The sequence below is a fragment of the Crocodylus siamensis genome, chromosome 3 (assembly GCF_052110815.1).
Source record: "Crocodylus siamensis isolate JL-2025a chromosome 3, ASM5211081v1, whole genome shotgun sequence".
Classification (NCBI taxonomy): Eukaryota; Metazoa; Chordata; order Crocodylia; family Crocodylidae; genus Crocodylus; species Crocodylus siamensis.
Window position 1 is genome coordinate 77,215,035 of NC_143397.1, and position 288,358 is coordinate 77,503,392.

Here is a 288,358-nt window from a genome sequence, read left to right on the forward strand (position 1 = left end):
ATTCTGTGACTTTCAGCTGTCCCTGATTTCCAGGGATATTTAACATTTCACTAGAAATTTTTTTTTGCTCCAGCATTATCTGAGCAAAGTGAATATCTGTGTTTCTTTAGACCATCTTAGTTCTGCAGAAGTACATAAAGAACAGTAATTCTGTTCATGTCTTACAAAAGTCCTGATTTCTGTAAAAAGGGAAGAAACATGCAACAATAAGAAACACAGAAATTCAGAAACTAGGGTAGATTTTAGTCTACTATACTTCTGTTCTGCCAGGTGTTCCAACCAGCCTGTCTCTTGTCATCTGAGAGATGAAATATAGCCCCAAATCCAAAAATTCTTGTACTTCCATTAATGTCAATTGGACTGCTCATATGTATATGCATTTATAGGATATGGGGCTATAATTATTTATTAATCACTTGAATCAATCTTACCCTCCTTATACTAAAACACATAATTGATTTTGGACTTTTTTCTTAAGCAAAATTGGAAGATCAACCACTATTTTTTTTTTAAAAGAACCTCTACCTTTTTCCATTTATTTAAAATTAAGTCCAGGATAAGGAGTGTGGTGCAGTCTCCAAGAAATGGCAGAGCACCAAACATACTAAGGCATATATTTTAGGGATTCTGTGGGTAAAATGCTATTCTTTCATAGAAAGTCTGCACAAGGCCCACATACCACTTAAATCCCACTTAAGCTTAACCAACAACCAAACAAAAATATAGTAAAAAATATAGTTTAAAAAAGTTAAACTTAAAGAGATATGTTTTCAAGACAAATCAAAAATATTTTAATATAAATAAGTTTGTTTTCTTTAATTTTCTTCCATTTATATTTACCTTTCCTAGTTTTGTGACCCCCAATCAGAAAAGGAGGCAGAAGACTTAGAAAACAAAACTAAAAAATTAGCAAGTCTGATTTCATTACCCCAAAAGGAGTACAAAAGTGAACAAAAATAATGACCCATTTTTATATGAAGTGTATATATATGTAACTTATCTGGACATTGCCCCTTTAAAGAATTTTACAACACTCATGAAAGTGTTATTTGTGTTTAAAGCAGATATACTTATAGATGTTTGTTGCATATCATCACATTTCTGGTGTGTGTAGGGTGTTTGAACTGGAGTTCAGAATGTTTTCTTCATCATCAGTGTAGTAGGGTTGTAATGTTGTAGTTATGGTGGTGCAGGAAATGTTGAAAGCCAAGACTTTTTATGATGTCTTTTGTTGAACCAGCTGTATAGTTGGGAGAGCTGTTGGATAAGCCTTCAGGCACAAGGTACCCTTCATCACCAATCTCCCTTTGTAGCTGTGAACATATACCGTATGACCTCAGGCTTCTTCCCAAGGGCATAAAACAGTTTCAGTTGCTACTTAGGTCCTTCTCCATCCAGAGTATGGCCTCTGAGCTTCAGGGAAGGAAGGGCAGCTTATGGGATTCATGTGTACAAAACATTTCAGAGAGGTAAAGGTAAGCCTTTTCTTTTGGGAGTTTCCTTACACAAGGCTCCCAGTCATGAATTGTTTGCTGCAGATGGAGGTGGGAGGTGGAAGCTCATCTAAATAAAGATTGAGAGATTGACCTTCCATATCATGTGTCTGACCTTGATGCCCTCATTGAGGAATAATGGCCAGTAAACATATGAACTGAACTCAGTGTGGCTGCTTTACTTATTTCAGCTAAGGAAATGCAGTGTGGTTTGCAGCTTGGCTGAATGCTCTAATAGTACCTGGAAAAGAGAAAACAAAAGGGATATTTTATAACTGCTCAAATACCTGAAGGGTTTTTATAGAGAGGGTGATGGTAACAAACTATTCCTTGTGTCTGCAAGGAGCAGCAGTCTTAAATTTCAGCAGATGGAAATTTAGGTTGGATGTGAAGAAGAACTTTCTCACTATGGGGGTGGTTAAGCACTGGCTACCTAGAGACTGTGGAATCTCCATATTTGAAGGCTTTTTGGATCAGTTTAGGCAAGCATTTGTTTTGGATAGTTTCCAGGTGATCCTACTGAGAACCATGATTTGGACTTGGACCTCCTGAAGTCCCTTCCAGCAATCTTTTCCTATGATTCAAAGTTGCCTTACTGATGTCATATGCTGTCCTTATGCAATCAGCAATGCATTTTGAAAGCCCGTGAGGTGAAACTTTTTTTCCCTTTGATCTGTCTTTCAATTCCAGGCAGAGTGATTTACGAATGGATTCTGTTCACTTGAGGTATGCAGCTTAACTTCTATCACAGATGAATGAAGTTTTGGGGAAAATGCCAGTACATGTACAAGTCCTGTAACATTTTTACAATAAACTTATTTCATCATCACCTTATCTGCGTTGCAAGACTGCATAAGAGGAACTGACATAAGAGCTATTTCACTTTACTTTTTCGACTGACGTAATAGTCACTAGAAATGCAGTTTTTATGAATAGATGATGCAATTAAGATGTTAATTGCTCAAAAGGCGGTTCCATTAATGCCAAGTTTCAGTTCCATGATGGTGGATTCTTCCTTATAAAAAGGAATACTTGGAATAACCACTTGGAATTTCTTGTACTGGTGGATGATAGACTTATACTGCCACTAAAAAACTTTATTGGAGTTTATTGACAGTCCTGGTTGCTTTAAAGATATGAAACAGTCCAAGATGACAATACAAAAGTTATAAATGAGATTCAGTCTTTAGAAGATGCTCAAAGGGAGCAACATTCTGCTATGAACATTCTCCTACTCAAATATTTTTCAAAGAACAGCTTCTTTCCACAATGTCATCCACATATCATCCCCTCTGTTAGAGTGAGGGATACTGGTTTTGACAAAAAAAAAAAGTCACCATTGATAGAGATGGTGTCTTTTTGAAGAGGTAGGTTGATGAACAGAGACAGTGGGTTGCTTTACCACAACTGACAATTTCTTCATTATCTTTTGTCATCTAATCTTCTATAAAACATCATGTTACAAAACCATACAAATTATCAGCTATAAATTCCTAGACTTCCTTATTTCCAAGAGCAAATAGAAGGCATTTCTTGCCATCTTTGGATGTGAAGAGAACCAACTTGGGAATTCATCACTCATGAAGTATTTGGTTTAGGTTTGAGTCTTTTAGAGCAACATTTCTCAGCCTATGGGTTGCAACTCAAAAGTGGGTCACAAGAATATTTCAAAGTGTTGTGAGCAGGAGAAGGGGCAGAGGAGATGTGTGGCTAGGCTGGCAGCACCAGGGCTGGTGCTCATGCTCATGGAGGAAGGGTGGCTGGGAGATGCTGCTTGGAGGGGCAGGAGGGGCCGTGATCAGGCTGCCTGGCATGGCACAGGAGCCCCAGCCCAGGGTGGGTGTGCCACAGGCCTCCCTTCCTCCTCTGTCTAGTCCATGCTGGACCGGACTTATTCCAATGCCGCCTGCATGAGCTGGAGCTACTGCAGCCACCATGCTCTGGCCCAAGCAGGATGTGGGAACCGGGGCCCTCCATTGGCAGTGCGGGGGGGGAGGGGGCTGTGAGTTGGGAGTGAGAGGCCCCAGCATGGCCAGGGGCGTGGGGGGGGGGGCAAAGGACTGTGTGTTGGTCACCGGCGGGGCTGGGGGGTATGGGTCAGGATAAGCCATTGCTCGTGGCAAATGGGTCCCGGTAAAAAAAAGGTTGAGAACCACTGCTTTAGAGAACATTGATTGTTGTGAGACGAGTTGGCAGGTCTTGCATTTATTGTAGAGGCAGGGCTGGGTCCCATTAGGTGCCTGTTGATCAGTGGAGAGTTTGCTTTTGATGATGAGCTGGGCAAGGTTAGGGGACTGTCTGAAGTCAGGAGCAAAGGGGCTGGGAATATTTCTCTCAAAACCTGGTACTTTTTAAACATAGGCTGTAACTGTTTGATGATCTTTCTTATTAGCTCAAGCGTGGGATGGTATGTAAAAACCAAGGGTGTGCAATCATTGGGGGGGCAGTATTCTGTTCTAGGAGATTGCTATGGGGCTTCAGGGTGGCTCTTTCAAAGAGAAGGTATAGTTCTCTGCTTAAGTGTCCTTGCTGGGTAAAGGCAGTTTTCAATTTAGCAAGATGGGTATCACAAGCATTTTTCACAGCAGATGTGGTAGTATCTATGAGCCTGATTGTAGATCACCATTTTTTGGTGTGTTTGGAGTAATTGCTGGTTTGCTGGAGGTAAGTGTAATTTTCTGTAGGATTTCTGTATTTACAAAGTTGCCCTCCTGGATATAGCTTATGGTGTCTAGAAAGCTGATACTGGCATAGGAGTATTCCAGGGAGAATTTGATTGAAGAGTGGTAGTTGTTAAACCTGTGGTAGAAGTCAATACATGAGTCTGGGTGTTCAGTCCAGATGATGAAAATGTAGCATAGGTTCACTGTAGGTTTGGTGGTATAATTTTCTAAAAATTTCCCTTCCAGGTAACTCTTAGAAGAAGTTGGTGTATTGCAGAGTCATACTGGTGCCATGGCTTGGAGAAAGTGTCAGTTGCTGGGAGCGAGCTTGTTGTGGGTGAGGCTGAAATGGATGTGTTGTGCAATATGTTATGATTGTAAATCTGAGTGTAGTCCATGCTCTTGCAGACAGTTCATGAAGGTAGCTGTAATATTCAAGGCAGCGGTGATATTCACGGTTGCAAGGCTGGCCTTCTCAGGCTAGTTGTTGATGTTCTGGAGATTGCTCAAAAAGGGCTCATCTACATGAGATGTTTACTGTGCAGTAGGTTGATTTGTTGTGCAGTAAACCTCTTGGCATCTACATGTGTGCCCCTATTAGATTGCAGTAAACTAATTTACTTTGTGGCAGGATATTACTTGTAAATACTTTTAAATACAAGTACTATCCTGCTGCGGAGTAAAACATTAAACAGCAGTGCACGTGTAGATGCTGACCAGGGCTGGCTAGGGCATGAGGGTGCATCACTGTGGGGCTGCCTGCTAACTAGCCCCACACTGAAGCACTCTTGTGCCCCAGCCAGCCCATTTGCAGTACACTGAGTCAGGGGGAACGTCCCTTGTCAACTGGGGCTGCTCTGCCTTGTCTCAGTGTGCTGTAATCCCAGGAACATGTGCACGCCCAAGAGCAATAAACTCTGGAGCAATCTGGAGCAATTAGCTCCAGAGTTTATTGCTGCGCATTAAAAGGCATGTGTAGACACATTCGAAGTCTTCTGTATCCTGTAGAAAGCTTGGTCTTTGAATGTCAATTGGTTTCAGCATTGTTTTATGAATCCTGAAAGCTCTTCAGTGAGGGTACCACATTTAGGTGTGATAGATCGACCAAGGTCTCCCTCTTTGTGAATCTTAAGTGATTTTTTGCCTTTTTTTCTGTTAGACTATTAGTGGACAATAAAATAAAGCTGTAAACTAATAACTGGAGTAAATAATGGAAGCAAGCGGTGTTGAGAAGGAACAGAATGGACGTTTGGGTCATTCCACCCTGTAGGCCTTCAGGAGGGACTCTGAGGGGATGCATACATGACTCTAAGAGAGCTTACAAGGACTATCATAGGCATTAGGAGTGTTGCAAAAACACTCCTAATGCCTATGCAGAGGATATTTGTGCATTATGAGTGAGATGTACAGAGAGAGACTTAGAGAAATAAGATTAGCACTTGTGGTTCTGCTCTGACTAGACTTACCTTAAAGTGAAGAGCTTGCATCCCACAACAAACATTGGTAGTACATTTAGATTAGTATTTACAGAAGTGTTTATTAACTTGAGTGGATTTTCAATCAATTCACTCATGGTAAAGAGTCTAGTTTGGGAAGATCCAATATTGTCACAAACTCAATCTAGATTTAACTGTGTTTGTCTATACTATCACTTTTTTTTACCTTGAAGGTATGGACTGTCAAATTATAACCATGTAAGCTATTTTGAGTTAAAGCTAGTATGAATAATCTCCAAGATACAAGCATCTCCTTTATCCTAGCCTAAAGCCACAAAAATTATCAAGTTACTAAGACATGTTAGGTCTTTGTTAAACATTAATTTTAGGTGGCTCAGGGAGTTCTTAACTCCCGGACTGTCCACACATTAAGACATGTAAACTAGTTTAAGCACCTTTAGGCATCTTAAAAGTTACACCACTCCAGGGCAAGCTTATCTCTGATACGTGTTACCCAGCTCATGTTCAGTGAATATGTGGCCATTCCTGAGAGATAAACCACCCAAATTCCAGTCCTCTAGCATCCCAGGATGCAGTGTTCCCCACCCCCAGTCCGCTCCTCCCCTTCTGTGCAGACAGTTTACAGCTATAGCTTTTAATCATAGTGTCATAGTCAGTAGGGTCAGAAGGGACCTGAGCAGATCATCAAGTCCGACCCCCTGCCATGGGCAGGAAAGAATACTGGGGTCAAACAACCCTGGCAAGGTGTCTGTCTAGCTTCCTTTTGAAGACCCCCAGGGTAGGAGCGAGCACCACTTCCCTTGGAAGTTGGTTCCAGATCCTAGCCGCCCTGACTGTGAAATAGTGCCTCCTGATATCTAGTTTGAATCTACTCTCTGTTAACTTATGGCCATTATGCCTTGTTACTCCCAACAGTGTTCGGCGGAACAGGGACTCTCCCATTGCCTGCTGGTCTTCCATGGCCAGTTTATAGACGGCTACAAGATCCCCTGTTCTCTTGTGGAGGCTGAACAGATTCAGGTCCCATAGCTTCTTCTCGTAGGGCCTGCCCTGCTGCCCCCTGATCATGCGGGTGGCCCTCCTCTGGACCCTCTCCATGCTGTCCACATCCCTCTTGAAGTGCAGTGCCCAGAACTGGATGCAGTACTCCAGCTGCAGCCTGACCAGTGCTGCATAGAGGGGGAGGATCACCTCCTTGGACCTGCTCATGATGCAGCTGCGGATGCATGACAAGGTGCAGTTAGCCTTCCTGACTGCATCCCCACATTGGCGGCCCATGTTCATCTTGGTGTCTATAATGACTCCAAGATCCTTTTCTGCCTCTGTGCTGACGAGAAGGGAGTTCCCCAACCTGTAGGTATGCTGCTGCTTCTTTCTCCGTAGGTGCAGTATCCTGCACTTGTCAGTATTGAATCCCATCTTATTCTCATCCAACCACCCCTGTAACCTGTCCAGATCCAATTGCAGCCTGTCCCTCCCTTCTAGCATGCCCACTTCTCCCCACATCTTAGCGTCATTTGCGAACATGAACAAGGTGCTTTTCACCCCCTCGTCCAAGTCTCTGATGAAGACGTTGAACAGTGTGGGCCCGAGGACCAAGCCCTGGGGGACCCCACTGCCCACATCCCTCCAGGTCAAAAATGACCCATCCACCACCACTTTCTGGGTGTGGCCCTCCAGCCAATTGGCAACCCATCTGACTGTGTAGGCATCAACACCACAGTCTATAATAATACCAAAATGTATTCAAATACCCGACTTCTTGCAAGATTCCTTGAAACACATATCCTACTTACTGACAAAATACATGTTGATTATTTTGCTTCAGTGCATTTGGAAAACGCAAGGAATAGTACACAATGTTTAAAAATTGATTTACTTTCATATTTAACTTGCCAAACACATCAATACTGCATGGTCTAATCTAATCTAATCTAAATACTATTACTTTTATGCAATTATATTTAGGTCAACTCATGCATTTTTCAACAACAGAAAATTACAAATCTGGGATGCAAAATTACAGAAGCAGATTTTATAACCATAGCAAAAATCCACCAAGATGGTAGCATTTGCATTTCCCCCAGAACGTATGTCTATATTTCAGCTCAACATATATGTTCAGTTCAATTCATTTCACTGTTCAGAATGAATGATTTAGAAACTTTTAAAAATATTCCTTTGACTTTTTCTGTAGAATCTCCATCCACTATCTAAGAAAACTGCTAAAATTATCTTCAAAATCCAGAAAATAGACTGTAGTTAAAGCAGTAAAAGTAACACACATCAAGTCTTGATTCTTACCCTAAATTTCTTTTCCCTCTACTACCTTGGGTGCTTTGTTGTATTCACTGTGTGCAATGAAAGTCATTCATTAGTTTTCCTAATACCATAACCATCGGTGTTAGAGGAATGCAAAAGGCTTAGAAGTAATGACCATGGTAGGCAATAAAAGTTATTTCCTTTCTTAATCTTGGTTGTACAGTTTGGGTATCCAGCTAACCTAAGGACTGTAGGAGCTATGATATATTTTTATTAATAAAAAAATATTTCTATAGGAAAGTTGTATATTTTAGAATTCTTTGATTCTTGTCCTATCTCCTACAGTAGTATTGAACTAATCTTCCTGTCTGATACAGTGCAACAATCTGGGACAACTTACTACTTCAAAAGTTGATGGGAAGTTTATGTAGGGTGATTTTAATAAATCAAAGAAACTAACATCCTCTAACCAAACAGCCAACCTCTCTATAGAGTCTTCTTTTTGTTACCATAGGACATATTCAGAAGGGTGGCTTGACATTTTCTTCTAGTACAATATCCTGTTACTTAGGAATAAATCTCTATTGCTTTTTTTCCTCCATTACCATAGCAAGTCTCTCTCCTGCATTCTTTTTTCATGTTTATTAGTAATACATTCACCTTTGCAAGAAGCTGAAAATCACATTTGAAGATTAATTTGCAAAATTCAGCTATTCATACTCTTCACATTTTGTGCCACCTACTGCTTTTCATGCCACATGCAAGAATGGCAAAAACAAAGTTATTTTTCATTCCATTTCTAGACTTTGCAAATAGGTTATGAAATTGAACAAAAGTAATGAATAAAGCTTAAATGTGGCTTTCAGTTGATTAGAGGGCTTGTTTATACCTCAATTTAGCAGCTAGGTGTTTTTGAGTTACACCTTGGGTTGTCTTGCTACACAATGTGTGGCATAATGCATTTTTTGGCGTTTACCATATGAGTAGGGTAAAGTAGGAGGCTCTTAGCTATTTTGGTAACAGTGTGTGGAATGAGACAGCTGGCAATAAATATACTTAGAGCCTGAAGTTAATACAAGTTTTGTCACTGACTTCAGTAGAATTAGCTCTGACATGCAAAAATGGAAGCACTAGATGAAAGGAAGCCCTTTTTGTCTGTCTTTCCCTGCCCTAAACAAAGTGAGAGCTCAATCAGTAGACAACTTTCCTTGGAAAGGTTGGGAAGTCACAGAAAGATGGTGTGTTTGGATACAAATTATTCCTCAAGTCAGAAAAGAAAAAAACCCCCTCAAAACAATAATTCACATGCTTTTAATTTTCTCAACATTCTTTCTTTTGGCTTAAAAGAGAAATCAATGAAGTTTAACCTGTGTTCATGGAATTCACTCTGTTTGCTAGTGTCAGGCACTGGTCCCCTTGATTACTGTGCATATTGTGTTGTATGTTTGAGAATATAACTTGGACAAAGGCTATCATTCAAAGAGCCAGGAAAATACTCACTGGGACGCATTTTATTGAATTTGGCTGTAAAACACACTGAACAGTTAAGTTGTTAGGATGACATTAATATTCAGTAAGAAAAACATAAACAAATGAGATTCCAAACCCCAAATGAAGCATTGCTTTAGAAGGCAAAAGGCAGGGCAACGTGGCACATAGAGACTAATTCATCTGAAGGTAAAGGAATACAAAAGTCAATTTCCATATTCAGGAGTCAGAAACATGGAATCCAATGTGGATGTCCAACAGAAATAATATTACAAATTGGTGTATGGTGGCCACTGAATATGCCAGCTTAAACAAAATTTGGCCATTGAAAATCTACAGTTTAAATATTAAACTAGGAAATTTCAGCCTGTCATTATTAGTCTGGTTATATGTTATTCCATTCTTAACATATGGATATTAGAGCTGAAAATCCGTGAAAGTACAGAGAGATATCCAGGTACCATACTTTCTCACACACAACATGCCCTGGAATATGAAACTTTGTTTTTGAAAGAGAGAATGAAGGACAAAGATCTTTTCTTGTAGTAACTGAGTAGCCACAGCTAGGGATATAAGCTTGCTCATTATTTTGCTTCTTTTGAGTTGCAGCAGATTTTACTTTCACTTTTGCCAGTAACCAGCAGCAACTCTCTCACGTATAATGTGTACTACAATTTCTGGCAGTCATTTTTTGGGAAAAGGTGTGTATTGTATGTGAGAAAAATCAGTGTCTTGCAAAATTCCTTAGACAAATATGATGCATTAAGTGGAATGAGTTTATAATGCCAAAGTTCATCAGCAAGTAAAAGCCCTAGCTCTAAATCTGTACAAACCAATAAAATGGAAACACACATGCTTTAAGAAAGAAGCCAAATTAGTTGCTGGCTGTTTTATTAATGCAGGGAAAACTTACCGATAGATGGCTTGTTTGTTTATGGTCAAGGCATCACCACTTAACAATATCTGAATTCATATTAATGGGAACTCTATTAGTATACCTATCAGGCAGTTAGGAAATTTTTGGAGGAGATCATCAGTGCAATATAGAGAATGCTCTTGGAAACTGAATGGAGAAGAGAAGAAGGCAAGAGGGATTAGACACCTGAATCTTAAGGGGAAAAGGAACCCAGTCTGGGAAGTTTACACAAGTCTCTCATGAGTAGGATCTGGGAGAAGCCCTGAGGATACCCTAGGATAAGAGATGGTTGAAACTCTGGGATTGCGGGAAGGTGGGTCCAGGGTTCATGACAGGGGGTCTAGGGTTCAAGAATCTCTCCACCTGCTACTACTCAGAGGAAAAACTAATAGGACTTAATAGGGATTGTGAAACCTGCTTGTGCCCTAAGCAACATCTGTCATTTATAGATTCCTTAAGTAAACTTTGGTGTCATACTGCAGCTGGTTCAGACTATAAACACCTGTTCTGAATCTGTATAAGTAGTGGATGAAGTGACCAAACAAGTACCATTAGTTAAAATTTTGGTGCAGATTTGTTGCAGAATGCATGTCATTACATGCAGTTCTCTTATCTATTCTTTCTTTTCTTTTTTAGGAACCAGAAAACTAAAGTTATGGGTTATGTGGAGGAAATGTGAGCTCATTAGAGTAGTATGAGTCATGCACTGTTCTGTCTGTTCCGGACAATATGGATTTTAAATGTAAAACATCAGGACATTAAAGCATAAAGCTGCCTTGCCTAAGAGAGGGGCTACCGTAATGTAGCAAAATGGGCTGAGTCTTTCTTGGAGAATGATGAAGAACTACCCTTAGTCCCCTTGGTTGTGGAATCCCACAACCAATATACAAGCATTGATTGATTGGGTGAACTGGTTTCAGATTACATGGATGCAGGTACCAGTAATATAAAGATAAAGCACAACTCTATTTATCCAAATCACATATGACTATACCACTACTACCAAGACAATCCAGTGTTTAAATGACACCTGCTTATGGATGGAGTGTGGCTGGATGAAGCAGAATCTGATGAGTGCAATGAAGTAATGATGGTGGACAAAGAAAAGAACATTGAAGGGCTTGTACCAATAGTACAATTTTCTTTCGTTGAACATACACATGTAGTTAGTCAATGTAGTTTGTATTTCAGTTATAGTCTTGAGGTAGTCTTTTTTCGTTGACATTCAGTACTTGAATAGAGGCATTTGTGAATAATGCTTTCTATGATCTCTTTTTGACAATGTGAGAGTCGGTCTTATCCTGAGAGAAAATGACCTAATCTCAGTTATTCAAGCCTTTCCTCACCTCTCAAGTGGATTAAAGAAACACTCCATGCCTAGGCATCAGAGCTTCAGTACTTAGGAAGCTTCAGCTGGTACAGAGTGACTTCTAAGCAACACAGACTGCTGTGAAGACATCAGACCTATCCTCTGAGCTCTGCACTGGATTCCCATGAACACTTGAATCCATTTCAGGGGTATAGGTTGTAGCTGGATTGAAGAAGAGAGAAGAAAGCCCAAAGAAAGAATATTGAGAAAATTAAAAGCACATAAATTATTGTTTTTTTTCCCCTTTTCTGACTTGAGGATTAATTTGTATCCAAACACATCTTCTTTCTGTGACTTTCCAACCTTTTCAAGGAGGGTTGGTCTAAGGACATAAACAGACAAGGTTCTTTGGGTGAATCTGATATCTTTCATTAGACCAATTCAAATAGCTGGGAAAATTCTTCTTTGAAAGCTTTTCGATACAAAAATCCTTTGTCAGGCTGAGGAAGCATCTGCAGTTGGTGTGTGCTCTTCCTGGATGGAATGACTAGTAAAGAAGCCAGAGGCTGGTATGCATGCAAGACAGGCAGTCAGTGAAGGTATAAAGTGAGGAGTCAGTGGGTGAGATACAGGCCGGGGACAGGGGGTGGGGGTGGGATGGGGGGCTGGTGAGAGGAATGTTGGCAGGTTTTACATTTCTTGTCATGGCATGGTCTGGATCCATTCAGTGTGTTTTGGGCCGTAGGAAGTTTGCTTCTGGTGATGAGGTTAGTGAGGTTTGGTGCCTGTTTGAAGGCTAGGATAGGTGGTTCTAGGAAGATCTTTTTAAGAATTGGGTCTTCGTCTAGTATGGGTTGCAACTGTTTGAGGATTTTCTGTACAGGTTCCAGGGAGGGGTGATATGTCATAACTAGTGGTATGCGATTCGTGGGGGTTTTCCTTTGGTACTGCAGCAGTTCTTCCCATGGTATCTGGGTAGCTCTTTCGAAAGTGTAATCTATGTCTCTGGAGCAGTGTCCTTGTTGAGTAAATTCATTTCAAGAACTTAGTCCTTATTTTCAGGCTCTCTGTGGCACAGGCTAAGGGTCAAGGTTCCCTCTAAGCTGCGTGCATGCGCGACCACGCACAATAAGAAATGTTGCTGCCTACTAACTTTTTAATGCCGTGCCCCAGGGCTGGCATGGGACACTTACTGCTCAGCTGCATGGAGGCTGCTCTGCTCCACTCTGCTCCTCACCATGCCGGCATTCTCACGGGGATCAGTGGATAATCATGGCCCCCACCCTTCCTCCTCCATATCCACAGCACAGAGCAGGCAGCAGCTTCTCCCCAAGGCAAGGCAGTGGTGGGGATGAAGCTGGGCACCGCACAGGCTCCACTGGCTCTGAGGAACTACTCCTCACCCAGCCCCTTCAGGCAAGATTTGCCCTGAGCCCCGCCGGCTTCACCCTGATCTTAGCTTTCATCCCTGTGCCTTGGCCATAAACAAACAAAATCTGTTGGTAAGGTTTCCCTGCATTAATAAAACAGCCAGCAAATAATTTGGTTTTTTTCTTAATGCGTGTGTGTTTCCATTTCATTTGGATAGCTTTAGAGCTAGGGCTTTTATTTGCTAATGAATTTTGGCATTTGTTATAAACTCATTCCACTTAATGCATCATATTTGTCTAAGGAATTTGCTTTGGGGCTCTGAGAGTGGCTCTCAGGAATTTACTTTAGGGCTATAAGAGCTGCTCTAATTAAAGTGCCCTCAGTGCCATGTGTATTCAGTGTTTCAAAACGGTGGCAGGGGTGCTTTAACTAAAGCTTGTTTGATGAGCTTTAGTTAAAGTGTCTCTGCCACCATTTTTAAACATTGGAACACGGAGGCTGCTGGTCAAGGGGTCAAAAACCCTTAACTGCTTTTATAACAGAGCTCAATACATTTAGGAAAGGTGTTATATGTCATAGTGCTGCAGTAGCAAGGAACTGGACTTGCTGACCCAGAAAGACTAGGGGTGGATCCAGAGAGTGGCACAGCTACACCTCCTGACCCCTTTCAGACTGGTCTGTACTGCAGGCACCTCCAGAGATTTTTTTTTAAGCATCCCTCAACACCTTCCCCTCTGTGCTCAGAGGTAGGACCCTCTCTTCCCTTTTTCCCTCCTCCCCCTCCTGTCACTGCTGCTTTCCCCAGTGTGCTCAGGGCTGTTAATGCCTGTTCCAAGCAGGCTGCATGGGAGGTGGGATCATCTGGGGACAACAAAAGCATAATGACAGGAAGGTGAGTTCTCCTACCTTGCCTGGTCCGCCTGGGACCCCCCCCCCCCACGCACCCATCCCACTGCTGCTGCTGTCCCCATCTGAGCCTACTACCTTGTACAGCTTAGCTGAAGTAGGTAGGAGAGGTTCTGGAGCTTCCTCTGCCCTTCTGGATAGTGGCAAAAGCAGCAACAATAGGTAGGATATGGGGGGAATGGGAAGAAGGGAACATGCCTCTGAGCACAGGGATGAAAGAGGGATTCTTACCCGCTTTGGGGACTTTAAAAAGTCCACAGAGGCTCCTGCTGTGCTGTCTCCCTGAACCAGTGCAGGCGGAGGAAGATTGGAGCAGGGGTGCAGCTACCCTTGCAGTGCCAGTTGCTGCTTTTTCACCCTCCTGTGCAAAATCCTGGACCCTTTCCATCAGCTTGGGTTTCTGAGAATAGCCATGTAGATAAGAAATACCTGCTCTTTTATAATTTTACAGTTCCTTCTGTCTCTTGATCAACTTTCAATAGATGTCCTACCATCGTAACTTGATTGGTAAGTGACCTTTCCACTGATAAACCAGCTCCCCTGGGGAGAAACCAGCCTACTCTCTGAGGTACTCAGAAGAGGGATTTATATACTTTATGACCCTTTACAGGCAACCCCCACTTAACACTGTTTCACTAAGTGCTATCATTTGAAGTTGATACCTGCTTTCACTTAGCACTCAGCAAATTTCATTGCAATGCTCATGGTCACCATCTTGGGTCATGAAAAACACTTGCGGTCACCATGGTGGGTCATCAGATACTTTCAGTTTTGCTTAATGCTCTTTTTGCTTAACGCTTTGTTTTTCAGGAACCAATTAAGAGCACCAAGAGGAGGTTGCCTGTATTCAAAAAGAGGTAACTAGCTATATTAGCTTGCAGTCAGGCAGAAAGTATATTAGAGGTACACCTTCTAGACTAACTGAATGAGAGACATATATGCTTCCGTGAGTAACAGCTCTGCCAAAGTAAGCTGTTGCTCATGAATGCTTATGTGCCTCTGATTCAGTTGGCTTATAAAGTGCACCTCAGCCCTGCCTTCTGCCTGATCCTATACTGTTAGTCTTATCACTCTGGAGTTGCAGACCAATGTGAAAGTAAAAAGGAAAACAAGTCACACATTCAAAATAAAATGCAGCCAGGCAGACTCATACAAGGTTGCTTATGATCTCACATAGACTTCTTAAGCTGTACCTAGATAAAATGAAGAACTGTAAAGGTACAATTTGGCAAAATTTCTTGCTGGCCTATGAAGTCTTCCAGCGGAGACATGGTCTGATTTGAGTTATCTTTTGTTTATGCTTAATAGAACATAACAAGGTCACCTTAGAACTAGCTGTTCTCGAGTTAGAAAATTGTTTCACAAACATAGTCTACTGGTTTGAAAAAGAAACCTTAACCAAAATAATAATTGCTTGTTAGGCACATTTTAAAGCCTGATCTAAAACATGCACAAATCAAAAGGATCTTAAATATATATGTATATAATATATGGATTCATTAACCTTTTATATTCCTTTCTGCATTTGGCATTTTTCCCTTTAATAATTTATATTTTATAATTTGAATAAATCTTACTAATTTGAAAATAATACAGAAATCCTAGTATCATAATTTAACATTATCTTTGAGCTACTATCTTAGCACTTTGATAAGCTCCAGACAGAGGAGTAGGGAGAAAAATATACTTTCTCTCTGTTCCCTTTCACCATACAACAAAGGGAGAAGTAGCAGAGTAATAGCAGTACTACCCACTTGAGGAAGAGCTCCCAGACATTAAAATAAGCAAGGTCCCCTAAAATAAGAAAATGGAGAAAACCCTGCATGTGAAAGTTTGAGTATCCAGTGCCAAAATTTGGCATGGCTACTTAGACTTGCCTTTTACAGTATCACAAGGGATTTCTTTCAGCCATTAATTGAGTGACAGCAAGTGCTTTATCTCTGTTTTTATATTTTGAATAAAGAAAAAGTACTTACTAATTCAATCAATGGCTACAAATGTTATAGCAGGTTAAAGGAATATATTCATTCACAGTGTTAATGTGGAGTAAAAGTTGCTGCCATGCAGTAGTTCTGCCTTCTCTCCTTATACTTCCTTGTTGACAATGTAATTCCTCAAAATTAAACATTGAGAAAGCAGGAAATGCAGAGCCATAACTTTCCCAAAGCATTACAGTGATAGTAACAAATCCCTTTACAAGTCTTTTGGTGGCATTAAAGGGAAACTTGTAAGGTTAGAAAGAGAAATGCGAAGTTAATATGATACTTCCTACACTATGCAAGCACTGCAATAGTGGAGGGGTCTTTAACTTAGTAGACAAAGGGGTAATATGATCCAATGGCTGGAAATTGAAATGGAAATGGAAAAGTCAATACATGGTGCAGTTTTAAAAAGTAAAGTAATTAAACATTGGTACAAAGGGGTAAATTCTTCATCACATGGGTTCTTTAACTTGGGTTCTTTAAATTAAGCTTGTATGTTTCTGGACATGTGCAATAGCTGATGTCATGTGTGCCAAAGCCCAATGATTCAAAAGTGATTTTAGAAGCATTCCCTGGAATGTCCTCACTACCAGACTTCTGGCTTTGGAACATGTCTGCAGGTGCATGTGCATGACATGTCAGGCACATCCTCCCCCAGGCATGTCACCATTGCAGTATAGACAGGCCCAATGCCAACCTTTAGAAGCCTCAGTTTCATAGGGGTCCAATCCATTTCCTATACACTACAATATATGTCCTGATTGCAGATGGTTTGAAAAGTGGCCTTTACATAGAACTACTCCAGCAGCCTTACAATAGGGCTGTTACCAGTCATCTGCAGTTCTCCATCTGAGGCGTTTCAAATTGCATACTTTCCCTTAGTATTAAGGAATGTTACCTGTTTGTATCTCTTCTTTGACATAACAAAGTACCCAGTTGTAAGGAGCAATAAAAAATGAGAGCTGTTCGATTTTAATTTGAGGTTGTGGTGGTTGAGAAAAAGGAAAATGAGGATCCCAGTAAGAGCTTCTGAAGAGAATGTTTCATTGTACTCTTGTTTTCTTGGTGGTAGAAGCTAACATAATCCCACTTAATTCCTGAGAATTCTCTTTCCATTAGTCACACTCCCTGCTGAGGAAGGGTCTGCTATTCTTCCTGTTAAGCAACCTTATCTGAAAAGAGATATCAATGCACTCTCTCTCTCTCTCTCTCTTTTTTCTCTCAAAGAGTCTTTAAAGTGAAATAATCTTTTTATTTATTTGGAGATTTTTATACTATGTAAGCACACATGTAAATACAGGTAAAAACTTAGTTCAATATACCTGGATACTAATGACACAATAAAACATTATGGTCTGAGCATTTTGTCAATGGAATGAAATTCAAGGATTTCTTATTGTTATCTTTCCTTTGATCTTCTCAAACATAGCACAGTACTTTTGCAGTATTTAAACTACACAGGGCTACTTTTTATTGAAGGTCTAATCCTAAACCACTGAAACCAATGGGAGTTTTACCATTGCCATCACTAGGGGTCAAATCAGAATGTTGTGGTCCATAATATAAATATGTAAAAGCAAATGCTGTGTTTAGTTACAATGGTGAAAACCTGGAGTTCAGCCCACAGCAACCAAGAATTATTCTGAATTCATACCAGTATAAACAGAGAATAACATTTGGCACCTGATAGCAATTTACATCTTCAAGATATGTAAACATTGATTTTCAACTCTCCATAAACAGATCCATTGGTCAGATAATATGTAAACATTAATCCTGATTGAAATACATGAGTGTAAAATGGACATGTGCAAAAGACTCCCTTTAGCCTCCCAGCCTCAAGAAATGAAGAATTGTTGAAAGCCCCACCTATAGAGATCAGCAAGTGAGGAGAGTGCATAGTCTTCACTGGCTATACTATTCAGTTAGAGTATATTATTATAATTATAATATTATAATAATATGTTGTACAGTACATATTTATAATATAGCCACAATATATATTATGTTTGAATAATAAATCCATTTTAAATGAAAGAAAAGCATTTTGAAAAACACAGTTAGAAAGCAACTATATATAATTCTTTTTTGCAGAAATAATTATTGGCCCTTATCCAACTCTGTCATGATAAATCTTACCAACATCCTTTTGACCTGACTGACTGACTAAAGTTTGGGGTCTAACAGGTTGTACATGGAAGAGAAATTGCGGATGAATTGGGTACAGACTTAGTAGACAAAGGGGCACCTTTGTAAAGCAACAAGTCTTATTTTCATAAGCAAAGTAGAACTCAAACTAGAGGAGATGGCTTGTTTACTGCTCTAAGCCTCTTTCAGCTAGCACCTGATCTAAAAGTCCTCTCTCTAGGCTTTTTCTCAGGGTTATGCTGCTAAATATATACATGGCAATGTCTGGTTTTCTACTTCCTCTTTCTGTCTGTTTCTGTTTAGTCTTCCTTTCTTCCCCTCCCCACAAAATCTCAGCCTACTGCAATACTCAGCAAAACTTAGTGCCACATACTTCTCATTCCTAACCAGATTTCCAAATGCCTGTTTTGGCAGTGACAATTGCTTGCGTGTCTTTTTTTGGAGCCCCCTAACATTTCTTTTATTTAAATTGAATGAAGGCTTGCTTTCTAACTCAACATTTCCAATGAGACAACAAGTTTAACCTAGACTTCAGTAGTCATTTACGTCATTCTAGACCTATCATCTGGTATCCTTTCACTGTCTGGGGAGGACAGAAAGGTCAGTTTGAGAGTCAGAGCATCTTAGCAGCAAAACACAGTCTCAGTGTAGTCAAATGAGAAATATTTAATACTGACAAGCACACTTGAGATAGAAATGATCAGGAAAATCCAACTGAAAACTATTGAGAGAATCCTTTTGGCTAGAGTAGGTAGGAGGTAATAAGTACCTCCTTAAAAATTCCTTCTCAGAGCTGTGTTTTAGGATATAGCCCAACCTTCTGGAAACTCTCCAGCCCACAGAAAGTGTGGGTCTTCAAGTAGTTCTAGCCAAATGGCTTTTATTACTTAGATGGAAGAGCTGATAGACTCCAGGGACAAAAGCTTGGCACAATGACTTGGCTGACCTACCAGCTAAAGAGTGAGCTGTGTTCAGATGAGAGGAATCCCAGATAAACTTAAAAAGACTTGGCCTAGCTTTTTTAGAAACCTGTTATTAATCCTCATTGGCAATGTTCTCTTTCCTTCCCTCTCTCCCTCCCTTCCCTTTCCTTAGTTTTCTTTATCTGTCTGCCCTTCATGTTAAATAAGTTTTGATGGAGATGTGATATAGAGTCAAGAAAAGAAACACATAATTCACGCAAAACTTTGAGACTAAAATGTTTCCATTTTGTTCTCTAGTTTTGATCATTATTTTTCATTTTTAATAAAAGAATTCAATTTCCTTAAAAGTTGTTGAGAAAAGGATGTGGAAAAGCTTCAGAGAGTTCAGAGGAGAGCCACGCGCATGATCAGAGGGCAGGAAAACGGGCTTTATGACAAGAGACTCAGAGCCATGGAAAAGTGCAGGCCTGGGGGTGACTTAGTGACTGCCTATAAGTATATAAAGGGTGTACGTCAGGATCTGGGGGAACACCTGTTGATCGGAGCACCCCAAGGGATGACAAGGTTAAAAAAGAAAAAGGGAAAGTAGGAATTTTTCCTGCTACTAGGAAGCAAAATAAAAAGAACGGAAATCTTTCAGCTGGAAGATTGAAATATTGAAACATGCTCTATGCCAAGAGCCAGTAAGGAATATGCATGATGCCAAGACAAGACATGATGCTAGATATTAAGTTAAAAGAACTCTGTTTCATTCTGTTCAAACTGTCTCACGTGAAGACAAGCCTTGGGATTCTGCTCTTGACAATGCACTCTGTCTTCTGTCCAAGAGTCTCTAAAGTGAAATAATCTTTTTATTTATTTGGAGAATTTTACTATGCAAGCATAAATGTAAATACAGGTAAAAACTTAGTTCAATATACCTGGGTACTAATGACACAATAAAACATTATGGTCTGAGCATTTTGTCAATGGAATGAAATTCAAGGATTTCTTATTGTTATCTTTCCTTTGACCTTCTCAAATGTAGCATTGTACTTTTGCAGTATTTAAACCACACAGGGCTATTTTTTATTGAAGGTCTAATCCTAAACCACTGAAACCAATGGGAGTTTTACCATTGCCATCACTAGGGGTCAAATCAGAATGTTGTGGTCCATAATATAAATATGTAAAAGCAAATGCTGTGTTTGGTTATAATGGTGAAAACCTGGAGTTCAGCCCACAGCAACCAAGAATTATTCTGAATTCATACCAGTATAAACAGAGAATAAAATTTGGCTCCTGATAGCAATTTACATTTTCAAGATGTGTAAACATTGATTTTCAACTCTCCATAAACAGATCCATTGGTCAGATAATATGTAAACATTAATCCTGATCAAATTACATAAGTGTAAAATGGAGAGTGCCTTGGAGAGTGAGAGATGACTCACCGAGACTCATGGAGTCTCACATATCAATTGAATAGGTCAGTTATTTGCATCTTTATCATGTGGAAATGGTTGATTACCAACTTTCTGGAATTTAGCATTACAACTCACCTTAAGCTGAAGATATGCACATAGAAATACACTTTAATGTGATATTAAGTTTGAGAATGCCATTTTTCCTGAAATATCAAAAATTAAAACAATAAAAGGCATTGGGCCCTATTCTGAAGGGTATCTAAGGAAACCTAAATTGGTACTATTCACATTTTCTTCTTCTGAAACCAAGGCTGAGAAGGGGAAGAGGAGTTAAAATGGAATAACCTACCGTCAACCTGATTATCTCTGAGATCCTTAACACCTAACACCATATCATCATATGCTGACACTGTTCCTTAATTCTTCAGGATTTTACCACAGGAGTCTGGAAGTCAGAAAAATGCAAAGATCTCTCTCAAATCCTTGTAGATTGACCCACATTATGGATGTAGTTGGTACCTAGCTTTAAAGCTAATTTAAAAAATCATAAAAATAAAAAAGTAGGGCTGGAAGGGGCCTCCATAGGTCATCTAGTTCAACCCCCTGCCTGAGACAGGGTCATCCCTCTCCAAAGCATCATACACAAATATATCTATAATCTAACCTCTTAGTAAATGAGCGGTTCCATGTATTGTAATAGAAACAGGATTATAGAAGTACAATTCTGTTATCCTTAGATAAGTATATATTGGGTCAAATTCAAGCCTGAATTGATCCTTGTTAGATCAACCCATCCTTGCTAGATGGGTATTTTTTGCTTCAGATGAAATTTGGAAGTGACTAAAACTTGGGTGCTTTTTAGTTCAAGGCTACCAGCACTAGCCCTATCCACACAAATTTGGAGATGTGGGCTGTTTTTAAACGCTTCTCATTATCAATCACATGAACACCTACAGACAGTGATTTACTTCCATTTTCCTTCTGTGGTCACTAGAGGCTGCTGTTTTACTTTCTGGACAGCAGGTAACAGGTTCTAGTCTGTTCTCTGAGCAGAGAACATCATGTTCATAGTGTTGCTAGAGCACTGATCTCCTACTTAGAAGGCCCTCCTACATTGTCCCTGTTCTTGTCTGCAACAAGAAAGACAAAGAACTTTAAGGCTAAGTGCAGAGGTTCAAAAAGCCTGAGGCAAAAGTTTGCACTAAGTTTCACTCTTTAAGTGCCCTAGGTTAGATAAGGAGGGAACAAAAGAGACTTTCCCCCTTCCATGCATGGGGGAAGCAGGGCGCCTGTACTGGCTGAGTCTCAAGCATGCCTCCCAGCAGCCAAGCTACACTTTATTGGTCAGTCCAGCCCTCTCCAGATCCTTCCCCTCCCTCCCCCAGCAGCCAGATCTCATTGGAGCAAGGTGGTTCTCCTGAACTGTATTGGCTGTTTGTGTGGCAGCCATGATCCCTATGGCTCATAGGTTTTTCACTGGGCATGGTGCACTGGTGGGCCCACCATTTGGGCCTGGCCCCACCCCTCCCCATGAGCCAGTGGACATTGCGGGGGGGGGGAGGAGAGGGCTGCCACTGCCTGAGCCCCACTGATGACAGGCACAGACAAGAGTCTGTCAGAAGCACATGGTCAGCAGCTAGGAGGAGCTGAGTCCCCACTGTGCAGACCTCAGCTGGGGTGGGGCCTGGGGCTCTGTTCCCTGCTCTGCCACCCCCATTCCCATCCCCATGGCTGAGAGGCAGAGGCTGGTGGGAGGGTAGGGCTGGGGTGAGCAGCCCCACAGCCCAGCTGAGCTGGGTAGTGAGGGGGAAAGCCCCTGCAGTGCAGGACTGGACCCCATTGTGCAGACCCCAACTGGGAGGGGGGCTTGGGTTGGGACCGGGAGCTTAGTTCCCCCCTTTGCCCACCCCCTATGCCACCACCAGCTGGGCTGGGGAGCAGAAACTTTGCTGCCTCAGCTCTGTGCCCACCCAGAGGTGGGGCTGGCCTTGTTCACCCAGAGCAGATACAGGGAGGGCGATTAAATCTAATACTACATCAATCCAGACAGGGTTACCATACATCTGGGTTTTCCCAGACATATCCTCTTTTTTCCCGAGACATGTCCCAGACCCCTCTCCTCATGTCCAAGTGGGTTTTTGAAATGTGAGCAAATGTCCAGGTTTTTGCTTTGCCTCTGCTTTCCCAGGCTGGCTGCTTGGGTCTGGGAGCAGTGGGCAAAGTGATTGGCTGGCAGGGGTCATGTGGTCTACATGTGGGCCCCAGCAAACTGCTCCCAGGTAAGAGACACAGATTGTGTGTGTGTGTATGCACTCACGTGTGCATGCTGCATGGACAGAAGAGCTAAGGGAGCAGGGGCTGCCTGTCAGGAGTGAGGGGCTCCAGCAGCACTGGGGTGCAGGGGCTTGGGAGCAAGGGGCAAAGGCAGGGCACTGCCTCTCCATCATATACCTTTCTCCCCCTCTCTTTCCTTCCCCTTCCCACCAGTCTTGCCTACAGGTGTCCTTTTTGGTACTGGAAATATGGTAACCCTATGTCCAGGTCTATCTTAAACTGAGTTTTTAAACTGTTCTATGTGCACTGACCTTCTGTTCTGGTAGAGGTCTAGACCGGCTTCCAATCACTTATACCTAGGGTTACAATACTTCCAGGTTTTCCCAGACATGTCCTCTTTTTGGGTCCTCCCATCTCCATTTGGGTGTTTTTTTTAAATATCAACAAATGTCTGGAATTTTGCTCTGCCTCCGCAGAGCACTGAAGTTTTTCTGGACACTTCCTGGCTTGCCCCAGCAAGGAGCTGCTTGGGGCTGGATGGAACAGGGGAGGAGCATCACATGCATCTGCTTGAAAGCTCCAACAGCTGTAGGCAGGTAAGGCCAGGGCTTGGGGAGTGTTTGTATGCATGCATACGCGTGGGTGCCTGCTGGTGCTGGGGCTGCAGCAGGGTGGGCAAGCAGGGGAAGTACTTGCCCCTCCAGTAGGGGAAGGGAGTGGGGGGAGTTTTTTGACGGGTAGTGGGGAGCTGTATGGGCAGCAGGCTAGGGAGGGGCAGGGGCATTCCCTGTAGGTTGGGAGTGAGGGGCACCAGCATGGTTGGTGGGGGATACTGTAGGTCAGGAGTGAGGGGCAGTAGCAGAGCTGGGGGGCTGTGGCTTGGGAGTGAGGGGCAGGGCACAGGCATATCACTACCCTCCCAATGATATTACTCCCCCCACACAGGTGTCCTTTTTTTTAAAACTGGAAATATGGTAACCCTAAGTATTATAGCAGTTTAATTGTGTAATTTATGTCCCTACCCTAAGAGGTTAAATTATCTTCATACTGGGCTACTCATGTTGTGTGACAGCATCACAGACTGAGTACAGAAAACTAGTCTTGTGGATCTAACCCATTAGCTCCACATTGCTTAAAGTATGAAGCAGGATTTAGGTAGAGCTGTATTATGCTTTATGTACTTTTGTGGTTGGGAAGTGATGCTTGTTTTTGTGGTGAGAAAACCTCAATCATGTTTTGTTGAATCAGAACATCAGAATGTACATCTAACAATTTTTCCTCACTGTAGCTAAATGAGGTCAACCTAAGGCAGGGGATATAGTGTTGACTTAATTAGCTATCTTGAAATAATGCCTTGTATCAGCCAAGATTTTACATCTTCAAGTTGACTTGAGTCATCATAATAAAAATAAAACTTGCTTGTATTTTTTTCCAGTGAGTATATGGCAAAATTGCCAAATTGACCTATCCCTGAACCAAGAGGCTTATAAATAACACTCCACCAGGGAAAAAGGATGGAATGAGGTTGTGTAAGGAGTGAAGTTATGTATTTAATGATTTCTGAGTCAATAGGCTGACCAGATCCACAAAATAGGGAAGGGAAGATATTTGAAGTGACCAGGCAAGCCTGAGAAAAGACTAATCAGGGTTAGCAAAAGCAGGCTGAAACGATGAGCCTGACAGATCAGTCCATAGGTGGATTAATGCATGGGCCAGCTGGGTACAAGCCCAGGGGCCCCTACCAATTCAGGGCCCTGGCCCTGGGATACTCGTCAGCAGGGAAGTGAAAGCCACAGTTTTAAACTCTGCGCCCAACTTTGGTGCCAAGTTTAAAACTGTGGCTTTCACATTTCCTTCCCTGGGATGTGGAAGTGTGGCCCCTCCACCAATGGGACTGTGGGGAGGGGCCCACAGGGCCAGGGTTGGGCCAAGAGAGCCACACCATGCCTGGGACAGAAGGGTGGGCCAGGCTGGGAGAGGTGGGGGCAGCAGTTGGGGCTGGTCCAGGAGCACCCGGCTGTGCTGCACCTTTATGGGCAGTGGCACTGGGAGGGCCTTAGGGACTTGAGCCCCCCCCAAATTCATCTTATCCCCTCCACATCCACCTTTCCCAGTGCCCCCACCTGCTCACAGAGACACAGCACAGTGCTCCCCATCCAGCCCAGCAGGCCTTTTGCATTTGCCTGGCTGCACAGGACAGCCAGGCAGCAGCTCCCTTTAGGTCAGTATACCAGGGGCCAGGCAAGGAGCAAGACTGAGATGCAGGTGGCTCACGGTGGGGGGAGGAGGGCTGCCTCCATATGATTGAGGGTGGGGGAGAGAGGAGGTCCTCTGTGTGGGTCTGTGTATGTGGGTCTGGGTATCTCTGTGTATGGGTGTGGTTCTGCCTGTGTGTCTCTGTCTGCATCTGTGTGTGTGCATGTCTGTGTCCATGTGCAGAGAGTGAGAGTTAAGTGCATGTGCCTGTGTCTGTGCAAGTTTGTGTGTGTACGCACCTGGCTGTAGCGGGGGCAGGGAGAAGAGGCAAGCATGTGCCTCCAAGCCCAGTGGGGTCCACCTAGCCTCCTCTGCCAGCGCTAGGACAGGAAGGGGCCCCTCTCTCCTGCCTGCAGCCCAGCTCCCAAGTGGGGAGGGGGCCTTCAATTCTGTGCTTGCCCAGGGCCCCAGTACACCTTAATCCACCTCTGGATCAGGTGCCCACTAATTATTATCTACCCTGACATTCTATCTGGGAGGAAGAAAGACTTAAAAAAAAAAATCAGATGGGAAATAGACTGTCTGACACCCTTACGCCCATAAATAAGTTACACTCATGCCTAGCTAAAACTCTTAGACACCTAACAGTTCTAATATTAACTCTGAACCTGCTTCCTTGTTAGAATAGCCTCATAAATCTGATGCAAATCCTGATAATTTTATGCCCGTACAAGCTGGCATTTTATCTAAAAGTAATAATTATTGAATTTCCGTGGGTTTTTCTCTAACTACTTGTGGTACATTTGTATCTTACCTCTTTCGTGGTTTTTAAAATTATTATTCACACATAATTGCTGGTGTTGTTGTCTTAGAACACAATTTATGAAATAGTTCTGTCATGATACAGCCACCCTTGGGATGGCTGTGATGTCCCTAGGGCACTGTGACCGTGCTGGCTCCACCCTATGGGCACTTACTTCATAGCTGGTAGGGTCGGAAGGGACCTAATCTTTTCTGCCATGTCTTGCTATTATAAGTGATGAATTGGGAGGCTGCCTTCGAGTTGCTGCTTGGTCACAGTCCTGACAGTCTCCCCTGAACCCTGTCAGTTGCTGGACCCCTTTATTGGGCCCCACACTTGGGAGGTGTCTTGCGATACCACCCCCAACCTTATGTGTTAGATGTGTGGCTCCAAAACCACCCATTTACCATGCCCCAAGCCTCGCAGATGTCATGCAGATGCTGTCTTCTTGTGCTGAGGCCTTAGCTTAGTCTGGCCTCAGTACCTACATCCTCTGGCACCAGGGTCTGCTCTCCCCCTGTCACTGCGCCCTCTCTGGCACTGGCATCTGCTCACTGTAGTGGGCCCCACCAATGAGGCCTCCTTCTTCCCCAATAACCTCAGCCCGATCCCCTGGTTTACAAACAGAAATCAAAATGTAAGCCCCTGGGCTATAACATAATGCAATCAGTTCAGGGTGTGCTCTGTCCCCTTAAAAGCATTAAACCTCCCCCCAAGCACTAAATGCTTTGCAGGCCAGGATCCCTGGTGAGCTTCTGGAGCCTCTTAATCCTACCAGAAGTAGAACAGGCAGTCAAGCATCTCCACTTAGCTTCCTCTAAGAAAGCTTCTTCCCCTTTGGCTGCTGACAGAGAACTGCCTTCTAGTCCCAGCCCTGAAGTTTATATGTGCTCAAGGCCCTGTCTCTTCTGGTCAGCTGACCACCTGCAGATGCAGGCTAATTCTCTCATTCCCACTGCCACGGTAACCTGCAGCTGTGGGGTTCCTGCCTAACTACTAGGGTCTTCTCCCTAGGCAGTTTCTGCCCCTAAAGGAGCAGGCACCTTAATGCCGTGTGACAAGTTCTCTAGCCATAAAACAGTTGATAGACTGTATTTTGCTTTATAATGCTTAGACACTAGCAAGAAATTGGGGTTTGACTTACCTTCTTAGAAGATCTAGTGTCCTTTTTCTTGAAAGATCATGGACTTGCTAAAAATTGCTAAAAATGGACTCGTACTGAAGTAAAACAGCTTTGGAAAAATGCCTGATATCTTACTGAATATAATTTTAAGAAGCCTTGATCATGATTCCAAGACTGCAGGAGATCTTATTCTCTTCCTCTCTTTCTTCCCACCCCCATTCCCTGCTTGCCTTGCTGCTGTGACTGGTTAGGACAACTCCAGTGTGTCCTGCTACCTTTGATAAATGGATGTTTTCTCCATATATGCCAACTTATCTAGGGATAAGCATTTCAAGAAAACCAACTAACAGCAGTACATAAGAATATATAGAAGTAGGGGCAGATGAACACATTATATTATATTAAATGGGGTGAGGAGCATTTACAGTGAAGATATACTATTTTATTTGTTTCATGAATTCATTTTCTATTCCACAGTATGTGGAAGTTAAAACTGGGAATGAAACAATAGGCTACTTTGGCTGAGCTTCCAACTTACTGTGGGATAGGAATGGATACACAAAACATCTATCATGGAGCAGCTGATGTATGGGATTTCCCCTCCAACTCTTTATTGCTGTATAATTTGTTAGTCCATGTCCTAAGTTTAGGTAGGATTCCTGCTACTTGATGTATTTTTTTCACTGCAATAAATAATTTACACCATGCTTTTGCCCATTGTTAAATGAATGCAGAGGAATATGAACTTAAGGAGACCTAATTTAACTGGACAAGAATGTTACCCAATATAGCATAATATTTCAATGCTTCTCCCTACAAACATTAACAAATTGTTTGTTAAAATTAATTTCTATGATACAGGTTATAACATGCCAGCAATGTTTATGCAGAGATTCCAAAGACTGTGGAAGTCTGCTTGATAGCCAGGGGCATGAAACCAATCATTGAAATTTGAAAAAGAAAACCAGTTTCATACAATGATAGAAATACCTGTTGTCCCTTGGATGCTCTCTTGAATGATAAGGAGCCTAGAAATATTAAACAACCTATCCTCATGTAAAGCTCAGGAAGTTTTGTCCTATTTCTATGAGTCAGTTTAATACAGCTCAATTAACAAGGCTAAATTTTAAAATTCTGTTTACAGCCTCTCCATGACAAATCTTGCATAAAACCATTGCAGGCAACAGATTTGATCTTCAGTTACAGCATTGCAATTGCAACTGCAATTGAAAGTAGATTTGCTCATAAAGACTTATCATGTTTTTTCTGTTATAGTTTATCTTACCTTCACATTCATCATTACAAAATATTTAACTTATATTTTATTAATTTATTTTTTGAATAAAAGGTTCTTCTTGACAACCCATATGCTCTTTTAGGTTATATAGTAATGACATTTTAATCCTGATTGTATTATACTGAAATAAAACACAGTGGACACAGATTTCTTAAGACAGGCAGAGTGTAATGGCCTTTTTTCTCTTTTTTTAAGCTCAGAAAAGGCAAAGAGATGAGCCTTTTCAAAAATATGAAAAGAATATTGAATCAGAATGGAAAACGTGCTAAAGAGAGTGGGTGGAAATGTAATTGAGATATTGTTCCACTGCTGAAGAGTGACTTAGTGAGATTTAACTTTTATTCCCATCAACAGAGTCAGAGGAGGGGCATCACAAGAGTCAGAGGAGGGGCACCACAGAGTCCAAGGGGCACATGGAAGTGCTCTGGGTTAGAATACAAGGCAGTCGAGGGGAAAGAGACTTAACAGTGGGGTCTACTACAGACCACCCAACCAAGGGGAAGAGCTAGACCAGGAATTCTTAAGTCAACTCATGGAGGTAGTTAGGTCAAAGAATGTGGTCATCATGGGTGACCTGAACTTTCCAGTCATCTGCTGGGAAGAACAGTCAGCCAGGTCTGACCGCTCACATAGGTTCCTAGCCCAAATGCAGGACCTCCATCTAACCCAGGAGGTGCACAGCCCCATCTTATTGGACCTGGTGCTGGCCATGGGTGACGACCTGGTGAGGGGGCTGAGAGTGCTCGACTACCTGGGAGACAGTGATCATCGCCTGCTGGAATTCACCATCCAGTGCAAGGTGGCAAAGGCCTGCAGCAAGGCAGTAGCCCTACATTTCAGGTGGGTGGATTTCATTGAGCTAAGGAGAATAGTCGGGGAGGCACTGAGGTCCCGGAGGGGAGGGGAGCCAGGTGTCCAAGAAGAGTGGTTGCTTCTTAAGGAGATGATCCTCCAAGCCCAAAGGGAGGTAATCCCAACATGGATCAAAGGGAGCAGGAAGGCACAAAAGCCCCCATGGCTCATCAAAAGCATCTGGGAATGTCTTCTAGCTAAAAGGGAGGTGTACACCCAATGGAAGAGAGGGGCCATCACCAGGGAGGATTATACTGTGGTTGCTCGGGGATGCAGGGGGGCAGTCAGGAAGGCCAAGGCAGAGATGGAATTGGGACTAGCTTCCCGGATCAAGGACAATAAGAAGTCCTTTTTAAAATACATAGGGGGCAAAAAGAAGGTACCAGGTAACATGGGGCCTCTGCAAGACATGCTAGGAAATTTGGTCGTCACACCAGACAATAAAGCTAACATATTTAATGACTTCTTTGCCTCCATTTTCCTGAGCAGGGACCAGATCAGCCCCCCTACTGGGCCCCCCTCAGGCCCCAGGGAAGGCGCACCTAGGCCAAGGGTCAGGGGGGATCTAGTCAGGGAACTTCTGGAGGGACTGGATGTATCTAAATCAGCTGGTCTGGATGATCTCCACCCCAGAGTGCTGAGGAAATTAACTGAGGTCATAGCAAGACCCCTGGCATGGCTTTTACAAGCACTCGTGGTGCTCTGGTATGGTGACAGAGGACTGGAAGAGGGCCAATGTGGTTCCCATATTCAGAAAAGGGAGGAAGAAGGACCCAGGAAACTACAGGCCAGTTAGTCTTACCTTGATCCTGGGTAAACTTTTTGAGAGAATTATTCTGGCACATGTCCACGAGGGGCCAGCAGGGGAGATTATGCTTAGGGGCAACCAACATGAGTTCATTAGAGGCAGGTCCTGTCAGACCAACCTGGTGGCCTTCTATGACCAGGTCACCAAATCCTTAGATGCAGGGGTAGCAGTGGACATAGTCTTTCTGGACTTTCAGAAGGCTTTTGACACTGTCTCTCACCCCGTACTCATTAGGAAACTGGAGGAGTGTGGTGTTGATACCTACACAGTCAAATGGGTCACCAACTGGCTGGAGGGCCGCACCCAGAAAGTGGTAGTGGATGGGTCATTTTCAACCTGGAGGGATGTGGGCAGTGGGGTTTCGCAGGGCTCGGCCCTCGGGCCCGCACTGTTCAACATCCTCATCAGTGACTTGGACGAGGGGGTAAAAAGAACCTTGTTCAAGTTCGCAGATGACACTAAGATGTGGGGAGAAGGCTGAGGGGGGATCTAGTGGCCTGTTATAAACTAGTCGGAGGGACCAGCAGGCATTGGGGGAGTCCCTGTTTCCCCAAGCACTACCAGGAGTGACTAGAAATAATGGTCACAAGCTGGCAGAGGGTAAATTCAAATTAGATATCAGGAGGTGCTACTTCACTGTCAGGGTGGCTAGGATCTGGAACCAACTTCCAAGCAAAGTGGTGCTGGCTCCTACCCTGGAGGTCTTTAAGACAAGGCTTGACAATCACCTTTCTGGGGTCGTTTGACCCCAGCATTCTTTCCTGCCATGGCAGGGGGTCAGACTTGATGATCTGCTGAGGTCCCTTCCGACCCTACTAACTATGAAACTATAAAACAGAATATAGTCCTTCACCATGCACAGTAATGGAATCTTTGTTATATTGGTACATAAGAGCTCAGTTGTTCATTTGGTGCTGTGTTGTTGCTATGATCTTGATCATGTGATTCAGGATTTATTCAGTAGACTGCTCACATTCCTTTAAACATGTATTAAAACAGAATACTTCTTTACTTCCCTTCCTATTCCCGCCAAGTTCTAGAAATCTACAGCTAGGATCAACCTGGATTCTTTTCAGTCAGTCTATGAAACTGAAAAATGACAGCACCCCTGTGAAGTGGAAAAATAATTTGGGGCCAGTTCATTCCCTCCTATGATGAGATCTGTAGGAAGTACTTGGAGCTGGAAATTTAAGAGTGTAGTTTTCGGAGAATTGTCCACTCTCATCAGAGGAGTTTGAAGACTTGAAGTATGCAGGGGTTAAACCTCTCACCTCCATGTCCAGAAGATCATGAACAAAGGGCAATTCCAGGTTTTTGAAAGCTGACGAAGTCCTCAACATTGCATGGCTGTATGACCCCTGCCTTCTCCATTGTCATCTCCAGCCGACAGGCTCCCTCTGAGACTACTCAGTAGAAACTTCATAGAATCATAGAATCATAGAAGTAGGGTCGGAAGGGACCTTGTAGATCTTCAAGTCTGACCCTCTGCCTTGGCGAGAGAAAAAAACTGGACTCAAGCTGGGGAGCAGGAGCGGAGGGAGCAGGGTGCACGTGTGCCACTCACATGAGTACCCCCTTACCTCGGCAGTGGAGGTAGCAGCAGCAGCAGAGGAGACAGTGGCGGGGGCAGCAACAGCTGATTCCCTCTAAGGTAAGTGGGGCAGAGGGTGCAGCACAGTTGAGGCGGATCCAGAGGGGAAGCCCTTCGGTGCTGCCTTAGCTCGCCCGACAGGGAGCTGCGCTCCCAAGCCGCGCGCAGGCAGGCAGACAAGCAGCCAGGGGGGAATCTAGCCAGGAGGAACTACCGGGGGCCTTTCCCCAAAATGGGGGGGCAGTCCCAGATAGTCCCTTGGCCTCCACCCCGGGAGTCTAGTGGGAGGGTTGGTAGGGGGCGGAGCCGCCTGCACGCATTTCCGGGCTAGCCGGAAGACGTGATTGGCTGAGGGAAAATCACGGGAATTTCAAACCGCGGGCTTTAAAAGCCGCGGTTTGAAATTCCACCGGCAGTTGGGGAACAGGAGTGGAGGGAGCAGGGTGCATGTGTGCCACTCACACGAGTACGTCCTTACCTCAGCGGCAGAGGTAGCAGCAGCAGCAGCAGCAGAGGAGACAGCGGCGGTGGCAGCAACAGCTGATTCCCCCTAAGGTAAGTGGGGCAGAGGGTGCAGCACAGCTGAGGCGGATCCGGAGGAGAAGCCCTTCAGTGCCGCATTAGCTCGCCCGACAGGGAGCCGTGCTCCTGAGCCGTGCGTGGGCAGTGCGCGCGAACAGTGTGTGTAAACAGGCACGCTCTGTAAGGGTGCACTGGTGTTCATGCCAGTGTTCGCGTAGGGCGGGCACAAGGTAGCTACACAGAGCAGCACCTCCAGGGAGCAAAGCAGCAAGCGCACCTCTGCAGGCATGGTGATGTAGATGCGGAGCACAGCTGCCAGGGGCCCTGCCCTGGTGCTGCCGCCTACCGTGGGCTCTTCTGAGGCCTCCACCCAGACGGAGCTCACTGTGGGGTCGGTGGCCCCTTGCCCCCCTGTCTTTGGAGGGGGCTCAATGGGGTCCTGGGGGGAGTGGGACTTGGAGGTCTCCTTGCCTGCCCCTCCTTGCACGACTTAGGGCCCTGGAGGAGGAGGTAAATGAGCTCCAGGCTGCAGTGAGCAGGCTGAAGGGGATCAGGGATGCAGAGGACGAAATTGATGCCTATTTCTGTTCTCTGCAGGCCCGGTCGCCCACTGTACAGCCCCCACAGGAGACGCATCCAACGCAGGAGTGGAAGAAAGTGCCCAAATCCAGAGCTGCAAGGCCTAGAGCAGTGGAAGCTCCCCAGGTTCAGCTGGAGAACAGGTTTGATGCCTTGGCAGCTGTGTCAGAGGAGGACAGTGGAATTCCCTCCGGTGGGGATGATGCCACTCCCCACACAACAGGGAATGGGCAGAGAGTGAACACCAGGAGGAAGAAACACCGGGTCCTCGTCATTGGAGACTCCATCCTACAAGGACTGGAAGGTCCCATCTGCCGGCCCGACCCCTTGACACGACAGGTCTGCTTCATGCCTGGGGCTCAGGTTAGGGACATCATGGAAAGGATCCCGGCCTACATCCGACCTAGAGACCAGTACCCCATGTTTGTCGTCCATGTGGGTACAAAAGACGTGGCCAGGGGCAACCCTGACCAAATTATGAAGGATTTCAAGGCTCTGGGAGACAAGATGAAGGAGACGGGGGTGCAGGTGGTATTTTCCTCTCTTCTTCCAGTGAGTAGGTGGGGACGGTGACACAAGGCCTGCATTGGCATGGTCAACCGGTGCTTATGCAGCTGGTGCTGCCAGGCAGGCTTTGGGTTCCTTGATAATGACCCATGCTTTCGGGCAAGGGACTTGCTAGGTGGGATGGGCTTCATCTCTCTCCTAAAGGCGAGCGTGTCTTCTCTTCCAGGTTGGCTGATCTTGTATGGCGAGCTTTAAACTAGCCTCGCTGGGGGAGGGGGCTGCAGGAAGATGAGGAGACGCCATCCGAGCAAGACAGGTGACAAAGGCAAGGACTGCTGAGGTAAGGAACGGGGATCCAGACAGTCTCCCTAATCTGGGGGTGGCACACACAGTCTTGCAAGGCCTTAAATGCCTATATACCAATGCTTGCAGTATGGGGAATAAACAGGAAGAACTCGCCCTCAGAATAGCTAGTTCAAACCCAGATGTCATAGGGCTAACAGAAACATAATGGGATTCGTCCCATGACTGGGCAGTCAGCATTAGGGGCTATAGGCTTTACAGGCGGGATAGAGAAGGAAGGAAAGGTGGGGGTGTGGCGCTCTATGTCAAGGAGCACTACACATCCTCTGCCAGCAGAGTGGGGTCAGAGGAAGGGCAGGCTGAAGTGCTCTGGGTCAAGATTCAAGGGGGCCGTGGGGAGAGAGATTTGACGGTGGGGGTCTACTACAGACCTTCCAACCAAGGGGAGGAGCTGGACCGGGAATTTTTGGGCTAGCTTGCAGAGGCACTTAAGGCAAGGGATGTAGTTGTCATGGGTGATTTTAGTTACCCGGACATCTGCTGGGAGGAACAGTCAGCCAGGACGTACTGTTCTGGAGGTTCCTGGCTGAGATACAGGACCTCCACTTAATTCAGGAGGTGCACAGTCCCACCAGAGGAAACGCCCTGTTGTACCTGGTCCTGGCCACAGGCGACGCCCTGGTAAGGGGCCTCCAGGTTCTTGACCACCTGGGCGACAGCGCTCATCGCTTGCAGGAATTCACCATCCAGCACAAGGTATCAAGGATCTGCAGCAAGCTGGTAGCCCTAGACTTTAGGAGGGCCAACTTCAACAAGTTGAGGAGACTAGTGGGAGAGGCGCTGGGGTCCTTGAGGGCAGGGGAACTCAGTGTCCAGGACGAGTGGTCATTCCTTAAGGAAACAATACTCAGGGCCCAAGGGTGTCCATCCTAACAAGAGGCAAGGGGGGCAAGAGTGCCCGAAAGCCCCCATGGCTCACCAAGGGCGTCCAGGAATGCCTGCTTACCAAAAAGGTGGCATACACCCAGTGGAAGGGGGTTGTATACCTCCTTTGCTCAGTCCTGTAGGGGGACTGTCAGGAAAGCTAAGGCGGACATAGAGCTAAGACTAGCGTCCAAGATCAAGGATAATAAAAAGTTCTTTTTCAAATATATAGGGAGGATGAAGAAGGCACTGCGTAATGTGGGGCCCCTGCAAAGTACGCTGGGTGATCTGGTGGTTGTGCCAGAGGAGAAAGTGGAACACTTTAACCAATTCTTCACCTCCTTTTTCTTGTGCGGGAACCGGGACTTCCCCACTGTGATGCCAGACAGACTCAAGGGGAACGCCTCCAGACCTCAGATTGGGGAGGACCAGATTAGAGAGCTTCTGGAGGGGCTGGACGTGTTGAAGTCAGCGGGTCCAGATGCTCTCCACCCCAGGGTGTTGAGGGAGCTAGCAGGGGTTATTGCAGGGCCCTTGGCACGGCTTTATGAGCACTCGTGGTGCTTGGGCCAGGTGCTAGATGATTGGAAGATAGCTAACTGTGCGAGTGCAGCGGGGCAGACAAGCCCCGAGTCCCGCGGGGCGGAAGGCCCCGCAGCTACGGTCCGCCCACGGCCCCGGGGGACGGGGCAGACAAGCTCCGAGACCCGTGGGGCAGAAGGCTTGGCAGCAACTGTCCACCCGCAGCCCCGGGAAGCGGGGCACTTACTCACCCGTTTCAGGTGCAAGGCGAGGCCAGCTGGCTTAAAGGCCAGCCCGGAACGAAGGAGCGGCAGACTGGAAGTGCCGGGGCAGGAGCAGACTGCCGGCAGAAGCTCAGCACGGCAGAGACACCCCGAGACGTGGCCGGCCTGTACCTTCTGGGGCAAGGGTAAGGCCCCGGAAGGGGCAAGACGACAGGGGCTATAGGTCCCAAAGTCGGTGGCGGAGGCCGTGGTGGCAGGAGATGCCTTACCACGCCTGGATTGACACAGCAGGCAGCTTAGCCTTTAGGGCTACTAGTGGCAACCCCAGTCTACCCCGGCAGGGGAAGGGATTGCCCAGAGACAGGAGGACTCTGAGGGGAACGGAGGGAGTTCCCTGGACACAGACTTTGGGAACTCTATGCGGGCCATCTAACTATAGAAAGCTGGCATTTAGTGCCTGCGAGTGGAACTGAGTGTGACCCTGGATAGGGTGATATTGGGACTCATGTATCTAAGGCATTGGCCTACACTCTCTCCCTAAGGAAAAAGGGGAGGTTGAGAGACTAACTGTGAACTGTCACGGAGGCCCGGGTGAGGGTGCAGGGGAGGAAGGAGCCCTCAAGGACCACACCTCGGAGATGATGGGAAAGTCTCGCTTCTGGACTGGCGCACGCTAGAAAGAATCACTGAACATAGGAACCATCTGAGTCATGGCAGGCGGTTCTGGCGTACGCCACTCCAGGGACGGTACACTTCCGGCCGGAGGTTGATAACCAGATGAGAATAGATGGTGCAATAACCGGACTTGTTCACACTAACATGGTCCCCATCTTCAAAAAGGGGAAGAGAGAGGACCCGGGCAACTATAGGCCCATCAGTCTTACCTCAATCCTAGGGAAACTCCTTGAGAAGATCCTCAAGGAGCACATCTGTGATGGGCCAGCTTCAGGGATGATGCTCAAGGGCAACCATTCATTAGGGGCAGGTCATGTCAGACCAACCTGATTGCCTTTTATGATCAGGTCACAAAGGCAATGGATGCAGGTGTCGCCATGGACGTAGTCTTTCTAGACTTCAGCAAGGCCTTTGACACCATCTCCCACCCCATCCTTATTAAAAAACTAGGCGACTGTGGCATTGATGCCTACACAGTCAGATGGATTGCAGATTGGCTCAAGGGTCGTACTCAAAGGGTGGTGGTGGACGGGTCATATTCTACTTGCGGGGAAGTGGGCAGCGGAGTCCCCCAGGGCTCAGTCCGTGAGCCTGCGTTGTTCAATTTCTTCATCATCAATTTGGACAACGGGGTGAAAAGCAACCCGTTTAAATTCGCTGATGATACCAAAATTTAGGGTGAGGTGAGCGTGCTAGTAGGGAGGGAAAGATTGCAGCAAGACCTGGATAGGTTACAGGAGTGGGCTGACATAAACAGGATGCATTTCAATACTGACAAGTGCAGGGTGCTGCACTTAGGCAGTAGAAACCAGTAGCACACTTACAGAATGGGAAACTCCCTTCTTGAGAGCACAGAGGCAGAAAGGGATCTTGGAGTCATTATTGACTCCAAGATGAACATGGGCCGACAATGCGAGGTCACGGTTGGCAGGGCTAACCGGACCTTGTTGTGCATCCACAGGTGCATCTCAAGTAGAGCCAAGGAGGTGATCCTCCCCCTCTATGTGACACTGGTCAGGCCACAGCTGGAGTACTGTGTCCAGTTCTGTGCGCCCCACTTCAGGAGGGATGTGGACAACATTGAGAGGATCCAGGGGAGGGCCACCTGCATGATCTGGGGACAACGGGGCAGACCCTACAATGAAAGACTGCGGGACCTAATTCTGTTCAGCCTTCACAAGAGAAGGCTGAGGAAGGACCTTGTGACTGTCTATAAACTCACTAGGGGGGAGCAGAAGGGTTTGGGGGAGACACTGTTTCCCCTAGCAATCCCTGGCATAACAAGGAATAATGGACATAAATTATTGGAGAGTAGGTTTAGATTAGACATCTGCAAGAACTACTTCACAGTTAGGGCAGCTAGGAGCTGGAATCAACTTCCAAGGGAAGTGGTGCTGGCTTCTACCCTGGGGTTCTTTAAGAAGAGGCTTGATGCCTACCTGGCTGGACTCATTTGAGTCCAGTTTTTTTTGTCCCCCTGAGAAAAATGGTCTTGATGCTTTAAATCTTTGCAGCTTCATATAAGTCTTACATAAGTATGTATCCTCAACAATTCATTGAGGATTCAGCAAGAATCAACATGGGCAGCATGAGCATTGCCTCTCTTTTGGCTTCTGTCTGGAAATCTATGTGCTGAACACAGAATGATTCTGCAGAAAATAGCTGGTTGCCCCATAAGGAACTAGGTACCCTTTCTTTCGGGTGTGTGCATTTACTGTAAAGTAACTGAAATCACTGCACAGTACAGGCACATGTCTACAGGTTAACACCTATACTGTACAGTAAATAAGGTGACTTATGCTGACCTGTGCATAAATTTGGTATCTGCATCATATAGGTATCAAATTTACACCCGATTAATTACCACACAGTAACACACATGTAAACGCCTTACTGCGCAATAACATTGTATGTGTGGACTAACTTGGGACTAACTTTAGTTCCAAATCAGTCCACAGTTCACATAGCATTAATGAAACACTCAGGTAGGCTCCGGAGTGGTGAGAGATGCGCGGGTGAAGCCCGCTGCGCCCCCACTCCCCCGAAGCCCCCCAGACACCCCCTCAGCAGCCGCCGAGACCCCTGCCGACCCCCAGCACAGCCGGAGGTAAGCGGGCTCGTGGTGGGAAGGGGTTAACTCCTCGCTTGCTGGGAGGAGGCCGCTGCCTGATGCCGGGCCGGGTCAAGCCCCTGCCCAGGCCCCTACTTGGCCCAGCCCCCCAGGGAGCTGCGCGACCAGAGCTGCGCGAACAGGCTGCGCAAACAGGCGCCCTAGTTAGCGCGGAGTTTGCGCAGGGGAGGGCACGGGAGGCCGCGAGACCCTGCCTGCGACCCCCCCCACAGCCAAAGCCAGCCCCAGCCGTAGCCAGCCTACCAGAGGCATGACACGGATGGGCACACGCCGCACCCCTCGGGTCCCCTCGGGCTCTGTCGCCCCTTCATTGGCCACCTCAGAGACGGCCACCCAGACGGAGCCCATGGTTCTGGGCTCCACGCAGACGGAGCCCCTGGCTCTTGGCTGCGGGGGCTGCCTGTCCCTTTTTCAGGCTCTGGGGCCTGGGAGCATGGTCACCTCCTCTTGCGGGGTCTGCTCCCTACTGGGGTCTCTGGCGTGCCAGCTGGAGGAGCTCCAGGCCACAGTCCAGAGACTGCATGCCATCAGGGACTGTGAGCAGGAGATAGACTCCTACTGCCAGGCCCTTCTGCCCCGGGAGCCGCAGGGTAGAGCACCGTCTCCCTCCAGGACTAAGGAGGACTCTGGGACCTCCTGTTCTGCCCAGTCAGGGGCATGGACCAAGGTGGTCAAGGGCCCGAAGGCCCGCCGCACCAAGGCCCCTCCCTCGTCGGAGCTTAGCAACAGGTTCGCACCTCTTGCAGCCCCGGCAGAGCCTGCTCAGTTGCCGGCTCCGGCAGGCAACCCAGGCTCGACCGCAGCTACTGCCCCCGCTCTCCCCAAGTCAAAGCGAAAGGTGTTTGTTGTGGGAGACTCCATCCTGCGGGGGACCGAGGGGTCAATCTGCTGCCCCGACCCCTTAGCCCAGGAAGTCTGCTGCTTCCCGGGGACCCGCATCCGAGACATTGCGGAGATGATTCCACAGCTCCTCTGGCCCACAGACCACTACCCCATGCTCCTTATTCACGTGGACACCAATGACATGGCTCGGAGCACCCCCAGCCAGGTCATGAGGCGCTACAGGGATTTGGGAGCGGGGCTTAGGGGTCTGGGAGCTCAGGTGGTGTTTTCGTCCATCCTCCCAGTCTCGGGCTATGGGCTGAGGAGGGAGAGGAGGATCCACGCAGTGAACCAAAGACTGCGGAGCTGGTGTCATCGGGAAGGCTTTGGCTTCCATGACCACAGCCCGCTCTTTGGCGAGAGAGGCAGCGAGCTGCTGGGAAGAGATGGCCTCCACCTCTCTCCCCTGGGGAGGAGGCTCTTCTCAGCCAGGCTGGCTGACCTGCTCCACCGGGCTTTAAACTAAGCCCGCTGGGGGATGGGGGGACTACTGCCACTGCTGGCCTGCAGAGCAACCCTTGCAAAGCCAGCGGACCAAGGCACTTAAGGGAGCCCACCCCTGCCCCAGCCCTGGCACAATCTGTGCAAGGGCACACTTGCCTGCCTGTACACTAATGCCAGGAGCCTGGGCAACAAGCAGGATGAGCTCGTCCTCCTGCTCAGTGCAAAGAAATATGATGTCATTGGGATAACGGAGACCTGGTGGGACTCCACCCATGACTGGACCACGGGTATAGAGGGCTATACCCTGTACAGGAGGGATTGTGTTGACAAAAGGGGCGAGGGTGTAGCTCTCTATGTGAAGGAAAGCTACATCTCCCTGCAAGCTGATGTTGGCGACCGGCATGGACAGCTAGAGACCCTCTGGGTAAAAATTCGTGGGGAATTCGGCACAGGGGACACAATGGTGGGAGTCTACTACAGACCTCCCACTCAAAGCCCTGAGCTTGACCAGGAGTTTGCCCGGGAACTGACTGAGGCCGCTTGCTCCAGGACCTTGGTTGTCATGGGTGACTTCAATTACCCGGACATCTCCTGGGAAGATCACTCAGCAAAACCCAAGCAGTCGCAAAGCTTTCTCTCGTGCGTGGATGACCTCTACCTGACTCAAGAAGTCTATGGGCCAACGAGAGGCAAAGCGCTGCTCAACCTGGTACTGGCTACGGGGGATGACCTAATTGGCGACCTAGTGATGGATGGGAAGCTGGGTGACAGCGACCACGAGATGATCACCTTCACCATCCGCCGTAAAGCTGGCAAGTCAGTCAGCAACACAGAAGTCCTTGACTTCAGAAAAGCCGACTTTGACAAGCTCAAAAGGCTAGTCAGTCAGGCCCTCAGGGACCATGACCCCAGGGAGATGGGAGTTCAAGAAGAGTGGTTGCTTCTCAAGGAAGCGATCCTCAGTGCACAAGCTAAATCTATTTCAACACGGAGGAAAGGCAGCAAGAAGGCACAGCAGCTCCCCTGGCTCTCCAGGGACCTAGCGGACCTCCTGTGGCTAAAAAGAAAAGCCTACAAAGGATGGAGGATGGGATTCACCTCCAAGGAGGATTACTCCGTGCTGGTCCAGTCCTGCAGGGAGCAAACCAGGAAAACCAAGGCTGCAACTGAACTCCAACTAGCTTCAGGCATCAAGGACAACAAAAAGTCCTTTTTCAGATATGTGGGGAGCCGGAGGAAAAGCAAGGGCAATGTTGGACCCCTGATAAACCAGATGGGGCAACTGACAACTGACGCCCAGGAAAAAGCCAACCTATTAAATAGGTACTTTGCGTCAGTCTTTCATCAGTCACACGGGATGCCCATGCCTGCTATGGGACAGGGAAATCTGGGTGAGGGGGATCCCCTACCCTCCATAAATGCTGACCTCGTGAAGGAACACCTTGAGAAGCTGGATACCTTCAAGTCAGCCCCCCCTGACAATCTGCACCCCAGGGTACTCAAGGAGCTGGCGAGCGTCATAGCCCAGCCCCTGGCACGGATCTTTGAAAACTCCTGGCGCTCTGGTGCAGTGGCTGAAGACTGGAAGAAGGCCAATGTGGTGCCAATCTTCAAAAAAGGGAGGAGAGTGGATCCGGCTAACTACAGGCCCATTAGCCTGACTTCTATCCTGGGGAAGATCCTAGAAAAGTTTATTAAGGAGGCCATCCTTGAGGGACTGGCCCAGGCTAACATTCTAAGGGATAGCCAGCATGGGTTTGTTGCGGGTAGGCCTTGTTTGACCAATCTCATTTCCTTCTATGACCAGGTGACCTATCACCTGGACAAGGGAGAAGAGGTTGATGTCATATATCTTGACTTCAAAAAAGCTTTTGATCTGGTATCCCACGATCACCTCTTGGCCAAACTGGCCAGTTGTGGCCTTGGCTCCACCACGATCCACTAGCTGGGAAATTGTCTCCGTGGTTGGACCCAGAGGGTTGTTATTGATGGCAGTCACTCATTGTGGTGCCCTGTGACCAGTGGGGTCCCTCAAGGCTCTGTCCTGGGACCCATACTGTTCAACATCTTCATTAAAGATGTGGACATTGGAGTCAGGAGTGGACTGGCCAAGTTCACCGATGACACCAAACTTTGGGGCAAAGCATCCACGCCAGAGGACAGGCGGGTGATCCAGGCTGACCTGGACAAGCTCAGCAAATGGGCAGATGAGAACCTCATGGTGTTTAACACCGAAAATTACAAGGTTCTCCACCTTGGGGGGAAAAACCTGCAGCACCTTTATAGGCTCGGCAGTGCTACGTTGGTTAGCACTACAGAAGAAAGAGACTTGGGGGTCATCATTGACCACAAGATGAACATGAGCCTGCAATGCGATGCTGCGGCTAGTAAAGCGACCAAAACGCTGGCTTGCATCCATAGATGCTTCTCGAGCAAATCCCGGGATGTCATTCTCCCCTTGTACTCGGCCTTGGTGAGGCCACAGCTGGAGTACTGCTTCCAGTTTTGGGCTCCACAATTCAAAAAGGATGTGGAGAAGCTTGAGAGAGTCCAGAGGAGAGCCACGTGCATGATCAGAGGTCAGGAAAACAGATCTTACGATGACAGGCTGAGAGCCATGGGACCCTTTAGCCTGGAAAAGCGTAGGCTCAGGGATGATCTGATGGCCACCTATAAATTTATCAAGGGTGACCACCAGGATCTGGGGGAACGTTTGTTCACCAGAGCGCCCCAAGGGATGACGAGGTCGAACGGTCACAAACTCCTGCAAGACCGTTTCAGGCTGGACATAAGGAAGAATTTCTTTAGTGTCCAAGCCCCCAAGGTCTGGAACAGTCTGCCAGCGGAGGTGGTTCAAGCACCTACATTGAACACCTTCAAGAGTAAATTGGATGCTTATCTTGCTGGGATCCTATGACCCCACCTGACTTCCTGCCCTTTGGGCAGGGGGCTGGACTCGATGATCTCCCAAGGTCCCTTCCAGCCGTAATGTCTATGAAATCTATTAAATGTGCTCTAATGCCTGGATGTGGAGATGCCACCCTATTTCCTCTTGCTGCACAGTAACTTACTGAGCAGCAAATTTAAATCGGCATAAATAGACGTGTAGACATACCCTTTATGTAGCACCTCCTCCTTCTGCTGACTTATTAGCATGGCCAACATAGAATCTGTGGAAACTTTCAGCCAACTGCTGATTCTTGCAGTCACACAGTGTCCATAGGCAGATTAATGCCCGGGTCAGGGGGCCTAGGCCCAAGTGCCCTTGTCAATCAGGCACCATGCTTGCAGCTTGCTTCTCATTGGCAGGGAAGCAAAAGCTGTAGTTTTAAAAATTAGATTGTTTTTGTCTCCTTGCTGGTGGGCAGCAACAGCTGGGCCACGAGGGCCCCTCAGCCAATCAGCAGCAGGGAGAGAAAAATGGCACCAAGTTTAAAACGGTGCTTTTGCTTCCCTGCCAAGAAGCAAGCCACAAATGTGGCGTACGCAATGGTGGGGAGCCACCCACCTCCCTGAAGCCTTTGGACAAGCCGCCCATGGCTCCATCCTGCTCCCAGCCCCGGAGTCGCATTCATCGCCCTGGCTGGACAATGCCTGCCCTTGCCCCTGCCTCTGCCCCATTCCCTCCCTCACCATGGGGGCTTTGATCTGCCTCCCCACACCCTTTCCATCCCCCATGCCCCTTCAGACATACTAGCAGGATACTGCTCTTCAAGCTGCTCAGTTGCATTCCTGGCTGTGTGCATGCGGCATTTATTGGTGACAATTATTGGTTATACTGGCCAAAAAAGGCTGATAGCCAATAATGTTAGTTTTTGTTTTATTGGGACTGGTTTTATATGTGGCCAATATATCAGTGCACCTCTAGAGGAAGCCCCGAATTTTGTGTTTGCCTAGGACCCCAATAAATCTTAACCTGTCTCTGTTAGTGTCTCTGGAACAGGCAGACTCAGTTGAATTGATAAGCACTAGTCCTTGGTCAGACTTCATCTCCTGTGGGAGTTCTGTCTCAGTAAGGACTTGAGCTGTCCTCTCAGTAGCAGTAGAAAGCATCATGTTTCAGTCTGTGGAATTTTCCCCTCACTATAACTTTAGGTTATGCTTTTCCTTCCCTGTATAATATTTAAAAGGTTTGATTCCCTAGCCCAGTAGATTTCCTGAGATCTCCAGAAGTGTAAACCTACCTACTGGCAATCTCTACTGACTCCCCTCCTCATATTGTCTTACTCATCCAGGCATTCAGTTTCTCCTGAGAGAGTTGGAGTTCTCCCAGGAAAAACCCAGAGTGTATAGATATTCAGGCATTTTCTCCAAGAGTAAAACTGGTGGCTCCAGGAGAAATACAACTGGGGAACAAGCAGGGTTAAATCACCTGGGAGAGCAAATATCTGTACATGTTATGGTTTCTCTCAGAAGAAAGCATAATCCTTCAACATCCCCCTCTCCTGCCACAAGGAGACAGTGTGTCATTTGTTGGATGCTGTGTTGCTCCAACAAGGAGCAGGAAATGGTTCCTTAATAATCCCCACATTGTGAATCCCTACAGGGGAACACAGGCTGATTATGGTCATCTTGGGTCAGCCAATCAGGGTTGCCCTGTGCACTGCTATCTGTCACCAGGCAGACTAAGGAAGCCTGCAGAGCATACTGAGATGTGTGCATAGGGCCCCTCCTAGCTGCAGTGTCAGCACTGCAAGCTGCCCATTCTTCATGGGCTTAGCATTTGAATGTCTGTACATACAGCTGTGGGTAAGGTTTTGTGGTAATAAAAATGTGTTCTTGTCTTTAGTTAATCAAATTGAGAAAATTTTAAATGTCTCTCATTGTTGGATATGTAGTCATATCCCTATCTATTCTACCGGAGAAATATCCATGATACCAGTACCCCTGAATGCAACTCAGATGTTAGCCCCTTACTATTCAAATTTTCATAAGAACAAAACCTGGCAGAATATAAGTTGCAACCAGTCTGACTATGTACGATTAGCATATGCCACCCCTGGAAAGTTTTGTCGTGTTGCAGTAGGAGTCAGTAAGTGCAAAGCAGAATTTAAGATAAATAGTGCTTGGTTTTCTAATAGTTCCTAGATATCTAACTACTCCCCTGCAAGTCAATTTTCAGGCTATTATTCACAATGAATAATGTCCCCACACTGTAACACAGGTGGATTTACTGCATAAGCTGGTCACTATTTTGTGTGTGGAGATAAGGCCTATAAAAATCTTCCCTCTGGTTAGAGAGGAACGTGCTATGTCTCCGCAGCATATCCTGCCTTTACTATCACTTACCTAAAGGAAAAATTCGCAATGTTCGCGAAATTACAGAAAATCAAAGGTTTTGAGGCATAATGTTCCCCAGCTATGGCGCAAGCTTAGCTATGTCCAAAATAAAGAAAGTTGCAGCATCTCTGGAAAAGATTGCTAATGCTACTGCTGATAGTTTTGATAAAATAAATACAGAAACAAAGGAAATAAGGCAAATGACATTGCAAAACCGACTTGTGTTAAATTATATACTAGCCAGTAAAAGAAGAGTCTGTGCTTTAATAAGTAAAGAATGTTGTTCCCAATAATTCAGAAGAAACCAAAGATTTAAGTAAACATATTCGAAAAGAAGCAGCTAAATTGCATGAGTCAGATAGTTGAAATTTGAGTTTTGTTTAGCTCTATTTTCAGTCCCTTAAGCTCTACTGTCATTCATAGTTTGTTGATATTGTTTGTTGTTTTTATTAGAGTATGCCTAATGTTTATGATAATACAATGTTGCTTAAGTTGTGCTGCCAAGCAAATGCAGAATAGCCCACTAACCAGAAACAAAGTGTATAATTAAAAGTTGAAAGGCTAATAGCTAGAAATATCTAACTTGTTGCAAAAAAAAAAAAAAAAAAGAGGAGGGAATGTGGTAATAAATTTAATCAGGCTCCTAACTACTCGACTAAGAAAACAGAGGCCAGAAGTGCTGATCCTGCTTATTTCAGTTACATGTTCCCAGATAAGGAATCCTGCATGCCTTGTTTTGTCTTGATATATTACCCCGTGTCTCCCTTTTCTTTAAGTAAACTGTCTGTGTGTCTGTGTGTGATTTACTTCTATTTTGTTTCTCCCAGGTCATATTTTTTTTTCTTTCTCTGTCTTAAGTATAAATATGCTTGTAAACTTATAGAGTTCAAGAAATCCTTTAAAACAGATCAATTCCCCTTGCTGTATGGAATTCTCCCTGTGATCACCATATAGCCCTAAATAAAGAAAAGCTGGCTCTGTCAGTTCTGATACAGCCACAACACAAAGTTTGACTTCTTCCACAGTTTTCTACCAGAAAAACAAACCTGGAAGAATTTTCCTAGATTATTTGAATGCATGCATGTATGCAGTTTTTTTCAACAACTGTTCTATCACTGATGAATTCACCTGCAACTGCATAGTAGTAGATAAAAAAAATTGAGGGCATAGGTATTAATGCTGTTTGAAGCAGTGATAAGACCTGGTTGGCTAACCCTTGGCATTACAATGCAGAGAGCAGCTACTTAGTAGTTTTAGCCCTAGTCTTTCCTCCAAATACCTGACCTGAGTTCCCACAGTTCAGTCAGTCCCACAGTGTCCCTGCTAGGCAAAGGAAGGAATTTCACTTGTGCCCTTCATTGGGTTAAGCCTGTTGGTGTTCCCTTTAACTCAAAAAATTATTACAGAGAATCCAATGCTGAGTAAGGAGGATAGGATTGTGTTTCTTAGGAGGAGGATTATTTTTTAAAAGTTATATTAGTAAAATAATTTTGATAATTAAGGCAGCTTTCACATAACATTTCAGTTTTCACATAAAATAATATAGGAATAGTGAATTTCTCAGCTACTTAAGAGAAAGTCTTTGGGGTTTAGTTCTTACCATATCATAATTCTTTGAGATAAATCAGAGCTAAAATAGAGCCATAGCAAAACAAAAGGGGTTTAGTATTCATGCAAAAATTGATAGATTGATTACCTGAAACATGGGAATTAAAAAGCAGAAACATGATTAAGAAGCTGAAGGACAAAACAATTAAATTCTGTGAAAGCAATTTAAAAATGTGACCTAGAACTAGTTGTTAATGAATTGCTTGAACATTTCCCTCTAGAATATGGAAAAGGAAGTGGTGGTGTTGCTGTTTTTGTATCATGCTGCTAGACAGTATACAAAAAAAGAAAAAACACTTTGCTTGTTTCACTATTGTTGTGAGATATGCGGCCAGAGCATGTATAAAAAAGGATCCAAATGGCATTTTCAATAATACACAGCTGTAGAACATTACTTTTAAAGATGCTTACCCTCAGTTTACAGATTTCTTTTCTTTCCTTATCATTTTCTTTTGCTCTGGCTTTGAGCCAGGCTTCACTCTGGTTAAGAATCACTGCTCTATCTTTTAATTGTTGTGATTTTTTTTTTAAACCAGGAACTACAAGAAATGCTTAATAACCATAAGGCCCAGAGTGCCAAGGTATAACTCAAATATGATTCACGGAATAAACCCAGACAGTTCAAATAGCAATCCATAGTGTAAAAAAAATTCTGACCTGCTGTGGACCTTTTGAGTTGTCTTCAACAGAAGAATTGCTCTATTGTTTCTCTGTACCCAAAAATGTGTGTAAACTAGGAGCTGGCATTTTCCAAAGGGTGCCTCAAGTCTAAAAAGGCTGAGAACCACTGAGATAAAGTGATACTGTTTAAAACTGTCTGTGTCCAGTTCCACACATTAATAGACAATCCAGTGACTAGTCCAGAAAACAGTTCTCAAAGGCACATTCACATCCAATCGTTCTGGCACATTTCAGGTCATTTTTAACTTTCCTCACACTCTCAAAGTCCATTTATTCAGTTTTCTGGTTAACCAGTGATATCACTGAAAATTTTCCTTGTCCAGTGAAATCATTTATCATTACTACAAACCTGATCCTGTAGATATTGACTCATCTGAGTAAGCTTTACTCATGTGAGAAATAATAATTCAAAAGGCCTACATGGGAAGTGTACATGCATCTCTGTGAGGTCACTGCAAGAACACTGCTTGCACAAATGCTATGTGAAGCTCCGGTGGTCCAGCTGAGGGCTGTTTGTATGAATCAGGATTCTTCAGTGGTGGGCCTGTGAACTGAACTCCTATTTTGAAAATAAACTATGTAAAGTAATAACTTTTTATTGAGGTACACGGTCTCTTTGTGTATTCCATGTCACATCTACTAAATCTATTGACTAAGGCAGTGGTGTGAAACATACTGCCTGCGGGCCAGATCAGACCTACGCAGCCTTATGATCTGGCTTGTGGGTCACGGGACTGACCACATGTGTTGGTCCTGGCCGCACACACCATGCATCCTACACACAGCACAGGCGGGTGGTCGAAACATGTATTGCAGGCAGTGTCCCACCAGACTGACTCTCGGTGTTGGCTCTGGTCTGGACTGGGCCATGCTGGAATCAGTGCACAGGGCTAGTCTAGCCTCACATGCACCATGTGCCAGCCCAGGGTTCCCTGTGTATGTTGCATATGGGCCTGACATAGGGTGTGTGCTGCACACAGCATGTGGGCTGAACCTGGTGCTGTACATGGAACAGGAAGCTCAGGGCACAGGCTGCATGTGGTACTGCTGACTAACCACTATGCTGCCTGCTGTGCCAAGTGCAACTCATGCTCTGTGGGTAGTGCATGCCTTATATTGGCCCCACATGCCACACATGCATGGAGCCCTGGGCATGTTGTGTGTGGCACACAGACTGGACCAGTACTGCAGGTGCAGCATAGGGAGGGTCAGTTCTGGTCCGGCCCACAGACTGGCCCAGTGATTCTTATTCAGCCCATGGGGCTGGATGAGTTTGATACCCCTGGACTAAGGGCATGGCTATACAAGGATAATCAGGAAAGTTGATCCCTGTGGCTAAAAATAGAAATTGCACTTGGCCAAGGAGAAAACCTTTTGTCTTGGGTTCCTACAGATGTCCATTGTCCCACTTCAAGTCCCTCTGAAGTATGGGGATAAAATATGCTAATACTTTTCCATAAGACATGGCTATGTTAGTCTGTAGGGTTATTGCGGGTTATTTGAGGAACAAGGCAGTGAGGTTGGGTGTTCTGTCTCATCGCCACCCGCTGGTAGAGGAGCAGCAGCATTGCAAGTTGGAAGGGCGAGATGTGCAAATGGCTGAGCCGTAACTGTTTGGATCCAAGTCACGCTCCAGGACAATCAGGCCCATCTCAAGGCTAGGGACAGACATTACACATAAACCAGTTTAAGTGATCAGAAATTGGTTTAAACCTGTAACAGAACATACGTTCAGTGCACATAAACCAGTCTCAAAATGGCTGAAACTGGTTTAAGGTAAATCTGATTGAATGTACTATCAGACTTAACTGACTTGGGTCAAACTGGTTTATGCAATGTCTGTCTCAGTCCCCTTCTTGGTTTAAGTTAAACCAGTGTCCCCAGCATCCCAGAGGCTTTGTAGTCTTGGGCTGTGCTGTCTGCTCCAGAGAACAGGGCTGGCTCTGTTGGCTTAGAACTGGTATTTAAAGGGTTTGATTTTTGGGAATTGGTTTATAGGTATATGTATGTAAGCCTATCTTGGTAGCAGTTTACCACTACATCAGGGGAGTACATCAGGGGCTCGGTGAACAACTGTTCACCAGTGCACCCTTGGGGGAACTAGGAGTAATGGCCACAAACTTCTGGAAGGCCATTTCAGGATCAACATTAGGAAAAACTTCTTCACAGTTAGGGTGTCCAGAATGTAGAATAAACTCCCTCCAGAGGTGGTGCAATCACCTACCCTGGAAATCTTCAAAAGGAGACTGGATAGTCACCTTGCTGGGGTCACCTGACCCCAACTGCCTTTCCAACTTGGTGCAGGGGGATGGATCTGATGATCTTCCAAGGTTCCTTCCAGCCCTACAATCTATGAATTTATGTATTAGAATGGTTTCAGATGGACAGCTGGGGTTAACTGATTTCTAAAGAGCTTGGATCTCACTCACACAAAGTCTCTCATGGCCCTGGAAGCAGACAGGTTGTCTAACACAGCAAGGCCAATGGATACACACATAACCTAAGAATTGAGGGGGCATGCCATAACACAAGATTACAGCTTTCAAGGAAGACAGGTTTTCTAACACAACAAGGACACAAAGTTTGGGGACCATACTGCCCATAACATTAGATAAAAGTGGCACCAGCTAACAAAGCCTCACAATGCAGGGGCCTGAGTCTTGGTTTTGGGGGAACAGACCAAATTAAGAGAAGGCCTAGAAGGCTATGTGGACGTGACCACAGAGTGACAACCAATCAGCAATAGCCATGGATCATTAAGAGTCATCAGGAGGGAAGGAGAATACAAAAGCAGAGAGTTGAGAGTAACAAAGAGTCCCTTCTTGTCCCTCCCTTTGTCTCATTCTTCCCCATTTTGCTCTCTGAGAAGCGTTCCCTATCCCCATCCCCAACCACAGGAAAGGTCCCTGAGGCCACCATGGAGAGCATACCAGCATCCCATCTCATACACACCATGGGGGGGAAGAGGGCGGGGCTCAGTATCCCACCTCCAAACTGCTGACATGATGACAGCTGACACCTAAGAGAGTGCCGCAGAGTGGAGCCTGCATCCTGACCAGATGTACTTTTGCTCTGATGACAGCCCTAGGATTTGGTAGACATATAGACTTGCTTGTTTGTTTCTATTGCTTCTTTTATCACTGTGTATCAATAAATTTGCCTATTATCGAATGGAAAAGTTGTGGTCAGTCTGAGGGTGGGTCTCCCCCCACCCCAGAACAAGGTATCTGGATCTTAAATCCAGAGCCAACAGGCCTTGCCCTTCTTCTCCCTAGCCAGAGCTGTGGCAGAGACTGCAGGCACAGAAGGGTCTGCCTGGCTTCCCCCTGCCACCGCCCCTCCCCAGCCCCTTGCTGCTCACTGTTCAAGCAGAGATCCCCTGCTCCCATTTCCCACAGCACAGCCTAGAGCCCCATGGAACCTAGCTGGCATATGGTATGCTACCTAATACTGAGAGGGGTGTGTGTGTGTGTGTCTCCAATTTCACTGCGACAGGCAGACAGGACAGTGTCTGCTTAGGGCTTTTTGGAGCTAATCAACCAGTCAGCTGGTAATGTCCCTCTGTTCCTTCCTAGGAAAAAGCTGTTTAAGAAGAGCTTGAACTAATGAGACAGGCTTTTGTTTTGTTGATGGGCTAATAACACAGTGTTTATCAGTTCCCTGCTGGCTCCTTTGCCTGTCAGGTTTGCAAACAGTATGAAGAAGACAGAGATTGAAAAGCTCAGTATCATCAACAGATTCATACACTGCACACCCCCTGCTTTTCCTCAGAGTGCTAGCTGGGGGCTGGAAACACTCCCACCCCTTGAGCAGCAAGTGAGGAAAAGCCTGAGACTGATTTACACCATTCCTTAATCAGAGTGTCCTGATAGGGCTTGGCCATGCCCCCCTCAGCTCAGTCCTGTGGAAGGGAGGGAGGGCTGCTCTAGTGCCCCCCCCCGCCAGCTTCTAGCCTGAGCCACTGCAGGCATGTACCTGCATTTCCTCAGTCCAGGGGAAAGTTAAGTGCAGTTGTAAAGTGATTCAATCTAGGTAGGTTAGACTAACCTGCAAAGATTGAATCAATTGAGACTCGGGCTTTTTGAACGTCTGTCCCTAACCCAAATGAGAGATCTGTTTACAACCTGTAATTAACTATGTGGACACTCTCTTTCAGGAAAAAAAAAGGTGAAGCAGCTGTGTAACAAAGCCCAATATAATCAGTACTACTACTAACTTTCCTAAGCCTCGTAGAGCCAACACAACTAAGAGTGGGCTGAATTTTATTCAGGCTTATGCATCAGTGGAATTGTTAAGGCCTGGTGATGTCCTAGCCTGTACGCAGAATTTGACTTTCAGATTCAAGGCTGAATTTACAGATCTGCTTATTAGAGTACAATTTTTTATCTTCAAATTTAACAGAATTCTTTGGAGCCACTGCCCCACAATTATAAAAGCCCACTTGACACTTTTTTTAAAAACAAAGACACTTCTCAGAGGAAAAGAGCTAATTGTTACAGTTAGCTGGATTTAGTATTGGCATTTGTGTGCACAATTCTGTCAAAGTCAATTGAATAAACTGGCACAAGTATAATAGACTCTGTTTACTCAGGAATGGAGTCTGAAAACCCTGAAGAAAACAGGGAATAGAGCTGGAGGGTGGGATGTTATCTGCTGGTCTTTTTCCAGGAAAGCAGGGACTTCTTGGTATATTGCTAAATATCTAGGTGAAAGAGGAGTGGAAAGGAACCTAATGCTCATAACAGAGCATTAGAAAAAACGGTAAATGGCTGAGCAGGAACTTAGCATCTCTACAGAAGGGAGACTGCTTTTAAATTTTTCACAACTGTTCAGTGAAAAATACTTATATAAAACATTTGGACTCAGTTCTGCCATAGGTTCATTCCATCACTTTAAATCTTCATTTTAGAAAAGAAAACTCTGTTTACTGGAATGATTAGCTATACTGAAGTTGGTCACATGCATTACTTAATAAAATCTGTGACTTAGAAACAAAGCTACTATTCTGCTACTTGCTAATTCGCTAATTTTGTTTTTTTAAAGGTTAATTTGATTAATTATTTTTTTCCAAAAGTGAGTATTTTGTCTTTGTATTCAAACAGAGATAAGAAAGAGTTGTCTAAGATCTGAAGATCTAAGATCCAAGAAGATTAAAGATGCAAGTAAATTACCCTTCTCTTCTTGGGAAGCAGGAATTGTGATCCCAGAAGATGAACTGTCCAGTTGAGGCTATTTCAAAAAAGAATCCATCTGTACTTCCTACATCTTTTTTTTTTCTCTGTCTCTCTTCCTTTCAAATATATTTTTGCTCCTCTTCCATTCATTTTGTTGGCATTGCATATTTGTTGCAGGGAAGCAGAATCAAAATAACTGATGTTTGTCCAGAAGTCTTTCTTATGTGCAACAGTGAATTCCATATTTTTGATCCTGCTGCTGAAGAAGCTCAAGCTCTCACAAGCTCATCCCTAGAACAATGGTCAACAGGGGTGTGCAAAGCGGGCTGTTTTCAATTTGGATTCAGCCCAATTCTGGGGACAGTGATTCGATTAGCTGATTCGTATCACTGTCCCGATTCAATTCAGCTGAATCAGAATCCCTCCCAGCTCAGTGATCAGCCATGGGGGAACCCTGGGTACTCCCCCAGACCCAGGAGGCACCAGTCGCTGAGCCAAGCAGCTGGGTCGGGGGGGAGGTGTCCTCCACATGCTCCATAGCAGACTTGGAAGTGGACTGGAAGTGCTTCTGGTCCATTTCCAGGTCTACCACCAAACATGCTGGGCACACCCCCCCCATACTCCCATGGGACTCTCCATGTGCTCCACCATCTCAGCATTCATGAGCTGCCTGGTACCTTGAGGTATATGGAAAAAACATATAAAGTTGTGTCTATGGCCAAATTGTTGAATCTTTTCGAATCGAATTGGAGGCTTCCGATTTGATTTAGAAAGATTAATGCGTCTCCTGATTTGTTTCAGATTCAGAGATTCGGCTACTGAATTGGGCCAAATCTCCTCTGAATCAAATCAATGACTGGAGCTTTCTACAGTCCTAGTGGTCAGAAGCATTTTTCTGGTAGCAGACTGTAATAATACAGCTTGGGTCCTAGATGGGCCAGTGCTATGGTTCAGCCAGCACTACTGCTCTGTCTATTCTCTACCTCTTAATCAGCCATGGCATTGGGTGATGTATGTGAAACCCTCCAACCCCACAACCTTCTTGCCCCTCCCTCATCAGCTCTGGGCTGGATCCATTGACTCCATGCACCGGATCTGGCTGATCAGCTGTAGGTTGCCAACTTCTACCCTAGAATATCACAGCAGCTTCATAGTTCCCAAGAAGAGAGGTCAACATCACAAAGAGAAAAGTGTTATTTGAAGTTGTGCAGATTGGGCTGTTTCAGTGGAAGTCTGAATATGTGCATTTCAAAGTAGTATCTATAAATCAAAGAAAAGGGGAAGTGGAATGGGAACGAGTTTTAGAATTCTTTTTTTCCCCACAATCAAACATTCATCACTGAAAAATGGAGATGGTCCATCAGAAACCATTTTACTTGAACCAAATGAACTGAATGTCCTGTGGGATGCAAGTTTTCTGATCACGTAATCATAGAGAAGTTGGGCTAAAAGGGACCTCGAGAGGTCATCTAGTTGAGCCCCCAATCATTCCTATCCAAACCATTCTATACAAATCCATTGTCTAAACTCTTAGTAAAACTTTGCAATCCTGACACAACACAAGGTATAACACCCTAATCTGCTGCTGGTAAAGCAGTGGGGGCCATGGTCGCCACTGTAGTGCTACTGCAGAGATTGTTAAAATACATCCAAGAGATCCTAGGAAAAGAGGGCCATGCATCTGCATCCCCCAGTCAGTACCAATCTGACTATGGAGTAAGATTCCTTCCTGACCTCAAATATGGTGGCTGGTCATACCTTGAGTGGCGGGGCAAGTCCCTGTAAGCAGAAATGCCTGTGTGAAAGTCCTAGAAAGAGCACTGGCACATCCCAGTCAAAATCCCCAGCCTTGTTTGCAGTCAATACTCAATGCCTCTGAGGAAGGCTTAGAAGAAGCCTAATGTGTAGCAGCAGGAGGGGAAAAAAATTCCCTCCTGGCCACATGTGGCAACCAGATAAATTCAGAAACATGGGACTACCCGAAGTAGACCAAATGCATAGGTATGCCTATTTCATCCCCAATTATTGACTTCTTGAACACGTCCCATAATGAAGAGTCTATTAAACTGCCCCACTGTTCTAACAGTGCCCCTCCTTCCTTACACCTACCGGGGATCCTGACTGCCATCACTGTGACTGTGACAGGGTTAATATTGTAGCTCTGGCCCTAAAGGGTAAACAACTTTGTTTCTTCTCTCCCCAAAGCTGGCAGAGGAAGAACCTTGGCAGCCATCCTGTAGCAGTGTCACCCTGCTTTCCATGATTCTATTCCAGTGAAGAAAAATCAATTTAATGCATATGCCCTAATTTGGGGGAGCTGATTTTTGGGGAAAGAAAAGGAAAGTGTGTGTGTGTGTGTGTGTGTGTGTGTGTGTGTGTGTGTGTGATATGTAAGTAAATATAGTATTAAAAGTCATTGGGTCCCCAGTGAAGGTGTTGTTACATGTCTTCTTGTGAAGACTTCAGTGTTATACAGAGAATGACCACAGGCTCAGTTCAGTGACAAAGGCTAAGCCAGGTTTATTGCAAGTGAGTCTGGGTGTTGGTCACCAAACATAAGTCTCAGTCACAGGCAAATGGGAAGCAGGCAGAGGGATGGTATATATCAGTTAGTCTGTGTGGAATGAGAGGCCACATAAGAATGTATTCCCCCAAGATTTGTAGGGGAGGCCAGTGCTATAAATCAGATGGTTAGTTCAGCCTTATGAACAGCAAGCAGCTGTTCAGATCTCATGAGCTGAAAGGACAACATTGCCTTGACACATATTGTAAGAGGGAGGAAAGAGCTAAATATGCAGCAGACACCTGGCTTTTTTGAGTTACCTTGTTTGTCAAGTTCCTGCATCCCTGAAATTTTAAGGCAACTCCATGCTGGATGAAGCAATATGAAAGAACTTGTTGTGCTAGGCTACAGGCAAGTGGTTCTGAGCACAATTACCTCATCACAGACATGGAAGATACTCTTGTATATATCTGTGCTTGGATTGCCATATGACAAACTAATTTGTTATTGCCTTTACCTCCATTCTGGAAAAATCTGTATAAGAAGAGGCTAGATTAAGCCTTTCCATGTGTTAGAGAAGGGGTACTGAAAATAATATACTATGGCTCACTTATAATTTGGAATTATGAACAAGGGGGAGAGAATAGTATTTAAGATCTGAAAAAAGACTCCAAGCAGATAAGCCTGCTACTAAATCGAGAGACAAACTTAATTGTTGATACTCAGGAAAGGAGAAAGAGAAGAGGTTCTTATTATTTTCAAAGATAATGAATTATATGCTAATTTAGAAACTGTTTTGTTGTTTTCTGGGGTATTTACTATTTTATTTAGTGCTTCTGCATGAGACCTGTAATCCACACTGTATTACAAAGTTCAAGACCAGGCTCCAAAGCTTTAAACAGTAGGTGGAAACATCCATTAGTAAGTTGCCAAATTAAATATGCCTTTAATCATGAAATATATGAAGATGCTTCTGCCCACCAGAGAGATATACAAATCTTACATACCAGAAGCAGAGTAAAATGTTAGAGGAAAAAAAACAGACCATTAATCTTTCAGAAGAACAGCAGGCTGTCTTGGAATTTGGTAGCCAGGGGACGTAACAGCTGGCTAAGTTATGTAGTGACATATCACAGTGCCTAACACTTTCCCACAGTATACTGTTATGAGGGGTACTACATTGTTATCTTGCATCTTGCATAGAGTGTTTGGAAAATGCCCAACAGATAGCAGGCATTGCTACAAATAAAGAATAAAATGTGGAAAGGGAGAGAACAAGAAATGACAAGATGAAAGATGGGGATGGTTCTTCAGACTCAAACCTTGTGGTTCGGAGTTGGTATAGGATGTCAAACACATGGGTCACATTCCTTTGCTTCCCAGTCACAGTAGAATGGGCACTGGACAAAAGAATCATACGGTCTACTCTTACAACAGGGGATAGATTCACTCTTTTGGGCATGAGATGAGAATGCAGTCTAGCTGTTCAGAAGCCATGGCAACTAAACAAATACACTTGTTTAACCCTTGTATCTGCTGAGCAGCTATACTAGGGGTTATATTCTGGCAAGGGAGGTCAGCAATGTTTCTGCTGTAGAGGGGCAGCTTTAAGTTACTTCTAGGGTTGTGAAGGAGCTTCTTTAGGGGAAGCTGCTTAGCAGAGAAGTCTACTCCCTCCTCTGTTGTCCATTGTAATCTTAGGAGTGTCTCCAGTTCACTCTAAGTCTTCTACAGGAGCTGTACCCTTGCTTCAGGTGCATGTAAGCCAAAGATGGTTTGTAAACTTATCCCTTCTCTATGTTCTTGGAAGCTCTAATTCACTACTAGTCATAATTTCTATAGATAGGAATACAGATTAGGGAAAGCACAACCTTTTTACTTGAATCCTTACTAGAAAGATTCATTCTATTACATTCCTCTCTTTATCCCACAAGGGCAGCTTCCTTTTTTGTTTTTTTGGGTTTTTTTAGACGGAGACAGAGATCACATTCACCTGGCTATTGTCCAGATAAACTTCCTTCATGTGACCGTCCATGAAGCAGCTGCTTTAAAATATGTTAACATTACTTCAAAAGTTGAGGTAATGAAAGACAGACGTTTCAGGTGTATGAACACTCAGGACCAAATCAGGCAGCATAAGAAGGGAGCATGTGAAGTGTGGAGTGAGGAGGAATGGCAGCCAAAGAAGGGCACTGCAAATTTGATATTATGCTGGATTTCCCCAGAATTAATGCTCTGCAGTCAATGCTTTAGGGCAGGGATGACAAATTCCTATGGTCCCCCTTGACCTCCAGGCAAGACCTAGCTTGTGGGCCTCTTCATGAGCTGAATCCAGACTGAGCAGAGCCTTGTGGACTGGTTCCTGACTCACTTTTAGCAGGAGCAAACAGCATTAGAGAGGTGAGGGAGTTAACACAACTATTGCTCAAATGTCCATTGCCAACATGCATCCCCAGCAGGGGTCAGCACACTGGAATTCAGTGGCTGGCCCTCCCCCTGCTCCACTCATTCCTAAATTCCTGACCCCACAAGGCATATCTTTGATGCCCTTGCTTTAGAGGGAGATTCCAGGGTCAAGCCTAGCCTCCAGAGATGTTTTGGTGGGTGTCCCCATACTTGCATTGGTGCAGTAATTTCTACCTATGTGTAACAGGGGGCCATCTCTGGGCCCATTTTTCTTATGCCCCACCCACCTGTTTCTGGGCCAGCTGCCCACCTTCTTTCCTGCCATGCCTTGTTGTTAATTAATTAATGATCTTAATTAGACAGGAGGCTGCCCATTTTCCTGCCCTGATGACAGGGAGAGCTATCTGTGACTCTGTACCTTTCCTACATGGCAGCCCATGCCTCGCAGATGGCAACCAGCTGTTATCAACATCACCAGCCCCACACTGGGCCCCAGAATCCTCCTATCAGGACCCCTCCACAATCCCTCCATTCAGGAGGCCTACCCCGCTCTCATTCAGGGCTGCCTCACTCCCTGAAACTATTTCTCCTCTTGGCCATGGTCCCCTCCCAGGATCTTTGGCCACACAGGCCCTGGCTTTGGCTGTGTAGGAACGAACCCCAGGCTCTCCAAGCTCTGGGTGTCTCTTGCCATGGGCCACTGACCCTTTTGCCCATTCTGGTCCTGACCCCAGCCCAGACCAGTTGAGGGTACTCTCAGACAGGCTTCTGAGCATCTCGCCCCACTCTCACTCCTGGGGGTTTCCCTCAGGACCCTACTAGCGCGTGACCCACCTTTGTGGGAGCTGGGGTTAAGGCACCCTGGCCCACCTTTCACCAGGGTGGTAACTGGCCTGGGATTTCCTGGGGGCTCCCATGTCACTGGGAGCCCCACCATGCCACCCACTCCCAGCAGGGTGCAGTTTTAGGTTATGCCGAGGATAAGGAGCCTCCTAAACCATCCCCTACAGCTCCTCCCTTACTTTCAAGATGTTCCACGAAGTCTTGCAGCCAGGCAATGTTGCTGCCTGGCCTGCCAGCAGCAAAATTCCCTGTTTATATGGCAGCCATAATCAGGCACCTGCTGGCTGCTTGGCTTAGGTCTTAAAGTGGCAGGCAGAAAACAATGCCGTGCCACACTATGAATATGCAAACACTATCTGTGGTAGTTTATTATGTATTTTCTAAGTAAAGAAGCCTACCTGCTGTTGATTTCTGAATTGTTTGTTGTAAGCCTCCTTTTCTTTTTGGAAAGTAGTTGTGGCCTGAACCAATTCAGCTTTCACACTATAAAATAAAAAAACCCAGAGGGAAAAACATAAAATAGGTCAAAATAAAAGACATTAAGTTAGAGCTTAATAGCTGAAATCCAAATGTAAAAATAAAATACCACACTACTTAAAATTCATATGCATTCTAAATATAAATGGAATTGTTCAACTTGGCTATCCAATTTCCAGGTGGAAATCTGCCAGATTGCTTCTCCAAATATCATTAATTTCCTTCCTTTGCTTGCTTTACCTTACAGGAAAAAGTGTGTGTGAAGACTGCAGAATGGGTCCAGAAAAAATTGCTAAGGAGGGCTGAGAGCCCAGGATACTCCAGGGAGGAGCCAGCTTTTCATACTACAATGAAGACTCCAAGTGGTTGCAGTCTGGTTTCTTTGAGTGAGCCCCAGCTGATCACAAACCATCATCTTAAAGCATGATATAAACAATTTCTTTCTCCTGGGATAAAAAAGGAAGGGAGCTAAGGTGAATACAGTGGAGTTTCCAGAAGGCCAAGTTATAAGAATGTGAATTTAGGCATTTTCACCACATTCCATGGTAACAATCTCATGTAGACTTAGGCTGTCATCTTTCAAATGTTTGTGCTTACAGTTTAACTTCACTACCATTAACAGCCTCATTAACTTCAAATGGATGCTTAATGTAGCAAAGGTTAGCATGTGTAGGATCAGAATCTAAGGCCTAAAACATGCAGGTGGGTCTCATGAACATCAGTGGAACTCCACTCAGGGCTAAAGGCCCATCTCTACTGAAGCAATTAGGACATAAGCAAGAATTACAGAAGCCATCTTACAGGTGTAACAGTTAAAATACGTCTACACTGTTGTAATAAAAGCAAAAGTATTTTTATGTTGTACTACTTTCTCTTTCTCAAACATCTTCAAAGCTATATATATGACCTAAAATTAAATCTGTTCAAAATTTTTCCAGTGGCATTTAAAAATGCCAATAAATTGAAAACAAAATGTGTTGTGAAAATACATTGACATTTCATTTGGAGAAAATAAAGAAGAATGGAGGATTTTAATTTTAATATTTATATATAATATACTCTGAATTGGAACAAAATACTTCAATTATCCTCCTTTTTTCAGATTGTTCTTTGCATGCAATTTTAATTTTTCTCTTACAATTCCACTTTGAAAGATAAGGTTTTTAAATCATAGAATAGATAATTTGCTTTCCTACAAAAGAATGAAAATCCATAGCAAATTTTTCTACATTAGCATTTTCAACATGGCTACAGATGGCTAGAAAATGTTGTTTAGAGATTTGCTTTCAGGAATTGGCTTGTAGGTAAAGTAAATATTGCACTAGAACAATGGTCCAGGGGAACAACAAGAGTTAACTGGTTTCTAAAAGTCTGTTTGTGACAAAGTTTCATGTTCTCAGCCTTTGTGTCAGAAGCTAGCTGACAAACAGGCTGGGGAAATTGAAAACATGTACCGCAGTGTTCCATAACAAAGATAAGGGACTCTACAATGTTGCCATTAGGTCACAGTGACCAGCTGCTAAGCCCCTGGGATTTCTGGTTTTGATGGACAGACCAAATTAAGAAGCAGGGCATGCCCAAATTAAAACACTGTTAATGACCAAATTAAGATATATGCACATGATATGTTTGAGAAACAAAGGGATATACTGACAGAACAGAACACAGATAATAGCATGATGACCACAGGGAAACCAATCAATGGTACACAGAAATGGAGAGACATCAGAGGAGAAAGAATACAGAAGGAGGGATTTCAAATTAACAGGAGGATCCCGAGGCAGGGGGGAATCCTGAGGCCACCAGCACAGCTCACCCAACCCATCAGGGGAGGGATGTGGGGGTGAGCATCAGCCCTTGATCTCCAGGCTGCTGACATCTGACATTCAAGCAAAGAACCACAAGGTGGTGCTCACATACTGGCCACATGCACTGCTCTCTTTGTCAAGCCCCTGGGACTGGAAAATAATTGGTACCAAATTTCCTTTCTTAGGGTTTCCATTAGACCCTTGTTTCAGAGATGCCCAGTTTAAGCTCTGACAGTTCCTCAGTTCCTTCTCTGCCTGAAGCACTCTGCTGGTTCCACTATGGTCCCTGAGCTTCTCTGGGAAGATCACCCCACCAGGCTTCTTCCTAGGTCATGGGGACAGGTTCACCAAAGCTTTCCTTCTTGGGGCTGTACCTGAACTGCAGCTTCCCAAACTCACCATCATCTATTTCTCCCACAAGAAAGCCTTCTTACCAGACTAAGTTCCTCTTTGCAGACCTAAAAATATTCTGTTTTAACTGTCTTCAGGTGAGCAGTGGCTCATCTCAAAGTTGGTTACCGGAACATGAAAACTAGGTTTCAAACACAGACCATGAAGCAACCATGATGTTGAAATCCTGGGCACCAGGGAAAACAGATTAATAGAGGTATATATAAGAGGTTCATGAGGCAAGGGAATAAACATATCATCTACTCTGGTTGCAGTGACAACAAACACTCAGAGGGAATAGAATTCATGATGACAGATTCTGCAGAATAGTCACACATCAACTCAGAACCTGTCAACCAATTGTGGCGAAATGCCGGGCTAGCAGCTGCAGCTCCGGCACCGCTTAGGGGAGCCGCGGGCTTTGCCGAGTTGTGCGAGCGCGCGGCTTGTGGGGCGGAATTGAGGTAGCTCTTAGCCGCCCTCGAGGTTCGCCGAGTTGGCACAACGACTTAAAGTAAGTAGTTAGTGTCTCTTAATCTATAGGGTGTCCGTTGGTTCACGAGGTTCTAGAGCCAGCCCTTGCGTTCCAACAGTGGAGCTAGTCCAAAGCTAGGTGCGGCTGCTGACTCCTTAAGTCCCAGAACTGGTCAACGGCTCATTGAGATGGAATGTTAGTAATAAAAGTTATTACAGAGTAGATATAGAGTAAAATAAAAAGATTTTATTCACTCACCTGGCCTCACCCTCTTACAAGTAAGAGGGGAGGCCGGTTGGAACGAAGTTGCAGTAAATACAAGTATAGTGAGCGTAGGTATGCTGTCTAAGCTACGATGAGAGGCAGTCGAGAAGTGGAGTCTCCGATGTTTCTTCAGTTACAGTATGCTGGATACTAAAGGGGTCTGTTGGTTCACGGGGTTCCAGAGCCAGCAGCTGCTGGCTCCGTAGTCCCAGAACTGGTCAACAGCTCATAAATGGGATATTCTATAGGGTGTCCGTTGGTTCACGAGGTCCCAGAGCCAGCCCTTGCGTTCCAACAGTGGAGCTAGTCCAAAGCTAGGTGCGGCTGCCGGCTCCTTAAGTCCCAGAACTGGTCAACGGCTCATGAATGGGAAATACAAAGCAATACTGTAACACGGTGAATCGTTGTCAGTTGTTGGATTTCTGAGGCCTTTGTTTTCGCTGGGATATGCCCAGGCGGGGAGGCTGAGAACTGGTCTGCAGGGTGATCAGGCCCACAGAGTTTTCCAGTTGTCATCTCTGCTGCTTCCTGCTTTTTTGCCTCTTTTATAGATGTTCGTTGGACTGCCTCTATGACGCTAACTATAATACACAGATAGAATAATTTTCTTTTACATAATAGTTACTAGGCAGATTTTCTACACAAGTTTTGTTTCTGTAATACTGACACTTTTTAGATAAGAGGTAAAATTTATAGAGTATAGGTGTGGGGCCTACTGCTAGCAGAGCATAGTACCAGGCACTTGTTTAGACTAACAGTGAAACTGCAAGGCAATAAAAAGCGATACCAGGCACTTGCTTTGGATAACAGCACAGGCCTCAAGGTTACATAAATGTGAAAGTGCTGCGCGGCAGTTATACAGAAAAGGGAAAATAATACAAAGTCTTTGCTAAAAACTATAAGATAGTTACACCAATATATCATATATACCATTCCTCCAGTGTGTTTGCCTCTGAAGTATGACTGGCAGAACACAAAAACATGACTTACTCCTTGCTTTGGGTGACTTTAATGCAAAAGTAGGGTGTGACAACCAAGGAATGGAAAGAGTAACAGGGAAGCAGGTGTTGAAACATTAAATCAAGTTTTCAAACACAGATCATGAGATAACTATGTATTTGAAATCCAACCACAATAATAAGGGAGCTATTGAATTGTTCTTGGTGTCCATCCTAATTTTTAACTCTATTTTTTTGCAAAGACATGCACAAAGCAACACAAATCTCATCTAATGTTCTAAAAGTCAGATTGATTGTGTCCACATCAACTTGATACTCAAATTGTCTGTCCAAGTTACCAGACACACTGAGAAACAGAGATCATTAACAACTACTGTCTTTGCATTTCCAAATGGAAAAATAAAACTGAAGAAAATTGACTTCACACAACAATTGGCAAAGAAAATCAACAGTCTAAACCCGAAAACAAAAAGGGCTAAGAAAAATTCCAGTATGGATTGAAGAACACAGCTGAGGTTCTATCAGAGTCAGAGAATGGTGAGACAGAGACTCGAACTGAAGAAAAATTAGCAGTTTTCAGAAATTACATGATTCAATCTACAGCTGGATACCAACATAGATGAAGTAAGAAATGGATAAAGCAAGCAATGATGTGCCCACTGATGAAAGAGCAGCACTGGGCCGATGAAGTTTTGGAAAAAGCAAAAGGAGAAGTACAAGAAAGGAGAAAATGCAGTGTAAAACAATACAAGGAAAGATACATGGTAGATACTACTACAGGTAGGAAACCTCAATGTCATTTACACAGTGACTAAAAATCCTAAATGGAAATTTCAAAGGAAATGGGCCAATTAAAACCAAAGATGGAAAAATGTTCATAACTGAGGAAGAACAGAAAAACAGATGGACAGAGCATTTCAAAGACATCTGTAACAGACCCAGCATTATGAACAATATGAACCTGAACAACATGACATTGTTACAGACTTCACTGAATGCATGAATTAGATGTAAAAAGAAATCAGAACATTCTGAAGGAATAATCCCCGCACAACAGTGAAAAGAAAACCAAGCAATTAACATAATATTCATGCAAGGACAATTTCACTTGAACTAGCCTATATCTATACAAAGGATTAGCCTTCCCCCCTCAGATAAATAGCTTATTTCTTGGGAAAAATAAATAATGGATAGTTGCGTTCATGGTACTTTTTTCTCCTCCCTACATGAAGAACACTATGTAGGTACAAATCAGGTCGGTGGCAAAGATCCAGTGGTGGTGTGCTTCAAGGACTGAAGCACAGGATTTCCCCATGAGCTAGTGTAGATATCAAGGCACACGTTTTCCATACAGATTGTTCTGGTCTCCTCTCTTGGCTGGAAAACTATAGATACGTGGGAACCCCTGGGAAGTCTCCATAGATCCCTGGAATCCTCCATATGTATTGAGTGTCTTTGTGGGTCTTGCAGCATATCCCACAGAGAAGAAATTTCAGTTCAACAATGGAATAATGAGCAGAGGAATCCCAGATTTACTTCCTAAGGGCATCTCTTTATATGTTGTCTTTTGTCAGAGGGGGGTCAATCTCACCCATGAGAACCAGAACAAGGCACAGAAGTTACTTTTCCATATTTCCATGTATGGGTATGGTTGCCTAAAATTCCGGCTTTTGCATTTCAACATACATGCTATGTACTTGGCTTAGATGATACAATTGGTGATGGTCTTGCTTTGAGAGGGGTTTGGATTACATGATTTCCTGAGGGCCCTTCCAATCCTAATTTTCTATGATTCTACTTTAATGAAATCTTGAATAAAGGGTCTAAAACTTATACCATGTGCTAGTTTCTGAATATCAATTGTGGCACTATCTACAACTATGTGGAGGTTCCTTGTGGAGAGGAAACAGTTTATTTATAGCAAAGCTTGCCATCATTTACAAGAAAAGTGGAAACAGAGACCACTGTGCAGAACTTATGTGTCTAGCTTTTGAAATTCCATGTCCAACAAGGTAAAAGCTTTCATAATCATGTCTATTGCTTGATTACGCACAAATATGAAATCTCTGAGTTGAGTTGTCTGTGGGGAAAATAATTAGTTAACACAACTTAAGGTACCATACAGAACTAGAGAAAAAGCATTTAATTATTATTAGTCTCTGCTTACATATAAAGTGCTCGTCTGAACTCAGCTTTGACTTTTTACATTAAGACTCATGGTTCTACCCTACCAGCTACTTCTCTTGGTGATGATAACATGGATTTTCCTACAAAACAAAATCATATTGATGATTAATCATGACATGAGTGTTGGCTCAGGATTTCTAGTTTACTATACTCATTTACTTTCTCAAATTGTCAAACTTTCTTCTCTAACTAATCAATTTGTTCTACTACGGGTTTCCTTGTTTAATCCTGTTGACCAGGTTTAATCCAGGTTCAAATGCCAATCTTTCAAGTGGGATTTTACCACGTCTACTGGAAGTTGAGCCAAAGCCCTTCTGCAGTTTGGTCTTCTCTAGTCTAATCCAGGGATGCAGAAGATATGGCTCATGAGCCAAATCCAGTCCATGAAGCTGTATCATCTGGACATGGAGCCTGAAGTTGACCCACATGCCACATGTAATGCACACTGGATCAGCTCTGTTCTACATGCAATGCCCACACATGGTCAGACTGGGACACACTGTGCATGAGATGTGCACACTGGGCCAGTATGGGATGCATGCTGCACATGGCTTCTGCACCAGGCCAGACCCAGATGAACGCCTGTGTGGGGCTGCTACTACATGAGTACTGCACATAATGCCTGCACCAGACTGGTCTGGGATGTGTGCTGGATCTAGCTTGCAGGACTGGTCTGTAGGTTGCTCCAGCCCACAGGGTTGGCCTAGAATTAGTTTAGCTTGCAAGGGCTGATCCATTTGACATTCCTAATGCAATCCACAATCTCCCCAATAGGGACAAATCCTGTATTTAAATGATTAACAGGAACAAAAGAATGCATCTGTTCTACAAATAACTTCTAGTATATTGTTTAGTAATATCTAGCCATTCAATACAAATTAATTATTTTACTGAGCTATGCCTTTACTTAGTAATTAGATCACTAATTAAATATTTTACTAAGTAAGTTAAGTACTGAGTAATTTATATGCTAAGTAATACTGTAACTGGGTAATCTGGGAAATCTCTCTAAGCAAGTAATTTAAGAACATGTGACCCACTTAAATTGTTCCCTCCAGCAAATAGTTTATAGTAATTGTAGTTATAATTTTAAAATTATAATCCCAGAAGACTGTCAAAGTTAAACATTGGGGTAGCATGCTCAAATTTTCCTGTGATGCCATAAAAGCGTACAAAATTGACCTGAATAGTTTATATCAAATTAAGAGTTCATTAGCTCATAATTTGAAAATCCCTGCTAAAACTACTATATGAGCTACTGTGATGACAGCAGGAACAATTTAGTACCCAGTTCAGCTGTCTGTCATTTTCCAGCTAAGAACTTAGACATATGATAAAATATTTTGCTGAATTAGAATTTTAAGGAGAACCAAAAGAACCTTACCCCCAAGGTAACAGGAGTCAAGGTATTGCTCACGTCTTACTGAAGAAGGTTACTTGACTAATGTGTAGTTGAGTGGGAGTCTTGTTAACGTCCAGTTTATTTATTTTAACTCATGAGTTCATCTCTCTAGTGATGCATACATTCATTAATCCTATTTAAGGATGATGGAATATTTCAATAGCTTCCCTAAGTGAACCTGCTAGATTTTAAAATTGATTTCTGCTAAGTAAAATAAGGAAGGAAGGGAAACAGGGGTGTAGGTTGTAGCCATGTTGGTTTAAGGACATAGGCAGACAAGGTTCTTTGGGTAAATCTGATATCTTTATTAGACCAACTCAAATAGTTGGTCTAGGAATGGAACCATCTTCATGTAAGATAGAAAACCATTTGGATCATTCTTGCTTTCTGAATACTTATATTTCTTACTTTGACACTGGGTAAAAATTAAAACCAATGAGGCTTCTTTTTCTGAGATAAACTTAGTCATTATCACTGGTCTTGGATTGCTTTCAAAACAAAGAGTATCTCTTCTTTTCAGTTTTCCTTTTTCCTGCCTAAAGTGAATAGAGTTTTGCCTGGATACAACTCTGTTGAGCTACTTTTTGAACTTGCACCAAGAGACGAGGGGAAGTACTGCTCTTTTAGGCACTCTCATTTGCTAAGTTTTACACGCCCCTAGGTAGGAGCAATACAGCTGCGTTAACTCCCTTTAATCATCTCTGCGACTGTTACTAAGCTGTCAGATAGCACTGCATATCCTGTTGGAGGAATGTTGCCAGAAGGTAAGCAAACCAGTTGACACAACAGTCAGTGTTGCAAGACAGCTCCTGTTCTCAGACCAAATCCTTGAAGAACCTGTTTAAGACCATCTCTGCCACGTTCAGCTTGTGGAGTCTTCCCCTACTTGAGTTATCTGGTCATATGAGTGTGAGTGTGAGCAAGAGAGTAAGAGTGAGAGTGAGCGAGAGAGTGAGTGAGGGCTGGGCTTTAGAATTTTCTGTTCCATGACTTTTTTCCATTGTGGCAAGATTTCTATAAAACCTGAGCATTTAACACTCCTCTCACTTAACTGACCCAAAATTCAAACACAACATTGGGTGCATCTACACAAGATGCTTTACTGCACAGTAAACCATGTCCCCTGCCCCAGCAGCAGGGAGTTACCAGAAGAATCTCCCAGTGTCTCCCCTGTGACCACGGAGGTGGCAGTGGGAGATAAGAATCTCCCAGTTTGGGTCCTATGACCATGGGGCTCTGGCTGGGAGATAAGGATCTCCCAGCACTGGCCCTGCAACCACAGAGCTGGTGCTGAGAGATAAGTGTCTCCCAGCCCAGGTCCTGTGACCATGGAGCAGGGACTGGGAGCTCTCTGCTGCTAGGGCCAGGGAACATGGTCCCCGCCTGGGCTCTGGTGGCAGAGGCCACCCTGGCAGCAGGAAACTCCCAGGGCTAGGGAGCAATGTCCTGGCCCCCTGAGCTAGTACGAAGGGGGATCCTAGAGCTCCCTCTGGCTGCTGCAGCGTCCCATTTCATGGCCATAGGGAGCAGGAGCAGTTTGCTGCTAGGAGCAACAAATCGGCTTCTGTGTCCCTGCATGTGTAGACACATGCCCAGAAGCATTTACTTTCAAGCAGTTTACTTAAGAGTGAACTGCTCCTGGATTATTCACACATGTAGACACACCTACTAGTTCATACTTACCCTACCATGTCATAAAGTGTGACAAAATACAAGTCATCCTCAAGTGATTTAGGATTCCTGCCTTTGCCTTATTCCTTATATTGTAATTGAGGTATAATGAAACATATCCTATAAATTCTCACAGCTTAACTTTAAGATGAACATGAATTTCCTAAATCTTCCTGATAAAAAAATCACAGCTCCAAGGTCACATAAAGGAAAAAAAAAGTAAAAACCTTCTGAATGAGCTGATGCTGCAATGAGATGTTTACTGGAATTGCAGGTGGGGAGTCCATTCTGGTAGGGAAAGGTGATTCTGTTAGTTCATATTTCACTTTGGGAATATTGGTGGAAGTAAACCTACACACAGAAAATCATGGTATTAGAAATGAGCCTGAAGTTAAACACAATTCAGTATTAAAAAGGGCTGCAAAGGAAGTACATCTTATTTCTGTGTGTGACGAGCTAGGTGGCAATGACCTACCCCAGGGGTTTTGAAAGGGCAAAAAATGATTGGAGGACTTGGGATTCCCTTTCCTCACCAATCTGGTAATGATTTGGCCCAGGGGTTTGAAGGGGTAAAAGATGATTGGAGGACTTGGGATTCCCTTTCTGCACCAATCAGGCCCCTGAGACTCACCCCCCGTGTCCCGATTGGCCCCTTGGGTCACCTGGAGGAGGATAAAAGGGGCAGCATGGGCTGACTCAGGAGAGACCAGTGAGGGATAACAAGGAAGGTGCTTCACAGAGCTGGCAAGAGCTGAGCCGGTGGGGCAGGAGCAGTTGCCCCAGAAGAGCCTGAAAGAGCAGGACCTGCAGGCAGCAGTGGGACCCTCAGCAGCGCGGCGTGCGGCCGGCAGGAGAGGCTCCCCATTGGGCTCCAGGATCCCCTATGAGAGGCTGCAGCTAGCAGGAGAGGCTCTCCCCGCTTCAGGAAGGATCTGAGCAGCGACCTGAGAGGTTTCCTGCTCCTCCTATCAGAGGCCAGGCAGCTCAACATGAGGCTGGGGCTCCAGGAAAGTCAAGCCCCCACAGCAGGCTGGAACATGGCCTCCAGTGGTGGCTGTGTGGTAGTGTTCCTGCCCACATAGATCTGGGTTCACGTCTCAGCTGAGGTGACTTGGGGTGAGTAAGATAACGAGAAGTAAATTTTCTTGCAGTGAAAGGAGCCATTGTGTTCCCCCTCCAGATACCAAGGCCCTATATTTCCTTGTCATTTGATATTTTGCATTTTGTGCCTTTTTATACTTCACCAACCCGTATTGTTTGTTCTGCTGTTTGTGGTTTATATTTTGTTAACCCTGTTTTTTTTGTCAATGATTGCAAGTGTCTAACCTTTGTTGAATCCTGCCCCCTTGGGGCACTGTAGTGTCCACTATACCCTCTGATTTATGCTTGTTATGTTCCCAGTATTGCTCCCTCATTAAAAGGTATATGGTTAAGTCCCCATTGGTGGTCTGGCTCTGCTCTATAGGGGGAGGAGAGTCCCTACATCTTCCACAGCGCTTTGTGCACCTGCTTTGATCCCTTCAATTGGAGAGGGGGTACCTCTTGGAGTACCGCCCGGGTTACATATGTTTTTCTGGAATGCTTGTTTATTTAGAGATAACACAATTGTTCAAATATTAGTAACAGTACTCTGAGTATCTGAAATGGATGTTGGTAATATTTTTGCAAAATAACATCAATAGGCGAGTGTTTGATCGTTCAACAGCAGACTCTTTAATTACTCTCTTCCCTCAGTAAGGTTTGTGGATTCTTCTCTCTCATCAATGTACAAAATATATTTTGGCCAGGCTAAATTCTGCTCGTTTTATTCATTGGGGTCCTCATCAGATAGGACTACACACACAAGACTGAGACATGTACATTAGTTTTCAAGTTTCCTAGGTCTGTGAACATATCTTGTTCAGTATGTAAAGCACTATGAATCCTTACTGTATTTATAAGTGATTATATACAAAAAGGAGGATTAAGATGAGGGTTAAGATTTTTCACCTGAATGGCCATTTTTGAAGTGGTCTGCAGCCATGCACTTGTGCTTGGTTATGGATGCCAAGGGCGTATTATACATTATACATTATACCATGTTCCATGCCTCGCAGATGGCATCCAAATTCCACTATCACTCCCCTGTCCCCTTACTGCGCCACTTTGGCTTCTGGCCTAACTAGGCCTCAGGAGTCCTTGGACGTGTCTGGGCCTTAACTCACACCCCCTTACTGGGACCTCCACTCCAGCTACTTGGGTCAGCTTATGTGCAGTCCTTCAGGTCGTTTTATGACCCTACTCTACTTGGCTGCCAACTGCCGATACTCCGGTCAGCTTATGTGCAGCCCTTCTGACTGTTTTAAGGCCCTACTCTACATGGCTGCTGGGGCCCTACTACTCTTCCTACTACTTCAAGCAGGCACCTGTAAGGCAGAAGGGGCTGAGACTTTCTAGTGCCCTATACTCACCCTTCACTGGGGAGGCACAGGTGTGGCATTTCCTGGAAGCTGCCCTGCCAGAAGTAGCCTCACCATACCATCCAACCCCATCAGGGTGTAGTTTTAGGTCATGCCATCCCCATAGTTCCTACCCTGTCTGCCAGGTGTCCCTGAGCAGCAGCTCCAGCTGAGCCCTCTTCCCCAGTCAGGCAGTCTCCTGCTGGCCATGTGACTCTGGATTGGGGAGTGCAGCCACCTGCAAGCCACCTCTGATGCCTACTCAGGCCTTTTGAGTGGCAGGAACCACAACTGTCCTGCTGCAAGCAGACACCCAAAGGTGCCCTGCCACATGTATTTGTATTCAAGTCCCAAAAACAAAATAAAGAAGGAAGAGGTTCCTTTTGAAGCTGAGCCACTGCCCCTTGCATTTAATAGTCATGCGGGGGTTTGGTGAAGTGGGGTTCCCCGCCTAGCCACAGTGCTAGGTTCCCCACTTGCCTTTGGCCATGCCTCCCACCTAACTTTACTGCCATGCCTTGTTCTTATTAATTAGGAAGTTAAGTAAGTGGGAGGCTGCCCATTTTATGCCCCAATGCTAGGGGGCACTCTTTGCGGCTCCAAACCTCCCCTACACTGCAGCCCATGCCTTGCAGATGGCATCCAGCTGTTAGTCACACCAGCCCCACACTGGGCTCCAGAATCCTCCTATCAGGACCCCCCTTTGATCCCTCCACTCAGGTGGCCTACTCCACCATCATTTGGGCTGCTGAGCTCCCTGTAGCTATTTCCCTTCTTGGGCATGGTCCCCCTGGGACCTTTGGCCACACAGGCCCTGGCCTCACCTCCAAGGCCAGGCGGGACCTCAGGACCTCTACTCTGGTTGTTCCTTGCAGTGGGCTCCCGGTCCTTTTGACCTTCCTGGTCCTGGCCTCAGCATTGACCAATTGAGGGGGTACTTTACCTCCAGCCTCTCTCACTGGCCCCACACTCTCATACGGGTCCACCTTCCTGGATGTAGGTGCTGGGGTACCTCACACCATGACAGGTACTCCAGGGGACTCTCACCCTCCCGAAGCAGCAGGCCGTGGTGCTACTTAAGATCTTACCTTCAACCCACATTCAGCCTCCCAGCAGTAGAGGACTTATTGGGGTCAGGACTCACCCCTCTCTCTCAGGCTGAGCCCCCTCTACTCAGCCTCTGGCCCAAACGTCAGCCTTGGGCATCCAAAGACCTACCTGGGCCTACTCCCCTGACTCAGGGCTCCACACCACCCCCTCACTTGGGGCTGTAGATCTCCACCCCTTCACTCAGGGCTCCAGACAGCCCCCTCACTCGGGGCCATAGGGCTTCACTCCCCAGTGGGTTCAGGTGGCCGTAGCTGTGCCTGGCCCCAACTACATTTCCTCAGGGTTCTATCCCCCCACAGGGATCAGGTGGCCACAACCATGTCTGGCCCCCACTCTCCCTCCTCAGGGTCTTGCATCCCATACCAGGCTCAGGTGGCTGCAGCCATGCCTGGCCCACAACTACCTCTGATGGTACACAAACCCACCCAAAGGTGAGGGCTAGGGTCAAGGGGCCCCTACGTGCCTTTCACCAGGGTGATAACTGGTCTGCCATTTCCTGGGGGCTCCCGCACCACTGAGACCCCCACCAGGCCACCCACTCCCTGCAGGGTGCAGTTTTAGGTCATTCCCAGGATCAGGAGCCTTCTAGCCATCCCGTCCAGCTCCTCCCTTACCTCCAGGATGATACACAAAGCCCCACAGTCAGGCAATGTTACTATCTTCCCAGCCAGCAGGGAACTGAGTTTTTATATAGGCAGCCAGAGATCAAAAATGGCTGCCTTAATCAAGCACCTCCTAGCTGCTTAGCTTTGGTCTTAAAGTGGCAGGCACCAACAGTGCCCTTACACACACCTTCCCCCTTTAAATGGTACCTAGAGGGTTTCCCCTGCTGCTTCTCCAAAGCAGGCTCCCACCGGAGTCTGTGGGAGCCCCCAAGTGGGGAGCACCCACCAAGGTGCTGTGCCACAGCGGGGAGGGGGAAAGACTAGAAGGCAGTGTAATGGGGAAGTTCCTGCTTTGCTGGGATCAAGGTTGCAAGTAAAATCCAGGGTCATCTCCCTTCTGGGCCAGCCAACACCTCTCTAAGCCATACACCCTCTTAGTTTCTTTCTTGTAGCCTGACATATCTCCTTGTCTTGGCTGCCCAGGAAGCCAGATGCAAGAGGAGAGCTGCAAATTCAAATATCCTCTGGGAAGAGGGGAGGGGGAGTGTAGCAGGAGTCAGTGCTTCAGGGATGGCTAGGATGCCCCCTGGTAGCCACATGGCTTCTGCTCTGCTCCAATTCCTAAGGTACCCTATTTCTTTCCTCTCCTGCCATGCCTTTGCTGGAATAATTGGGATGTGAAGAGGGAGGCATCCCCCAGTGTTCCTAAGTGAACTTATGTCTCTGTGCGGCCAGTGGGTTTTTTCCAAAGCCCACTACACATCAAGCCCCACCCCAAGCCATTCTTGTCTCAGGGCACTTGTTACTTTATAGGGTATTTGTGGCCTATGACCTCTCCTGTAACCATGTCATAGAATCATAGAAAGTTAGGGTTGGCAGGGACCTCAGGATTCATCAACCCCCTGCTCAAAGGTGTTCCCAATCATCACTTGGGTGGGCACTTTGCCCTTCCAAACCACCAGACCACCTCAGGCCTCCACTCTTGTTGTTGGAGCCTCTGCCCCCTGCTCTGGCTTGGTTCCTTTAGTTGAGACCCATTGCACTGGGCCTGACTTTTTGAACTCTAGCCATAGTTTCACCCCTCCCATGTGCTGGGCCCTTGGTAGAGCATTGGTCTACTCAGTCCAAAGGTTACATGTTTAAACCCTGCCTCCAGGAGACTTTACTTCTGCATTTCACTTTCCCAAAGAAGTATTTTCCTATTGTTTATTCTGTCCTCTTTACCATTCCATCTCAAGCCCTATTCAAGCAGATGGAGAGAGAGCACCCCGCTTCCTCCTCAGATTCTGGGTTCCTGACCATGTCTCGAATCTTCTGGAGTGTTGTGACCATGGCAGATCCTAGCCACCCTGACTGTGAAGTAGTGCCTTCTAATGTCTAGTCTAAACCTACTCTCTAGCAATTTATGGCCATTATTCCTTGTTACTTCAGGAGGCACTTGGGGGAACAAGGTCTCTCCCAAACCCTGCTGGTCCCCCCTAGTAAGTTTATAGATGGCCACCAGATCCCCCCTCAGCCTTCAGGTCCCGTAGCCTCTCCTCGTAGGGCCTGCCCTGCTGACCCCTGATCATGTGGGTGGCCCTCCTCTTGAACATCTCCATGCTGTCCACATCCCTCCTGAAGTCCAATGCCCAGAAATGGATGCAGTACTCCAACTGCAGCCTAACCAGTGTCACATAGAAGGGGAGGATAACCTCGTTGGACCTGCTTGAGATGCATCTGTGGATGCATGACAAAGTATGGTTGGCCTTCCTTACTGCATCCCCACACTGTCTGCCCATATTCATATTGGCCTCAATAATGACTACTAGATTCTCTGCCTCTGCACTGATGAGAAGGGAGTTCCCTGGCATGTAGGTCTGCTGCTGGTTCTTCTTCCCTAGGTGCAGTACCCTGAGCTTATCAGTGTTGAAACCCATCCTGTTCTCTTCCACCCAACCCTGTAGCCTGTCCAGATCCAATTGCAGCCTATTCCTTCCTTCTAACATGCCCACTTCTTCTCACATCTTAGTGTCATCTGCAAATTTGAACAGGGTGCATTTTACCCCTTTGTCCAAGTCACTGATGAAGATGTTGAATGGTGTGGGCCCGAGGACTGAGCCCTATGGAACCCCACTGCCCACATCCCTCCAGGTTGAATAAGACCCGTCCACCACCACTCTCTGGGTATGGCCATCCAGCCAGTTAGTGACCCATCTGACTGTGTAGGCATTAAATGGGAATGGGGTGAGAGACTGTGTTGAAGGCCTTCCGAAACTCTAGAAAGACTATATCCACCACAACACCTGCATCCAGGGATTTGGTGACCTGGTCATAGAAGGCCACCAGGTTGGTCTGACAGGACCTGCCTCTAATGAACCCATGTTGGTTGCCCCTAAGCATAGTCTCCCTTGCTGGCCTCTTTTGGACATGTGCCAGGATAATTTTCTCAAAAAACTTCCCCAGGACCGAGGTAAGACTAACAGGCCTACAGTTTCCTGGGTCCTACTTCTTCCCCTTTTTGAAAATGGGAACATAGGCCCTTTTCCAGTCCTCCGGCACATTGCCAGAGTACCACGAGTGCTCATAAAGCTAGAACTTGGATTTCTAGTTTCCCAACCAACCACTTAGCTCTTGAGTCTAAAACACGAAAAGTTTCTCTATTAACAACTGCTAATAACATCATTATGGTTTGGTCCATCTTTAATAATTTTAGACCTTAAAAACTAGTATGTATTTACATGTATGTGTCCATGCTACCAGAAAATAGAAGTCCTACCTGGGACATGTGCCAAAAATGCCACCTACACAATCAAAGAGAACTAGAATGCTGCCAATGGTCCAAGAGGGAAGATAAGCAAGAGGGAGAGAGAAGACTGAAAGGAAGCTGCCTTCATATTAAACTCCCTGAAAAACAGGTCTCACATCTAAATATCAGCCTATTTCCTCATCCCTATTAAATGGTGATCTCTGGGTGGCAAGGGAATTTATTGACCTATCTGTGCCATTATTGTTGTCACAGAAATGTGAACAAAAATTAGAGATGGTTCAGAGTCAACGAATCACAGCAGCTAATCACATATTTATGATCATTTACATGCAGAAAATACTTCATTCTGCAAACACGTGCTGGCTTAGTCAGACATAGCTACCGTAAAAGTCACAAATATTCAATCCTCCCTACATTAGCCCCATTAGAGAGAAAGAAGAAAATGACACAGAACTATAAAGAGTACCTGCTGCTTATTCCATGGATTCCAAATTCTGAGAGAATCTCTTTCATTACTGAAATTAAGATACAGATTTTTAGTCCATTAATATACACTGTGAACACAAAACATCCATTTGCAATTTTATAATATATTTTAGCCAAGATCATCTCATTACAATATAATGTAGATGTCTTATATTGTAATGCAAATAGCTTTAGTAACAACTACAAATGTTCACAATCAATACTGTTTTAAAAATGATAAAATGTTAGCAAAGAGAAAAGCAGAGAGACACAACCTAGAAGCACTGGCTGGTACAGAATGTGTGTACCACTTCTGCCAGTAGGGCTAGCATCTGTACTGCACTGGTCCTTCAAAGGTTAGGCTGGATCCCTGTTCACAAGTAGGATCCCTGTTACTGCAAAATAACCATGTGTGTTTACATGAGCACCTAGTTACTATGCAGTAAACCTCCCTAATCCTGAATAAATTTCCTACCTGCAAATGCAATTAACAAATTTACTTGAGATTAGTAACGGTACAGAACTGGCACAGGGAGTTAAAGGTCTCTTATCACTGGCTCCATGGTCGCGGAGCTGGCGCTAGGAGATAAAGAGTCTACGGTTATGGCTCTGTGAGTGCAGAGCTGGGGGAAACAGGCTGGGGAGCTTCTTTCCTCCTTAGCTCCACACTCACAGAGCTTGGCAGAAAACAAGCTCCCCAGCCTGTCCTCTCCCCCAGCTCTATGCTTACGTAGTGGGTGGGAAACAAGCCCCCTAGCCTGATCCAACCCTAGCTCTGTGCTCATCATGGGCAACTGGTGCTGCCTTAGTCAGGAGGGGCACGTGTTCCCCTAGCAACCAGTCAGGTACCAGGGAGGAGGTCCCCCCTTCCCCAATCTCACTGGCGGGGGCTGAGGGATCCCTGCAGCTCATTACAAGGTAGCTGCTCGCTGTGGCCTATCACTGCAGCTGCTTCCAGGAGTGACTGTGGCCACTTCTGGGAGCACAACAGTGCTCCACTCCCCAGCTGGCACCTGCAGGGAGAGCACCAGCGCTCCCACCTGCCCCCTCTGCCCATCGCCTAAGTGGTGAGTGTGTCCAGTCAGTGGGTGCACCGGTGCTCTCAGAGGATGCATGTGCACCCCTGTACACCTCCTACATGTTGTCATGGGGGAGCTGGGTGGAGAACAAGACCCTCAGCTTGTTCCACCCCCAGCTCTGGGCTTGCAGAGCTGAGTGGGGAACAAGCTTCCCAGTCTCCACCTGACATGCAGGGTGGGGGCTGGGAACTGTCTTGGTGAGGGACAGGTCCCAGCCCCATGCCCCAATCAGGTGGCTGAGGCACGGGGCTTGGGAAGAACTACAGGGATGGGGTAGGCCCCAGCCTCCTGCCCTGATTCACCAGTGGGGCAGCTAGCAGTGAGCTAGCTGCTAACTGCCCCACTGGCAGATCAGGGCAGGGAGCTGGGACCTGCCCCTCTTCTTCAGTTCTTTCCAAGTTCTCTGCCCCTGACTGGGGAGCAAGGGCCAGGAACTCCCTGTTGCTGGGACAGGGGGACATTGTCCCTGCCCCATCAGCAGACAGCCCCCTGGGGCCAGGAGACCATTGTCTCCTGGTCCAGTGCTCCCTGCCAGGCCCTGGGATAGAGCTCCCCACAGTGGTGGTAGGGGCCCATTACAGGGTTTCAGGAAACTTGGTGCAAAGAACAGCAAATCTTCTTCCTAATCCCCGCATATGTAGGTACCTTACTCCAGAGTAGATAACACCAGAGTAAACGTATACCAGATCAAATGCATGTGTAGATGAATCCATGGGAAAGGAAAAGTAGGAAGACAGCAATAAATAAATGATCTTGAATGGAAGTGTGGTGCTGAGAGTTTCTCTAACTTGTGAGTTTATCAATCTGTTGTACTTTCTTGACAGTCTCATGCGTTACAACTTTAGTCCCAGCATACAGAAAGCATGACAATGGCACCCATTCTCTGACTTCAAAAGTACATGGAAAATTCAATTTGACAGCAGTAGTGCTCAACATCTATTTCATGGACTGAATCCAACCTGCAAGGCTATGTCATCTGGCTCACAGGACTCCCCAAGGGGCTGGAAATTTGGCAGCAGGGGAATGGTGTCAGCATTTATTGCCCCAGCTTCCAGATCCATAGCAATTAATAGTAAGTACTGTGGGCAAAATACCATGGTCTCACGCACTGGATTTTGCGAGTACACAGAGTTGTTCCATGGCTGGATTCAGGACATGGGGCCAGTTGGCTTGCCAGATCACACTCATGGACTGATCCTGTGCAGCAACCCCATGCTGGATCAAGCCCACAGACCACCCCTACACATGGGGTCCAGCCTGTGGACCAGCCCTGAGCCACCTATTCTGCTTATGGGGGCAAAAAATTAAGCATCACTGTTCTACGGCAAAAGCAAAGTCACAAATTATGGAATCCTCATGTCACAAAGTAGAAAAAGTAATGGATTGCTTATAGCTCAAGGTCCTGCTGTCTAGCTTCTTCACATAATGGGATGGAAGAAGTGAAGAGTAACAAGAAGGGGTTTTACAAGTGTGCCAGCAACAAGAGGAAGATCAGGGAAGTGTAGGTCTCTTACTAAATGGGGGAGGCAACCTAGTGAGAGATGTTGCGGAAAAAGTTGAAGTACTCAATGTCTTTTTCACTTCAGTCTTTCCAGGCAAGGTCAGCTCCCAGACTACTGCACTGGGCAGCAGTCTGGAGAAGAGGTGAGCAACCAACAATGGTGAAAGAACAGATTAGGGACTACTTACAAAAGCTGGATGTGTACAAGTCTTTGGGACCGGATGCAATGCATCCAAGGGTGCTGAGTGAGTTGACTGATGTGATTGCAGAGCCTCTGGCCATTATCTTTGAAAACTCATGGTGATTGGAAGAGGTCCTGGATGACTGAAGAAGAGCAAATATAGTGTGCATCTTTAAGGGAAGGAGGATCCAGGGAACTACAGATTGGTTATCCTCATGTCAGTCTGGAAAAATCATGGAGCAGGTCCTCAAGTAATGCGTATCTAAGCACTTGATGAAGAAGGTAATTAGGAGCAATCAGCATGGATTCACCAAGGGCAAGTCATGCCTGATCAATCTGTTTGCTTTTGATGGTGAGATAACTAGTTCTATGGATATAGGAAGAGTAGTGGATGTAATATACCTTTACTTTATTAATACAAAAAGCTAGAACTCTTGGTTCCAAAATGATAGCTTTTATTAGACCAACTGGAAAATGGCAAGAAAATTGTCCTTTTCTGCAAGCTTTTGGGATCAAAGTCCCTTTGTCAGGCTCTGGGAAAAGTGTAGATGGTACAAGATGGCAAAAAGTCCCCATAGGTAGGAAATAAACTTCATTTTTGCACAGCGGGAGCTGAAAATAGAGGGCTGTCCCTCTGCGTCTATGACAGTGTCTTTGTGAGCTGTGCTTAGTAGCTCTTTGATGTCTAGATCTGGTAGAATTCCTTTCCTGGAGGTGTCAGATGGCAAGCAGGGAGGTAAAAACCAACACGGCTACCAAGTACACCCCTGAAACATGGAAGATGCTGAATTTTAGCCAATTTTGGATTTTAAACTTCATTGCAGAACAACAGGGAAGTTTTTTTACCTCCCTGCCTGGCATCTGACACCTCCAGGGAAGGAATTCTACCTGATCTGCACATCCAAGAGCTAATCAACACAAGCTCACAAAGACACTGTCATGGACCCAGAGGGACAGCCTTCCATCTTCAGCTCCCTCTGTGCAAAAATGAAGTTTATTTCCTACCTATGGGGACTTTTTACCATCTTGTACCATCTACACTTTTCCCAGAGCCTGACAAAGGGACTTTGATCCCAAAAGCTTGCAGAAAAGGACAATTTTCTTGCCATTTTCCAGTTGGTCTAATAAAAGATATCATTTGGGAACCAAGAGTTCTAGTTTTTTGTATATCTTTTTGTCTCAGGCCAACATGGCTACAAAGTACACCCCTGGTTATTTTAGCAAGGCTTTTGATACAATCTCTCACAATATTCTCCCAAGCAAGCTAAGGAATTATGGGTTGGATGAATGGACTGTAAGGTGGATAGAAAACTGGCTGGATCATTGGGCTCAAAGGGTAGTAATCAATAGCTGTATGTCTAATTGGAAGCTGGTATCAAGTGGAGTGCCCAAGGATTCAATATCTTCTTCATCAATGATCTGGAAGATGGGAGGGAGTGCACCCTCACCAAATTTGCAGATAAGACCAAGCTGGGGGGAGCTGTAGATATGCTGGAGAGTAGGCCTAGGCTTCAGAGAGACCTAGACAAATTGGAGGATTGGACCAAAAGAAACCTCAAGGGGTTCAATGAGGACAAGTGCAAAGTATTACCTCTCAGCTTCATGTTCTTGGGAAACCCTGACACAGGATGCAGACTGTCTGACTCACAAAGTATCCCTCCGCTCCTCTACCTAAACAGAAACTGATTAAGATGCAGTGAGAGACACACCTAAAACCCTCCAGATAAGAGTGACAAGAGTGAAGCAACTGCCCTAGGTCTCATTTGCATCCGAGATGGAACCAGATGACCATTCATTTACATGAGAGATGGAGAACAGAAAGCCTGAAGCAGAGACTGCAGCGAATTCTGGGATCAGAGGAGCAGGGGAGCACTGCATGATTGGGAATCTGTGCTCCAAATGTTAATCAACCCACACACCCAGCTCAGCATTTATCAGACCAATTCTAATCTGGATTTACAAAGGACTTCCCCCTCCACCCTCTAAGCAGAAGTAAGTTTAATAGACATCTTGGGCCATACATTCTCCGGTCCCACTATGGGAGGTCTATGTAAACTTAATTGGCTAAAAGTCGGTTGCCGGGTTAGGGAATGCTGAGGCAAGACACCGAGTCAGGGGGGACGGGCAACATTTGAACAATGGTAAAGGGTTCATCATAGCAGCCAGCCCATTGGAGCCCTGTGCACAAGTGTTGTCATACTTTTCCCGGGACAACTGGTGGAAGTCCTCTCTATAAAAGGTTATGAACACTCCAATAATTGCCTTAAGTCTGTTAAAAGATTATAGTAAGATCTGGAAAAGTCATGTTAAGCTGAGGCTTGTTCACAAGTAAAAATCCAAAACCCTGATGCTGCAAGCTATCTATTGTTTCTGAAGACACCAGGAGATATCCCATCAGCATATCTGCTGTCCATAGGAATGTCAAGCTGGCTCCTAAGTATGTGTTTCCTGAGTATCAATCAGGTTCCTGAGATGTTCCAACCAGATAACCCCTTGTCAATAGAAAAGACAATTTGATTTACACTACTGAGAATGCTTAAAAGAAGCTGAACTGAGGGTATAAAAATCTGTAAAAGAAGCAGCATTGTATGTGCTGACACCACCCACTTTCTTCTTGAGAGGCTGAGGGAGGCAGATTGTCTTCCTTCAAGGATCGTGCTGAGAACTTTAACCTGTCAGCTTTGCAACCCGAGTGCCTTGGACTGGTGAGATCCCAGCTCTCTCTCTCTCATTTCTCTTCTTTCTCTAAGCATAGATTTCTGAACCTAAATTGTATTAGTTAAGCTTGAGCTAAGTTTCCCCAGATACTTAGTGGAACCAGGGTAATACTGTAACTGTTTGTGTTTGTTTTTCCTTTGCATGTCTATTACTACTAGTGTCATTATATATTTCATATCCTTAGCAATAAATAACTTTTATAGTCAAACTGGTGGTAACTGGGTATATTTTTCCTTCTTTACTTCTCCTTCCCCACTTGCTTCTTTTACCTAACTAAAGATCCTGGTGAAGCCCAAAAATACTGTGGGGCCTGCTCATCAAGAGGCTAAAAGATTGGGATGTGCTGAGTTTGAAACACATAAGGGGATCAGCTTGTACAGGCTGATTGACCCAGTTTGGCTCCGACGTGCCCTAATGAACTGAATGCTGGCCCATGAGGGTGTCATCTGGACACCCAGTCGGATTCAGAGGTATTCTGTTTAACTGTGTGCTTGTGTCTGATTGCAATGTATTGTTGCTCTGATGAACTGATTCTTGGCATATGACGGTATCAGCCTGTCCATGCTGATCAACCTGGCCGAGTCAGGCGTGTCACGTTAATCTGTGTGTGTTTGTGTGTATGACTGATTTGGGACTGGAGGAACCCAGCCCCACTGAACTTAGTCCTGCAAGATAGCTCCATTGGGGGTGAGGGCTTGCAGAAGGGAGAGATACAGCTCCATATAGAAACACGAGTAACATGGGCAGCACATTAATAGAATTACCAAGACCCTAGAAACGTACCCCAAATAAATGAGCACACCCCGAAGTAATGGGCAAATCTGGTAACAAAAGTCCTGCAATTTAGGATGGAAAAATCCCATGCACCAGTACAGGCTAATGATCAACTGTCTAAGCAGCAGCTCTGCAGAAAAGGACCTGGGGTTTACAGGGGACAATAAGCTGAATATAAGCAAACAGTATGACCTGGTTGCCATGAAGGCTAATGCCATTCTGGGCTGCATTAGTAGGGGCGTTGCCAGAAGACTGAGGGAATTGATTAATCCTCTATATTCAGCACTGGTGAGGCCATATTTGGAGTACTGTGTCCAGTTTTGGGCCCCTCAGTACAGAAAGGATGTGGACAAGTTGGAGAGATTCCAGCAGAGACCAGTGAAAATGATTAGAGGGCTGGTTTCTCAGAAGAGGCTGAGGGAACTGGCCTTACTCAGTCTGCACAAGACTGAGGGGGGATTTAATAGCAGCCTTCAACTACCAGAAGGATAGTTCCAAAGAGGATGGAGCTAGACTGTTCTAAGTGGTAGCAAATAACAGAACAAGGAGCAATGGTCTCAACTTGCAGCAATGGAACTTTAGGTTAGATATAAGGAAAAAGTTTCTTATGAAGAGGGTAGTAAAGCATGGGAATAGATTACCCAGAGAAGTTACAGAATCTCCATCTCTGGAGGTTTTTAAGTCCTGGCTAGACATAGTCTTGAATGGAATGACCTAGTTGGGGATGATCCTGTTTTGAGCAGGGAGTTGGATTAAATGACCTCCTGGGGTCCCTTTCAACCCAGATTTTCTATGATTCTACACAGACTTAGAACTCTTGAACAAAGGATTTACAGATCACTACCTTTCTAGATATAATGTGCTATTGCAAGAGATCAGCCATTACACATGGCAAAGGAGACCATAAGGCTTTCTCCACCATTAATAACTACCACCATGCTAGGAAAGAATAATCCTTTCTCATCCCATTGAAGGTGTTGCTGCAACTTCAGAGGTAAGAGATGGCCCATTGGAAGGAAGGAAGCACGGACACAGAGAATCCTGGCATGTCTTATGGCAGGGGTGAGCAAAATGATGCATCTGGCTGGCAGCCGGACTCCATTTCCCAGCAGCCCTTGCCTGTGTCTCTGTGGCTGATTTGCATGGAGACCCCAAGAGGAGTGCAGTAGTGGCTCACAGCTCTGCCTCAGCTCCAGACCACATTGTCACCACTGCAGGATCCCAGCCCTGGAGCATCTCCCTACCCCGCCCTGTGCCCTGCCATGGAAACCCTGTCCTTGCACTGTCATACTTCCACTGCTGCTTGGAGTCGTCATGGAAACTGTCCCCTGCGATGCAAGCAGGGGCTGCTGGGAAATGGAGTCTGCTGCAGGCCTGATTCAGCCTGCAGGCTGGACTTGTCTGCCCTTGTCTTAGGGTCTACTGTCAGATACTGCAAACGTTTCAGAGTACTGACTAAGTTTCACAATTTTCAAAAATTTGTTTTGATTTTACTAATCAGAAATGGATAGTGGCTGTGTGTATCTCTGAATCGGTCGCCATCTGCAAAGTACAAGTGAAGCTGATGCATGTTACTATACCAATACCTAGGAAAAAGTTAAACTGATGACATCTTGTTTCAGTTGTGGAAAAAAGGTCACTCCATAACATAGTATCCTTCTGAAAATTCAGTAGATACATATTGGTAGGATGTTGATGACTAAGCTCTGTAATTCACAAAAATGAGCATTATAATGGCTAGTGATTCACTCAGCCATTTGTAGGTGAGATATTGAATTTATTATTTGAGATATTTTTATATGGCCTTTTGTAATGTCATGAATTAGAATCAATCCAGCATTATAAATGACTCATATCCATTGATTATGGTTGTATGTTTATATTTCAAATAGTAATCTTACTGTATTTATGCACTCTTCATTTTCACTGCCTAGTGTGGGTGTTGTAGAATTTGAAAATAGCTGTATTAAAAATTATTTAAAGAAATTTTACATTTGCATGAAACTGTATCGTGCTGTATCCCTATTTCTACAGATTGATGAAAGCCAATAGCCAGAGGAAAAACAAGAAAAAATGATTCACTGGAGTAGAAAACTTCACTGAAATAAAATTCCATTAACATGATAGATTTAAAAATGCCAAGCACAGAACAACAAAGTAAAAGGGCATCAGTTTTCATAACATTTTTTTATCTCTATTAATTTTAAAAAGCTCTATTAATTTTTAAAAGCAAAGGAAGAAATAACAACCTTCCAAGACCTCTTTCTGTGATCATTTCTCTACTCATGAAGAGCAGACATTATATGTCCCTAATGAAAGAGCTATGCAGATAGTAAATTATTTTTATTTTCTCTTTACTTGAACCTTTTTTTGTTTTAGGATAATATTGTTTTATGAAAACTATTTGTTTCAAAACTAGGCATTGGAAGCACTGTGATCTCACTAACATAACTTTCTCTGAAATGATCATAGACCCTTTCCTTTACTGTGCACTCGTTCTGTTATGCCGCTATTTAAAATGGCTATTCCATGGACATCAGTCAAACTATATTATAGTATGTATCAGAATTACAAGATACTTTCCCTCTGTACCTGTATTGCAAGTATGAATGTGTACAGTGTCACTGCAGTCTATGGCTCCAGTTCAACAAAGCACTTAAGTATTTAAGGACATACTTAACTTCATGAATATTCTTAAGTCTCCTTCATTTTAATAAGACTTAAACACATGCTCTTGCTCTTCACTGAATCATGGTTTTAAGTTATAGTTGTTAGTGCTCTCATTATATTTAATGATATCTGAAACACTGAGGCAAGGAAAAGTTCTTGCTTATGTTATCTGTTAGATACAGTCTCTTGACTCAACAACATTTGTATAGTCTAAAATAGGTAATGTTGGGTTCTAATGACCATTTTAGAACCTTTATGTTTTATTCTCTAGAACTTATTTTGGTTGACCTGGGACTTCTGGTGTGAGGAAAAAAAAACTCCTGTCAGTAACTGACGCCAACATCAGTGGCAGAATTGCTTTGATAAAGGGTTAATGCCAATGCCCCCTTTCCTGCAAGTTGAAAACTACTGCACTGACTTCAATGAGGCATCTAGTAAGAATCGCTGCAAAATTAAAATGAATTATTATTTCTCACAATATTTTTGTTGGACTACCTGGCATCAGTACTACTTCTTAAATTTATTAGAATTTAAGGTGTTGGACCAGGCAGACCGGAAGTTCTGGGTGCAGCTCCTAGCCCTAGAGTGCAAGAAGGTAGAGTCCCTGCAGGAACAGAATGTGGTCCTGGACAGGGCACTGAAGACCATGAAGGATGATTGCTGGGTGCTGGACATCATCCTGAGCCTGGCTGTCACTTTCATGCTGTCCACTGCCCTGCCCCTAACCCTAGCCCTGGCAGCCACCCACTGCCCAGCAACAGGCCCAGGCCTAGGCCTCATAGGCATTGGCAGAGGTCCAGTGCTGCTTCCATCAGTCAGAAGCCCCTGCCCTGCCCCTGTCCCTGCCCCTGCCCCTGCCCTGGGTTCCCCACTACCCAGCCCCAAGACCTGGGCCCAGGCCTACTGCTTGCCTTAGCACACGTGGAACCACAGCTGCCTGCAGTGGGACCAGGACTGCATGCTGGCCCTGGGCACCACTCAGCCCTGGCCACCTGCTGGCCCTGGGCACCAGCTGCCAGAGGAGGAGCTGCTTACGCTGGGGAACCAACGTTCACCATTAAACCTGGGCAAGCCCTGCACCCACTGGGCTTGCCGCAGCATGCACACCCACAGGTGAATGGGCAGAGGCCAGGGTACTGGCCGCCTGTCCCTGGGCTCTGCCCTCTAGGAGCCCCCATCCCACAGGCCCCCACTCTGGGATGGAACAGACACAACCTTGTAAATTGTTTGTATGGGGAAGAGGGTGTTTTATTGTTGGTGGGTGGGATGGGTGGTGGGATGTGGAGGGGCTCTGTTGTTGGGGAGTGAGGGGAGAGCAGGGTTCTGTTTGATGGGAGGGGAATAAAAGCTCTCTTTCTTCTGAGGTGTGTCTGCAGTGAGTGTGGTGCTGGGGGTGAGCAGGAGTTGGGGTTGGAGGGTCTGTGGGCAGGTGTCCAAATAGGCTACAGCAGGGAGTGCAGGAAGAGCTGGTTGGCCAGAGCCTCTCACACCCAGTAGTTTGGCTCCCACTGGCAGGTGTGCAGGTTGCCCAGACCATTGATAGGTAGGCGGGAACTGCTGCTGTTGCTGCTGCTGCAGCTAATGCTCCCACTGCCAGGCATCCTCTGCCCACTGTGCCTTCTATACCCAGGCCTCACCCAGGCCTCCACCCAGCTCCCCTCGGGTCTCATGTTATGCAGCACATAGGCCGTGATGATGACCTGGGGGGTGTTTTCCTTGGTGAACTCAAGGTGGGTGGTGAGGGTGTGCCAGCATCCCTAGAGGCAGCTGAAAGCACACTCTACAAGGGCACATGTCCAGCCTAGGTTAAAGTGGGCCTGGCAGAGGTCCAGCTGGACAGTGTTGGGCCGCATGAACCAGGGCATGAGCAGATTGGTGGGATCCCAGATGGGGAGGGGCAGGACTACCACATAACCCAGTTGGAGGTCCGGCATTCCTGGCTGCTTTGCACCAGGGCTGGCAGGGAAGAGTTGTAAAACATGTGGACATTATGGGCACTACCTACTTAGCCCACACTCATATTTCTGAACATACTGCAATATTCAATAATGGCCTGGAGCACAATGGAATAAAAATCCTTCAAGCTCTAGTAGGGGTGATCACCATGTGGCAGGCAGGTCACAAGGATGTGGGTTCCCAGGACACAGAACTCCATCCCCATCCCCAGGGGCTCATTCACCAAGATCAGCATGTCCTGGAGGGTGCCGCTCACCTCCAGGACAGCCTCCCTGGCAGTGGCCATGCCCATCCCAAAGAGATAGTGGAGGCTGGTGGGTGTGGTTAACTTGAGCAGGGTGAGGGCCAGATGGGTGTCCACTTGGAGGAGCAGCCACATGGTGGTGTTCTGCCACTCAAGGTGGGGCCAAAGCTGCTTCAGAAGATCCCAGAAGGTGGTCTGGGTCATCTGGGTTGCCTTTAGCCACTGCTCATCATCCCAGGTGTGCTGGCAGGGCTGAAGGCTCAGGAGGGCAAAGGCAGCTCTGGCAGTGGTGTCCAGCATCCCATCACTGATGCCCCTGCCATAGTCCAGTCAGCTGGATGGGGTTAAGGCTGCTTCCATCTTGCCCGCCACACCTTGATGAAATAATAAGATTATTTCCAATAAAAGAGATTGCTGTGTTGTTCATTATGTCAATAAGCACAGCTTTTAAAAAGGAAGGCTGAAAAGACTGTTCAAAATGACTGGTTCGGAATTTGGGCTGCCACACTGCTTTCACTTACATGGCTATGAAGAATAAATGCAACATGGCTCCATCTGTGTGCATGGGGGACCCCTGTGTAAAGTGGCATCTTCCACTTCATCTTTGCCATAAAAGATAGGAATCAAAAATAAAATGAAACCACCAGCAAGGAATGGAGAAACATTTCTTTGCAGCTGCTTGTGCCCTAGGTGCTCTCTGTATTACAAATGAATAACGAAGCATTTGCAAACCCAACACATCTGTATAATTATAAGACTTGCCAAGGAAAGAACAGCAATAATAAAAGCCACAGGAAAAATGGAAAATAGACAATTTTGAGCAATCTTTTAATTGCAGAAAAAAGATCATGTCAGGTGGGTATCTGTCATGTTTCCAAAGCTAATGGCTTAACTTAGGAAAATGAAAATTACTGAAGCCAAAGTCCCATTCCAAAAAAGGAATATATAGCCAAGATACTAGCATAAAAATATTCAAAAGAAGAAGCTAAAAGAAACATTGGAAATAGTAAAGAGGAAGGGAAAGTCTATTTGTAATGTCAAGAATAGCATTATTTAATAAGTCTGTTACATTCCTACAGCAGAGTTGAAGTGACGCTGTAATCAATAATTTGTATCAAAAAGCTTGTCTAAAGTTGCTCTCACCTACATAGTTGGTCCAATCAAAGCTACTGCCAAAAATCCTTGACTTCCATTCATATAATGGTTTTTAATTCCAAGCTGCCTTGCAAATGCTTTTTCAGTCCTAAGTCACAAGTTACTTCATCTACTGGTGAGATAGCCGTGTGTTGAACACAACATGGCATCTGCTTAAGAAGCCTACTGTGACCTTTGCTCACTCCCTCTGTGAGAAAGAGGGCAGCACAAATCCAGGAGGAGTCACCCCACAGTTCTGTGGCTTTAAAGATTAAGAATTGCTTTCTAGCTCTAGGGCTCTTGGAAAAGCATGAATTACCAGTATTTTGCAATCCAGGCCCTCTCTTCCAAGAAGGTTTTGTGCCACCAAAGGCCTCAGGCCCAGAAATGAGCTGGAAAGAGTAGATTAAGGTTGATTCAAGACCATCAACTCTACACAACAATTTAGAGTGTGAGGGGAAGAACCATGATAAGAAATTATGCTATGTATTGCTATGAAGAAAATATATATGATGACAGAAAATATATATTATGACAGAAAAAGGACAAAAAGCGCAAGCAATATAAAAGTTAAATTCTGCAGCAATAGTATACAACAGCTCAGGTAGATACAATGGAACGCTATGGGTATTTGGGATAGCCCATTAAAGATTCAAAACCATGGGTTTATGCAGGTATTATAAACTATAGTGGGTGACTGAAGATATTTCCCTGTCTGATCATGCCCTTTGCCAGACTGTACTGTGGTGAAGAAGGAGGAACTTATGAAAAACTAACTCAGCATCACACAAATTACAATTTAGTCTACTGTGTTTAACCCCTTAGACCAGGTATATTTTGGAAGGCATTTCTTCCAGTGGCTTTGCCAAAATTCATGTGTGGGAATTCTCATGAGAAGGTGACTTTTCAAGTTTTGCAGGCTTTAGTACAAAATGTTTTGTCTCCTGAAATTCTGGGGCTATAGCATCATGTGCAGGAAGTTCATAAAAATATAGTTTGAATGTTCAAGGTTCTACCCAGCAGTTTTCCACAGTTCTTATCAATAATGTGGCACCATAATGAATTATGCACTTACAACCCTTTATCACAGTATCCTGTACTGTTTCATCTTGAAAAAAAGAAATAGAGGAACAATCAATTCTACTGTTAGATTTAATTTTAAAATAGTTTGTTGGAAAAATTTGAAATTAAAACATAATGGTTATTTTAAACCAGGGGTGACAAGATTCTGTGCATAGTAGAGTGAAAAAAACCTAAGTTCTATACATTTATAGAAAGGAAAAATACTTCATTTCTCAGTTTAAGAAAAAGAAAAAAAAAGTGCTAAGCAATCATTAACCAGTGCCCAGCAGAAAGGAGTTCACTATCACTCACTAGTAAGGATCTTTTTTTCCTCTGGTTTAAAAAAAAAAGGTGAAATCACATCTAACTTTTCTAAAGAACTGCAACAATTTGCAGCATCCTGAAATCACTATGGATAACAAAGTGAACCTCCTGCTCTCAGTGGCAAGAAGTTGACTGTTGAGTGCTTGGGTGAATAACTGCTCACCAAGGGAAGGGATCACAAAATTTACAGTATGACACTGTACAGTTTGTATTATCAAAGTGATGAACAGAGCAGCAATTCCACCATTTCTCAGGCAAAATAGTGTTGGCTTAAAATGGTTTAGAACAGGAGTGGCTAGCCCATGGTATATATGCCACAAGTAGCATAGGCAGTCTCTGTGTGTGGCACATGGCAGAGCAGGGAGGGAGCAGGGAGCAACAACAGATAGGTTACGGAGCAGAAAGCAGAGCAACAGATCAGGCAGGGAGAAGATAGCAGAGCAACAGATTTGGCAGGGAAAGGGGATCATAGTGGCACTTGGGGAGGTTGAAGGGCTTAGCTTGTAGCACACCTGCCAAAAAGGTTTGCCTCCACTGCTTTGGAGAGCTTATCTGAAGAAGCATTGTAACTCAGTGTAACCTATAAAGGGCTACTCAGCCTTGCCATACAAATTTCAATTTCAGGCAATACTAGCTAGTGCAGCAACATTTTTAGGACAGAGAAAATGGCATTACTCTTAAGGCACTTGTACACATGAGGGGGGGTCCCCTAAATTGAAAGGTGGGTTTTTAATTTGTGGGTTTTTAATTGTGACCTGCCATTTCAATTCAGGGGCTTCTGTCACTGTGACAGAACAGTGACGGCCCACCATCAGCTCACTTTCCCACCCCCCACTGTGTGCAGGCTTCTCTTGGAGATTAAAAAAAAAAAAGTGGAGAGCCTGATCCCTTTTTTTTCTGGCAGAGCCTGTCCAACTCTTGTGCAGCTGAGTTGGACAAATACATATGAGGTCTAAGTTGCCATGCTCAAATACATTTTAACATGAAAAAAATTTGTGCACATGTTGCCAATTATGTTAGACAAGTGATGATTCTCATTGTTTTGTATACATGGCCCCGGAATCATGTATACAAGTGCCCTAGGAGTCCATTATTTCTTCTGTATTAATATTATACAACTGTGATTAAACCTTATAGATTTTTAATAAGCTGTTAGTGACTGTTTACAAATTGACTGTAGAAATACATTGGGACATATTTGGCTGTAGCTCTAAAGATGTTCAGACATCAATATATCCATATTCATTGTATTACAGGATTTTGCCCTTGTACATATCTTGAACGTGAGGATGCTTTGGATGTTGTATGGTGCTATATACAGTGATTAAACATTGTACTGCATAACAAACCTTTTCTGCACTTTTACTCACCTAGACTTAATTTCATGATATTATTCTTTGGTGTTTTATTGCCATCTGTGGACTCATATGTTCCTCCAAACAGACAGATATCCTGCAATAAAATATAAACGACCCTGTACTCAAAGTATTTCCTATGTTAAGTCTTTTATCCTACAATTTAACTAAAAAAGAACATATAAAGAACATCTAGAAAAGGACATATAAACACACCCATCTCTCACAAAGAAAAAAAAATCATAACTACTTATTTTCTCCTGGTAGCAAAGAAAAGCGATGACTGAAAAGTTGTGTTAAATCCACCAGGGACTCCCCACACGGACTAATTTACTTTGGGAACTGCTTGGTTACTACATTAATGAGGACTATAGAAAAATGGTGTAGTAGACAGTTCTAGTAGATTCTCAGGCATTCCAGACATTTTTTATATATTACTGAACGGAAAAATGCTGAGGTGTTTGAAAGTAATGGGCATTTCAGACTGCAGTTAATAGGATAGACTCAGTCCTGTCATGCCTCACCTAGATAGCTGGATTCCTAACGGATCACAACAGCCAAGATAGTCAGACAAAATGATATAACATTCAGCACTCTTATAGCAACCTCTGCAGGTTGATGTGAAGTGTGGCAATAGAGAAAAGTATGAAACGTGACATGAGTCAGTCATGCAGGGATGAATAAGATTTTTTTTAAGTGACCATAGTGCTTGCATGGAAGTTGCTTGCTGCTCTTGGAAATGAAATCCTTCAATCTGGTAACACTGAAAGGTTGTGATAGTGCAAGAAATCTCCACATTGCAAAGGTACGGTCGTGACCACTGTGCTGGAAAGAGTGTTACTAGGACTGTGAGCTTAGTTCATTGTTCATGTTCATTGACTCCTGGATCTCTCTGAGACTGCTAGCTGGTGTGATGTTTACTGAAGTGGAACCAGTTAGTTAGAACTGGACTGGGGTCACCAACTCACTCTCCTAGACAAGGCATGTGAAACTCACCCTGCCCTCGGGGCTAGATATAGATCAAAACAAGCCTTGCAGGCTGGATCCAGACCCATCTCTAGTGGTGGCATTAACTAACCACTGCAGATGCCTAAGCCACTGTGTTGGCTCAGGTAGCTGCAGGGATTCATACAGGAGTTGCTTGCACTGCTGCCACCAAAATGTGGGGCTAGGTACCCAGGAATTTGATGCCAAGCCCTGCCTGTACTCACCCCACCCCTGAATTCCCAACCCTTGGAGGGGCCCCAGGGGCTGGGTGACACAGCTCTGCAGGCTGTATCATTGACACTCCTGACCTCAATTAAAGGGCTATCTAAAAGCAACAACATTCAGTCAAATATACTAGGGACTAATATGACAAATGGGGGACATCGTGGCACTGACTTTTCTGAGGAACATCCAACTGAAATTGTTTATGACCCAGTTTGTTGCAGTGTAAGCAACAGGCAATGAATTAGGACAGGCATTCTTATGCAGTTAGATGATTTATGCATTTATTCAGTATGTATGACATGGGATATACTACATGTGAGAGACCCTGAGAGCATTTTATTCACTTTGGAACAACAGGAAGAATAGCTCAGGATGGAGAGGTGACACTGGTTATTACCAATGTGCTGTAAAAGTATGATGTTTCCTTCCACTGGGTATTTCTCCTTTCACTTCACACTGCTGCCACATTAACACACCTGGAGGAAAATAGCTTAGCATAATTATATATTTTCCACTGCCTTCTCTATCAGCAAATCATCAGTTATGCACATCAGCCCTTTAAATTGAAACCATCACCAGAAAGCCACTTCAGTAAATACGGTTGTGGGCAGATGTGGATTGGGGAGGGAGTAGGTTGTACTGATGCACTTGCACCTCCCTTTGGTTCCTGCTCCACCCAAAGTTTAAAACAAGCAGCAGCAGTGCTTCTGATCAGGCAATGCTGAGGGAGTCCATTGACTTCATGACTCATTCTAGTCTACCTGATCCCTTCTAAATTCTTCATTCCAAGTGGTGTTAACAACCCTCTCTTCTTTTTAATGGGCTTGATGTTCCACCAATCAAGCTATCCCTTGTTTTGCAGTTATGCTGTCTGTTAGCTGCTCCTGGTAATGAAGCTTCTATTTCACAGCCCGTCAGATTGTTCTTAACTCATTCCAATGAAGTTATATTTGTTTTTGCTTTAATCTTAAACTGTGCAATACAGCCCTAGCATGTTAGTAAAGCTTCTAGTTTCTTGTTCACTGGATAAAAATATGTACTGTTTTATATAGGTTTCATAGATATTAGAGGCTAGAAGGGACTTCACGAGATCATTGAGTCTAGCCCCCCTGCCATGGGCAGGAAGTCTGCTGGGGTCAAATGATTCCAGCAAGAAAAACATCCTGACGCCTTCTGACTGAGTCCAGAGTAGGTGTCTGTACGACCCTGGGGGGAGTCTGTTCCAGACCCTGGACACTCAGACTGTAAAGAAATTTTTTTATGTTCAGTCTAAATCGGCCTTCCAGGATGATGGCTATTAGACCTTGTTATCCCTCAGGGAGCCCTGGTGAACAACTGCTCTCCCAGGTCCTGATGCACCTGGAAGGAGGCAGGGAGGAGGAGAGTTGGGCAGGGCTGGGGCTGCTTCCCAGCCAGGGTGGTGCATGGCCCTGGGGTGGGAATGTGTGGCTGCAGAGCCCAGGCTGGGAGTGGGATAGAGCCATGGCCACTTTATCCAGGAGGTGAGGAAGGGGCTGGCTTCCTGCCACTGTGCATACTCCTGGTGCGGAAATAGGGGAATGGGACCCCAGATTTGTGTGTGGGGTGGGGGTGGATGTGGGCTGCTGGCTCCCTACCCTATTGCCCTCCCCTTAGAGCCTCCATGACCCAGCAGGTGGGACCTGGTGCAGCAGGGCAGGGCAGGGTGGAGAAGCTCATCATTGGCAGCCCTGCACCACCACGGTGAGGCACCTCCTGCCTGCCCAGGATCAGTGGGGGACACAACTGTGCGCTGCCATCCATGCTGCTTCTGGGTGGGCATGGGGAGCCTCACTATGGTGGTGCAGGGCTCCCAATGGCAGCACCAAGCCTCCCCACTCCACTCTGTTCTGCTACCTGCTGGGCTGCAGAGGCCCCCTGAAGGAAGGCAGCAGGGCAGGGAGCCCTGAGCCTGCAGTTGCAGCCTGCATCCGCACCCCCATGGGCTCTGCTCCCCATGGGGAGGGAAAGCCAGACTCTGAGCTTCACTCTGGCCACAGCAGCCACCGTTTCCCACAGGCAGAAGGGGCTTGGGTGCTGCTGGGGGAGCAGGGGCCTGTGGACCCAGGTCCCTGGCCCCACAGACCTGGCAGCTGTGGGCTCCCTTTGGCATGGCTGGTGGGGGCAGGGGGCAGTAGGTGGGGAATGAGGGACACTGGCAGGGCTGGGGGCTGGGGGTGAGGGGCACCAGCAGAGCCTGAGGGACTGTGGGTTGGGGCTGAAGGGCACCAGCAGGGCCAGGGGGCTGTGGGTGGGCAGTGAGGGGTACCAGAAAAGCCAGGGAGATTGTGGGTCAGGAGTGAGGGCACTTACAGGGGCAGGAGACTGTGGGTCAGGAGTGAGGGGCACTGCCAGGGTTGGGGAGCTGTGGGTCCAGAGTGAGGGGCAATGGGATGGGCAGAGCATTGGCATATCAAAGCTGCTCACTGTCACAAAGCTGTATTGGTTCTGTGCTCCTGACATCTCCCCCCTCACCCGCTTTAGTCAGGAAAGAAATAAAATTAGGCTTGAAGCCATAAAGAGAGAAGCTATGTTGAGCAAGAAGTAAATTTTTTACATATTATTTTTTTCTGATAGCACATAGGCTTGATTTTTCTGTATTAGACTTCAGCAGAAAATGTGGTGGGGACAGCAGAAGGAATTCTTTTATGGTTTACTACTTGAAAGGCACATAGGTTAAAGGAAGTGCATTTTATGGTTCGCTGGTTAACACTAGCAGAGGGATATAAAAATACAAATCTTAATGCTGAAGAAACAAGTTCAGAAAGAACAGTCGGTGAAAGTGATATGTTTAGGGCTAGACGGGCTTTTAACCTGCAGTTCTGTACAGACAGCTGGGTCAAGATGGAATTCCCCAGGACCTCCAGGAGGGATGTTAGTAAAATCTCTCTAGTGATACTTGTGCTTTGTCTGCCAAGAGCAAGCTGCTCCCTGCTGAGTGTTGGCTGTGTTCTGTGGGTCGATGCAGATGGAGAGTGGGGTCATGGCCCTGCCAACTCTCTTTTTAGAGTCTTTCTTCCTGAAGGAGATTAAGAGCAAGTTGGTTTTGTGCTTTCCAAAGTGCAGGGAGCAGAAGGACTTGTTCATATGTAGCCCTTGCACAAGTGTACAGAGAGACAAAGCTTCTTGTTCCCCCCACTACCCCCATGAAGGTCTATAGGGGCCACACTAAATCAGGCCTTCTTCTGTCTCACCTCAGTCCTTTTGTAAAAAATAGAGCTGAATTTGCAAGTGGAAAACTCATTTTAAAGAGAAAAATCCAATTTACCGTGAATGCCAAGCTCCATGCAAAAATGGCCTACTTCCAAGTAGACCTATTAAAATTCAAGTCGGAATTGGGAAGGGGAATTTTAATTAACTTTTATCCCAGAGGAAAAAGAGTTCACAAGAGGGGCTTGTTTCTAATGTCTTCTTTTCTGACTCAGGGTGGGTAGAAGCAGTAGTAAATCCGTTATCTCCAGACAAAGAAATGAATGATTGGGCCCCGCTTAGTAATTTGGGATGGTCATGAATGTGGCCTGCAGATGAAAATACATCAGGGACAGGGCATTTCCATGAAGCAGTGTCCAGACCTATGACAAGGCAAAACAATTATTTCATATTCATTTGCACTTTTTTTGCCCTTGGAGTAAAAAACTTGGAAATGAATCAGTGAGGCAGTTCCAGGAAGTGGTTCAATTTAGCCTATGCAGCTCCTTCTAAGAAAGAAAATTCATTTGAGGGAGGGGGATGGGAAGAGAAGTGAAGTGGGAAGGAGATAAAAACGGTGAGTCCTGCTTTGTATACAGTTTTGTATGCCTGTTCCAACAATGATGGAACTCAGGAATGCATTAAAATATAATGCTTTTAGAAATGAACTTTGCTAGCCAAATTCCTGAGTCTTCCTATTCTGCAGGTGTATCTGACTTGCTAATCAAGACTGCATAATTAAATAACATATGCTTCTCCTAAAGCAGAATAATTTAGTTTTCATTAGTTTTCTGTTGTGAATTAACCTTCTCAGTAGTATATTTAGAAGTTCATATTTAACACTATATATTTTCACAACATCTCTCAGAAACATAGTACCATACTTAAAGGTCAACATTCTTCCCTCTCCTCTATTGGTTCCCACCCATCACTATATTTAAGGAACCAATATAGTTGTTTTGCATGGAAACAGAGGGAAAGGCAACACAAAGGCCCACATAAAGGGGTTTGTTTCCTTCCAGCTCTTGGGACTGTGCAGATTCTCCAGTCCTTCTATGGAGGGAAGAACCACTAAGGCTGCAGATCCTACTTGTTAAGAGGGAAATATTGGTTGCAGAACAGACTTTCTCCCTCTAGAATCTAATGGGAGACTAGAAATAGGACTGCAAGAAACTCCTCTTCTCTGTAGCAAATTGCTAACAAAATGCTTTATGTTGCCACTAATAAATGTGCTAAAAAGGATGGCATCTGTAATGTACAAAGATACCTGTGTCCAAAGCATAGACATCAGTGCAGTAAGCATTTTCACAAGAAGAGCCTCCGAACATGTATATTAGCTGTCCAACTGTTGCAAAAGCATGGCCTGACCTGTAAAGAAGAAAATAACATTTGAATCCAACAGTGTTTCCAACAATCATTACATCAGCAAAATCCCTGAAACCCAAACAACCACTCTACTTCTTGCTAATGGTAGAACAACACAGCAGAAAATATATCTCTTTTATCACATTTCTAGCAAACCATTCTTCCCCTCAAATGGTCCTGGTCACCAGAGTCACACAGTGCAGTTCATTTTTCCTCAGTGCAGACAAATGTAGATTTAAGAAAGAAACTATAAGGACATTTGTACAAAATAAATTGTTAGGTTACAAAGAAAGAAATACATGTTATCTAATTAAAGCATAATCAATTAAAAATAGATACCCACACATATAAAGATCATTTCTTAACTCCTATATGGCGGTTCCCTATCTTTATTGGGAAAACTCCTACATTAAATTATAATATCAAGAAACAAAAATGTTTAAATGTAGGCTTACAAGGCTTAAAAACAGAACTGTGGTAAAGGAAAGCATCTAAAAATGTCCATATCAGCCAAGCCAATTCCCAGTTTTCTGTGGTTGTCAAAGGACAGACTTGTGCATTGAGAAAATATATGACCTTCAAAAAATTCAAATGCCTTTGAAATATTTAATCAGAGAGGCATTTCATTTTAGATTGAACTAAATGTCTTCTTTAATTTTTAGATGTATTTTATCCTGCTTTATAAATAAATTAAATTAATTCTGAAGTGCCATTGTAAAATCAAAAATGGAAATATGTCATTTAAAAAAATGTCTAAACAGAATTTTTGTTGCTATTTTTTATATTTGTTTCACTGAAGCAATCTGCCAAATTTGACACAAATTCATCAATGGTTTCAGTTAACCTGAATCTCTGTTTTCCAGTGAATTAAATATTTGATAGAAAATTTTGTCTAGTTCTGATTTTGAACAGATTTACCAAAAACTCACCCCACAACTGTTTCTTTCTGTGGCTGTTGTTGGGAAGACTGCTACATAGGACCCATTCAGCTGCAGAATTATGGCCAGAAAGCCTGTTTGTATTCATTGTGCATGAAACCACTGGCAATGTGTAGGGGGTGCATGCGGGTACAACATGTGCACCCCCAGAAATTGGCTGTGCACCCCCTGGAAGTGCCAGCGGTGAAACTGGATGTGCACTTCTGGTTTCACTGCTGGCTTGGTGATCAGCCACTTGGGGACCCCCCCGGGCAGTGATCAGCCCCTGGGCAACCCCTTCCCCCATCCCCAGACTCAGGAGGCACCAGTTGCCCATGCATGAAAGTAAAAATTGTTATATTTCAGTCATAATAAAAAATATTCTGATCACTAGGAAGATAAAACTGGAAATATTTTTTCAACAATGCTCATATTCAGACAAAAATGGTTAAACTAAACTATCTGATGTGATGAGCTTCATTGATTGTAGCTAATGCATTGTTGACCCCATAAGAATTCTACAGAATATGTTCTTCTCATTTCATGCTAGTTATAAACCAGACTAAGCAAGAAAAAAATCTTGAATTAGGAAGGGAACAAAACATCAGACTATGCAGGAAAGCAAAATAAAATAACAGGTTTATTTAAAATCAAATTAAATAAAAAGAAGTATATTGTCACTTAGTCCATTCTGCACTGTCATATTTACTTGGCTTAATAGATTCTGCCAACTCATATAACTTCAAAGCACCTATAAAACTAGAAGGTAACATTAAAAAAATCAAACTGATATTCATTAAAAAGGAGTGCAATAATATGTGTATGATCATCATTCACTCCTTACTGGATAAAAAATGCTAAAAATCTCTGAGGAAAAGTCACATCTAAAAGTTATATTGATAGTAGCAGTGAAAATTAACTATATGTATAAAATGTTCAGAAGAGTCATCTATTTGCACATCTGTTCCAGTATCTGCAATACATATAAAATGTTCTTTAATATCCCACTTTTCTTTATTCAGCAAAAATTACTAGCATTGCACTTTCACTCGGCAGTGTAAGGAATCTATTGCTGTAGTCCTGCAGTAAGATCCGCTAGTGAAGCACTATTGAACTTCATCTATGCTCCATTTTTCTATGATTGTGTGTGCTAGAGGTGTGACTTTTTAAATTATCTGTATTGTGGTATTATCTAGATACCTTAACCATGGACCAAAAGCCATTGTGGTATCTTGCACAAAAACACAGAACAAAAAACCAGTCCTTTCCCCAAGAGCTAGCAATCCATGAAGGTTCTTCTATACTGGGGTACCTTATTCTCCCTCCTGGACAGAAATAATGACCCCCTGGATGCACTTCTCATACATTCCTAAGGGCTGTGTGCAGATGAGTACAGATGTTTGTTTCCCTGGGGGCAAGTAGCAGTGTCATACCTTGTGCCACTGCTACTTGTCCCCAAGGAATGCCTATGCCACGTGCGCTTTGGTGTGCAGCAGGTTACCCGAGATAGGGTACGGGAGAGTGGGGCCAGCAACTGTACTAACCCCAGCAGCCTTACTTGGGATTTTGGGGGTCTCGGGGACCTGCAGCTGTGGCACTCCTCCAGCTGGGAGCCTGGACGGCAGCTAGAGTGTGGCTCTGGCCAGCCAGGCTCCGTTTTGGGTGGCACGTGCTACTGCCATGTGCGCCACCCCTTCTTTTTTTTGGCCTGGGTTTTTTGACTCTTGGATCTCCTTTCTATTTAAGGCCTATTTAATCAAGTCCTGTGCTGGTGGGAAGATTACTAAACCCCTCCCAACACACACCTTTGGCTTTTTTTTTTGCAGTATGTTATCCATTGCCATGCAATCATAAATACAGACCTGGGGTCAGAATGAGTTCTATACGGCAAAAAAGGTACCTGATGTATATAACTTACAATTTTTTTCAGTAAAACATTTTCCTAGTATAGGCAGCCACATGAGGAAATAACGTATTTTCTTGCATGCAACATACATTTCTTTTCCAAAAATAAGCTGCTGGAAATCAGATCGTGTGTTTTCATCAAAAATATTGTAACAAAAGTTCTTCTGCATGAGTCTGCCAGGGTCAGGTAAAAGAAAGTCATCCTGCACATGTGCCACAGGAGGCAGCACAGTGAGCACATGGAGTTCTCAAACTACTGGCTGTGGACACTTTTTCTTTCCCCTAGAAGTTCATGTTACAGAAGCTGAGAGGTGCTGCTGGTTGCCCACCCAGCTCACTTTGGGAACAGAAGAGGGATTGGGCATTTTGGGGTCAGCCAGCAGTATCTGTGATGTCCTGTAGCAGGAGGTTAACAGAGCAGCCATGATATTTTACTCCCTCAAAACTGCAGCTGTCTGTATTTTACCTGGGAAGATAGCAGGCTTATACTTGTTTCAAGGAAATATCTTTTTTTCTTTATTCTGCCTTTCAAAAATAAGGTGCATATTTTATTTGGGGGCAGGGGTGGGGTGGAGAAGGATTGTGGAGGTGTTGTATGCAAGAAAATATGGCATTTTTTCCCTCTGACAATCATTACTTTTAGAGTACTTTGAAAAACTAATGTAAACTGTTGGTTGATTAGTGATGTTATTATATGACTGTAACTACAGACATGGGCATTTCTGGGCTTTATATCTGCAAATTCTGTATTCAATATGCATTCAAATATTTGAGTAATTCAGTTGCACAGGACAAAATTCAGCACCAGCATAAGCAGAGTGCTAAAATGATTGTTCTGTTCTTGACAGGGCTAAATCTGTTCAAAAGCCCTTCATCTGCTATTTATAAATACAGTGCAATAGCTCCTACCTTTAGGCATCATATTTGCCGCTACCATTAACCATCACAGTATAATCATATTAGTTTTCCTTGATTGGATTTCTAATTAAATTGAAAGAGAAATAAACAAGAAGAGTGAAAAAGATCTTTTTGGATTATTAACTTGTCTGAGTCATACTCAGACCTGTACTACTTGTCATTTCGTCAGTTGTCATAAAGATACTTAGTTTAAAACAGAAATAACAAAGCATAGAGGGTGACATGGTTATGACATTGATTTCCAATTCAACTTCTGTATTTTACAAGCAATGATGGAAAGGGAAGAGCCCAGAATGCAACCCAACTCCATGCATGTTGCATAATTTTGGTCACAATGATATTAGAAAACACAATTTAAAAACAAACTCAAAACAGACATTTTCTTGTATTGTTCAAATGCTTGCCTTTCTAGAGGGCCTCAGAAAAACCCACGTTTTGCAAGGAGTTTAAGGCTTCACACTAAACATGTATCTTATCTTATCATCAGGCTTTCATAATATGAATATTTTCCAAGGCAACGTTTGTCACAGTATCCAGCTGGAGAAAAAGAGAAACATTCCCTTTTTGGTAAAATGTATATAAATACTCAGTTGCCATCTTATATTGCTAGGCTAACCCATGCAGGCAATTAAACTGTTAAGTGCTAAGAAAACATATGCATATAAAGAGAATGTGATTGAATTAAGGGGCATTTTATTTCTAGCCAAGAAAATTTCCCCTTGGTAATCACATGTAATATTTTCCAAAGCTGGGTAAACACAAAAAATATTCAGATGTTTCTTGATGTGGTGAGTTTCAAGTACATTTTAGAGTTTTTTTTCTTCCCTTGTAACATATTTTAAAAGCTTTGAGGTCTATGATTTTGGATCATTCTTTTACTAGCTGTTCAGTGCCCTCCTTTTCTTCAGAAGCACAATTTCCATTTTCCTAAAGAAACAAATGGCAATTCAGGACTTATAATGAATTGTACAGTGAACTGAGCCTGATGAGTTTGGTCTTCCAACAATTTTATGAAATCACTTTTGGGTGCAGAATGATTTTTTGGTCTGGCCTTTTGTGAACCACTTAACTACAAGCATTCAAGAAGCCCAAAGCAGAAGCAATTTCACTTTTGAGCTTTAAGCACCCAAGGTTAGGTTGGGATTAAATAGAACACACATTAACATTTGTCAGTGGCAGGGCAGGGGGGCTTGGAGCCTGCCTGCATAGCTGAAGCCCAGCAGGTAGCAGGGGCTCTTGCATGCCTCCCAGCATAGCCCTGCAGGCTCCCTGCCAGTGGTGATGCATAGGGGGTGTACAGGGGTACACAGGGGTGCACGTGCATCCCCTGAGAGTGCTGGTGCACCCCCTGACAGGCTGCGCTCCCTTAGGCGACGGGAAGCGGGGGCAGGCAGGAGCGCTGGTGCCCTACTTGAGAGCGCCAGCTGGGGAGTGGGGATGCCAGGTGAGGCACCACTGGCACTTTTGGGAGCACCGCTGGCAATTCCAGGAGCGCTGCTGCCACTTTCCAGTGGCGAGATTGGCCGCAGGGAAGAAGCTGCGCAACTGCTCATAACCCAGCACTGACCATGCCATGAAGTGACACATTCCACCTCCAAGCTGGGAAACCACCTATAAGTTTATCAGGGGTGACCACCGGGATCTGGGGGAACGTTTGTTCACCAGAGCACCCCAAGGGATGTCGAACGGTCACAAACTCCTGCAAGACCATTTCAGGCTGGACATAAGGAAGAATGTCTTTACTGTCCGAGCCCCCAAGGTCTGGAACAGTCTGCCAGCGGAGGTGGTTCAAGCACCTACATTAAACACCTTCAAGAGTAAATTGGATGCTTATCTTGCTGGGATCCTATGACCTCAGCTGACTTCCTGCCCTTTGGGCAGGGGGATGGACTCGATGATCTCTCAAGGTCCCTTCCAGCCCTAATGTCTATGAAATCTATGAAATCTATAAAACCCTGACTGCCTGGGTTCCTGCTGTGGGAGCCAGGAGGGCTGGGAACTGAAGTGTCTGGGCTCAGAGGGATGAACCTTCTCTGGTTCTCCAGGAGGAGAGGGACTGAGGGAGTTGGGGGTGGCGGGGGCGGGGAGGGGTGCCATTTGCTAGGGAGAATTCTCATTCCCTCTGTCTTACCTGCAGTGATGCTCATAAGGAGGTACTCTGCCAAATGGCACCCAGATTTATGCCAGGAAAAACCCTCAGTTGTGACTGTTGGTTACACCATAACTGTGGAGCTCAATAAAAGCTTTCAGTGTCTTTTAGGGTCTGTTTGGGTGCTGCTTTGCTTTCCGGTGGTTCTGTGTCAACACAGTAGCCTCTCTCAGAAAAACAATGCAACCTTGAGGGATGGGGCAGCCAGCTGTCAATTAACCAGATTTATGGTCCCACTCAATATAACAGACTGATAAGCTCCCAACAACAGTAGGGGAGACCGGCCCTGGCACCTCTGCCTCATGCCAGGCCAGTGGTGCACTGGCTGGGGGGGATGTTTGAAAGGACCACGGTCAGTGAGAAAGCATTAATAAATCAGTATCATCAGTATTCCATGTAGACAGTCATCAAGCCAAGAACACACTGAATATCAGAGTAGGTTGTGGCAACCTGCATCGAGCAAGTCTATCGGCGCCATTTTTCCATCAGCACCATTTTTCCAACATCATTTGCTCACTTCGTGTCTCTGTGTCACATTTTGGTTATTCTCGCAATATTTTAAACTTTTTCATTATTATTATATTTGTTATGGTGATCTGTGATCTTTGATGTTACTATTGTAATTGTTTTGGGGTGCCATGAACCGCGCCCATATAAGATGGCGAACTTAATCGATAAATGTTGTGTGTGTTCTGACTGCTCCACCGACTGGCCATTCCCCCGTCTCTCTCCCTCTCCTCGGGCCTCCCTATTCCCTGAGACACAACAATATTGAAATTAGGCCAATTAATAGCCCTACAATGGCCTCTAAGTGTTCAAGTGAAAGGAAGATTTGCACGTCTCTCACTTTAAATCAAAAGCTAGAAATGATTAAGCTTAGTGAGGAAGGCATGTCGAAAGCTAGGCCTCTTGCGCCAAACAGTTAGCCAAGTTGTGAATGCAAAGGAAAAATTCTTGAAGGAAATTAAAAGTGCTACTTCAGTGAACACACAAATGATAAGAAAGTGAAACAGCCTTATTGCTGATATGGAGAAAGTTTTAGTGGTCTGGATAGAAGATCAGTGCAGCGACAACATTCCCTTAAACCAAAGCCTAATCCAGAGCAAGGCCCTAACTCTCTTCAATTCTATGAAGGCTGAGAGAGGTGAGGAAGCTGCAGATGAAAAGTTTGAAGCTAACAGAGGTTGGTTCATGAGGTTTAAGGAAAGAAGCGTCTCCATAACATAAAAGTGCAACGTGAAGCAGCAAGTGCTGATGTAGAAGCTGCAGCAAGTTATCCAGAAGATCTAGCTAAGGTAATTGATGAAGGTGGCGACACTAAACAACAGATTTTCAATGTAGACGAAACAGCCTTATATTGGAAGAAGATGCCATCTAGGACTTTCATAGCTAGAGAGGAGAAGTCAATGCCTGGCTTCAACGCTTCAAAGGACAGGCTGACTCTCTTGTTAGGGGCTAATGCAGCTGGTGCATTTAAGTTGAAGCCAATGCTCATTTACCATTCCGAAAATCCTAGGGCCCTTAAGAATTATGCTAAATCTACTCTGCCTGTGCTCTATAAATGGAACAACAAAGCCTGGATGACAGCACATCTGTTTACAACATGGTTTACTGAATATTTTAAGCCCACCGTTGAGACCTACTGCTCAGAAAAAAAGATTCCTTTCAAAATATTACTGCTCATTGACAATGCACCTGGTCACCCAAGAGCTCTGATGGAGATGTACAATGAGATTAATGTTGTTTTCATGCCTGCTAACACAACATCCATTCTGCAGCCCATGGATCAAGGAGTAATTTCGACTTTCAAGTCTTATTATTTAAGAAATACGTTTCGTAAGGCTAGCTGCCATAGACAGTGATTCCTCTGATGGATCTGGGCAAAGTAAATTGAAAACCTTCTGGAAAGGATTCACCATTCTAGATGCCATTAAGAACATTAGTGATTCATGGGAGGAGGTCAAAATATCAACATTAACAGGAGTTTGGAAGAAGTTGATTCCAATCCTTATGGATGACTTTGAGGGGTTCAAGACTTCAGTGGAGGAAGTAACTGCAGATGTGGTAGAAATAGCAAGAGAACTAAAATTAGAAGTGGAGCCTGAAGATCTGACTGAATTGCTGCAATCTCATGATAAAACTTTAACGGATGAGGAGTTGCTTCTTATGGATGAGCAAAGAAAGTGGTTTCTTGAGATGGAATCTACTCCTGGTGAAGATGCTGCGAACATTGTTGAAATGACAACAAAGGATTTAGAATATTACATAAACTTAGTTGATGAAACAGCGGCAGGGTTTGAGAGGATTGACTCCAATTTTGAAAGAAGTTCTACTGTGGGTAAAATGCTATCAAACAGCATCGCATGCTAGAGAAATCATTCGTGAAAGGAAGAGTCAATCGATGCGGCAAACTTCATTGTTGTCTTATTTTAAGAAATTGCCACAGCCACCCCAACCTTCAGCAACCACCACCCTGATCAGTCAGCAGCCATCAACATCGAGGCAAGACCCTCCACCAGCAAAAAGATTACGACTCGCTGAAGGCTCAGATGATGGTTAGCATTTTTTAGCAATAAAGTATTTTTTAATTAAGGTATGTACTTTGTTTTTTTAGACATAATGCTATTGCACACTTAATAGACTAAAGTATAGTGTAAACATAACTTTTACATGCACTGGGAACCAAAAAATTCGCGTGACTTGCTTTATTGCGATATTCGCTTTATTGCGGTGGTCTAGAACCGAACCCGCAATATCTCCGAGGTATGCCTGTACTGTATTTAACAGTGTGCAGAGACTCATAACAGGGTGCACAACTTGGACATGCACACATATTCCCTGTGCTTGAGGGCATTAGATCAAGTGACATAAGAAGACAGACCCTAACTGCTCTTCTGCAGCCAGGTTTCTGGGCCTCTGGAGAACCTAACAGGCTGGGTACTGTGACATTGTGCACTGCACTAAATTTAGATAAGGGGTGGGGTGAATGGAAATGAAATAATCGGTTAGAGTGATCCTGTCTGAAATCTATTTCTATGGTGTTTTATCCCAACACCAAACAAGTCCTCCCTTAAGCACAACCTTGACAGAGCAGCATGGGTTAAGCTGAACAGGCTGAGATCTGGATACAGATGCTTCAAAAGAATACTGTACAAGATGAACATCTTGGACACCCCCCTGTGTGAATGTGGTTTCCAGCAAACAGCATGGCACTTAAATCAAAAGCTGCACTCTTTACAAATGCCTAGACAGGGTAGATGTAATCTGCACACTGAGCAAAAATACCAGACAGTGGCTCATTGCTGGCCAGAGGAAACAAGTGGGGGCAACTTGGAAACAGGGGCTTTGCTGCCTTAGCTCACTGGGAGTCTGGTGCAGGGCCAGTGTGGCACTCAGGCAGACCACAAGAGCTCTGGCCAAGGCTAGAGTGCCACCCTGGGAGCAGAGGGTGAGCAGGGTGCCATAATGTTCCATGGGATGTTGGCGGAATGCGACTAACTTGAGTTGGGATGGGATCTGAGATACAGGTTCATTACATTGCTTTAACATTCAGCAGTGAAGTCTGATACCACACCCATCTAGGGTTATCTTAGAGTGGAATCTGCCATTTTTACAGAGCTCTTTGTGCCCTAACCATCTCTTCAGTTGTGGATGTAGAGCATTTTCTGCGCTCCCAATGCACAATAAGTGTAACGTCTGTACATGGCCTTTGATTCTAAGAGGGACTGAAACAGCTGCCTTGGACATGTCATGCAGGGGAAGATCTAAGCTTAAAGGTGGTTGATCTGGCTAAAAAGAGACATCACCAAGTGAAGCTGATCAAGGTGTGGTGGGATGTATCCTGTCACAGCAAATGAACTTAACTGGGCAAAACACATCACCCATTATCCCACATCAGGCAGGAGCCTAATGCAAGATAATGGGTGATGTGTTCTCCTTGCCTGTGGATTTCCTGTGTCCTTTACTGCTCTGTGCCTCCTTGCAAGGACCTGGGTTTCCTGCCAACCTGTGCCCCATTGTAGAACAGTGTAAGTCATGAACGACACGTGCCCCAGAGGCTGGGGGGGCATGGTGACTGCCTGCAGGTGGTGGTGGCATGGTGGAGGTGAGCAGGGACCACCTGCAGGTGGCCATGGTGACATCAACAGTGAGGGCAAAGCATCCCTGTTATGTAATTGTTTATTGGGACAGTTCTGGTAATTAGCAGGACAGTTATAATGAGGATCTGAATTAATTTAAAGTGATTGGTCCTTTCAAATATTACCAGTGCTTGAATTTGATTGATTAGTGTAGATGGGTAATGACTGGACCATCACATGATTGACAGGTAGCAATTTGAATGTTATACATTCTGTCTAGTGCAGGGTAAGCAGGCTCTTTAGGGTCCACAGAGGCTCTTTGGGGTCAGTAGTGGCTTTTCAGGGTTGTCATGGATGGGGTTGGAGCTCACTGAGACTTGCTCTGCCTTCCGCTCTCTCCCTCTTTGATTGATGTATGTAACTGAGTGTGTGAGTATAACTAGCATACAATGGACTTAGCGTTTGAGTTGTGTTGGTTGGTTGAAACCCAGTTTGTTGTTGAGCGAGTGAGAACAGTATGTGTGGGACAGTGTTTGGGAGCAATGACCAGAGGGTCCTGATCACCTGAGCACTAGTCGGCCACTCAACTGTGTCATCCTGTCGTGTCAGTCAGACAAAGTATCACCCCTCCCTTTTCTGAAATGCTTAGTACGCACCTGCGTGTAAGGGAACAGCACAGAAATCCTCAGGGGTGTGAGGCTGCAGAACAGGCCTCCCTGCCTGCCAGCTGTCTAGGATGATATAATCTGCCACCAGGTGACAGACTGGTGTTGGGTTCTTTAACTGTATATTGTCTGTATAGTGTTTATACTACTGTTGTTGTAGTACTTTGTTGTAGTTGTTTTTTGTCATAATATACTCTTGTTGTTAATTTTACATTTGTGTGTGTGAAGTTTTCATTTGTAATGTTTGTACCTCTGGTTGGGGCTGGGCAGTAGGCCAATTTCCAGAGGGAATTTAACTCTTTGGTGTCCCTCAAATCTAATAGAGAGGTTGGTAGGGTATAGAGGCTTAACAACCCTCTGTGTATGTTTGAGAACATGGGTGGGTGCCTGAAGTGATCCATGGGGATCTCTGTTTTATTGTTGTGTCCTTGCCATCTTTAGCCTGCTCTTCACCACATGGAGGCATGGGCCCGTATGGGTCTTGGTGTGGAGGCATGGGGCACCATGAATTACCCAGGTCCCAAACCACCCCACTCCTCCTTGCCAGGACCTGAACTGACCTGTGCCTCTGTGTACAGCATGGGGTGGTACAAGTCTCCATATGGAGGCATGGGTCCAGATGCCTTCATATTGGGACCCATGTGCTTTCCCTGGGGGTCTCTGTAAGCAGGGAATCCCAACTTCTCTTACTTACAGAGAGGCACCCTGAGACTTGAGGGGCCCAATCCTACTTGAGGGCCCTTCAAGCCCTTGGAGCACTTGTTTGGGACAACTGAAGAGTGCAGGCAGCTCTGGGTTGCCTGAACTTTCCTACCACAGTGCCATCGATGTGGCATGACACAGGGTAAGGACATTGCTCACCATTTGTGTCACCCTAAAAATATTTATAGCAGCCCAAATGTGATGTCAGAATACCTCTGTTTCATGGAGTGCTGGTTTAGGCTACAGCCAGGGTCAGGACAACAGCTGAGGTAACTTTTAAGTGGAGCCATTTTGAAATCAGAACTCAAACAGTCACTACCTTTGCTCTATAGCTAACTTGCACACCACCATTGTGTTGGTTTTAATGGATCAATGGTCATCAATGGTTGGTTGTAATGAATCAATGCTGAAGGAAACTGGACATAAACCAAAAATTTTTCCTCATAGATTATAACGTCCAGTTATCACCACCTTCAAAAATTCTGTGGCTGGATGCTAGCTTGGGTGCCAGGAACCAAGAGGATCCATGAGGAACTGCCAGAACACCACAACTCTGCACCAAGCAGCACTGCCAGGACCAGAAGGATAGTATGGAAAAATGTACCATGGGCAGTCATCTTTCACCATTCTCCTCTCTTCTCTTCCTACATTCTCAGTTGCAGACATAGGAACAGAGTGGATAGGTGGACAGTATCACGAGTACAAGGAGTTCTGGGAATCATAATTTTCTAGTCTAGCAATGGAGTCTGCTGCTGCTATGGAGAAACTTTCACCCTATTTTTTTTTATTGCTGGAGCCCAAGTCCAAAGGACAGGAACATTCTGAATTCAGCAGTAAAAAATGGGATCAATTCTTCTTTCAGCAGCTCTACTACCACTCTATAAAACTATGACTCCCAGAATGTGCTGGCAATGTGTGTCATAAAGGGAGGCAGTAATGCAGGCAGCAGTGAGGCAAGGAATAGTTCTGTGGTGAGGTGCCACCCCTACCTCCCTTTGGCGCCTTCCTCTTAGGTTGCAGCTGGGGCACTTGCCCCACTTGATTACCCCGTGTTATGTTACTGGCCAGGACAATTCAACTAGAAGCATGAGGAGTACTTTAGAGTGAAGAGATATTGGGATTTGCAAGCTGGTCTTCCCTATTCCTCCACTCCAATATGGTCTACTATGTAGAGATACCCAAGATAGTTCAGGTACAGATAGCAACATATCACATAAGTATGTCACTGCCCAGACTAATGTACTCTGCCTCTCAGCAAAGCTAATTCAATCACAAAACATGCTGTAATAACATGGTTATACTGGGTGCATCTACATACATAGGCAACTAGTAGGGAAGGGCACGGGGCGTGTAGTATTGCAGTAACTATAATTGCTTTGACTGCTTATATAGTTACTTTTCTATGTATAAAATGAAATATTTAAGCATTAATATAAAGTTAATCTTGTTATGATTTACTTTTGATAACATTTTGATCAGTCATTATTAGTGTTCTGGAATTAACCATCTATTTTAAAGTTCCTATTGCTTAGCATAAATGTATTTGACATATTGGTCTCATGATTTTAGCTATATTTGACCTATTGGTCTCATGATTTTAAAACTTAAATCTAGTATAAGGAAAATGCTTATGCAAGATTTGTGGCGTGTCTGGTGCATGTGGAAAGAGGTAACAAAAGAGTAAATAATGGATGTATGTGTCACAGGGCACTAAGATGCCTGCTCCTTTAAGAGCAGAAACTGCCTGGGGAGAGGGCCCTAACAGCCAGACAGAAGCCCACAGGTGCAGGTTACCATGGCAACAAGCTAACGAGTAACTTAGCTTTCACCTGCACCTGCACCTGCCAGGGCCAAAACCAGCAGGAGTTAGTTCTCTGGCAGCAGCCAGGGGAAGGAATCTCCAGGGAAGAATTGCCCAGGGATGCAGTGGCTGCCTGATATGCTGCATACAGGGCTAATGGGGCTCCAGGAGCTCAATAGGTACCCTGGCCTACAAGGCACTTTGTGCTGGGGGGAAGCTTGACTTTTTAAAGGGACAGAGCATACCCTGAACTGTTTATATTATGTTATAGCCTGGGGGCTCATATTTTAGTTCCTGTTTTACCGGTGGATCAGGCTGAGGCTATTGGGAAAGGAGGAGGCCTCACTGGGGGCCCACTATGGTATGGAACCCCAGTGCCAGAGAGGGCTCAGTAACAAGGGGCTGCGGAGAGCCCAGCACCAGAGGGGGTGCAGAGACAAGGCTGCAGAGAGCCCAGCGCCAGGGGGCACAAAGAGACAAGGTGTGAATACCATCTGTGAGGCTTGGGGCATGGTAAAGGGGCGGTTTGGAGCCATGCATCGAGGCTATAAGGCTGAGGGTGCTCCATGAGGCAACCATTTTGTGCAGGACCCAAAAGGGGTCCAAGAACCCACAGGGTTCAGTGGGTTCCATCAGGACCGTGTCCAATGTAAATTCAAGGGCAGCCTCCCTATTTATTATAATTACATCGAGACATGTCAGAAGAGAAAAAGGGTGCCAGTTGGGCAAGACTGGTACAGTCACAGAGCCCTAGGGGCATCATGGCCATCCCTGGGGACCCCATTCCGTGAAAGTATGTAAGAACATGAAGGAAGGCAGTCCTCTTGCAGTAGGTGAAAATAGCCTTTTGTGGTTTAATGGTTAAAGGCTGAAGGCTGCAGCGACGTCGAGTCAGGAGTTAAGGACTACCAAATACTAGATCAGGGTAGGCAATGTTTTATGGCTGGAGTGCTGAAAAACACCACGATGCCTACCTTGGAAGGTGCCGGAGTGCTGACATAGCAGAAAAACAAAATGAGGGCAAGGGGTACATGGAAGGATGCCCTGCTTGTGCCCTTTGCCACCCACCCTAAGCCCCTGCCCCACAGCCCAGGCTCTGTGGCTGCCAGCAGCTAGCTCTGGGTAGCTGCTAGAGCCTGGGCTGCTCCCAGCAGGGCTTGCAGCATCCCAGTTGCCTGCTGAGAGCAGCCTGGGATCCCAGCTGGCAGCAGCTCCCCAGAGCCAGGGCCAGCTGCAGCCGGGAGGCTCCAAACAGCTGCACTGTCCTGCTGTCTGCCCCAAGGTGCCCGTGCAGTCACCGCCAGCATGGAACTGATGCCGGTGCTGTGCAGCCTGGCGCAACTGTTTACAGCCTGCCCGCTGCTTGCTGCAACTGCCCAGAGCCTGGGCTGGCTACAAACAGCTGCACCGGGCTCATCACCTCTGTGCCAGGAGCAGGGAAGAGATCAGGGCTGTGCTACCTCAGGCCCCTCCCCCACTGCCTGCTCTGAGGAGCACCTCCACACACCTGTGCACAGCTGATGCCGGAGCCCAGCACAGCTGTTTGGAGCCTCCTGGCTGCAGTTGGTCCCGACTCTGGGGAGCTGCTGCCAGCTGGGATTCTGGGCTGCTCCCAGCAGGCAGCTGGGATGCTGCAAGCCCTGTTGGGAGCGGCCTGGGCTCTGTCACTAGCAGCAGCTACCCGGAGCTGGGGCTGGCCGTGGCGTGCCAAGCAAAATGGCCTCACGTGCCACGCTCGGCATGCATGCCAGTGGTGCCAACCCCTGTACTAGGTCATGCTTCACCCTGATGGCTGAAGACCACAAGCAATGACCCCACTGAAGATTGCAGACCACAAAGCCAGAAGATCATGTCCTACCAATCCCAGCCTGCCAAAAGGACACAGAGAGTGACCTTCATGTCTGACTCAGTGGAATCCATAGGCTTGTATGGACAGCTCTCACCATAAGGAATGAACATAAAGACAAGGCTTTGGGTCTTTCCACCTGCAAAAAAAAGTTTTGGGCGTGCCTAACAAGACTTGACTCTAGCCCTCATGGTCAGTCTGGTCAGTCACCAGCTTTAGAACTTGGTAACACCTTAATCTTTGCAGGACTAGCTATCTGTGTGCGTGCGCGCGTGCGCGCTTGTTTCTTTGAATGAATGAGTATGCATGGGAATGAGTAAAGTAAATAACCTTACTGTTCTTTATTCTTTTCATGTTGCATGTTTTATTTTCCAATAAATGCAGTGTTGTGTCTTCTCCCCTGATAAGATTCCTGCTTGCTTTTAATTCACACTGTATGCCCTATGCACACAACAGGAGGCATATGCCCCCCCCCATCCCAACAGGGCTGTCCCCCCACTGCCAGCGCTACCTTCTGTGGGAACTCACCATCCCTATCTCAACCACTGCTGCCAGCTTCTGCAGGTGCTTCCGCAGACTTAGGAGGCACCAATAGCCCATGTCTCCATGTGTGCTTTACTGCAGAGTTAATTAATTAGCATCACTGTCTACACATGTGGTGTTTTTAGGTTTCAGTAAACTAATTAACTCCACCTTAGTACTTGTGTCAGGCAGTACTATCCTTTCCTACAGTGAAATGCACTCAAACTCCCGCTAAATGGTGACCGGGACTGGCTGGGACATGGGGGTGCTACAGTGCAGGGGCTGCCTGCTGGCTAGTCCTGCACTGTAGCACCCTCATGCCCCAACCAGCCCTTCCACAGCATGTTGAGCTGGGGCAGAGCAGCTCTGGGCTGGCAGGCTGACCGCCCCTCCCCCCCCCCCGGCCCTCTTCAAGTTGGGGATTATCCGCCCTGGCTCAACATGCTGCACTCCCAAGTACAGATGTAAATACTGCACCTGGGAGCAATAAACTCCAATGAGAACTGTGCTGAAGTTTATTCAAGTGCATTAATAAAAAGTGTAGATAGGCCCACTGCTTTCAATACTGGAGCTGAGTCACTCAGTTACCTTGGATATCTCTATGCAACACAGCCTTGTGCTGTGTAAACATATTAATAATACTGATCTCTGAAATTCAACTTTCTTAATCACTAAATCAATGGCAAATTAAGAGCTAGATTCACCAGTACACTTTGACTGCCTCGGTGATTCAAAGAGACTGCAAACTCCACTTAACTACCCTGTGTACTTTCGTTGCTTACTGTTGCTGTGGCGTTCCAAGGAATCTATCACTGAAATGTAAAAATAATAATAATTATAAAATGAATTTAAGGTTGAAAAGCATTGCATAATAGACCTTTGCTTGGGTTTCTTGTTTAGCAGTTGTTTTTAGGACGTTTAACATTTCTTTTTTAAAAAAAGCTTATGACATTTCTGCGGCAGGAGGAAAGGGGAAACCAAAAACCTATGATAAAACAGAGTTCTGACTTGTACTGACATCATGAATAAAAAAAAAAAGAACAGTTGAATGTAGTCTGGGACAACACACACCAATGTCCTTCTTATAATGAGATTTTTTTTTCATAGTTTCACTATATGACATAGTTTATATTGTCTGGGCGCATTTTCATATATTACTAGACCTGCATTTTTTATTCAAACCTTGCAGGGCTTCTGATGTTTTATTTGATAACTGAAATATCTCTTTAATATTTTTGCCCTCACAGATGCACACTTTCAGTCTTTATTCTGTTTTGGCTTGTGCCGCCTGGGCTCAGCTGGGTGAATGGAGTCAGAGCCTGGGCAACTTGTCAGGGAGGCAGAGGGGGGGTGGGGCACAATGTGGGGCGGCAGGGCATGGGTGGGACAGGTGCAGGCGGGGCACAGTAGATCCTGGGGCAAAAAGTGATCTTCACCATAAATAGGTTGGAGACCACTGATTTATATAATACAAACCACAAGGTCTTTATTGAGTGTCACTTAGTGTCCTTCATGGTTGCTCATGGAAGAGGGCACAATAAATCTCTTCCCAATCTCCCACCCCTGTACTGGAACAGGCACAACTTCAGCTGGGATTTTACCATGCAAGTGCAACAGATTCTGATCAATATCAGAAAATATGTTCTTAGAGTAAGATCTGTAAGTCTGTTTCCTAAGGAAATAACGAAGTCACTAAAAACTGGACAGTTCAAAGTATTAAAAATACTGATGGCAGGTAGCATCCTGAATCAATAGGGAGATGAGAAGATTACTTAAACAGAAGTTTTTTTTCCCTCAGTTAAAGTGGTAATTGGGAGGTCAATAAAATAGCCACACTAATACAGAATTACCTAGAGCACACTTTGAACACTGCTTGCCAGAAAATAGGGTGACCATAGATCCTGGTTTGGCTGGGACAGTCCCAGATTTTGGAGGCCAGTTCCAGCCAGCCAGCACAATTAAAATGAGTGTACTGGGCACAGGGCATGGGTCAGGGAGGAGGTGTGGCACAAGCTGTGAAATAGGAAGCCCTAGCAGACAGGAAATTGCCCTAAAATAGGATAGCTTAATTAGTAGAATGACCATTAAAAATGGGATATGATTGTTAACACCTGTGAAGTAAAGAACAATGGGTCATTAATTGTCCATTGATTCCCTTAGCTCCCTGAATAGTAATAACAGAGCTGCACCACACTGCCCTGCCTCCACCTCTTCCTTCAACAGTGCTGCTGACTTGGGGGGAGGGGACAGCAATGTCCTGTATTTCACACTGTCCCATATGGTCACCTTAGTGTAAAACAAGCTTTTAAAATCTATTTGTAGCCTGACATCCAGGTATAACAGCAGTTCACCTCGAGTTGGCTGGGAATTTACATTTTTTCCCCTAATTTTAAGTGTGACACTGCTTATTAAAAGTGTCGAGCAGAACAATTGGAGAACCTGAAGTTTTATATTTGTTCACCTCCCCTGCCCCTGCCAAAAGAAAGGATCCTAGAAAAAGCTCACACAAGCTCCACACGTTATTTTACCCATGGCTTAGTGGTGACTTGGGTCAGCTGGTTCAGCCTCCGTATCCACGGACTTTTAGATCTGGTTCTGTGGCAGGGTTTTTCAGGATATACTCTTCTGTCTACTGTGAACTGGACTTAAACCATCAAACTCCTTTCATGTGCATTACTTAAAATGGTAAGTTTAGTAACAACTTGAGGTCACTATGGAATAAGTAGAAGTGGCTCAGAAGGAAAAGAAGTAAAAATTTCTATATCCTACTACCAGTTTCCTGGGCCACACAGTTCCCTGTACAGAGCGGAATTGTAAAAGCTGGTTTATTTTGGGTGACAGCAACTCATGGTTTTTCTGTGTAGTTGTTCCTGCTTTTAAAGTATCTAAGGAAGACTACAAAAAAGAGAAATCAGCAACATAAGCCTCAGCTGGAGTGGCATAACTCTGAAACATTTAGAGGGTACTTAATGGCAATTGAGCACTCTTTAACTAACAACTGCTCTCATTTTAAGTACCTTTATGCTGCTTTTAAAGTGACATGACAGATCCCTTAAAAACTGCTCTAAAATCTGCTTACCAGAGGCATAGCTAGCTATATTGGTCCCCTGGGCAGAGCACAGTAGGATAGGCTCACTCTATTTTGGTTGCTGCTGCTGTAATATGGGCTCAGGCATGGGTGACTGATATTACCTTAGTTAGGAGGGGCATGTGCCCCTCAGTGGCCAGTCAGCGACCGGGGAAGGGGTCCCCCCACAGCCAATCTTCCAACCTTGGCTGTGGGGGATTCCCCCCAGTCAGCAATCTCACTGACTGACAGGGGGGGTCCCCCCCATGGCTGATCGCAAAGCATCTGTGGCACTCCCACTCCCCAGCCGGCGCTCCCACCTGCCCATTGCCTGAGCAAGGTCAGGGGGTGCACTGGCACTCTATGGCAGCCCTTACAGCGTGGGCTCCCAAGAGGACATTCTGGTACCTTCTGAATCAGTTTTGGGCCTATGCCATGATCACCCACTTCTGTTGTTTCCTGCTGTTTTTAGAAGCTCAGCAAATAGATTGTAAGAGCTACTGTAGCTCCAGATCCTGGGACTATTAGTTCTAGTGCTTGAACTCAGACCCAGCTTGCCTAGGAGTAGCTGGGACAGACAAATGTCTTAGGGTTGAGCTTGCTCAGTGCAGATGGAATACTTGAGAAATTAAACTCTGAAGTCCTAGCAATCCTCTACTGAGTATGTGTGAATGATACCTTTTCAAAGCCTACATACTGGCCAAATTTGGGCAGGTTTTCAGAGGTCACAAAAGGCAAAACTTTGACAAAGGCCACCTATTTGCCAAAGGTCAATGGTTAGACACAATCCCATTTGAGAGTCCAGAGAGGTAACTGGGGAAAAAAACAAGCATTAACTTTGAATAGCAGAGGCACAACAAGTTGGTACTGTGTCCTGTCAAGTACTATGCCCTGCCCCTTCCCTCCTCCAGCTCCAGCACTGGCTCTGACACCAAGGAGGACAGAACAACAGTAGCGGTGAAGAAGCAGCAGCTGGAGGTTTGTGTCACCTCCTCTTTCTGGCACTGACATGTGTGTTGAGTAGCCAAAAAACACCAGTTTTTGGCAGACAAAAAAAAAAAAAGAGGTGACATCTCCCCCAGATGCTCTTGCACCACTGCTGATTCTCTGCCCTCCCTGCTGCTGGAGCTGGAAACACTGCAGGGAAGTTGCAGGGTGTGGGAGCAGGAGATTGGGGGAACAGGAGGATGAAGCATGCTCTTTCCTGCTCCCCCCGGCTCCATTCCAGTCCCCTCCTTAGACAGCACCTGGGGCTCATGCCCCACTCACCCACCATTATGCTACTGTTGAATAGTGCCCATGCACAGTATTACAAAGCCTTGAAGCACTGATGCTTACATAACAAACAAGTCAAAATATCTCAACACTTTTATGTTCTAAAATTCCCCCAAAACAAAAGCTAAACATATATTTTAAATTCTTATGTGCATCTATGTATCCATGAACATGACAGAAATATGAAAGGAAAATTCAGTAAACCTGGAAGGAACTTTCATAACACTGGTAAAAGACTATACATTTCATCTTCCCTTCATTTTACTTTAGAGTCTGCCATATGCAGCAAAAATATTCTAGGCGTTTTCACACTGCACCAATTACAGAGAGTGATTTTTTCCTTCAGCATTTCTCAAACCATATGTAGGCCTAGCTACATTAAAGTTGTACATATTTTTGTCATGCCTAATGGGATTTAATTTTTTAAAAAATTTGTATAAAAGTTTCTTTTGGAAAATAAACCAGCGCTAAGGCAGCTTGAGAAATTAGCATAGATTCTTACCCTTCATGTACTGTTTAGAGTAAACATTAATTTGTAATTTTGTTTTTTCTAGTTCCATAGTATCTTCTTTAATTATTTTTATGCTGACTGCATATTTATAATTTTCACATTTCTCATACTAGGAACACAGCTTTACATAGCAGCATATTAATAATGTAGGTGCTGTTTCTTATTCTAGAGGAGTAAAGAATTCTTTTATAGTGCTCAGAACTGGTATTACATAAGAACTGAATTATAGAGGCATTTGCAACAACTCTACTGTTAAGACTTCATTGAGATTATACTTAAAGCACAAAACTCGCTGTGCTTATTTTCCATATTTGGCACTATAATTCTTTAGATAATAACTAACTAGTTTTCTTAAGTGAAATATTTGCTAACTTTTGCAAAAATGAGCACTTCTCTTAAGTTTTGAGAATCCATGCAGACTTCTCTTTGACTAAAGTTCCCTCTGCTTTGGAGTCTGAATTGTTCCAGACGCAAAATAATTGTAAGGACCCTTGAACCTTTTAATCAACTTTCTTAATGTGACCGATTTTGGAGTACATGACCATCTACTATTTTCTGCCCTAACATGCAACTTCTTGTTTCAGGCCACACTTAAAACATAATCTCGATGAAATATTTCTGTCTGTGTGAATATACAGAATAGTTCCCATTTTTGCTTGAGAGTCTCAGAAAGAAGCACAAAATATCTCAAATATGAAATCTTCATTTGCTATTAATGGGTAGGAAAAGGAGCTAACTGGAAAATCATTCATTTTGATCCAAACTCTTCATCAATCAATTCCTTATTACCCCAGGAGAGTCATCTTTAAAACAGTTCATCACTAACCTGGCACCAGGTGCAGGACCAGTGATTTTGACTAGAGTCCAATTAAGAAATACTGAAACATAACGTAGGATTTTAAACCAAAGAAGAGAGTAATGGTGGTGTAAACAAGACATTACTAATATGAAGAACTAATGGCAATATATAAAAGCTAATTGGATTCAACATTTAATTTGTTTTCTGAGCACGGTTATGAGTTCTGCTTAAACAATGTCAACACTATATGAAAGCACAATAATTCACACAAGTAAAATGTAAAATATAACTGAGAGATAACTATGTGAAGGCAGCATTTACATGTACTATTGTCATCAATTAAATAAATAGATGCCCCAAATTACTTGTCTAATAAGCGGCCTGATTTTAAGAGTTAATGAGGACCGACAGTTCCCATCAAAGTTGATGGGAACTGTGGGTATTCTGATGACAGGTATCCAAGTACAGGTTTTGTTGACTGATTTTATGCACCCAAGTTATAAAAATGTGGCTTGTACATAAACTCTTAGATTACATTTTGTGGAGCATAGAAGTCAACAAATAAATTAATGATTAAAAGATTATTCTCTGTGTATATGGCATGTATTGCTTGGCACTGATTTGGAGTCGGATACAATTTTAGTCCCACAAAGATATGTATCTGCAAATTTTGCAGAAGTGTCACTATCGGTAAAAGATATTGTGCCAGAATCTGAGAAGGATGACAAGTGGTTTCACTTACCTGTACTGAACATATACAAGTCATCAACAGTTTTTCCATAGAGAACTCCACCACAGACATAGATGCTTTCCCCTACTACTGCTGAACTGTGTCTAAGATTCTGCGGTGCAACACCAGTGGTTTTTATCTTTTGCCAGGTTAAAGAACCTAAAACGAAAAACAAATGTAAATTTTAAAGGATTTCCTCTACGTTCACCAACTGGGAAAGCATAAAAAGGTTTCTCTTCGCTTTTGATGATACAGATCCTCTTTAATACAGGATTTCTGTAAAAAAAAAAAAAAAAAGTGGCGAAAATATATCAGGTCTGTCACAGTGTGTGGTGCATGTGTTAGCTAAAGAGAAGAACTCTTCTTTGGGTCTCTACTGGATTTTGGTGAATTCAAAGACAATTCTGCTTTCCGGACCTATGACTTTCACACGCCCCCTCTCTAGTGCTCTGAACTAGGCCTGTGCGAAGCCACTAGTATTCATTTTGGATTTGGATCCAGATGATTTGGGGGACAGTGATTCAATTTGGTGATTCGAATCACTGTCCTGAATTGATTCAGAGATTTGGCTGCTGCTGAATTTTCAAATCACCCAGGCCCAACCCCCACCCGCTCTCCCAGGCCAGCAATGGCTGCCCCGCCTGCCCCACCTCCTGGCTCTTTGAAAAAAAGCCCCTACTCACCAGGTGCTGCTAGGTAGGGATGGGGGGCAATCCTTGCTGCCCCCCACTGCCCCATGCTGCATGGGGGGGCTCTGCACAAGCCCCCCTCCTTCATGGCTGCCCTGCTTGCCCCAGCTCTGGCCCTTTAAGGAAAAAAAAGGGCAAAAAACCCTGGGTTCACCAGTTTCTGCCCCCTGTGATGGGTTGATCCTTGCTGCACCCCCATTTCCCTGTGCCACATGAGGGGCTCTTCCATGAGCTTGCTGAAGCCCTGAGGCCACTGTAGGAGCTGGTGAGTTCTGGGTTTTTGTTTTTTTTTTCTTAAAGGACCAGAGCTGGGCCAGGCAGGGCAGCCATGGGTAGGCTGGGACAGTGGGAGGAGGGAGAGGGGGAGGCAGGGGATTATGCAGAGCCTGCCATGTAGCGTGGGACAGTGGGGGGCAGCAGGGATTGCCCCCTCTGCCTGGCAGCACCAAGTGAGTAGGGTTTTTTTTAAAGCACCAGGAGCGGGGATGGGCGGGGCAGCCATGGGGGCAGCTGGGGAAGCAGTCAGGGGATGGGGCCTGGCAGGGGTCCCCCCCATGGCCCCTCCCCCTCTTCTAGCCCCCCCTCCCCTGGCCCCTACTTACCAGCTCTGAATCCAGCTCCAGCTCCCTGCTGTAGCAGGTGGGGACTGCCTGAATCATTGAAGCTCTCTGAATCTTTTCTGAATATTTGGAAACCTTCAGATTAATTCGGACCTTTTTCTTGGTCCCCTGACTTGATATGGATTTGAAGATTTGGCCACTGTATTGGGCTGAATCTCCTCCAAACCAAATCAGCACCCGAAGCTTCGCACAGCCCTACTCTGAACCCCTCCTTGCCACGTGCACTCAGATGAGGCTGGAGCTTAGAGACAGCCGAGCATTCTAGACAGCAGGAGAGTGGAGTATCCCATTCTAAGGCCAGGGAAATATGATCATCCTAACCACAGTATAAATGTTCTGGCTATTTGGAGAGGTAGATATCTAGACCTAAACTGAGGAAGGAGTCTAGTATAGGGTCTAAGACTGATCCAGTGGTTCTGATCCTGCAATAGAATCTGTGCAGATATGGCAGGACTTTGCACAAGTGCTGGGGTCAGCTACCTGGTTCAAATAGCGGGATCTGAGCCTATGATGAAAAGTGACAAAAAAGAGTAGGAGAAAAGGAAGCACTGAAGTAGTTTTGGTGAGGGAAGATGTTCCATACAAATGGAAGAAGGGATAGTTAGAATTCATGAACATCCAAAAAGTCAAAACTGCAGGAATCATCTTTTGCCTGTTATGAAAACAATTACAAGATCTGTACTATAAATGCTTATAAAGCAACAGGCTTACATCAAGCTAATTTATCAGTTGCTTCCCATTCACTGTTACCATATTTACCCAAATTAAAAGATGACCCTGAATTTTAAGGACCCCCTCACCCAATTATTAGATTCTAGACATGCAATATTTGTTTTAATTTTCTATGTCTAGAATCTAGTTATTGGACAGCCCTCTTAAATTCATCCATTCTACACTGCCACAGTGAAAGCAGTGGCAGGGAAAGCAGCTACTAGAGGAAAGACAGCTTGCCCCATGCCCCTTGTGCCCCCTATGCCTACCTTCCTGTTGTTCATCCCACCCTAGTGTTTCCCCCTCCTACCACTTATCCCCTTCTTGTGTCTGTTCCCTTCCCCCTTACCTTTGCAGTTGCTCTTGCTCTGTCTCTGCTCGGTGCATGGAGCACCCCACGAGGCAGTAGTGGCATCTCTAGTTTCAGCCTCCAGCCCCAGTTGGGGTCAGGGCTGGAACTGCAGCAGGTCCCCTGCTGCTCTGTGCACCCCTTCCCCATGTTCTCCCTGCTCTGTTCCTACCTTTCCCATGCTCCCCCTGCACAGCATGCCCTTTCCCCACTCCCCTTTCCTGTGTTTCTCTCATTCCATGCTCCATGTCTCACCACCCTATGCATCCCTTCCCCTGTGCTCTTTCCCTGTACTTCCCTCACTCTGCACCCCTTTCCCTGCAATCCTCCCACCACTCTTTCTCCCATGCTCCCCACACATCATCTGCTCTTTCCCCATGTTCTCCCATGCATTCCCTATCTGCTGCATGAACTACCCTGGCTCTACCCAGAACCACAGCAGCTGCTTGTCTGCCCATAGTCAAATCTAAAATGAGCCCCTCCCATGCTGAACGGGGGGAAAAACCTTGTCATATATTTGAGTATGTATGCTAAGTACTTTGCCACTGTTTTCCCAGATTGGTACCAAAGTGGCCTATATTTTGATTGATCAGGATGTGTACAGGATGTGTCTGCAAAGAGTCTCATGCTAGGAGTCTAAAAGGTTCATAGACATAGGAGCTATACCTCTTGCCTTAGTATGTTACCTCTGCCATCTCTTGGATAGCAAAGGACGTGCTGAATATGAACTCTGCCTGCAGTGTTCCCCTTACTTGCCCCCCACAGCTGTAGCTTTTGGACATATGCCCAGTGCAGCCTGAGGCCTGAATTTAATCCTATATTTCCTTTCCATAAGCTAGTGCAATGGTAAGTCATGCATCAAGTTGATTGAACCTAGCTAATATTCTGACACTTCTTTCAGAGTGATAGATTTTATCCATGTGGCTCAGCCTCTGAATGAAAAAAAAAAAAATCAGTGAAAGCTGAAAAGAATTTAATTCCTTAAAAATGCAAATACATGATGTAACATGTCACCTTGGTGAACAGTGCTAGCAAAATTCTTAGTCTCAATGAGCCAAAGATATATAAGAATTTGAAGACAAAGATACTTTGAACAACAATTAAGGAGAGGTGCAAGAAAAACATTAAACACTAAGGGCCAGATTCTGTTCCACCTATTAGGTGGCTAAGAAGACTTGGGTATCTACATGCAATTCTATTCCATCCTATTCAAGTCCTGAAAATCCATTAATATATCTACTGTTGTGACACCATTATCTTACCTTTAAGTTTGATCCATAAAAAGTAGTGAACAGGGGTGTCACCGACGGGCCTTCTTGTATCGTTCCAGGGACCACTGCCCTCCTGGTTGTTGGCTAATCCCCGTCTGGACCTGGTTGTCACCGTGGGTGTTCGTTCTCCCGTCGCCAGCCCCGCTCTCGCATGCCATGACTTGCTGTTTCCCTAGTGGGCGGGACTAGTTCACAGGTCCCTCAGTGGCCCAGGCTTGGCCCGCTGGTTGCATACGGGGCTCCTCCACCCGTCCACCCCAGCCTCACGTCACCTGTGGGCTCTGCTCTCCCGTGCCTGCTCTGTGCTGCTTCTGCAGGCCTCCAACACGTCCTTCATTCTTGATCCCACCATTAGGGGATTTCCCTGCCTCAATGTAAGCCCATTCACCTTAACCTATGCCGGCTGTCCCGGTTGTCGGGCTTCTCTTAGCGATCGCTGCTCCTTCCGGCATGCCAGCTCGACGTTGTCCATCCCAGCGCTCCCTTGCCATCGCTGGCCCTAACCGTTGCTCTCTTCCTGGGCTCTCTGCCGCCTCTGGAGCGGCGGACGCCATTTTTAAATTCCCCGGACAGCATCCGGCGCCGCCGTCAGCTGCTGGCCGCAGCTGTATGAAGATGCGGCTAATGAGCTGTGTGGATTCTCTCCCCGGCTCGGCGTCTCTCCTGTCCTGGGCTGCAGGTAAGTGTCTCCTGTTACCTCGGGCCCCAGGACATAAATCCCCCCACGCCAGCTGCCTTGTGGCGGTTCCCAGGATCGCGTTTCGTCAGTACCTGCTCCTTGTTGGGGAACTCGTGTGCTTCGGTGGTCCTCGTCAAGACTCGCATTACCATTGCATCTAGAGAGAAAATCAGCGGTTACATTATCTTTCCCTGGACAGTACTCGATATTGAATTTGAAGGGTTGCAGTGCCAACGCCCACCGCATTATGTGAGCGTTATCTGTCTTGGCTGTACTAAGCCATTTCAATGGGGTGTGGTCCGTGATGAGTGTGAATTCCCACCCCAGTAAGTAATAGCGGAAGTGCTCCACCGCCCATCGTATTGCTAGGCACTCCCATTCGATGGTCGCATACCTGGTTTTGGCAGGTAATAGCTTTTGGCTGGCGTAAGCTATGGGTCCGTTCACTGTGGCCTCCCGCTGCGTTAACACGGCTCCCAGTGCCACTGACGAAGCATCTGTCTGCAATGAAAATGGTTTTTCAAAGTCAGGGGTGTGTATTAGCACGTTGTCACACAAGGCCCCTTTTAATGCTTGGAAGCTGCGTAACATAACCCTATTCCATTGAAGCCCTTTTTGTTGTTACCCCTTTAAGGCTTCTGAATGAGGAGCTGCTAGCTCGGAAAACCGGGGTACAAACCAGCGATAATAATTCACCAAGCCGAGGAAGGATCGCAGCTGCTTCATTGTTCATGGGGCTTGGAACAACTGAATGGCCTGGACCTCATTTTCTAATGGCCTTATGGTCCCTTGACCTACCAGAAATCCTAAGTACTTGGTATATTTGTGCGCTACGGTGCATTTCCGTGGCGTCGCGGTTAAACCAGCCTTCCTTAGCTCGGATAGTACTTTTCAGAGAGCCTGGAGATGCTGATCCCATGACGAGGTGAACACGACTATATCATCTATGTATGCCGCGGTGTACTCAGTGTGGGGTACCAGAAGTCGATCCATCAACCGTTGAAATGTCGCTGCAGCCCCATGCAATCCAAATGGCATTTTAAGAAATTTGTATAGTCCCCAGGGTGTTCCAAAGGCGGTCTTGTGGTGGTCTTCGGGTCTTACTGGGATTTGCCAATATCCCTTGGCAAGGTCCAGAGTGGATATATATCGAGCCGCCCCGATTCATTCTACTAGTTCCATCACTCTGGGCATGGGAAAAGCATCAAACGTGGACACTTCGTTCACCTTCCGATAATCCACGCAGAGTCTTAAGGTCCCGTCGGGTTTCCGGATCAGTACTAGGGAGCTTCGCCAGGGGCTCTGTGAAGATGTAGGGTTTGCATCTTTTCTACCTCCCTATGTACCTCCTCATTAAAGTGATGCAGTATAGGTTGCCAGTGATCTCTTACTACTACTCCTGGTGGTGCGTGAATCACGTGGAAGGTGTTCTTGACCCACCCTGGATCCTCAAAGAAGACTCGTTGGAATTCTTTTAGTAAATCAGTCACTTCCTGCTTCTGGAGGAGGGTAAGCTCGTCACTCACCTTAATAGTCCGCCATAGCTCCTTCCTGCCTACATCCCCTGCCTTGGTCCGTGGCTCAGGATTCTTGACCATCTTCTCTGTGAATGCCACCCATCCTTCAGGTTGCCTCCACTCGCATAGTAGGTTAATATGATAGATTTGTTTCATCTTAACATGCCCTAGTTGGTATAGCTCATAGTCTACTGGACCGACCTGTCGCACAATTTTGAATGGCCCCTGCCATTGTGTCAACATTTTACTCGATGAGGAGGGTAACAAAACCAATACCTTCTGCCCTGGTTGAAACCCCCTTTCTTTTGTACGACGGTCGTATCGATCTTTCTGGGATTGTTGAGCCTGTTCTAAGTTACCCATCACTAACTCCCATACCTGTTGAACACGGTGCTGAAAGTCCTGCTGGTATTTCGATGGGCTGGAGATGGCCCCAGGGCCCTGCTCCCAATCCTCCCTAAGAATTTGCAGCAATCCTCTTGGTTGATGACCCAGCACCAGCTCAAAAGGAGAATACCCCAGAGATTCTGACAGGTCATCCCTCAACACGAACAGGACCAGCGGGAGCAATAGGTCCCAATGTCGGGGGTCACCTTGCATACATTGCCACAACATTCTCTTCAAGGTCCCATTCATTCGTTCCACTAACCCGTTAGTTTGTGGGTGGTAGACCGATGTCCTCAGTTGTTTAATCCTCAGCGTCTGGCAGACCCCTCGCAGGACCCCTGACATAAAGTTCTGGCCGTGATCCATCAATATTTCCTGTGGCACTCCCATTCTAGATATCCATTTTACCAATTCTTTGGCAATTCAGGGCGCCATTAGTAACCGGAGAGGGACCGCATCAGGGTATCGGATGTCAGAGTCAACCAACCCCAGAATATACTGGTTACTGCTGCGTGGCAGGGGCCCTACAACATCCATGATTATGCGGGAGAACAGAAGATCAATAATTGGCATTGGCCTAATGGGTGCTCGCGGTGGTCGGTCTTCTCTGGTTTTTTGACAAATCGGACACTTGGCACAGCGGCATGATATATCGTCTCCCAACCTCGGCCAGTAGAACCATCGGGCTATTTGCTTTATCGTGCGATCCCTCCCCATATGGCCCCCCATGGGTGTAGCATGGGCCAATTGCCACACTACCTTAAGAAAACATCTAGGTACCGCCAACTGAACTTGGCTTCCCCCTTCCCCTCCCTCAGGTGTCACCCGATATAAGAGATGGTCCCTTACCTCAAAGTGACACCCTGAGTCGGAAGGTTGAGCTGGAGGCTGGGTTGCGTCTGTGGCCTGGGTCCACCAGTCCTGTAGCTCAGGGTCCTCTCCTTGAGCTTGTTGGAATTGGGGCCCACTGGCGACGTCCCTCCAATTGACCTCCTCTGTGTGTCTCTTTCCCTGTTGTTATCCTCTCCTCTTTCGGCATCACCGAACCAACTCTCCCTCTGTGTCATTGCCTTCTGTGCGACCTCAATGTCGCGTACTCTATCTAAAACCTCATAAAGCGGGGCCCAATCCCGCCCTAGTAACATCTCACAGGCTAAGTAAGGGGCCAGGCCTACCACCAACTCCCCTCAGTAATCCATAACCTTAAGATGTACTCTAACCCGCCGAAGGGTCTGTGTCTCACCATGAAGGCACGACACCCGTACGGGTTCCTTCGGGCTGACCGGAATATCGGGCAGCAGGTCTGCCCTTATTAAGGACTGCGCACATCCGGAATCTAACACGGCTTGGATCAAGCGATCCTCAACCCGTGCACGCATCACTGGCTGCTCCCAGACAGGGTTACCTTCCCTTGTCCCAAAACTGCAGTCCATCGGTCCCCTGGTGGTCTGCTCCCCGGGGAAGTCCCTCAAGCTCCTCGAGCTATCTGGCATCCGTCTGCTCTCTGCCGCCCGTCCAGGGCACTCCGGAGCAAAGTGCCCCACTCTACCACAGTGGTAACACACCATGTCCCCACCTGGGGATCTATAGCTGGATCTACGTCTTTCCCCTTCCCACGGGTCTGGCGCCATCACAGTGGGGCCCTGTTTCTCCCTGGGGTAATGCCATTCCGCTCCCGTGAAAGACTCGGCTAGCTTCAATGCCTCCTCGCATGTTCCCAGAGCGTGTTGCCGCACCCAGTGCTGGGTCCTCTCCTCTAGATCATTGATAAATTGCTCTAATATAATTTGATCCACCAGGGCTGCCATTGTGCATGTTGCCAGCTTGACCCATTTACAAAGAGATCCCTAAGTCGTTGTAGCAGCACTCTGGGTCGTCTTTCGTCGGGCCCTTTCTTGGCTCTGAAGAGCCTCCAATAGTGTTCCGGATCAAGCTCGAGGCGGTACAGAATGGCTGTCTTTATGGCCCCATAATCTTGTGAGAGATCGATAGGCTGCTTGGGCCTTGCCCACTACCAAGGCCCCAAGTTGGCTGGCCCAATACCTCTTATCAAGACCCTTCAGAATAGCCTGGCGCTCGAAAGCCTCAATATATGCCTCGGGGTCGTCTTCAGCTGTCATCTTCAGTATCCCCAGCGCTAGCGTGTTATGTTGGGCCAACAGCCTCTTTTGGGACCCCACAATCTGTGTTAGAGCCTGCAAATTCTGAGCTAACAGGTCAGCCGGGCCCATTTCAGCTGGCTGCATCCTGAACTGGCGTTCTTCTTTACTTTCCCAGCCAATGCACCACGCTGTCACCGATAGGCCTTCTTGTGTCGTTCTGGGGAGCACTGCCCTCCTAGTTGTTGGCTAATCCCCGTCCGGACCTGGTTGTCACCATGGGTGTTCATTCTCCCCTGTCGCCAGCCCCGCTCTCGCCTGCCATGACTTGCTGTTTCCCTAGTGGGCGGAACTAGTTCACAGGTCCCTCGGTGGCCCGGGCTTGGCCCGCTGGTTGCACATGGGGCTCCTCCACCCCTCCACCCCAGCCTCACACCACCTGTGGGCTCCACTCTCCCGTGCCTGCTCTGAGCTGCTTCTGCAGGCCTCCAACACGTCCTTCGTTCTCGATCCCACCATTAGGGGATTTCCCTGCCTCAATGTAAGCCCATTCACCTTAACCTATGCCGGTGTCTCAGTCGCCCCATCAGAATACGCCACGCTGCAATCCCTTCACCAGGTGAGACTCTCTACACTAGGAGTCACAGATATTCTCCCTATCACGCTAACCCTCCACCAGATCCCTCCTAGCCTGAATGGGGCAGGGAAGGAATTCCCCTTAGCTGCTCTCTGGCTGCCCTGATCCTGTCTCTTTAACAGGCGTCCGCTGGTTTTGGCAGCGATCCCGCCCCGATCCCCCTCCAGCCAGGTGAACCGCAATCCTTCGTCCCTCTTCGGCGCTTCTCGCACCCACCGTCCCGGCACTAGCAGCTCACCCGATCCACCGTTCCTGTGACGATCCGCTGACGTCCCGGTCGTCGGGCTTCTCTTAGCGATTGCTGCTCCTTCTGGCACACCAGCTCGACGTTGTCCGTCCCAGCGCTCCCTCGCCGTCACTGGCCCTAACCGTTGCTCTCTTTCCGGGCTCTCCACCGCCTCCTGAGTGGTGGCCACCATTTTTTAAATCTTCGGCCGGCATCCGGCGCCGCCGTCAGCTGCTGGCTGCAGCTGTACAAAGATGTGGCTAATGAGCTGCGCAGATTTTCTCCCCAGCTCAGCGTTTCTCCTGTCCTGGGCTGCAGGTAAGTGTCTCCTGTTACCTCGGGCCCTGGGACAAGGAGGACCCACCTACTTGTTGTATTAACTGTTTATCAGGGACTCAAGGAGAGCAGAATAATATCACTCTTAGGTGCCTACCCACTTGTATGCCTAATGGGTAGAACAGAAGCTGGCTCTAAGTTGCTTTTAGTCTTGGTGTTCATCTGCTCAAGACCAAATGAAATGAACTTCCATATTACTGAAGTATCTTGCATCAGATGTAATTGGATCTGGCACAACATAAAAATGTCACCTCATTAAATCTATGTTCAACTCAAAATAAAATCCTTACCAGATTGTACTAGATACCAACAATATTGCAGGCAGAGTTGGGAGTGTGACCACTTGCTTACTTTGTGTGATCTGGGCAACTTTGTGTAAGCCATACAGATACCTCTATAATCTGGGTGAGTGTGTAGTGCCATATGATTGTACCCAAAAATATATTCTCACATCTTTCATTGTATTTGAAAAATATATTTTCACATCTATTACTTTATACAAAGAAGCACCACTAAGCTATGGGGGAAAAAAACCATGAACACAATTCATCCTCAGGGAACAGAAAATTAAATCTGATCTATAATCCTGATGATGAAGACAAGCAACACAAAATTATGCTTCCTATCCTGGGAGATTACATAAAACATCTTTACTCCAGAGAAGCATGCTTATTTGTCTGGTTCTTCATCCATAAAGAAACCAGTGAAGTAAAAAAAAACCCCCACAACAAATCAAGTTGCCTTCAATTTAAAGTTTCCAGATCTCAGACGACTAATGCACTCCATCAGACCAACATACAAAATGCATCATGTAAAAGATCATACACCTTTGATCATAGATTTTTCTCTTGTTATTTCTTTCTCACTGTCACATATGGATGAATAATCCCTTATTATGCCTTCCAGCTGCTTTCCTGAACTACATACATCTACATATACCTTTCTATTACTAGACCCAAAACCCATTGCTGTTACCGGACATAATTCTAATGATTTCGTGAGATTTTGCTCAGAAGTATGATCGAACATTTGTATAAACTATATTTATGTGCTCATAAGATGATATACCATCTTTTCAAATGATAATGAACTGATAAAATGATTTAGACTGCACTTCTTATTTCCAGAGTGCTATTATTTTTTTTTTCATTGGCATGTAATTTGACCTGTTCCTTTCAATTTATATGCACCTTATCTATTAGTTTCTCCTTTAGTTCAGTAGACATTTATTTGAAAAAAAAGTTACCCAAACTCTAAGGGGAATTTTAAAAATATGAATGTTTTCGTTTAAAGAACACCAAAACAAACAAGGAAAGGTAATAACAGAGTTGGGATTCTGTATCAGAGACATTACAGCTTATCTATGGTATGGAAACATTCCACGGTGGTGTGTACAGACACTCACCACACCCAGTCTACAATCACATGACTTATTTTAAGCCATGTGATTGTAGATCAGGAGCAGTATATACAGGAATTCACCAGTCTGGGAGCTGTGCAGAGAACCTGATGTCAGTAACTCAGAGTGGAGGGAATGGCAGGTGGTATCAGGCAGTGGCAGTGGGTCTGCAGGGGAGTCTGATGGGCTTGGGTGGAGCTGGTGGAAATGGAGTAGCACATGGCCTATGCCATGGTTTGTGAGTGTGTGCATGCTGCTGCTTAAGAAGTGGGTGGGCTGTGAAGTAAAAAACCTGCGCCCATTGCTGGAGTTTAAAAGACGAGGGCAGAGTTGGGCAGAGAGGATGAAGAGAGCAGCACACCTGCACTAGCCGCTCCAGCCAGAACCAAGGTAAGAGACTGGATCAATTCCTCAGACAGGAGACCCAGAGGGGTCTTCAGCATTCAGATGATGCCGAGCAGTGGAGCTGGGATGTCTGCATGAGCACCCACACCCTCATACATGAAAAACAGAAACCCTGAGATAGGACACCAGGGAAGCCTCAGGCCAAAGCTTGGTGGAACACCATATAGGAAGCCTAGGAGACAACTGATTGGAGACTAAGAAGGTGGGATAACCGTGAGCACCATGTGCATATGATGTGCAGTGAATCCTCTTACTGAATTTGTAATGAAACTGATGTGAGTGAAGATAAGCACAATGAATTAATCATTATTTATTTTTGGGATCATTATTTATGTTTCTTTTTTATGAATTGATATAGCTATATTTATATACCCACCAATTAATTAAGTGCACTGGGAGATTCAGGATTATTATAGGTCTATCCTGGACTGAGCTGTCAGGTAAAAAAAAAAAATGACACCAGATCAATTTATAGTAGTGTCCCTTATTAAAAGGGATAAGAGAAAACTTAGGACAAAGTAAGATCTATTTGCATCTTGCTAAAAGCTGTAAGCTTGGAGCCATGAAGACTCAGTTGGCAACTGGATAGGGTGTAGGGGAGGCAGAGCCCCAAGAAACACCATTGATAGGAAGACACTCACAATAGTCTTTACCAGCACAGAACCTCCTTTTTCTTTATTTCTCTTCTTTGAAGTCAAGGCATGGTGGGAAAGCTAAGGGAAACTAATTGTGAGCGAGTAACCCAAAGTACCTGTACGTCAGCTATAGAACACAACTTGGTTCAAGTGTGCAAGACACCAACTGTTTTGGCTCAAGTGGGTACAGGGGATAATGATTCTACTCCGTACTTTTGGTCCATATTTCACAATAATCCATTTCAGAAGTTTCTCAAATCCTGTATAAATATTCTGATACGTGTAGGAGTTTAGGGAGTACACACAGAGCAAAAAGATACTTGTGAACAAATGTTAGGGGATTTATATGGCTAGCTGAAGTGCCTGTGCATAATATTTTGAAAATCTGGGCCTAAATTTTAAATTTTTGTTACTTTTTAACTTTATTTACTCTGTGTAAAGAAAACCATAAATTTAAAGATCCACATAGAACAAAGCATGATAAACAGTTTTTATCTTAATGGTCTCTGCCTAAGAATGTGAATGTCCATGCAATGTAACTATAATCTTAATTATGGCAGTAACTCACAGCAAGATTTTTGTAGGCATTAATGAGATGGTAATTTAGGGCCATGCTCAAGAGAACAGCAAATCCATACTGTATCCATACAGCAACACAGACCCATTAGAACTGGCAAAGAACCCCTCTTTCTCAGTTTATTTTGCCTTCTCTGGTTTTCAGTCCTTTTTTGGGGGGTGCCCGACTTCTACAAACTGCAACTCACAAATGGCCATATTTAATGAGGAACCCTGTACTTAACTTTTCTAGGTCATAGTTGCTCAAAGAATTACTCCCTACCTTGCTTGCTTGCTTTCAAGGACATCTGACTTTTTCCTTTCCTGGGAAGGAACCATCTGGGCCTTTGGCTTAGTTCTTTTTGTGTATTATATTCCTCATAAATCCTTCATGTCTAAGGCTCTGCTGCTCATAAGATTAATTTGTGTGCTTAATTTTAGTCAGAGAGCTTGGGTGTCATCTCCCTCTTATTTCCTGCAGCTCATCTCCCCTTTATCTACATTTCTTTATCTTAGTGAAACAGACCAAAGGACACTGCACATTTTGGATTTTCCGTGGATTATTTGCCTTATAAAATTTATGGCTACTTACAGACATGAAAAAATAAAACAAAACAAAAACAGCTTTACTTTAAGTTTAGTGCACCCCCACACCAAGCTCAGCACTTGCCCAACGTCTGTACGGATCGCACTCTTCAGTGGTGCATTTTTGTACTTTTATCTAATAGTTAATTTAATCAGCTTCAGATAAAAGCACCAAAAAGGCCCACTGAAGAATCTGATCTATGTAGATGCTGGGGGGCCAGGTTGAACTAACGTGCTTCCTCTTCTGGTAAAGTGCTCTTTTCATGTATTTATTTTTTTCATACCTGTCAGCAGTCTATATAGGCTTTGTGAAAGCTTGTATCTAATAACAGAAATCCTTTAATTTCTTCTTCTACATGACAAGCTTATATATTGTTTTATTAAAATATACCATTTTGGTTATTTTAATTAAATACTAATCTTTCCTCTGTTGGAGTGGTTGCACTTCAGATACATAATTAAATATTCATTGGACCAGAGGGAGAAAGGGAGAGATTCATTCTATAGCCCACCCACTGAAATGTGAGAGTTCATCTGCAATGTGAGAGTCCCAGGTTCAAGGGTTTGCTCTGCTTAGATCTTCAACATCTCCAGGAAGTGCCCTAACTACTGACTTGTAGATTATTCTCATCCTCACTCTATGTGTATGAAGGGAAAAACAATTTCAAAATGTCTCACAATTGGTCTGAATGCAGAATGGGAAAAATGCAACAGAGTTTGTAGGATGGGGAAACCATTTTCTAACTACCTATATATAGAACAGTTAGGAAAGTTATTTGCATATTGATTTTACAAATGAAGTAATTCATATTTTATCATTTATGTATCAAAATTTAATAAGACAATATTTAGAGGCCCTTGCTTGGGTCTATCCTAGTGTCTCAAAATATATTTCTTTGTGACAGTAAGTTTGAGGTGGCACTTGAAACACAGTAGATTGTGCAATAATCTTAGGTGCAAGTTTAGTATTTTATCTTCCACATTCACAGTAGGGAATCCACCAGTGAACCAAGTTGCCTCCAGTGAATGGAGAAGGGAGATGAGTTGCATTCAGTGTAGTTCTCTATATGGTTTGGGACAACAAACTCTAGAGCTATAGTAATGGCTATACAGTAGTAAAAGGGATTATCCTCTTGCTGCCCATCTTCATTTGGTTAACCAGTTAAGAAACAAAAGTATCTATTAGAATTAACTCTGTTTTCTTATGGAAACAAGACTGATAAATCATCCCGCAGTCAAAAAAAAAAAAATGGCCATTGGATGCACCATAAATCCAGACTCCAGAAAATACTTTGTTTAGATTTTGTTGGGAACAGGCTAGACAGGCATCTATTGGGAATGATTTAGAAATAGCAAATCCTGTTTCTCTGCTGGACTGGATGATCTCTGAGTTCCCTTCCAATGCTGTAGTTCCATTATTTGGCATTTGAAAGCTCTCATTCTAAAATTACTGTAGAGTTCATTTTGTCATGCAGACAATTTTTCCCACACAAAGGATAATTTTTGAGCTTGGAAAAGTATTAGGTATCATATTTCGGGCTATATGACCTTGAATATATCAGGCTATATGACCTTGAATATAAATACTTTAGAATAATTATTGCAAGTTTTCATAGAAGAAATGTTGCTCTAATTGAAAGAAAAGCTTTTTAGATTTCTCATTACATTAATTAAGCTATAAATAGCTCATAATTTATTCCTATATTTCTATTCACTGAGGTCAAAGCTGTGGACTCCTGGAAGACATTCTTCAGCTTCCTGGGTTAAGTAACCTCCAAGTAAATATATCTTCCCTTTTACTACACTGTAATGAGAAGTAAGGGATTTACAGTTGGTTCATAAAACACATCCTTAATTATTAGATATGATTTATATAAAAACTCAGTACAGTTTTTGATTCATTCCTATGAACAAAGCATGTATCTAAACTGGATCTTGTGTCCACTTGAAATAACCTTTATTTGGATTCTGTTGAAACATTTTATTCTCATACACCATACACCTACACTCTCTGAGTTTTAGTTACAATAAAATGTCCAATGCCATATGAGGCCCATACTCTTTCAAATAGAGAAAAAAATAACTTCTGATTTTGAGAACCTCTTAATAAAGTACCTCCCCACCATCACTGAGTAACTCAGGGAAAATTCAGGGTGATTTTGCCCTGATGATACATCTGAAAACTAAGTGTGCGCACCCATGCTGTTCTACAACAGCTGTCAACTCAGAAATAGCTTTGCATGTCACTGCTGGGGCCATGACAGAGTTAGTAAGGAAACACATTTTATCTTCAACGTTTCTAAAATAAGCATTACAAAATGGAAAGTATTTTTTTAATCAAGGAAAGTAGTTGGCAGTGCCTCTTTATCCGAAAGTGGAAACATGCCAATGTATTCAAGGAACATTCATCTATAGATTAAAACCTGGAAAGCAAAAGCAAATTAATGCAAAAATTTTAAGCATAATTCATCATTGCTATTAAAATGGGACCATGTGTTTCTTTTTCAAATTTGCCTAGTATGGAGTTTTGTATTTTAGCCACATTTTCCTTGTGTTTTTTAAAATTGTTTTCCACTACTAACATTTTCCACTAATACCAATACAAATGTTTCACATTATCTTATTTATATGCTAAAACTTCATAGCTAATGTTTTGAAAGTGCTTTGATAAAAAAGTGAAGATACAATGATTTGATAAAAGACGCTCAATAAGACCAAATTATTATTGCTTCTTTCAAATTGCTAGTGTGTTTGTCTGCAATGTAGTATATCCTAAATGAGGATTTGTGCTGCACTTTATCTTCCTTTTTTTACCTTCTAACTCTTCTACATACTTTGTTCTGGTGAACATACATGTCTTGGAAAATTCTGTATACATATGTGTTGACAATACAGAAGCCGCTGTGTATGCGCCATGGAAACAGACCTATTATGTGCCCCCTGTGTGACCTGCCGGCTTGTCACTCAAGCCTGACCTACTTTTAGTAAAGCGCAGGCCCAGTTGCCACAGAGATCTTGCTGCTGAGCATGCTCAGTAATTGATTGAAATGAGGTACTCCCTCTAGAAAGTTCTGACCACCACGCAGCCCGATTGGTTGAAGGGCTACTTTAAAAGATCAGTGAGCCCCTCCCTAAGGGGGAGACTCGCTAAACTGAGGGTGGAGGCTGGTCTCAGTGACTGCCTCAGTAAGGCCACGCGGCCTATTAGTCTCCTCCATAGCGAATCTTTGATACGTCTTTATCCTTGGTCGTGTTTTGTGTACCGGTTCCCTGGCTTTGGACTTTCGACTTTGATTCTTACCTCGACTTCTGATCGCCCTGACGGTTCAACCCTTGATCCCGGCATTCTACTTACCTGGCTTCCATTTGACCTCGGCTTTGTGTACTGACTACGGTTCATCTCTACTCACCTCGGCTAGTTGCATCTCAGCTGTGTTTCATCGCGACGTGTTACAGTTGTCGTGCGTTTGTAACCTTCTGATGAGCTGTTGACCAGCCCTGAGACTATCCAACAGGCAGCCGCACCTATCCCGTCAGGGGTAGAAAGCAAGGGCTTGTTGGGGAACCTCGTGGGCTAACAGACCCCTTTGTTGTTTGTCCGTTTATCACCGTAACTGAAGAATCACCGTGCCTACGCTCCACAAATCGTAAGTTAATAAACCCACTTCGTTATTTACCAACACGCCTCTGTGCTGCTCAGAACTCCACCGCCGTTAATCTCAACCTGTTCGCCAGTTTCCCAATTGCCACCCCGTTCCACTGTGACCCTTGGGAACTTCACGAGGGGGGTATCCCAACAATACATTATGCTAATTGGTTTAGAGTACACATACACACTTTATATACTGGTTCATTTTCCTCCTTTGGGGAAAAAAAACCTAATGGACAATGGTTTATTTTATCTATACATTTTTTCCCTAATTAATGTTACTATGGAGGCAATATTAAAATCTAGATTTCTTAAGCCACTGATATTTATAGTGTTTTCCCAAGGGTGGCTATAGTGCCCCCTGGTGGCCAAATGGCCACTGCCTTGCTCCGGCTCTAGGTACCCTCCTTTTTGTGTTTGCCTGCTGCGCCATAGTGCAACTGGTTGATTTTTAAAGGGAAGCTACCTAAGGGTTGCAGAGCAAGCCCTAGTCCTACCTTCCGCCAGAAGATCCCCGCTTGGAACCCTGCTACCGTCAGCTTTATCGTCATGCTAAGTGGGGCCTCTGGGCTCTTATGTGCCCCCAGGGCACCTCCTGCCTTATGGAACATTCATGGCCTCTGATCACCCCTGTAGCCAAGTCCATGCCTCACAGATGTTGCCAGTCATCACTTAGGAAGGGCATTTTCCCCACAAGCCAATGCTAGGCCTCCTTAGGCCTCTACACCCTGGTTGGGGCCTAAGCCTTCTCAGCTCCGTCCCTTTAGCTTAGGCCTACTGTGTCAGAGCTGGCCTCTGGTTCCAGCCCTACTCTGTAACCTAGGCTTCAGCCCATTTCAGTCTTTTGTTCTGGCTCTCTGGGCCTCAGACCTGCTACCACCCCTCTTGGGCTTGTGCTCTGGCCCTCTTGGCTTCAGGACTGCTATTACCCTTTTGGGGCTTGTGCCCTGAGTCCCTGCCTCTAGTGGGCTATCTGATGTGCCTCTCTGGCACCACTGGGGCCTCATCCTCCCCTGTTATTCCCAACCTGATCCACCACTCCGAATCAAAACATAAAAGCAAGCAAATACTTGAACATAAACCTTCCCTTCAGGCAAATAAAACATCAGGGAAAGAAAAGGCATACTATCACTTTAAAAGGAAACTTCTTTCCCCCCCACATCAGAGCATCCCTCACCCCCAGGAGCAGCCTTCACCCTCAGCTCTGTCATTCCGTTCTGGTTCAGGGTCCCTTGGGCTAGCTCTTCTCTTCCTCGGAGCTCTTCTTCCTGCCCCAGCATGGCCAGACTGACTTCTCTGGCTCTGGCCCTGAGCTTATAAACCTCCCAAGCCCTGTCCCTTCCATGCAGGTGACTCCCCAGCCACCTGCAGGATTACTAATCAAAGTCTGATGGCTACATCTTGGAGCATCTTGCAACCACTGCTCTAGCTGCCTTAGCAGTGCTCAGATGTCCAAACAGGGTTCTGCCCTACTGTCCTATTGTAGAGCAGGTAGCACTGCAATAGGCACTCATATAATCTCTGGCTGCCTACTCCCCTGCAACTAGTCCATCAAGTGCAGTGGCCCCCTTGACCAACTCTGCTGCTGTTTTCCCCTTAAAGTAACAGGCAGCGCAGCCCCTGGTTCCCTGTTTTAAGATGGCTTAATTAATATGAACTAAGTCTTATATATACACTGATAAGTGCAAGGTGTTGCACATGGGGAGGAAGAACCGGCACCACACTTACAGGTTGGGGAACTCCCCTCTTGCCAGCACGGAGACGGAAAAGGATCTTGGAGTCGTCATTGACTGCACGATGAACATGGGCCGGCAGTGTGGGGAGGCAGTCAAGAAGGCCAATCGTACCCTGTCATGCATCCACAGATGCATCTCGAGCAGGTCCAGGGAGGTGATCCTCCCCCTCTATGCGGCACTGGTCAGGCCGCAGCTGGAGTACTGCGTCCAGTTCTGGGCGCCACACTTCAAGAGGGACGTGGACAAGATGGAAAGAGTTCAGAGGAGGGCCACTCATATGATCAGGGGTCAGCAGGGCAGGCCTTATGAGGATAGGCTACGGGACCTGAACCTGTTTAGCCTCCACAAGAGAAGGTTAAGGGGGGACCTTGTGGCCTGCTACAAACTGGTCAGGGGGGATCAGCAGGTATTGGGGGAGTCCCTGTTCCCCCGTGCGCTGCCAGGAGTGACCAGGAATAACGGTCACAAACTGGCGGAGGGTAAGTTTAGATTAGATATTAGGAGGCGCTACTTCACAGTCAGGGTGGCTAGGGCCTGGAACCAGCTTCCAGGGGAAGTGGTGCAGGCTCCTAGCCTGGGGATTTTTAAAAGGAAGTTAGATGAGCACCTTGCCGGGGTCATCTGACCCCGGTGCTCTTTCCTGCTAAGGCAGGGGGTCGGACTAGATGATCTACCTAGGTCCCTTCTGACTCTAGCTACTATGAAACTATGAAACTATGAATATCAATGTTTGTTTGCCTTGCAGGAGTAAGCAAACTGAAAAGGTCCAGTGTTTTAACTGACACGGTTTTTTTTATGGACATTACGAAAATTGTAAATGTACACTTCAAAAAGCTCCATTATAAAATACAATGATGTCAGCTATTTTCTTCACAGCTAGACTTCCATTTCTCTCTCATCACCAAGGACTCCCTGCCATGCAGTTGCTTGGTTCTCACGTGTTCGATCTGCTTGGAGAATGTGTCACATTAAATAAACAAGCAAAGTAAAATATCTTTGAAAAGGAAAAAAAGCACTCACAAATTGTAGTTTAGAAACTCCCAATTTATAGAAATCTATACTGTGATTATGAATAAATCAATACACCATAAGTATAAGAATTAAGATAGAAACATCATTCACAGGTGGGTACTGAGAGTCAAAGCTCCTACACTCTTGTCCTGATTCAGCGACTGACTCATAAAAACACTTAAAATGTAGTGTGCCTCATTTTCCCTATCTATAAAAGAAGGCATTACTAACCCACACCAGAGATACTGTGAGTTTTAATTAATTGATGCTACAGAGAGTTTGGCCTAAACATTTTTTGCAGGATAAAACTCTCCTTTTGCTTCAAGAATCTGTTTTTTCACTGACGTACTAACATGGCCTTATATAAGCAAGGCCCACACAGAAGCCAGTGAGAATAATGGTATAAATCATAGAGCATCATTCCTCCAGTACTGCTCTATGATATTATAGTTCCTCACAAATCATGCCAAAGCAACTGACATATGGAGCCAGTTTCTTTGAACGTTTTGTATCGTGTGTTTTAATTTCTCATCTATTGGCTTTTTGTTGGATGAGATAGTTTTCTGAACAAAACTGTACACAGTTCTATTAACGTACATTTCTGTGTCTGGCATCGAGGTCAGGGCCTATGTTAAAGAAATCTGTACCAGTGAAATCTTTGCTTCACTTCAGCATAGCATGCTGGCATTTGGGAACTGAACCAGTGTATATCAGTGCAATCCAAATTTCTACAATGTAACCAATGTAAGCACCTCACCTACACCCACACCCTCGTTATACCATCCTTTCACAAGATGTCTTGACTAGCCCCAAAGAAAAGAAATAAAATACTGTTAGCAGCTGACATTTGAGGAAAACGCACACTAGGAAAGATAACTTAAAAATCCCATATGCCAGATCCTTGAGTGTTATAAAATGGCATTGAAGTCAATGGATCTACAGCAATATGCACTGAAAGGCTGTGTTCACATGCGTGGATATTTGGTTCCCCAGGGACTAGTGGAAGCGTACCTTGTGTCACTGTTGCTTTTCCCTGATGAATGCCTGTGCCATTCTGGTGCATGGCAAGTGGGGTAGGGGAGGCTGGGACCAGTGCTGTTCAGGCCCCAGCAGCTTTACCTAGGGTTCTGGGGCCTTCCCCGGGCTACAGCATGGGCAATCCTGCCATGTGGAGCCTGGCTGGCAGTGGAATGCGGCTCCGGCTGGCCTGGGTCTGGTTCTGAGTGGTGCATGCTTCCCCTGCGTGTACCGCTCCACATTTTTTTTGCAACCTGCCCCCACCCCCACTGCTCTCTTGTAGCACGGAGAACTGAACACACAGTATGTGGCACTGCAGATGAGTCTGCAGCTCTGCATACCACATAGACGCACTTGTCTGGACATGGCCAGAGAGGCTAATGCTATATTAGTTAGAACAGAGTTAGTGCCTTAAGGTTCCTAAAGAGGGAAAAATTTGTGGCTTTGGAGAAGATTATGGGGGCACAGCCTGAGTATCTCAAAGGCCTGCCAGGAACTCAGGTCCAGAAATAGGGCTTTTTCCCTATTGCACAAGATAAAAATAAGCCAGAGCTGTAGTCACTTTGGGAGCTTGATCTTTTTTTGAGGAGGGTTGCAGAAATGATTTTGTTTTTGGTTTTCTTTTTTTGCTTACAACGACTAAAAGGAGCTTGCTTGAGTCTTTGAAGTTTTTCCAGTTATTCAAAATGAGGGAAGCCTGGGCTTCTTTCCTAGAATAAGGGCAAAAGGCCTTGAGATCTTACTTTGAACTGAACTTTTAAAAGGACACTTTTCTAATGTAGGGGTAGGAGAATAACAGTGAGAAGGAACATTTTCCCTTTATTTTCTAAGCCTGGTGCTGCAGCCCCAGCCAACTTTGCCTGCTCTCTGTGGGGTTATAGGGCTATGATATCAACTTCAGAATCAGTGCTAGCATTGTTCTCCTTCTTGATCTGTCCATTATTTAAATACCATGTGAATGTCTTTGTGGGAATCTACCACTATTTAAGTGGAACATGCTGTGAAAAGTGGCTGCTCTTCCTTTTTGTCTTTCCTATAAAGATTTAAAGGGCCCCACATACACATGTGTGCAGGAATGCCTCAGTATATTTCTGCTGGCTTGGAGCTACCATTCTCTTTTCATCTGTCTTCTGGTGCTGTTTTGTTCCTTTCATCCCCTTTGAGGCCCTAAAGAAAAAGTATAGAGCCTGCTGTTTTTTAACAATAATTTAATATAATAAAGGAAAGCATACATAATAGACCCAAATAATCACCCAACAGGGAATCCTCAAGAATGACACAAGTGGAAATCCAGCTGTGAGAGAAATAGCTCATTCCATTTAGCCTAACGTGTTCTGTGCAGAAGAGAGATGTTTATAATCTCTAACTTGCTCAACAAAGCCCTGCGTGGGTTATAACTTCAGGCCTCTTATGCCTCTCTGGTATTTGTAAGTTAAATAAGAATACTTATTAATCATAATGAGTTTATGTGTTTTTTCTCATTAATTAAGCCTGCTTTTGGAGTGCTACTTTATGGACACGTCTACACATGCGCTGGTCCCAGCGTTTAAGCACAACTAAATTTAATGTGCATTAAATTTAAAAGTGATTTTTGGCAGGTGTCTCTACATACAGAGACTTGACACTAAAATTAGTGCCAAGTCCCTGCAGCCCTGCCATGTGCTTCTGTGGCCACCTAGGGGAGCTCCAGCCTTTGGCCATATGGCTGCCAGCACTTTGCAGCCATCTTGGAAATTCTGATCCCTAGCATCCCTACCCAGGAGCCATGTGCCCAGCACAGGGGCAGCATGTGACAGCTCCCTCCTTGCCCACCCTACCTCCCCATGCCAGGGACTGTGGTAAGCTGGCCAGGCAGACCTGAACCAAGGTGGCTGCCGCCCCAGCCCCCTGCTCCCCCTTGCTCTCCTGGGGCTGATGGCCTGCTGGGTGCTGACAGCAGGCAGACTGCCTTCACTGTCCCCTTCCCAGGGTGAGGCAGGCCAGGCTGCTGGTAGTACCTGCTGCCATGGATCCAGACCCCACTCTACCCTCCCTCCCTCCAGACCATCTGTTCTGTCATGTTGCCATCCAGTCCATGGCGGCTGGGCTTGGGGTGCATATGGCTTCTGGGCAACTGGGGTGAGGGGCTGTCCATGTCCCCACCCTCCCCACAGGAGGCTTCTTTGGGAAGGTTCCCTGAGGCCGGCACCCCACCACCCCATGCCACTGCTGAGCCCTGAGTGTGCCCCTCCTGTGTATGCTCTGTGCAGTGCATAATGAGCCATTTATGCAGCCCTACTGCTGCTTATCCTCCTGGTGCCCTGGGCATGGCTGTGCTCCTTGTCCAGGACCCTGAGCTATGAAGGCATGGGAGGCAAGCTTGGGCTGCCCCACAACCTCTGCCACTACCTGGAGGGCTACCTATGGTAGCAGTACACATCCCTGCCCTCTGCTGCTGAGGATGACATTGCTTCCAGCATCAACATTTTCCTCAGTGTGTGAGAGGCCCATGCCTGCCCAGCTGTGGGGACACAGGCTGCTAAAAGTGTTCCAATCTGTGGCCTACCTCCCTGTGTGCTGTAGTGGGGGAATCCAGGGCCAGGGGAGTATGGGTGGGTCAGGGGTGGAAACTGGTAGAGCCCTCCTCCAGTATGGGACTTACCATGTGTCCTGGGCTATGAAGACTGGCAGGTTGGCACAGTCCTCCCCATTGGTGATGGCATCCAGCTGCACCCAGTGTCTGCATCCTGCGGTGTGTGGTGAATCGGTGCCTTGTCAGGGCCCCCCCTCCTGGGGAGGGGTTTGTGCTGCTGGCACTTTGCAGTGTCATGGCCAGCCACTCCTCATGGCAGAGTTTGGGGCTGCATCAAGGATGAGATAGCCACTGGCCAGCGATCCCCAAGATTCTGGTGGATGCAGCAACTGTGGAGGAGGATGGACTGAGATGCTGAAGGGCTGAGGGCCCCTCCTCTGGTGACGTGTCACCGGAGAGGTGGGGGCGGGATGAAGGATCAGCTAGGTGACACTTGCGGGAGTGCAGTTTGGGTTCCAGGGCACCAAAATATGAGTTATCTCCCACATAAAGGCCACCATCTTACAGGCACAACTGGACTGATGATTGTGGTCAGTCATGGCCATCCACTGTGCCCACAAGGCCCTGACCTTAATGCAGCACTGCTGTGCCAACCAGGAGTACCCTTATGCGGGTGGGGCCAGGGCTTAACAGGGAGGATGATGAAGATGACATGCTCATCCAACACTGGCTGTCTGGGACCCCACACAGCTGTCCCTGGGTGGCTGTCCCTAGACAGTGCTCAGGAGTGCTCAGCAGAAGGGTACAGCCAGGAACAGGAAGCCATGCAGCAGAGGCACTTTACTACAGCACCTGCTAAGAGACCCCATTAGGGGTAAGCAGCAGCAGGGACCATGTGTTGGCTTTGCTGCCAGAGACAGCCAGGCAGCAGCCCTGGAGAAATCTCAAGACTGGGCAAGCCCCTTTGCAACACTCACCTGTGTATAAGCAGCAACTCTGTAGAGGGAATAGCTCAGGCAGAGGCAGTTTGTGGCCTGTCCAGGGGAGCACAGGAAGCCTGTTGGGCTCCTGGAGAAAGAACAGGCTCCCTCAAAGCAAAATGGCTGCTGGCTTTTATAGCCTGCAGCTAGGGGCTGCCAGAGAGCAGCCCAGCCCTGGAGCAGGAGAGGCAGCTAGCCAGGAGCCCTGGGGCCTGGCTTAGCCCGGCTCCCTAGTGGCAGGGCAGACCCAGCACTAAAGTTAGTGCTGGGTTGCACCTACATGTGCATTACTGTGCATTAACTAATCATGACTAAATCTGATACCAGCATTTTCAGGTATCAAATTTAGGTGTGATTAGCTTAAGCTCCTGTACAGTAAGGGCACACATGTATAGACAAATGCCCGTACTGTGCAGTAACTTAGTGTGAGAGCCCCAGCCCCGATAAGCCCCAGGAGCAGCAAAGCAGGAGCCACAGCGGCAATAAATTGCCGATGGCCAAGGAGTGCGGGGTGCGGTGCAGGTGCGGCGGGGCCAGCACAGCGCGCGAGCCGCCGAGCAGGCCTGGCTACGGGTGCGAGTCCCCTGCGGGCACCAAGGGCGGGATACTCACTTACCCCCCCCAGGTGTGCGGCGGTGCCAGCGGGCACAAAAGCCGCACCGGAACAGAGAGGAGGGGGACTGGAAGATCCGAGGCGGAAGTGGATCGCTGGCGGGAAGCCGGAGACGGGGACACCCACCAGCGTGCGGGGACCACGCACGTTCTGGGGCAGGGGTAAGAACCCGGAAGGGCGAACCGCTGGGGAACATAGTCCCTGAACATAAGCAGGCGGATTCCAATGACCGTGGGCACGTAGCCCCGCGGGGAACTACTAAAGGGGGCAACCCTGAGGAAAGGGGAGGCTGGCATTTGCCTTGAGGGCTCTGTGGGAAAGTGAGGAAACTTTCCCCAAGAGGCAAAGACGCAGAGATAGGAGCCGTGGACTTGGCCCGAATAGACGGACCGAGACCCAGACCCGGGTGACCGGGTAGGGCGGTCAAGAGGCTTACCAGCGCTAGCTCCGCCTGGTGTATCGCTGGAGTAGTCTTTCCCTCCCATTCGTTAGGGGAGAGACTGGGACCAGGACTTAATTTGGAGGTCCGGGCGAGGGTGTAGGGGAGGAAGGAGCCCTCAAGGGCCCCGCAGCGGGGTGGACAGTCGGTCTCACTATTGGACACGCACGCTGCAGAAAAATGAAACACTGAACCAGGTGAACATCTGAGTCGTGGCAGGCGGTTTTCTGACGCGCGCAACCCCAGAGTGAGAGTGACTTCAAAGGGAGGATAGTGACCAAATGAACGCCGGACGCTGAACAACCGGACGCGTCCACACTTAGGCTAAGGCGAATTAACACATCTCATGTAGACATGCCCTTTATGCTACAAATTATCAGTAAGATACTCAGGAAAGCTTTTCTTCAAACTACAATGGAGATTCATTATGAGAGCCTTATAGAACCTTAATTGTTTTACATAGTAGCTGCAGCTTTACCACCAAAGACTGTTCTGTCATCCTATCTCACAAATTAAATAAAGCCTGATCTAGTTACTATTTGAATGGAAGTTCTCCATGAAAATCTCAAGGAAATGGCATTGGTTAGTGACCAACCCTACCGCAATTCTGTATTATGTCATTTGACAGAGTGCTGGGTATGCCACTGTGACAGGGTCCCAGTGTTACTGCCCTGAAAGTAAAAAAAAGCAAAAGGTAAAGATCCCTTATGAGGCCAAGAGGCCCTAAACTTCTAGCTCTGCCTAGCTCTAGAATTGTATGAGAGGCAAGGTAAGAAAGCCAAGTTAGTTAGGTTTAAACTATTAAGAAGATAAGACAGCCTGGCAAGCCAGGGCTGGACAGTTGCTAGTGGAGGGCCCAGGAGGTTGCTGGAATGAGGGCTATTGACTAGGGAGCCAGAATTTACCTCGTTATGGAGATGAGCCAAAGCCTATGGTAGATATGGGAAAATACTGGTAAAAGAGCCCAGGGGGCTCCCAAAGATTTCAGAGAAAGTCTGGGAGGGACCCTGAGAAGACTTAAACAAACCACCACAAAGACTCATGAGGTCAGAATGGACTGCTGTTGAGTTTCCTTAACTACATTGTTCAGCAAGAGTAGGGTGACCATACAATTTTTTTAAAAATCCAGGACATTGCACACCTCCTCCCTCTCTCCCTCCAAGTTAGTGGTGCTGCTGCAGGCAGAGGCAGAGACAGGCAGACAGGTACTGGCCACCTGTCTGGTGCACCAACCCACCCTGCCTCCCCACCAGACTGCATTTTGTGCCCATGGATCCCACCCCAAAAATTCTGGGATTTCTATTTTAATTTTCACCAACTGACCAGGATTGGCCTATGAAATCTGGGACTGTCCTGGCCAATTTGGGACATATGGTCACACTGTGCAAGACTCATCACAAATATCCAGAATATGAACAAAGCATCAAAGGCAAGGGAAAAAAGGGGGGCTGCATGCCTGTGATGCATCACAAATATTCAGAATATGAACAAAGCATCAAAGGCAAGGAAAAAAAGGGGGGCTGCATGCATGTGATGGCCAGAACCAGAAGGGTTAACAAGCAACTTATAACAAAAGAAAATGCTTTTTGAAGATATCTAAAATAGAGCTTATGAAACTGTTTTCTGTCTGTTTAGAGTACAACCCGCAAAATCTATATATAGATTTTTATACTGATCTTTAGACAACATGAACTTTAGAAAGCAGAACTAAAAAATATAACCGCAGAAGTAGCTGATTCATTAAAGTTTGCTTAGAGGCAGTAAAAATTAACAAACATAATCACAAGGTATAATTAACATAGTAGGTTGAACTTAGGTGGAGACATGTTAATCTCAGACCCCAAAGTGATGCAGTGTGATCTGTTTTTTGGGTAGACTCAAGCTTGGGCAGTATCTTATTGTAATAAATAATTTCTAACACCTTTTAACCCCATAGGATAACAGCTATACAGTAACACTATGAATGGCTATATAACCAAAAAATTAGCATAAACAGGATATAAAGAACATGCATGTTAAGTAACCCTCAAGGAAAGATGGAACAGAATAGTCATTGCTGTCCCATGCCCCCACATTCCTTACTCCCAGTGAGAGTGAGGACCAAATCCTGACTGAGAAACTTTCCCCCAGTTCTCCCTCTGACAGCGTAGATCAGGGATGCCTGACTTCGCTTAATCAACTTGACGTGTATCTGACTGAGGGACGATCAATAAGTTACTAACCAAGTGAGACCTCTTAGTTGGTTTCTTTGTCTGTTTTATTATCACTGTTGATTTTAACTTGTATTGTTATGTTGTCTGTTTATTAGCTTATCCTTTTTACTAACTGTCATATGTGCAAAATATAAAAAAGAATAAATTTTATTTATCACAACAAAAGATACAAGTAAAACTTGTCATTGTTTTCCTCCCAACATCACCGCCTCGATCCTGAACCAAAAAAGCCAGTGGCTAATAAAGTTGCAGTGCTCAGTCAGTCTGCAACTAAATTGAGATACTCACAGTGCCCAGTTGGCCTGTAACACATGCATAAGGCAGTAAAATGGCATTAGCAGAACTGGTCTTAAGGAAAGTGGTGCCCTGGGTGAACTTTTATTTTTGCACCCCCCCCAATTACCTCCCCTTGCATCCTCCCCCACAAGTCAGTGGTGCTGCTGCAGGTGGGCAGGGGCATCGGGAAATAGTCTGGCAGGGAGGTGAAGCCACCTGCACTACCCAGTCTGGCTCCTCCTAAACAATGGGTCAAGGTGGGAGAACAGGCTGGGCTGGGCACCGCTCCTTCTGACTGGGGCAGTGATCAACTGGAGTGGGGCAGAGGGAGAGCACTGCTCTGTGTGTGTGTGTGTGTGTGTGTGTGTGTGTGTGTGTGACACACACCCCTGCCCACGGCACCCTATGCAGTCACCCATGTTGCCCACTCCTAAAGCCAGCTCTGTGCATTAGGATGAAAAGGACTCCAGGGTATGAGTGGGGGAAGGGAGTTGCACATGCTGATTTACAGCTATGTATTAAAAAAGAAGCACAATTGATGTTCCTGGCACTAGTCTTCAGACCCTAATCCTCACTGGCTCCTCATAAATACATCTTCCTGTGAATAACAAAGGGTTGCTTTACTAAGCTGTAAGCACAATTTCCTTATTCACAATTGCTTGAAGTTGAAGACACAACACATAACCTGTCCCAAATGAACCCTTAGGCACAGCGCCATATATGATTATGATGGTGGGCTTATCAAGTCTAGTGTCAAGGACCGTTGTTTCATGGCACCTGTCCCCTGGAGAGAATCGTGAAGGGCACTGGCAAGAGTCAAGTCCTTTTCATTCAGCAGTTGGCACTCATTCCCTGAATCACTGCTATAAATTAATCACTATTCTTATTGGCCTTAGGGATTGGAAAGCTATTTTTCTTAACTCTACTAAATGATACCAAATTATATTATACTAAACTATGCTGTGCTATAATACACTATACAAAAACTAAGCAATGCTATGTAAAACTATACCAAACTATACTATATCAAATTATACCAAACTATACTATACCAAACTAAACTATATTTTACTCTACTATACTGTATTATATCATACTGTACTTAACTGTAAAAATATTTGAATTATATGTGACATCTAAGCATAAATGAATACCGGCATTTTGACACCCCAACTTCTGGCTCTGAGGTAGGACCATCACTCAGCAACCTGAGGCCAGGAAATGGAGAGGAAGAGGTAAAAGGATACTAATGCCAACCACCTTCCTAAGGCCAAAGGGCACATCTACACAAGATGTTTTACTGTGCATTAGACTAATCTATTGCACAGTAAACCATCACTGTCTACATGTGTACCGGACTTACTGTACATTAAATTAGTCTAATGTGCCATTTGTTAGTAGCAACACATACAGGTACCAGATAAATGGTGCATTAGGTCATGCATAATAGCACATGTTGACCAGGAGCAATTTTGCTGTTTTAGGTCCCATGCACATCAGGACTCATGGGGCTGTGAGACAGCTGCTTCTGCAGCCAGCACAGCATTTCTGGCCCCGTGCACATTAGGACTGGCCCCTGGACTGGGCTGCTCCCCTTGGATGCAAATCTGCATGTGTTCTGTCATATCTTACTGCACTTTATTTTACTGCACAGTAACTTTACTGAGCATTAATTGCATGTGCAGATGTACCCAAAGAGAGGGAGAACAATGGAGAAGTAGAAGCAGCCATGTCTTGATAATAGCAGACATATTCACACCATCAAAGTCAGATCAATTGTTCTTATGGCAGCATTCCTCTCTTGCCTAGATGATTATTCAGAGACTCCAGGTTTAAGCATGAGAATAAAATTGGACCATGCACAGACTGCGAGAATCAACTTTTAGATCAATCCTAGTATCTGCTCTAAAGTGGTTGGGTTACCTAAGCCCAGCCTCCTTCTCTACAAAATGATTGGTGAGGATTTCTACAGATTTAAAAAAGAATCTGCTGAAGATTTTCTTTCATTTGACTACTGGTGTTGGGAGCAGAGGCGCTGGGTGGGGAAAAGGGAGGATGAAGGTGTGTCAGCCAGCCTTAAAGTCTGTTCAAAAGTGGCCTATCAAAATTTGAGTTATGAAGTGTTAAGGTATGAGGTTCTAAGTTGTCAGAATTTGGATTCTTATTGGATGCTGTCATATATGTTCAGAGTGGCATCAGATTCCATTTTAATTTATGAATAGGTGTCTTGGCCCCCTTAATCCTTCTAATGGATTACTACAAATTTATAATAATATCCTAACTTTCAATGTCTGTCCCATAGTTCCTACAAGCTGTATATTAGTAATAGAGTCAATATGATTCTTGATAACAAAATACTAGTGAGCTCTTAAACAACCCAGCCAAATAATTAATTTAACTGCCATTACCTTAATTGATAAAAAAAGAAAAGTTTCTAGGATATCTGGTCCTAAGAATAGAACGATACTGGCTGCATCTATAAGAGATGCTGACTGCACAGTTGGTACTAAACAGTTATTTAGTACTTGTATAAATAAGTACTAAATGACTGTGCAGTAACCTGTGTTACTGTGCAGTAGCATCATGTCATGGTTTCTGCCATGTGACTGTGCAGTCAGCACCTTGTGTAGGCACAGCCACTATGGCCAAAAATCTAGTGCCTTAAACTTAGTCTATGAAAAAAGTTCTTATCCTGAGATGCACTTGAAGTCAAGGAGTTTCAAGATACTGACATACCTTTCCTCCCTGTGGAAACAAGTAGGTTCAGCTATGTCAGTGGGAGCTGTAGCTCCTCTGCACAACTGAACATTGGGCCACTTTAATTTTGGAGTTTATCTCTAGTCACCCAAATCAGAATATTTTGGCCTGTGGGTTTATATTGCTGAGGTATATCTTATTTCATAGGCTGTGTAACTTCTGTCTGGCAAATTGTATTATGCTCTTAAACTCTTGGATTTAATCCTTAAATTCACATCCATATCCATAAGGATATTTGGATAAAAAAGAAGCACTCTCTCTCTCTCTCTCTCTCTCTCTCGATATATATCTATATATGCAGATATACATACACATGCACTTGTTTACTGCTCAGTAAACCTCACTAATTGAAAGTAAACTTGTTACTTGCATTTGCAGGTAAATGCAAGTAACAAATGCAGATAACAAATTTACTTATGAGTAGTTACTGAGTAGTAGCACTGATGTGGATGCTTGACAGGAAGCAAATCTGCTCCCAGTCAACTGGCCATCAAGGTGCGGCAGACTGTTCCCTGCCACTGGGAGCTGCATGCTGCCAGAGTGAGCTCCACCACCAGAGCCTGGGTGGGAATTATGTCCCCCTGCCCTGGCAGCAGGGAGCTCCAAACCTCAGCTCTGAGATCACGATCAGTGAATGTGGGCTGGGAGATCCTCATCTCCTAGTCTGAGGTCTGCTGTCTTAGGGCTCAGGCTGGAGATTCTTATCTCCCAGCACCAGCTCTGCAGTTGTGGGGCTGGTGCTGGGAGATCCATATTTCTCAGCACCAACTCTGTGGTCATGGGGCCAGCACTGGGAGATTATCTTGCAGCACCAGCCCTGCAACTGCAGAGCTGGTGCTGGGAGATAAGAATCTCTCCAGCCTATTCCCCACCCAACTCCATGATTGTGGACCTGAGCAGGGAACAGGCTCTCCAGCCCCTACCCCACAATGCTGGAGCGGGGGCTGGGACCCACACCCTGATGAGGTGATTGAACTGCAGAGCTTGGAAAGAGCTGCAGATGATGGGCAGGTCCAGGCCCCTACCCCAATCTACCTGGTGGGGCAGCTAGTAGTGAGTTCCCAGCTGGGCGAGGAATCCCAGCTTGCTGCTAGCTGCCCCACAAACAGATTGGGGTAGGGGCCTGGACCTACCCCTTCCCTGCAGCTTTTTCCAAGTCCCTGCCTGATCAGGGAGCTGGGGCTGGGAGCTCCCTGCTGCTGGAACAAGGGGTCATTACCCCCACCCCCCAGCAGCAGGCAGTCCCCTAGAGGCAGTGTTGCAGAGCACCTTTGGTGGGCTTAGAGTGGCAGCAGGAGAGCCGGCCGGTGCAGCGCAACCTTAATGAGGAGGTCATGTGACTGCAGGAGGGCCTTGTGATTGGGGGGGGCGCTAAGTAGCCTCCATTTTAACTCAGGCCCTCAGGGCTCAGCCAGCAGTCTGCTGTTAGCATTTAGAAGAACACCACCTGGCTGAGCTATTGCTCAGAACATCCTTGGAGGTAAAGGCAGGACCTATGGGGGTGGTACAAGACCCTTGGTCCTGGCACATGACTGAAAACTATACCCTGCTGTGGGGAAGGATGGCCTGGTGGAACTGCCTGTGGCAGGTTAGTTACCCATAAATGCCAGGCCAGTTGCCTCCCCAGTGAAAGGCAAGTAGGGGTGCCTTATAACCCCAGCTCCTAGCACCCAGTGGGTAATTTGAGAGCAGGGGCAGGCAGTGGGGCAGGCACATTTGTGGATACGTGAGCCCACGGGGTGTAAGACCCTGAGCTCTAGTGAGGGGGTGTAGAGTTGACCCCAGTAAAGGGGAAGAAAGGGGGCCTACACAGAGTAGGGTGCATGGTGGCACTCGAAGGGTTGTATGAGGGGTGTAGACTAGAGTCTGCACAAGTGGGCCTGAAGGGCTGCACCATGGGGTATGTAGAGTAGGGTTGCTTGGGCAACCTGAAGGGCTACACATGGGCCAACCTCCACAGGAGGGACAACATGAGCAAGGTGGGGGTTAGTGGCCAAGTTCAGCCCAGTGTAAGGCATAAGGCTGGTGCCCACAGGGTCTAACGGGCTGCATGCGGGATGGCCACAGTGTGAGTAGGGAAGCCTGAAGGGCCATGAAGAGTAGGGCCCAAGGGGGATCCGAAGGGCCTGCACGGATCCATTGCAGGCTGAGAGTGGCCCAGTGAGGGGCAGTATGAATGAGAACAAGTGAGAGTGGGTGAACTGAATGAGGCCCTGTGAGAGGGGGCAGAGTGTGAGAGTAGAATGCTAGAGGTCTAGCAAGGGGCAGAGTTTAGCCTGGCCTCAGGCCGGAGCTATTACAAATTTGCGATACCATCTGTGAGGCATGGGACATGGTATAGGGAAGGTCGGAGCCGTGTACAACACCCTAGGCATTAGGGCATTAAATGGGCAGCCTCCCACATTTTTACATCAAGTATATTACAGCATGTTGTGGCAGAAAAGACAGGGCAGACTGCCCTAGACAGAGGGGTGGGTTGGTATGATGACCGGTCACTTGTAGTCCCCCTGTCAGAGGCAGGAGCAATGTCCCAGCCCTTGCCAGGAGATGGCTGTCTCCTGGCCCAGTGCTCCCTGCTAGCCTCTGGGCTAGCATCCAGGGGGAACCTACAGCTCCCCCCTGGTGGCAGCAGGGGTCCATTGCAGGGCCACAGGAAGCAAGAGCATTAGTAGCAAATCTGCTCCCACTTCCCTATACGTGTAGATGCCTGCCTCGGAGCACTTACTCATGAGCAGTTTACTCCTGCTCCCTGATCTATGCATATGTAAACACACCCACAGTTAACAAGTATAACTCTCTGCCATAGGACACTGAGACCAAAATCTATCCATAGGCACATAAGTAAAGACAGAAATAGAAGTTAGTAAAGAATGACTTCAACCTCATGCTCATCTCCCAACTGATATAGCACTGCACAGCTTTTCTACTGGGCTTTTATGTGATTTCTGAAGCAAGTTGTATAAGTACAGTGGTAGGTGCAATCATGCTAACATTGAAGCTAAACTTAGAATTGGATCCAATTTGATATCTCATTATTCTATTCTACTCTTGACTTCTTGTGACGCCAGAATACTCATTAGACCTATTTCTAGGCTATATTAGAAAGATGTGTGTTTTCCAATGCCAAATATAAATTTTGGGATAAAATGTCTGTGGATCAGTTTGGTCTGACATTGTACTTGTTTGGATTTAAAAAGGAATACATTTCACGTCTCTAAAAAGGAGACTAAAGATTTAGTGTCTCAGCAAATCATCAAATGTAACAAGTGCCTAAATTCGGCATGTGTGTGCATATAATGCCTCTAATCCAAAACTCTAAGTTGTTCCCACATCTCTATAGAATCAGTTTCTCAATATTAAGGGGCTAGGGGAGATGCTGAAGGGCAAAGTTATAGAACACATAACAGTGGTGTATCTTGGGCATTCAGAAACTGTGACCCGTATCCTGTGTATTTCAAGTCGGATGCACCTTGAGGCTGTCAACCCATTTATTATAAACATAAACATTAGGCCTTGTCCTTAACCCTAGATCTTATGGTATTGTATCTTGGTCAGTATCTGAAATTAATTATTCTTCCAATGGTGCTAATAAACTAAGAGGCGAAAGATAAGGCTGCCCCAAACAGCATTAACAAGGCCTTTTGGTATATTTTGTGTTGTCACCAACCTATGGTCTGTTGGCTGAATCCAGCCCATAGAAGCTTTAGATTCATCCTGAACATGTGGGGCTTTGGGATTCTTCGGCTGTGCGTGTTCTCATGCCACTACAGAGACAAGCAGAGGCACCAGCCAAGTTCTAGAACCCACCTATCCACACCTGATTTTGGGATGAGCCATTGTGGCCTGTAGCTAAAAAAGGTTGCTTATCCCTGATGTAGAGCAGTTTGTCCTCCATTGTCTCCTTTCACCTCACTACACTACACTGTAAAAAGAAATGTGTGTATCTGTGTTTGTCCTCTAGTAGCCCTTTCCCCACTCATGAGTTGTTTTACTCCTATTCACACCAGATAGTAGAGAACACTGGAGCCCAAGTAATTACTATAATTTAACATTTATGGCCTCAAAAATAATCTTTAAAAATGTCTGTATGCTAGATTATATTCTTTTCTAGCAATACTAACATCTTAGCAGTAAGTCTGGCCATTTATTAACAATGACATTTTTAGAGGTTTTTTAAAGGGCATTTATCTAGTTTCAAATGAATGAGCTGTCAAAATTTCTCATGTACTTTATAGCCAAGTAGCTTTGTAAAAGAAATATTGTAAGGCTACTGTAGACAGAAAATGTAGTTAGATCCCTACTCAAAAATTATTACTTAAAAACAACAACAACGACAACAAAAAAAACGCCCACACAAACAAGAAGGTGTCTGATTTCTTATTCAATCTGTATTGGGAGATAATTTATTTCCTGGGCACTGCCTATTTATTAATTAGTCTATACTTATAGGTCTTGACTGTTGTATGGGTGACTCTAATACAAATCCATAATCTTGGAATTTGTGTGCAGCTTTACAAAGAAGTAGTTTTATGGCTGAATACAAGCTACAGTAAAAGCTTTGTTATCTGGCATGAGTGGGGTAAAGGGGTGCCGGTTATCTAAAAATTCTGGTTATCTGAGAGTTGTACCAGCTCCAGCCCACAGCAGCAGCCCACTCTGCCCTGCGCAGATCTTTTTCCCCTTCCCTCACAAACTCCCGGCAGCTCCTCTATTGGCAGTGTCACTAACTAATGTAAACAACAGAAATGCTTGATGCACATGCCGAATAGACTCGGTATTGGGGGATATTGGAAATTCTGGTTAACTGAGTATTCTGGTTAGTAAAATGCTGGTTAACACCACTTTTACTGTACTGCCAAATCAAGCAAAAATTTGCCTTGGCAACTCCAGTCTGAAGCAGGAAATCTTCCAAGTCCTGTAGCTATAGAATGCAGAACTAAGAACACTTTCCTCTCAATACGCTTGCCTGCAATAGCACAATAGAATAATAGAAAATGAGGGTTGGAAGGGACCTCAGGAAGTCATCTACTCCAACCTCCTGCTCAAGGCAGGACCAACCCCAACTAGACCATCCCAGTCGAGGCTTTGTCTAGCTTGGTCTTAAAAACCTCCAAGGATGGAGATTCCCCAACCTCTGTAGGTATTCTATTCCAGTGTTTGACTACCCTCCTAGTGAGAGAGTTTTTTCCTAATAACTCACCTAAACTTCCCTTGCTGCAACTTGAGACCATTGCTCCTTGTTCTTTTATCTGCCACCACTGAGAACAGTCAAGCTCCATCCTCTCTGGAACCACCCTTCAGGTAGCTGAAGGCTATTATTAAATCCCCTTCATAGTCCTCTCTTCTCCAGATTAAATAAGCCCAGTTTCCTCAGTCTCTCCCCATAAGTCATGTGGACCACCCCCCTAACCAGTTTAGTTGATCTCTGCTGGACTCTCTCCCATTTGTTCATATCTTTTCTACAGTGGGGGGAAGAGGGGCACAAAACTGTACACTGTACTCCAGATGTGGCCTCACCCATGCTGAAGAGAGGAAAAGAATCACTTCCCTTGATCTGCTGGCAACATTCCTAATAATGCAGCTCAATATAACTTTAGCCTTCTTCACTGCGAGGGAACACTCTTGGCTCACATTTAGCTTATTGTCCACTGTAAACCCCAAGGTCCTTTTCTGTGGAGCTGCTGATTAGCCAGTCAGTCTCAAGCTTTGACCAGTGGGTGGGATTGTTGTCCTAAGTGCACGAGTTTGCACATCTCCTTATTGAACCTCATGAGAGTCCTTTTGGTCCAATCCTCCCTACATCCATGGAGCCAGGCATCTCATCACAGAAGGCAATCAAGTTGGTCAGGCATGACTTGTCCTTGGTGAATCCATGCTGACTGTTCCTGATCACTTTCTCCTTCTCCAGGTGTTTTTAATTGGATCCCTTGAGGACTTGCTCCATGATTTTTCCAGGGACTGAGGAGAGGCCGACAGGTCTGTAGTTTCCTGGATCTTCCTTCTTCCCTTTCTTAAAGATAGGCACTACATTTATCCTTTTCCAATCATCTGGGACCTCTTCTGATTGCCATGATTTTTCAAAGATAATGGCTAGTGGCTCTGCACTCACGTCAACCAACTCCCTCAGCACCCTCAGGTGCATCCTGTCTGTCCCCACGAACCTGTACACATCCCGCTTTTCTAAATAGTCCCTAACCTGTTATTTTGCCAGTGTTGGCTGCTTACCGCCTCTTTTCAGGCACCTGTATGGTGCAAAAGGTTGCAGATTATATATATATAAATTAATCTGTGCATAAATGATTGCACTGCTGCTACCAACATTTGCTATAACTTTTCATTTGTTTGATGATGTAACCCTTAACTTATTTTCTGTCTTGCCTACTGTTATAGGCAACTTTGAACTCCGAAGCTTTGTGCATGGAACAAAGCAGATAGCTATTCTATCCCAGTCTTTATTTTTTAACTGTAGAAACTGTTGAACAGGATTTTAAATTTTTAGAAGTTACAGACAGGGTCCTGACTTTCTAGAATGGAAGGCTTTAAGTTTTCCCTTATGTGACTGTTTTTTCCCCCAGAGTTATGGATTAGCTTGTGAAGTAATATTATTACAAGTCACTACTTAACATTTTTTGTCCAAAATTATTATTCAAATGCAACAATGGTAAGGGAACAGAAGAAGAACTACGGATTTACCAGGCTAGCAGTAAGAACAGTTTGCATTCTTTGCTGACCAAAGAGCATGTCCTTCTCTGGCACAAGGTATATGTCCATCCTGTGGTATCCTCTCCCAAGTCAATCAGTAGGAGAAACTATTTATGAACATGCATGTTAGATTTTTAGATTACTGATATCCAGTAACATACTATCAAATGTTTTTGATAAGATAAAAACACATTGTATAATGAAGAAAGGAATCATTGTTATAATTAATTCTTTCATTATGAGAATGCATATTTTAGAACTTGTATACTTTTAAAAAACTTGCTTTGGCTTCTAGTAATTTTTTTTCTGTAGTCTCCTTGCACCCAGAGTCTTTGAAGTTTTTTACTTCTACATGGGGAAGAGAATGTCCTGTTCCTCCCCTCCCCAACCTAGAGCTGAAAGCCATGGAGAGCTGGGGAGGTGCCATCAGCTGAGAGAGTAAAACTTTGAGCCATCATTTCCCTGTCCTTTCCAAAATAAGCAGAGTTCTTTTGCAATATGTCTGGATACGAGAACTCCAAAGTTAACATATCTGACTGCTACTGAACCTTGGCATTCTATATGCTAGTAACTTAGCAGCAACAAATTGCACTAACAACATTGCTCAAGAAATACAGTAAATAAAAAAAAATAATAATTCACAGTAGATCAAATAATGTTTTAAAATATGTCTAAATAAACTCTGTCGTGCTGACTGAACAATCATATTAAGTAAATTAAAAACCACAGGGAATAATAATTATGCATCTTTTGTTTATTCCTAGCAGCATGGGAAGAAAACTTGAAATGATTTTTAACCATCTTAGTTTTTTTCTCAGTAACACTTTTCTCTTTTTCTATGGTGATAACACTTTATATACATTGCAAATGATTGTCCTATTACAGTGAAATATGTACAACTCCAAAGGGAGGAATAAATCTATGAATACTTTGCCTGCTAGAAAAGATGAATAATATCTCACTTGTCAACATGTAGAAGTCATTGAAATATGTTGGCTGATCATCCCAGGGGAAGATTCAGAGAGAAATTGAAGTTGATATTTTTATTTACAGGACATTAATAGTGCCACCAAAGCAGGGAATGCTTTTCAAATTAAAGAGGTGTTTAAGATCTCATAAGTGTCTAATTTAAGAAATAAAACATAGATTGTTACCAAGGGAGCAGTGGGTGTAGAACTGAAATGCATGTCAGCGTATAACTTAGCATACAACTAAAGGAAGAACCTACTCACGTTTTCATTTTAAAACTCAAAACTACCATCAAATCACTTCCATCTGAACTACAAGAAAAACTACAGAGCTTGCCCCTCCCAATTTTTAGGCCAGAGCACCAGTGCCTGCCCTTGGGAGCACCAGTCAGGGAGCAGTGCTCCTAGAAGCTGTCACAGCCACTTCCGGAAGTGGTTGCAGTGATCGATCTGATCTTTTCTATTTAGGAAGATCACAGAACAACTCCAGACACCCTGAAGAAGGGTGTTTGCACCCAAAAGCTTGCAAAGAAGAATTTTTCCAACTATTTTAATTGGTCTAATAAAAGATACTGGATTTATCCAAAGAACCTCATCTGCCAGCACACAATGCATGGAATGGTTCTGCAAAGATTAACTATACATTTCTGCATTCAGAACAAACAATGATCAAACTAGATCATTTAAAACAGGAAGTGTTAAAAAAAAATCATTTAATAAAAATTACACCTAAAATTACACTAACAGCAAATTCTTCACCGTTAAAAATTAAACAAACTACAACAAACATTACCAGCTACACTTACAAAGGAATTATGCATAGAACATTATCCAAATACAAATACTATGTTGCCGGCCATTGTCAATGCATGTCCATGCCTACAAATGAAAAAAACCAACGGTGAATAACTTCAGCTGTTGAAATTACTATATAGTTCCTTTGTTACCAGGATTGTATACAGCTAAAGATTGTAGCTTGTTAGGAAAAGAGAAGTTAATAAACCCTTTTTCCCCCCACAAATGAGGGTGTACACATTGAAAACATCTCCTAAAATATTTTATTCTTCAGTCAAATTCCAAAAAACAAAGGCTTAATGAGTTCCAAATTATTTGGAGAGTCGGTTCATTAGTATGATTTATGTTTTTTATAATAGTAACACAGAGATGTATCAATTGAGTCATTGCACTTGGCACTGTATAATAGTCCCTGTCCCAAGGAACTTAATGTTAAATCCTGCTTTATTCTCAAACACCTCAGTGACGTGCACAGTTGAGATTTTGTTTCACTTGTGATGGAATATGCAACCTGCTGAAAGTAAAATGGAGAAGGTCAATCCTCCCATATTTTTAGCTCAGTAGCTTATTGGTTAGGGCACTTGCCCAAATAGCAGGAGATCTGGGTTCTCTGTCCCTTACCATAGAAAGGATTTGAGTGCATTACTAAAAATATTCCCTAGCTCTTCTCTTGACACTGGCCCACTAGGCAGTCAGGAGGGGAAGGGCCAGAAGGCAAGAAGGGAGTGTGGATCAGGAAAAGGAATACTGACTTAGTGGTGAGGTGGTCTTAGCCTATGCCTCCAATGAGGAAGAAGCTCTCCCTCTCCCGTTTATCAATTGTATCCAAAGAATAGTGAATGCAAGGTGCAAAAAAGCCATCGTGCATAGGGGGTGTTTAGCACCCCAGTCTCCTGTTCCTTGGGCAACCTTCCTAACCCATTGGCCAAAGTGTGGGAGGGCTGCCCTGCTCCTTTACCATTTTACTTCTAGAAACTACAAATATTCTTGGATAACCATATCCAACCATATCCCTGCCTGCCCTGGTCTCCAGTTATGGCATTTCTGCAACGCAATCTTTGGGTCTTACCTGCCATGGTGTACATGCTGAGACAATTCTATTTTGCCCTGGGGTCTGCACAGCCAGAAAGGCAAGTGTAAGGTGGTTTAAATAGAATCTGAATTGTATGTAAGTGCCAAACATTGCAGTTATGTGGATACAGAAGTGCCACTTTGGCACATAAAGGTGAAATAGGATTTATCCTTAACTAAGTTACAGTCCAATTTATGGGGGAAAGGAGGAGCAAGGAATGGGTTCTCTCATAATGGAGTGTCTTAGTACAGAAAAACACTGGGCACAACAGAAAGCCAATGGATAGTTATAACCACAGGATGCCGCCTGTCTAGCCATTATCTGAGGCTAGCTTTCAGCACATATGTCAGGGCAGATGAGTTTTAAGGAGAAACTTAAAGGTGAAAGGTTTTCCTACACTCCTAATGAGGCTGATATCACTGGCAGAATAAAGGCAAAGGTCAACTTCATGCCAAGATAATAGGATAGGCAAAATAAAGCTTTGAAAGGGCTTTGAAACTCAGTGCACTGTTTATCTTAGATGCTCAAAAATATTTAAAGACTTTCATAGCCATTTTGAGGCTTATTTCTTAGCACATCCATGTTATTCTCTCATTCCTTATCAGAGATGATTTTCCACATACCTACAGGCCTCCTAATTGGTTGGCTGTCATGAAAGGACAAAGGCTCTTCTCAGTTAGCAGCAGCTTGTCTGCTATCTCCACTAGGAGGGAGGTATGGTGCTGATCTACTGCGACTGGTCCTTTTCCCTCACTGCAGATGCATCTACACATGCTATTAATTCTAAGTAGGCGTATTGCACAGTAAAAGTTTTCGCTCGATCTGAGCCTTCAAGAGGCCGAGAAACGATTCGGACACACAGTTGCCAGCAAATCCCATAGTTGGCAGGGAAGCCCTGCCTGGCAGGGGGTTGCTGGGAGCTGTCCCAGGTGTGGAGCAGCTGTAGGCAAGCTTTCTGTTGGGGAGGGGGGCACGGAGCTTGTTGGCAACTGTCTTGCTTGGCATGGAACTGGCTGTGCAGGGAAGCAGGCAGGGGCTGGGAATTCAGCCCTCACCTGTCCCTGAGACCAGCTGTACATGACGCGCAGCTGAATGCTCCAGGGAGTGGGTGAGGGCTGGATTCCCAGTCCCTGCCTGCTCCCAGCCCCTGCTGTGCAGAGCTGCTCCAGGAGACAGGCAAGAGCTGGGTTCCTGGCCCGTATTCATGCTCCAAAGCTGCCAGCTTTCTGCCAGGAACTGTGATGGGGGCAGAGAGCTCCGCAGTTCTGGTGCTGATTGGCTCCCACCTCCTGGGGGGAGCTGGGGAGCTGAGCAGCACCAGGACTGGGGACAAAGAGCACCCTGTGGCCCCCTGTTGGCTAGACTGACCAGAAGCAAATTTGCCCAAGTATTTACTGCGAGCGTTACTGTACAGTATCTACTATACAGTGTGCACATTTACTGCGCAGTAACCAAAATTACTGTGTAGTATAGGCATGTGTCTACATAAGCATGCCTGTACTGCACAGTAAATATGGTGACTTATGCCGACTTGAGCATAAATTTGATACCTGCATCATGCAGGTATCAAATTTACACCCAATTAGTTACTGCGCAGTAATGCACATGTAGACACTTTACTACTCAGTAACACTCCAAGTCAGTCTATAAGCATGCTTTAACACTTGCATGTGTAGATGCTGCTATTTCCACTTAGTGCACAGTAAATCTCAGCCAGTGTAAATGCATGTGTAGACATGCCCAGTTAGTTCACTACCTGTATTTACAGACAGTAGCTAACTGTCTGTAACTGGGAGCAGTGGATTAAATTTACTGTGCAGTAATGTGCACATGTGTAGACGGTGATACTTTACTGCATGGTAGATTAGATTACTGTATAGTAAAGCATCTCATATACATACAACCAGCAGGTAATATCAGTGGAAAGCCTTAACAATGTGTCTACATGGCTTATTAGGTTAAACATGATGATCTGTGCAATTTGTGGGGGTCCACCTGGAGATAACTTCCTTCCAAGACTTTTTATTTCATCTGTTCTCTTCTGATGTCCATGAAGAACTAAATGAATACAAGCAAATTTTCTCCAGTATAGGGTAATTCTGGAGCAAGTAGTGTATAGCGATAATAGGATGATCAAAAATAACAAAAAGTGAATTCTGCCTCATAATTGGAATACTGTCACTTCAAAGGAGAGGTAGCAAATATGGGAAGCACATTTGGGTGCATTATGCATCATGTACATTGTATATTATCCAAAAGGAAAGTGCATTTACATTTTGTCACGGTTTCCTATCATCAGGACTTATAAAATATCAGCTCAGTTTTGTATGTAGGTTAAGGACAGCATCTGGTGCTTATTAGTAGAAATGTGATTAAACAGAGATTAAATAACATAAAAGATAAACTGTAGCATATTAGAAGACTAAATAAAATATGCTTTATATGAGCATCACAAGTTCAGCCTTCAGTTTTCAAGCCGTAAGGGCATAACTTGCTCTCCAGGGATGAATTGTTCAAAAATACATGTGTGGCACCACTATGAGAACTGTGGTTCAAACAGGCACTCCAAAGACAAACAGCTAAAGTTTAAACAGAAATATCTGCAGAATATCATTGAGTCCAAAATTTCAAGAAATAATCCCAACATGCCTATGTGGTTACTGTATTAAATAAATAAATAAGTAAATAAATAATTAACAGCCAGAATTACTGTCAAGCAGAAAGATTTTGCTTGGTATATTCTATCTATAAGCATTTTTCCCTCTCACTGCAGAAGCTCGTTTTACTAAAGCACAGACTGAGCTCCTGTCTAAAACTGATAGATTCTATTAACAATGCCCAAGTTTCCATTAACACTTTTGAGTTTTCATAGCATGCCTACCAGACTGGGGCACACACAAAACACAACCAGAGGAAGAGACCTGAAAAAGCTAGTTTTAGGCTTTCACCTGGGATGGAGGTTAGAATTCCTATTCTGCCTATGGAGACTGAACAACTTCCACCTTCCACAAATGTATCCTAATGAGATGGGGGGAATCTCTTATTCTTCTCTATTGAAGCTGTTCTGCCTTGAGTAAATATATAGGGGTGTTTGTATACCTGCTCTGAGGTGAAGCGGGAGGGGGTACATTTTAGAGTGGCTTTTGAAAGTGCTTTAGTTTAAACACCCACAGTGTTACATGTATGCAACATCCTGCATTTCAAAGTGGCAGTGACAGCACTTTAATTAAAGCTTGTTTGACAAGCTTTAAAGTGCCACTGCTGCCATTTTGAAATGCGGGGACACTAAATACATGAGAGACTGCAGCACGCTGGAGCATTTTGATTAAGATGTTTCAGCAGGCTTGATTAAGCAAGTCTGCTCCAATGCATTCTAATAAGAATGCATCGGAGCACATGTAAAAGTGCCCTAATTGGCCAGACAGAGAGGGTGTCAGTGGAAGAATGAGAGAGTGTGTGATACATAGCTTACAGTTTAGCATAGTCATATAAAAGATGAGACATTTGGAATCCAGTCTCTTACAGTTTCATAGTTAGTAGGGTTGGAAGGGACCTGAGCAGATCATCAAGTCTGACCCCCTGCCATGGCAGGAAAAATTACTGGGGTCAAATGACCCCAGCAAGGTGATTAAAGACCCCCAGGGTCAGCACCACTTCACTTGGAAGTTGGTTCCAGATCCTAGCTGCCCTGACCGTGAAGTAGCACCTCTTGATGTCTAATCTGAATTTACCCTCTGCCAGCTTGTGACCATTATTTCTAGTCACTCCTTATAGTGCTCAGGGGAACAGGGACTCCCCCAGTGCCTGGTGTCCCCTCTGACTAGTTTGTAACAGGCCACTAGATCCCCCCTCAGCCTTCTCTTGTGGAGGCTGAACAGGTTCAGGTCCCGTACCCTCTCCTTGTGGGGCCTGCCCTGCTGCCCCCTGATCATGCGGGTGGCCCTCCTTTGGACCCTCTCCATGTTGTCCATGTCCCACTCGAAGCGCAGCGCCCAGAACTGGACGCAGTACTCCAGCTGCAGCCTGACCAGTGCCCCATAGAGGGGGAATATCACCTCCTTGGACCTGCTCGAGATGCATCTGTGTATGCATGACAAAGAGCGTTTGGCCTTCCTGACCACATCTCCACGCTGCTGGCCCATGTTCATCTTGGCATCAAAGATGATTCCAAGATCCTTTTCTGCATCTGCACTGACGAGAAGGGAGTTCCCCAGCCTGTAGGTATGCTGCTGGTTCTTCCTCCCCAGGTGCATCACTTTGCACTTATCAGTGTTGAATCCCATCCTAGTCTCATCCGCCCACCCCTGTAACCTGTCTAGGTCCGATTGCAACCTATTCCTCCCTTCTAGTGTGCCCACATCCCCCCACATCTTAGTGTCATCAACAAATTTGAACAAGGTGCTTTTTACCCCCTCATCCAAGTCACTGATGAAGATGTTGAACACTGCGGGCCCGAGGACTGAGCCCTGCGGAACCCCACTGCCCACATCCCTCCAGGTCGAAAATGACCCATCCACGATCACTCTCTGGGTGCGGCCCTCCAGCCAGTTGGTGACTCATTTGACTGTGTAGGTGTGGACACCACAGTCCCCTAGTTTCTTAATGAGAATGGGGTGAGAGACAGTGTCAAAGGCCTTCCTAAAGTCCAGAAAGACTATGTCCACTGCTACCCCTGCATCTAGGGATTTGGTGACTTGGTCGTAGAAGGCCACCAGGTTGGTCCGACAGGACCTGCCTCTAGTGAACCCGTGTTGATTGCACCTAAGCATAAGCTCCCCTGCTGGCCCCTCTTGGACATGTGGCAGGATAATTCTCTCAAAAAGTTTACCCAGGATCAAGGTAAGACTAACTGGCCTATAGTTCGCGGGGTCCTCCTTCCTCCCTTTTTTGAAGATGGGAACCACGTTAGCCCTCTTCCAGTCCTCTGGCACCACACCAGAGCACCACGAGTGCTCATAAAACCGTGTCAGGGGTCTTGCAATGATCTCAGCTAATTTCCTCAGCACTCTGGGATGGAGATCATCCAGACCAGCTGATTTAAATACATCCAGTCCCTCCAGAAGTTCCCTGACTAGATCCTTCCTAACCCTTGGCCCAGGTGTGCCTCCCCTGGGGCCTGAGGGTGACCGAGTGTGGGGGGGGGCTGATCTGGTCCCTGCTCAGGAAATTGGAGGCTAAGAAATCATTAAATAGGTTAGCTTTGTCATCTGGTGTGACGACCAAATTTCCTAGCATGTCTTGCAGGGGCCCCACGTTAGCCGGTACCTTCTTTTTGCCCCCTATGTATTTAAAAAAGGACTTCTTGTTGTCCTTGATCCGGGAAGCTAATCCCAGTTCCATCTCCACCTTGGCCTTCCTGACTGCCCCCCTGCATCCCTGAGCAACCACAGTATAATCCTCCCTCGTGATGGCCCCTCACTTCCATTGGGTGTATGCCTCCCTTTTAGCTAGGAGACATTCTTGGATGCTTTTGGTGAGCCATGGGGGCTTTTGTGCCCTCCTGCTCCCTTTGATCCATGTTGGGATTATCTCCCTTTGGGCTTGGAGGATAGTCTCCTTAAGGAGTGACCACTCTTCTTGGACACCTGGCCCCCTTTCCTTCGGGACCTCAGTGCCTTCTCGACTATTCTCCTTAGGTCACTGAAGTCTGCCCTCCTGAAATCTAGGGCTGCTGCCTTGTTGAAGACCTTTGCCACATTGTGTTGGATGGTGAATTCCAGCAGGCGATGATCACTGTTGTGCAGGTGGTCGAGCACCTGCAGCCCTCTCACCAGGTCATCGCCCATGGCCAGCACCAGGTCCAACAAGGCATCTCCCCTGGTGGGGCTGTGCACCTCCTGTGTTAGATGGAGGTCCTGCATTTTGGCTAGGAGCCTATGTGAGCGGTCAGACCTGGCTGACTGCTCTTCCCAAAAGATGTCTGGAAAGTTCAGGTTACCCATGATGACCATGTCTTTTGACCCAACTACCTCTGTGAGCTGACTTAAGAATTCCTGGTTTAGCTCTTTGTGACAGGAGTCTCATTTTTGGAGCCTCTCTGCACGTGCAGCTCCGGACTTCTGCAATGGGCCCGCTGCCCGCCTATTCTTGCCTGCCACATCTTGATCTTGTTCATAAGTGAAGCATGATGAAACCTAGCGGGAAGCTGCCCATTTATATGAGCCCCAATGGTCGGGGGTGCTGTCTGCGGCTACCTTCTTCCCCTGCACCGCAGCCCAAGCCTTGCAGTTGTTGCCGGAATAAACCTTCCCCGGGACATAGTATTGGGTCCCGGCCCCTTCGCTCACCTTTTGGGTCCTCAGCGCCCTTCTCACTCTCGGGCTTTTTACTGTCCCTTGTTGAGGCTTGTCCCACGCTTCCCGCGCTCGTTGCCCCCTCTAGGGCCTTTATTGTGCCTCTCGCGCCCGTTGCCCCCTCTAGGGCCTGAGCTGCGCCTCTCGGGCTGGGGTCCGAAACCCCACACACCGCGCCTCTCGGGCACAAACAGCTGTGCCCCACTGGCATCACTCGCTGTGCCCCACTGGGCACTGGGAACCCCCAAACTACTGGGGAGCCCCCGTGAGGCCTCCTCATACCCGTACAGCCTCACCCAGTCCTCCGGTATAACAGCAACAAAAATCATGAGCTAAGTGGCTACAAGATAACCAGAAGCCTACCGGCTCATAACGTACTAATAAGCCGCAAGCTCATAGACCCAGATTCACTCTATGGAGGCTCTGCCTTACCTCCATCCAAGTTCCCTTTTCCCCTGCATCATTGAAGCTGGTCAGAGCGGTCAGGCTGCAACCCTTGACCCGAGCTGCTCAGCTCACCCGCAGAGCTCCTCCTCCTGCGGTTGCCAGAGGGGAACTGAACTCCTGGCTTTCTGGTTAAGAAGGGCTAAGCTCCGCCCCTTCCTGGCTCCCGGCTTCCCTGGTTGCTAGGGCAACCGGCACCTGCACAATCCTAGTAACTGGCAGTTGTGCTTCCCCTGTTCCACCCCTAGGGGTCTCTCCTGAGCTATTTCCACTCTCAGTCGCAGGATGCCTGAGAGCCCTGCGACACTCTTCCCCTTGGTTGGGTGGTTTGTAGTAGACCCCCACCATTAAGTCTCTTTCCCCTCGACTGCCTTGTATTCTAACCCAAAGCACTTCAGTGTGCCCCTCCTCTGACTTGATGAGGATGTGTATTCCTCCTTAATGTAGAATGCCACACCCCCGCCTTTCCTCCCTGTCATGTCCCTCCTGTACAGCCTATAGCCCTTGATATTCACTGCCCAGTCATGCGTTGGGTCCCACCGTGTTTCAGTAAGCCCTACTATGTCTGGGTTGGTGTTGGCTAGCAGGAGGGTAAGTTCCTCCTGCTTGTTTCCCATACTACGAGCTGTTTCCCATACTCTTGACAATGAATAAGCGTTTTATACAAAGGGAAGTAGCTTCAACAGAGAAGGCTGACACACCTGTCCTTTCCAAATACTCTATTGCAATTATTTAACCAGGGTTCTGGGGCACTGTGGGGTGGCACCAGATCTTTTGAAGGGTGCTGCAAAATGTAAGAAGATAAGCAGATAAGCTAAGCAGATAAGCATAGGCTTAAGCTTTTTTCCCGCCTTGTTGGTCCCCCCATCCCCACTGCCCAGCCCTTTGCAAGGAGGGAAGCACTGTAACGTATACAGAAATGTTATTTAAATTCAGTACCATTCAATTTGCAAAGTTATGGAAGGGTACCTCAAATCTAATAAAGGGTGCCTCAAGTCCAAAAAAAGTTAAGAACCATTGCCCCATAGGGTTTTTTTGGCATTTGCCTAGAAATGGATTATTTGTGAGTTAAAGTCCCGAGAGATGATGCCCCTCACCACCAGAACCACGTATTTCTCTGAAGCCTCAAGTTTGGTGTTTAAGTCCTACGCAGGGGTGAACTTTAGGTTCTATCCCTCTAACCTAATCATTAGATCGGATTTTACACTGGGTCCCAATTCAGTCCGCTGGCTTTTGTGGATACCATTCTTGGGCACCTAACTTGAGACTGTGAATTCCCTATGTGACAGGGAACCTAAAAGTTAGGTGCTGCTACACTGCTAGGCCTACATTCTTAAAAGCATGTCTACATCGTGACAATGGCATGCCTTCACCAAGAAGCTCCTGACCATATCTTCTGTACCCATATCAGTATACACGCTCCAAACCCTGACTGTGGTGCCCTCAGTTGGTGCTGTGAGTATCTCCCTGCTCCCTGGGTCAGGCCCCCAACTCGCTTGCCACGACTTGATGGAACTGTAACTAAGAGGAGGGGTTCAGTGGTGTTCTTGTCCCTGGCCCAGAGACAGGGGTACTCACAGACTCGTCATAGTTGGTTCTGGGGCTCTGCCTGTCCACTCTACACCCTGTCCACTCGCCAACTGTCAGCACCGTGAAGCCCCTGTGCCAGCTCCTGGCCATGGCTTCTTGTATTGAGCCAATGGACTCCTAACTCCTTGGCCTCTGCTCGAAGTACAGGCTTGCGACTGCAGCCTGCCCTTCACTCCTGCCCTTTATCCTGGCTCCAGCTCCTTATCCTGTGCTGGGCCTGTGTCTGTGGGTCCCTCTGGTTGAATACGCATGGCCTGGGCTCTAGGCATGGTGGCTGACCCTGAGCCCCTTTCCATGGAGCTGGGATGCCTCACCTGGCTCTCAACTGCTGCCCTTGCCTTTCTCAATGGGGCAGGGTCATGTGGGGGTTTGGCTTGGCCGAGTCGCTCCTCAGTGAGCTCAGCGTCCCACGTCCTACCTTCCCCCTCACACCCGGCTTCTGCTGGGGTTTTTAAATCTCACATGGCAGTGGTCACAGCTGACATCATCAGCCGTCTGCCACCTAGCTTGATGAACAGTCATTTCAAAAGCCAGAGCAGCGCCAGCTAGTGTGGCTCCCTCCCTGTCTTGGTCTGCCTCTTAGATAAGTTTTCTGGGGGCCAGGGTCCCTGAGCTCTCCACCAGAAGTGTCGGGGTCTGTCGCTGGTGTTTCTGGCCCCTGAGGGCGGCCCCCACTGCCACATACCAGTTAAGACACTCTGGGTGACCCTTTGTGGCCAGTCTTGAGACCTTAGTATTTGGCACATTTGACGTGAAATATGTTCACAGGCATATTTCTGCATTTGGAGCTTGCGGAGAGGAACCTGGCTGGGACAACTGCTATCATCGTATAAGCACAGTGGATCTAGCATTTTCTTCTGATTACATACTTAATTCTCAGCACCTCCATGTCCTTTGCAGCACTGGGACTTTAGATTATAATTGACTGGTCAATGACTGGTTGTTGTGTTTGTACAGTGCTCTGGACAATAATCAAAAACAAACAAAACCCATGCACACAAAAGATCTAAGCTATCAGAGGGACATAAATATAACAGTGAAAAAAGTACCTGCAGATATTTTCACTACCAGGACGCACACAGATTTTGACATATAACAAACACCTGCTTAAGTAGGTAGGAAGTAAATACCATAGGTAAATATCTAAAATAGCTGAAAGCCATTGAAGACTTTTTTCCAAGGAACAATGGGTACATAAGCTGCTCTATCACAGTGAATGAAGTGAAATAACAGTAGTGACCACTTTATATGTACGCATAGCTTTTATATGTGTGTAGAGCAGAACCTAAGTAACTTCACAAACTACTTTTATATTAAGAAATAATGGATGAAAGTTTGTATATGTACATATCATTCCAGTGCAGTCCTACCGGAGGCATAATACAGTGTAGTAATTTTACCCAAATTGGAATTTGACCAAGAAAGTGATCTTTAAAACCTTAACTGTATAAAAATACAGCTATGAGATATTGGACAACTGCCATGTGATCAGAATCTTATTCTAATCTAAAAGAAACTTGATTTTTAATTGTTCATTTGACAAGGTAGATACACAATGCAGAACATTAAGATTGAGTAACAGTTTATTCTCTTATTCTTAGATCAAATTAGATATTACCACAGGGTCTCCTTTTATTTCTTGTCTAATCCAATGTCCACTTGCTAACGCCATCTTTGAACTATTGAAAAAATATATGCAGTAAGAAATTTCCAAAAAACATGAATGGTCTTGATTTTGTTATAGGTGTTTTTAAAAAAAGGATTTTAAAAGAAAACAAATAGCCATCTTATTAATCAGTTTTATACAGGGTCTTTTATTGGTGTTTCATATTTAGCTCAGTAACTCAAACAGATTCTCCAAAACAAAAAATTCTCTTGGGAAGAAAAAAGTTTAAATACTGACGATGAATGAATCAAAAGTAAATAGTTATTTTTATGCTGAGTCTTCACACTGTACTCCACTCACCTGCTGTACCTGTTCCTTTCACTTGTGGAAGGATAATGACTATACAAAATAATCTCTGGTCTAATTCATTCAGCTCCAGTTCATTTTTATCTACCTTGGTAGCAGTTGCTGTGACACAAAGGTACACAGAGAAAGACACACACCACACACTGTCTTTCTGATGAAGCACTATTTCTGGGTTACTAGAATACATGGCAGCCTAAATAGATACATTACAGACTTTGCATTCATGCTGTGGTACCTGCTGCTCTGCATTTAGATGCACTACTCAGGTACCAGATAAAAGTAGATTTCTTTTGCATTTACTTAATCAAACGGAGAGCATTCTTTGTTAATTGTGAAAGTAAGCAATCTAATATATAGTATAAATTGTGATATTAAAAAGTAGAACCTTATCATATAGTATTTATACCAGCAAATGTAGATTTCTGAGTAAGAAAGAAAAGTGTTGGGTCTATAAACAGAAATTCAGTCTAAATGAGATTGTAATATGTTTAAATACTTTGGGAGAGTGGGAACTGTTTGAATAAATCCACATCTGCTTTGCATGGAATGCACAATACCTGGGGTTTTTTTCCTCCCCTGAAATGCAATTATGATTTTCAAATATATAATCCAGAGCACAACATTAAAAGTAAAACCTTCTCTGTTGCTGAGTAAAACTCAATTGTCTGTTTAAAAATATACAACCATCCTATTGCTTTTCTATTCAAAACAGACTAACTGTTAAATGTGTTTGATAGACACTGATGTTGTTTAAAGAGATCTTTCAGCTATGCTAGGTGTGTACAGAGATCAAGACATACAGGTAATTTGACTGTTGAAGTTTCTGCTTCTCAGAATTCATCCACTGACTGACTGACAGCAGACTCTATGAAGTGTGATTAAATACCTTGCCAGATGGGACCTCTGTTTCTCAGATAGTTTAAAATAACATTTTTTTGAGTTGATCTTATTATTGTTAAAAATCACCATATTATAGATTCTTCATGGGTGAGCTTTAATTCCCACATACTCATTTGCCTTTCTTGCAGCTCCTTGCATAAGTGATAAGAAGCTGATTTTTTTTTTGTTTTTCCGAAATTAATAGGCGTGAGTTATCTCTAAATTACCTCAACCTTGGTAGATTTAGAAAAGGGATAATAATGACCTTTAATTCTTTTTTGGTACTTCTTTAGCCTTAAAAGCACAAGGAAATCACATTGTTCATTAGATTGCTCTCACAACTCAGGGTGTTCATTAAAAACACAAGAAAATGAAACAAAACAAGAAACCCTTAGGTTCACCATAGTATTAAGGTCATAATTCTAAACAATCACAGGTCAGAAAATGGGAAAATAAAAGTGTTCATAACTAACTCAGCTCTATTAGGTGCTCTTTAAATAGTTCAGATTCCTATTTTAAACTGTTAGATATATTTTTAGCAACTAATGACATTCCTTGCTAACAATCTTCTGAAGTTGAACCAGGAGTTACAGGCTCCATTCCTATAGGGCAATATGTATGCATAGCAGGGGAGTGGGGATCGCCTAGTCCCTGCCCCTCAAACACCTTGCAAAGTAGAACACCAACCCTGCAGAGGTTTATGCACATGGTTAGCTTTCTGGGTTCATAGTCCTAACGTGGAGTGTGGGTTTTTTAAAAAGAAATACTACATGGGAAGCTTATAAAACAACAATCTGAGGGTAAAATGATTGCAGTAGCTCCAGGGGGTAAAAAAACCAAAACAAAACAAAAACAGAGCTAAACATGTATGTTCAGGGTTTTTTTTTAAACTGAAATATTAAATAGATGGTAGCCACACTGATTTACAGACAGCGGGAGTCATTGGTTATTAGTCACTGATTGACATTCATGGCAATTTATGCACTTACGCAGAAAAACCTGGAAACCTCTTTTTAAAGTAGCATTATTATGAAAGATGCAGTAAAACTACTGCAAGTTTTAGTTTGTCAGCTATGTCAGAGTATGCAGGCTGTTTATATACTGGGTGTAGGCAAAAACATGTTTCTTCACCAACCAGATCCAAACCCCCTTCTTTCAAAACTATAACCCCATCTAGTGGGATTCCTTTCCAATAGCTAGCTACTAGGGCTTGAACTATTTCTTAAACACTGATCCTGTGAACTTCTCTCTTTTAGTAGAAATCTTAAAACAGTAGCTTGTTAAGGCCTTGTCTACATTCAATGTTTCCTTTTCTTAAAATGTCTCACCTTTGCTACTGCAAGTGCTCCTAACGTGGTCACAACATTGGGAACAATAGCCTAGACATGGTTGCTAGCTTTCTAACTGTGGAGTAATTTGGATTAGCTCTGAGCAACATTGGATTAACACTGTGATTAATATATCAGTGCTCTGCTGCTACCAAACTGATGAGGGAGAAAAAGTATCACAAACAGTCTAGACTGTGATTGGTTTGGGTGATCTGATAAAGCATTCTGGCTGCATTTACAAATTGTTCATTACTTCTTTATTAGTACCTTCAACAGAGAGGGAGACAACATTGTGTCTGGTTCAGTGGAAACAATCAAGATCACAGCCCTTTTCCAACCTGGCATACTTCATAAATTTTGTTAGGACTTTGGTCATGGACAGGGGTAGGCTGTGAGGTCCTTGGTGAAGAAAAAAAATGTATCAACTACTTTTGTTCTCTTTCCTCTTTTTTTTCCTGAATCACAATTCCAAATTTATTGTGGCCAGGTGGTTTTGTCCTTGCCGTTTGGAGGAGGAATTGACTATAATAATCCAAATCTATAGGCTGGGTTACTGTAATTTAAACTGCAAGACAGGCTTCAATTTGTACGGAATGCAATAATCTACCTCTCAGCCACATTACTGCTTTGCTTCACTTCCTCTAGGTGTCTCAATCTGCTCTAGTTGCCAAAATAATGAATCAGTGATATCATTCTCCTTCATAGCCTGCCAAGATAGCAGTGCTCAGAGGCTTACTTGGAAAGAAAAATAGTATTAGCACTTTACCAAGCTCTACCCACTAGGGACACCAAACCAAAATGTCACTCAAAAGATTTTGCAGATCACTGATATGTGAACCCTTATTTTTCCTACGTGATTTGTTCAGCAGTAATATTTACGTGTGTTGACACTTCAATTATTCTCATTAGCTTATGGAGTTAACACTCCACTAAAATAAACAATGGCAGTTATACCTCTCTGAGCTATTGTTTCAAGCTATGTAAGAGATTAGACTAAGCAGGGTCTTAACCCTCTTAAAACAGACTACCAGACTCACTTAGGAAAAATCTTTTCCACGACAACTAGATGGTCATTGTGTTCAGTAGTGCAACTAGTGGGTGGGCAAGAGACACCAACCCGAGTCTTCCATAGAGGGTGTGCAAAAATGGGAGCTGACACTGCCCAGGATGCAAAAATTGCTTGTTATGCTTCTGATTGGATATGTTCTAAGGTAACTTCCTGGAAAGCCTTAGAAGGAGGAGCAAAGAACATAGTAATTTATGAAGTTCACTATAAACCTAACCATTGTGGAAATCTAATTTACATATGCTGTGCTTAGATACTACGGTGGTAAATGCTATAGGAAACTTATTTTACATAGTCAGATAAACAGAAACTACACAAACTTGCAAGTGACTAAAAAGTTCTTGTGATAGCACAGGCACATGTGCTTTATTAGACTAATACCTGGGGGTTAAATCCTGGGCCAATCAAAATTAGTGGCAAAACTCCCATGATTTCAATGGAGCTTTCATTCAGAAAGTTCAGCCTTTAACAGGCTCGAACCCAGAGAGGAAACGGGCAGAACAAAACAGAAATAGCAGAAACTTCCACACAGATGAACGCTTCTCAACTTCAAAATCCAAACTGGGGGCAGAGAGGGCTACTTTGTGGTTTTTACCTTATTTTCATTACCTGTGAACTGTCCTTGTAGGCATTAAATTAATAAGGTTTTTTTAAAATGATTTAAATAGGAGTTGTATCAGATCCATGGTTAGGCCACTTGAAGGCTAAAGGTGTCAAAGCATAGTAATGACTTCAAGCAATACTAAATACGAATGCAAAACTGATTAAATGAGTCTTTAGTCTTTTCAAGAACTGAGTGTCTAATATTAAGCTTAAAAATCTGTATGCCAGTATTTGAGGGCTTAGATAAGTAGTTCTCAAACTTTCTAGGCTTGAGACACCCCTTTACAGACTAGAGGCACCACTCCGTGGAAAATGGAAGCTTTTAATTTTCACTTGTCGTATGATTACAGAAAAGTAATAGAGCAATTCTTCTGTCGGAAAGAACTTAGAGAAACCATGTCATAATGTTTTTACATTTTGGATTACTATTTTAAATCTCTGGGTGTATACCATGAATAATATTTGCATGTTTCAGTGCTAACACTGTGCAGCACCCTAAATGACTCTTGAAAGGATCTCAAGGCAGCCCAAGGTGCTGCGACACCCTTGTTGAGAATCAGTGGCTTAGATGCAAGACACAGTTAAACTTTCATTTGGTGTAACTTCCAATAGGTTCATATACCAATATCTGTTGCACCTTGATACACAGTACATATCCTATGGCCATGGCAGATGCATGCAGTAAGCAAGCACTACTACAAGTTTGCCACAAAGTAACTACAAGTTTGCCTTGAAGTGGCTGCTCCCAGACAGAAGCAGACAGGTGACAATTGCACAAATGTAACTTACACAGGTGTCATTTCACCTCTGGTCTTTCAGAGTAATTCTACATCATATTGGTTGAAGTTACTTTGGTGTAGGGATTCATTGGCTGTGCTTCTCTTTGACATTGGTGTAACTACTGATTACAGTGGTGTCACAGGGCAGTTGGGCACTGTGAGTGTATCAATTTTATCACAGGCCAACTGGGCTGTTTAATTCAGTTTCTGATCGAGGAGCCAAAGTTGGGAGTGAAGTGAAGGCAAATTTATTATAGCTTACACACACATAACAGTTAACAGAAAGATAAATGCGATCAGCAGATAATGCAGCATTAAAGAGCTAATAGTAAATAATTACAGATAATAACAACAGATAGATGGATCAATTCTGTCACAGGCCAACTGAGCACTGCAAGGGTATTAGCCACTGGGCTGTTCAAAACAACAGATAGACAGACATGGGTTGGCAACTTATCAATAGTCCCTTAATGCCAGGTCTGTGTCAAGTGATTCCAACAAAGTCAGGTGTGCCTGATCAATGCTGACAGAGGGATTACTGGGGAAGGTCCCTTGATCAGGATCCGATCCGATCCTCACTCACACCAGGAGTCCGAACGTGGAACAGAAATGACCATTCTGTTCCCTCCTTCCTGCTGGTTACCTGATGCATGTGCTTTTTATATCTAGTCTTATGCTAATCTGTTGGCTTTAGAGCCATTCATAATGTTGCCCTATAGGTGTTACCCTATGGGATTGAAAGGTGTTAAAATTATCATAAAAGGTTACTACCCAGACTCAGCTTTATCCAATAAGCAAATAATAATGCAGCACCTTTAGGTTTGAAATTGGCATTGTTCCACCTAAGCCCCAACCCATTTTAGGTTTCATTTGAATATGCTTTATTGGGATGCGCTTTCCTGGAATGTGTTGGGTGTGCCAGGCAGTTGGATCCAGTTTTTATCATCAAAGTTGAATCCTAAGCAGAAACCGTTAGGTCAGCTAATCTCATATCTACAACTTTGCCTATGGGACCCAGTCAGTTCCATGAACTGTTAATTTTATCATTTTGGTTAAACTTATGACAGACAAGTTACATTTGCATTTTACAAACTTACAAGCTTTATATTAACTAATATTACCTGTTTAGGCAAAATACCAAATGCCTCTAAGAATCACATATTTAATGCTTATTAATCCCTCTGGCTCTGGCCATGACACAGTGGTGTAAATGTGTTATCTTTCCAGGCTTATAAATTGTGGAGGTTTCAAAAGTGATAAGCCTTCTGCAGCTTCTTGGTTACTAGGCACGACTGGGAAAATCCTGGTCCCACTGAGGTCACTGGAAAAATCCACTCGACTTGAACAGGCCCAGGATTTTTCACACAGGTGACTATTCACCAGAAAAATCTCAGAAGTTTGTGTACCTGCTGGACCCTATAGCAAAAAGGACCAGGGAAAAAGCACAACACTCCCTATGGAAAAGTGTCGGGGTAGGCGGAAGAACTGATTTTAAACAAAATGTGTTGATTTAAGCCTTTTTTTTTTTTTTTTTTTTTAGCTAATGTTATTACCATTCATGTGAAGAGTTTGAAATTGGACTCAGGTCCCAGATAAATGAGTCCAATGCAAAGTCCTTTAGCACACACAAATAAAATGCTTCCGAGTTAATGCATAGCTCTTAACTTACAATAGAACCACTGTTAGATTGTGATCTGGCAGGCAATTAAAGGGAAAAAAAAAACCCAGCAGACACTCACATGACCAGTGAGACTTGAAGACATCCTTATCCTTATTTACATTCTTATTTACTAGTCAATAAAGGAGACATTAGTAAATAAGACATTCTTATTTGCTAGTAATAGCCAGCATGACACCTGAAAGCGCACATATGCTAACTTTAGGCATACATAAGAAATCCCACAAGTCAATGATACTCCTGCGCAAAGATGGATGTAGTTAGCCACACAGTCTGAAATCAAGTAGAGGAAAGGGTAGATTTGCACTTTGTGGACTAAACAAAGTAAGTGTGTATACTATATATCTACTCTGGTTATATATTAGTCTATAATACCTGTGGTCAATCTTTTGGCCCTGTGCAAAGTAGATAAGTGGCACAGGGCCAGCCTGCAAGAAGGATCAGGGCCAACACATCAAGATCGGGCCTTGTGCAGCCTCCACCTGGCCGCGTACTGCCCTGCGCCTCCCTGCCCTGCCCTGCCCCACTGAGCTGACTGGTCCCATGTGGCCCTGTGCCACCCTAATCCATCTCACATGCTCCGCTGAGCACACAAGGGCCTGATGGGCTCCTCCTGGATCTGGGGGCAGCAGTTACCTGTAAGTACTCCTCCACTGTCAGATTTTGAACCCACGGGGGGCCCCACAGGCTTGACTGGCCCCATGGAGAGAGACGGGTTGGGCACCCCCCACCTATGAAGTGCAAATGTGAGGCCCCCACAACGCTCAGCCCTCCACCCCACCCGCGGGCGAGGCGAGGAGCCGACTTGTACCGTTACCTTGGGTGTAGGCGGGGCCAGCCTCTCGTGCCCTCCTTCCCGGAGGTCTTCCTTCAATCAGGCGCTAGACACGAAGATATAGCCCCGCCTCACGTTCCACCCATTTGAGCCTCTCCTCCAATCTGAGGCCCGAGAGGGCAATGCAGCCCCACCCGCGTTCCACCCACTTGAGACCCTCCATCCAATCAGAAGCTCGAAAGGGCAATACGGCTCCGCCCCATATCCAATCAGCGGCGCGAGAGGGCAAGAGAGTTCCGCCTCCTTTCCACCTATTTGAGCCAGGCTACTCAATCAGGCGCCCAAGAATGTGTACAGTCCCGCCCTCGCTAGTGAGCTCCCGGAAGGTTCGGGAGGAGGGAGAAGGGAGTGCTTCGTTTCCGTTGGCGGGTGAGCGGCGGCGCCCCGCCCCCTCGGCGCGGCTGCAGCGCGGCAGGGTGCGGCACGTGTCCGCGTCCCCGAGCCCGGCGCAGCCGCCCGGCGCCATGCAGCAGCGCAGGGAATGAGCCCCGAGCCCGAGCCGCCGCCAGCCCCGGCCTCGGCCTCGGCCCCGGCCTCGGCGGCGGCGGCGGCTGGGGTCGAAGGCGGCGGCGAGAAGCTGAGCGGCGGTCCCGTCATGCTGGTGAAGCGGGTCGGCCCCAAGCTGGGTGCAGGCGTCGGCGCGGTGAGGGCGGGCGCGGGCCGCGGTCGTTTGGGCGGGGACCGGCTACGGTTGAATTTCGGCTGGGATTTGACGCCTGGAGAGCGACAGTTCCCTGGTTTTGGGGAAGTGGTTGTGGAAGGTGGTGCTGACCCTGGGCAGGAAGCTGCGGCTGGGCTCCTTCCTGGTCACCTTTAGTTTTCATTTGAAGTCTGTTCAACACGCAAACAGTAGTACCAAGTTAGCACTACAGGCCTGTGGCAGCCTCGGGGCTTGTGGTTGTAGCCCTCGGAGGCAGATGAGGGTCTTCAGGTAGACGTACCCGAAAACTTGCAAGGAACAAATCCAACTAATAAAAGACACAAGTGCCCTTCATATGCCTGAAGAAGGGTGTTTGTGCCCCAAAGCTTGCAAAGAACAATTTTGCCAGCTTTTTCTTTTATCTGATAAAAGATACCAGATCTACCCAAAGAACCTTGTCTTCATTCCTGCCTGTTATGTGCCGGGTTGTCAGCCTTTCATTTCTATAGGTTTGATGTGGTATCATGTCTTTGCTTTGCTCTTCCAGGTGGCTTTCTCCCCTCTGCTAACCCTAGGCAGCACTTTCTTTGGTGTCCTGATCACTTCTGCTGTCTTGACACGGTCCAGGCACTGTGGTTGTGTTAGGGTTGGGTCTTTACAATTGACAAAACTTGTTATTGGTTCTTATGCACCATTCTTGTGTTATGGGATCATACTCTGGGCCAAAGACTCCTGTCAGTTTGATCATGCGGTATCATGTTTGCCTGCAAGAACCCAGGTTTTCCTGCTGTAGATTATACACATCCTGATTATAGTTTTATAGACTTGAAGCTTAGTGCTCCTTAGGCTGTGCTTGGATGACAGGAGCAAATAGGATCAGTTTCCTGCCTCTCTTCTTTCTTGATGTTACTTTCCTGTGCTATAGTAGACCCTAAATACTTGAAGCAACAATAAAAAAAATATTAGAAGTAGCTTCAAGTGCAGCTGGAATAGGAATCTCCAGGCCCCTTGTTAAGTCATTTCCCTACCATAAACTTTTGCTCTCCTGTTACTTCCCAAATGGCATAAATCAGTGGTTTTCCCAGCCTTTCTTATACCATGAACCAGCATGGGACAGAGCACATGGACCTGGCTGCCTCTCTCCCCGCGCTGCCCTGCCACCTAGCACATGACTGCCTGGGCAGACAGACAGGGTCTGAGTAGGGGGCTCGTGTCATGACCTGGCAGCTGACCCTTTGTGGCCTGGTGGTTGGAAACATCTGGTATAAATGAAGGTGGGTGTAAGAGACTGGCTCTGCACAAATTTGTCAAAAAGCACAAAGTAACTAGAGTAATAACTTTTTCCTCTGATGTTTGACTTCTGCTGATTTTTTTTTTACATGGAATTGATAATGTCATAGCAAACTTTCAATTGGAGGTGATTTTTGAGATTTATTGAACTGCTCTCCTTTGAGGAAATATTTTTCTGGAATGAGTGGAAATTCATTTCAGATCCTGCCTGCCCCTGGATCTGAGCTTGCATAGAGGTCCATCTGAGTAGGCCCACAAGGTTTTTTGCTGAAGATCTATATATGCACAAACACTTGCTCTCAAGGGCCGTGTCCCCCTGTGCATGAATGTTTGGTTCCCTGGGGAAAACTAGTGGCGGAGCACCTTGTTCTGCCACTAGTTGTCCTAGGCGAATGTCTATCGTGCATGCCCTCTGGCATGCAGCAAAGAGGGGAGTAGGGGAGGTTGGCCCCAGTAGCCTTACCTTGGGGCCTCCTGGGGCTGCAGCAGCAGCAGTCCTGCTGCGCAGAGCTTGGCTGGCAGCCAGAGCATGGTTCTGGTCAGCCCAGCTCCAGCTGTAAGCAGTGTGTGCTGACACTGTGTGTGCCACTCTAATTTATTTTTGGGGACGGGACGGGACGGGGCGGGGCGGGGGGGGAGTTGTGGGTTTTTGGTTTGGGTTTTTTTGTTTTGTTGTTCTTGGTTTTTTTGGACCCCTTGGATATCCAGTGGTCAAAAAAAAAAAAATCCCCTGTGCTGTTCCCTTGTGTGGTAGAAAACAGCTCAACGTGCGGTATGTGGTGCTGCATGGCCACACTTGTCTTGACCTGGCCATAGCGGATCAGAACCTGAAGCAGCAAATATACTAGGCCTTAGAATTACTTGTTTCAGATTTAATGGGGCTGAGAGGAACAGCTTAAATTTTGTTGCAGATTAACTTGTGCGTGCAATGAAAAGGAAAGATACTTATGGTATTCCTGAGACCCAGTACAAAGGCTCATATTTAAGATGTTTGGGGTTTTAGAATGCCAGTATTGGTGATGCCTGCTATTGGCAGCACTTAGCGATACAAAATTCTCTTCTCTTTACAGAATTGGGTGGAATCCTTACATTCAAATATAGTTTAAGAATCTGAATTTGCTCATTTTGTTTTTTTATGAAAAGTAGCATAAAACTTTCCATTTCATGTGATTGTGTTATACATAATTAAACCATGTGTAGTTCAACTTTAAACTGTGTATATTGGAAAATTCTAAATATCTTAGTACAATGCTTAATTTCTCCTGATCAAGAACCACAATGAACTTCCATTCCATAAAACATTTTTTCCGTTTTAATTCCCCTCTACTCCCCACCCACAATGGTACTGAGCAATGTATATTTGTTTGCATATTTAAAGTGTGTTCTAAAACCTTCTGTAATAGCTTCTGGTATGAACAGTTAGCAGCCTGGTAAGTCTTTAATTCCCCAAGTGACTTTCATGTAAATATCTGGAAAATTAAGTTGTATAATTATATTTCTTTTTAGAAAGTACGTGAAGTCAGTGGGCTTCTAAATCTTTTTTCAATAGCAAACAACTCAAATCCATCCAAAGACTTGACACTAAGAGCAGAAGTGTCTTAACTGTTTGAAGGATGTATTTGGTAGCCATGTTAGTCTGAGACGCAAATAAATGCAAAACTGAGTTCATCTAATAAAAGGTATCAACTCTGGACCAAGGGTTGTAGAGTTCTGCATTTCTTTAAGTGTTTAAAATCACTCTTCTCTCATCAATAGCTCCTTCATCCCTTTTCAATCCAAGGTTATCTTATTAAAGTGTTAAATTACTCTAAATGTGTTGGTACATCAGAGGCTCTTTAGTTATCATAAATAGTCTTGCAGACTGCTCTTGTCATCTGCTCGAGGAAGTTATTCTGTGTAAAAGAATTAGTCATATATGAACACTTTACACAGTCTAGAATATTATAAACCACAGATAACGGGAAGTAAGTCGAGTAAGGTTTTTGGGGTTTAGGATATTAAAATATTCTTTTTAACAACTGTTCTTAATGAGTAGATTTATGTTTGGCCAGGAGCTTCTGAAATATGTGATATTTACATGATAAAATATGTGTTTTAAAAGTGCATTTCCTACTTGATGAAGTAGTAGGGCTTCCCACTCCCAACAGGGTGCAGTTTTAGATCATGCCCAGGACCAGGAGCCTCCTATCCCTCCCCTACAGCTCCTCCCTTACCTCCAGATGTAGATCTGCAGCCCTTTGGCCAGGCAATGTTGTTGCCTGGCCTGCAGTAGTTGAACTGCGCTGCTTATATAGGCAGCCCCTGATCCCAAAGTGGCTACCCTAATCGAGCACCTAGCAGCTGCCAGCTCCAGGGCCTTAAAGTAGCAGGCACACACAGTCCCCTGCCACATTACCCTATAGCTTTCTAATTTCCTGTGCCTGTGAGCAACACTGAGGGGTCTTGTAATATGGGCTGGGGATCATAGGCTTGAATGATACTTCTGAATACAAATATCTTCAACCAAATTTTAAGTCAAATGAGCAATCTGTTTCTAAATTCTGGGATTTTTTGGTGCTAGATATTTAGTAAATATTTGAAGATCTTAGGAGCATTTCCAAGAGGATATAGGGGGGACAATATTGGGCTGTCCTTAGCTCTTGTAAAGTTCAGAATTTATGTAATTATATAAACAAAATAAATAAATAGAGTTCTGGATTTGGTTCACAATTCCTAACTTAATAGGCCACTATCTATTTTGTTGCTGCAGATCCTGTAATTCCTTCTAAAAATCCATGTGATTTGTTATTGCTAGGCATTTTATAGTGAATTAAAAAAAAAAAATAGTAAACTTGAAGGCCCTTCCTCAAACTGAAGTATTAGGGGCTAAATCATGTCTTTGGAGGGTATGTGTGTGCATGTGCAGAGTCCCCTCTGAAATCCATGGGAGTACAGTTCTGGCATGTGAAGGCAGAAATTTGCCCTTCGGCTGTTGAATGAAAGAACAGCTATTACAAAACAAGCTTTGGTCAGCTACTTGATTTGACTTTGTATTTGGCATCTATCCTTGATGATGCAGTCTTTAGCAGGACAGAAGAAATGTACTAGTAGACCTTGAAGTAATGTGTTTTGACAAGCCAAATAACTATTTATGAGTTGCACTAAACTTCTTTTTTCATCTCCATGGAAAACAGACTTCAGTTAAATGATTAGTAATTGAACTTTCCTTAAAAAAGCTGAAGAAATGAGAACTTTTTTTTTTTTTATTGTTTTTGCAATTATGGCTGTCTCTGGGTTGAAAATAAGGAAAGTATGTACAGCAAAAGCTGTGTTAACTGCCACCTTACAAGCTGGCATGCTCTGTTAACTGGAGTGCTGGCCTGTAAGGGAAAAGTGCAACTGGAAATGCCCACTGTGGCACTTCCAGTTTTGTGGAGCCCCCATGTCCTGGGGGAAAGCAGCTTGCGCTGCCAAGCCCCCACAGCCCAGGGTATAACAGGCTGTGTGGGTCCCCCCTCAGGACCTGCAGGAGGGGCGGTGACACCCAAGATGTGGCGGGACAGGCGATGGCCTAGACAGTCAAAGACGTCTGTTCGGGCCGCTCATTTATCTGGCATATTTTGTTATCTAGCACCCTCCGTTTCCCGCTGGCGCCAGATAACTAACAAAACAGTAAAATCTCTGTTATTTAACCAGGTGAAATTTGACCAAATTTAAATATATTCCCACTGACTATATTAACTTCTAGTTTAGTTGCATTTGGGCATCTGAAGGCAAATAATGTGTACAGACTTTCTGGCTAAACACTGTTAATTGCTACACAACTTCGTCTATATTATCTGTTATGATATATGGAGTTTGATAGCAATACTGTGATATGTTTAATTTATTTAATGTGCAGCTGACAGAAATAATCTTCATCTTACAGTTAGAAAAATTAGTTGGCAAAGTACCCTGCTTATTTGGTACAGAATACCCTGCTTATTTGGTAAAGCTTGTCCACTTTACAAATAGACCTGGAGAAACATACCGATGTAACTTGTTCAAAATGAATTGTACTTTGAAACTTTGTTTTCAAAAACTGGAATGTTACTGTTACTATACAATCTAAATCAGTTTGTTTTGTTTTTTTGTTTGTTTTTGGGTTTTTTATGGTAGAAATCTAAATGTATTCTCTATTGCAACCTGTTGATCATTGTTGAAGTATCACTGTTAATAGTGTCAATTCTTAAAGTTAATTTTTTCATGGTGGTTACTCTCTCCAGGATTGTGAAGTACATTGTAACCTGTATCTTGCTATGCATTGTCTTTGTCTTTACCCCAGGAATAAAAGGAGTTTTAGAGAAATCATGTTTTGTGGGGCACAATAGAAATCTTCATTGGGTAACATTTAGATTTCAGAAATATATTTAAACTGCCTTGTCAACCAAAAAAGCTTTTATGCTATGATTTAAAAGTTGTGTGTACCTAAAGATGGCAAGTTTTTCATTAAGTGTTTTGTGTGCGCTGGAAGTTTACTTCCAACTAGTAGCAAATCTGTCTCCTACCTTTTTGTATAGCTCTAGGTCACTTCAGAGCTGTGCATGGGGCAGGAGACTTTCTCCTGGGGCTTCAATGATTCGGTCTATCCCGTGCCCCATGTTATGTATCGCAAGAATCCTGTTGGGACTGTGATTATCCAGAAATTATGTAAGAGGGATTTCTTAGGGTGTCATCTTTTTATTGGACCAATATATGCAGGTAATGAATTTGCAATACGTAAACAATAAACACCACAGTGGGATTAGCATTATTTTATACTGTTAAGTGAATTATTCTCTTATGCATATAAATAGAGTATGCTATAGATAAATTACATCGGCTAGTGTTATTTTTACTTCCTAATGGGAACTTTTTGATTGTGTGCAAAAAGTAGGCATCATAGTTTTTTCCATTTAATCCTTTGCCTGACTCTCATTCTCTCACTGTATTCAGTAGTCACGGTATTGCTTCTGAATCCTGTAATGTGGCTGCTTGAAGCACCACTTTTACATTCAGGCAATATTTCATGAACGTGGAAATGCCTAGGTCAGCCACTGCGTTTGGCCAAGTGGTACTCTGGTGTCTGCACGTCCTCGCCTGCGCAGTCAGTTTGCATGACTAGTTATCAGGGCTAGGGTTAGCTCAGCTTAAAAGTAAGTGTTGTCTTGGTAGTATGTTCTGTTTCTGCACTTGCCTGTATCTGTTTTGTTGCATTCTCCATTTTTCTTTGCACTGGGACACTGAGATTCTTAAATAAACATAAGAGCTTTGTCCTTCAGGTGTGGTTGTGGAGTGGTCCTGGAAAAGTGTCAGCATTTGAGTGAGTTTTGCCTGTGTCATCATGCAGAGCTGGCAGTTTTCAAGTCCAGTGTAAACAGGGTCTTGGCTCTGTCCTTTGCTGAATAAGCTAGTCTGGGTTAAGCATCTCCAAACTCGCATCTAGCTTTTTCTCTGTGGAAAGAGTAGGGGTTATCCTGTGCTTTGAAGTCATATCCTAAAGCAGTTGCCCGAAGCTCCAGGAGGACCATAGTTGACAATTGCACACCTCCAATATAATGGAGTATTTTACTTCAAAGGAAATATAGTGTGCAGGAAACTATTCTTTTTCTGCATCAAATCAGAGACTGGAAAAGAATGAGCACAAACCTTACTGCTTGCGTAAAGAGCACCTTGCACTTTGATTAAATACATTCTCTAACATATGAAGCAGTGCATACATATTTAACTTGAAAAATAATAGAAAAATAAAAATAATAAAAATCATGGAAAGAATTAAGAGGAGGCTTCATCAGTATTTGTATGGGTGGGAAGACTTCTGGCAGTGGAGGATTCTCTAAGATATCAAGCAAAAATATAATGAGATCAAATGCCTCAAACGAGCATGAGGTAAATTGAGACTATAAACAAAGTACAGATTTAATTATGAGTGTAATTACTAAAACAACTTAGTGAAGGATGTGGTAGATTTGCTATTACTTGAAATAAATTTAAATCAAAGTTTGATCTACGACATATTTTTAGAAGGATGTCTAATGTAGAGTTATGGGTTTGCTCCAGGAATTACACTATGAAATATCACTGTGTTTTGCTGGAGATTGGACTGTATGAAGATAACAGATCTTCTGGCTGCAACATTAATGAACTACTTAACTTTAAAATCCAGGGTGTAATCGTCATACAGTTACACCATGTGCACCTGTGTGTAAAATGTGTCTTTGTAAATCCTTTTGCTCTTTCCATTTTAAAGGCAGGCTTGCCACATTATCAAAAATTAAACTGCTCATGATTTACTAGTTTCTGAAAGAAATGAAAAGTCTTTTACCATGAAAGGCAGGAACAAGCATTTGGTGCGGAAAGTGTGTTGATCTATAAATATTTTATGCTACTCTGGTTTAAACTACTGAACTTCGGCAACCTCTGCTGTTTTTAAAATGTGTTATATTGGCTGCTGTTTGTACCTCTGGAAAAACAGCCTTTTGGGTGTTATAACACTAAATCTCCTTAGAAACACTGGGCAGTGCTGACAAATTCATGGCAAATTGGTGAATGGGACTGTTCATATTTCTTTTTTAGCATCTCTTTTCCTGGGTTTTTGCAGCACTCTTCTTGGTAAGGTCTGAAACCAGTCATATATTTATACGTATAGTTGTCATGGTTTCCATTTAAAAACCACAAGTCTGTGAGGATGAACTAGTTAACTATGCTGTATGGGCTCTTACTGATCAGACCCGATGAAGAATGTCTTGCATTTGAAACTTGTCTAACTTTATCCTAATTATACAGTTAGTCCAATGAAAGATATCTCCCTAAGAAATTCTTGTCTTGTATGTGAATGTATTTTAAACCTGACAATAAGCTGCATTTTCTCTAGGGCAGAAGGTTGTCTACAAAATAGTCCTTTTTAATTAAGATGTAGTCTTCCCTGTTGTCAGAGTTGGGAAATACCTGCTGTAAAACATTTAACCCATCTCCAAGGAGCCAAGTTTCTTGAATTCAGTTTTGATCTGTAGTTTTTTAAAGACACACAATTTTTTACTAAATGGGACTGGGAGCAGGTTCACCAAAACAACAAGGTGTATTTAAACCAGTAAAAGTGATTTGAATGCAAGGTGATCTGAGAAGCATTACCAAGTTCTTGCGCTCTTTCACTTTATGATGCATATGCCACTGCATGGGTTCATGATCAAATGGCATATAATCTCCCAAGCTCTGTAGTAGCCAGGTATGAAGCAAATGACAGAATAGTCATGAAAACTAATTGGACCATGCATTTTCCTGTTCAGCTGTTCATCTGTCCAAACTTTGACCTTTATTTAACTGGATTTTTCTATCAAGGCTTCTGTGGAAAAATGAATGTTGCTGTCTGGTCTGGAAGTGTGCAGATGAAAGTTCACTTTTAATTTTTGCTATAGTGATGAACTGGATGAACAAATGCTGTGATACTGTGTTTTAGAAAGCAGTATTATAAAGAACTATCATAGGGCAGAGTGTTTTGCTGTGCAGTTCCTTCAGTTTGCCGTGTATGTAACCATGCTGTCAGAATACTTCCTAATGGTCTTCCCAAGTGAGAATAGAAATCCATAAGGCGTGTATTTTGTGAACAACTATTCAGTTCTTTTTTTCTATTGTAGTGTGAGGATAAATCAAATGGATAATATCTGATATTTCAAAAGGTGTAATTGGTGGTAGCTGATATTTTTGCACCATTCTGACCAGGAATTGTAGAAGCAATGAGCTAACTTGCCTGCAATGATTGAAACAGCTCACTATTTAGACAAGTTTGTTGTAAAAGTATGTAGTTATAAACTTGATGTCAATTATTGAGAGCTTTTTACCAATAATGTGTGTACCCTTTGATCTTGTACAAAATGGAATGTTTGCTTTATATTGATATTAACAACAAATGACAAACCCAGTGTTTCTTAAATAGAGATGGTGTTTTGCAGGATCAATAGCAGAAGAAAGATCACTAAGATGCTGATTGTATCCAGCTAACAGGTCAGATAGACAGTGTCTGGATTACTAGTAGTTTATATGGATTGCAGTATTTAGCTTTCTCTGTTAGCTTTACCATACATATGGTGAAGTATCTACCGAAGTAATTTTTCCCTTTCAGCCAGCCTAGCCAGAAATGAGAACTGAAAAAGCATGGAAGCAGAACTATATGCATCCCCATATGTACCTTTGAAGGCTAGTACCTTCATAGAGGGAAGCTTATGCATTTGTCACTCATACTCTATTCAGTGGCAGCCAGCATTTGGGACCAAAATTCAGTGATGGAAAATCACAAGGAAATGCATGATTGTGGTTATCTTTGTGGTTTATCAAGCCACTACAATATATATCTTTCATTCTTTTGACTTGCACATAAAATATTGGTACATAAAAATACTGAAAAAGCAGTGGTAATTTCTCTTTCTTCTGTGAAGCATGCAGGAAGCTTAAAAAATAGAATTTGGGTAGGATAATAGGTCCTACCAAAATCAAGCATCTTCTCTAGGTTTTTCACCTCCTGTTTACCCTACAAAATGCAAATATATAGTGTTAGCTTATGGCAGAGAAAAAAGGATAAGAAACTGATAAGTAATTATCCAATGACATTTTACATTTATGTAGCCAGATTGCAAATTGTAGACAGAAATAGGGTAACTGCCAACCTGTGTAACTACTTTTAAAAAATATTTACTGTGTAGAAATGTGTAAGAACTGCAGTTCAATTGAATACTTTGTTGTATGAGGACCTGTATAAACAGTAGCCTGTCTCCACCTTGTAATTGCTAATCTACAAAGGGTGGAGAAAAGGAATGCAATTAAGATGCATTTCTTTTCCATAAATCATTACCAGCAATTGCTGTTTGCTCCTCCTTGAACCATGGTTGTAGACTGAAACTTTGCAGGTATTTCAGTAGAAATTGATTTTTTCCTTAAGGGTTTTTGTTTTTTGACTGGACATCTTTTCTTTTCTTGGTCTGTGTATAAGTGTAGGGAGGGGGAAAAAAATCAGTCTAAGTTGAATATTAAAAAATGAGGAAGATGCATGCTCGGTAAACTTTAGCATTTGGTTTCAAGCAGTAGGAAGAAGTTGGAGATTGAAATGCAGTAGCTATGGAGCCAAAGCTCCAGAAATTTGAAAATGCAGCAAACTGAACTCCTTTGACATCTCTGGCACTTCACAAAACTGGACTCTGGTGGCAAAAAACCATATTTACCCAAATCAAGCTGACTTCTGCATTTTAAGATGACCCCCACAATAATTCTATTCGAGACATGGGAAATGTATAAATTTGTTGTTTTTCATGTCTAGAATTTAATTATTGGAGGCTTGCTGTCCTAAATTTGTTGTCCAACCTTCCCCCCCCACCCCCCACACACTTGCTGTGGCAGAAAAGCAGGGGCATATGGCAAGGAGTCGAGTAGCATGGAGAGCTGGCATCCTGAGACTTGGTTCACTGCCTGCTCACCCACCCTGCATACTATATGTACTCACATCTCCCCTTCTACTGCTGATGCTGGTTAATCTTGCCACAGAGATCCCTCCCCCGATCTCTGCCACCATTTACCACTCTGCACCACCACCGCACTCTGCCAGCTTTGCGACTGGCCGGCCATCAGCAGCCTCCCTCCCATCTGGAAGGGATACCCATCAGAAGGGTTACACTCCTTAAAGGTTGAAAACCCCCATTTTGGGGGTTGTTGCTTTGCTGTATTTTACCCTGTTTTAACATGCAAGAAATGTTAAATTTTGAATTTTATTAAATTTTCAGTTCTTCTGGTCTGTCATCTGCTAAAACAATTTAATTGTGCAGCATAATAGATCCTCTTATGACTGAGATGTGTTTATCAGAATAGTTGCATTGAAGTTGTGTGAAACTTAAATAGGTACATTAGGTAGGTGGACAAAAGCAGTCAAATCGGAGGGGATCACAGCAGTGGCTTGCAGGACAAATGAGCTACTTGAAATAAGATTTAATAATACTAGTCATTAAATATGTTGGGCTTTTGTACATCTGGTTTGTGAAAAATCAGAAGTATCTTGAAATTAAAAGTAAGCTTCAGGTGGTTTGAAAAACTTTTCAGTACTGTGTTGAAAACAGTTGTCGTGACTGCATTTACTGATTGCAGTTGTATGAATGTGAGAGAGACTACAAAGGCAGAAATATTCATTAAAAAAAATTCCTGAGTGTCAAAACTCACTTTCTGAATTGTGTAATGGTGAATTTGGAAATAGATTAGCTCTTATTTGGTATCAGAATGTTTCAAGATACTATTTCTGTCCTGGATTGCTGCCTTGGCTAGATAATATGGTACAAATGAAACTTCCAGGAAGCTGAGTTGCAAGAATCAGCTTAAACTTGTTGCTTTATTTCTGTGTTACAAAGCTGCGTAGTTGGCTGCATTTGAGAAGCTAAATCAAATCATCCTGTTTGAACAAAAAGTAATGTTCAGTCCGCTAAGATGGCATACTTAGTGAGATGAACAGAAGGCTATGCTTATGGAAGACAGACAAGGGTTACAGCACCCAACACAGTCAGATTGCAGATTTCTGTATTGCCATGCTGTAAATGAGAGAGAATTTTGCAAAAAGGATGTGGGGCTCTGGTATGTAGAGAGCCAGTTCTGCTTTGTACAGTATGCATTTTAGTTGGACAGTTGTATCAGAAGTGAAACTGTTAATGGTATTACTGTAACTTGCATTTTAAAATCAGAAGGTAGGTTAGAGATGCATTAAATAAAGGACTTAAAGTAAGTGAAGCCAGGTACTCTTCTAGGGTAAGAAGAAAGGTTAGGATTATTTCAGAAAGACCAGTAGTATGATGTTTTTGGGTGGGTGACAAGAACTAGTTTCATTTCCTCAAGAAAAGAATGGTCTTCCCCTCACTTAGGGGTGAGAAGTTTTGTTATCTGACTTAATCGTCTCAGTTTCTGATCTAGTTTTAGAATGGATTTGTTTGTGTTGAAAATACTGTGTGATAGATCCTACTGTATGGATGTGGTACTCAACTCAAGCACTACATTAGTGAATGTTTTGTAAATGTCCTGTTCTGTCCTGTCCTTAGTAGAGAGAATTTTAAGTTCTTGGGAAACTAAATAGTAGGGCTGTGTGAAGCTTCAGTCACTGATTCAATCTGGTGATTTGCCCCAATTCAGCAGCCAAATCCGAATTGAATCGGGAGACCCTTTAATCTTTCTGAATGAAATTGGAACTGTCCAAATCAATTCTAAGAGATTTGATGATTTGGACATAAACACAACTTTTAAATGTATTTTCTACATACCTCAAGGTACCAGGTGGCTTGTGAACACTAATATGATGAGGCGGATGGAGTGTTCCATGGGCGAACATGGGAGCGGGGGGGGGTCCCTCCTGCGTGCTTGGCGGCAGACCCGGAAGTGGACCACAAGCAATGCTGGTGTCCACCATGGAGCATACAGGGGACCCTCCCCCTGGCTTGGGAACTAGTGCCTCCTGGGTCTGGGGGGGGGCACTTGGGGTCCACCTGTGGCCAATCGCTAAGCTGATGGGGGGGGGGGTCCCCCCACGCACTCAGCGGTGGACCCAGAATTGGTTCCAGTCCACTTCTGGGTCCACTGCTGAATGTGCGGGGGGGGGGGGACCGCTACGCTGCTGTGGGATGCTTCATCTGTCCCGCTATCTGTGTTCATAAGCTGTGCCTGATACCTCAAGGTATGTAGAAAAAACATTTAATGCTGTGTCTATGGCCAAATCTGATTCTCCAAATCAGCATCGAATCTTCAGATTTGGATTTGACCAAATGAAATTGGGACAGTGATCCAAATCAACAAATTGAATCACTGTCCCCTGAATTGGGCCAAATCCGAATTGAATACAGCCTACTTTGCACACCACTACTAAATAGCTGGTTGTAGTATAAAAGAGAGAGGTTGCAAGAGTTGCTATTTTTCAACCTGGGTATCTGTCAAGTTAAGTTAGTTAGGTATGTTAACTTTGCACAAAACATGGGGAAAAATTTTTAAAAATGATCATAGAATCAATGAGTCGGAAGGGACCTAGACAGATCATCTAGTCTGACCCCCTGTCATGGGCAGGAATGAGCACTGGGGGTGGGAGGGATCATAAGACCCCAGCCACGTGCCCATCCAGTCTCCTCTTGAAGATTTCCAGGGAAGGTGAGAGCACCACCTCTCTGGGAAGCCTATTCCAGGCTCTGGCCACCCTTACAGTGAAGTAGTTCTTCCTAATATGTAACCTAAACCTATCCTCCCTCAGCTTGTGGCCATTGTTTCTGGTGACTCCAGGGGGGGCCCTGGTGAACAGACTTTTTCCCTGAGTCCCTGCTGGTGGCCCCTGATAAGGTTGTAGGCAGCCACAAGATTCCCCCCCCCCGTCTCTTCTTGCAGAGACTGAAGAGATTCAGGTCCCTCAGCCTCTTCTCATAGGGCTGACCACGGAGAGCCCCAGCCATATAAGTGGCCCTCCTCTGGACCCTCTCCAGTTTCTCCACATCCTTCTTGAAGTGCAGCGTCCAGAACTGGACACAATATTCCAGCTGTGGCCTGAGCAGCAATGCACAGAGGGGGAGCAGGACTTCCCTGGACCTGTTAGTGATGCCCCTGTTGATGCATGACAGGCTGCGTTTGGCTCTGCCTATTGCTTTGTCATATTGGTGACTCGTATTCATCCTCAAGTCAATCATGACTCCAAGATCCGTCTCTGCCTCTGTGCTGCCGAGAGAGTCAGCCCCTAACCTATAACCATAATGCTGGTTCGCTCTCCCCAGGTGCAGCACCCTGCACTTGTCCTTGTTGAACCGCATCCTGTTCAGATCTTCCCGCTTCTCTAACCTGTCCGGGTCCGCCTGGATGTGGTCCCTGCCTGCTGGTGTATTTGCTTTACCCCACAGCTTGGTGTCATCAGCGAACTTGAACAGGGTACTCTCCACACCCTCGTCCAGGTTGCTAATGAAGATGTTGAACAACACCAGCCCAAGGACCGAGCTCTGGGGGACTCCGCTGCCCACACCTTCCCAGGTCGACATCAACCTGTCCACCACCACCCTCTGAGTATGCCCCTGGAGCCAGTTTGTCACCCATGTGACCGTGCATTTGTCAGTGCCGCAGTCCCTCAGGTTGCCCACCAGAATTGGGTGGGACACTGTGTTGAAGGTCTTCTGGAAGTCCAAGAAGATGACATCGACTTCCTCCTTCACATCTAAGCTCTTTGTTACCTGGTCATAGAAAGAGACCAGGTTAGTCAGGCAGGATTGGCCTGGCATGAACCCGTGTTGGTTACTCCTCAACATCACTTCCCCTGCAGGGCTCTCACAAATGTGGCCCTTGATAATTTTTTCAAAGACCTTCCCCAGGATAGAAGTGAGGCTGACTGGCTTGTAGTTGCCAGGCTCTTCCTTCCTCCCCTTCTTGAAAATAGGGACCACATTAGCCCTTTTTCAGTCCTCAGGGACTTGGCCAGAGCACCGGGAGTCCTCAAACAGCCATGCCAATGGCTTCACGATGACACCAGCCAATTCCCTCAGCACCTGCGGATGAAGGTCATCCAGGCCTGCCAACTTGGATACATCTAAACCCTCCAGGTAATCCTTAACTAGGTCTGAACTAACAGTCGGGGGACTCGAATCTTTCCTGGGCCTCTCTATGCTATCACCCGAGAGCACCCCATTGTCAGCAGACAGGAACACAGAGGCAAAGAACTTGTTGAAGAGTTCTGCCTTCTCTTGTGCGTCCGTCACCGACTGCCCTGCCCTGCCCTGCCCCATAGGGGTCCAGTGTTACCTGGAGACTTCTTGCTACCTGTATACTTGAAGAAGGACTTTTTGTTATCCTTAATCCCTGAAGCTAATCTAAGCTGCAGTGCTACTTTAGCCTCCCTTACCAAATCCCTACAAGCTCGGGTCAGGGAGGTGTACTCCTCCTTTGTCCCTGCCCCCTGCTTCCTCTGCCAGTACACTTTTTTTCTTTGCCCTCACACCAGCCTGGGTATCTGTGCTCAGCCATGAAGGTTTCCTGGGCCCTTTTCCTGCCTTCCTGCACAGTGGAATTGCATCCTGCTGCACACCAAGGATAGCCTCCTTGAGGAAGGACCGCCTTTCCTGGACCCCCATACTAGCTACGTCCTGGGCTCTGAGTGCCTCCCTGGCTACTGCCCTGAGCACACCAAAGTTGGCTTTCCTAAAGTCAAGCATTTGTGCTGTGCTAGTTACCCTCCCCATCTTTCTCTGAATAGCAAACCTGGATCATTTCATGATCACTGTCCCCTAGCCTCCCTTGTACTAGCACATCCCCCACCAGGTTGTCCCCAGAAGCTAACACCAGACCCAGTATGGCATTTTCCCGAGTGGGGACGATAGTGATCTTTAATTCATTTTATCCCTACTGCTTAGAAATGGGGATTGTGTGTGATGTGTACATGTATGCTACTGATTAGTAGGCCTGTGCGAATAGGGAAGTATTCTATTCGGAGGACAGTGATTCAATTCGGAGATTCGGATCACTGTCCTGAATTGATTCTGGAGCTGGTTTGGTGCTGATTTGGAGAGTTTCAGTGATTTTTAGATCAGCTGGGGAGAGGCAGGCATGGCTACCCTGCCTGGCCCCATCCTCTGCTTGGCCCCAGCCTCCCAGCACTTAAAAACAAAACAAAAACAAACCTCACCGGCTGCAGGAGTGGCAGTTGGAGCCTCTGGGCGCTGGTGGCAGAGCCCCCTTGTGCAGTGTGGGGGGCCTCTGCCATCAACGCCCAGAAGCCCTGGTGGCCGCTGCTGCAGCTGGTAAGTGTGGGTTTTATAATCTTTTTTTTTCTTAAAGTGCTGGGAGGCTGGGGCCAAGCAGAGCAGCCATGGGAGCTTCTCCAGCAGCTCCTCCAGTAGGGGGAGCCGTGGGGCTTTGCCCTGCTGCTGCTTGAATCTCCTAAGGGGCCGAATCTTTTTCTGAAGCTTTGCCGAATGGATTCAGATGCTCCTAATCTATTTCAGAGCCTTTACTTGGTCTCCCAATTTTATTAGATTTGGATTTGGAGATTCGGTCCCCAAATCAGGCCAAATCTCCTCCGAATTGAATCGGTTACTAAAGCTTTGCACAGCCCTATTGATTAGGTTGCTGTAATGGTCTTGAGTAGCTGCAGTATGCTGCAAATGATTTGGTTTATCTTTATTGCCACTCACTGCACCATTTCTCAGACCATTAATTTTCTAATTTATTAGAAGCAGAATTCACAAAGTGATTGAAAAATCTAAGACTGCCTCTGTGGTTCAGATGATCATCTCAATTTTTCATTCTCCTAATGCCCTGCCTAAATTTCTCCACCCAAATGCTATTTATATAATACACTAATGATTTTTTTTTTTTGTCCCCACCTCCTTTGAAGTGTTGAGTTGTACAGCTTATCCTCTCCCTTCTAGTTTCAAGAAGTTTGATGCTGTTTCAAGTTCATCCTCATTTGTCTTGTACACATCTCTCTCATCTCACTTTTTAAGTTGTGTTAAGAGTGTTGCATTGTGTACAAGAGCTCTGAACTGTATGTTTGCTGTTTTAAGGACTGCCTGTTGGCCCTAAGAGCAAGCTTACCATAAAAGGAGATGTTGGAACTTCCCAGAACACTGATTTTTTCTTCAAAATATTTCACAGTTTGAATTTCTGTAGAGACTTTCCAAAACGAACTGCTTTCAGTAAGCAGTCTGATAAGAAACAGCTGTATAAGTTGGGCCTTGTCATTATTCAGTGTCTGAAAGAGCAAGTTTCTATCATGGAAATAGTTGGAGCTTGCTTTTTTTTTTTTTATCACAGTTGAAATAACTCATGCAGGGAGCTATTGTATAAATTTGTGACATGGGTATTTAGGGCTCCAGTCCTTATACTTGGGCATGTGCTTAACTTATTCTGTAAAATGAAGTCAGTTTGATTTAAAGTGGAGTCTTATGGTTTGTTAAATTGAACATGTTTTTAAGTGTTTATAGAGTTGGCTTATAGGAGTTTATTTCACTAAAATATATATAGATTTATGCACAGTATCATTTTGAATTTAATGTACCTGCTTTGAAAACCTATTTCAAAGTGGGGCATGGGGGTGCAAATCAATGCCCTCTGTGGTGAGGGAGGGAATGAGGCTGGGGCTGGGGTACGTGCTGCCCAACCAGGATGGGGCAGGGCACAGGACAGCTGTGGCTTGTTCAGGGGGAGGGGAAGAGCAGCTCCAGCTGCTGCATGCACCATGGGAGGGCACTGGGGGGGGGGGGCATGTGCCCCCAGGTCTGCGCAGGGCAGGGCAGGCTGCAGCTGAGGGTTGGCGCTGGGGCTGTGCTGGGCTTTTTCTGGTGGGGGGGGAGGTGGGACTGGGCCGAACTATGCTCAGGGCGGGCAGCTGCAGTGCTGGGAAGGGTCTATGGGTGGGCTCCGGCAAAATTTGGGGTGGCTGTAGTCCACTTCCCCCATGGCCTCTTTGCCGCTGCCTGCCCTGAGCCCAGCGTGGCCCAGCCCCACCCCAGCTCAGACCCGGTGGGGTACAAATCTTCCCCCCCCCCCCCATGCTCTCCTGGGGTGCATGCAGCGGCTGGAACTGGCCCCCAGATAAGCCGTGGCTCTGTCCCCCGTCCTAACCCACCCCAGCCCCTCTCCCTCCCTCACAATGGGGGGGCATTGATCTGCCCCCTCTTGCCTCTTCCCTTGCCCCCTGCCCTTCCACCACAACAGACTTACCAGCTGCACCCAGCTCTTCAAGCTGCTGGGCTGTACTTGCTGCCTGCATGCTGTGCTGCAGCTGTGCACATGCACGGACATTTATCGGACAAATTATCAGCCACATAAAGCCGATTTTTATGATGTAGTTAATTTTCTTTATATTGGTGCCGATCCATTATCGGACAATGTATCGGTGCACCTCTACTTTTTAAATGACCATAACCATTGCTCGTAGACCCCTTAGACATAATTTGTGGACTCCCTGGGGTCTGCCAAGCACAGGTTGAAAAATGCTGTTCTAGGTCATGTTTTCTCCCCTAGTTTTCCTTAAAATATGTTCCTAGGGTAATACTTCCAACTTATCTGTAATATCATTTTCTCTCACACAATACATACCTTAATTTCCCTTGCCTTGGGTTTCTGTTTTTTTCAAAGCAGAGAAGCTGTTGTGGTTTTCTGTGTGTCTGTGTATCTTTTTTTTCTTGACTAGAAAAGGACCAAGCCTGGAGACCGTTATACTGTGGTCTGCTTAACAAACTGAAGGAGCTGAGTCTGTTTTAACCTCTCACAGCTATAACTATTGGCTGTGCATTGTATAGTAAAAGCTGCATTATCCAGCACTTCATTAACCGGCATGCTCTATTAAACGGTAGGCTGGTCAATGAGGCAAAAGTGAAATCGAAAGTGGGACTTGCAGTTTCTCTGAGCCCCACTTCAGGCCATGGCCTGGGGCAAAGCAGCTGTGCTTGGCCCCCCCCCACCCACCCCGGGCAGCATGGTTAATCTGAGATGTAGACTCACCGGAGGCAGCTGGAAGGGCATCTTTGCCCGCCCAGGCAAAGATGCCTCTTGGGTAACCAGAGGCATATTCGGTTATCTGGCACCCACCATTCCTCATGGGTGCTGGATAACGTAGCTTTTGCTGTAGTTTGTGCATGAAGCAAGTGAGCCACTTACAGTATCTTGATGAGGCTTGGGATGTGGAAGCAAAACTTCATTTACAGAAACTTGCTAAAGAGTGTCTTAAAGTAAAGAACTAACCTTCTGCCCTTGCAAAGGTCTGGGACCTAATATTGGGTGACAAAGTCCTTTTGGGAACATATAGTGTCCAGGAAGTGTGGTGTCATAGGAGACAATCGGCTACCCCAGGAAGGGCCTAATGCCGTGTTTCCTGGACCCTCTCTTTCTTACTTTGTCATGCAGTTGCCCATGACTGCAAAACCTTCCTCCCTCCAGGACAGTTTCTTTCAAAAACGGCATACATATTTTATTTGGGGGTGTGTTGTATGTTAGAGAATGCAGTATTTGATGACTACAACAGTTCTAGCTTGTCCCTGTTTGATAGTTCAGATACAAACTGTGAATTGCTGTTGTACAAACATAGAAGCTGTAAGTTTTTTTCGAGACTCTAAGCTAACTTGAAATATTCAACAAAGCAGTAAATACGCAAAAAGAAGGGAAGTGGGCAGGAGAGGATAAGCATAACTTTCATAGTTTGAGCCACTGGATTATATAATCAGCTATATTAGACATGCACACAGCATAACTGACTGGTTGATTGCTTTCTTGCCCTGCATAGCACAAAAATGTAATGTTTATATTGACCTTCATGTATTGCAAGATGATGTCTGTATGTTCCTTCATGTATTGCAAGATGATGTCTGTCTCCTCACCCCTCCATCCCCCCACTTAATATGGGGAAGAGGGGAAACCCTTCCTCTTGGTTTTGAGTATATGCAGGGGAAGATGGGTTGCGACTCCAACTCCAGCCCTGACCCCTCATCCCCATTTTAACATTAGGGGTGGGGGGTGGTGCTCATCTTGGATTCCAGTGCGGGGGGGGAGTGGCAGGTAGCTTAGGCCCTGACCCAGGGGTTGGAGCCAGAGCTGCAGCAGCTGCCTGACCTTTTTCACCCACCCTGCCATGTACCATATGGCTCTATCCAGGCCACAGAGCACATGGTTGCTCCAACTGCAGCCCAGCCCAGTAATAGTGACAGCAGCTCTGGCCTAGGCTCCATGGCCCAACCAGAGCTGCTGCTGCCCCACCAGCTGCACTGTGGCTGGAACAAGCACGTGGTTTGTACGCAGAGCTGAAGTGGGACTGATCCTCCTGCTCCAGCAGGGCTCAAGTGCCAGATGAGGGAGAAGGGCAGGTGTGTGGGGGGTGCAGGCATGGGGGTGCAGCCAGAAGAAGGCACCATGGGGAGGGGGCAAGTGCTGTGGTATGTGGGGGCAGCCAGCAGGGAAGCAAGTGGTAGGGGGACAAGCAGCAGTGGGCAAGGCACTTGTCTGCCCCCCAGCACTGCTTTCCTCACTGCAGTGGTAGACGTGACAAATTTACGACAATCCACCAATAATTAGATTCTATATATGAAAAACTGTGTATCATTATAAATTTCTCCAAGTGTAGAGTCTAGTTATCAGGGGGTTCACTTAAAATCGGGCTCTTCTTGGATTTGGGTAAATATGTATTGTAAAACTAGAATAAGTTACAAACTTTGTTTTTTATTTACAAGGATATAGATTCCCATTGAACAGAAATGGCTGCAACCATAGGCCTTGTCCAGAGGAGTGTGGCCACGCAGTATGTGGCACCACAGACGTATCTGCATCACCACGTACCACATGTTTCATATGCAGGGGTCAAAAACCGGAAAGGCGCATGTGGCAGCGGTGTGCACCACCTAAAGCCAGAGCCTAGCTAGCCAGAGCTATGTTTCTAGATTCTGGCCACCTTAACTGTGAAAAAGTTCTTTCTGATGTCCAACCTAAATCTACTCTCCATGATCTTGTGGCTGTTGTTTCTGGTTATGCCAAAGGGTGCTCTGGTAAACGGAGCGTCTCTCCTATTCTCTGCTCTTCCCACACAATCCTCCCGTCTCTCCCACACACACAAGGTGTGTGTCCAGTCTCCTTTTAAAGATTCACCCGGTTTACCCCAGCATTTTTGCCAGATACTTGCACCACCATGGGCAAGACTTGTATTCCAGAAATGCCTTATAGTGATGCCAACGTTATGTGTGAGGAGGGTGACTATAAACTATATATGGTGCTCATTTCTTGTATTTGGCGTTTTGTTTTAATTCATCTTAACCTGAGCTGGTTTAAAAAACAGGCACAGTAGATTTGTGCCCAGGGTAAGGCTCTAGAGTTATCTTATAGAATCACAATTACAAAGGAACTTGAATGTAAGCATCTATCTATACTGTTTTCTGATCGAATCTAAAAGCAGTTTCCAGTAGAGGAAGTGTAAAACCATGGAAGGAACTGTTTAGTCATATGCTGCCTAACTCCTTGCCACTCCTTGAGGGAGGGGGGATGCTCCAGGAGGTCCTGTTGCATGGCCAGCTGCTGCTGGTAGCTGTCATCAGTTACTCAGTAGGATTTAGATTGTCTTAACTCAGCCTTGGAGTTGTTGAGCTTCTCCTGTTATACTAAAGAATTTTCTTTATACTCTGAATGGAGAGAGTAACTTGTGGGTGTATAAAAGATTCCATGAATATAATGGAAATGTTGGCTTGAGATTAAGTTAAAGGATGTCAACAGAGGTTGAGCCCATACTGATAATGATGTTCATAGTTTTTGATCACTTGAAGATTTTATCTTCCTAAAAATTTTAAAAGGTGGTGGTGGAGGGCCTTTCTCCATCCTTTATAGCCAACATGCATAGTTATGCCATGAGCAGAAGCAAGATATTATAAAAGTATATTTACAGTCTTGTGTTAATCGGAACACGGGCAGTGTGGAGCAGGAAACTTAAGCCATAATAATAAAATGTGATTGTTGGTTAGAAATTGCTGTAGAGATTGTATATGCTTAAACAGTGTCTACCCTAGGGAATTCTTCTAACCCCCCTCCCCCCCCCAAGTGACCTGGTTCAGATACAAGCATGTTTAACTAACTTGGTAACAAAAATGCCTTTGTGTAAGCTTTGGTTCCCACTGGTGCAGATCAAAGCTGTTAAACTGAGGAGGAACAGCAAGTGCATAACTATGCTTTATTAAACACTAATTGAGCCTTAAGAGTACATACCACATGGGAAGATTTTTCTCTATTTTATAGATCAGGTAGCTTAAATCAAAGATTTTTCTGAAGACCACAGAGGAAGATTGTATCAGCAGAAGGACAGTGAGTTATTGGGTCTCTAATCCTGTGATGAATTTGCATCTATTGTCATACTTTTAAGCATGTGATTGAATCAAGGGAGAATCTACTCTAAGCAATAAATCGTCCCCAGCTGAAAAAAGTATTATAGCTTGGAGCAGAAAAGAGCCCCAAATCACATGTTCAGATCCCTTGGAAACTTCAAAGTTGTTATTCAAGATGAAATATAGTAGCTTTCCCTTTGGAGTAAGTAACATATAGGACAGGCAGTTCAATGCTCTTAATACAGTGAAGCTAAATGATACTAAAAGGAGAATAGTACAAGAGGTAAATTTAAGGTCTTTTTACTACATGCCATGTCACGGTGCCCTTTATGATGAAACTACTTGATAAGGATTCATGTTTTTACATACATCTGCCGTGCTTGAAAGTCACCTACTGAGTTATTGGTAAATAGGCAGCTTTGCATAATGATTCAGGGGGTCAAAGTGCTCTATTTCTACAGAGCTTGAGTTTTAATTTCTAATGGGGCTAGAAATGTGAAAGATCAACAATCAGAATCTTTCTGATTCTGCAATTTGTCCAATACAGTGTGTGCTAGATTTTTGTGTCCTTCTTTAACAGACTGAAAAGTGCAGTTGCAGTATGGTCATTTTCACTGTAGCTGTTCTAAAAAAAACCAAACAAACAACTTGTGGATATCATGGCTGTCTAAGTGAATATGAACACTCCATTCTTCTGCTGTTTGGGAAGCCATATGCCATAGAAGAGACTGCAGCCATAGTCACTTGCATGGAAGGAGGGCCTAAAACAGAGGAGACTAAAGGTGGGATAGAGTAATAACTGTCCCCTTCCCAGCACAAAGGTAGGCTAGGTGTGCAGTTGTTTCTTATCTCCTGGAGACTGAGGATGCTGGTCTTCCGATTTGACAGAGAAGACTTGTGGTCACATCCTTATGAGCAGGGGCATGTAGTTGCAATGGGGGGAAGAAAGCAGCGACACAAATTTGTGCTGCTGCTTTTTGACCCAGTGCATACCCCTGCATGTCGGGTTAGTGCAGGGAAAAATGTTCTGGGTGGAGTAGGGGATGCTGGGACCAGCATCTGGGCTGGCCCTAGCGTCCTTACTTGGGATCCTGGAGGCCTCTTGGGGCTTCAGTGATGGCAATTCATGCATGGGGAGCCTGGCTGGTATCCAGATCATGACTCTGGCTAACAAGGCTCCGGTTTTGGGCAGCATATGGTGCTACCATGTGCACTGCACCACTTTTTTCTGGCATGTTTGTTTGGTTTTTGTTTTTGTTGGGTTTTTTTTTGTTTTTGACACCAGGATCTCCTGGTAACAAAACCCACCATGCTGCTAATTTGCAGCATGTTGAACACTTGCATGTGCAGCACATGTGGTTTACATCATCACAGACAGGTATGGATGACTCTCTGGGGGCACCAGCAGCCAATAGCTAGCAAGGGGGATGGGGGTCCCCCAGTCACCAATGCTGGAGGTGCCAGCACCTCACCGGGGGGGGGGGATGTGTCCCCTAACATGTCACCTATGCAGACACTTACTTTCTTTCTCTTTGAAAGTGTAGGGCATCTTGAAAGTTAAGTACTGTTTTCAGTTTGTCTTTTAATATAAATAAATCCTGAATAACTGTAAAATATCCTTTTTCTTTTTAGCATCAAGGTATTGGTCAGCCAAGTGTATACCATGCTGTGGTGGTTATATTCCTAGAATTCTTTGCCTGGGGACTATTGACGACTCCCATGCTAACAGTAAGTATTGCCAATATATATTTTATGGAATAACACAGTATGTTAATTTGGACTTCAAATTAGACAACACAGAGATCTGAAACTTTTAACAGGCTGCGTCACTCTTGAATTGGGCTTGTCAGTCACAAATGGATTCATGAGGCACCCGACTAGACTTCTTGCATATACACCATGATCCAGAGAATAGGTGGCTGCTTATAGTATTTATAGTACTCAAATTGAGTTTGGTTACAAGGTTATGATTATAATCAAGGTTATTTCCTGCTGGCTAGCTAATGAACGTTTCTCTTCTGTATAGCCTTTTGTTCCTATTACAAAACCATGACTTTTAACAGTCAGGTTGCAAAAATATCCAAATCTGGACTGGAAGCATTCTGGTTTGACTTGTCACAGGTAGAATACCTGGAGTGCTAGATCTTATGTCTTTGTCAGTTTCTCATTTTTCAGAAACAGACTTCCATAATGATTCCCTACTTACCTGCAGACGATAAAGCAGGTTCTGATTACGAAGTATACAATTGTGTTTGGTAGGGTGCGTGTCTTGTTATATCAGTATAGAACTTCTGGCAAAATTTAAAAGCCCTTATGTGAAAAGTAGGTGTGGTAACCGCTTAAACTGCTGGAATGCAGTTTTGTTTAGGTTGACTTAATTCTGAAAGATTGGTAATAGAATATGAAACTTTTACCTTCTGGTTACTGGTTTTAATACTTTGGAATCAAGATTGCCTAGAAGTAGTTAAAAAATGACTGCTCGTTTATCAAGGTATTTATATCTCAGAAAAGTTTTTTTCCTTGTTATACTGACATTTCTTTCATTTTAGATCCTCATTAATTATCTTTGAAAAGGTTTCAAAATTCTCAAAAGGGTAATTTAAAAAACAAGAACCCCCAAACCCTATTTCTCTAGAAGTGGGCATCTCTCACCAGTAGCATTCTTTTCATCTGATTAGATTAGACTAACAATCACATGCCTGTTCAAAGAGCCCTAATCAGGCCTGTAACAAAAATCCTGGTCGGTATTTTAAAAATGCACAAACTGCTCAGTTGTATTTAGTAACCTGAGAATTTTTTTAGTTTTTCTGATGAACAGGTTCTGGCTGTACAAGTATTGGAAACCCCCGACAGTACCTCTCTTCCTAACTATAGTTATCCTGGCGTAATTTTTCCATATGTAATTTATGGTGACAGAACAAAGTAGCTTCACAAATAGTCGCTTTTGCATCTGTATATGTGTTAGGGGGAGAAGAAATCTCAAAGCATTTTCAGCAGCCTTTGGAACACAAGTTAAACAAACAAACAAAAAAAAGTTGTCTTGTATCAGGATAAAATGTACAATTACCTCCATACCTTAGTGTATAGATAGCAATAAGGTTTATAAGCAAACAATTGTGTTCTGGGCACAGTAGAGAAAGTTCTAATAAGGCCTGGAAATTTTATTTATTCGTTAAATGTAAATAGGTAACTTTTTTTTTTTTTTTTCCTCCCATCTCATCTCTTGGATGACGTGATTTTTTTTTTTTTTTTCTTTAGGTCTTACATGAAACTTTTCCTCATCATACCTTTTTAATGAATGGTCTTATTCAGGGTGTGAAGGTAAGAATCCCTTATAAGTGGAAGCACTAAATATAACCTTTTTGTGCTAATCAGTTATTTATAGATGCACTGATACATTGGTCCCTATTGTATTGGCACTGATAAAAGGAAAATTGACATAATCGGCTTTATTTGGCAGCCCAGCAGCTTGGAGAGCAGCGTCTGGCTGGTTAGTCTGGTTTGGAAGGGCTATGGGGGGATAGATCAAGGTGGCCAGGGTGAGGGATGAGGGGAGCTAGGCTGGTGCAGGCACTGTCCAGCTGGGGCGGGCTACGGGCTGGAGCTGTAAGCGGCTTGTCTGGGGGGTGCAGGAAGGTGGAGGGCGGCTCCCACCACTGTACACACCCCTGAGGCAGCATTCTTTGGATCTGTGCACTGGGAGGGGGTGGACTGCTGCTGCTGCAGGTGGGGCTGGGGCAGTACCAGGGTCTTTCCTGTTGGAGGGTTGGTCTGCTCGCGACTCTGTCCCATATCCCGCCCCAGCTGGGCAGTGTCTGCCCCTGTCCCAGCCCCACTCCTTCCCTCACTGCAGAGGCCTCAATCTGCCCCTTCCTTTCATCCCCCCATCAGACTTACCAGCTGGACGCTGCTTTCCAAGCTGCCAGGCTGCATATCAATAATCGATATAGCCGATATCGATTGTTAATAATCTGCTATCAGTATCGGCCAAAAAAACTTTATTGGTGTACCCCTAGTTATATTGGTTTTACGCAATTTTATATAGTTTTGACTTTTGTTCTTCACAGTAGCTGCTTGAACACCTGGAATTGATTAATATCATGTTTTTCTTTGCCATAAAGAGTTTGTTCATCAATTCTAGAAGCCCTAACTTGCGAACAGAAATCAAGAGTTAGGGAACAAACGTGGCAAGAGTAAAAATTTTAGTTGAGGAGTATCTATACCCTTATGTAGATAGCAGACTTTTATAAATTTGTGACAGATGTTCACGCTTCTCACTGAGGTTTAAAAAAAATGTAAAAAGTAAATAGCTCTTTGTTTAGATACAAGCATGAAGTATTGGTCATTAGTAGTTCTTCAGTTCTTTTCTGGAAGTTTTTAAATATTTTCTCACATGTCCTTAGTTAAGTGTTTCTCAACCAGGCTGCCATTGTAGCCAGTGGTGCCTTGAGATCCTTTTAAGGGTGTTGTATGCTGTTAGTATTATTAAGTTTACAAACATGGCTCGCAAGATGATACCAGAGATTTCAAATAGAAATCCATAGCTGTGGTCTCTCTAAATTCTCTACAACAAAAACCCTGCTCTTTGTTTTTATACTAAAGAAAAATAGAGTGGATGTTTTTCCAAGGGGTGCCTTGAGTCTGTCCAGGGGTGGCTCGAGTCTAAAAAGATTGAGAACCATTGCCTTAGTTTCATCCCATATTTAATTCTAATTGTATTCTATTAGGTTTTCCTCCACTTAAGATATGAATTTGTTTTTTCATTCTTGAACCCGAACTCTAGGACACTGAATCCTTTGTATGGTCTTTTCATTAAAACAGGCTGTTGTGAATGAGAAACTAGGTGCTAGATCTGTGTTACTATTTTTGCACAAAATTGTAATATACTTAGGAATATTTCATCATGTCTCTTTGGTATTTTCTGCTTGATTTGAGGTGTGGAGAAATAATGTCTGATTCAGAGTTTAAAGCATAGATTCACATGTGCTCAGCATATTTAATATGTGAAATCTTGCCCCTTTTCTAGTTTCAATATGAATTGAACAGTGTGTGAGAGAATGAATGTGCAAGTAAAACAGATCAGTGTAGTGACAAACTCCTTAGAAATGAAACAGTTTTAATAACTTAAAGCATTTTATTTTTTTGTATCTTAGACCAAGGTATGGTATAAATCAGAGGTACTCTACCTCTGACCTATGAGCTGAATATGGTCCATGAAGCCATGACATCCAACCCGTGGGGATCCCTGTAGGCTGGGAAAAAATTTAACAGCTGGGGAATTGGGGAACTGTGGATGGCTCCAGCCCTACCCGGGTCATTGTGACTCAATGGGATCAGGGCCAGGCTAGCCCCCCATGCGTCTGGATCAGGCCAGGCTGCTCTCTATCCCCTCCATGCATCTGAATAGGGGCTGCTCCACTCAACCCCACCTCCCTGCCACCCATATCAGGGCTGGTCTGCCCTCCACACTCCCTCATGAATCTAGATCAGGCTGCTTCATCCTCTCCAGTGTGTCCAAATTGGGACCAGACTGCCCACCCCCCGCTCCCCCCCCGTCCATCTCTCCCAGCTGTTTCTGGGTTGAGATCGCTTCACCCAGACCCCCTCCTTTCACCTGGTGTGTCCAGATTGGTGCCAAACTGCTCCCCCTTGTTCCCTTTGGTGCATCAGGAATTGAGGTCACTCCATCCTTCCTGCCCACATGTCCAGATCAGGACTGGGCTGCTTTTCTTCTCTCTCCCCTGCCCAATGGGGCTCCTCTGCTGCCCCTCTATGATAGCTGGAACTGGCACTCCCTCTCTGGCCTGTGGGGCAAAAAGGTTGGTCACCACTGGTATAAATGTTTTTTCCAGTCTGTCCTGTAGTTGATAATAAGCAGCAATTTGATTAGACCCATCTTGAGGGTTAAAAATATTGGCAGTAGCTTACAGCCTTTTGACAACTTTAGTGATAGTGGAAACAAACACTTACCAGTGTGGCAAGGATGGGACGTTTTTGCAAACTTTCTTTACCATAAGCAGAATACTTGGATTTCTTCTGTGCTTCCAAGCTTCTTTTAGAACTATTTGGAGTGATAGATATTTCCATGCTTCAGCATAATTAGTGTAATTTTTAACATAATGATAATATATGTTTTGGTAGTAGCATCATATGCACTAAAAGAGCTCTTTCTAAGGAAACTAAGGTATCAAAGTTGTAGCAGTAAGTATAAAATAAATGGGATAGTGAGACATGTAAAGTTTTGTTTTCTGTTGTGAATTGGCTAAGTTTCAGTTTCAGTTATTAGTCTGAATTCATTTTTATTATACTGAAATGAAACTTTTGAAGAAGTAAACATGCTCACTTCCTGTCTTTGAGGCTTACTTAAGACTTCCCTTGAATAAAGTAAAATATTAAAATAAAAGATTAAAGCAAATGTGCTAAGTAACACAATTTTTTTTTCTGTAAGAGGGTGTAGTGAAGAGGCTCCTAACCTTCTTAGACTTGAGGCAATCTCTGTTTGACTCTGTACCCCTCTGTAACTTTTGTGAATTGAGTGACACCCAACTTCAAAACCTAAGGTATTGCAGTGTTTACTTCCTTGTAGGGGAGGCCAGGCAAGAGCCCTGAAGAGACAAGCTTGAGCCTGCAGTTATCTCTTTATATCTGCTTATCTCCTCATACCTTACAGCACCTTTGAAAAGATTTCATGAGCCCCAGGGTGCCCTTGCACCCTGGCTGAGAATCAGTGGTTTAATTACTTCTGAAGTTGCTTGTCATTGTTACAAGTATTTATATAAACAAGCCATGTTATGATTTGAATTTTGTCGCTTTTTATATCTAGTTAAAAAAAAATGGATCATGAACTTCAGAATTGCTCTACATTTTATATAAGTGTATGAGGAAGCGCTGTCATTTACTGCTCTTTAAGTGGAAATTGATACATAAGTATGGTGCATGTTAGAACTGTAAAGTAGAATTGCATTAAACTTGTGCTATAAATTATGAATTATTTCAGAAGGTGTAATATATGTGGGGAAATGGCATATCTGACTGTTTTGTCTTTTGATTTAATGAAACTTTTATGGGAAAATAGTGTGGCTGTTGCAGTTGCTTCAAATTTGTATGTGTAATATAACTGTTTTGGGCCCCAAGTGATTTGATAAATGACTCTACCACGTACTTTAGTGAATTTTAGCTCTAATGGACAAAATCATTAGTCTGCATATGAGTAATGCACTCTGTTCCCACTGAATATGCTCTGTTTAGCTTTCCAGTTTTCATTTTTCAATTTTAATTCATCGTTTCATAGTTTCTAGGGTCGGAAGGGACCTGAGCAGATCATCTAGTCCGACCCCCTGCCATGGCAGGAAAGAATACTGGGGTCAAACGACCCCAGCAAGATGTGCATCTAACCTCCTCTTAAAAACCCCCAGGGTAGGAGCCTGCACCAGTTCTCTTGGAAGTTGGTTCCAGACCCTAGCCACCCTGACTGTGAAGTAGCGCCTCCTGATATCTAACCTAAACCTACCCTCTGCCAGCTTGTGACCGTTATCCCTGGTCACTCCTGGCGGTGCTCGGGGGAACAGTGACTCCCCCCAGTGCCTGCTGATCCCCCCTGACTAGTTTATAACAGGCCACAAGATCCCCCCTCAGCCTTCTCTTGTGGAGGCTGAACAGGTTCAGGTCCCGTAGCCTCTCCTCATAGGGCCTGCCCTGTTGTCCCCTGATCATACGAGTGGCCCTCCTCTGGACCCTCTCCATGCTGTCCACATCCCTCTTGAAGTGTGGCGCCCAGAACTGGACACATTACTCCAGCTGCGGCCTGACCAGTGCCGCATACAGGGGGAGGATCACCTCTTTGGACCTGCTCGAGATGTATCTGTAGATGCATGACAAGGTGCGGCTGGCCTTCCTAACTGCCTCTCCACACAGCCAGCCCATGTTCATCTTGGAGTCAATGATGACCCCCAGATCCTTTTCCGCCTCTGTGTTGACAAGAGGGGAGTTCCCTAACCTGTAGGTATAGTGCCGGTTGTTCTTCCCGAGGTGCATCACCTTGCGCTTGTCTGTGTTGAAACCCATCCTATTCTCGTCCGCCCACCCTTGTAACCTGTCTAGGTCTGATTGTAGCCTGTTGCATCCTTCCAATGTGCTCACGTCCCCCCACATCTTAGTGTCATCAGCAAATTTGAACAGGTTGCTTTTTACCCCCTCGTCCAAATCACTGATGAAGATGTTGAACACTGCGGGCCCAAGTGCGGGCCCAAGGACCGAGCCCTGCGGAACCCCACTGCCCACATCCTTCCAGGTTGAGAAGGAGCCAACCACCACCACCCTCTGGGTGCGGCCCTCCAGCCAGTTGGCAACCCATTTGACTGTGTGGGTGTCTACACCACAGCCCCCCAGTTTCTTAGTGAGAATAGGGTGAGAGACCATGTCAAAAGCCTTCCGGAAGTCCAGGAAGACTATGTCCACTGCTACCCCTGCATCTAATGATCTGGTGATCTGATCGTAAAAGGCCACCAGGTTGGTCTGACAGGACCTGCCACTGATGAACCCGTGTTGGTTGCCCCTAAGCATGCAGTCTCCTGCTGGCCCTTCCTGGATGTGTGCCAGCATAATTTTCTCAAACAGCTTGCCTAGGATCGAGGTAAGACTAACCGGCCTATAGTTTCCCAGGTCCTCCTTCCTCCCTTTTTTGAAGATGGGGACCACGTTGGCCCTCTTCCAGTCCTCCAGTACCTCACCAGAGCACCATGAGTGCTCGTAAAGTTGTGCCAGGGGACTGGCAATGACCTCGGCCAGTTCCTTTAGAACTCTAGGGTGGAGATCATCCGGGCCGGCTGACTTGATCCAACCCCTCCAGAAGCTCCCTAACTAAATCCTCGCTAACCTGTGGCCCAGGTGTGCCTCCCCGGGGGCCCAGCAGGGAGGTGGCTGTTCTGGTCCCTACTTAGGAAGATGGAGGCAAAGAAATCGTTAAACGTATTAGCTTTGCCGTCTGGTGTGATGACCAAGTTTCCCAATGCGTCTTGCAAGGGCCCCGCATTACCCGGGACCTTCTTTTTACCCCCTATGTATTTAAAAAAGGACTTCTTATTGTCCTTAATCTGGGAAGCTAGTCCCAGTTCCATCTCTGCCTTGGCCTTCCTAACTACCCCCCTACATCCCCGAGCAACTACAGAATAGTCCTTCCTGGTGATGACCCCTTCTTTCCATTGGGTGTAAGCCTCCTTTTTAGCAAGGAGACATTCCCGGATGCTTTTGGTGAGCCACGGAGGCTTGTATGCTCTCCTGCTCCCTTTGATCCTCATTGGGATTACCTTCCTTTGGGCTTGGAGGATCGTCTCCTTAAGGAGCGACCACTCTCCTTGGACACCTGGCTCCCCTCTCCTCCGGGACCTCAGTGCTTCTCCAACTATCCTCCTTGGCTCGTTGAAGTCTGCCCTCCTTAAAATCTAGGGCCGCTGCCTTACTGCATGCCTTTGCCACCTTGCACTGGATGGTGAATTCCAGCAGGCGATGATCGCTGTCGCCCAGGTGGTGGAGCACCCGCAGCCCCCTCACCAGGTCATCACCCGTGGCCAGCACTAGGTGCAACAAGGCATCTCCCCTGGTGGGGCTGTGCACCTCCTGGGTTAGATGGAGGTCCTGCACTCTGGCCAAGAACTTACGTGAGTGGTCAGACCTGGCTGACTGCTCTTCCCAGCAGATGGCTGGGAAGTTCAGGTCCCCCATGACTACCACATCCTTAGCCTTCGCTACCTCTGTGAGCTGACCCAAGAATTCCTGGTCAAACTCTTCTCCCTGGTTGGAAGGTCTGTAGTAGACTCCCACCATTAAGTCCCTTTCCCCTCGACTGCCTTGTACTCTAACCCAAAGCACTTCAGAGTGCCCCTCCCCTGACTTCTTGTTAATTAATGAGGATGTGTATTCCTCCTTAATATAGAGCGCCACGCCCCCACCTCTCTTTCCTATCCTGTCCCTCCTGTACAGCGTATAGCCCTTGACATTCACCGCCCAATCATGCGTTGCGTCCCACCACGTTTCCGTAATCCTCACTGTGTCCGGGCTGGTGTCAGCCAGCAGGAGGGTGAGTTCCTCCTGCTTGTTGCCCATATTACGAGCGTTTGTGTAGAGGCATTTGAGGCCTCCTGTGGATGTGTGTACTGACCCCCTAGTCCCAGCATTACCCTGGCCCCAATTTCTTACCTGTTTATTTGCTTTGCTCGTTGGTCTGGGCTGGGCTGTAGTTGTGGGTGCTGTTTGGTCTGGCAGTCTGACGTTTCCTCTGCCCTCATCTTTCCCTTCCCCCGACAAGCCTAGTTTAAAGCCCGCTGGAGGAGGTCTGCCAACCTAGAAGAGAACACATGCTTACCTTTAGGGGAAAGGTGGAGCCCATCCCATCCCAGCATGTGTCTCATCGTGATGTGCCGGTCATGGCTGAGGAAGCCAAAGGCCCCCTCGAAGCACCATTCCTGTAGCTGCCAGTTGGTCTCCGATGCACATTTCATGCCGTCTACCTCATCCACTCACTGGCAGGATAGAAGAGAAAACCACCTGTGTGCCCATCTCCTTCAGCATGCACCCCAGAGCGTGGTAATCCTCCATCAGGCGATCAGGGCTCCTCCTGGCCGCATCGTTAGTGCCCACATGGACTAGGACCATGGAGTAATAATCGGTGGTCTGGATTACAGTCTGGAGCATCCCTTTCAAGTCCTGAATCCTCGCTCCAGGTAGGCAGTATATCTTGTGTGCCGAGGGGTCCCGGCGATAGATGGGGACCTCCGTACCTCTCAGGATGGAGTCACTAATGACGATCACGCGATGCTTCTTCCTCCTTGCCTCCTTCAGCTTGCACGGGATGCGGTGAGCGTGGAGTTGCCTCCTCCCCAGTTTCGTCCTCTCCTTCCTCCTCCTCCAGGGCTTCATACCTGTTCTCCAGCCAGACTGGAGGAACTGGTGCTGCCGTGTCTCGAGCAGCCCTGGCATGGGAGGTGACCATCTGCCACTTAGCAGTGGAGGGCTCATCTTGAGGTGCATCCTCCTTGGTCGTACAACCCTGCAGGGAAAGAAAATATCTGTCAGTTTCCTCCTCTGCCTCCCTGATTCCCCTCAGCCTGCTAACCTCTTCCTGGAGCTCCCTCACCTGTGCCTCCAAGGCCCTAAGGCAGGCGCCTGCAGGACGGGTATGGAGGTCTCCAGTCCCTGCCCCCCCCAGGCCTTGCTGGGAAGCTCCCACAGGCCAGGGGGTTGGGGGGACACCAGCCCCCCCGTGGGCTCCGTCTGGGTGGAGGCCTCAGACAAGCCCCGGGAAGGCCGCGCCCCCCGGGCAGGGGCCCTGGTAGCACTCCGTGTCGACACCATCATAGGAGTCGCTGAGTTTCTAGCTGAGATCGGGTCCTCTGGCCCGCGCTAACACCAGTCAGCCTCTGGGTCCCTCCTGCTCCCTCTCCAACGCAAACACCAGCATGCTCTTACAGACCGTGCCTGTTTGCGCGGCTTGGGAGCACAGCTCCCTACCGGCTCAGCTAAGAGGGATCCGGGGGGCTTCCCCTCCGGATCCGGCTCAGCTGTGTCGGTCCCTCTGCCCCACTTACCTTAGGGGGATCAGCTGCTGCTGCCCCTGCTGCTGCTCCGTTCGCTTCTGCTGCTCTCGCCTCTGCTGCGGGTCAGGTAAGGGGGCACACGTGTGTGTAAGACACACATGTGCCTGTGTCCTTCCTCTCCCCACTGCTCCTAGCTCCTGAATTAATAATTCCAAGAGAAGTGTAACAAGACTATTAGTACCTGAAAAATTTAATTTCTCTGTCCCTGTGCATCTCTCACAAACTGCTGTGTGATAATGGTATATAGATTTCTGATTGTTGTAATTTTCAGGAGGATGATAACTTCACATCTGAATTGTGATATTTAATGATGTGGAGTAGTTATTTCCCATGTGTTTTAGGTGTTTACTAAGAAAACAGTGTAGTTTTCACTTAAAAAGCAGATGTGCTTGTTTTTTTGGACTTTGCAGACTAGTAGTGTTGAGGCAAAAGCAACGTTCTACTGATAAGAAGTCAAGATAATCTTGTTTCAAATTTTTATAATTCATTTAGTGTTGCAGCAGCATAGAATACGTTTGAGATGCCATTCTTGACAGCATATCTGACAGCACACCCTGGTAAATTTGGGTGTCTTGACCATGTAAATTGATTATTTTGTTTTCAGGAAGATGATGATGGGTAACTGCCATCTACTGTTTTTGGATACTTTTCTTCTTTCTGATTTAGTTCAACAGTAAAGGTGTCCTAGGTTGAAAGAGGCGGTTTTACCCTCATTTTCAACCTAAGACTGGTTGTCTTCTGCTAGACAAGGGGTTGAAGGAGAAAGAATGAGAGCTTTTTAAAGGGATTCCTTCAATTTAACCTTTATTTGCTAAGATTTCAGGCATTTGGCAAATGGGCAAACATCCCTTTCAAAATCGGGGGAAGGTTTTCATTGCCAAAACGAGACAACACTTTGTTCCAGAGGGCAGAGAAAATTGAGTAATTGAGTTCTGCTGGAAGTTATGGTAGAATAAAAACAAACAAAAACCTACATTCAAGTACTTCATAGCTTGCTTTTGCACAGATTTTTAGTTATAGTTTTGATATCAATTTTATAACTTAAAATATGTGACTTAAGGGGAGAGTTTATAGCTACAACTCATGCACATGGAGTTCTGCCTATGCGTCTCATAGCAGTGATGCACTGGTGCTCATCTCCTGTGCTGAAATAATCTTTTTAGGCTTTAATCATCTTTTCCTTTTGACAGGAACAGGTCTCTGTAGCTTCCATGGGCTCCAGGCTGCAACAGATGCAGAGTGTTAGATCTCCATCTTATTTAGAGTATGAAGTACTATGACCACATTGCTCCATACTCAAAACATTGTATTCCTTCATTTGTTTCAAGGTCCAATTACAAATTATTCATTGGCCTTGTAGATGATGTGAGATTTTTTTTTTTTTAGGGCAATCTCACCTGTTAGTATTCAATCTGGCAGTTTGGGAAACTTGCTGAGAACATGACCTTATTGCTTTTTTCTCAAATTACTAAATGGAAGAAGATGCCAGGCCCTCATGTTGCAATGGGAAAAGCTGAGACCCATTTCTGTCATCTCTAGGGTGCCCTTTTGCACATTTTGGCTAGTGGTTTTGGCAATCTCGCAGTAGCTTTTCAACATGTGCAGTCTCCCTGTATCCTGCCTTATATATAGCTTGCCTGGGGGGGGGGGGGGGAACTCCCTTTCATCTCGAGGTGCACCTATACATCGGTCCCATATTGGATCAGCAGACATGAGAAAAATTGATTATTGGAAATCGGGTTTTTTTGGTTGATGTGGCAGATAATGCCACCAGTTTAAATGCTGCTCAGCCATAGTGTAGCATGTAAGCAGCTGGGAGCACAGCTTGACAGCATGGAGAGGATCTGGCTGGTAAATCTGTTGTGGGGGAAGGCGGGAGGAAACGGGTGTCGGGGTGGAGGGTGGGGGGGGACTGATTGAGGTCCCTGCGATGAGGAAGGGAGTGGGACTGGGGCAGGGGCAGGCACAGACCAAGTAGGGCAGCGCACAGGACAGAGCCAGAATAGCTTGTCCAGGAGTGTGGGGAGGAGGCACTCCTGCCGCTGCACGCACCCCTGGAGGGCATGGGAGGCATGTGCCCCCAGATCAGCGTAAAGAGGGTCTGTCTCTATGAACAGAATGAGGGTGGGCTGCCTCTGTGGGCTGATGCTGGGCTCTTCTTGGCGGGGGGCTGGACCAGGCTGTGTTCGGGGTGGATGGCAGTGCTGGAAGGGGGTATGAGGGGCTATGGTGAATTTTGGGGTGGCTGCAGCCCTCCCAGAGCCACTGCCCCGTGCCCTGAGCACAGCCTGGCCCAGCCTCCTGCTGAAAAGAGCCTGGCACTGCCTCTACTCAGCCCTCAGCAGCAGCCCCCCTCACCCTGTGTGCAGATCCAGGAGCACAAGCCCCACCCCATGCCCTCCTGGGGTGTGTACAACAGTAGGAGCTGCCCCTCCTTTTCACCCCCTGACAAGCCACTCATGGCTCCATGCCATGTCCTGCTCCCTGGCTGTGCAGCCCCTGCCCCTGCCCCTGCCCTTGCTCCTGCCCCATTCCATCCCTCACTGTAGGGACCTCGATCAGCCCCACTGGACCCCTTCCCTCCCCCCTCGCCCCTTCCCCTACAGCGGACTTGTGAGCCAGACACTGCTGCCCCCACTGCCCTCTACGTATTGGAGTTGGATTGGTATCGGCTAGTGTGGCTCGCTAAAAATCAGCCATCAGTATCGGCCCAAAAATTGTGTATTGGTGCACCCCTACTTTCATCATCTTATCTCTCCCCCCCCAGTATTTGTTCCTGTTGTGGTGCTAAACTTAAAGTACGTGGAATGAATGGAAGAGGATGTGTACAACTTACTATGCTTCATACTATTCATAATTAATTCTGCAAATCAAAGCACAAATTTTAAATTGTGCTTAGCAGTAGAACTTGATAATGTAGATCAAAATGCATTAATAACCTTCCTTTCTTTCACAGGGATTTTTATCCTTTCTGAGTGCTCCATTAATAGGTGCTCTATCTGATGTGTGGGGAAGAAAGTCTTTTCTTCTTCTTACAGTTTTCTTCACTTGTGTTCCAATACCATTAATGAGGATAAGTCCATGGTAAGTGGTGCAGACTACAGCAGGGGGTTGTAGTTAGACAGCTGAGGAATTCAGTCATAGAAGCAATATTTTTTAGAAATCAAAGATCGTGAGATGAGGAAAATTTCTCGTATGTGATTTAAAATATTCTAGTATTACTTTGTTCAAGGCTTGTAATAAATTTTGTGTATGGGTGTGTACAAAAGGTCATGAAAGGTACGTTTTACACAAACAGCAATAATTGCTTAAAATGCTTAGAGTACATTACGTAACTATATAGCTTTCAGTATATAGTATACAATTACTGTTTGTCTTTCAGACCTTTGAATGCACTAATAAACAGCATTGTTTATGTCTTGAAAGCTGAATGAATGCCTAAATTTTATATAGGAAAGTTAAAATCTGGAATATAGTAAATAGTGTTTAGTAGTTGCCAATAGAGGGTTTTTTTTGTCATTTAAAATTTCCTTTATCTTTTTGTTGGTGGCAGTTAAGGAAGTAAAAATATTTAAGAACTTTCAATATAAGCCATCTTGGAGCCTGTATTCATGCTGTGTGGTGTTGTGTGTGGGGTTGTTTTTTTTTTTGCCGCTGACAGATGTTCAGTTAAAGGTGCAGTGGGGTCTGATTAGCATCCCCAACAATCATGTCTCCTACTATGGCACATGTACGTGGAAGGAGGCAGTTTTGGGATTGGGGATCAGATCTCAATCATGCCCTAGTGCTAGTACAGGGGGGAGCCCAGGAGCATGATCCCAGGCTCCTCTGCATCACCAAGCTTAGAGCTCACTGTACCCAGTCTTGGGAGAGCACTGGAGCATTGAAGGGCTTTGTGCTCCTAAGGCTGAGAGCACTGATTGGTGCTGGTTTCACTTTGAACTTACAGTGCAATGGGAACCAGCTGCCAAGTTGTTACACAGTTCTGGACTAGAATTTTTAATAGACTTTAGCCTGCCTTTGGAAGTAGAAGGTAAATTGTGGGCATTCTTTCCATCTTAAATTGTTTCTGTTTTTGCCTTAACTTTGTAGGTGGTACTTTGGTATGATTTCAGTCTCTGGAATCTTTTCTGTTACCTTCTCTGTAATATTTGCCTATGTAGCTGACATAACACAAGAACATGAGAGAAGTACTGCCTATGGATTGGTAAGTAATAGGTAATTTTTTTGTCTGTTTTAGTCATAATTGTGGTTCCCAACGGATTTAATTTTTAATTGCATATAAATTCTCAATATGGGAAACGTTCCCTTGTCCAGATGTTGTGAAGTATATGTAATTGGATTTGTCACTCCAGAGGGACCAGGATGAAGCCAAGGTTAGTGTGCTGGACTTCAGCTTCAGGGACCAGCTTTCATTTTTATGATCTTCCATAGACTTCCTGGTGTGAAGTTGGGACAGTTGCTTGCCTCCTCAGTACTTCCATTCTCTGTCCTAAAATGGAGATAACTAGTACACACTCCTAAAAATCTTGGTGAGAGATGAAAAATTACGTATTAAGGATTGTGAGGTGCATTACTGCTATGGCAACAAGTACTATATAAGTACATATACTACATATAAATCTTTAAAGAAGAAAGAAGCATTGCTTTTCCTGCATTCCTGGCAGCATCTCTGACTCGGATGTTGCTCGTCCTTCCCTGCTGCTCAACATTTCTCCTGCCAGTCACCCACTGTGTTTTAGGGGAGGCAGGAAATGTAGTTGTAGCAGTTCTCTTTTGCTTGCTAGATCTGCCAGGCTGATGCATCCCATCCTTAGGAAGTCAGGATTAGTCCATCTTTGGCTAGGGAATGCCAAGCAAAAAGCAATTCCACAGAGCCTCTAGGGTAGCCCAAAAGAAATAGAAAATGAGAATTAATAATTATATAGGTGGTTTGCTATTTGCTCCAGTGTCCTAATGTTAACCCTACACTGGGTTACCTAAGCACAGATCTTGTACAGACTGGCCATGGACACAGCTCTGTGCCATGCAGGCTTGGGCAAACATGTCAAATGTTAATCATTACTTGAACCAATTAGTTTCAGTTAATAAAATTAAAACATCTGAATGAAAGGAATGAATGCTGGCTTTCAAAGTTGGTGTTGGCTTTTTGTGAAGAATAACCTCTAACCCTGAACTTTTCTAGCTATTTGCAAAAAATAAATAAATAGAAAGTATAACAACAGTAAAAGTCCTTACTAGATATGAGTCCTTAAATTAACCTAAGTGACCACTTTACTAGCTCCTCCTCCATATACATATTGAAGTATTACAAGTCCACTTCCAGGTCCACCACTGAGCATGCGAGGGGACCCCCCCCACCCCATGCCCTTCTGGCTCAGCGATTGGGAAACCAGTCACTGAGCTGGAGTGTCGGGGAACGGTCCCCTGCGCATTTGGTGGTGGACCCAGAAGTGGGCCAGAAGTGCTTGTCCACTTCTGGGTCCACCACCAAGTGCACTGGGACCCCCCCCCCCACACTCCTGTGGGATGTTGCATCCACCCCACCATCTCAGTGTTCATGAGCTGCCTGGTACCTTGAGGTATGGAGAGAAAGCATTTAAAGCTGTGTCTATGTCCGAATCAATTCAGAGAGATTTAGAGGTCTTCAGATTTGGAGATTCAGCCACCAAATTGGGCCAAATCTCTGCCAAACCAAATCAGCAGCCAAAGCTTCGCACAGCTCTACTGCATGAGCCACTGAGGGAGCCCTGTTTGAAAATAAAATAGAGGTGATATGATACAGTTTCTTTTTGAAATGAAACTACTTACTTATGTGACTAACAAGAATATAGGCCAAAAGTATAATGCCATGACACAGTGCTGGAGCTGCAGATTGCAGAGGTGATCAGGATGGATTTCCCTTCTGATGAGATGGGTTTGTTGGCAGGCTGCCCTTTGTTGTGAAGATTCTAGCATTATGGAACTTGCTGTGACATTGGTCCTAAGTAATCTAAATTTGACTTTCTGAGAGAGCTACAAAGACTGCTTGAATGGATTTTTGAAGAAAGAGTACATTAGAAGAGGCTATTCTGGAACTCTTCCACTTTGTCTTCAGGCAGTGATAAACTGTTGCTGTTGTTTGATCAGCTACATAAAAATTATACTTTGAAATGCTGCTTCTCCAACTGAACATGGGAGCTTTTAACATCTACCAGTGATCTAACAGAATGCCATGGTTTCACTGCCCTATTCTAGTGAGCTAACTTGTAATTTTCTCCTTTTCTATTTCTTTTAAACAAATCACTTATCCTCTCTCCTCTCTTTTTTTAATAGGGTACTTCTTTTAAGGGCATAACAAACTAAATAGCCAGACAAAGGACAGATCTACGAAAGTTACTGTGTAACTTATTTTTAATATTGAAAGTGAACTTCAGGTGTTTAATTCTTCAGCAGCAGTAACTCACAGTGGACCGAAGTTGTGCAGTTTATGCTTCGATGTCCCATGTTACTTCATTAGTGCCTAGTCACTATGGCAACCATTGCATAGAGAAGAGATTGTATCTGAGAAACGGATCCTTCCTTAATAATGTTGCAAGATCTTTTCAGAATATTTGAAGTGATGTAGCCTTGGTCATGCAAGAGGCATGGATCTTTGTGGGTGGTCTCTCTTCCTAGACTAGCTGTGTAGTTGGGATAAGATTAGACAAGCTTTTGATACATTCCTGATCCTTACATTTGAAAGTTTGTCTACTTTTATCCCAACTGTGCAGTTGGTCCAGTAAAAGATATCAGTGACGAAGATCCTTGCCTCTCACAAGATCTTTTTAGTATTTTATTGGCAAAGTATGAAAAATGTAGGAGACATGGTAAAATAGGACATTCTGCTGTTAGTAAGCTGGGGTATGATTAATTAAATTTGCCCCTCATTTCTCCTGTAGTATCCACTTTAAGGGCAGTTAGTCCAACGCCTTCAATCCTGACCTATTAAAGGATCTGTTATAAATTGGATGTCTTAATAAAAATGAAGTGTCTTTTTGGCACTGACAGAAAGAGTGTACTTCTGCTGTCATCACTAGTGAACTTTAAATACAGGGAGTAATTAATTGATTAAAAAGGTGCTAGATTTTTGTCTAATTTTATTCTTGAATTACACAGGGAAAGACGCATGCATGCTCAGTAATAACACAGATGTAGGTGATGGGTACCAGCAAAAGAATTGTTTGCCTTCCTATTATCTTAAAGGTTGGAAACCCTAAATCTAAATTGTCACAAAGGAATAATCTGCAGTGGTGATTTAAAAATTTAAATTGCTCCTGTTAAAACTGTGCTCTTTTGTATCAGTTTATTGTATTTAACTATGGTTAGTTTTCATGATTATCAGGCACCTGATTATATTACAGAACCTTTATATAGATTTCATAGACAACAGGGCTGGAAGGGACCTCGGAAGATCGTTGAGTCCAGCCTTGGGCAGGGAGTCTGCTGCGGTCAAATGATCCCAGCAACGTAAGCATCCAAATGTGCCTTAAAGATGTCCAGAGTAGGTGGTTGTACCACCTCTGGGGAAGTCTGTTCCAGACTCTGGGAACTCAAACGGTAAAGAAGTTTTTCCTTATGTCCAGTCTAAAATGATCTTTCCGGAATATTTGACCGTCAGACCTTGTCTTCTCTTGGGGTGCCCTGGTTGAACGGACATTCTCCCAATTCCTGGTGCACACCCCCTAATACATTTATAGGCCACCACCAAGTCCCCCGTGAGCCTTCGTTTGATATAAAACTACATTTCTAACTCATATGGTTATAATTCTAAAAGTAAATACTATGCATTATTGTTTATGCATTATCTTGTCAAAACTTCAGCTCCTCTTCCCCACTCCAGCAACTTCTTCCGAGACATAGTTCTTCAATTTAGGTATACAGTTCCACAGATCTGTGTTATGCTCCAGATTCTACATTAGCTTAAGAATTCTGACTGTATTTTTCCTTTTTTTATTAAATTGTTGATCTATCTTGTAGCTGCTGTAGAACTTCTGGATTTTTTGTAGTGCTTAGTGCTGCTGTTATAGCACTGTTGCAATAAAGTTATGTATTTTAACTCTAAACAAAAAGCTAGATAATTGGTCTTCTCATCCATTTATCTCACTGTGGGGTGTTCAAGTTTAGATAAAGTATATTAACCGGGGCTGATTGAAAATTGTCAATTTCATCCAACTGACTTTTTTTGGTTAGGGCAGGTGTGTGTGGGGGTGGGAGGTTTTTTTGGTGGGGTTTTTCTTTTGTGGGGGGGGCAGTTGCTTGTTTTGTTTTTTGTGGTGTTTTTTTTTTTTTTAACCGGAACTAGAAAGGAACATTACACTTCTGCTAAAAAAAAAGTGAGAAATATGCAATTTTTTTGCTTTTTTTAACTCTAACTTTGACTTTTTTTTAAATATTGGTGTTTTGAAAAAATATGACAGAGTAGCTTAATAAAGTAGTAGCCTTATTAAAAAGTAACTGTTGGCTTTGATGGAATAACTAGCTTGACTTAAATTTGTTTTTATACATAGGTATCTGCCACCTTTGCAGCAAGTTTGGTAACTAGTCCTGCAATTGGAGCCTATCTTTCTGCCAACTATGGAGATAATTTGGTTGTACTAGTGGCCACAGTGGTGGCTGTTGTGGATATCTGTTTCATTTTGTTAGCTGTACCAGAATCTTTGCCTGAAAAAATGAGACCTGCTTCATGGGGAGCTCCTATATCATGGGAACAAGCAGATCCTTTTGCTGTAAGATTCATCTGTATAAATATTTCAAAATGTTGACTTCTTTTTTTTAACATTGAAAGGACTAAGTGTTTTAATGTCAGTTTTTAATAAAATAATCCAGTGAAACCATTATTAACTTCTACGCTTTTGCCAAAGGTCAAATTGTAATGAAAAGTCAAAGGATGAGCACTTTGCGCATTTGTTATTATGTATATTGGAAACCTATATAATTTTGGGCATAGAGGGGACAAACAGTTTTCCTCTGTGATCCACTTGTACCAACATGGAAGAAGAGCAAGTGGTAGTTGAATTCTTTATACTGCAGTGTATTTTACTTCAGAAAATGAATTGATATAACGTGTTTACATTAATTTTATACTTCTTGATTTCATATGGAAGCTTATTTTATGTAGGTATTTATCCAACAAGTAGAGTAAATTGTTTTTAATGAAATTGCTGTCCTGGGAATTGCTTTAAAGAAACTGCATATTGTGAATGCTGAGAGATGAACGATATGCTTGAAAGACTGCGTTAAGGACATCTGTTTTCCACAGTCAATTCATTAATACATATAGTACCATATTATGTGGGGTGGGGGGGGAACAATCTGATTTCTGGGATTGGACATAAAATTCCTCACCTAACAATAGTGAGACTGTTGGTCCTGAGCAGGGTTCCTAGGGCTGTCCCCAGCCCAATCCTGAGGATTGAAGCAGGAGGTAGCTATTTCCCAGAACCCAGCACTGCCCAGTGTTGTTGATTTTATTATCATTACCAGGGGCAGCCCCAGGCCTGGTTCAAGATCTAGGCCTGCCCTGGTTCCAGTGCTGACAGGCAGCCCATTTCAAGACATGGGCCTTGGACAGCCCTGGTTCCTGGAGCTGCCCTCAGGCTGATCCCCAGGGATTGCACTGAGATACCGTCCTGGGTTTCAGACCAGCTGGTTGGTATTGGCTGGGCAGCCCCGACCTGGTTCAAAAGCTGAAGCTGTCCCAGGCCTGATGCCCACAACCAGCTACATGTTGGCATCTGCCCAGAACATCCCTGAGTTTGGGATATTTGCCACACCTTAAATTAAGGTGCCATACAGTCCAGCCAGAAAGATGTTCCAAATTTAATGCGTAACATCTTTTATGGTTGGCTTGCAAATTAGTCCATTTTATGGTGTGACGCGTCTGTAGCATGTTGCTATTTGACACATTCATCATGCCATAAATGTCTTTTTAGGGTCCAAAATTTAGTATGAGTTCATGGGTGGATAAAGACCCCACACTTGCTTTTGACCATTTAAAAACTTTAATAATTTTGTTTTTATTTATCACTTCCCTGTATGGTTTTGTCCCAAACTGTTCTAATATTGCACTGGTATATGAAAAGAAAAGTGCTTCTAACTAAGCAGTTTATTTGAATGACTTGTAAAGTAGCAAATGTAACTGGTTTAAAACAACTAAAAATGTTCAGATTTCTTTGGATATTTAAAGCAAAAAGAAATTGTTTAATTGGAGATTTAGTTGGACAGTGTTCTTTTAACAATCCCATAGAATCAAATTTTATTCTGGGGTGTAGTTATGGGGAAAGTCTTTCATGGGATTACTGTCCTTATCCCTTGTTACAAGAAGCTTTCATTTTGACCTATCTTTCCCTTCTCTTCAATTTTTGATAGTCCCTGAAAAAAGTTGGGAAAGATTCTACAGTCCTCCTGATCTGTATCACAGTGTTTCTCTCCTACTTACCTGAGGCTGGCCAGTATTCTAGCTTCTTTCTGTATTTACGACAGGTAAATAATTTTTGATACTGAAAAATAAACTGTAAGTACATTTCACCATGCGTATTTTGAGACCTGTTATTTTTAAATGTAGAATCAGAAATCTATAAGCAAGTCCTAAAGTATAAAACCATCACGCTGTATTGTAATTTTATTAAACCAGGAACTGAACTGATTCAGAAACGATCTCCTGAGCACCAAGTGGTATCTCTAAAATGAGGAGCTGCTAATATATCTCTGCTGAGATTTCATTTTTCCAGAGATGCCTGTACTCTTGAATTTACAACAAAAAGTTAAAGTTATTTCATTTTATTTTCTTTGTTTTCTGTAGATTTATATGGCATAAGGTGTGTAGATAAGAAAACTGTTCAACTGGTATAGCTCTTCAAGTGTATGTAAATAATTCTGATCGCTGCAGTAATTGCATTCCAACATTTATAAATGCTGTCTTTTTAACTAACGGTTATCCTGACAACTGAAGCTGTCATTTGTAAAACAAATCTTCTATTACTCTTTTTTCAGATCATAGGTTTTGGCTCTGCTAGTATTGCAGCGTTCATAGCTGTGCTAGGAATTATGTCTATAATAGCTCAGGTAAGCTTATTATAGTAGCTTCTCAAACTTCTGGCAATTTCTAGTAAATCTTGGCACGCATAAAAGAAAAATGTAAAAGGAAGATATCTTGCATATAATCTTTTGTCAGAGGTATGATCATACCCAGTGTAGTGTCATGGGTTCAGTTCATTGCAGTGCATCTAATTTTAAAATGTCTTTCTAAAGCAGTACAAGTGTACCAATCCAGTGAACACTAATGAACCATTTTGGACACTTTATAGTTATGTGTAGGCAAGTTCCTTTATACCCTTCTAAAGCTTGAAAGTACCATCTCTGAAAGTTGGTATCCTATATGTGTACAAAGATGGATTAATCACACTTTAATGTGATTGGATTCCAATATTGCTACTTAAGTCTCTTTATCAGTGAGGGAAGCAGATGAAGACCAGTAGCTGAATGACATGCATAGTGATTTAAGTGTGGTAGTATGAGAGAACTACAGACATGATTCACTTTCCTCTTACTGTGGTGCTATTGCATTGGTTTTAAGTTTAACAGTAAACTCCCATATGACTATACTGTCAAGTACTATGTAGTGAGTAATGCCTGCCTTGTAGAGCAAGCTTCTTCAACAGGAGATATCAGAAGCAGTGGGCTCTCCTGTCACTACTGCTGAACTTGTGCTGTTCCCCACAGTTGTCACTCCTGCTTTTCCTCTAGGTTGGGAATGTCTTACTTTCCTTAGTATTCCTTTCACTTTTAGCAAAAGTGAGAGTGTGCTCAGTAACATCCTCAGTTGAAAGAATGATAAACAAAAGGCAGTAATGAGAAAATAAATGAAGGAGGGGAAGAAATGAGGGGGAAATGTATAAAGAGATTTGATGAAAGTAAACTTGAAGAGGCAAGTCAAGTGCTCTGAGTTTTAAATGTAAGTTTGGGTGATTGTGCTCTGTACTGAACAAAATAGCATTGAGCAAAGCAAGTTGTTTTTCTTTTATAGCCAATATTTGTAGTTTTTAGATGGCTTTGAGCACTGTCTGTGTCCAGATTTCCTGGGATGGTTAACCAACTCATTATGCTAAAACTGACCTCCTATTCACTATGGAAAAAGTGAAGTGGAAAACCCGTTTCCTGAAAAGTTGACTCTTCTATTTAATACTTATTTCAACTTTTTAATACAGTTTTTTTTTTTTATTATTAAAGAGGTGGGGGAGGTGTACACTGAAGTGCCTACTAAGCATGACTCAAGAGCTTTTTAATTTTAGCAGTACCTGTAAATCAGGTTGGGATCAAATTGAAGGTCTATGTTTAGACAAAATATAAAAATATAGTGACAGTTTGATGGCATTTCTTCAGTAGTAGTGAATGCTGCTTGGATTATCTCCTATGGAACTGGATATTGCTTTTAACAAATCATACTTGAGATTTGTTTGTATTTTTTACAGACTGCATTTCTCGGTATCCTGATGAGATCAATAGGGAACAAGAATACAGTCCTCCTTGGTCTCGGCTTTCAAATACTCCAACTGGTTTGGTATGGTTTTGGATCTGAGCCTTGGTAAGTACACATTTCTGAGCTGCATGCAAATTTTATGAGACCTAAAAGATTTTTCAAGAACTCTGATCATTTTGATCATTTTTATCCATGCTAAGCTTCAGTATTGTAGAACTGGATTAACATCAATTTGTCATTTTCAACCAGGATACCATGGCACCCTGGGGTGCTGAGCAGTCTCTTTTAAGGCTGCTGTATATTAATACTATTAGGTACTCAAACACCCGCATGATTCAGAAGATAAACAGATTTTAACTAGGAATCCATAGTGTAAAGTACATTCTGACCTGTTGTGGTCTTCCTGAGTTTTTTTTGGGTTTTTTGCAACAGAAGAAATGATCTATTTTTCCATATTCAAGAAAAAAGAGAAAGATATAAGGAGTGGTATTTTCTGAGAAATGCCTTGAATCTAAAAAGTTTGAGAACAACTTGTTTAATCCAGGCACAGAATTAGCATTGGAATAAGTGTGAATCTGGCTGCTGTTTAAAATGCAGTTCATTTGTAATATTGTTGGGGGAGGACCAGCATGAAGGACAGGAGGGGATTGATTGATTTATACTGGCAGCAGGTCATTTCTGGGACTTGCTGTTTTTCAATTTTGACTAAGCCAATGTATATATTTACTTAATTCTAACAACCATCTTCTGATTGGCTAATTATAATTCTTGATCTCTTTGGGCCTTCTGGGAACCAGCATAGACCAATTCTTTGATGTTCTTGCAATGTGTCAGTTAGCCAAAATTTATGTCCTTGTGAAACTGAAGGGAGGAATTCAAATCTGGAATGTGTTCTTATCAGTTTCCTGGCTTCCTTTCCTGACTGGATTTTCTGAAGCTACTCCCCTTTATAGTTATCTGAAATTTCTAACAGTTTGGTTAAGAGAACTTGGCATAAACATGAAGTTACAATATAGCAATAGATAAACAATTCAAGGTTACATCGTTCAGTTATTAGTAGTATAACTAATGCTGCAGCATGCATATGTGTGTTCTTGGTTGTTTACTGTTAGTAATTAAACCTTAGGCCTTCTAGGAAGCTGTTTACTAGTAGAGCTTTGCTCAGCCTATGGGTTGTGACCCAAATGCAAGAATATATGGAAGAGTCATGAACAAACTTTAAAAATGGACTCTCCTTTAAAGGAGAAAAATGTGGGAAACCGTGGATTTTTCCTTGCAGGCTGGCAGAGTTCCAGCCTGCAAAGGGCTGCTTGGGGCCCCTGAGGCCCTTAAACTCCACACACCCATCCTTTCCCCATAGACTGGGAGGCTGGGGCCTGGGGATGGGGACCCAGTGGGTCAGGAGTGAGGAGCACTGGGTTGAGACTGGCCATCAGCGTTTACAAATGGGTCCTAATACAAAAAAGGTTGAAAACCACTGTACTAGCTTGCAAGTTACAGATTTTTACCATTTACTTGACTTAGTTTAACAGCTTCAGGCACTCTCAATGTACCATTTCTAATACTTGCAATATTCCTGCTGTGGTCAATTAAGATTGTTTTGGGTTTCTGCATCAACTGCACTCCTGCAGCCCTGTGAAAGTGGGAAGCAAGTAATGCAGAGAACTAAGATAATAACTACTTCCCTTGGAGTATGGTACCTTTTCTATAGTGATGAATGACTGCTAACTTGTCAGAGCTCTAGTATTTCAGATGAGCTTGAGGGTAACTTCATCAGTGGCACTAGATGAAAGTATATATAAAGGTCTCTGTGGGAAAATAGAGCAAATTCTGAAAACAGAGTTGATCTGTTCTCATCTTTCTATATTAATATACTCAAAAGCAATTCTCAGAATGCATATCTTCTTCCAATAACTTCTCCTATATATAGGACAATCTCATACATTGTGTTTTTTATTTTTCAATTAACCCTGAGGCTATTAAACTGGGATGCAATTAAATTCTAGCATAGCCAGTCATGCACACCCATCCCGAAAGTAAATTCTCTGAAGCTACTCCTTGGCATGACTTCTTACAAACCAAGTAGTAGTCTGCATCACGCTTTGTTGAACTCATGTATGCCTTTCCTCTGGTTAGTTAACTGGGATAAGTGAAATCGGGAAAAATAAATAGAAACAGGCAGAGGCTGTTGCATGCTATTCTGTAACACTGCTAGAGAATACGTAGTTAGCTAGTTAAACTGTACGTAAACATATACCAAAACTTAAAAGCCTGAAGTGTTTTGCAGTGGTGAATGGTTGGGTTCTCATTTGTGTGAGTGAATTTTCAGAGAGAAATGTTCTTCCTCTGTACTTTAAGCAGGGAGAGAGAGAGGTAGGCACTCTCGAAGAGAGAGAGAGGCTACAATTAGATTTAGACAGACTACAGAAGTGGGCGGATGGTAACAGGATGGGGTTCGATGTAGATAAATGCAGGGTGCTGCACCTGGGGAGAAGGAATCCACAGCATACATACAAGCTGGGGAGCTTCCCCCTTGTGAGCACAGAGGCGGAAAGGGATCTCGGAGTCATTATTGACTACAAGATGAACATGAGCCGCCAATGCCAGACTGTAGCCAGCAAAGCCAACCACACCTTGTGCATCCAAAGATGCATCTCAAGCTGGGCCAGAGGTGATACTCCCCCCTCTACGAGACATTGGTCAGGCCACAGGTGGAGTACTGTGTCCAGTTCTGGGCACCGCACTTTAAGAAGGATGTGGCCTGCCTTGGGAGGGTTCAGAGGGCCACCAGCTCGGTTGGAGGGCAACAGGGCAGACCCTCTGAGGAGAGGCTGAGGGACCCGAACCTGTTCAGCCTCAGCAAGAGGAGGCTGAGGGGGGGATTTGGTGACTGCCTATGAACTCATTAAGGGAGATCAGCAGCAAATAGGAAGGGCCCCGTTTCCCCCCAGCGGAACAGGGGGTGATGAGGAACAGTGGCCAGAAGCTGCTGGATTAGGAGTCCCTATTTCACTGTTAGGGTGGCTAGGATCTGGAACCAACTTCCTAGGGAAGTGGTCCTCGATCCTACCTTGGGTAAATTCAAACAGAGGTTGGATGAACACCTGTCTGGGGTCATGTGATTCCCAGCATGTGCTCTGGCCAGTGGTGGGGGGTTAGACTAGATGATCTGTTCAGGTCCCTTTTGACTTCAGACTACTATGAAACTATAAGCATATTAATGTATTTTAATCAACAGGATGATGTGGGCAGCAGGAGCAGTGGCAGCTATGTCAAGTATTACATTCCCAGCAGTTAGTGCTCTGGTTTCACGAAATGCAGAGTCAGATCAGCAAGGTGAGTTCAATAATTTAACATTTTTGTCCTCCCAGAAATGTTTTTTCAATTCATTTCTCTTGAAACCAGAATATCAACTAAACTGTATTTTTCAGATAAGATGACAGGTAATCAAGTTCCTTGACAGTAGCTTTAAAGGTTTGTCACTATGAATATTTGTGAGGAGAGGTACATTCATTTGAATCATAATTATCTTGCGTTATAAAAAGTGTAGCTATGGTCATGCAGTCACCTGTCTACATAGTTGCCTTTCAAAGGTAATAAAAAAAGAATGGAAAAGGTTGCTAATCTTTAATGCTTTTTCCTCCTCCTTTTTATGACCATTGGTCTGTAGCTGTGGGAAGTTTAGCGTCACAATACTAACTTACTTTCATAGCAGCTGAGTCGCTGTGTTAACTATCTAGTTACTTTAGTTACCCAAAGCTGGCCTTTAGTGAAAATGTCACCCTGGGTAAACTTGTATTTTGGTGCCCCACTTCCTCCTCCTCCTCCGCTTGCCTCAGTCAGCAGCACTGCTGCAGGCAGAATCAGGAAGGCAGGGGTGCAGGGCACAGTCCAGTGGAGAGGCGGTGTGGCATGGTGCACTAGGCAGGCACTGCTGCTACTGCCTCTGTTGCCCAGCCCGGGTCTTCCTGGGGCAGCTGGAGGCAGGGGATGGGCTCGGCTGGGTACTGCTCCTCCTGCCTGAGGTGGGGATTGACTGGGAAGGGGCAGGGGGAGAGAACTGTTGTGAGCAGTGTGAGAGTGTTTGGTGCCCCTCTGACCATGGCACCCATAATGCTGGCTCTATAGATACCCAAGAAATCATTTTCCTCTCTGGTATGGTGAGGTACTGGCATAACTATTTCTCTGTTTTAACAGTTCACGTGTTGTAAAATAAATTAGTAAAATGTAGCTGTCTTTCTCAGAAGCAGCAAAAAGTATGATGAAGAAAGGACTTGTGGGTTTGTACCCATGTGAGCTTTCTTTCATATGGGAAGCCAAAGAGAAATGAAGAGAAATAAAACAACAACAAAAACCCCCAAGCAAACCTGAAGTTATTTTTTAAAATGCCAAAAACAAGAGTTGACCTTGGCAAAACTCTTAATTGCATACGTGGCAGTATTTATTGTTGTTACTTACGCATAGGGCTTTAAAGGCAGATATGAACACATAGTCTTTATTATAAGTTCTGCAGCAGAACATTAAAACAAAGAAGTGGAAAATCTAGAATCAGAGAAGGGCAGGAAGGAACCTCAGTTGTCTAGACCAGGTTTCCCAACTTGTGGTATGTGTACGCCTGGGGGTATGCAAGACATTGGGGCGGGGGGGGGGACATGAAAAATTGTATAACAGTGGATTTAATTTCATTATAATAATAATTGGCATTTAAGGGATTAACATATAAACCATATGCTGGCAGGGGTACACGGGCAGCTGGTAAACTTGGGGAAAAAAAGTTTGGGAACCTCTGATCTAGACAACCTCCTGCCCATTTTCCCCCTGGCCTGAGGCAGGATGATCCCTATGCAAACCATCTTCAACAAATCCATTGTCTAACCTTTTAGCACAGATACAGTCAACTCTGACACAACACAAAACATAATACCCCGACCTACTGAAATTTATGGAACTAGAAAGACAAAACAGAAAGCAGTCCTAAGAGGCAGTTTCTTGTTGAGATGCAGGGGTATGAAAGGTGCCATTGTTTGTCTTATTTTTTTTCTAAGCTAACATTCATTAACAGTTTGATTTCAAATGTAAAGCAAGCTTCTTTGGGGGTGGAGGAGGTGGGAAGAATGGGTTTCCAGTTGTCTGCTTGGATAATAAAATGAATAGTTTTTTCAAACCAAAATAAAAGCATTTGAAAAAGGGCAGGGGAGGGGGTGAGGAGCAGGGTAAATGTAGTGGGGAAGAGTACTCCTACAAGTTTAAAGGAAAGACATCTATGCATTGTTCAGTTTTCAAGTAGCTAATAGTATACAGAAAGGGATTCAGACTTGTAGAGTGGAAGTTCTGCCACCTAGTGGAGAGAAAACAACAGTTGCACAAACCAAACAAGGTTGTGTCTTTCACCTGTTTAAACCCAAAAATATTACCTTATTTTCCTTTTTATGCAAGGATTTATGGTTTTCACATGCTCATACTACCTGGCTCAGTAAGTATAGTTGCCATGAGACTTGAATGGTGCTTGCTTTGCTGACTTTTTTTTTTTCTTTAGTTTTCAAGATCTTTAAGGCAGATTGTATATTTTTATCATGTACTATCAGCGTTTAATGAGCCACTTACTGTAGTGAGAATATCTAAATGTTAATTTTTCTTCATTGCTAAAATTGGAAATAAACTTGCATATGTGGATAAACCTTTATAAATTTAGCAATTGGCATTATAATGTTCTACCTCTTACTGGGAGCAGCAGTAAGATTTATTGAAATTAATCTCAAGCCTTGATTTTCTTTTCTTGCTCACTGTTGATAATCCATAGTTCAGATGTAAGGTAAAAAAAATTGCACATAAAAAATGATCCGTTTCGTATGTAACACTGCATGTTCTTTTGAATAAGGAAATATCTGCACGTCATCTTGATTTTTTTTATTCAGTGTAAGTTTGGGTAGGGGACAGTTAACTAAAGTGGCATTTGAGCACGCCCATTAAAGGGGAATAGTAAGATTCTAATTTAGTCATCTCTGAATTAAAAATTTAAATAAGACTGTCTGCTGGTAGCTCACTAATACATTGACAATGCTGTATGCTCACCTAGAGAATCTGAAATCCAACTAATCCTCCTCAATGGCTTTTCTGAGTACCCTATCATGTGGATGTAAAGCTAGCATTTTATAGTCTTTCATGAAAATCCAGTAAGAGAACTCTTCAAGTTATAATACCTTATTAAAAGTAAAAATGTTTGATGAAAAGGTCTTTTTGTTTGGTTGGGGTTTTTTCAAATTTTTTTTAACCCCCTCCTCCACCCTGTTACTTTATCCTTACACAGGTGTTGTCCAAGGAATAATAACTGGAATTAGGGGCCTGTGTAATGGCCTGGGGCCAGCGCTGTATGGTTTTATTTTCTTTCTCTTCCACGTGGAGCTCAGTGGATTGGTACCTGTCCAGAGTTCTGAGAAGAAAAATACCATGGAGGATCCTAGTGATGAGGTATATTTTTATCTTCTGTCAAAAATATAAAACTTGGATGAATAAAATCTTGATATTGAGTTTTTGGAATAGTTTGTTACTAAATTTGGGGTTTGTTTTTAATTAAGTTAAGAAGTCACAAGAGAGACTAGATTCAAAGCAAGAATTTTGATTTCAGCTCTTACAGTGTAGGTGTTACGCCCTAAAAGTGGGGCATAGCGAGTCTGGGTGCATGGATGGGTATATCTATAATGTGGAGAGATACTCCTGCCAACAGCTTGCACTGTTGTGTTTATCCTGTGTTGCTGCTTGCTGTTTTGCTTGAAAAGATTTAGTCAAGTCTCCTGGGGGCTTTTTTTTAAAGAGTTCCCTGACTGATCTTGCTTGGACAAATAAACTCCTGCAAAGAAACACATGTGCACACATGCACACACACATGCACACTTTTATGACAAAAAACTCTTTTATATGCAGCTATGATTTTTCAGCTGTGTCTGATATATTAGCGATAAGGACTGCAAACACTGACTTTAAGCTACAACCAGCTTCTTAAATATGATGTTTTAGATCTACTTATTCAAGTAAGTTTTTAGTATCTAATGTTGACAGTGATTTATAAGAATAACTACTGTATACAACTGCTACTTATATTGATGGGATGTTAGAAAAATATCCATTGGAGACTTATCTTGGTCTTGTTCTTTTTTCCCTTCCTTCGTAACTCATTCTGAATTAAATAGAAATTCTCAATATTCATCTTTTTAAATTTTTTTCCCCTTGAGATTCCTTTCACTGACTTCCCTTTTGTTTGTCGCATCAAGTTTTAAGGTCATATTCTTGACACTTGCCCTGACTGGTTCTCAGCCTTTTTTTTTAATTGCTTTATAACCATCAGAGTCCTGATTAACATTTTTCATCTGTGTGGACTCTTGTTGAGTCTTCTTTTACATGGACTCTTTAGCCTGTCTGCCTTGACCTATTCAGACATATCCTCACTTCCATCTCTTTCCAGGCTTCCTAGATGGCCAGTATTTCTAAAAGGCCTACTTGCCATATTTACCTGAATGCAAAAGAACTTCAAATTTAAAATGGGGGGAGGGGGGTCAAGTGGCCTGATGCCTGCCCCTCCTCTCTCCTCTGCCGTCAGTTGCCCTGTGTGGCAGCTCTGTTTCTAGCTTTGAAACTGGAGCCAGAGCCACCATGTCATAGGTGCCCCAGACCAAAGCTGGAGCAACAGTGGTCTCTCTCTCACACCCCTTGGATTGCACTGCATGGTAAAAAAAAAAAATAAGGGGCGGGGGGGTTCACACTGTTTTTCCTCATATTTAGAGACTATACGTAGGATCCAGTACAGAAAAGTAGTTAGGCACATGGATAACTTGGAACACGTGAGTAGTTGTTTAGACTATAAAGGGGCTAGTCATGCTGGGCTAGATTCAGACCTCCATTCTGCAGTCTTCTCTCTGTTTTCATAGTTACAAGATGCCTAACGAAGTTGTATGGAAGAAAAGTTAACTATTCGGACCATGTTTTCTTCCCATATTTTCCTATTTAGTTTCGGATGTGAATTTGATCTTCATTCTGCTTAGCAGTCTAACAACCTGAAAGAATTTCTCTCTCTTTTAAAAAAGAAGAGGGAAAAAAAAAGCCATTTAAAAATGCTTCTAAAACACTTAAGTCAGGGATCACAACTGAGACAAATTCAGTAAAGGGCACTACATTTATACATAAAAGGTTTTCTGTATCAGTAGTAGGTCACCTTTTTCAGCTGTAGACAAGAATGTGACCTCCTTTTGTGATGGCAGGCACTAGGACCCGTCCTCTGCCAGCACTTCGTCATTTAACAGCATTGAGTGAGTAGTCACAGCAGCATGTCCAGAGGTCGGATCCAGTGGCTTCATAGGTCATGGGTTGGCAACCTCTGTTCTACATAAATATGATTCTAAAAATGTATGGCAGAAACACCAGCCACCTGCAGTATTTGATTGTTTTGTGTAATAATTCTCAACACGACTCTTTCAACTTGATGTAATTGTCTCATGTTGATTAATTACCCTTTAAATAGTATTCTGATTTTAAATGAGAACATTTTTTTTCTGTTAACATATTATATTTAGAATCTCTAATTAAATAATGTGCTCTTTCCTCAATCCTGTAAAATAGTTGACAAGTAGATTAACTGAAAATCCATACCCACTATCCCAGTAATCTTGAATTCTGTGTACAATTATAAATAACTTTTAGCCACTTGACATTTTTAGGTTGGTTATCACTTTCTAGTTGTAGACCTAATTGATTTTCATATAGGTTGCATTGATACAGTTAAAACATTTTAATTAAACTGTTGCAGCTCCTCGTGTCTGTAGAGTGTACAATTTGTAGTAAAACTGTGTCCTCAAACTGAACTGTTTTAAAAATAATTTTAGTTAAACTGGTCTGACCTGTGTATACAGAAGACCTAATAGTGGCTTAATAGACCTCTAGGGTGAAAACTAATGCCATACAGCTTTTAACCATCTCCTAATTATATTTAATTCCTCTGAAATGCACATGGATGATGTGTTGGTGCTTCTGTAAGAAGGAATTTATAAATAGAAAAAATGGTTTCCCTTGCGTTTCGTCAACAGTAGGCTTAGACATCTTCTAAATGACTGATTTATTAAACATTTCTAAATATGAATATTTAAAGACTATTTAAATCTAAAGTAGTCTGCTTGTGTCTTTTGCAATCAATAGTAAATGAAAAAGAACCAAGTGAATTCCCTTTTACGGCTTGTAAAAACTACCTCACACTTTAAAATGTATTTTGTCTTGACATACATTTAAAACATTCATTTTCCTTTTGGTTGGAAGACTTAGGCAAGTTTTTTGGAAAGGACCTAAAGAATATGTATTGACTCTGTCCCCTTTCTCCTGGAAGTTTGAGAACTGCAATCTAAGGGACATTCCAATGTGACACTGTTCCAGTCGTAGAAAAGTCCCAATACATCTCTTGTTCATAAATAAATAAATAGGAAGGGTACTTATCCTTCCATTTCCAGAAGGATATTTTTCTGGCATCCTGTACATGAATAATAAAGGTCAAATATGTTTAAATCTTGTTTTAGTTAACCTGTATATAAGTCATTACAAACTTGAGAGCTTTAAGAAGAAAGGTAGCATTTTCAGCTAATCTTTTTCATCTTTAAGTTATCACTGGGAATGTAATCAAAGTATTGTTCGAGCATTATTTTCATTGCTCAGAGCACTTTTGGGTAGTCTGTTTTTTATATTTCAACTCCTTCCAGTAAAACAGCAACAATGAAAGTGTCTAAAAATTGTAACAGTAATCCAGGTGGCTTTAAAGCATTGATTTTTTTTTTTTTTTTTTAATCATATTATTTTGAATTTTTTAAAAGAAAGGTGATTGATTGATATAACAATAAAACTTACTGATTTTACAACTAAATGCAGTTTTTACAGTAGATTTGGTACATATGTTTCCCAAGTACACAAAGTAGACATATACATTTTAAAAATATATAAGTTAACACACTTTTGTTATTAGTAATACTATGTTTAGTATGCTATAAAATGGTGAAATATATATTTTTGTATTCACTAAATGATTAACCTTTTGCTCATGTTTGTATCAAGCTGCATTATGATGTCAACTTGAATTTAATTAAACGCACAAAAACCTTAATGTTTTGATTTGGATACTTTTTTTATCAAAACATGGTGCACATTTACAACTAACTAATTTATTAAATACTAGCATCAACTATTCTAGCATTAGAAGTATGAACTGTGAGTTAAACTAATTATTTCAGGTCATCCTGGGGAGAATTTTCTAAAATGTCTCAGTAAAAGTCATTTAAGGTTAAATGACTACTTGCCTAATTCTCTTTTAAAATGACAATCATTATTTTTACCTAGGTAGTTGAAAAATTTTACTGCCTTTCCTTTTGAAGTTTTTTTTAAAAATCATAAATTTCATCCTCCTTTATTTTCTTCCCTGTCTTCATTCGTAACCTGGAAGAGAAAAGCTGTCTGGCTTTTTCAAATCTCAAGTGATTTCTCAGCTTTTTAAATGATCCAATCCAAATGAAAATATAATTTCTGCTGAAAGCTAAATAAATCAGATCTTGGGGAGAATAAAATCTAATACCATCCAGTTGGACTCAGAGGCTACTCCTGATCAAAGGATCACATGATGGTACCTGCTGTGGAGCCAGAGGCTGGGCATGGCCCATCTGGCTTGCAGGGCAAAGAAGTCTAGCACTGTTGCCTTCACCTATGTTGTATTAAAATCAAATTTCAATCTGTTTAAAAATGAAACCTTAATTTTAAATTTGAATTAAAAAAATTAAAAATCTGATTTAAATCTTTAAAAAAACTAGTACTTTAAAAAAATTATTGGCAGTTTTTTGTCTGTCTGTTTGTTTTTATCTACCCTGATAGTAGTCAATACCTTTGAATGTAGATGAGGAAATTTGCATCTGTGTTTTGTGTTGTTTTGTTTTATTTGGGTACGCTTGTTTAGCAACTTTAGAAAATGAAAAGTTTTGGTGTTTAAAAATCTGAAAACTGGCCTCAGTCTCGAAGTACCATTACTGATACTAGATTTCCTGTACTGGTAAAACTCCATTCTTTAAAAGTAACATGTGCCAGTTCTATGGCCTTGCTTGCATTTTACTAAATGTGCCTAGGAAGTTTAAACTGACTAGCTTCACTTTATATCTGTGAGAGAGTCATAGACCAGTTTCTGATGGTTTAGAAATATTAGCCCCTGAATTTTTCTGACTTTTCGTTATGTAGGCATATTTGACTACTAAATCGGCGTCCGTTTCATATGCTAGTCACTATTTGGATAGAAACCAACTTTACAAGAATTCCTATAGACTTAAGATCCCTACACCTATCATTGTGGAATTATTCGAAGGAGTAGTTTCTGTTTGCATGCATTATTGTGGTGCACATACCAACTCAGCATGTCACACTTTGTAAAAAAAAAAAAACCAAAAAAACCCCCCTTTTAATAATAACCTTTTTCTTACGGCTTCCTGACTTGTAGCACAGTTTTTAATAACAAATTTTCGTACTTACTAATTGGTTCATTTCTTTTCAGAGAGCAATCATACCTGGTCCACCCTTCCTCTTTGGAGCATGTGCAGTCCTTCTGGCTTTTCTGGTTGCCTTATTCATTCCTGAGCACAGTAAAGCCAGCAGTACCAGGAAGCACAGCAACAGCATCAGTAGTACCCAGAGCAACAACCCAGATCGCGGCAGCGAAGAAGACATAGAACCACTGCTTCAAGATAGCAGTGTATAGGGCTAACTTTAAAGGTTTAAAAAAAAAACAAAACAGCAGCTACAAGAATAAATTCCACGTGAGCTGAAATCCAAAAGTGGGCAGGGTGCAAGAAGCTTCTGGCCACTTAAAGGAGATTAGCTGAGAGCAACGCATCTGTTGTGTGTGGATGGTGAATTCTGGATGGGCCTGTGGTTATACAAAACAAAAATCCCACTAAGTGTTTGGTATTAGAGCAAGGTAAAGTTTGAGACTTTTAATCATGTTCCTGATAGTCAACCACAAATGCCGTCTGAAGCCCTGGTTTTGGAGCGAAAAATCTTAAATGCACAGACCTTCCCGAGAGACCAAACTTAAAAATAAATTGGACATTTTGTTCCCAAAATCATATGCAAAATAAGCAGGTCTGAGGCAGAATGCAGTTCTTGCCAACATATATTTAAAGATTTAAGTTTTGCATTTCTTATGTCTTGTCTTTGTATGCATGGCCCCTTTTCCCCTCATGGGTATGGGAGGGGACTAATTTATACAGTTCTAGTATCTGAAACGCTACTGATGGATAAATGTCATATTAAAACTCCTGAGCCTGTAATCTACAATATCCCTTACTAACATAGAACCTAATATGCCATAGGGCATTGATAGAACTAAGATTTTTTTATAGTTAAATGATCATACATTGAGAACCTTGCCTGTGAATGAAGGTCACATACAAGTCTTAAACCCACATTCCAGAGGTGTCTGACCTGAAGTGGCTAAAAAAAAAATCTTGGCACCCAGGAGCACTGATGAGGTGGTAACACTCTGCTTGTAGAAAATGGGATTGTAATGACGTGCTGTGTAACATGAACAAATGTGAACATTTCTAGTGTGGAGAGTCAGGTTAATTGGATGCCAAGGTAGTTTACATCAAGACTTGTGTGTATTTATTGCATTTTGTCACTATCTGCCATATGAAAATTCTTCCCATTAATTTCACCCCTGCCTTAACTGCTACTTAGTGTGCATTTATAATTGATCATATTTAGCCTTCATATCAGTCTGTCTCACCTGCTGAATCTCATGGAAATATGCATATTAAATTCCTTTCTAAAAAGATGCTTTAAAAAGTTCAGTGTCTACAAAGCATTGTGCTAATTTTTAGAGACATTTTATGAAAAGTTATACAGATTTATATGTATTTTGCTGCAGTGTAAATGGTCCATTAAACAAAACCAACTTTAACAAAGTACTCCTATGAATGTTTTATATGTATGAAATATATGTAGATATTTGTAAGGAGTTTTAATTTTTTTCCAGATGGGGTGCTGTGTAAATCTTGTATTTATAAATGTAATGAGGGTACTGACAGATATACAGCTTTTATAAAGGATTGTGTATTGACCGAACAAATTTTAAAAAAATATATATTTTGAAACTTGTTCCGCCTTGAGCAGAGATAACAGACCTTTTGTACTATGGTTTGGTTTTTAAGTTAATAAGCTAACTAATGCATAATAAATCTGCAACTTTTATGCTTTCTAGGTTTCATGCGTTGTGTGTGTTCTTGCAGTTCGCTTCCATGGTGTCATTTTACTTGCTTCAGATTGAAGATTTACTATTCAAATAGATACTGCAGTATTCTAGTTGAAGTACATGTATGTTTTTCATACAAGTAGGGCATTCACTACACCAGAAGGTTCACTGTATGCGTCTGACAAAGTGTGATTGATGCATGGGGCAGCAAATGAGCTGGGGAGGACAAGGTAACAATTCGTATTATAGATTTTAATAATCAAAGCCCCGAGTAGTGAATCTGACTACTCAAATGTTGCCGTTTTTGATGGATAACTGATGCTTTTCATTTGATTAATATAGTCTTCTTAACAATTATCTCTATGTTAAAATTCTGAGACTTCTGAATTGGGGCAGATCTACTAAAAACCATTCATTCTGCCAGTGTTTCAGAGTTTTGGGATCCTGTTCAAGAAACTGGATTCAGGAAAGCTTGTTCCTTTAAAGGGATTTAAAAGTTTTTCTATGAAGTACTTTACTAAATGAGTTACTAAAATAAGTGTCAGAGAAGGCTTGACCCTACTTCCCTATGTAGAATAGAAAAATAGGCAGATCGTCAAATACTTGGCCAAGTTCATGTGTGGCACTTCTAGTAAAGTTGGGAATAGAAATTAATTTTCTGATTCCCAGGATAATGCTTCTATCAGAAAAATCAATTGTTACTTTTTCCTGAGTGATGGGAAGTCTGACTTCAGAAGCTTTAGGAGCTGTCAATATAGGGTAAAAGTCCTAGATGTTGCATTTCTGTGTTACAGTGAATGGTATCTTCACGTCCTAATGTACTTGCAATTTGTAAGAAAAATCTAAACAGATCTGTTGTGCAGTATATTTGTTTTGCCAACCAAGCAGATGCTGCGGCTTGCTGAAGAGGTCTGCAACGTTATCTTACATTCTCTTGCCAGGGTAACGTCCTACATTCAGAGATCTATCAGGAGTGACTAGGAATAATGGTCAAAAGCTGGCAGAGGGTAGATTTAGGCTAGATATCAGGAGGTGTTACTTCACGGTCAGGGCAGCTAGGATCTGGAACCAACTTCCTAGAGAAGTGGTGCTGGGTCCTACCCTGGGGGTCTTTAAGAGGAGGCTAGAGGAACACCTTGCTGGAGTCATTTGACCCCAGTACTCTTTCCTGCAGGGTGTCGGACTTGATGATTTGCTTAGGTCCCTTCTGACCCTACTAACTATGGTACTATGAAGATAATGTACTCTTTTGAAGGAAGATTATGCTACCCTTTGCCCCCTTGACCTATGCTTACTTGGTCCAGATAAATGAAGTTCCAAAACATTTAAGCTCTGATGCAATTTGTACCTTTTGGTATATGTGTAGTTTTTGTTTTGTGTTTTGTTATTTTCTTTTTCTCCCTCCCTGGTCCAACCTCCCCAAGCTCCTCCTGGAAACAGGCACAGGGGGCAGGTAAAACTACCCTGTTCACCTCTGCTTCCACAGGAGCATGGTGGGGCCAAGCCAAGAAGGGCTGTAGCCGGAGTGGGTGAATGAGGTTCACAGGGTGGTTCCACCCGAGTATGGTGGCAGCAACGCCCCAGTTAAGCACTAAAGTAATCTGAGGCTGAACAACATTAATTCTCAACTGGTGTGATGCCAAATGAAGAAGAAAATAAAGTTAAAATTCAGGGTAACCTTCCATATAAAAAGGTTGAGAACTTCTGCTCTAGCGGTAAAACCTATCGGCACCACTGGTCCTAATTTTACAATCTCAATAAGAGTTAGTAAGGAATTGGTGGACCCTAAGACTGACTTTCTTCATCTCCAGGAAAAGTCTTTCCCAATGTAGATGCATTTAGTAAAGTAATATGATGAAACTTTTTTTTTTGTTGTGCCAGGTCCAGCATTATCAACCAGCACTAGATATGCATGTATGTCAACAGGGGTGTACCCAAATGTCCCCAGAGGGGAAGGAAAAATTGAGTGGTAATAGTTCTGTAAAGAGATCAAGCAATCCCTTTTCACAGGTAGGAAAAAGTGCTTACCAACAAATTAGCTAGTTCCATCTTGGCATCACAGCACATATCAAAAGGAAGAACAAGTCACAACCCTAAGCAATACCTGATGGTAGTGGAAATAATCCAATTGCCCTGTTAATCTAATGGGGAGGGAGAAGGGTAATAAGTCAAGCTACCATGTAGTGATATTAAAATTCTATACAGGTGCTGGTTGAGGTCTTGTTCTCTTATTTAAGTAGGAAATAAAGGTAAAAGATTGTAACAATCTCTCAGCTAATATGGAGAGAGTTGCTTAAGGCAAAGAACTCTGAATTTCTTGCTTTACTCAGTTTGGAGTGCACTTACTCTTTAAAAAGTAAAAGTGATATTGTAGAGGTTCCATTTTTGCCTTTCTGGCTAGGTCAAATATTCTTATTTTTGTAAGCAAAACTGTTTTGTTTCTAGCTGGCAATACTGCTAATTCAATCTGTGATTTGCATCTCATGCTGTTATATTTCTAGCTTGTACATAATTATTAGAAAATCTGATCCACCTGATGTATACGGAGGTATAATAAAAGTACATGTAAGGTATGTATGCAGTTACTGCAGAGACCAGAAAAGAGCACTGCTTGACTTTCATATCCTGCTGTGGGTTTTCAGGGCTCATAAAATCTAATAACTGAGCAAATTTCATCTAAAAGTTATTGAAAGACCATAAAGATTAGAGTTGGTTGCAGGAGCTTTTTTTTTTTTAAAAAAAAAAAGCAATTTAGATGAAAAGTGTGTTCTTCCCAGTCACACAACTAGCTCTGAAACTTCCCTTTTTTTTAAATGGCCTCCTTATACGCAATAGACTTGAATCTACTAATTTGGGCTTTACATGAAAGTAAGTGACTACAAAGTGAGTGAAAACACTACCTCATTCTGATCTAACAACACTTTACTCCTACTTAGGATGTTAATAATGGCAAACAGTACAAGCTGGATACCTTCAAGTCAGCTGGCCCTGACAACCTGCACCCCAGGGTACTCAAGGAGCTGGCGAGCGTCATAACCCAGCCCCTGGCACAGATCTTTGAAAACTCCTGGTGCTCTGGTGTAGTGCCTGAAGACTGGAAGAAAGCCAATGTGGTGCCGATCTTCAAGAAAGGGAGGAGAGTGGATCCGGCTAACTACAGGCCCATTAGCCTGACTTCTATCCTGGGGAAGATCTTAGAAAAGTTTATTAAGGAGGCCATCCTTGAGGGACTGGCCCAGGCTAACATTCTAAGGGACAGCCAGCATGGGTTTGTTGCGGGTAGGTCTTGTTTGACCAATCTCATTTCCTTCTATGACCAGGTGACCTATCAGCTGGACAAGGGAGAAGAGATTGATGTCATATAGCTTGACTTCAAAAAAGCTTTTGATCTGGTATCCCATGATCACCTCTTGGCCAAACTGCCCAGTTGTGGCTTTGGCTCCACCACGATCCGCTGGCTGGGAAATTGGCTTCGTAGTCGGACCCAGAGGGTTGTGATTGATGGCAGTCACTCATCGTGGTGTCCTGTGACCAGTGGGGTCCCTCAAGGCTCTGTCCTGAGACCCATACTGTTCAACATATTCATTAATGATGTGGACATTGGAGTCAGGAGTGGACTGGCCAAGTTCGCCGATGACACCAAACTTTGGGGCAAAGCATCCACGCCAGAAGATAGGCGGGTGATCCAGGCTGACCTGGACAAGCTCAGCAAATGGGCAGACGAGAACCTCATGGTGTTCAACACCGAAAAATGCAAAGTTCTCCACCTTGGGAGGAAAAACCTGCAGCACCTTTATAGGCTCGGCAGTGCTATGTTGGTTAGCACTACAGAAGAAAAAGACTTGGGGGTCATCATTGACCACAAGATGAACATGAGCCTGCAATGTGATGCTGTGGCTAGTAAAGCGACCAAAATGCTGGCGTGCATCCATAGATGCTTCTCGAGCAAATCCCGGGACGTCATTCTCCCCTTGTACTCGGCCTTGGTGAGGCCGCAGCTGGAGTACCGTGTCCAGTTTTGGGCTCCACAATTCAAAAAGGATGTGGAGAAGCTTGAGAGAGTCCAGAGGAGAGCCACGCGCATGATCAGAGGTCAGGAAAACAGATCTTACGATGACAGGCTGAGAGCCACAGGACTCTTTAGCCTGGAAAAGTGCAGGCTCAGGGGTGATCTGATGGCCACCTATAAGTTTATCAGGGGTGATCACCAGGATCTGGGGGAACATCTGTTCACCAGAGCGCCCCATGGGATGATGAGGTCGAACGGTCACAAACTCCTGCAAGACCGTTTCAGGCTGGACATAAGGAAGAATTTCTTTACTGTCCGAGCCCCCAAGGTCTGGAACAGTCTGCCAGCGGAGGTGGTTCAAGCGCCTACATTGAACACCTTCAAGAGTAAATTGGATGCTTATCTTGCTGGGATCCTATGACCCCAGCTGACTTCCTGCCCTTTGGGACTCGATGATCTCCCGAGGTCCCTTCCAGCCCTAATGTCCATGAAATCTATGAAAGATCAGTGGGAAATCAGAACTTTTCAATGCAAGTCAGGTTTTTGGGTTTTTTGTTTGCTCTGCTGCGGTGCTAAGAAGCGGTTATTTTTCACCCAGGTTAATATTCAGGAATGACATTTACTGTCAAGGGTACTGATGCTTTGGGCAGATATTTTTGTGTACCAAGAAAGAGTAGTAAATTTTTTACTTATTCAGTTGTCTACATAGTGTCCAATATTATACCTAGAATTTTCCTGATAGTTAAAAGGTCAAAAGAATGCACAATGAAGCCTCAAGCTCTAAAAACCTTCCAGCCTGAGGCTCAGCCCTGAAGAAAAGTAGTTCAGCCTTGTTTCTAGAGTTACTGTTTCTGATTCCCTGGTTTTCATCCAACCTTCAGGTTTAAGACTACCATTCTAAAAGGAACCAGTAAGGCATACTCCTTTAAAGTGGGTAGGGTCAATCTGTTACCCTAAGGTGGCTATTTTACATGTGATTTGTACAGGGTGCATTTTGCATTTTTCCAGGTGGGGTAAGTCCTTTCTTTAATCTGTTTTGTTCCTGAGAGATGTTTTCTGACATTTTTTATTTTGAGCAGTTTGAGCACTCCCCCATGAGGTTTTTAATTAAGCCAGCTCTGAGAAGAATCCAGACATTCAGGCTCGAGACAGAAGTTACACAAATGTGTATAAATGTTTAGAAACTGGTTCAAATCTGTGATGCAACAGAAGTCCAGTGCACATAAACCACTTCCAAAATGACTGAAACCAGTTTAAGATAAGTGTGGATGAATGTAGTATCAGACCTACGTGATTTAGGTTAAGTCAGTTGCTTTAACTTCTGTCCCAGATCCCCTCCAGACCAAGTTGACTCAGTCCCCCAGCATCCCAGGATACTTTGCACCTCCCCTACAAACATGGGTGGGTGGGTTAGCTTTGGCCCAGGTTGTCTGCTCCAGCCAAGCAGGCAGGTGTGCTGTAGTGCCTCCTGGCTTGTGGCTGCATTTCCAGAATCAAAAATGAATGTCTGTTCACTTGCTTATCGGTTCAATCTCTGCAGCTTAGTCTAACTCGAAAAGATAGGACTGATTCAGCCTGGGGCTCTGACTCTGTACTTAACTACTCAAGGCTCAACTGATTAGTTCCCCTTGGTATCAGTAGTTGGAGCCCTGTGGAAAATCTGTATTAGCAGTTAAAATAATGGGAAATCCTGATTTCTGCAACCATAGGGTTAAACCCCGCAGCAGTCTCAGAAGTGCTCTAAGGTATCAGTGTCTCTGTAAAAAGATTGCAGCTCTCATTACTAAGCAGAATTGGCCATAGGAGAAAATCCTAGCTGAGGAAGTGGTACATCCATCTACAAAACCCAGCATGTTATTAGAGTTAGACTATGCCTTAAGGCACTGACCTTCAAACGTTAAGTTAAAACATCACACACACTCTTTCGGACATTAAAGCTTGGGTCTGTCTTTCTTTTTCCCAGAGGAAAGACTGCCTATCTAATGCCAGAACTTTGTGAACTCCCATTGTCTCAAAAATTGTATCCTCTACTTATAAATTGACCTTCATCCCAAAAAGATCCTAAAGAACTTTACCAACTATTTACACGCACAGTTCTTTCAGTCGCTGCTTATAGGTAGCCTTTAAGAAAGGAAGCTGTGGCATAAAACCAGAGCTTTTGTGTTTAATTCCTTGAAATTTCCAGTTGTAAAATTGAAGATGAAAGTTAAACTAAATTACGCATGGGCAGAATGCAGTAAACTTTATTGTCATAAGAAGCTTTCACCTAATAGCTTTCTTAAGATTAGAAGCAGCTTGGCAAAAATACACACAAACTTTACATTTTCACTTTTTTTTTTTTTAAAAACACCTTTAAATCATTAGGTCTTTGCAGAGTTGAAAGGCTTCTGTTACTTGAGAGGAAACAGCAGCAGGGTGAGCTGCTAGCTGAGTAGTAGCCAAAAGCCAACAGTAACAGGCACAAGGAACAGATAGCTAGGCTGCTTGGGGGCTAAGAACAGCCAAGCAGCCACAAGGGCAGGCAAGTCCTTGCGGGTCAGAATAAATACGCCTGTGGTGGCTGTTGAGTCACCTGACTGGAAGGGGCAGGGCTTAGCATGTATATAAGCCCAGGGCCTGACTTAAGAGACTGCAAAGGCAAGAGCAGGGTGGATATAGGAGAGAGCTTGGCTGGCAGCAGGGGTATCTTAATGAAAGCAAAGTGTGTTGCTGGCCTGTAGGGGAATATTCCCTGGGGTAAGATGAAACTTTATTATGTAGGTGTGGTAGTTATTGTTTATGTTGTCAGGAGGAGGCTATGGCAGGGCACATTGTGGGCTAATCCTTGGTGGGATGCCAGGGGCACTTCAGCATTTTGAGCCTTGCTAGGGAATCTGATTCAAGATGCTGTAGGCTTAGGCCGGTGACAAGCCGAAGGCCTAGAGGTAATCTGAGAGAGGAGCTGAAGCCTGGTGCAGGCAGCATCCAGATAGGATGGGGGGCAACACCCAAGAGGGTTGGAGCCAGCACAAGGGGGCCTGTGCACTTGAAGGGGAGACAGGGCCAGGGACTCCAATGCCAAGAAGGGTGAAGCCAGGACCACAGGGTCCTGCACATAGTAGGGCAACAACTGGTGCCAAGGGCCCAGCAGCTTAGAGAGAGGCAGAAATGGGGTTAGAGGCCCAGCACCCTGGAAGGGTGGAGATGGGGCTAGAGCCCAGAACCCAGGTGTATCTAGTATAATAGATCTGATCTAAGCAGCCCAGCACAAGAGAGAGGACAGAGGCCAAGTGGGCTAAGGGAAACTGATTGGACAGGTGACATCTATGAGACTTGGGCATGGCTAAAAGGGGAGGTAAGGGAATTGCCTTTAAGGCAGTGAGTAAATTAGACCATAGCTTGTGAGCGGCTAAGTCTCACTTGAGGATCCCTGGAGCAATCCTCCCTTTTACAAGTACATATTTACATTGAAGCATGACAAGTGAGTAGAAGGGAAGGATGCCCAAAGTATAGGGCAAGATGGGGGCTGAGTGGCCACTAGGGGGCATCATGGCCAACCCTGGGTCCAGCCTCATTGCAGGCTGCAGCATGAATACATTTACCCAGGGAATTTATGCAATTGTGGTAATTGCATGGGGAGTTAACTTTAAAGAGGCTCTTGCAAGGGCCTGGTTTCTATGGTATATGTAGGTTCAGAGGCATAGGAAGCACCTTCAGCATTTGGGACAGTTGGGGGGGTAGCAATTTTGGAAACTACTGCAGAGTGAAAGGGGGACAGAGTCTTACCTCTTCCTGTTCTCTGCCCTCAAGTAGCAAGTACTTCAGCTGCTGCCACTGGAGGCTTACTGCATACCCCCTACACTACTGGGTGGGGGGGCTGTGTCTGCTGCATTCCTATGACGGAGCCATGTTGGGCTATTCATGCCATGGCAAAGTTTCTTGCATCAGGGGGAGGGGGTGATTCCAGTGCCCCCTTAAGACCTTGCCTGGGGTTTGTACCCTCCTTGCCATACCTGATTACACTACCTCATAAGCTGTTTCTGATCAGTCAGAAATCAGAAGTCAAATGAAGTAGACTATCAGGTGCACCTTTGAGTGATAACCAACCACTGTGGTATCTGGAATAAAAGGTGCTAAGAAAATTCCCTGAGAGGAAAAATGGAGCAGTAAAAGGCTGTTTTAGAACTAAAGCCCTGGAAATATGGAGGACCTCTGGAGATCATTTATAGATTCATAGACGTGGGGTCGGAAGGGCCCTTATAGATCTTCTAGTCCGACCCCCTGCCCCAGGCAGGAGAGAACTCAGCTCAAATGACCCCAGCTAGGTAGGCATTAAGCCTCCTCTTAAAGACCCCCAGGGTAGGTGCCAGCACCACTTCCCTTGGAAGTTGGTTCCAGATCCTAGCCGCCCTGACTGTGAAGTAGTGCTTCCTGATATCTAGTCTAAACCTACTCTCTAGCAACTTATGGTTGTTATTCCTTGTTACTCCGGGTGGCATTCGGGGGAGCAAGGTCTCTCCCAATCTCCACTGGTCCCCCCTAGTAAGTTTATAGACGGCCACCAGGTTCCCCCCTCAGCCTTCTCTTGTGGAGGCTGAACAGGTGAAGGTCCCATAGCCTCTCCTCATAGGGCCTGCCCTGCTGTCCCTGGATCATGCAAATGGCCCTCCTCTGGACCCTTTCCATGTTGTCCACATCCCTCCTGAAGTGCGGCACCCAGAACTGGACACAGCACTCCAGCTGTGGCCTAACCAGTGCCACATAGAGGGGGAGGATCACCTCCTTGGCCCTGCTAGAGATGCACCTGTGGATGCACGACAAGGTCCAGGTAGCCCTCCCAACCGCGACCTCGCATTGTCGACCCATGTTCATCTTGGAGTCAAAAATTTAAACCATGAACCCCTCTCTAGATGGAAGCTGAAGGTTCCAATAAAAAGATAAAGCAGCTAATCAAAAGGCAACTAACTATATTTCTGACAAGTAATGGTTGGGCCAGGTGGTGGGACAAGCAGAGGCGCAGAGGGCATCCCTGGGCCTCTACTTGTCCAGCCACCCAGCCAGGGCCCCACTCACTCCAGCCCCTGCTCCTGCTTGTGCCTTGCTCCCTCCCTCATTGCAGGGGCCTTGATCTGCTTTTCCCCCAGCCCCCTGGCCCCTTCCCCCATGGACTTGCCTGCTGGGGGAGGTGTGCATGCTCAACCCCCCAAATATTTTTTTTCTCCCTCTGCCTATGCATTGTCTGCCCCAGCCCCACTCCCTCCCTCACTGCAGGGGCTTTGATCTTCCCCCCCACCCCCACCTTAAAAACAAGAAAAAAAAAATAAAGGGGTACATGAGCTGAAACTCTGAGATCGAAGGGGGCCACTTGTCAAAAAAAATGTTGAAAACCTAGCTGTACCACTAAACAAAAGAGGGCGTAAGAGGCAGGGTGTAATTAGGAGGGAAGCATTTTCTGCTTTTATTACTTTTGGAAGGAAATACTTCTATATACTTCTTTGTTCCTTTTTAGGCCCCATCTACATGGTACAGTTAAGTCGTGATTAATCAGTTCATCATGGCTTATGTGCTTGCCCTGCCACATGTTCGATCAATTAATGGTATGATAAAGAAATAAGCCACAGAGTTATTCCATGAAATATATGTAATAGCTTTGTAGCTGCTTCCTATCACACAGTTAATTGAACATACATGGTCAAGGGTCCTTGGGGAGCCCACATGCACCCCTGAGTCTGGGAGCTACCAGCTGACAGGGCTCCTAGACTCAGGTAGCCCCACTCACCCCGTGGCTGGGAGATGGCAGCAGCTATGGTCTCCCAGCCGCAGGGGTGCATGATGTGCCGTTATGGCTAGGAGCTTTCACAGCGGAGGTGCTTCCTTGCCATGGGAGCTTGCTTTTGGCCACTGCAGGGGGAGCCTGTCAGGTTGCCCCTGCACCAGCAATAAGACATGATGAGATCTGTTTTTCGAACCCACACGTGTGTGGCATGGCAGGAAGTACAAATATGTGGATGCACATAGATCCTATTGTACCATTACATGCATGCGTAGAGGGGCCTTAGATTCCTTTGCATCTGTGTTTTGGTATCTTTGTGTTTAGAAGGTATTTACTTAAGCTCATTTTTTAATCGCTTGCTGTATTTTTCAGGGATAATAACAATAAAAGAAATCATATTAAAAGCTTAGGAACTAGGATTCATGCCCAAGGAATGGTACAGGTGGTGAAATAATTAATGTTTATTGAACAACAATATTTTCCTGCATTCTGTGAAGTCAATAGTTTTATGTCTTTGAAATGTCTGAGTGTTCTTGATTTGGAAAAGTAAGGGTAGCACCTGAATATTTAACTTATACATGAAGTAATACCTTGGAGTAGATTTTTAGGTCATCATAACAATTCTACAGAATTATGCTTGTAATTTCTTGTCATCATCTTCAAGCTATAACATCAATGCCTCTGTGCCATTTCAAAAACCTTAAAACTGTGCTAGATCTGAGTTATTGTGTTTTTAAGTCAACTGACCACTAGCTGGCAATGTTATACAGCTCTTTTTGTTGCAGATTCATTGCATAATATATCATGCTTTGACTTGAGACCTTTAATTTTAAAAATAGAAAAAGAAATTGGATTTCTGTGGGGCTGGGCACTTTTGAATGTTTCACTGCTAAGGCTCTTGGGTAGCTTAATAAGAAAATGGAAAGGGCTATGAACAGAAATAGAATGTTCCAAAGCAACACTTGCTTATGGGTTTTTAATGGTTTTCCAATGTTCTTTTCTGTGTTTAGTTGTGACAGATATTCAAAGTGCATTTAAAATACCCACATCTTGTTTCCTTGCCCATCATCTGGATTATATCAATGCCCTTTTTAACCCCCACCTCCCATCACTTTCCTCCTCCTCACTGCATCATCTTCAAGTATCTTATCATCATCTTGTAGATTTTTAACAACTCTGCCCTTCCCTTTGCATTGCTATTTCTTGTTGTTGTATCTTGTTGCATTTTCCCTGATCCTTTCTGTTTATAATTGGATAACAGCCAAAGAGATGGATGCTGGATTGCTGATATTTCATTTCCTTTAAAAAAATGTCAGACGCGGAACAATCAAATATATGCACGTGTCCGCACGGACTAGCTAGCGCTTTGTACTATGACTCTCATGCTCCAGATATTCGTTACTTCCTCCTGTCCATAATATTCACTTATCTTTACTCAGGCCTCTATCCTGCAAGTGAGTGGAACGTTGTGCCTGGGTTGAACTCCAGTTAAGTACTTAAAACATACTAATTTTTCCTATATAAAAAATTATTTGAACTATAAGACAGTGTAATTTGAACAAATTTGTTTCCAACAAAGATATGATTTGGACTGCAGGGTTATATGTTTTATCCTGCCAACAAGGGAATCTTTCAAGTGGTTAGGATTATATGCATACAAAAGATTCCAACTATGGCCTGTTAATTCACTTAGAGGGATATTGTCAATTTAAAGATAAAACACACTTGTGACTGAGTGTGTTTTATCTACTATTGTGGCAAACAACACTTAAGGTCCCCATGAGCATAATACAGTCAGGAAAATATTTTTTCCCTTTGTTTATATTACACCTTAAGTTTCACTTGTTTATATTACACCTTAAGTTTCACTAGTTCCCCTCCCTCTCTAGCCCATGTTTCCATAGTTCTCTCTCAAGATAATAGGGGTCAGAGGAAGAAAATTACAAGAAAAACAGGACTAAGTTATTCTTAACAGCAATAGAATTGTCAGGAACATTCAGAGGTCTGGTGTGTTGCCTGAAACTGTTTTTAACTCATCTTTGACATAGATTAAATTTCAGGTTGACAGTGTTCCTCTAACTTCAAGTACCTGAAGGGCAATTATAAAGAAGATGGAGAGAGGTTTTTCTGTGTGGCTGTAGGGAACAGGACCAGGAGCAATGGCCTCAAACAGCAGCAGGGAAAATGTAGGTTAGAGATTAGGGGGGGGTGTCTACACGAGACGCTTTATTGCATACTAGATTAATCTACCATGCAGTAAAGCATCGCATATGTGTACCTTTGTGTACCATTTACTGCACAGTAAATTAGTCTACTGTGCACTTAGGTACTGCCTGTAAATATAGGTAATATACTAACTGTGCAGTAGATGCTAGCACAGTAGTGCATGTGTGGATGCTTATCTTTGCTCCCAGTCAGCCCCAACACTAGGTGGCCACAAGGGATGGGGAACTCCCCTGTTCCTTGTGCTGCTCAGTTCCCAGCTCCCCGCAGGAGCTGGGAGCTGAGCAGCAGCAGGATGAGGTAACTTTCTGCTCTCCAGTCCTGGTGCTGCTCAGCACCTGACTCCCCACAAGAGCTGGGATCCAAGCAGTGCCAGGACTGGGGAGCTCTCTATTTTCTTACACAGTCAGTGGCTGGCTGGGAGCTGGTCTGCTTCGGGGAAATCTTTGTCCCAGAGTGGGACAGTTCCCAGCTAGTCCAGGGCTGCATGGAAAAATCCTCACCCAGCTGTGGCCTGGCTGGAAGCTGCTCCAGAAATGGGAGAGCTCCTAGTCAGTGCTGTGCTGTGCAGGAAAGCCCGCTGGGCATAAGGCTCATTCCCATTTGCAGGGAGAGTTCTGCAGTGGCAGCTGTCTTCCAGCTCCCTGCATATCATGACCCCTCCCATTGTGTATGGGGCAAGGAGACAGCTGTTGCTGCAGCTGGTAGAGAGCTCCTGCCCCAGCATACCTGATGACTGGCCCCACGTACCCTGCCAGCCCCTGGCCTAGCACCCTGGGGGAGTCTGGATCTCCCCCTGGCTGCTGCAGGCTATGAACAGCCCTATGCTGGGTTGCTCGCATTGGGAGCAGATTTGTTCCTGAGAGGGAACACATGTAGACATGCTCCTAGGGAAAGTTTATTGCACAGTATTTGGGCTGATATCAGTGGGTAATTATTAACCAGCGGTATTGGCCAATACTGATCTGATTGCCAATATGCAGCCCAGCAGCTTGGAAAACAGCATCCAGCTGGTAAGTCTGTTGGGGGGCAGGGGCATGGGGGAGGAGCAGATAGAGTCCTTCAGGCTGAGGAGGGAGTGGGGCTGGGGCCGGGGCAGGCACTGTAGAACCAGGGTGGGGTGGGGCCCGGGACAGCCATGGCTCATCCGGGAAGGAGGGAGTTTTCTTGCTGCTGTCTGCCCCCCCAGGGGAAGCATGAGGGGCATGTGTCCCCTGAATCTCTGCATGGGGTGAGGGTGGGCTGCCACTGCTGGATCAGGGCCAGAGGCTGTGCTGGCTTCTTCCCAGTGGGGGCTGGGCCTAGGATGGGCTCAGGGCAGGCAGCGGTGGATAGGTGGCAGCGACACTGGGAGGGGGATCTATGGGGTGCTACAGCCACTCCAAAATTTGCCATAGCCCACCTTATAGCCCCTCTCCCAGCACCACCAGTACCCACCTCAAGTGCAGCCTGGGCCCCTTCTCCCTGCCCCCACTGTCAGGAAGAGGCTCATGCAGTCTCTGGCCTTGAGTGGGCAGCCTGCCCTTGGCCCACACACAGATCTGGGAGGTACATGTCCCCCATTCCTTCCCAGTGGTAGGACCTGCTCACCTCTCCCTGTACAAGCTGCAGCTCCATCTCATGCCCCACCCACCCTGGCTGTGCAGCACCTGCCCCTGCCACCCTCTCTCCTTCACCACAGAGGCCTCAATCTGCCCCTTCCCCCCACGCCCCTTGCCCCCCACAGACATATTAGCCAGATGCTGCTCTCCAAACTGCACTCCTGGCCATGTGCATGTTGCAGCTGTGCAAATGCACACAGCATTTATCAGCAACGTTACTGGCCACCTCAGCCAAAGAAGGCCAATTGCCAATAATGTCAATTTCCTATTTATCAGTGCCGATATGATATAGAGCAATGTTTTGGTGCACCTCTATTTAATGAAACATTTGAAATATGTTGTTCAGTTTTTTAGATATCTCTTTGTCCTGGGTAATGCTTCAGCCAGTGGTCCTTGGTAAACAAAGGGGACAAGATAAAACTCAAGATATGTTAAAGCTTGTTTTATCTATACTACTTTTTTCTTTATGTCCTGCTCATGATGGGTTATGATTCTAAAAACAAGGAGAGAGGAGTTTCCTTGTTGAGGGGAAAAATGTATTTTGTAAACCACAAACTGACCTTGTCATTGTAACTGCTAGGCATTATTCTGAGAATATATTCAACTCTGGATATGAGCTATCCAATAATGTTTGAAGTAAGGAAATGCCCACTCTATCTAACTGCTGTGGTCTATCTTATGAGAAATTTTAAATTGGAGATCAAAACCCAAGGTACCCTCGCCTCCCCCACTTTTCCCCCCACAAAACCCCCAAACAAACAAACAAAAAAACCCCAAACCAGGAATAAGGCATGTAGTTGTCCTGATAACATTAAAATACATACTACTGTCATCTGGAAGCTGAGCAAATCTTATGTTGTCCTTGCTGATGAATGCAGTTGAAGCCAAAACAGTGCTGTGCCAGCTCACATTCTCAAAGTGTTGAAAATGGATGTGTAGTAGGGACAACATTTTATATCACCAGAAAATAGCAGTTTTATCCGTTCTCTGATGGCCACATTTTAATTTATGGCTTCTAATTGCCCCTACTTCTAATCACTTCTAATTACTACAGCTAGCAATGACCATAAGATTTATGTCTTGACTGCTATATCACAATGGTACTTCCTTCCATAATCTGATAGTTCTGGGGCCAAGTGGGGCAGAGGGCATGAAAACCATTGTGCTTTGACTCTATATGAGAGGCATTTTAGAAGGATGCATTTGTCTAAGAGCTGGGCCAGTTGACAAAACTGACTGAATGAAGTTAGAAGGATCAGTAAGGATAGCTACAAAAAATGTTAGTGTACGTATCTCTGTATAACTTAGGGAAAAAATAGATGTGACTGGGGGAATGTGGGTTTTCTTCATTTTTCCCCATAGTATGTTGAGAATTGGTTATTCTGAACAAATATCAACACTGGAAGGAAAACCTTAATAGCTTTGTCTCTCAAAGGAGTCCACTATATTTGACTGCTTCTATTGCCATAGCATTTTCTGTATACGGTACCCAACTTGAAGTAATTTTATTAACCAGTGTCATTATTGTTTGTTTACTTATGGAACATTTTGTTGGAAAAGGGTCAAAATATAGCACAGTAAGTTAAACTTTTGCCAGAAACCCTTAATAAATCCAGCATTTTTTCTAATATGATGAAAGCTTACAATCTATAGAAAATGCAGTTGCTCTTTAACAGGAAAAAGCAAACTCTGTCTACATTTATACTTGCACACATATAGCAAGAGGAATTTAAACACGTGTGCAAATAGCACAAAGAGCAAGCAGGGTTTATGCTATTCCTCTACAAACTCTAGGAGGATCCTATGACCCCAGCTGACTTCCTGCCCTTTGGGCAGGGGGCTGGACTTGATGATCTCCCGGTACCTTCCAGCCCTGATGTCTATGAAATCTTTTTAATGGTAGCTCTGCTCCTTGTTCACTATAGTCACATAGTGCATTATTAGTCAGATGTTCTATAGAAACTAGTTCAACTGTTAAATATGATCTGGTGGTTTACAACTTCTAAGAAAGGTGATATAGACTATGGGAGTATGGTCTAGTCAGTCCCATATTATGCTTGACTGCACTTGATCACTTGCTGGGTAGTAAAGATTTTAATAAAATAATAATAAAAAAGAAACTGTCTGGACTTAAACATATTTACATGGTGAAAAAGAGGAGATAGTTTTCTAATTTCCTGTTCCAAACCTGAACATGCAAGCTTTAGATTTGTAAAACTGTAATTCTCTTGGCTTCAGGTTACCAGCCTACCAGCTAATAAATTATTGATTTTTTTTTTTATGACTTTCGTTCAAGGCTGTATGTAATTTTATTATTTTATATATCAACTACAGATTATTTCTTTACTTTGTATTCCTGAGTACTGTACTGTGAATTTTGAAACACTCTCTCAATTTAACATCTTGTGCATCTAGACTGATTCTTTTTTTCTTTCGTTATACAGTGCATCAGACTATCTTGTAAAGGTCAAGAGTCATATAATGTTAATGAAAGAGGCGTTTTGAGAATAGCTGATTCATTCTGTTCTTACTAAGGTCTGTTACTACAAAACCCAAAGTCTCCTAAGTGCTAGGCCTATCTTTAACCTTTGGGGGGCTTATTAGCTCTGAGACTCAAAAATGAACACATTATTAGATGATTATAGTGTAAAACACCATTTTATTACTACCTGCAAAGTATAAGCTTTCAAAATACATTTCCGGGGATTTTGAGTAGGTGTACCTTAGTTATTGTGTTCTTATCTGGTGGCCAAAATCAAGGAAGGATTTGAAGAAGGATATATATTACAGGCTGCAGAGAAGAGCCACAAAACTGATTAAAGTACTGACCAACTTCCCTTACCATAAAAAATCTCAGGTGCTACAGTCCAGTTAGCTTATTAAGGAGCAGGTTATTGGGTGATTTGATTAGTTTGTAGGTGTCAACAGTGGAATGGAAATTTAATAATAGAGGCCTCTTCTGTCTGGCAATGATCTAATGGCTTGAAACCGAAGCTAGATAAATTCAGGCTTGAAATAAAAGGGAAAATTTCAGAAGTAATGTTGTTTATTTGTAGGAATAAATGTTCAAAGACTTCAGTGGATCCTCCACTGAGAAATTTTAAAGTCAAGATTGGGTGGTTTCTTGAAAGCATGTTCTCTGCTTCAAAGAGGATTCAGTTCAGGGTAGTCCCATTGGGCCTGCTGCACAGCAGGTCAGACAAGATGATCACAATGGTAAAATGGTTTCTTCTGGCTTTATAATCTATGAATGAAGACCACCACTATTTAAAGAGAATTTAACATGCCTGTGTTCTTTTAGCATTTCTGGACTTGGTTAAGGTGTGGCAGATTATATACCAAATTTACAAGACTTATAGTGTTAAACTTGGCATTTTCAAATAATTTCTGTACAGACTGAATGACAGCAAGAGGAGATGTGTCCATACTCTGAACTGTGGATGTGTGTGCATGTGTGTTGGGGGGGGGGGGAGTGAACAGGGTCTGTTGACTCCAGTATATTGAGCAATGTAATCTTTTTTTAAATGTAATTAGCAAGTCAATGTCAGCAACCTGAGAGTGCAAAATGTGAATTGTATGAACCCAGGAGAACCACTTTTCCAGTAGGCACTTGTTAAAGGTGAGTTTCTATTTTTAAGCATCTTTACTGCTGTCAACTTTTGGTTATAAGGCAGGAACTGATGGGGCTGGAAACTTCTGTGACTGTCATGTAGGATAATGAATGTTCTTTGAATTGTGCCCATCTGGTGAGAGGATAACATGGAGGGGCAAAGCTGCTTCTTGAAGCTAATTTTAGGATTGACTGTGATGGACATAGTGCTACTGGTTGTTGTAACTGAAGTCCCTACTCTAAGGTACTGGTTCCATAGTCCTACACATCCCTTCTTATCTTAGGCTGCTTGGAAGAGCAGACAGCACCCTTCTATTTTATTTTTATTTTTTTAAAGTTATCTGGTGGGGCCCAAAGTCCCAGTGTATGCATATATAAATCCTTAAGTAATATACCACCAGCTTCCTTCTGTTTGTACCCACTGCATTTTGTTGTTGTGGCAGTCAGGAATTGCAAATTCAGGATTGCTGATGGCATAATCAGCAGAGGTTTTTCTTTGAAGAGTTTGCACTTTTGGAATAGATACTGTACTATGCTGCCGCATGTTTCTGGTATCCCACAGGGTTGGGCATAAGACGTTGTTGTTTACATTATTTTGGAAATATTTGCTTTGTTGTTCAAACTTTCTGTGCAAGCACAGAAAAGATCTCCTTGTCCAAGACTCTCAGCATTTTTTCTTCTTTTGACATTTGCATTTGTTGCTTTTTTTTTTAAAATACACTGCCAAAAATAACCCAAAGTCTTCATGTTTGTGCTTTTAAATATGATTATTACAAACTAAAAAAAACTGAAAGTTGTTTCAAAGAAGAAAAGCCAGTGTGTACCAGTATAGGCTGGGGACTGACTGGCTAAGCAGAAAACGACCTGGGGGTTACAGTGGACAATAACCTGAATATGAGCCAACAGTGTGTCCTTGCTGCAAAGAAGGCTAATACAATACTGGGCTGTATTAATAGGAGCATTGCCAGCAGATCAAGGTATGTGATTATTTCTTCATATTCGGCACTGGTGAAGCCAAACCTAGAGTACTGTGTCCAGTTTTGGGTCCCTCACTACAGAAAGGATGTGGACAAGTTGGAAAGAGTCTAATGGAGGGCAACAAAAATGGTTGAAGGGCTGGGGCCTATGACTTACAAGGAAAGAGAGGCTATGGGAACTGGGCTTATTTAGTTCAGCAGAGAAGACTGAGAGGGCATTTAATAGCAGCCTTTAATTACCTGAAAGGTGATTCCAAAGACAATGGAGTTGGACTGTTTTCGTGGTGGCAGATGACGTAACAAGGAGCAATCGTCTCAAGTTGCAGTGGTTTTTACTGGGTGCCACCACAACCAGGAAAATTATGGAAGGAAGCCTTGAGTTTAAAAGGTTGAGAACAAAAGACCTAGAGATATTTATGATGAATTAGAAACTATTGTCTATGGCAGTGAGTTTTTAGTATTCAGCCTTTGGCTAATTCTGCTTCCACTGATTTCTACGGGAAACACTGGGCCGAGGCTATATGCTTTTGGAAGTCCATTAAAAAAATGTATAAATATTGGTTCTAGCACTATGGCAGCATGCAATTTTCAAACCATATGCAGTTTTTCAAAATACGAGCCCTAATATATGGCTTAAAGAAATGCATGCACACATTTGTAGGCAGCTACAGGTGCAACAACCACCTCTGTTTTGTGATGTGCCACAAAGTAGCCTCACACGGTTCATCCCCGAGTGCCGCTTTATTCCCCTTTCCCTGCCTAATCTGCTGCAGTTTTCTGCCCTGCACTCCCTGCCTGAATTCCTCCTCTGTCTTCTGCTTCCTGCCCTAACTGCTGCTGTATTCCCTGTCTGCTCCCTGATCTGCCATGGGCCACACACACAGGCTGTCTGTGTCACTGGTGGCACTCATGCTGCAGATTGGCTACCCCTGTTTTAGAAATTTTTCCCATCAAGATATGTCTTTCTGTACCTTATCCATAGAAGAGTGCAGTGCTCACTCTCACACTAGCCATATATTAAAAGGAAAAGTAGGTAAATTTCACCCTGAAATACAATTGCTAACAGCTGTTTGATTCCCATATATGTATATGCTGTATTTTTAATAATATATTAATTTTAAGCCTTTGTAATTTGTGCTTTGTTTTAATAGCAGTGGGTTATTATGCATCTCCTAATTTTGCTTTTGATCCAGTCTTAGGCATCTGTAATAATTTTCAGCCAAATGAATCCTTTGCATTATTATCATTTATCCATAAAAGACTATTTTCAACAGTTCGAAAGGACAAGGACTACAAGTACATACAGGGATCAAATTCATCCCTCGTGTCATTTTGCTGAGATGGGGATGTCTTTGGCTCAGCAGCAGGTTGGGGGGGTGGGAAATGGCAGTGAGAGGGCAGATAGGAGTGCAGCGACAGCTGGGCAGTAGCATGGGGCCCATACCATTGCCCCAGGGCCAGGGCCAGCAGGGGCCCAAGGCAGGGCAGCAGGAGTGCAGAGCCTGAGTTGGCAGGGGTTCAATGGAGCCAGGCCAGGCTGCTCCAGCTATTGAAAGGGCCTGCTTCAGCCATATGAGAACCTCTCATCCCTGCTACCCATCTATCATTAAATTGCTGCCAAAAGCAATATGTGCTCAGTAAAGTCCCTAAAACAGCACGGTGATTAGAGCATGACTTGGGACATGGGAACCCCAGATCAAGTCCCTGCATTAAAAAATATCTAGCTGTTCATACAAAATGGGATATTTCCAAGTGGAAATAGTTGGATCTCTTCTTCATCATTTCTGTCTGATAGTCTAATGCAAGGGCGGGCAAATATGGCCCACAGGCTGACTCTGGCCTGCCAGGCCATTCTATCCAGTCCATGGGGCCCCTAAAAAATTTAGAAAATTGTTATCTGCCCATGGCTGCCTGGCGCAGTAGTAAGGCATGGCACAGTACAGGTTGCCATTTTGCCATGTGCACGGTACAAGGCTAGATTTCGCTGCTACGTTGCACCATAGGGCGATATGTAAATATGCCCAAAGAGAAAGTGGATCCTTGGTTCTCATCTAGGTTTACCTTGTTGTACAGCATAAATAGAAGTGTAACAAAAATCTGATTTCCTGAAATGTGTGCAATAGCTAAGCTGAATTATGGCTAGCATAATGGTTGTGATCTCTGATCTCATCAGTATGATGAACATGAATGCAATTTTCCATGTTTCCAGTCTGGTTGCCATTTTTCATATTTTTGTTTCTTTTCCCACTTTTAGAGATGCATTAAAAATCTTCGGGAGAGCTACAAATGCACTCCTCATTTTTCAGCAGTTTGGACATGAAACAGTGGTCTTGAAGCTTTTGGCAAACTGTGAAATTTCAAAACATTTTTTTGTGTCTGTTGTAAGATGCATGAATGTAAATGATCTTCAGCTTGTCTCTCTTTTTGTAACTTGAGTCATGCTGACTGCCAGACTCTCAAATTATTCTGGATTCACAGCCAAGTCTTTGATACGTACCAAATTAAACTTCTTTGGTACAGTGTTATTTTTTCCCCTCTTCATATTATTGTGCATAGAATGATCACTGTTACACAGCTGACAGTTACATCTCTTCCATCTCATCTCACTGAATCCAATTATTGCACCTGGTTTTCTCTAGCTCCATTTTTATTTTTTCTGCTTTGTTGACACTTAACAGAAATGCATGCTATAGAATATGTTGCTACAGAGCATCCTAAAGTGATGTTTCCATACTTGTGACTTTTTCCCCCTTCTAAGGTCAGTACCCACAAATTGATAGCAGGTCATTATTTTCCTCTGGAGTATTGTTTCTGCCCCTAATTCTCAATAGTTAGTACCGGAAGGTGAGATTAGAATTGCCTCTGATGCACATCACTTTCTTTACCTATATAAACAGCTGTAATCAACTACTCATAGACAACCAAGCCTTGTTTTTCTTCCTCCTTGTGCCATACTCAATAGGGAAATAGTAAGAAGCTATGGAGAACTAAATATTATTTAAGCTAACTATTTATGGTAGCTTGAACTTTCTGACTTGCACTTGATTAATGTAATTGTACCCTCAGCCTGGTATGCATTTTTTAACAAGAAGTTGTGTTCATATGCAGTTCTGAAAGTCTGGGCCTGTCTAATATACATGGTGATTTTTTTTTATCTCAATAAATCAAATTTTAGATGAATATGCTTTATTACACTTTTATTTACTGAGAATCCACAATTGTATAGCTTCCTGGGAGATTTGCCAGCTTCAAAGGAATTGTAAAAATGTTCCATAAAATCATCTTGTGGGATAAAGCAGCAAAGGGGATAACTCATCAGTGTGGAAGCTATTCAGATCTATAAATACTACGAATCTTCTGTCAAATACAAAACAATAAAGAGAGAAGCTCCAAACACCATCTTAGAAACTCTGCAAAACCATGCTTTAAGATTACAAAATTTGGTTTATCCTCTTTGGATACTAAGTAGAGATGGCTAGAAAATGGCTTCCTGTTCCACAGATCTTTGAACTTTCATATATTTCCCCAAGGACTTTCCAAAGGTCTTCATAAACAAAACCTTCAGGGATTAACTTCAGCAAAAAGCACACCCCAAGAGGCATGCTGGTCAGGATACTCACTAGTGATAAGGAAGACCCAAGTTTAAATCTCTGCTTTGCCTAATTGAAACCAAATCTTGAAACTAGTCCTTTATATCACCGGGTAGCAACCTATGGCCCATAGGCTGGATCTGGGCTCTGAACAGACTGGATCTACCCACATCAGTTCAGGACATCAGCAGCAGCTCCAGCCACAGAAAGTGTCTCCAGGGTCCTATTCCCTGCCCTATTCAATTTGTTGTCTCGACTGCATCAGAGGAAATGACAAGGTCCTAGTACCAAGGCCCTAGCACTTGCCTTTTTTCTATTTATTATTCTGTTTGCAAACATCTGCTGATGTGGGGGTACAGCCCATAGCGGGGGCTGGGTTGTAAGCAACAGCCTATAGTGGCAGAAGGTTACCAAGCCCCGCTCTGTCATAGGCAAATGACCTCGCCGCCAGGATATTGGTTATTCTGGTCTCTTGCTCTCTTGTTTTGACTTGACATTTCACCTTAGACCTGAAAAATCTGTCCCAACTAAAACTGCATTAAATCTGGTATGCTCCTGTTGAAGTTTTGGTTTCAACAAGTGAATGGTGTCTGATGGGAAAACTATTGATTTAAAAAATTCTCAGCCATTCCACTTTTACCTGCCATGTATAGGCTCATTTAAGCACATGTAAAACTTTAAGCACAGTAGTGAAGCATGACCATGCCTACATACATAATTATTCTGCTTAAGTGGGGACTCAATTATAGCAGCTCTAGAATACCAGCCTGCAATTTGTCCAGCTTATACAACCAGGGGGGCAGCTGGTAGTTTGTCACCAGCAGATGCCCAGAACTTTGTTTTTAGCACTTTAACAGGGATTTATTTAGATGTGGTCATATAGGAGCCTACTGTTGCAAGGTGGAACTTGTCAGGTAATACCTGCAATACAAATTCGTCTTCATGATCACTGGCCTGGAAACACTGATTTTTACTTTTTTAAGACTTGTCTTTGTGATGTGGTACAAAGGAGGGCAGACGCTGGATTCTTGACTGTTCTTCTGTACCATTAGCCCTTCCATTGTTAACACTGATGGGATTAAACTCTTGTGATATCCCACACGCTAGTGTGCTTGGGTAATACTGAATAAGAACAGTGCACTGGGATGGGTCACACGAAAAAGCAGGGGGAGACAAATAACATCACCATGTTACTCAGCTGCTATCCATATTTACCAAACCTAAATTCTGTTCTATTATTTAACTAGGACAAATTATCTTGACAAGCTGGCAAAGCTTTATTAAGTTAATTTGTCAAAGGAGGTCTATCAGTGGGGTTTGACCAAAATTAAACCTTGGTGTAACTAAGCACAGAATTAGTGGCACTAGCTTCTGTATGCAAGAGTTGACTTTCACCTTCCATGTCCAAGTCAAACACGCTTGCTTATATATTTAAAAATTGTGAAAGTAGAACACAGGGAAAACATAGTCTGAATTAGGACTATTGTATGCACAGTCTATGTTGGGTTTCACAGTGAGAAATAACAGGGTGCTGGAAAAGAGCTTGGGGAAAAATATACAAACACTTTTTGTTGTTCTCATTTTTATTTGCCAAAATGGCACCCTTCCAAAGGTGATTTGGACTCTTCACATGTGAAAAGAACTATCAGGTGCAACCCCCTGTCAGATCTTTTATGGCTAGAGAGCTTTTCTACTTATTCAAGACAGGCAGGTTTTGTGGGATTATGGAAAATTAAGTACAAAAAAGAGAAAATAAAGAGCAAAGAGCAATTCTGTGATGAAAAGTGACTTTTTATGGCTTCTTGTTTATCTTGGATTTCTCTAACATTTTAAATTTACAAGTAGGAAGCTGTGAGTTTTTCCTTAGCTGGCAACCCTGTACCTTCAACCTGGAGTCTGGGCCAAGCTGTTTTTTCCCCCCCTCACACTTCAGAACAAGGAATATAAGGTTATTTTAAGCAATATTAGACTCCATGGTTTTTAGGTAGGCCCCCTGTCTTTGATGGATATGTGCAAGTATAAATAATTGAACTTAGTAATATTGATTAATGTTCAAAAAGGAATAGATTTCAGCAGTCTTGGCTGAATTGTCAGAATTCAGCTGTTGGCTTTTGTGGCTAGCAGGATCAAAGTGGTTGTCACCAAAACCAATTGTTATAGCTAAATAATCAGCAAGTCTGATTCTGTAACATGCCATTTTTTTATGTAGACAATTTTGGAGCAAATACTTTTTCATAAGCACACTTTCTTCCATGTGCATCTCTTGGAGGTGCCTGAGGTATAGACTGGATCTACATTTGGAATTTTGATTTGAAAATATAAAGTTACAGCATAAATAATGTTCACATTTAAAATAGTATTGTTACTATCTCATTCCAGCAGGCTTATAGCCAGAATCTATTTGCATATAGAAAGTTGTCTTTCTCTTATGCAAAAGCATTGCTAGGTGGCTGTATAGGTTTTGGGGTGGTGCCATTTGTTCACCATGATTTGGTTTTCATGCACAGCTGGTGCTGCTATCATGCTACTTGCACTGATACCAAACTCTCTAGAGGAAGCACTTTTAACAGCTGAACTTTTGATGCAGTGTTTCTTGTTAGGCTGCATAGTATTTGTTGCAGAGAGAAGCCGAACAGAGGCATTTAAGCTGTTTGCATCTTTCTTTGCGTGTTCCTTTTACGCATTTTTTTCCTTTCACCAACTTGCCTTCTCACTAGTCGCTTTCTTAGCTCTCCAGTATAGTTGTTCAAATCTGGTTCCTGATTCCACTGCTCAGTTGCCTAAATCCTGCAGGGTATGGATCCAATTCCTTTCCTCAGCAGTTTCCCCCCTGCAACCAAGAAAAATGATTTGGACATCTTATAAAAAATGATATGCTTCTGTTTTTCTGGTGGCCTCTATTCCTTTGGTAGCTGTTGGATTTGTATGTACCTCCTCACAACACTTCTTGCTCTGTTCACTGATCTGAACCAAAAGTACCATGAGGCACATTATCTCTGGTTGGAACAAAATCTTTTGAGTGTATCTAATTTCATGAAAAATCTGTTCGATTTTGCAGATGGCATCGTTCTGAACACATAATCTACAATTTTGGAAGCTCTTAAAACATACTGAGCATTTTGCAAGGTACCCTGAACTTTACTGTTTTTAACTCATATAAGGTTTTTCCCATCTTTACTTTCAACATGTTTTAGTATTAAATGAAACCTCCATTTCCATTGAATGTTGCTAAACAAGCCTGATTCTCAGTGTGTCATCCAAAAGGGTCTTTAATCACTGCTGTTGCACAATATTTTGAATATGAACAAGTACATAAATGAAATGATCTTCTTTATTAAATTTGGATTAGAGGTTAATTAAAGCTATTTTAGAGAGATACTGAATATAATTGCCTGATCTGGGCAGAACTATAATTAAATAAATGCCTGCAGTAACATTTACTCTTCATAGCCTGGGTTTTAGATAGAGTTCTCTCTACTGCTCCAAGCTCTTTTTGAAATACACATTTCTTCCAGTTAAAAAAAAAACAGTCTGAGGAATCTTTTGAGTATGAGCTAAATTATTTGAAGGAATAAAACAATAACATGAGGAACTTCTAAATCTGACCTCCTCATTAGTCAAAATTCACAGTGAAGTTGAATTTTTCCTTGCGTATAGTAGGATTTACAAAAATACTTTGCTAATTTTCAGTAGGGCTTTGCTTTCCTAAGGGCTAAATCCTGAAAACGATTTAGGTGTTGCAATGTCTAACTCTTCCATGACTGTGGCCTAGTGGAATTCATAGCCACCATTTGGGCGCTTAAGAATATGATGCACAGAATTCAAAAATCTGAGTTGGGAGCTGCTTGAGTTAGCAGTGGCAAGAAGAGGGGAAGGCCTTACGACTTGTTCCTTAGAGGTAGGTAGCCTAGTAACAGGAAACGCCAACCCTGTTACCTACAGAAGGAAGGGTAATAGGAGGGAACAGTGGGAACTCCAGGAGAGCAAGACTACTGCAGCCACCAGCTCCAGCAGGAACCCCAGACTTTGATATCAGGGATTGCTAAGCAGTTAAAGATGGTTGTGGGGCAGAGGAATCCAAACAGTTCATTGGGGTGAACAGGAAGCCCTGGGAACATCTTTAAGGGCAGCAGTCAGGTGACTGGAAGAGGCAGGGTTTGCCTGCAAACAAGCCCAGTCTCTGGGCCAGGACAGTCAGTCCACGTCTGCAGGCTGCAGAGGAACGGGTAGAGGACAGAGCTGGTTAACAGGGAAAAGGAGGTACACTGAATCTGGGTAAACCAAGTTGTTACCATTGTTATGGCCTTGAAGGACTTTGGGATGAGTTGGAACCAGATGGTTAACCCTTTGTGTTTCAGTTATCTTTTCTGTATTCAAGTTTAATACCAGAGGACTGGATTCTGGTTGTAGAGGAGGTCTAAAAGGCCATGGACCAGGGTGCCAGGAGTGCTCTGTGGTTTTGAGACCAGCTTTGGTTGTGGCAGGTGAGAGACAGCAGGCGGAGGCAGCTGGGGAGCGCTGGCTGGCAAGTCTGCCCACAAGGGGGTGTCAGATGCCACAGATGTCAGAAACCCTGGGCCTGTTACCTGCCTCTGCTAGAGTGGAGCATCTGTTCCTGTTCAGGCTTCTCAGTTGTGAAACTTATCCTGAAGTTGGTCATTCAAACTGGATTATCCCTTTCTTTCAGAAAAAATCATCCTATTATACTAGTAGTTAGGATACTTATTAGGAAAGCTATTTTCAAGTTCCTGTTCTGTCTGATATAGAATCTAGATTTATGCATGATTTCCAGAGGTGACACAAAGGGGGTGCATGGGGGGGGAAAACGTACACCCCTTGTGAGGCCACGCTCCACATTCAGGCAATGGGCAAGTGGTGCAGGCAGGAGCACTGATGCCCCCCCTGCAAGCACTGGCTGGGGAGTACAAGCACTGGATGTAGACTGCATTTGCTTCTGGCAGACCCGTGGCCACTTCTGGGAGCACCGCAGCTGCTTTTGGGAACAGTGTGGCCATTCACTGGTTGGTAAGTTTTGCTGCGGGGGGGGGGGGGGATTTTCCCCTGCGGTCGGCACAATCGGCCGCAGGGGGACCCCTCTCCAGTCGCTGACTGGTTACTGGGGGCGCACATGCCCCCGCCGACTAAGGTGGCACCAGTCACCCATGATGATTCCAACTCTGACTCCTCTCATTGCTTTGACTGTTAATTTTGCCACCTTTTTCTGCATCCTTTTCCCATTCCAGACATCAATCTTCTGTTGTTTTGTTAGTCATGTTTTAAACCAGGTGTGGGCAATTATTTTGGGCAGAGGGCTGCTTACTGACTTTTGGCAAGCCATTGAGGGCCGCATGACAGGCAGCCAGGAGCAGATAAATATTAATTTTCTAAATTTTGTAGGGGCCTGTGGGACAGATAGAATGGCCTGGTAGGCCACATCTGGCCCACGGGCTGCATTTTGCCCACCCCCGTTTTAAACAGTACTCTTTTTACATACTATGTGACAACACTTGCCATGTTTAAATCTCTTCTGCAAAGCATTTCAGCAACAGTATTTAACAACTTTCCTCAACCTTCTACCAGCAGCTGCTATCTTCACTTGGCAAAGTACTTAAACATTGTCTTAATGGTAAGCACATTGTCACTCCTATGGAGCAAAGTACAGGTATATTATCTCTTTAATAGCAAGCTGTAAAGGGAGCTGTTGCCACTAGGATTCCTTTTGCCAAAGACCCCCAAGCATTGACACAGTTCCTTGCATAGGTGATGCATAGGGGGTGCACATGCACTGCTTAACTTTTATCCTGCATTAAATTTAAATTTACTTCTTTTCCCACTCACGCAAACCTTGGATTATTGTAAATTATTTACTCTGAAAGCACTAAATCATGATAATGATGTTAAAAAAATGGGAACTGTCAAGGAGAAAATAAATCTCCCATTATTTTTAGATGCCAGCAATTCCCTCTTTCATGTGTCTCCCATTTGGGAACTTTGTCTCAAATTTGGGAATTGACATGTTGAGACACAGGCTTCATCTTCCTCTCTGCTTAACTTGGCACAGAAACCAGGTTTCCTATATCCCAGGACAGCATGACAAGGGCTAAGTACAGCGGTTCAGAAAGCCCCTGATGGAAGTGGTCTAACTAACATTTTACTCAAAGCGCTATAAGTTAGATTGGAAACCAACTGAACAGGCATTCACTGTTCAGTGGAGGGGCTTGCAGCCTGCCTGCACCGGCTGCTGGGGGCACTCCCAAACATCTCTCCGGAGGCTTCCTGAGCAGGCCTTCCACCAGCTGTCAGCAGCAGCTGTGCTGGGGTAGGAAGAAGTGGGGAATGAAGCCCCCAAGCCACGGAGCCCCCTCACAACTTACTGGCTTGGGTCAGGGAGGTTCCCTCCCCCTTCTCCCAGCAGCTTTCTGGGGCTGCTGAAAGGACACAGACCCTGGAACCCTTCCCCACAGCCCCCACTGGCCAAGCAGCTGTTTGCTGCAGCCTAGCTGGGGCTGTTGCTAGGAAATAGGTCTTGGACTCCTTTCCCTGCAGTCCCCTCATCCCCCTCTTTCCATGCCCTCACCCCTATTAGCCTTTGGCTACATGTGGGGCTGAGATCAGAGGCTGTCACTGACTCAGGGCAATGACAGCCGAGGGGGTGGGGGTGGCCTGGTGCTTGAGCAAAGCACAGACTTTTGATAAAAGGCACAGACAGAAGCAATGATATGGCCCCAGAAAGTGGTCTACAGCCATTACCAAACAGAAGCACTCAGCTGTAGACTGCTTGAAAAGGTCCTGATCCCACAAAAGCCTGAACCCGCAAGGTTCAGGTGAACATGCTCCAAAAAAGAGCATGTTCTATAACCTGTGTCTGCAGAGCTCATAGCCTGTCACTGTTTTCAGAATGGAAATGAGGAAAAGGAGTGAAGGGAGTTCAGTCTGGGTTTTTTGTTTCAGCTAGTGCTGGAAGATGGGGTGGGTGGATTGGTGTACCTCTGAGGTGGTGGGGGTTCTAATCCACTCATCCCATCTTCCAGCACTGGCTGGGCAACCTCAAGAATGAGTTCCCTCTGTTATCTTCCCCTCCCCCCTCTCCCCCTATTTTGAAAACTGCATCCAGGCTGGGAGTGGGGAGTAGTGTTGCTAAGAAGACTGGGCTGCAGGCTCCCAGTAGGCAGCTAGAATCCCCAACTCCAGCAAACTTCTGTTGGGTCCAGGGAATCACTGCAAGATACACCGCTTCCTGCAAAGTGCCATGAGTTGCAAAGAGGAGCTGCTCTTCTGTCTATGCCCAAGTACTCTAACAGAAAGCACTTTAATCTAATACTTCACCCATAAAGGGTTAATTTACAGTGGAATATGTCATTTTTAAAGTACTTTATGAGTTATGAACATCTATTCTTGTATGGTTATAAAACACTTTTTGAATGCTTACAGTGCATTAAGTGTAATGGCTGTACCCACCCAAGATAGCATGAATGACACATGCCTGTGGTGGCTGGGGGGGGCACAGAAGTGGTAAGAGCATGATGGTGGTAATTGGGGAGATCCCGCAGATGCTGATGGCACTGTTGGTGATGGATGGGGTGGCGAGTGCCAATCAGGGGTTGGCAACCACCTGCAGACGCCGCTGGTGGCATTGGCAGCAGCCAGCAGTGAGTGCTGATGGCCCGCAGATGGTGTTGGCAGTGGGGGGGTGGCCTTTTCATAGGGGGTGCACATGCACCCGTGTGCACCCCCAAGCATCACCAGTGCAACACAGATAAACCTCTTTGATTTCTGTAGTCATATTTACTCTATTTTTTTTTCTGGCTAGTGACTGGCTGTTCTAGTGGCTCTTTAAAAGAGAGAGGAAGAGTGTCTTTGAGCTTTGATTTTAATTTGAGTTGGAGATTTGAGTTTAATTTTGAGTTTTGCCACAAATACGCCATGTGACTTGGAGCGCATAATTTAAATGTGTATAAAATACTTCAGTTTTATTGTTCTTCCTGTCTTGTCTATTTAGTTTGTAAGGCCATTAGGTCTGCCTTGAACTAAATGTGCTAGGTACTGTACACACTCAACAGAGCCATCCACATTGTCTGGTGTCTTTGTAGAGCCTGCAGTCTGTAGTATAAATAATGGTAATGACAGCGTAAGTGTTTCTGTTTCACCAAGGTTGTACTCTCCCCTCCATCCTTCCTCCCATAGGCTTGAGTACAGTAGGAAAAAAACGCACGGTACATTCTGTTTCTTGATCTAATGGTACATTCCATCTTTTGTCTTCAGTTGCCCTGAGCTGAGTGTTTAATAACTTCCCTCAAATAGACAATATATCTGTATCTCCCTACACTGCTCCTGCAGGTGAAAGATCCTGACAAGTTAAAATTACTGTTTCATATCAATATTTCCCATGTTGATCCAAAATATCCATCTGCCAAGCCAGTAATGTAGGTTGGCAGGTAGTATGAGTTAGTTTCTTGCTAGGTTTTAAAATGAGATGTTTTCTCTCATTTCTTCTATTGAAGGGGTTATTTTTGATTGCCTGTAAGGCTGCAGGATATTTGGAGCTACAGTGATTTTTCTTTCTTACTTTCCTTCCTTTTTTGGATTCTCTTTCAGCCATTTCATCTCTTGTTGATCAGACCTACTGCTTCTTAGGACTGCATGGCAGCTAAGTGAAATGCTCAAGCGGAAGCTTTCACAGACACTAGTCAGATCATAACAGGCTATGATCTCTTGTTACAATGTGGTGGCTGCCATCTAGCCTTTCCTTTTTGATTATCATCACAGATGTGTCAAACCACCCAGAAGTAATTTAGATAGTTGGTGAACTGTTCTATACCTCTGCAGAGAACAGAGTTTATTCTGTTTGTATCTAAGGCTTGGAAAATTCAACACAAATACTTGCTTTAGACATCTGTTCAGGTATCTTTTAGCAGCTATATGTCCAGTACAATACTTCACACTGAGAAATGCTGAGTTAGAAATATATCTGTGTCTTGATACAATGCAAAGGGACAATACAGGCCATTGCATTAAGGGCATTGCTCTTTTATTTAGAATTGTGAAGCTGATATTGACTTAGATGGCGCATGTGCCTGTGCCTAGGAAGGTATTTTTTGGTATGTGAGCAGTGACTTTATGTGCTTTGCTGTCTGTATATCTCTTGCATCAGTACTCCACTCCTTATATGTTCAAGATGATTTTCTCTCTTTTTGTGGAAGCCAACACACTAATAACAAAATTTGCAGCATATTGTTTTAAAAGATAAACATGGGCAAAATAACACTTTGGAGATCCTTGTTTGGAAAGACCACCTGAACCATTTCTAGCTTCTGCTCCAGTCCAATGGAATGGATGATGTATGAATCTGAAAGTCTCACAGCTTAACTTTACTTTATGTAAACAATCTGTGTAAATGGCACCCATCTTGTGATATCTTTTTTTAAGACTCTACCTTTTAATAAATAATAAGGGATAAATGGCTTTTTTGCTCTTTCAATTGGCTACAAACATTAATGGAAACATGTGTTTCATTGAGTGTTGTCTAAGCAAGGTGATATATTCATGTTGTCTGCTACTACATAGTCTCCCAGTAGAGGGTACTAAAAGCTTTCGCAGCTGACTGTGTTCTTATGTTGATACGTTAAATACAGAAATTTACATTTGAAAGCAGCAACATATGAAGTGTCAAAATTTAAATCAACAGGATGTGGAGAGGGAAATTGGTCACTTGGGGCATTTATACATGTGCTGTGGGTGGCGGGGGGTTAGGGTTAGGGGAAGTGCTTGAATTAGAGCGACTCTGAGAGTCACTCTAACCAAAGTGCCCAGGGTGTCATGTGTATTAGCGTCCCCACACTGAAAAATGGTGGCAGGGGAACTTTAAGTAAAGCTCTACAAACAAGCTTTAGTCAAAGTGCCCACGCTGCCATTTTTCAGTGTGGGGATGCTAATACCTGTGACCCTGGAGTCTGCTGGAGCATAGTAATTACCATGCTGTGATGCGCTCTAATTCCAGCACATCAGAGCAGCCTCACTGCATGTGTATAGGCACCCTCAGGTTTTATCTCTCTCTTCTCTCTGCACTTTGTGCAGAAGTCTCAGCATGATATGTCATACAAAGCACTGGGGTTTTTCTAGTTAGCTTGGCTGCACATGTAAACTGTGTAACTGCATGTACAAATGTCCAGGATTTGTCAAATGCATATGAAATTCTGTGTGTAAATTAGACAGGATATTATATATGCATTTTGTAGGCATAATTACACACCTACTACTTTTGAAAATCCATCCCAAGCATATTGCTATTATGATTTTACTATATCAAGGAAGACTGTAAACTACCCACAAAATAATCTTGGGAGAGGATTCCTAATTTCATTTAACATTCTGACATACTAGTCAATTTTCCTCCTCATGAGCAACCATTGCCTCCCTTGTGATTTCTAGCCATTAACTCTTATGCCAACTTTTCTCCTCTAGAGAAAAGCAGATGAGTAACTTCTTAGATATTTACAGCTAAAAAAAATGAGGCAAAAATGTGTAACATTTGCCCAAAATCATCTCTGGGCACATGTAGTACAAAGCCTGATAATCTTTCTCTCACAGTTACTAAACTTCTTATAATACTTATGCTCCTTTATTTATTGAAGAGAATAGAACCAAGGTTCTACATCTCAGTGGTCTGTAGTGATTCTGCTTTCTGAGGAAGTGTGAATAGCCAAGGACAAGAGAATAGCCGAATTCAATTCCACATTCTGCCATGGACTTCTGATGGGATTTTGAGCAAGTCATTAAATTTCTTTGCACTTCAGATCCTCATCTCCAATACTGGAATAATGATACTGCCCTATTATGTTACGAGGCAAACCATATTAAACATCATGGAGCATTAAGGTGCTATGTATAATTAGCTAAGGGTATGGAGACAACATGATTACTATGGAATAATTTAAATACATAGTAAATTTACTCCAAATGGGGTGCATCTACACAAGATATTTACTGTGTCATAGACTAATCAGCTGAGCAGTAAATGTGCATCTACATGTGTGCCCCTGTTAGGTTGGAGTAAACTAATTAACTTCACAGCAGGATGGTACTTGTAAGTATAGTACAAGTGTTATCGTTCTGCGGTGTTTCAGTGTGAAGGTTGCCTGCTGGCTAGCCCCACACTGAAGCACCCTTGTGCCCCATCCAGACCCTCTACAGCATGTTGAGCCAGGTCAAAGCTGACCTGGGCTGGCAGGCTGACCCCTCAAACTCTCTACCAGTTGGAGCTGCTTCAACCAGGCTCAGTGTAGTACAGTCCCACGTACACATGAAGACCCGGTGCCCTGGAGCAATAAGCTCCAGAGTTTATTATACACATTAATTGCACATGTAGACACACCCAGGAAGAGGTAAATACATGGCCATTTCTTCCAAGCTGACTCTCCATAATCAGTGCTTTTACACAATGTACCTAGTTACTGAGTGACAGGACACCAGTTTGCATTGAACAAATGGTTACCCCAGGATGACATCGACTAAGAGTGTACACACAACTGGTATCGGGGTGTACGGCTACTTCTTATTTTCTGAAGGGTAACTTTACCTTGGAGTGAAGTGACAGACTCTTGTAATGCAGTGTATTGTGCAAGGTCAGTTTACTCTGTAGGAAATGTCATGTGTCTGCCTCCTAAGACAAATAAATAATACAGATCCAGTGGATTTATACTAGCATAAACGAGATTAGAATGTAGCCTAGGTCTTCAGTGATATTAAGGTATTTACTTTCTATTGGTTTCAGTAGGAATTAGGCAACTACAGCTCTTTGAGGATGTATGAGAGACAGTGGCGATGGGTGGGGGGTGCATGAGGGTGAATGTGCACCCCGTGAGAGTGCTGGTACACTCCCTGACAGCCAGTATTCCCCACTTAGGCAATGGGCAGAGGGGGCAGGCAGAAGCACTGGTGCCCCCTCTGAGAGTGCCTGCTGGGGAGTAGGGGCACAAGGAGAAGCACCGCTGGCACTTCTGGGTTGGCACAGTTGGCCATGGGGGAACCTCCCCTCTCATTGCTGACTGGCTGCTGGAGGGGGCAAGTCCCCCCCAACTCAGGAGGCACCAGTCACCCATGATGAGAGACAGGATGTTTCATTGTTTTTTTGTGTTGTAGTGATGACTTTTGTTGGACCAACAGAAGAGTTGGGAGAGATGACAGAGACACTTTCAGGGTCAAAGTACCCTTCACATGAAGTCTTCAAGATTTAAGACTTTAAGATGTAGACTTGATTACTTTTAGATTAAGAAGTTTGTGGTAGTATGCTGATTATTCATAGAGTGGGTTAGACATTTCTACTTTATTTTCAGAGTTTACATGGTACAGGGGTGCAAAATAATTGTCAGTTTTCAACTGACAACTCCCAAATGCATATACAGCTTTCTTAAGCTGTCCTTTGGAAAGATAACAGGAGATAGCGATTAATAAAAGAAACCAAACCCTAGTGAGGAGGTAAACAGGCAATAGTATGGCTATAATAAGGTCTTCCAGCATCATCATAAAGAAGAAGCTTTATTTAGTATGATACAGCATATATTTATTAATTAATAAATATATAAAGGCAATTAAAAATAGTTGACAGCCACTCCAGAATGCAATATTCATATAGTTACGGGGAACTCATGAATTTTATATGCTAATAGCTTCAATTCTTTTGAGTTAATTAGCTGCTTATTTTGAAACATTTTTTCTTTGTGATCTCACTTTCATACAGTATGGTATGCTTTAAATGGCAGAATCTGGACTGATATTCAACATGGACTGACATGCTAGGACTCTGGCCAAAAATTAAGAGGCAGATGGAACTGCTACTCCTCTGAGTGCCCTATGGGGTTATTGAGTTATTTATTAGTTGTTGGCTGCCAGGAGAATCCAAAGGCAGTTTGTTTAGCTCTCTCTTCCAAAAATTGTAGTTTTGTTTTTGATAGCCACTTGTGAAATGCAGAACATCTTCCTCCAAGACACAGAATCCTGCCTGCCTCCTACCTTTCTGGAAGGATACAACGCTCCCAGAATAGTTTCCAGGATGACTTCATTCTCATTTCAAAACTCCTGCCTACAACTGTTTAATAGGCAGCAAGTATAGGAAAACCAGAACTACACTGAGTATTATAGATACAGTTTTCTAAAATAAGCACTTAATTAAGCTTTTAAATCCTTAAGTGGGCCCCTGTAGATTTGGTAGTATAAGGTGGTGTTTTTTTTTGTTTTGTTTTATACCCATTTTTGAAAATGTTGGCCTGTATTTCACAGAATCATAGAAAGTTAGGCTTGGAAGGGATCTCAGGAGTTCATTTAGGCCAATCCCCTGCTCAAAGCAGAACTAGCCCCAACTAGGTCATCCCAGCCAAAGCTTTGTCTAGCCGGGTTTTGAAAACCTCCAAGGATGGAGCTTCCACCACTATCTGGGTAACCTGTTGCAGTTTTACTACCCTCAGAGTGAGAAAATTCTTCCTAATATCTAACCTAAACTTCCCTTGCTGCAACTTGAGACTGTTGCTTCTCATTCTGTCATCTGCCACCACTGAGAAAAGCTTAGGTCCACCCTCTTTTGAAACCCCTTCAGGTAGTTGAAGACTGCTATTAAGTCTCCTCTCAGTCTCTTCTTCTCTAAACTAAATAAGCCTAGTTCCTCCAGTATTTCCTCAAATTTTCTAGTATTAACAATTATAAACATGACAGCTCCCACAGATCTACTTCCTGTAGTAAGTCACGCAGTTTCTTTATTTTAGAAACCCAGGTTTTATGACATTACTAACTTGTGTTTTCTCTGTGCAGTTACTCAGTTACTCATTGTTCCAGGTGTTCAGGAAATCCTTCCTTGTCCTCCAGCAACAAAATGCAACTAGAGAAAATAATACCTTGCAAAGTGCTGTTTGTTAGGGGTGTGCAAAATGGGCTGTATTCAGTTTGGATTCAGTCTGAATCAGGGATAGTGATTCAACTTGTTGATGTGGATCACTGTCCCCGATTCACTTTGGCCAAAGCCAAACCTGAAGATTTTAGGCTGATTCAATGAATCAGCAGTTCAGCCATAGACACAGCTTAAAATGTTTTTTTCTACATACCTCGAGGTACCAGGCACGGCTTGTCAATGCTGCGATGCTAGGGCAGATGGAGCATCCCACAGGAATGCGGGGGGACCCCCTGCATGCTTGGCAGTGAACATCGGCCATGGGGGGGACCCTGGGTGCCCCCCCATACCCAAGTAGACCCGGAAGTGAATTGGAAGTGCTTCTGGTCCACTTCTGGGTCTGCTGCTGAGTGCACTGGGGACCACATTGCACTCCTGTGGGATGCTCCATCCACCCCACCTTCACAACATTCATGAGCTGCCTGCTACCGTGTGGTATGTAGAAAAAACATTTAAAGTTGTGTCTGTATCCTAATCGCCAAATCTTTCCTAATTGATTTGGAGGGTTCTGATTCAATTTGGAGAGGTTAAAGGGTCTTGTGATTTGATTCAGATTCGAAGATTTGGCCACCAAATTGGGCCAAATCTCTGCTGAATTGAATCAGGGACCAAAGCTTCACACAACCCTAGTGTTTGTGTACTTGACATCCCTGTTACTCTGTTGCTGGGCACATCTTCTCTACATTGCACAACTGAAGAAGTTAGTTCAGTTGCGGTTTAGGACTACTCACCTATTCCCGTGTAAGGAAATGAACACTTTTTCAGGTTTAATGTAGTAGTGTAATTAGGGGTGGGCATAAATTAGGTTTTACACCAGAATGGAGGAGCCTGTCCATTTCTCAGGGCAACAGGGCTCAATGATCTGGCATTTGCCAAAAACCTCCTACAGAGGGATGTGTCCTGCTTTTCGGGAATAGCCATTGCTGCACCCAGTGGGTTAACAAAGCAGCCACTGGAGGTAGGCATTCTCTCCTCCTTCCTCCCACATCCTTTTCACTGGATCTTTTCTTGTTGCCCAATTTACTGTTTCCTGTTGCTGCAGGCAACAAAAATCAACACCCCTTATGGGGTGGAGGGCTGGGGGCGAACAGCAAGAGCCACTGCTGTTAACCCCCGGAGTGTACTGGCCATACTAACACTACCATGCATAGTAGTTGCTCTTCCTAAAACCTTTGGCAAATGCTAGCCCTGGGCATATATACCATATGCCTCTCTGTTTATGCCTACTTATATATCAGATCTAAGTAGAACTGTTTCTAGGTTTTGCAAATGAGCCAAGCTTTTTGGTCTGCACTGGAAAAACTCCTGGGGACAAAATTGCTTTTTTTTCATGGAGAAAGATCACTGTTTTTTCACAAAAAAGGCTATACAACCAAACGACTGTTTTTTCCCTTGTGAAATTGCTTTTCTGCTATTTTCCTCCTTGCTTGTGATTTCTTCTGCATGTGTTACACTTTCTTATGAACTCATAAAAAATATTATTTAATTTTTTTGTTTCTTAGGTTTTTTAAACACAACTTTGGTTTTTAATTTTCACATCGGGTTAAATAAAGTCTGCTTTCCTGATCTTGCAATCTCCTCTGAGGCAAAGTTTCTATCCTAAAGATTTTCTTTTAATGTATGTTACGCTGTAAATAAACATTTTACTAGTGTGTCCCTACTAACCCACAGAAAGCTAGATCCACAGGGCTCTGACTGCACCTTCCTGTGCCAGTGGGAGGAGCTGTGTCCTGAGGGATTTACTGCATATGCAAGAGAGGAGAGACAGAACAGTCGTTTAAATGTTATCCAGAATGCCATAGTTCCCAGTGCACTGAATCAGTTTGTCTGGGACTGTCTACATGTGCAATGAATTTGAAACTATAAACTCCAGTACATATTATTCGCTGGTGCGCTGTTTGAACGTACACCCAGGACAGCAGCACAATGAGCTTGGGTCAGAGCAGCCCCAGCTGGCAGGGGGCCTGGGAGGGTCAGCTTGCTAGCCTGGGACTGCTGTAACATGGCTCAGTGGGGGTGTTTCAGTGTGGGGCTAGCCAGTAGACAGCCCCTACACTGAAGCACCCTCATGCCCCAGCCAGCTGCATCAGCATCTACACATGCATTGCTGTGCACTAAATAACACCACTGTAGGGTAATACTTGTCTTTATAAGTACTAATCTGCTGCAGAGTTTATTAGTTTCTTGTGGCCTAATAGGGACGCAAGTGGAGATGCTGAGACATTTACTACAGAGCTAATTAGGCAGCTCCATAGTAAACCTCTTGTGTAGATGGACTCTCTCAGACCTAACCTGCTTTCTGCTAACACTGTTGCTGCTTTGTGACTGCATTGTTCCATAACTGTACCACAAGAACTTCCTTACTTGGTTGGCTTCCGACACTGGTGAAACTGAGCAACAGAATATGTCCTTGTGAAATTTTGCACAGACTTTGTGGTAACCTACCCCAGTGACTCTCAACAAGGGTGCTATGGCATATTAAGATGCTGCAACATTCCTTTAAGTGTGTCATGGGTGCTGTGAAATATTAGCAATTAGATTACTATTAATTAAAGTTAGTATTAGTTAATCGCATTATTAATAAACATTTATTATTAAATATGAGCACTTTAGTAAATACCTACATAAGAATTACGAGCATTTAAAAACCCTGTCTGTTGCGAGCTCTGTGAGTTCTTTGCAACAGAAGAATTGCTCTATTTTATTTTCATAATCAAGAAATGAGTGAAAGCTGAGGACATTTTCTGAGGGGTGCCCTGTGTGTCAAAAGGTTGAGAACCACTGATGTAGCCCAGTGTTTTGAAAGAGTTGTTCTTGGTTACAGCGTATAAAAATATGCATTTGTAAAATGGTCTCAAAGGCCACTTGTAGACATGCTCACTGTTTTCTAAACCACGTTAACTGATTTGCATCATACAGTTTGAATTAAATTTCATTTTGAATCAAGGGTTAATAGACGATCAAGGGGGTTTTTCCCCCTTCTTCACAAACTAGTAGCCCATGTGCTTGGGCAGAACTGGGGGTCTTAGTCAGGATACTGATACTTAGGTGAGGTGTTGTTGGCATATTTGACCTTGTGAAGGTACTACCTTGTGCCTGATAGCCTCTCTTGTGTTGCAAAAATCTAATTGAGTTTGCCTTGAGGGGATTGATATTTGCAATGCTTATCTGCATGTCTAAGGAATGCTTATCTGAGTTCCTAAGGGCTGCTTTTCCTAAAAGCAATGCTGTATGTATATATGTGTTAATTAATGCAGATTAAATTGCATAATTCAGACTGCCCTAGTCTGCATTAACTTCAATCCTCATTCAATGAGGATTAGTTCATTTGGATAGGAGCCAATTTTAATTTGGACTACAGACATCCATATGTATATAGTGATGCCTGTATCATAGAATCATAGAAGTAGGGTTGGAAGGGACCTTGTAGATCTTCAAGTCCAACCACCCGCCTGGGCGGGAGAAAAAAACTGGACTCAAATGAGTCCAGCCAGGTAGGAATCAAGCCTCTTCTTAAAGATCCCCAGGGTAGGAGCCAGCACCACTTCCCTTGGAAGTTGGTTCCAGATCCTAGCTGCCATAACTGTGAAGTAGTTCTTGCGGATGTCCAATCTAAACCTACTCTCCAATAATTTGTGTCCATTGTTCCTAGTCATGCCAGGGGGTGCTAGGGGAAACAGTGTCTCCCCCAAACCCTTCTGGTTCCCCCTAGTGAGTTTATAGACAGTCACCAGGTCCCCCCTCAGCCTTCTCTTGTGAAGGCTGAACAGGTTAGGTCCTGCAGTCTTTCATTGTAGGACCTGTTGTCCCCGGATCATGCAGGTGGCCCTCCTCTGGATCCTTTCAATGCTGTCCACATCCCTCCTGAAATGAGGCACACAGAACTGGACACAGTACTCCAGCTGTGGTCTGACCAGCATTGCATGGGGGGGGGAGGATCACCTCCCTAGCTCTACTTGAGATGCACCTGTGGATGCACGACAAGGTCCGGTTAGCCCTCCCAACTGTGACCTCGCATATTTGGCCCATGTTCATCTTGGAGTTAGTAAAGACTCCAAGATCCCTTTCTGCCTCCGGGCTCTCAAGAAGGGAGTTTCCCATTCTATAAGTGTGCTGCTGGTTTCTACTGCCTAAGTGCAGCACCCTGCACTTGTCAGTATTGAAATGCATCCTGTTTATGTTAGCCCACTCCTGTAACCTATCCAGATCTTGCTGCAATCTTTCCCTCCCTACTAGTGTGCTCATCTCACCCCAAATTTTGGTACCATTAGCGAATTTAAACAGGTTGCATTTCACCCCATCATCCAAATTGCTGATGAAGAAATTGAACAGTGCAGGCCCAGGACCGAGCCCTGGGGGACTCTGCTGCCCACTTTCCCCCCAAGTAGAATATGACCCGTCCACCACCACCCTCTGAGTACGACCCTTGAGCCAATCTGCAATCCATCTGACTGTGTAGGCATCAATGCCACAGTCGCCTAGTTTTTTAATGAGGATGGGGTGGGAGACGGTGTCAAAGGCCTTGCTGAAGTTTAGAAAGACTATGTTCATGGCGACACCTGCATCCATTGCCTTTGTGACCTGATCATAAAAGGCAATCAGGTTGGTCTGACATGACCTGCCCCTAATGAAACCGTGCTGGTTGCCCTTGAGCATCATCCCTGAAGCCGGCCTGTCACAGATGTGCTTCTTGAGGATCTTCTCAAAGAGTTTCCCAAGGATAGAGGTAAGACTGATGGGCCTATAGTTGCCTGGGTCCTCTCCCCTTTTTTGAAGATGGGGACCTCATTAGCTATCTTCCAGTCATCTGGCACCTGGCCCGAGCACCACAAGCGCTCGTAAAGCTGTGCCAAGGGCCCTGCAATAACCCCAGCTAGCTCCCTCAACACCCTGGGATGGAGAGCATCTGGACCCGCTAACTTGAACATGTCCAGCCCCTCCAGAAGCTCTTTAACCCGGTCCTCCCCAGCCTGAGGTCTGGAGGCGTTCCCCTCGAGTCCATCTGGCATCACAGTGGGGAAGTCCCGGTCCCTGCACAAGAAAACAGAAGTGAAGAATTGGTAAAAGAGTTCCGCTTTCTCCTCTGGCACAACCACCAGATCACCCAGCGTACTTTGCAGGGGCCCCACATTACCCGGTGCCTTCTTCATCCTCCCTATATATTTGAAAAAGGACTTTTTATTATCCTGTAGCCTAGATTAAACCTATAAAAACATAACATCTATAAATGGCCAAAAGTCTTTGCTCAGGATGCAAAATGTATTTACCCAAGATGTTTGTTTCAATGGATGTTACATATCCCATTGTCTCCTTTTGAGTATACTTAACCAATATGAGTTTCCTAAGTATAAAAATGTTCCCCAATATGATGCGTCTCAATTATTAGTCTAGTGTATCACCCAACAAATATACCAAAGAGAATCTGAAGTCTGCAGTTCAGCAAGCACTAAGTCTATAACTACTCTGTGTAGTTGTGGCACAAAGTTAAAAATCACTTCCTAGCTTTTCTTTTCATCTTTGGCTTTTTGGCAATTTGAAAAACCTAATTCCAGGTAAAACATGATTTCCTGAACAGTGAGACAATATTTTAATTAATTCCAGCATTTAATAAAGGAAGAAATAAATAAAAAGGCTGCTGCATGTGGATTATGCATCTCAAACCATACTGCCTGACCTGATACTGTGATGTGGCTTAGGTTCAGACATCTCCTCTTGGGCTAGATACAGACATTCAAAAAGCCTGAGGCAGAAACAATTTAAGTTGCATGGTTTTCTGTAGGTGGTAGTTTAGATCAGTAGTGAATAGAATATATGGTTCACCCTTTAGTGCAGGAGGCATGTCTTAGACTGGGTTCCATCATTTTTAAAGCTATCCCTGTGCACCAAACTTCTGTTATGGGCATAGACTGGTTTGTGTGCTGAACTTCTGTTATGGGTGTAGATCAGTTTCCGGTCATTTATATCAGCAAAAGTGTAATGTCTGTACCTGGCCTTGATGATTATGGAGATCCTGCCTTGAACAGAATTAGTATTCTTATACATATTGGGGTAGGATGGTGCTGGGGAAAGGGGGTAAGATTATATGGAGCAGGATTTTAGTATCTCAGACCATTTGTGTATTCCCTTGTATGTCGTTGGGGTTTGTCTTTCTGAATTTTTCATAGGCTTTTTTCATATGTTTTGCCAGATGTTTGCATTTCACTGTCATTTTAAAGGTGTATCTTAAAATAATACAATCAGAGAAATTTTAGACATAAGGATAAAAAAGTGCCTAAAACTGGCCTTATTTGGCACACAGTAAAGACTGTGCAGCCTGCAAAAATCCCACATTATTCAGAAATCTTTAAAATATCTAATCACAATATTTCTGATGAAGGACATAGTTTTTATGATTTCAGTTTCAAGAACATAATTTTCCATGTTCAGATTTGAGGGTTTTTTTAAAGTTATCTGAATAAAGGCTGAAAATAATACTCCAGAATGAACAGATTCGTCATAATTCATGAACATTTGTTGTTTACATTATGCCTTTGGTATTCACACAGTAGTCAGCATTTGCAGAATGTGTTCATTTGAAGTAGTTTAAATTCGTTTTAGTGTTAGAAGAGAGATTGTGGCTAACAAAAATAATGCATCATGTAGAGACCAGAGAACTGCAACTTTTGGGCCATGGGCGAACATTTAAATGGGATTAAGGCTAAGGGTTACTTCCTCTTTTAGGGGTCTAATTGATACTTAGGTGTCTAAATTTCTATGAGCCTTCCCACCTGAATGTTAGCAAAATATGCCCTGCCTACTTACTACTTGTCTAGTGCACTAGTTTAGGCATAAGAAGTGGGTCAGAAGTGGCTCCAAATAGTTTACAATGGCTCCTAGTGCCCATACCAGGGTCATAATCAGGCCCAATCAATGTCTTTGAAACACTTTTTTATCATTGGAAAATTCTCATGAATTGAAATGCATAATTTTTGTAGAAACTTTTTGGTCTTAATGAACCTTTCATTGCAAATGCTCATTGGGAAGGATGTATTTTCTGCTCAAAAGAACAGAGAGATGATTGCAAATTGCCGAGTGATCAGGGACTCACTGGCATCTGGAAGATCCAGGTTTCTTGCTGTGGGCTGATCAGGGACTTTGAAGCTGGGATCTTTCTTATTCCAGAAAGGACTCCCATTCTATAACCATTAGGCTATTGGCTAGATTGCACACGTGTGTGCGCACACATGTGTGTGCATGGTTGTGCACGCGCACACACACACACTCTTCATCAGAAGGAAACAAATGACCGAACTATTCAGCAATTTATGGAATGGGAATGTTCTTTTTACAGTTGGCCTACTGCTAAATGCTCTTTCAAATATGTTCAACATCTTGAAAATTCTATTATTTTTGGTAAGGTTTCTCATTTTCAGCTTATATATTGGATGCCCCTCACTTGTGTATGTATTAAAATTCCTATGCTATTTAACTTAGAGAAGTGGTTCCCAAAACTCTTGTCAGCGCCAACTAGCTGATAGTCCATATGGATCTTGTCACTTGATGTTGGACTTCCTCCTTGCTTTCATTTTCTAATCATTAAAAGAAACTAAAAAGGCATTCAATATTTTACTTGGAATTCTTTTGCCTGTACCCTCTTGTAGCTGCTTGAGAGATACTATTTGATTGCAATGAAAGAAAAATGTGGTGTATGTGGTTAGCAATAGGAAGGAGAGTGGTCCTTATAACACTCTTATCAGAGATGTTTTACAGTATGAGAAAGCTTAAAAGCATCTTCACAGATGCAACCCTCTTATCAATTCTGGGCACATGGGAAATGTAAGGGGTCTACACTTCCCTCCATATCATATACAGAAGGAAGCCTGTGCTGATGGGATCAGGATGACGTTCTATCTCCAATTTATACTGAAACTTCTGTAAAACAGCTCCAAACATCTGAGGGCAGCAGATGAGAATGTTTCAGTCTCTCCACTCCCTTGTCTTAACTTTTTCTCAGGATTCAATGTAAAACTGAATTAGCTTGTATGGCTTTCTCTTTCACACTGTAAGAGCTCATTTTAAAGGAAGCTTTTGGGGAAGTTCCTGGAAAAGTTATTTGTCCCAAAGTTTTATTTCTTGGCTCCTACCAGCCCTCAGAGGGGTAGATGGCAAGTTGAAGGCAATTATCCTCTGCACAAATACTCTTGGATTCATCTGGATTTTGGGGTATCCACAGGTTAATGAGCAGGGTGGGAATAGTATTGTACATGAAGCCCAGGAGTTTTTTTCTCCCAGAGTTCCAAAAAAACCCTTGTTTTCTTTCAAACTAAAGTTGACACCATATGTGAGCAAATTCCTGACTCAAACTTCTGCTCAATTCTGTTCTAAGCAATGGATAATTTGCATTAGCAGTGATAGGGAATTTTACAGTATAACCCTTTATGGAGATTTCCCATTTAAAAAAATGAAATAATTAAATATGAAATGGATACTTTGCAAGATATTCCAATGTGACTGCAAGATTGCAAGGAGCCTTAAACTAACACAAAGTATACCTTTTAATATCATTTAAGTTTATTATAACAAACATTTATTTTAGTCATAAAGGATTATACCTTACAGGAGGGCAATTATTTCTAGAAATATGAGGTCCATGATTACATAGATTACTGTAGTAGTGGGGTAATTGAATAACTGGAAATAGATAGGAAAAGCATTATGGAGGACAATGGTGTAAATTAAATTAATGCAGCAGGTAATACAGAGGATGCAAACAGTAAAGCTGCCATCTAAAAGCTTTTAACTGAGGACTTTTCATTGTACTCATCTCACCTGCATAGTAGTCTGTAGATAAAGACATATTTTTACTTCAAATTATGAGGATCTTAAATGTGCCGAGTATATTTTATGCAAAACTAAACAAGTGACAACTTGGAGTTGTGTTACAACAGGTCCCTATTTCCATTTCAAAACTGTATACACTGCAACATAAACACACAAAACAATGATGAAACATCATGGGATTCGTCATAGCTTTGACCCAAGACTCTGTGCAAGTATAATGCATAGATACCCCATTCCAGGAAGAGTAGAGGAAGAATTGCAACTTGAGAGCAGTACCAGTGACCTGCCCTTTCTGTGAGGAAGAGATGGAGAAGACTTTCTTCCATGCCTTTCTGGACTGGCCCCAGCTGTGGTCTCTCTTTGCTGCCCTCAGCACCCTTTTTGGCATGCTGTACTTGGACTTCTCTGAGATTGTGTATCCTGCACCAAGTGGCCGAGGGGAACGCTTAGCTAGTTTCCTGCTGGGCCAGGCCAAGGTGGAGACTCTAGACAGCCACAGAAACCAGCTTGCAGGGGCCAATCCCAATAATGCCCTTGTAGCAGTGCACCGGGGTGTGCCTGCTCCTCTTAAGGGTGCTACCAACCTGCCAGGGTTGCTTGCAGGTGGCACAGATGGCAAATGAGAGACTCACCTGATAGGAAGAAGGCTCAGGCTGGAGCTGTATAAGCTCAGAGCCCAAGTCAGTTAGGCAGTCTTTCCCTGGCAGCCGCAAAGTGAGGAGCTCCTGTCAGCATGGCACCTGAAGGGACTGGAGTTCATATAACTTCTGCAGGCCTAGAAACAGAGAAAGGTTACTTGGGCAGGACGAGGCAGGGTTTTACAGGCAAAACAGCCTTTGTTTTATTTTGAATTCACAGAGAGTCTGAGGTGTCTGCAGAGGGCAGAGATGCTTCCTTTTAATTCAGGTGCTGGCGGTTTAGCCTTTGGCAGCAGACTTAAGGCCTGCTTAGAGAACCAGTAACCCAGGAGCACACAGACTGAGGGTGGGGCCAGTAAGGGGTCAAGGAGGCTAGGGAAGGGCTGAGATCTAGACCAGAGGGTCCTTGTGCCCAGGGGCCGGGCCAGAGAGTCCACCAGCTCAGAAGGGGCTAAGCTGGATCAGAGGGTCCGAGAGCCTAGAGAACGGGTGATGTGCAGGACCAGGGGATCTGAAAAGTGTAAACAGACATCATCAAAGAGAAAGAACACCTGTGAGGCTTGGGGTGTGGTGTAGGGGAGGAATGGAGCTACATAACAAGTCCTTAAGGGTCCAGGTGCCTTGAAGAGGTACAGACAAGCCAAGAAGCCCTACTGGCCTGGGGGTGCAGGACTGTGAGTTTGAGGGCGGGGGGGCAGGAGGGACCCAGTGGTGAGGGACACAGGCTCAGGCTCACTCATAGGCAGCTTTCCTTATGCAACTTTCACAGACAACAAGGAGTGGTGGATGAGTTTCAGTCTGGAAGCCCAATTCAGTAAGCATAGGATGTTTTTGCTTACTGATGAATACTGTAATTCAGACTGTTGGAAAACTCATGGATGTGCTTGTATTTCAATAGTTTAAAAGGCCCGGAGGTAAAGATATCACTGTGGTCAACCACTATCTGCCCAAACGACATTTTACATGGGGCAGGAAACAAAAGGAGAGTTGATCTAGGAAGTTTAAGTAGGTTATCTTATGCATTGTAAGAGAGAGAGAAATTGAAAGTAGGACTCTCAAGTCTAAAGACAAGGTTGTGAGAGAGGTAAGGTTTGGTTTTTGGATTTTGGAGCCTAGTGTGTAGTTGCAGTACTCTAAAGTGCTTAGGCCTGTGTTAGAAATATTATCGAAAATGCATTATCAATAGTGTTGTTAAAACAACGCAGCTGCTAGCTCTCATCAATAGTGTTGTCAGAACAGCACGGCTGCCAGCTCTCCCTGTCTCCCCGGTGTAAGAAGGAGGGGGTTGGAGGGGAGGACACTAAGGGCTCTTTGTATTAAGGTATCACTCCCTCTTTGTTTTGCAAATTTACTATCTCTTTGTTACAGTAAAGCTTATACTCCTTAGCGTTCTCATGCAGATGAGAGTAAATTGCCATTTTTTTTGGTTCTGTCCTTGGAGGCAGGAGAGGTTTGAACTTTTGTAAACTGAAGTGCTTTCTGGGCAAGCGCAATTAACTAATACATATAAGCCTATCCGCCCCGCATACTTAAGTAGTTAATTATAATACACATGCGATGTATGACGTGACGTCGTTTCATATATGTTTGTATGAACCGGAAATGAGTTGTAAGAGTTCCTGCTTCTGTACACGTGCTCAGGAGAGAGGGGATAAAAGCCTGCTGAGAAGTGTTCCCCGCGGGCAGAGGGTTTGGTCTTTTGTCTCTCTCTCTGACCCTATTTGCAAATATATACCTTTTGTATTGCTAATGGAGTGTGTCTGTGACTGAGAGTTTTTTTTTGCCTCCCGAGAAATGAACCATAGCAAATTTTTGCAACACCTGGATATCTGAGATACCAGCTTTTGCACTGCACTCTTATGTTGCAGCTCTGTTCAACAAAGCTGCAGAAGATGGTACAGGACAGTTTTGAATTTGCTGCTGTTCTTATTGGAGAACCACTTGTAGTGGAATCTGTTCAAGTTCAAGGTCAAGATGAGCCCAAGTCTTATCTCAAAGACATGGCAATTTTCCCTCTAGCAGCTGAGTTAAGAAATTGTCTTGACTTCATGTAATAGGAAATACATTTCCTAACTCAAACTCCTTTTAAAGTGAATTATTTTAGTGTGTGTGCATGTGGGAGAATGGGGCAGAGTGGGAGGAGGCAGCTACTAGGACAGTTGCAATTCTCTTCTTTGAGAGAAACTGGGAACTCATACACTTGTGTAATGGCAAGAGATGATGCAAGAGGGACACTTCAGAAATGGTAGCAACGAAGAAAATACAGCTCTATTTACCTCTGTTGCTTGCTAAAATAACTGATCTAGAATATTAGAATAATTGTGTTATAACTTTTACAAGTATACTCAAAATCAGAAAAAGCAACTGCCCTCCAAGTGGTTTAAATGGGGTTAAAATGCAAATAGAAAATCTTTCCTTATTTATAGGATTCTATCAATAAGTTTCAGGGCATCAGAAGATGCACATTCATTTTTCATGTGGCTCTTGCTGCAAAGTAATAGAAGGGTTTTCATTTAACTATGCTTTACATCTACAATGCAGAAGATCCTTATAGGTTAATGCCAGGGTTCATAAATTCTGATTAATGTTAATTCTGAGACCCCAGATGTCCATGTGAAAGATAATAATGGAACCTATTTTTTTGGATAATTCTCTTACATAGTAGAAGGAATGGCAACTTTCAGGAGACTTTAGAACAAAAATATCTCACAAAGTTGATAAACCTAATTATAACTAATATTAGCAAATTTCATCAAAAGAACAGTTTATAGAGTTTTCAGGTAATCTCTTCAGGTCTTAGTACTATACTGTAGTAGCTGTAGAAGTTGAAAGCTGAGGGGTAACAATGGATAACCAGACCTTGTTATCCTTGTGAATGACCTTGTTAGTCAGGGAAAGTTGAATGAATATTTGTGATCTCTAGGAGGAATGCTCGCTTTTTTTCCCTTATCCCAGATGAAATGCTTTTGTAGAAGTATCCTTAGGGACCATGAAATTGTTTCTTATCTGCTTACAGCTAGGATTGTTGGAATTATTCCTGGAATTGAAATAACCAATATAAAAACATTTTGTTACTAACATACATATTGCTTGGGGAACTGCTGAAAGTTTTTTTCCCCCACTTTAGAATACTGTTTTTCCCCTTTAGAAATAGTGATTCATTGAAATTAAAACTTTCAACAGGAACATGTGTATTTCAGCAAATTTTGTTTTGGGGAAAATATTGATCCTTACTGGAATGTTTGGATTGTTGTTTTTAAAAAAAATATTTATACATTTAGTCATAGTAGCAAACAAGTTAATTCAGAAATTACCAATGGCCACTTATAGTTTATATTTAAACTATTTTAAACACTGTTTTTGAAATAATATAACATTTAAAGACATTTCATAGATTTCATAGACATTAGGGTTGGAAGGGACCTCGGGAGATCATCGAGTCCAGCCCCCTGCCCAAAGGGCAGGAAGTCAGCTGGGGTCATAGGATCCCAGCAAGATAAGCATCCAATTTACTCTTGAAGGTGTTCAATGTAGGTGCTTGAACCACCTCCGCTGGCAGACTGTTCCAGACCTTGGGGGCTCAGACAGTAAAGAAATTCTTCCTTATGTCCAGCCTGAAACAGTCTTGCAGGAGTTTGTGACCGTTTGACCTCGTCATCCCTTGGGGCGCTCTGGTGAACAGACGTTCCCCCAGATCCTGGTGGTCACCCCTGATAAACTTATAGGTGGCCATCAGATCACCCCTGCGCCTGCACTTTTCCAGGCTAAAGAGTCCCATGTCTCTCAGCCTGTCATCGTAAGATCTGTTTTCCTGACCTCTGATCATGCGCGTGGCTCTCCTCTGGACTCTCTCAAGCTTCTCCACATCCTTTTTGAATTGTGGAGCCCAAAACTGGACATAGTACTCCAGCTGCGGCCTCACCAAGGCCGAGTAGAAGGGGAGAATGACGTCCCGGGATTTGCTCGAGAAGCATCTATGGATGCAAGCCAGCGTTTTGGTCGCTTTACTAGCCGCAGCATTGCATTGCAGGCTCATGTTCATCTTGTGGTCAATGATGACCCCCAAGTCTCTTTCTTCTGTAGTGCTATCCAACGTAGCACTGCCGAGCCTATAAGGGTGCTGCACGTTTTTCCCCCCAAGGTGGAGAACCTTGCATTTTTCGGTGTTAAACACCATCAGGTTCTTGTCCGCCCATTTGCTGAGCTTGTCCAGGTCAGCCTGGATCACTCGCCTATCTTCTGGTGTGGATGCTTTGCCCCAAAGTTTGGTGTCATTGGCAAACTTGGCCAGTCCATTCCTGACTCCAATGTCCACATCATTAATGAAGATGTTGAACTGGATGGGTCCCAGGACAGAGCCTTGAGGGACCCCACTGGTTACAGGGCACCATGATGAGTGACTGCCATCGATTACAACCTTCTGGGTCTGACCATGGAGCCAGTTTCCCTGCCAGCGGATCGTGGTGGAGCCAAGGCCACAACTGGGCAGTTTGGCCAAGAGGTGATCGTGGGATACCAGATCAAAGGCTTTTTTGAAGTCAAGCTATATGACATCAATCTCTTCTCCCTTGTCCAGCTGATAGGTCACCTGGTCATAGAAGGAAATGAGATTGGTCAAACAAGACCTACCCGCAACAAACCCGTGCTGGCTATCCCTTAGAATGTTATCTTGGGCCAGTCCATCAAGGATGGCCTCCTTAATAAATTTTTCTAAGATCTTCCCCAGGATAGAAGTCAGGCTAATGGGCCTGTAGTTAGCTGGATCCACTCTCCTCCCTTTCTTGAAGATTGGCACCACATTGGCCTTCCAGTCTTCGGGCGCTACACCAGAGCACCAGGAGTTTTCAAAGATCCGTGCCAGGGGCTGGGCTATGACGCTCGCCAGCTCCTTGAGTACCCTGGGGTGCAGATTGTCAGGGCCGGCTGACTTGAAGGTATCCAGCTTCTCAAGGTGTTCCTTCACGAGGTCAGCATTTATGGAGGGTAGGGGATCCCCATCACCTGGATCTCCCTGACCCATAGCAGGCATGAGCGTCCCATGAGACTGATGAAAGACTGATGCAAAGTACCCATTTAATAGGTTGGCTTTTTCCTGGGCATCAGTTGTCAGTTGCCCCATCTGGTTTAGCAGGGGTCCAACATTGCCCTTGCTTTTCCTCTGGTTCCCCACATATCTGAAAAAGGACTTTTTGTTGTCCTTGATGCTTGAAGCTAGTTGGAGTTCAGTTGCAGCCTTGGCTTTCCTGGTTTGCTCCCTGCAGGACCGGACCAGTGCAGAATAATCCTCCTTGGAGGTGAATCCTGTCCTTCATCCTTTGTAGGCTTTCCTTTTTAGCTGCAGGAGGTCTGCTAGGTCCCTAGAGAGCCAGGAGGGCTGCTGTGCCTTCTTGCTGCCTTTCCTCCGTGTTGGAATAGATTTAGCTTGTGCACTGAGGATCGCTTCCTTGAGAAGCAACCACTCTTCTTGAACTCCCATTTCCCTGGGGTCATGGTCCCTGAGGGCCTGACTGACAAGCTCAAGAGGCTTGTCGAAGTCGGCTTTTCTGAAGTCAAGGACTTCTGTGTTGCTGACTGTCTTGCCAGCTTTACGGCAGATGGTGAAGGTGATCAGCTCATGGGCGCTGTCACCCAGCTTCCCATCGATCACTAGGTCACCAATTAGGTCGTTCCCCGTAGCCAGTACCAGGTAGAGCAGCGCTTTGCCTCTTGTTGGCTCATAGACTTCTTGAGTCAGGTAGAGGTCATCCACGTGCGAGAGAAAGCTTTGCGACCGCTCGGATTTTGCTGAGTGATCTTCCCAGGAGATGTCCGGGTAATTGAAGTCACCCATGACAACCAAGGTCCTGGAGCAAGCGGCCTCAGTCAGTTCCTGGGTGAACACCTGGTCAAGCTCAGGACTTTGAGTGGGAGGTCTGTAGTAGACTCCCACCGTTGTGTCCTCTGTGCCGTTTTTCCCACAAATGTTTACCCAGAGGGTCTCTAGCTGTCCATGCCGGTCACCAACATCAGCTTGCAGGGACATGTAGCTTTCCTTGACATAGAGAGCTACACCCCCGCCCCTTTTGTCAACACAATCCCTCCTGTACAGGGTATAGCCCTCTATACCCGTGGTCCAGTCATGGGTGGAGTCCCACCAGGTCTCTGTTATCCCAATGACGTCATAATTCTTTGCACTGAGCAGGAGGACAAGCTCCTTCTGCTTGTTACCCAGGCTCCTGGCATTAGTGTACAGGCAGGCAAGTGTGCCCTTAGGGGCTCTTGCCTTGCCCACAGATTGTGCCAGGGCTGGGGCAGGGGTGGGCTCCCATAAGTGCCTTGGTCTGCTGGCTTTGCAAGGGTCACTCAGTGGGCCAGCAGTGGCAGTAGTCCCCCCATCCCCCAGCGGGCTCAGTTTAAAGCCCGGTGGAGCAAGTCAGCCAGCCTGGCTGAGAAGAGCCTCCTCCCCAGGGGAGAGAGGTGGAGGCCATCTCTTCCCAGCAGCTCGCTGCCTCTCTTGCCAAAGAGCGGGCTGTGGTGATGGAAGCCAAAGCCTTCCCGATGACACCAGCGCCGCAGTCTTTGGTTGACTGCGTGGATCCTCCTCTCCATCCACAGCCCATAGCCCAAGACTGGGAGGATCGACGAAAACACCACCTGAGCTCCCAGACCCCTAAGCCCCACTCCCAACTCCCTGTAGCACCTCATGACCTGGCTGGGGGTGCTCCAAGCCATGTCATTGGTGCCCAGGTGAATAAGGAGCATGTGGTAGTGGTCTGTGGGCCGGAGGAGCTGCAGGATCCTCTCCGCAATGTCTCAGACGCGGGCCCCCGGGAAGCAGCAGACTTCTTGGGCTAAGGGTTCGGGGCGGCAAATTGCCCCCTCAGTGCCCCGCAGGATGGAGTCTCCCACAACAAACACCTTTTGCTTTGACTTGGGGAGAGCGGGGCCAGTAGCTGTGGTTGAGCCTGGGTTGCCTGTGGGAGCTGGCAACTGCGTGGGCTCTTCTGGGGCTGCAAGAGGTGCGAACCTGTTGCTTAGCTCCAGCGAGGGAGGGGCCTTGGTGCGGCGGGCCTTCGGGCCCTTGACCACCTTGGTCCATGCCCCTGACTGGGCAGAACAGGAGGTCCCAGAGTCCTCCTTAGTCCTGGAGGGAGACGGTGCTCTACCCTGCGGCTCCTGGGGGAGAAGGGCCTGGCAGTAGGAGTCTATCTCCTGCTCGCAGTCCCTGATGGCACGCAGTCTCTGGACTGTGGCCTGGAGCTCCTCCAGCTGGCACGCCAGAGACCCCAGGAGGGAGCAGACCCCGCAAGGGGAGGTGGCCATGCTCCCGGGCCCCAGAGCCTGAAAAAGGGACAGGCAGCCCCCGCAGCCGAGAGCCAGGGGCTCCATCTGCGTGGAGCCCGGAACCATGGGCTCTGTCTGGGTGGCCGTCTCTGAGGTGCCCGATGGGGGGGCCGCAGAGCCCAAGGGGACCCTTGGGGTGCGGTGCGTGCCCATCCGTGTCATGCCTCTGGTAGGCTGGCTACGGCTGGGGCTGACTACTCTGGGGGGTCGCAGGCAGGGTCTCGTGCCCTCCCATGTGAACTCCGCGCTAACTCAAGTGCCTGTTTATGCAGCCTGTTCACGGGGCTCCGGTCGCGGGGCTCCCTGGAGGGCTGAGCCAAGTAGGGGCCTGGGCGGGGGCTTGACCCGGCCCGGCACCAGGCAGTGGCCTCCTCCCAGGGAGCGAGGAGTTAACCCCTTCCCACCACGAGCCCGCTTACCTCCGGCTGTGCTGGGGGTCGGCAGGGGGCTCTGCGGCTGCTAAGGGGGTGTCTGGGGGGCTTCAGGGGAGTGGGGGCTCAGCGGGCTTCACCCGCGCGTCTCTCACCGCTCCGGAGCCTAACTGATCTTTTTTTTTTTTTTCCCCTGAAAAGTTGAAAAGTTGCATTGAGATGAAACATTTAGCTTGACCTCAAAATGAAGTTACACATTTCAAATTTCCAGATATAAAAGTGTTTAGTTCTCATTCCTATATGGAATGACTTATTTTTTCAAAATAGCTCAGTTTTTCATAAACAACTCAACATTTCTAGCTCTGATTCCTTCTAATAAATTAGTGTTTTTTATAGCCAAAAATGTGTCAAGTTTCACAAGGAGTAGGAAGACTAGGTCCTGGACTGCAAGGTCTTCTTGTTCAACTATTCAACAGACCTTCCCCTGTGTTAATGAAAAGTTTTGTCAGTAGCATCTTAGACCTGAAAATAATAGTGCCTGTGTTTTTGTCACTAAGGATAGTTAAGCAATCTAGTTAAATGTCATAATGCAAACCTAGCTATAAAGGTATAACCATTGCTCTTTTCATTACTATTATGTTACCTTTTCAAGTATTGTCATAATATGAACTGTTGGCAGCAAAATGACATTTTTTATTCAGAGCCCTAGAATTTCAGTAACCATGAAGCTGATGGCATTAGGCCAACAATATCTATGGAATTGTTTGTAGTAGCTGAACTTCCACCTGTGGTAAATTGTTAGTTACAAAGTAACCAATAGAACTTATAGGGCACATCTGTATCTGCAATTACTGTAGTGTGCCTGAATAAGCTCTGGCACAGTTTGTGCTGGAGTTTATTGCTCCCAGGACCAGTATTTACATGTGCACCCAGGACTGCAGCACTTTGAGTCAGGGTG

The 288,358-nt window shown here is 44.2% G+C and overlaps 1 protein-coding gene and 1 long non-coding RNA gene across 5 annotated transcripts; one reads left to right on the forward strand and one right to left on the reverse strand.

Moving 5' to 3' along the window:
• Window positions 1-57,873: 57,873 nt before the first annotated feature.
• Window positions 57,874-174,470, reverse strand: LOC149868428 (uncharacterized). Of its 2 annotated transcripts, XR_016440988.1 has the most exons (7): window positions 174,433-174,470; window positions 133,654-133,768; window positions 131,959-132,047; window positions 117,156-117,302; window positions 95,160-95,260; window positions 89,489-89,570; window positions 57,874-57,958 (listed from the first exon to the last, which is right to left on the reverse strand). It is a non-coding gene; the product is annotated as an uncharacterized LOC149868428 (long non-coding RNA). The 2 variants fall into 2 exon arrangements; XR_016440989.1 differs by lacking the exons at window positions 57,874-57,958; window positions 89,489-89,570 and adding an exon at window positions 91,029-91,161.
• A 284-nt stretch (window positions 174,471-174,754) lies between these two features.
• Window positions 174,755-234,558, forward strand: SLC71A2 (solute carrier family 71 member 2). Of its 3 annotated transcripts, XM_090038565.1 has the most exons (13): window positions 174,966-175,093; window positions 197,786-197,987; window positions 198,838-198,933; window positions 200,464-200,526; window positions 211,753-211,880; window positions 212,889-213,003; window positions 217,325-217,543; window positions 219,186-219,299; window positions 219,810-219,881; window positions 221,288-221,400; window positions 224,534-224,631; window positions 227,603-227,763; window positions 232,853-234,558. In XM_090038565.1, exons 3-13 carry the CDS (start codon window positions 198,925-198,927, stop codon window positions 233,054-233,056), a joined length of 1,296 nt encoding a protein of 431 aa, XP_089894691.1. In that variant the 5' UTR covers window positions 174,966-175,093; window positions 197,786-197,987; window positions 198,838-198,924; the 3' UTR covers window positions 233,057-234,558. The 3 variants fall into 3 exon arrangements, with proteins under 3 accessions (XP_089894689.1, XP_089894690.1, XP_089894691.1); XM_090038563.1 differs by lacking the exon at window positions 197,786-197,987 and having other exon boundaries at window positions 174,755-175,093; XM_090038564.1 differs by lacking the exons at window positions 197,786-197,987; window positions 219,810-219,881 and having other exon boundaries at window positions 174,755-175,093.
• The last annotated feature ends 53,800 nt before the right edge of the window (window positions 234,559-288,358 follow it).

Excerpts from the sequence above, each read along its gene's own strand:
- SLC71A2 (XM_090038563.1), top strand. The coding sequence starts at position 174,932 with ATGAGCCCCGAGCCCGAGCCGCCGCCAGCCCCGGCCTCGGCCTCGGCC. Across the intron at positions 200,527-211,752 it reads GTCTTATTCAGGGTGTGAAG|GGATTTTTATCCTTTCTGAG; the intron begins GTAAGAATCCCT and ends TTTCTTTCACAG. Across the intron at positions 211,881-212,888 it reads TTAATGAGGATAAGTCCATG|GTGGTACTTTGGTATGATTT; the intron begins GTAAGTGGTGCA and ends TTAACTTTGTAG.